Source organism: Pongo pygmaeus, chromosome 12, assembly GCF_028885625.2.
Source record: "Pongo pygmaeus isolate AG05252 chromosome 12, NHGRI_mPonPyg2-v2.0_pri, whole genome shotgun sequence".
NCBI lineage: Eukaryota > Metazoa > Chordata > Mammalia > Primates > Hominidae > Pongo > Pongo pygmaeus.
The window spans coordinates 84,878,503-85,166,702 of record NC_072385.2 but is presented as its reverse complement, the minus strand read 5'-3'; the positions used below and the strand labels follow the sequence as shown (position 1 = coordinate 85,166,702).

The 288,200-nt window shown below is 40.5% G+C and overlaps 3 protein-coding genes and 1 pseudogene across 10 annotated transcripts; 2 read left to right on the top strand and 2 right to left on the bottom strand.

Moving 5' to 3' along the window:
* Positions 1-12,059: 12,059 nt before the first annotated feature.
* On the top strand, positions 12,060-77,524 carry STON1 (stonin 1). 8 transcript variants are annotated; one of them, XM_063649385.1, is made up of 5 exons: positions 12,062-12,539; positions 47,368-47,470; positions 59,626-61,599; positions 70,676-70,878; positions 74,238-77,524. In XM_063649385.1, the coding sequence occupies exons 3-5, from the start codon at positions 59,673-59,675 to the stop codon at positions 74,310-74,312; spliced, it is 2,205 nt and encodes a 734-aa protein (XP_063505455.1). In that variant the 5' UTR covers positions 12,062-12,539; positions 47,368-47,470; positions 59,626-59,672; the 3' UTR covers positions 74,313-77,524. The 8 variants fall into 8 exon arrangements, 7 of the variants coding, with proteins under 7 accessions (XP_063505458.1, XP_063505457.1, XP_054330715.1 ...); XM_063649386.1 differs by lacking the exon at positions 12,062-12,539 and adding an exon at positions 44,422-44,532; XR_010123251.1 differs by lacking the exons at positions 47,368-47,470; positions 74,238-77,524 and adding an exon at positions 65,352-65,631 and having other exon boundaries at positions 12,060-12,539; positions 70,676-70,803.
* Positions 77,525-95,041: 17,517 nt separating this feature from the next.
* Positions 95,042-159,561, top strand: GTF2A1L (general transcription factor IIA subunit 1 like). Its single transcript, XM_054474741.1, has 9 exons — positions 95,042-95,151; positions 98,090-98,191; positions 98,408-98,531; positions 119,836-119,891; positions 122,441-122,525; positions 123,853-124,442; positions 147,131-147,391; positions 149,013-149,102; positions 157,436-159,561. The coding sequence occupies exons 1-9, from the start codon at positions 95,131-95,133 to the stop codon at positions 157,541-157,543; spliced, it is 1,437 nt and encodes a 478-aa protein (XP_054330716.1). The 5' UTR covers positions 95,042-95,130; the 3' UTR covers positions 157,544-159,561.
* LOC129030744 (translationally-controlled tumor protein-like) lies at positions 110,288-113,233 on the bottom strand (annotated as a pseudogene).
* Positions 159,562-164,812: 5,251 nt separating the features above from the next.
* On the bottom strand, positions 164,813-229,376 carry LHCGR (luteinizing hormone/choriogonadotropin receptor). The gene is made up of 11 exons (XM_054474735.1): positions 229,154-229,376; positions 210,902-210,973; positions 208,830-208,904; positions 205,349-205,423; positions 203,295-203,369; positions 203,129-203,206; positions 192,376-192,444; positions 187,330-187,404; positions 176,667-176,852; positions 172,285-172,365; positions 164,813-166,874 (listed from the first exon to the last, which is right to left on the bottom strand). The coding sequence occupies exons 1-11, from the start codon at positions 229,321-229,323 to the stop codon at positions 165,722-165,724; spliced, it is 2,109 nt and encodes a 702-aa protein (XP_054330710.1). The 5' UTR covers positions 229,324-229,376; the 3' UTR covers positions 164,813-165,721.
* Positions 229,377-288,200: the final 58,824 nt, after the last annotated feature.

Sequence of the window (288,200 nt, the reverse complement as noted above, 5' to 3'; positions counted from 1 at the left end):
TGGACTACTTGTCTTCCTGTACTCCAGTCCTTCCACCCCTTCTGCCACGCCATCTTTCTTTTCTTTTTTTTTTTTTGAGATGGAGTTTCACTCTTGTTGCCCAGGCTGGAGCGCAGTGGTGCAATCTCAGCTCACTGCAACCTCTGCCTCCCAGGTTCAAGCGATTCTCCTGCCTCAGCCTCCCAAGTAGCTGGGATTACAGGCTCCTGCCACCATGCCTGGGTAATTTTTGTATTTTTAGTAAAGATGGGGTTTCATCATGTTGGCGAGGTTGGTGTCGAACTCCTGACCTCAGGTGATCCACCCGCCTCAGCCTCCCAAAGTGCTGGGATTACAGGCGTGAGCCACCACACCCAGCTAGGCCATCTTTCTAAAACCTATCTCTGCCATAGCCATTCTCCAGATGGAAAGCCTTCACAATGGCTCCTTGTTGTCTGCTGGGCAAGATCTAGTAGTAGTGTGTATGTGACACTTGCTTAGCTCACTTTCTCCTCATTCTCTTCCATATACACAGTGTACCCTCCCTCTACTTTAACTGCTTACAGTAAAAACTCTCAGACCTGTGGATCAGGAAAGTTTCATGTCTCCTGAGCAATGAGCCTGTTTTTCCCTTAGAGACAATATGAATCTTGGGATTGTTTCCCTCTTTGCTTTGGTGGCTGAGACTTGTATCTCCCACCACCTGTGACAGCTGTCAAAGAGCTCCCAGACCAGCCACCTCCATTGTGTTGCATGGTGTGGCCCTATAGGTTCTGAGGCAGTGCTTGTGGACTGCCTGGCCATTTTGTAGGGGACAGTTTCCCTGGGAGCCTTCCTAGGGCTGAGGGATAGGGCAGGACTGTAGAGGGCACAGTTGGATCCCTGGCAAAATTGTGCTCTTCTGACTTAACTTAGATCTTTGCTCTCTTGGCGGTCATCTCCCAAGGCATATAATAACCACTGTTTATTAATCACTTACCGTAAGTTAGGTATAGGTATGACTTGACTTGTATTACTTCATTTAGACTTCCCAGCAACCATATCTCATACATACTATTACTATCCCCAGTTTACAGATAGAAAGCCAAGGCTTAGAGGGACTAAGTAACTTTTCCACAGTCGCACAGTACCTGTTGGAGCCAGGATTCAAACCCAGTGTAGCCTGGACTCAGCTTGGATTATTCACTACTGTGCTATGAACCTTTTAAATTGGGGGCTTTCAACTCCTTCAGGTACTGTATATTTGCAAGACAAAATATTAAATTTTGGCCGGGTGTAGTGGCTCATATCTGTAATCCCAGCACTTTCGGAGGCTGGGTCAGGAGGATCACTTGAGCCCAGGAGTTTGAGACCAGCCTGGGTAACAGAGTGAGACCTCATCTCTACAAAATTTTTTTAAAAATTAGCTGGGGGTGTTGGTGCACAGCTGTGGTCCCAGCTACATGGGGGAGCTGAGGCAGGAGGATTTTTTGAGCCCAGGAAGTCAAGGCTGCAGTGAGCCATGTTCACACCAGTGCACTCCATCCTGAGTGACAGAGCAAGACCCTGTCTCAAAAAAAAACAAGGAAAAAAATACTAAATTTCTTAGCAACTCCAGCAGTATTTCATTCAACATCCCCTTTCTACATCTTCACTAAGTATCCCTGTGCCTCCTTTCAGTCAGCTTTTAGTGAACTTCTTGAGCTAATTTAAAGTCCCTGGCATATGGTTTGCCTTTGACGTAATTTTTTCTTCCCCTGATCCCTCATTTTTATTTACATATTCCTTGTTACAGCAGCCTTGCTGAACACCAGATTCTGAATTTTATATATTTATGCCATGATGCCATCCCTTCATTCTGGTCCTCTTTCTGTGTAAATGTTCTTGTTGTTGCTGTTTTATTATGGGAATTTTCTAACATGCACAAAAGTAGACCATACAAGCCCTATGTCCCCATCACTCCTTATGAACATTTTGCCAATCTTGTTTTATCTTTTTTCCACACTTCTTTTTTTCTGGCGTATTTTAAGGCCATTCTCCGACACTGGGTCATTTCGTCTATAAATACTTCAGTTCTGTGGGTGTTTGTAAAGATGGGGGCCTGTCTTACCCATGTCATCATTCATTTGGCAAGTGTGTGCCGAGTGCCTGCTGCATGCTTAGTGGTGAGCAGGCTGTGGTGTGCACACCAGATGTGTTGGCTGCCCTTGAGAAGAGCTTACAGCCTGTTTTTAGTGAGACAAGGGAGTGAACACGCAAATTATAATCACGAACTCATTTGTTCATCTTGTCCTGCGATTATCTCAGAGCAATAAGGAAGAGATAATACATGGAGGCTTTTTGGCAGGGCGTGGTGATTCATGCCTGTAATCCCAGAACTTTGGGAGGCAAAGGCAGGCAGAGCACTGGTCAGGAGTTCGAGACCAGCCTGACCAATATGGTGAAACCCCGTCTCTACTAAAAACACAAAAATTTGCTGGGCGTGGTGGCCGCCTGTAGTCCCAACTACTCGGGTGGCCGAGACACGAGAATTGCTTGAACCTAGGAGGCAGAGGTTGCAGTGAGCCGAAATCGTGCCACTGCACTCTAGCCTGGGCGACAGAGTGAGACTCCATCTCAAAAAAAAAACAAAAAAACAAAAAAAAAAAAATGGAGGCTTTTCTTTTTAAAGTAGTATCTGTATAAATATATGTGTGTGTGTGTATTTTTGTTGTTGTTGTTGTTTTAACAGGGACTCACTCTGTCGTCCTGGCTGGAGTTCAGTGGCGCCATCTCTGGTGGCACCTCCGCTTCCTGCGTTCAAGTGATTCTCGTGCCTCAGCTTCCTAAGTAGCTGGGATTACAGGCGCCTACCACCATGCCTGGCTAATTTTTGTATTTTTAGTAGAGATGGAGTTTCACCATGTTGGTCAGACTGGTCTCAAACTCCCGACCTCAGGTGATCACCCACCTCGACCTCCCAACGTGCTGGGATTACAGGCGTGAGCCACTGCGCCCAGCCTGTATCTGTATTTTTAATTAAGTTTTGAACTTAGTTTGAGTTAGGCTGCTCTTAAACAGTTATTACTAAGATAAAATAAGGCAAAACAAAACAGACCCCTGATCCTTCCGCCATTTCATGCTCCCCATGGAAAAACCACTTTCATTCACTATTTTGTTACCTATATTTCCAAATGGCATGCTACCTTTGCTCTTCTTATTAGGCATTATTAATTGAATTTACAGTTGGAAGATGAGTATTTGTCTGTTTCATCTGCCTCCCCTTTGCATCACTCACATACACATACATACACTCACTGTTTAAACTAGTTATATTGACATTTGGGTCTAGCCTTGTGGCTCATGCCTGTACTCCTAGGTACTTAGGAGGCTGAGGCGGGATGATTGCCTGAGCCCAGGAGTTCGAAGGCTGCAGTGAGCTGTGATTGTGCTACTGCACTCCAGCCTGTGCAACAGAGTGAGACCCAGTCTCTAAAAAAATAAAACTAAAGGCCAGGCGCGGTGGCTCACACCTGTAATCCCAGCACTTTGAGAGGCTGAGATGGGCAGATCACTTGAAGTCAGGAGTTCAAGACCAGCCTGGCCAACATAGTGAAACCCTGTCTCTACTAAAAATACAAAAATTAGCCGGGCATGGTGGCGTGTGTCTGTAATCCCAGTTGCTTGGGAGGCTGAGGCAGGAGAACCACCTGAATCTGGGAGGTGGAAGTTGCAGTGGGCCAAGATCGTGTCACTTCACTCCAGCCGGGGCAACAGAGCAAGATTCCATCTCAAAAAGCCAAAAACATTTGGACTGGGTCAGTATTCACCATATACTTCATTATGACTATTCAAATACTGGTGATAGTTGAGTCATATAACGTACTGTGATTATTTTTCCTTTCTTGTACAACTCTGTTTTCCCTGGAGTCTTTTTTTAAAAAATTATTTACTGCTGGGTGCAGTGGCTCACGCCTGTAATCCCAGCACTTTGGGAGGCTGAGGTGGGTGGATCACGAGGTCAGGAGATCGAGACCATCCTGGCTAACATGGTGAAACCCCGTCTCTACTAAAAAAATATAAAAAATTAGCCGGGCGTGCTGGCAGGCGCCTGTAGTCCCAGGTACTCGGGAAGCTGAGGCAGGAGAATGGGGTGAACCCGGGAGGCGGAGCTTGCAGTGAGCTGAGATCGCGCCATTGCACTCCAGCCTGGGGGACAGAGTTAGACTCCGTCTCAAAGAAAAAAAAAAAAATAATTATTTACTATGTTTTCTATGGTACTTATCACTAGTTTATTCCTAACTTCACTCCCAGGTGTGTAATGCTCCTTGCAGTGTGGTCAAATTCAGTTGGGTGTTCAGCCAACTTCCATCTTCTTCAGGAATTCTCTCCCAGAACCATCCAACCTGCTCCAGGCTGTCTCATTTGATCTCTGGGCTGGCAGCACTGCTGTTGTCTTGGGATCTGCCTTCCTCAATATTCTGGGTATCAAGTGTCTCTCATCCTTAAAACAACCCTTTCTCAACTCTATGAGTCCTTCTAGTGACTGCCCTGTCCCTCTACTTGTGTTTACAGCCTACCTCTTGAAATAATTCTCTCTCTTGTCTGGGCCTCTTGTGACATGGGAAGTGAAAGAGGAGATTCAGCCAGGCGCAGTGGTGCATGCCTGTAATCCCAGCACTTTGGGAGGCCGAGGTGGGTGTTATCACCTGAGGTCAGGAGTTCGAGACCAGCCTGGCCAACATGGTGAAATCCTGTCTCTACTAAAAATACAAAAAATTAGCTTGGTGTAGTGGCTGGCACCTGTAATCCCAGCTACTCAGGAGGCTGAGACAGGAGAATTGCTTGAACCTAGGAGGTGGAGGTTACAGTGAGCTGAGATCGCACCATTGCGCTCCAGCCTGGGCAACAAGAGTGAAACTCCGTTCCAAAAAAACCCAAAAAACCAAAAACAAGAGACCAGGTGCGGTGGCTCATACCTGTAATCCCAGCAATTTGGGAGGCTGAGGCAGGCAGGTCACAAGGTCAGGAGTTCGAGACCAGCCTGGCCAACATAGTGAAACCCTATCTCTACTAAAAATACAAAAATTAGCTGGGTGTGGTGGCATACACTTGTAGTCCCAGCTACTCCGGAGGCTGAGACAGGAGAATCGCTTGAACCCGGGAGGTAGAGGTTGCAGTGAGCCAAGACCATGCCCCTGCACTCCAGCGTGGGTGACAGAGTGAGACTCTGTCCCCCCCAACCCCCCAAAAAAGAGGAGGTTCTCAGTACATGCACAGAGTAGGGATTGAAATCTGCATAGGAGTGAAAACCAGAAAAAAAGAAAGAAAGACTTTTCTTTTAATTAATCATTCATTGCAGGCCAGGAGCAGTGGCTCATGCCTGTAATCCCAGCACTTTGGGAGGCCAAAGCAGGCGGATCACCTGAGGTCGGGAGTTCAAGACCAGCCTGGCCAACATGGTGAAACCCTGTCTCTACTAAAAATATAAAAATTAGCCAGGCCTGTTGGTGTACTCCTGTAATCCCAGCTACTCAGGAGGTTGAGGTATGAGAATTGCTTGAACCCAGGAGACAGAGGTTGCAGTGAGCCAAGATCACACCACTGCACTCGAGCCTGGGTGACAGAGTGAGACTGTCTCAAAAAAAAAAAATCATTCATTGCTTTCTGGAGAAGATGGAATTTTCAAAATTGACTGAAACAAAACTTCTTGCTTTTTCCTGATTATATATTACATGCCCATTGTTGAAAATCTGGAATATTGGGCCAGGTGTGATAGCTTACACCTATAATCCCAGCACTTTAGGAGGCCGAAGCAGGAGGATCGCTTGAGCCCAGGAGTTTGAGACCAGCCTGGGCAACATAGGGAGATCGCATCTCTATTAAAAAATATATATTAAAATTTTGAAAAATTTGGAAAATGAGGAAAAGAATCAGGAGCAGAGATTTAGCTATTAACGTTTTTCCTTGTTCCTGCTTTTTATTTCATGCATATATAAATGTGTTTTTAATTAAAGTTGGGCTTATGTTACAAGAAATTCCGAGTGAGAAAAAAAGTTGGAACTGTGTTATAAGAAATTTCAAATGAGGTCTGGCTCAGTGGCTCATGCCTGTAATCTCAGCACTTTGGGAGGCTGAGGCAGGTGGATCACTTGAGGTCAGGAGTTCGAGACCAGCCTGGCCAACATGGTGAAACCCTGTCTCTACTAAAAATGCAAAAATTAGCTGGGTGTGGTGGCACATGCCTGCAATCCCAGCTACTCAGGAGGCTGAGGCAGGAGAATTGCTTGATCCCAGGAGGCGGAGGTTGCAGTGAGCCGAGATCGCCTGGGCAACAGAAGGAGACTGCATCTCAAAAAAAAGAAAAATTTCAAATGAGAAAAAAAGTTATTTAATAGGAAGAGGGGGAGTAAATTACCTGGTTGCACAGCTCTGGAGGGCACCATTCACACTGTTCAATAGCAAACCCAGTGATCCTGGGTTGAAGGGGTAACAGCCACCAGGCACAGTTTAAGAAACTGATAAAAAGCCTTTGTTTTGTCATATCCTTCGTGGCCACCATTCCCCCCACCCCCCATTTAGTTGTTATACGCAATACTACTTAATTTGCAAAGCTAATACAACTGGATTCTCCACTGTTTTTGGTAAGAAACTATCGGTTCAACTAACACAGATACTTTTTTGTTTTTTTGGAGGCAGAGTCTTGTGCTGTCACCCAGGCTGGAGTGCAGTGGTACAATCTCAGCTCACTTCAACCGCCACCTTCTGGGTTCAAGGATTCTCGTGCCTCAGCCTCTCGAGTAGCTGGGACTACAGGCGGGTGCCATCATGCCTGGCTAATTTTTTGTATTTTAGTAGAGACAGAGTTTCACTGTGTTGCCCAGGCTGGTCTCGAACTCCTGAGCTCAGGCAATCTGCCCAATCCACCCGCCTTGGCCTCCCAAAGTGTAGGATTACAGGCATGAGCCACCAGGCCCGGCTTAACTAACACAGATACTTTTTTTTTTTTTTTAATACTTTTAGGGTACATGTGCACGACGTGCAGGTTAGTTACATATGTATACATGTGCCATGTTGGTGTGCTGCACCCATTAACTCGTCATTTAACATTAGGTATATCTCCTAATGCCATCCCTCCCCCCTCCTCCCACCCCACAACAGGCCCCAGTGTGTGATGTTCCCCTTCCTGTGTCCATGTGTTCTCATTGTTCAATTCCCACCTATGAGTGAGAACATGCGTTGTTTGGTTTTTGGTCCTTGCGATAGTTTGCTGAGAATGATGGTTTCCAGCTTCATCCATGTCCCTACAAAGGACATGAACTCATCATTTTTTATGGCTGCATAGTATTCCATGGTGTATATGTGCCACATTTTCTTAATCCAGTCTGTCATTGTTGGACATTGTTGGTTCCAAGTCTTTGCTATTGTGAATAGTGCTGCAATAAACATTCGTGTGCATGCTAACACAGGTACTTTTTAACAACATGACCACTTTCTAAGTTCATTACCCTTTGAAACAAAACAAAACAAAACTCAGCTACACCATTTCTAAACAAAGGTGTAAAAAAAAATTGAAGATCCAGTTAGCTAAGAAAGCCACCAAAAGAGTTGGAACAAAAGGCTCTCTCCAAATGGCTATGAATTTAAGCCTTTATAATTCATAAAGAACATATGAATTCAGAAAGAAAAACGTGCAGTTTATAGTTTTCTGTAGCATTAACCCTGGAAGTTGCTCTCAGATCTTAAAAGGCTTCAAACTCTTCTGTTACTTTTACATATGAAGATAGCAACATATTTGGTTGATGATGGCTAAGAAAACATGTGGCACAGCCATATTAACAAGGGAATAGTTTGTTTTACGACGGAAGAGGAAGCTTCTGTTCTCGGCTAAGAGCCATGTCCTCAGATACCATGGCAATAAATGGAAAGCTTGTCAGTAAGTGGTTGCCTCTTTGTCTTAAATTTTTAAGCAGTTTAGTAGTTAGCTCCAAATTAGGAAATTAACTGGCAATCAAAGCATTGGAGCAGGAAAACCCATTATAGCTCTTCCAAATCTCCAAAAAAAAAAAAAAAAGGTTAGCATTACGATAACTCTTCGTAGGAAGAGGAATACGGCAGGGCGCAGTGGGTCATGCCTGTAATTACAGCACTCTGGGAGGCTGAGGTGAGTGGATCACTTGAGGCTAGGAGTTCCAGACCAGCCTAGGCAACATGGCAAAACCCTCCCTCTACTAAAAATGCAACAACAACAACAAAACTAGCCGGGTGTGGTGGCGTGTGCCTGTGGTCCCAGCTACTCAGGAGGCGGAGGTGGGAGAATCACCTGTGACCAGGGAGGTTGAGGCTGCAGTGAGCCAAGAGTGCGCCACCACACTCCAGCCTCGGTGACAGAGTGAGAACCTGTCTCAAAAAAAAAAAAAAAAAAAAAAATTAGAAGAATTGAAAGAATCAACTGGTAGATGGAAACATGCTGGAATCTGTTGGCTTGCTTGCAGGTATAGGGGCCTCAAAAGGTATCTCCCCATTTAGAACCTTTGTGTTTGTTTTACCAGTGGCTTTAATTATTTCTCAGCTAAACCCCACTGCTTCCCTAAACAATGGATAGTAGTGGAATAGCTTAGTGGTGACATCTTATAGGCCCAATAATAGAAATAGCACCGGATCACTTAACTAAGAACAAAATGTCATTCACATACATCTTGCTGAGATGGTGAAGAATATTCTCCCTTTCTTCGGCTTTCCTATATTTCTTTAGGAGATCTCTTGTATTGTGGTAAATTGTCAACATATCTCACATAGTTATTCTCATGCATGCCATCTTCCTGAACAGCAACAGATGCTGTGAGGCAGGAACTGTGCCTTATACTTACTCCCCCACAGTGCCTAGGAGAATGTCTTGTACACAGTAGGTTTTCAATAAATGAAAACTGGATACATTTTAGGAATCAAGCCAAGGGACTGGCCAGCTGTAGCAACGATCAATGTGGCTCAGCTACAGTCAAGAGTATCCCATCTTCAGGACAAAGGACAGTCAATCTTGAGCCATTCTGAACTGATTATCATACTCCTAAGTATCATTGATTTCACTTGGCATTTTCATTGAAGATGTGGGCTTTTTATTTATCTCTGGAATATTCCATCCAGAGTATTTGGGTTTACTTATAGCAAAAAAAAAAAAAAAAAAAAAAAAAAAAAAAAATTCATTTAAAAACTGTTTATCAAACATCAGAGCAAAATGCATCAGGTACTCAAAATGGTGACTTTTAAATTTTTTCGATTTCATTTTAACTATTGTTGAAGCCATCCACTGGGAGATTTTATGGTTTTCAAAAAAACCATACATATATATAACATATATATAATATATAAATATATAAAATATATATACATAAAAATATAAATATTTTTTGAGGTGGAGTCTCGCTTTGTTGCCCAGGCTGGAGTGCAGTGTTGCTATCTTGGCTCACTGCAACCTCCGCCTCTTGGGTTCAGGTGATTCTCCTGCCTCAGCCTCCTGAGTAGCTGGTATTACAGGCTCCCGCCACCATGCCCTGCTAATTTTCATATTTTTAGTAGAGTTGGGGTTTCACCATGTTGACCAGGCTGGTCTTGAACTCCTGACCTCAGGTGATCTGCCTGCCTCAGCCTCCCAAAGTGCTGGGATTACAGGCATGGGCCACAGTGCGCAGCCAAAAAGCTGTAGTTTGAATGAGTGTTATAATGTAAACAGAGATTTGCTGTTGCCAAGTTTTTAGAGAGGAATGTTCCTACAAAGCATTTAGTTCTCAGTGTGTCCCTCCCCTTGGATGTATATTAAATGATCCTGACAGCTTCAGCTGACATGAGTTTTGAGGAATTCCAAGGTAATCTATTAGGTCATATCTACAGATACTTTGGGGATCTCTTGTTAAACAGTTGGGAAGTTCTAAATATTTCCATGAAAAAGCTGCCAGGAAAGAGAAATCTGCTAATAAAAAGGAGAATGACATAGTTTGAAGGTCTACTTATTGTAAAGCAAGAGAAACAACAGTAACTGGAGTAAAATGAGGTCACAGCTGTGATGAACGGCTGTGGTGGCTTAGCTATTGAGGCCAGGCTAAGCTGTTTACCACCAGATTTTGATACAAAAGGACACTACCAGAAAGGATCCTTTGGAAATACATTGTGGAGTTGCAAGAAATAAATCTTCATTCGTGAAACTGGCAACCTTTGGGGCAATGCTGAATCACACAGAGGGGGAAGGCCTGTCCTTTGCAAAAGACAAAATGGTTTTCAACCAACTGTATTTGGTCTTTAGAAAATTATGGGCCTCCTTGCTTTGCAGAAGTGTCAAAGTTTCCAAAAGAGATTTCTTTCACCAGGTGGCTACCCACTAGTAAAGGCCATACTGCTTCTTTCAAAGGTGACAGAATTTAAAAGGTGCATGCAGAACTCTGTAAATGCAATGATGATTACTGTTTGTCAAATGTGTCGTTGCTTCCTGCATGAGTCCTGTCTCCAGTTAGCTGTGGCAGTTTCTGAGATGAGCTGGCCTCTGTGGAAGACCCACTGGTGAAAGGTGGGCTGGACACAGGACAAAAAGATTCAATTTGGGGGTTCAATTTGGGGACCCCAAAATGCCTGCGGTTAAAGCATGAGGACAACAAAGAGTTGCCACTTCTCTTTTTCTTCCCTTCCTCCTCCTCCTGCTTCCTGTGTCCTTCTTGCTCCACTTCTCTCAGCTCCTTACCAGAAGCCTGACTTAGGGGTCCAGTACCTGTCTGTTTCCATGGAACAATCTCTGACAAGTTAACCAGCCAGTCAGTTGACTTCCTATTCCCTAGGCTCTCCTCTTCTCTAGGCAAGTTGCCCTTCCTCAACTCTTAACCATTACTGGAAGGTAGCTGGAGGAAATGAGAAGCTGAGGAGAAACCAGTGCCTTTTTCTGTGTTTAGGATATATTAAGCATAAACACAATTAGTAGTTTTATCTGAGAATAAAAGTATACTAAATAGATCCTGGCTGTGTGATTTCAGTCGCTCGAGGAGTGCCCTCTTGGAATGTCAGTTTCCTTCCTCAAAGCCCCGAGGGCAGGTTCTTAACACTGGCTGGGGGTCAGATAGGGTACTGACTATATTTCCGTTTCACCAGGGAACTCCAAGGTCAAAAACAAGGCTACACCTGACAGAACATTTAAAAAAGAATTACACTGCTATGCAAATACAAGGAAGTGCCCACTCATTTTCACCAACTCTGGGTGCACTGCCTATGAGTTAGCCCAGCTCCTCAAGGAAATTTATGATTAAAAAATTATTCATTGCCTTTCCACCTTCCAGCATAGTACTTCAAGTTGAGATGCTCACTGGGGCCTCCTAACCCTTCTCTTTGGATGCAACCCCTTTCTTCCCAGAAATACTGTTAAACCAGTATTTCTTATTTGCCATTTCGAATCCTCAAGGATTCACTGGGTGCCTACTGTACACCTTCGCTTGAAAACTTTCAGAGGTTTCCTGTATTCTGCTTCATGCCCAGCTCCACCTTCCCATCTAAACATTGCCCACTTCCCCTAAGACTTCCACTCTTGCCAACCTCCAAAGCACCATGCCACGGGGCCTAAAATGCCCTCTTCTCTCCCCTCTGAGCCTGTTCAAACTCAGCTCAGTCTCTCGTCCTGGGTTTTGGTGTCCCTCCAGGGTAAAGGGGTGGGGAGGATGCCTTCATTCTGACTGGCTCCCAGTGAGGCAGCCCCACTTGAGGAAGAGGCTGAGATTCCTACCCCAAGTGACTTGCCTAGAGTCATTTGCCAGCGGGTGATGGAGTAGGGACTACGAGCCACCCTCCAGCCTTTCCTGGGAGGACAACGCCCCTTCTGCCTCTCCATGCACTCTTGAGGCAGCACAGAGGAGGCATCTGGACGCGTTTACCTCCTCCCCACCCCCATAGCTTGGCCCTCACTGAGCTATCTTGTGTCCTTCCTCCTGCTGTGATTGATTCGCCCAGGAAGGTGGGGCTTCATCTTTACCTTTCAAAAGTAATTCTTTAGTTCTCCTAATTACAGGGTGGGGGGTGGGGGGTGGGGGTGGGGAGTGGGGTGAGGCGGGGGATACAAAACAAAACAAAACTCCCTGAAGCAACTTAGAAAGCACGACCGCAAAGGCCCTCCATCATCCCCACCCAGAGGTGAGGACAAGGTCTGGGGGTGCTGGGTGGCTTCAGACCTTCCAAGGGTCCAAGCTATCTGCTTCAAGAGGGCATCGAAACGTAACTCATATACTTACCCCCCCAGCCCCCCGACTTTTGCAGAAGGGAGCGGTCTCCGCTCCTCTGGGAGGCTGGAGACTCGGGGACAGAAGATGCGCTGGAGGGAAGAGAAATGGAGCGTCGGACACCAGAAAAACTTTGGGGGATTCGGGGTGAGAAAGAAGGCGTGAAGAGAGAAGGGAGGCTCAGCAGGGGAGGAGGGGCTGGGGCGGGAGCGGGAGGAGTCACTGCGCCGCGGCCGCCCCTCCCCGCCCTCCACTCGGCGGCCCCGGGCCCTCCTCCCCCTCCTCTTCCCCCTCCTCCTCCCCCTCCTCCTGGTGTGGATGGCTGCGGCCAGAATCGGAGCCCCAACCACACTGCCGGTGAGTGACCAGCCCCGGGGGACAGAGACGGGAGGCCTGGGACCCCCCTCTCCAGGGTGGGGCCTCCCGCCGTCTCTGGGAAAGTTTGCGGGCGCCCCAGGACGCGGGCATCTCCAGGGCCGCTCGGCGCCTCCCCGTCTCCCCGCGCCCGCCCTGGCCGCCCCCAGCGGCGCCCTGGGGCCCGCAGAGGGGTGGCCCCCCGGCAGGGACTCCTCGGCTCCCCTCTATTCTGAGACTGCTGCTGGGACCGGGGTCCGACTCTAAAGAGAAAACTCAAACAGCAGAAAAAGGAATATCGACTCAGTTCCGTGGGCGGGGGCCGGGGCTCTTTCTCACCCGCGCGCGGCCCCTCGACCTCTCGGACCCGGGCCACCAGCTTTGCGCCTTTCACGCCTCCCTCGGGGCCTCTGTGTCTCTCTCCCGCTCCCGGACTCCCTCCTCCTTCTGACTGCTGTTATTTGGGCTGCTGCCCCTCCCCGCTCCCTGGTACCTCAGCTCGGACCTCAGCCGGTGCCTGCAGCCCGGAGTCCCCTCCTGCCCTGGAAGGCAAGGAGTCGGGCCACGGGGCCACAGCCGCGGGGGCCACCACACTGGCCCAAATATTTCCTGCAGGTATGACCATTCACTGGGTATTGGGGTTGGGTCCCTTGGACCCACAAAGTGAACCTCGTGGGTACAGGCAAAAATTAAAATATATTCCTCGTTAGGATTGTACTGCTTCTGTTGGTTTGGCATCTTTTTATTTTTAACCCTTCTAACTGTGCTTTCTTCGAATAATAATGATACTTCATGTAATTAGCGTTTCTAATATCTAAAGACAGAAGAAGGAAGAAAATAAACAAACGGAAGAGAGAGAATGCTTGCTACAAATACTCATTTTTGACTTCAGTCCACACTCGACTGTTTTCCTGGGAGATAGAAGTTCAGTGTAGCTTGTTTTCAGACTAACCGCAAACACGATTACAGCCTCCTCCAGGCTAGAAGTTTTAATTTGCCTGACGTGCACCACACTGTTTGTTGGTATTCCCAGCCTGGCATTCCCGTCTGCATAGCTCTAGTCTCCCTCCCAACTCCCCCACCCCCACTTTCTTTCTCATAAAAGGGAGCTGTGAAAACAAGGCAATGGGAGAGGCTCAAACGAGCTGGACCACATAATAAAAACAGCCCTACTTATTTTAATCCTGAAGCTATGGACTCCCCTGGACTCTGATTGGATGGAAGAATTGTTTAGTTCATTTGTGTGGTTTTTCTGTCAGTAGTTATTATGGTTGAATCAGTGTTTCCATGACAGGCTTGCTTCTCTGGGCACGATGGGGAGCCTGTTAATTCTCGGATGGGTCTGGACAGATCAAGTCTGGAGTCTGGAGAGATTTTTCAGGGCTTGAACTGGGTTGATATTGCAAACCTCTGCACACTCACTCAGAACCAGAGCAGCCGGGAGCAGCCTGAGCTGGGGTTTTCTTCCACATGATCTGGGAAGAGAAAGCTCTACCAAGGAGCGAACTGTGTGAGGATGGTTGCTGGGGGATGTTGAGTGTTTTACGTTTTTAGGAAGAACACACTTCTCAAAACTTTAGCCATTCCTGTTTTCATACAAACAATAAATGTGGTTGTAACAAATGTAGTAGATCAGATTCTGAACAACCCCTTAAAAAACAGGTCCAAGTATTGAACCATTTGGAAATAAAGATTTTATTTTATTTGAATTCTACTGGAAATAAAAGAGTTTATGTTAGAAAGGATGTAATTCACTTCTCTCCACTGATTCAGTTTGACAGTTCCCCATTGGTATGAATCAGTTAGGTTTTATTGTGGTCTCAAAACATCATTAAGGCAGGGCATGGGGGCTCATGCCTGTAATCCCAGCACTTTGGGAGGCTGGGGTGGGCAGATCACTTGAGGTCAGGAGTTCGAGACCAGCCTGGCCAACCTGATGAAACCCCATCTCTATTAAAAATACAAAAGCTAGCTGGGCCAGGTGGTGGGAACCTGTAATTCCCAGCTACTCGGGAGGTTGAGGCAGAAGAATCATTTGAACCTGGGAGGCGGAGGTTGCAGTGAGCCGAGATCGCACCACTGCACTCCATCCTGGGCGACAGAGCAAGACTCTGTCTAAAAAATAAAAAAATAAAAAAAAATAATTGATAGGCAAGTGTTGTGACTGTGACTTCCATTCAAAAAGTAAGTCCAAAAAAAAAAAAAAACCAAAAAAAAGTAAGTCCATAAATTCTGAGCTTGTTTGGCCCTGTTGCTTAGAAAAACAATGTACTGTGCTCAGATAAAAATCTTCAGTCTCTTCCTCTTCCTGAGAATTTTTAATAGTGCATTTAATATCCTGCAAGTCAACCTTATACTGTTTAGAGAAAAGTTGCCTTTCTGCCTTGTCCAGCTTTTGCATTACCTCATGAAATATTGTTAGACTGGATGGTTTGCCACGGGCACAAGAGTCTGCCTAGCAGTCCGAGGAGAGGCTGGGGATGCAATGAAGGCCACGGGGGCCTGGACATAAGGAGCAGGTGATCTGGATGGTGAGATGAAGGCTACATCCCCAGACAGCCACAGAAAGCAGCCACTGATCATCTGGACAGGTCAGATGAGTTGGAAATATCAATACATGAAGTGTGGGACCAGTGGAGAGCAAGGAAGGCAGAGGTGGTGAAGAAGCAAAATGATACAGGTAAATAAAAAAGGAAAAGGCCAGGCACAGTGGCTCATGCCTGTGAAGTGCTTGGTGTGGTGATTCATGCCTGTAACCCTAGAACTGTGGGAAGTGGAGGCCAGAGGATCACTTGAGGCTAGGAGTTAAGACCAGACTGGGCAACAAAGTGAGACCCCATCTCTTAAAAAAAAAAAAAGATGGGCCGGGCGTGGTGGCTTCCGCCTGTAATCCCAGCACTTGGGGAGGCCGAGGCGGGCAGATCATGAAGTCAGGAGTTCGAGACCAGCCTGGCCAACATAGTGAAACCCCGTCTTTACTAAAAATACAAAAATTAGGTGGGCATGGTGGCAGGCACCTATAATCCCACCTACTCGGGAGGCTGAGGCGGGAGAATCACTTGAACCTGGGAGGCGGAGGTTGCAGTGAGCCGAGACTGCACCACTGCACTTCAGCCTGGGCGACAGAGCGAGACTCAGTCTCAGAAAAGGAAAAAAAAAAAAAGATGTAGGCCAGGCTCAGTGGCTCACGCCTGTAATCCCAACATTTTGGGAGGCCACAGTGGGTGGATCACCTGAGGTCAGAAGTTCGATACCAGCCTGGCCAGCATGATGAAACCCTGTCTCTACTAAAAATATAGAAAATTAGCTGGGTGTGGTGGCAGGCACCTATAATCTCAGCTACTCGGGAGGCTGAGGCGGAGGTTGCAGGGAGCCAAGATCGTGCCACTGCACTCGAGCCTGGGCAACAAGAGCAAAACTCCGTCTCAAAAAAAAGAAGAGAAAAAAGATGTAAAATAACCCAAAGGAATACTCTGTGGCCTTTTAAAATCTTGTTGTATAAGAATGTTGAATTACATAGGACTTTTTTTTTTTTTTTTTGAGACAAAGTTTTGCTCTCGTTGCCGAGGCTGGAGTGCAATGGCGTGATCTCGGCTTATCGCAACCTCCACCTCCTGGGTTCAAGCGATTCTCCTGCTTTAGCCACCTGAGTACCTGGGATTACAGGCATGTGCCACCATGCCCGGCTAATTTTGTATTTTTAGTAGAGATGGGGTTTCTCCATGTTGGTCAGGCTGGTCTTGAACTCCCGACCTCAGGTGATCCACCCGCCTCAGCCTCCCAAAGTGCTGAGATTATAGGTGTGAGCCACTGCACCCGGCCTGGGGTTAATTTTTAAAAGCAAGTTATAAAATAGAAAGCACTATAATTTTACTCTTCGAAAATACATCCAGAAAATACTGGAATTATGTGCATCAAAATGGATGGTGAGAGTATAGCTGTTTTTTTATTTTCTTTGTACTTGTATTTCTCAACTTTATAGTAATAATAGCTAACATTTACTGAGAACTAAGCACTTACATATGGTATTTCACTTGAAAACTCTTTGAGATAAATATTACTATTATTTTCATTATGGAGTTTCAGAAACTAGAACCAGAAGGGTAACTCATCCAAGGTCACACAGCCACTAAGTGCTGGAATCAAGTGTTGAATTCAGGTTGGTGGCTAAAGTCTATGCATCTCTATCACTGCTGTCTACCATCTCCCTACACAGGTATTATTATTATTTTAATTATAAAGAATAAGTAGAAAAGGAAAGGGAAAATGTTTCATGCTTTAGTAAGAACTGATGGGCACAGTGGCTCATGCCTGTAATCTCAGCACTGTGGGAGGCTGAGGTGGAAGGATCATTTGAGCCCAGGAGTTCAAGACTAAGTGGCACAAATTAGTTAGGCATGGTTGCACATGCCTGAGTCCTAAGTACTCAGGAGGCTGAGCTGGGAGGATCACCTGAGCCTAGGAGATGGAGGCTTCAGTGAGCTATGGTCACGCTACTGCACTCCAGCCTCGGCAACAGAGCGAGACCCTGTCTCCTAAGCGGGGGAGAGGAGGGAGACAGACAGAAACAAAAACACACTGATATGTAAAATGTAAAATGCCTCCCATCTCTTCCAGCTCCCCCAGTCACTTCTCTTTAGAAGTCTTTGGTAACTGCTCCAGATTTAGAGGTAGCTCACCCCTTCCTTGCAAACCAGCTCTACTCACAAGAAGAATCCAGAATTCCATGGAGGCTTCCTGGCCAGCCTGGAATTCCAGGAACCTTATGGGATTCTGGAGCAGTCCTCAGTACAAGGAAAGATTTTTAAAGTAGATCAGGCAAATTATGTCTTCAGAGCTCTGCAGATTACAGGGTGTCATTGTTCTTTGCAGCGTCAGGAGAGTGTGATGGGTAGAAAGACCCAGGGAAAGCACCCAGGCTTAAATGTACCTGTGTGTTACATGGAATGTCAGGGTAAGTCAAGGGTTTACCATGGAATAAGAAAGAGAGAGAAAAAAAAAACCTCATTGCTGGATGCTTATTACTATGAAAGCACAACAATAAATTATCTTTCGAAAGCTTGCCTATGTGGATGATCCCATGCATTGGTGAGTTTGACAGATTGGGTGAGATGGAAATATTTAGTGTGAGTGATTCTGGGGAGAGCTCTGGGAAAAAATGCCCACATCCTGTACTACCATGTCCCCTCACAGGCAAGCAGCTCCTGGGGATCACTCATCCATTCTCTTTGTGGAAGGTACCTTGAGATCCCCAGAAGGATCAGCATTCTTAGAGCCCCTGGCCCATCACATAACAAACATGCCTTAAGAAGAAGGCTTTCAGCTGGGAGCGGTGGCTCATGCCTGTAATCTCAGCACTTTGGGAGGCCGATGCGGGGGCATCACCTGAGGTCAGGACAAGAAGTCTGATCACAAATGATTGTCATTTTATTATAATCTGCCTTCTCCCTGGTAGCTTTTAAAATTTTCTCTAAAATGTTCCACAGGTATGTCTAGGTATGGATTTAGAAAATTTTATCCTACTCAGCAGTCAGTGAGCATTTGTGATTACACAAATTTGTGTAGCTGGGCACGGTGGTTCATGCCTGTAATCCCAGCACTTTGGGAGGCTAAGGCGGGCTGATCGCTTGAGCTCAGGAGTTTGAGACCAGCCTGGGCAACAAGGATGAGACCCTGCCTCTACAAAAAAATATAAAAATTAGCTGGGCATGGTGGTGTGCCCTGTGATCCCAGCTACTTGGGAGGCTGAGATGGGAGGATCACTTGAGCTGGGGAGGTAGAGGTTACAATGAGCTGAGATCAGGCCACTGCACTCCAGCCTGGGTGACAGAGCGACACCCTGTCTCAAAAAATAAATAAAAAAACCTAAAAAACAAATTTGTGAGGATTTGTGATTACCCAGTGAGCTGTGTGACCTTGGGCAAGTTGCCAATTTCTCTCAGTCTCCTCATCTATGAAATATAAATAATGATAGTATCTATTACAAAGATATTGTGAAGAGATAGTGCATGAAAATGTCAGAATAGGCCAGGCGTGGTGGCTCACGCCTGTAATCCCAGCACTTTGGGAGGCCAAGGTGGGCAGATCACCTGAGGTTAAAAGTTTGAGACCAGCCTCGCCAACATGGTAAAACCCCATCTTTACTAAAAATACAAAAATTAGCCGAGTGTGGTGGCGGGTGCCTATAATCCCAGCTACTCGGGAGGTTGAGGCAGGAGAATAGCTTGAACCTGGGAGGCGGAGGTTGCAGTGAGCCGAGATCATGCCATTGCACTCCAGCCTGGGTGACAGAGTGAGATGCCATCTTAAAAAAAAAAAAAAAAGAAAAAAGAAAAAAAGAAAAAAGAAAATATTAGAATAGTACCTGCTATATAAGGAAGAACACAAAAATTGTTAGCTATTATTACTTTTTTTTTTTTTTCAGAATTTCTGGGCCATCTTGGATTTGACCAATTTATACAAATGTTAGTTTGTCTAGTTGCACACACACAGAAAATCCTGTTGAGATTCTCTTTGCAATTGCATTCAATTAATACTGACATCTTTACAATGCTGGGTCTTCCTATCTTCTCCTTCTATTCAGGTGAACGATTACTGGTGATTTCCCCTGTAAATGTCTTCTACAACTTTTGCTGTATTTATTTCTTATAGATTTGGTTGATATTTTAAACAATATCTTTTGTCCTAGTATATTCTCTAGTTTACTTGCTGGCCCACAGAAACAAACATTGCTGATTTTTGAATTTTGTTTTTTAGCCCAGCATCCCAGCTGATTCTCTTATTAGTTCTAATAGTCTGCATATAGATAATTCTTGAATTTTCTATATAGACAATCATAAAACAATGATAATTTATCTTTTCCACTTCTGTGACTCCTACATCTTTTTCTTACCTTATTGCATTGGGGTAGATGGTCCAATACAGTGTTCAATAGAACTGTGATGACAGGCACCCTTGTCTTCTTACTGTCTTTAACTCTAACTGCTCTTAAAGTTTCTCCATTAAGCGTGAACTTTGCTTAAGGTTTCAGTAGGTAGTCTTTATTAAATTAAGAACTTTGCTCTATTCTTAATATTTTTTAACAAGGTAAAAATTATATCATGACAGTATAGATTTTACTTAATGCTTTAATGTCTTTTTCTTAACTATATGAGATGATCTTTTTTTCTTGATATTACATTGTGATAAAATGAGTGTATTAATTATGTTGAAACATATGTACATAAATATACATATACAGGTATATTCTGTAGGGTATCAGTTGCTAGTATTTTACTTTGGATTTTTGCAAATGTTCATAAGTGAAGTTGTTCTGGAATTTTCTTTTTAAAATATTGGTCTGGCTGGGTGTGGTGGCTCATGCCTGTAATCCCAGCACTTTGGGAGGCTGAGGCGAGTGGATCAGCTGAGGTCGGGAGTTCAAGACCAGCCTGGTCAACATGGCGAAACCCTATCTCTACTAAAAATGCCAAAAATTAGCCGGGCGTGGTGGAATGCACCTGTAATCCCAGCTACTCAGGAGGCTGAGGCACGAAAATCACTTCAACCCGGGAGGTGGAGATTGCAGTGTGCTGAGATTGCGCCACTGCACTCCAGACTGGGCGACAGAGCAAGACTCCATCTCAAAAAAAAAAAAAAAAAAGAAAAAAAAAGGAAAAAGAAGAAAATTGTTCTTATATGGTTTGGTATCAAGCTTGTATTGGCCCTATAATCATAAGTATTATGTCTTTCTTTTTCTTTTTTTTTTGAGACGGAGTCTTGCTCTGTTTCCCAGGCTAGAGTGCGGTGGCATGATCTTGGCTCACTGCAACCTCCAACTCCCGGGTTCAAGTAATTCTCCTGCCTCAGCCTCCTTAGTAGCTGGGATTACAGGCACGCGCCACCACGTGGGCCCAGCTAATTTTTTGTATTTTCAGTAGAGATGGAATTTCACCGTGTTAGCCAGGATGGTCTTGAACTCCTGCTCTCATGATATCCCCCGCCTTGGCCTCCCAAAGTGCTGGGATTATAGGCATGAGCCACCGTGCCTGGCTGGCATATATGTTTTTCTTAACTAGTTTGTAAGAGATAAAGATTATCTGTTTCTTAAAATTTGGTAAAACTCATTACGAAATCATCAGAACCACTTATAAAGGGCATATGGGTCAAGTTTTTGGTGATTCAGTTTCATAAATGATTAGTGATGAATTTAGGTTTTCTATTCCTTCTTGATTCAGTTTTGATAATTTAGTTTAGATGATCCATTCATGTGTTCTTAGGCTTCTTAGCATAGTTATTCGTAATTTTCTCTTAGGGTTTTATAAATATTGCCTCTATCTTTTTTGTTTTTAAATTTTTTTTTTATTACCTTTCCTATGGTGCTGAGAATCTAGCTTATATTTCTTATTTATTTATTTAAGACAGAGTCTCACTCTGTTGCCCAGGCTGGAGTGAGTCGTGCGATCTCGGCTCACTGCAACCTCTACTTCCAGGGTTCAAACAATTCTGTTGCCTCAGCCTCCCGAGTTGCTGGGATTACAGGTGTGCGCCACCACACCCAGCTATTTTTTTTTTGTATTTCTGTAGAGATGCAGTTTTGCCATGTTGGCCAGGCTGGTCTCGAACTTCTGGCCTCAAGTGATCCACCTGCCTCGGCCTCCCAAAATGCTTGGATTATAGGGATGAGCCACTGCTCTCGGCCTATTTATTTATTTTTTAGAGACAGGATCTTCCTCTGTCACCCACTGCTGGAGTGCAGCGGCACCATCATAGCTCACTGCAGCCTCAAACTCCTGGGCTCAAGCTATCCTCTTGCCTCAGCCTCCCTAGTAGCTGAGACTACAGGTGCACACCACTATGCCCAGCTAAGTTTTGTATTTTTTGTAGAGATGGGGTCTTGCTATGTTGACCAGACTGGTCTGAAACTCCTGTCCTCAAGTGGTCCTCTTGCCTCAGTCTTTGAAAGTGTTGGGATTACAGACATGAGCCACCACTCCTTGCCCTTTTTTTATTCTTAATATTGTTTATTTGTGCCAACTCTCTTTTTCTTTATTAATATAGAGGTCTACTACTTAATCTTTTCAAATAAACAGCTTGTTCTTATCTATATTTTTTGTTTTTCATTATTTTTACTTTTATCTACATTTCTTCTGTTTCTAGCTACTTGAATTCATGCCTAGCTTACTTTTTGTTTTTCAGTAAATTTATTTAAATCTATAGATTTACCTCTAAACACTGTTTTAGCTACATCATACAAGTTTTAACCCATGTGTGGTGTTATGATATATGTTTTCTTTTTTGAGATGGAGATGGAGTCTTGCTCTGTCACCCAGGCTGGAGTGCAGTGGTGTGATCTTGGCTTACTGCAACCTCTACCTCCTGGGTTCCAGCGATCTTCCTGCCTCAGCCTCCTCAGTAGCTGGGACTACAGGGGCATGCCACCACACCAGGCTAATTTTTGTATTTTTAGTAGAGACGGGGTTTCACCAGGTTGGCCAGGCTGGTCTTGAACTCCCAACCTCAAGTGATCCACCTGCCTTGGCCTCCAGAGTGCCGGGATTACAGGCATGAGCTACCTTGCCCGGCCCTTTTTTTTTTTTTTTTTTTTTTCTTTTTTGAGACAGTCTCAGTCTGTTGCCCAGGCTGGACTGGAATGAAGTGGTGTGATCATGGCTTACTGGCTCACTGCAGCCTCGACCTCCCTGGCTCAAAGCCATCCTCCAGCCTCAGCCCCCACAAGCAGATGGAACTACAGGCATGCACCACCACGCCTGGCTAATTTTGGTGTTTTTGTAGAGACGGGGTTTCACCATGTTGCCCAGGCTGGTCTTGAGCTCCTGGGCTCAAACGATCAATGGGCCTCAGCTTTCTAAAGTGCTGGGATTACAGGCGTGAGCCACTGTATACATTTAACCTTATTTCTTGCATGTACTACAAGCCTGATTTCAAATTTTATAGGCCACTCATTTTCTACTCTTTGCCCAAGCAGATGACAAGCTTTCTGGCTGTTTTCTCAGATTAGTAAATGATGTTCCTCTAGACCTATTTCACATATGGAGCAGCTTTTTATGACCTCCAGCTTTTTGTAAGTTCCTCACTAACAGCTCATGGTGTAAGGTGACCATCTCCTGGACCCCCTCACTGCATGTATGGTCATTAAAGCCCCAGCTCCCAGCTATTCAGGCCTCTTGCTGCTGTGGATTTCTCTATGAGCCCCTTGGCCTCAGCTTCCATGCATTGACCTAACTTCCACTTCCCTCTATTTCTGGTACCTGGAGATTTCTACTTTATCTAGGTTTTAGATGATATTTTTGTTATCATATTTTTGTTCAGTGTTTTGAAGTGTTTGGATGGGAGGATGTGGTGTTATGATATATACTAGTTTTTGTCCATGGTTCATGGCTGATAACACCCCACAGCCCTTGTTACAGTTTTTATTGTTATAATATTGGGTGTGTTAGGCCTCAGAGGCAGCCCTCTGACCTTCTGCCCTCCTTTCACTTACCCCAAGGCAGGACTCTAATGTTCCGCCTGTGAGAGTGTTGCACCCAATGCCCTGGAGGAAGGAATGCTGACCTTGTGAAGCTTCCATAAAAGCTTCTGAATAGCTGAACACAGGGAGGTTCCTGGAGGATGGTGCACCCAGGCAGAGCATGGAAGGGCTGTGCCCTTTTCCTCATACTGCCCTACATATCCCCTCATCTGTATCTTTCGCAGTATTCTTTATAGTAAACCAGTAAACCTAAGTAACTTTCTCTGAGTTCTGTGAGCTGCTCCAGCAAATTCGCTGAACCCAAAGACGGCGCTCTTGAGCCTCAACTTGAAGGGGGTCAGTCAGAAGTTCCTGAGGCTCAGACTTGTGACTGGCATGTGGGGAGGGGCAGTCTTGGGAACTGAGCCCTCAGCCTATGGGATCTGACACTATCTCAGAGTAGATAGTTCATTAGAGGACACCCAGCTGGTGTCTGTTCCTTGGTGTATTTGGAAAAAGCCCCCACACATTTGGTCATAAGAAGTCTTCTTCTGTGTTGGTGATTATTATGGTGTGAGAGTGGAGAAAAAACATGGTTAGAGAGTTTTTCCTATACAGAGGGATATTTCTACCCAATCCGTCATACTGACTGAGGTTCTTAACTCCTAATTTAAAAGTTTATTTTGGGCCGGGCACAGTGGCTCATGCCTGTAATCCCTGAACTTTGGGAGGCTGAGGCGGGCAGATCGCTTGAGGTTGGGGAGTTCAAGACCAGCCTGGCCAACATGGTGAAACCCTGTCTCTACTAAAAATACAAAAATTAGCTGGGCATGGTGTTGTATGCCTATAATCCCAGCACTCAGGAGGCTGAGGCAGGAGAGTCGCTTGAACCTAGGCTGGGGCGGAGGTTGAAGTGAGCCTGGGAGACAGAGTGAGACTCCATCTCAAAAAAAAAAAAAAATTATTTTATTATATGTAAAATAGAATACAGCGAAGTCGGCCGGGTGCAGTGGCTCACACCTGTAATCCCAGCACTCTGGGAGGCTGAGGCAGGCGGATCACTTGAGATCAGGAGTTCGAGACCAGCCTGACCAACATGGTGAAACCCCATCTCTACTAAAAAAAAAAAAAATACAAAGTTAGTCGGGCATGGTGGTGCACGCCTGTAGTCCCAGCTACTTGGGAGGCTGAGGCAGGAGAATCACTTGAACCTAGGAGATGGAGGTTATAGTGAGCCGAGATTGTACCATTGCACTCCGTCCTGGGTGGCAAGAGTGAAACTTCATCTCAAAAAAAAAAAAAAAAAAAAAAACCACACAAAAAAACAGTACAGCAAAGTAAATACATATACATTGGCTCCTGCATGTGAAATCTCCTGCTACTAAGAGAATGCGGCAGAGAAGAGGTCTGAATAAATAATACCGTGTGCCACTGCCACCATCTGGAACCCTGCACGCTTACTGTGGTGTCTCACTCTCATCTGGCCAATGTTTTCAGTCTAGAAAAGATCTGAATTTCCCAACCATGCTGCTCCAGTCCCTAAATGCTGTCCTTTAGATTCTCTATAGTAGATCAAAACCTCATACTCAACTAGCATTTTAACTCACATCTATGTTGAAAAGAAAAAACATGTGGAAAAGTTCCTGTTGTCCTTGGATATGAAGATGATGTTCTGTTTCTGCTGGGCATGCATGTGTACGTGTGTCTCTAACAGTGCAGAGGTTTACACTGAGCAATTGATTCTTTACTTGTGGCTGATTCCATCTCCGGGAATGTTGATCAATATCAGTGGAGCCTATTTATAATGCTGAAAGCAGTCTACACGAAGATATTTTCTCCATAGTCCTTGGCCTTCTTCTCTGGCCCTTTTAAGAGCTTTATCAGTGTCCCTCTATCAGTGACAATGGGAAAGAAATGGGCTTTGGAGTCAAGTAGATCTGGGTTTGAATCCAAGCTTTGCCACTAATTAGATATGTGGCCTTTGGCAAGTTACTTAACACCTCTGAGTCTAAATTGTCTTCTTTATAAAACAGTAATAACAAAATCCACCTCAAAAGGTTGTTCTGAAGATCAAATGAGATAACTGGAAATAATATAACCTTATAAGCATTATGTTAATGCTCACAAATGTTAGTTTCCTCCCATTATCTCCACTCTCCTACTCTTATTCTTTCAAAGTAGAATTGTGCTTCAGGAGGTCTAATCAGGCTAGGCGTGGTGGCTCAAGCCTATAATTCCAGCTTGGGAGGCCGAAGTGGGTGGATCACTTGAGGCCAGGAGTTCAAGACCAGCCTGGCCAACATAGCAAAACCCTATCTGTACAAAAATACAAAAATTAGCCAGACGTGGTGGCGCACGCGTGTAATCCCAGCTACTCAGGAGGCTGAGGCACAAGGATTGCTTGAGCCTGGGAGGTGGAGGTTGCAGTGAGCCAATATCGCACCAATGCACTCCAGCCTGGGCAACAGAGTGAGACTCTGTCTCAAAAAAAAGAGAATGTCTAATCAGAGACACTTTTGGGGAGTGGCCATGGTTACTCCTAATATCTTGATTTTTTTTTTTTTTTTTTTTTTTTTGAGACAGAGTCTCACTTTGTTGCCCAGGCTGGAATGCAGTGGCATGACCTCCACTCACTGTAACCTCTGCTTCCTGGGTTTAAGTGATTCTCCTGCCTCAGCCTCCTGAGTAGCTGGGATTACAGGCACCTGCTACCATGCCCAGCTAATTTTTGTATTTCTAGTAGAGATGGGGTTTCACCATGTTGGCCAGGCTGATCTCAAACTCCTGACGTCAGGTGATCTGCCTGCCTCGGCCTTCCAAAGTGCTGGGATTACATGTGTGAACCATTGCACCCGGCCATATCTTGATTTTTTTGGTAATCAATTTAGATTTATTTTGGGTGAATTTCCTGAAACTTTTTGGACAGCCAGTTTATTTTGCTTCTGTACCAGCTGTTATAGCCCTCCCAGCCTATTGCTGGATCTTTCTATAGAGTAGCTATGTTGTTACTTAAGAACCATGTCCGTCTTAACCAGAAATATCTCTTTGCCTTATTTGTTGATGCTCCTGCCTTTTAGGGGATAAAAACTCTTTATTTCATTTTTAAAGATAACCTTTTTTTTTTTTTTTTTTTGAGATGGAGTCTTGCTCTATCACCCAGGCTGGAGTGCAGTGGTGGGATCTCAGCTCACTGCAACCTTTGCCTCCTGGGTTCAAGCAATTTTCCTGCCTCAGCCTCCCAAGTAGCTGGGACTATAGGCATATACCACCACACCTAGCTAATGTTTGTATTTTTAGTAGAGATGGGGTTTCTCCATGTCGACCAGGCTGGTTTTGAACTCCTGGCCTCAGGTGATCCACCTGCCTCGGCCCCCCAAAGTTTTGGGATTACAGGCGTGAGCCACCGCTCCGGACAATGATAACGTTTTAAATGAAAAGACCCCAGAGAGACTATGTAACATGTAAATATAAGCTGGATCCACTTCTGGGACTAGGTTTTCCCAGGAGGGATCATGAAGTCCCCAAGTGATGGAGGTGTAGGTGGGTGTAGGGAATCAACAAAGGGGTGGCTGGAGGAGATAGAAGAACTGAAGGTTTTTTTTGAGAATTTTACAAGACCTAAAATCTGCCTGTTTTACAACAGTCATTTATCTGGGCCCTGTGGAATCTGTATTTGGCTCAGAGCATGTTGCTTTTTGCAAGTGTCTCATCAGAAATAATAATAATGATGATAGCTATGACTATTCTTTTTTTTCTTCTCTGGATTTTGTGTGTGTGTGTATGTGTCTCTCTAGACTTCTGATCATGACTTCTTAAATAGAGGAAAAGACTATCTTGAAAATAAAACATAATTGGAATTATGGATTTGCCTTCATGTAAATATCTGTGGCTCAGAGCACAAAAATAGCTTTTCCATTGCAGAGCTAAGTCAGGAGTTTCATGAGAAATTGAGCATTGATGATCTAATTTAAAACAGCTATGGCCCAGAAATTCAGAGAAAGGGCTGACACATTGGCCTCTGTTTATGCCTTTGAATATTTTCTTCCTAGCTTATGGTAACTCATATTCAGGGACAGTTTGGAGGGATGATAAGGCCATAAGTTTTTTTGGTTTGTTTTCGTTTTTTGTTTTTTGTTTTGAGACGGAGTCTTGCTCTGTTGCTTAGGCTGGAATGAAATGGCATGATCTTGGCTCACTGCAACCTCTGCCTCCCGGGTTCAGGCGATCCTCCTGCTTCAGCCTCCCGAGTAGCTGGGATTACAGGCACCCACCACCATGCCTGGCTAGTTTTTGTATTTTTAGTAGAAACGGGGGTTTCACCATGCTGGCCAGGCTTGTCTTGAACTCCTGACCTCAAGTGATCCACCTGCCTTGGCCTCCCAAAGTGCTGGGATTACAGGCGTGAGCCACTGAGCCTGGCCATAACGTTTGATGCTACAAACCTTGTTTTTGTTGGCCTCAGTTTAATGTTAACACGAACATAGAGAAAAATTTTAATCTCAATCCTTTGCAACCAGGAATCCCTCCTAGTGCAGCTCCAGGCCTGTTGCTCATTTGTGGCTTGAGGCAGAGCCTTATACATTTTGTGAAAATCCCGGTGACTCTTGTTAGTCTTGGCTTCAGCAGAAGGTGCCTAATTGAGGTCATTCTCAATAGAACACTGGTGGTCAGGTGCTCCTGATTTTCAGAAAAAATTACCTTGTTTAAAAAAATGTGATCAGGCTTTCCTGGGAATTGTCTGATAGGCTTGGACTTGCCTAGGTCAACATTTTTATGCGGTAAGGCAGGAAATTGTTGTTTTAGGCATCTGACATCATCTTTATCAATCATCTGACTATAAACTCCAAGTGAGAATGGCTTTATAACACATGTGATGGGGTTTCGCCAGCTTTCAACAGCCCCTGCTTGTCGGTATTGGCCTCCTCCGCACCCACATATTCCCATCTCTGCTGGATGTTCTGACTTAACTGCTCACATGTGTGCAAACACACGGGCGCACAGACCCCGGCCAGACACGTGTCCCTGCTACAAATTCCTGCCCCTAGCGGCTGGCTTGCTGTCTGTCTAACCAGAGGGGCCATCTTTCCATGATTCTTCCGAGGGCTGCCTCCGTCACTCTCTGCCTTTGGAGACGGACACACAGAATCTCTTCCGTAGACAGGCGCTGATTCCTTTAGTGGTTTCCTCATCTCCCTGTGCTCCTCATTCTCTATGGTTATGTATCACCTAGTTTCTTTAACCTTATCCTTCCTGGAACTTTTCTGTTTGTCTTCTGATTTGTTACTTTGCTTCTCAGTCCTTCCCGGCACTGACCTCACTTTGTTTAGGACTTCTCTACCTCCACCCCTTTGTGATGTATGTGGCTCATGCATTCAGCCCCCACTTAATGAGCAGCTGCTCTGTTTCAGGTACCTACATATCACAATTTGTCATGATGCTAAGGCTGACATTACTTTCTGGGGCCAGCAAGTCACTGTGGAGAATGATGAGGGTGATGTTGCAGTTCTGCAAAGCTTTGGGGAAATTTCCCCATGCCATGAGAGATGTATATGCAAAACAATTCCTTCTCTTCTCTTATATTTCATACTTAAAAAATAAATGTGTAGGGGCAGAGTTGTCAGGTTTCAACCCTCATGTCTTACCTGAGTTCCTGCCATAGCCTCCTATCTGACATTCTTGTCATTGGCCTTGCCATCCTCCGGTCTGTCCTTCACTCTTTGTAAAATTCTGATTTGACCCTGTTTATTGTCTCTTTTAAGTCTTTTCACTGCATCCTCATTGTCTTTTGGATAAAATCAAGCTCCATCGTGAGACTGAATGGCTTCTTCGACCTCACTTGCCTGTAGTTCTCTCCCTGTGTCACCTGCATTAACTCCTGGCTCCAGCTTGGCTGTCTCCCTGCAGTCAGGCTCTCTCCTGCCTCCCTGTCATTGCACACACACTCAGCTCTGCGCAGTCTGTTCTGCCTGAGCATATCAGCCTTCAAGATTTAGCTCTGAAGCTCATGTTTCCGTGAGGTCTTTGGAGTTCTCCAGGACCTGCAGCTTTGTCCCCCCATCACAGTTATGGACACTTGCCACCATCGTTCCTGCCAATCTTGATTAGGCATCTGGCTTTGCGTCCCACAGAACACTGGATTTGGCTTTATCACATAAACAAAGTACTTCAGAATTGTCTCCTAGACAGAAAATGCCCTAAGCTAAAGGACTATGTTGTGTTTTTACTTGCAGCAGTGTATAGCATAGTTTTAAGAATTCTCAGTTATTGCTATTGCTGTTGAATGAATGCATGGAAGAATTATTATTTTTAGAGATGGGGGGTCTTGCTATGTTGCCCAGTCTGGTCTCAAACTCCTGGCCTCAAGCAATCCTCCTGCTCTGGCCTCCCAAAGTGCGGGGATTACAGGTATGAGCTGCTGTGCCTGGCCATACAAGAATCAATTCACACACACCTTTCACCACACTGCATGAACACACACCAAGACATAGGTCCCAATGGGCAGCTTACTTCAAATCTTACCAAGAATATTTACAAAGCACATAGTAGGTGCTTAGTGAGTTTCTGTTGAGTCAAATAAAGAATGAATGCACATCCACACAAACTGGAAAATTTACTCCAAAATATACTCAGAAGAGAGGCATAATGTAACCTTACTTCCGTTTAACTACAGTATAAAGAATATGGGGCTGGAAAATAAGATTAGAGCTCATGTTTATCTTCTCAGCTATGTTACTCCAAATGAATCAGTTGATCTCTCTGGACTCTTATTTCCTCATCTCTCAAATGAAATGTTAGAAAAGATAATATTTAATGCCCAATGAACATTCTAACTTCAATCATTATTAGGCTTAAAGTCAAATGACCAGTGCTTTACATTAAGTGGCATGAATTTGGGACTCTGATTTTTAGGCCTCACTATGGAGCGTGTTCATGACAGGCCCTTAGCACTGGGCAGAGCTGCAAAGATGAGACCAAGAGATGGACCAGAGTTTGCCTAAAGTGAGGCAGGAGGCCACGACCTAGTTGTTAAGCAAACACAGAGCTACGGGGCATGGCCAGGATGAGAAGCCCTGAGGCGGGGACAGCAGTCAGTGTCCCATGGTAGTGTGGAGTCAAAGCTGGCCTGAGATCACCAGGAAACAAGTTTGGAAGCAGGCTGGGCAGTGTGCTTTCAGGGATATGCTGAAAATGTGCCCTGCTCTCAGGGAAGACTTCCAGAAATCTCTGTGCAAGCCATCAATGCCAGCTGTTTGTCTCAAGTTATCTGAAGGGTGGGTGAGTGAAAAGTGTTTAGATTTAGTAGATGTCTCCTGGAGCATAGATAGAAGCCAGGAGGAGGTTAATTTGGGGTTAATAGGAAGGAGAAAAGTTTAATCTTGTCTACATGATAATGAGATGAACTCACTTATACAGTAATGAGGTCTCCTTCATTGGAAGAGTTTACGCAGCACAGGGTAATTCCTCATCAGGGACATTGTATTAGGGATTTCTGAATTGTGAGGGTTGGGCTAGATGCGTTTTAAAGTTTTTTTCTGCTTCTCATGTCCTTACCAAATCAAGTCTAGGTAAACACTTTCAGATCCCATAGCCCTTCCTTTTGTGAAATGATCTCAGCATGTCCTGATGTCCTGGTGACCAGCCTTTGGTAACTCTTTAGTCTTTGAATGTCCCCCTTGAAGTGGAGCTCCTTGAATGGGACCTCATGTGCCAGGATGTGGCTTGGCCAGGGCCTTTCTAGGGACATGACACGATTTTTACAGGTAGTGGACTTCATTTATTATTTCCTCATCTATTTTCTCGCTCTGAGCTGAGCTGTAAAAGCACATAGCATTGAGCCTCGGCTGCTTCTGGTACATGCTTATGCCACCTCAGGTGATGGAAGACTTCCTTTCCTTCCATTCCACTTTTGTCTGCTGGGGACCCTGGGGTAAATGTGATCTAGACACTGACTCTGAGGCTCTGTACTGGGAACTTCCATGGCATTCCATTCTTTCTTTCTCAAGAGCCTCATACTTTACCCCAAATGCTTGCTTTCTCTGTCGTTTGTTTCTTTTCTTCTTTCATTTTTCTTTTTTTTTCTTGAGACAGGTCTCCCTCTGTTGCCCAGGCTGGAGTGCAGTGGCATGATCTCGGCTCACTGAAGCCTCCACCTCTCGGGTTCAAGTGATTCTCAAGCCCCAGTCTCCAGAGTAACTGGGATTACAGGCGTGCACCAGCATGCCTGCCTAATTTTTGCATTTTTAGTAGATATGGGGGTTTCACCATATTGCCCAGGCTGGTCTTGAACTACTGACCTCAGGTGATCTGCCTGCCTCACCCTCCCAAAGTGCTGGGATTACAGGCGTGAGCCACCATGCCCAGCCTCATTTTTCTTTTTTATCTCTTCTTTCTAAACCCTCCATGCCCACTGAATACTACAACATTTTTACTGCACAGTGTTTTTCTTTTCAAACTCTTAGCCCTCTTGGTATCCGAGTGAATAGGAATGTGGGCGGCTTCTAAGCTCCTTTGTGCACATGAAGAAAAATGCCCAGAGAAGTTAGTGACTTGCTTAATTTACTGGCAGAGTCAATGAGCCCGGAACCCACATTTCTTGACTTCCCTCACAGCCTCTGTCTTGGAGATCACAGTGCATTTGCTAATAGCACTGGAGTCACAAAGAGCAGCAAGCTGTTTTCCCTCTGTGTGGTCATTGTACCAAAAGAATTTATCCGGGAAACAATCCCAGGCCTCCACAGACTCAGTAAGACCACACTGAAGTAAACTAAAAAGAGTAACAAGAGCAGTAGAATTTATCAAGTGCTTCCTATTTTTCAAAGAAACTTTCAAGTCCATCACCTTATATGATGCTCCCTGAAGCACCTTAAGGTAGAAGAACCCACAGGAGCCTCCTTTTGTAAGTAAAGGTCAAGGATGGAGTCCAGGCCTGGGGTGGGTAGAGGAGGTTGCTGGTCCACAAACCTTCCATGGAGCTATGCATCAGAAAACCAGGGAAAGGGAATGAATGAGTTGTTTCCATCTGGTATCAAAGGTGTGGGGGCCCTGAGGACAGACCTAGGGTTCTGGTTTGTCAGTGGTTCAAGACGCATCCTAGGCCAGGCGCGGTGGCTCACGCCTGTAATCTCAGCACTTTTGGAGGCCAAGAAGGGTGGATCACCCGAGGTCAGGAGTTCGAGACCAGCCTGGCCAACATGGTGAAACCCCTTCTCTACTAAAAATACAAAAATTCCCCGGGCGTGGTGGTGGACTCCTGTAGTCTCAGCTACTTGGGAAGCTGAGGCAGGAGAATGGCTTGAACTCAGGGGGCAGAGGTTGCAGCAAGCCAAGATCGTGTCACTGCACTCCAGCCTGGATGACAGAGTGACTCCATCTCAAAAAAAAAAAAAAAAAAAAAAAAAGAGAAAAGAAAAAGCAGCCTAGTTCCAGGTTTGGAGGTAGGAACTTGGCTGGGGGTGGGTGGGGTGCTGGGGCCGACTCTTATCCTCAAGATCAGGCCAGCTCCAGCTGAGAGAGCTGAAGGTTGGGAGAATATAAGTCCAGACAGGAGGGAAGAGTGCTGGCTTGGGAAACCAGTTGTTAAGACATGGGACAGCAGGGCAGTGGCCCCCTGGGCAGTGAGGTGACTTCTTGGATCTAGTAGATGCTCTAGTTGGGGATTCTGAAGTGTGGAGCAAGACTTGCTCTCACCACATGGGAGTCTTGTCAGAATCTTAGGTTATTCAGTCATTTATTCAGCAGCTATCAACAAGCACTCAGTGAATATAAATATATCTCAAACATATTTATATACTGGGCGCGGTGGCTCATGCTTGTAATCCCAGCACTTTGAGAGGCTGAGGGGGGTGGATCACCTGAGGTCAGGAGTTTGAGACCAGCCTGATCAACATGGTGAAACCCTCTCTCTACTAAATAAAAAAATTAGCTGGGCATGGTGGTGCATGCCTGTAATCCCAGCTACTTGGGAGCCTGAGGCAGGAGAATTGCTTGAACCTAGGAGGTGGAAGTTGTAGTCAGCTGAGACTGCACCATTGCACTCCAGCCTGGGCAACAAGAGTGAAACTCTGTCTCAAAAAAAACAAAAACAAAAACCCCACATATTTATAGTGTTTCTTATGAGAATATATATATGTGTGTATATATATCTATATTATATATAGATATGTATCTTATATATTATTTTTAATGCACATAACCAAACCATGGGAATACATAATATTATTCTCTATTTTATGGATTGGGAAACTGAGGCTCAAGGATGATAACTGGTTAGCTCAAAGTCCAAAGTTCCTGTCTTCTGAATTCTTTCACTGATGTTTATAGCTGCTTTCTACATGTTAAGCAGTTCCTAAATTTCAAGGTGTATGCCTGGAAGAAAATAGAGGAAAACACCTTCAGAGTTATTGCTCAAGGCATTACTTTATCTTTAGGGACTGGAAAACCTAAACACATAACTGAAATTCAACTTGAGTCCTTTTTGTTCAACCTCCAAGTGAGCAATTATATGGTTGGCATTGACTCTTTTTCTTTTCTTTTTACTTAAAAAAATTTTTTTGTAACTATTTTTTCTTTCTTTTACTGGTTTCTGTATTTACTGTTATTATTATTTCGACTTTTAGATCATTTTAGATCTAGGGGGGTACATTTGCAGGTTTGTTACCTGGGTGGCATTCACTCTAAGCCAATCAAGAACAACTTCTTCTTAAACCTGGAATTAACATCTATGCTCTGGTGTGTCCTGACCTGTGTCAGGCACCCTAGTTATGTGGCCAAGTGGAACATTGCAACAGGGAGAATGGGTTGGGCTATAGATGGGTGTTTCCTGGGTAAATTTGTTATGGGTGAGAGGCTTGGGGACATAGTGCAACGAATCTGAGTCCTCCTGCAGTGACGGTAATGCCCCAATGCTCCCAGGGCTGGGGTATGCAATTGAGCTCATAGTTCAAGTACCCTTCCCTACTTTCCATGGCCTGTGCCATGACCAAGGGCCAAGCCCCTCTGACCCTTCCCCTGCCCCTGGCCTTGTCCTGTTGGCTCAGTTTGATGCCCGAGATACCTTCCTAACCTTCAGATGGTAAAGCCTCTGCCCCCTGTGGCTGCCTGCCTGATTCTGGGGGCAGGGGCGCTTTGGTGGAGATCCTGAGCTGTCTGGCAGTGAGTTTTTCTCTGACAGAATGTCCTTTGCTGCTTCCTCTCCCTTTCTTTCCTAGCCAGAAGCAGCTAGTCTCCTGCACTTTCCTTGGCATGGCTCTTGCCTTGCAAGGAGCATGTAAAAAACTCTGGGATGAGTCAGAACCTGGCTGAAGTGTCAGGTACATTTACCAAACATTGACTGGACTCCAGGTTCTCAGCCTATGCCAGGGCAGAGAACCCAGGCATGAATAAGATCCTATCATTCCCTGTGCTGGAGTTGCTTCCAGCCTAGAGACCTGAGGAGACACCCAGCCCACTGTGACAAGTGCTGTTGGGAGCTCCAACCTGGATTTCTGGTCAGTCACCAACTTCACCTACTCTGAGGGTTAGTTCCTGCTGTCCTGTGTTTTGGGTGGACTCTCCAGGTCCTGACATCTGCCGTGGGAACCCAGCTCTGCTTTCCGTGGCTGCATTGCCTGCTGCTCCAGTGATCTGTTGCCGCAGAGCAGCTACTCCAAAATGTTGAGGTTTTCATCAACAGATGAATGGATAAACAAAATGGGGCATGTCCATACAATGGAATATTATTCAGCCTTAAAAAGGAATGAAATATTGATGTAAGCTTCTATATGAATGGGCCTTGAAGACATAATGCTATGCGAAATAAGCCAGACACAAGAGGACACATACTGTATGATTCCATTTATATGAGGTACTTACAGCAGACAAATTCATGTAGACAGAAGGTGGAATGATGGTTGTAGGGGCTGGAGAGAAGATTAATGAGGAGTAAGTGTTTTATGGGTGCAGAGTTTTAGTTTGGAAAGATGAAAAAGTTTTAGAGATGGATAGTGGTGATGGTTACACAACAATGTGAATGTATTTAATGCCACTAAAGTGTACACTTACAGGCCGGGTGTGGTGGCTTATGCCTGTAATCCCAGCACTTTGGGAGGCTGAGGTGGGCAGATCTCCTGAGGTCAGGAGTTCAAGACCAGCCTTGCCAACATGGTGAGACTCTGTCTCTACTAAATATACAAAAAAAATTAGCAGGGTGTGGTGGTGGGCACCTGTAATCCCAGCTACTCGGGAGGCCAAGGCAGGGGAATCGCTTGAACCTGGGAGGTGGAGGTTGCAGTGAGCCAAGATGGCGCCACTGCACTCCAGCCTGGGCAACAGAGCGAGACTCCACCTCAAAAAACAAATAATAATAATAACTAAATAAAAGTGTACACTTACAAATGGTTAAAAGGGTAGATTTTATGTATGTTTTATCATGGAAAACATGTAGAGGTTGAAAATCACAATTTAATATTTTCTCTTCTGGTTCTGTGGGTTGACTGGGCTCAGCTGAGTGGTTCTTGCTTGAGGTTTCTCATGTAGTTGCAGCCTGATGGCAAATGGACATCCAAGGTGGTGCCTTGGAGTGGCTGCTGCATGTGGCTTCTCTATCCAGCAAAGTAGCTGGGCTTCTTACATGGCATCTCAGACTCTGACAAGTCAGAAACGGAAGCTTCTGGGTCATTTCAGGGCTATGACCAGAAATGTTTGCTACATTGTAATGGTCGGAGCATCATGTTTCCCACATGGTAACGGTCAGAGCAGTGACAGGGCCCACCAGATCCAAGAGGAGGGGAAACAGAGTCTTCCTCTTGGTGGAATTTCAGAAGAGCAGGGGATGAAAGATATTGTTGCTCTGCCTTGGAAAACCTCTGGCCTGAAGGCTCAAGAGTTTAGGCAGCTTCAGGGGGCACATACTTCTCTCTAGACCCTTCCCTTCCCTTCCCTTCCCTTCCCCTCCCCTCCCCTCCCCTCCCCCTCCCCCTCCCCCTTTCTCTCTCTTTCTCTCTCTTTCTCGGCTCACTGCAACCTCTGCCTCCCAGTATCAAGCGATTATCCTGCCTCAGCCTCCCAAGTAGCTTGGATTACAGGCACATGCCACCACACCCGGCTAATTTTTGTATTTTTAGTAGACACACGGTTTTGTCATGTTGTCCAGGCTGGTCTTGAACTCTTGATCTCAAGTGATGCACCTGCCTCGGCCTTCCAAAGTGCTGGGATTATAGGCGTGAGCCACCATGACTGGCTGTAGACCCCTTCTTAGAAGAGTTGATCCTCATAGACTGTTTGAGTTTGAAGGGACCTTGGAAACTGCTTGATAGCAGTGACTTGTTCCAACTAACAAAGGCAGAGAGAAGCAGAGTTAGAAGAAAACCTAAATACTGGCCTCATGGTTCCCAGGCCAGGCAAATAGCTGTGGGGACTTCACCCAAATGACTTCTGCGTTCTGTGAGCAGGAATACAAAGTCTGTTGGAGAGATGGGTGTGGGGAGAGAGCAGAGCCCTGGGTGGTGTCCAGTGGAGACCAGCCATCACCTTAGAGGTGATGTGAGCCCCTGGTTCTGCTGGGCTGCATCTGTTGGGAGCTAGTGTGCCTTGCTGGGCTGGGCTATGCAGAGGCACCTGAGATGACTTGGGCTTCCTGAGGAGGCTGGGTGTTACTCCTTTATTTTATTTATTTATTTGTTTATTTATTTATTTATTTATCTATTTATTTATTTTTGAGACAGAGTCTCTCTCTGTTGCCCAAGCTGGAGGGCAATGACACAATCTTGGCTCACTGCAACCTCCACCTCCCCGGTTCAAGCAATTCTCCTGCCTCAGTCTCCCAACTAGCTGGGATTACAGGCACGCACAACCACACCCAGCTAATTTTTTTGTATTTTTAGTAGAGACGGGGTTTCACCACATTGGCCAGGCTGGTTTCGAACTCCTGACCTCAAGTTATCTGCCCGCCTTGGCCTCCCAAAGTGCTGGGATTACAGGCGTGAGCCATTGCCCCCAGCCTTTTACTTCTTTAAATTCGACTCAGAGTTGAGAGGAAGGAGGTTAGCCTGCCAGGGGCTCAATCGCCCAAGGTTGAGACTTAGAGATCTGTAAATTTACATATAGGCTAAGGTTGAGAAGGTCAGTTGGCACATCCAGTCATTGGCTCCCACATATGCATTTCTACTCAAACTTTAATTGCAAAATTTTTCCTAAAGCCTTTGGTAGTCTTTGAAATTCAATAAAGTTCACAAGTATTTTGCAAACACTCCCCATAGACTTAGAGACATAAATATTATTTTTTGTGTGCTGAAGTCTGCATTTGAGACTAAGACATTACTAAAGTAAATGCCAATCTTCTATAGCTGGTTTGTATATAGGACCTTAATAAAGAATTTAAAAAATCTGCCAGGTGCGGTGGCTCATGCCTGTAATCCTAGCACTTTGGGAGGCTGAGGTGGGTGGATCACCTGAGGTCAGGAGTTCGAGACCAGCCTGACCAATATGGAGAAATCCCATCTCTACCAAAAATACAAAAATTAGCTGGGCTTGGTGGCACATGCCTGTAATCCCAGCTACTCGGGAGGCTGAGGCAGGAGAATTGCTTGAATCATGGAGGCAGAGGTGGCAGTGAGCCAAGACTGCACCATTGCACTTCTAGCCTGGGTGACAAGAGCAAAACTCTGTCTGTCTCAAAATAGAGAAAGAAAAAAATCTTTCCCTATTTTGAGTATTGTTCAAGTTGTTACATATTTATACACAAATTTATCAATGGAATTCCATGGAGGAATAGAAGCAAACATACTGTTGTTATGTTATCTGTAATTCAGCAGTACTTGTCTGTGTCCACAGTGATGTGGACATTTCCAGGTGAGCATGATGGTCAGCAACAGCCTAGGACTGGCCATAGACAAACCAATATGCATTTGATTTTGTGGCACACACACAATACTGCTAATCTCTGCTCAGTGGCTTGTGGCCCAGTTTAGGCAGCCAGAGAAGAGATCTGCCATAGCTATGATCTTAGTGAGTGTAATTGGATTTTGTATCTGCTTACTGGGGTGAATAAAGCCAGATGGGAGAAATTCTTTTACACTGGTGTTAACTGGCACATAACTCAAATCAACAGAAACATGAGCAGAGGGTATAGTGGTGAATGGCTGGTTTGCTGCCCTATGTCTTTACTCAAGCAGATGTCCCTTCCCCATGAAGCCTTCTTTGCTCCTGAGCCAGGGCTGCATGTGATACTGTTCATTCCTAACCTCCCAGTGCACTTTAGCAGAGAAGGATGAGCACATTTTATCTTTCATTTGTTGTTTTCTCTGGCCTTTCCTACCAGGTTATAAAAGCCTTAGGAGCAGGCATCTATACAGGTTGAGTGTCCCTAATCCAAAATCTGAAATCTCGAAAGTTAGGACCTTTTTGAATGCTGACCGGAGGCTGAAAGGAAATGCTCATTGGGACATTTCAGATTTTGGATTTTCAGATTAGGGATGCTGAACTGGTAAGTATAATACAAATATTTCAAAATCTGAAAACATCTGAAATCTGAAATACTTCTGGTCCCAAGCATTTTAGATAAGGGATATTCAACCTGTAGTAACAAGAGCTTCTATTTAACATCTCCCCCAGGTACCTGGCATTTTACGGATGTTACTTTATTTAGTATGTGCAAGAATCCTTTAATGTAACTGTCTTACTCCCTTGAGGTTGCTATAACAAAGAATAGCTTAGATTGAGTAGCTTATAAGAAGAGAAATGTCTTGCTCACAGTTCTGGAGGCTGGGAAGTCCAATATCAAGGCCACAGTGGACTTGATTTCCAGTGAGGTCCTTTTCCTCACAGATGGCACCTTCTATGTGTTCTCAGATGGTGGAAGGGACAAACAAGCTCTCTGGGGCCTCTTTGATAAAGACACTAATTCTGTTCATAAGGGCAGAGCCCTTATGACCTAATCACCTTCCAAAGGGCCCACCTCTTGCTACTGTCACATTGGGGATTAAGTTTCAGCATATGAATTTTGAGAGACATAAACATCCAGAGCATAAATGTAACTAATGTTATCCTTGTTTCACACCTGAGAAGACAGAGGCTCAGGGAATTGAAGTAACTTGCTCCATGTCACTGCTAGGCAGTGGCAGGGCTGGGATTCAAACACAAATCTCTCTAACTTCTAAGCCCTTTTCCTACCATACCACCAGGGAATCAGACCTCTGTAGTTTCCATGGTGCTTAACTCAGAACCCAGCACTTAGGGGATGTGGTCTTCGCTGAATGAATAAGCAGGGGATGTGTGATACAAGAATTTGTACCAGAACCTTTGGCCCACATTTCCCCAAGGCCCAGCATCCAACGGTAGAGATCCTGGGTGACTCTCTATTCAGATGGTGGTCCTTCACTTCTCATACAGGCCATTCCAATCTGAATGCAGCTTGTTTAGTGTGTGGGAAGGAATTACATTTTAGGGTATTAAATATCCTTTCTGGGCCATTTAGTTACCTGTCTCCTCTCAAAACACTAAAAGCAATTACATGGTAATTAAGATAAATTACTTGACCAATTTTCATAGCAAAGTGATTGGTTTCACTTATCCCCCCACTGAACTGTTAAGACCTGAGCGAGATCCTTTTTATAGTTCTTTAAACTTCCAGGACTTTCTGCTTATCTTCAGGAAGGACAGTGGGCCTGCAGGGGAGAGGAGAAGGAGGAAATTTGCATATTTAAAATGTGTGATCAGAGCCAAACGCCCTTCAGCTAACTTTATCTCACATCATTTTCCCAGCTTCCTTTGAGAATTCAGAATCAAAATTCAGGCATCACCAACTAGTGACCACAGGGTCCTGCACCCCAGCCCAACCCTGGGGACCCCTTAGGGATAATGCCCTTTTTCATTTGTCTTTGAGTGCCCTGCCCTTTCTACTGAAGAGCCCACGGAACACAGATGCCAGCAGACAGCCCTGAAAGCAAGCCTTGTTTGCAGGTCTTTGCCTGAACGAAGGCTGCTTGTCTGCCTCCTTCTGAAGGCCGGGGTGGGCTACATTTTTTGGAGAGTAGGAAGCCCAGGGGTTCTCTTTGTGCTGCTCCTGAGAACAGAAGGTAGGTAGGGTATGAAGAGGCAACAATTGCTAGGGCTGCCAGAAACCAGTCCACCCAGGAAACAACACAGCTCCACAGCTGCAGTGAGCACAGCTGCAGAAACCCAGGAGCTGGGCCAGAGGGTGGGGGTTAAGATCCAGGCCTCTGCCCCAGGCCCCAGCATCCATGCTGGGCAAGCAGGCCACGTGCTCCCTTGCTTCCAGACTGGCAGCGTAGCCTCCTTGAAATTGGCCCCCACTTTATCCCCACCCACCTAATCAGCAAGCCCCAAAGTCTCCCCTTGTCTCTGCTCTCTGCTATTCTTCAAGGGCCCATGATGAAACTTTTCTGCCTTGGGGGCTCCTCCATCTCCTGGTTTCACCTTAGCATTTTTGAGTATGTCTTATTTTCTCCTTTTCGTTTCCTCCTCTTGTAAAGTGACCCAGCCCTGGGGCTTTTCCCACTGTCTTGCATTCAGCTCTCACTTAGCCCTGAAAGACCTCTACTCTATACCGCTAGCCTTTAGTTTTCTCTCTGGATACTGCCTCTTGTGTCTAGCTTCTTGGATGAGGCTTCCATGTGGACATGCCTCAGACCTGACCAAGGGACATAAAACCAGCTCCCTGTCCCATGTCTCCTGTGGCTCCACTAGTTCAAGGGCCGGATGCCCCACTGTCCTTTGTTTTCTAGATTATATTTGGTGTCCAAATCCCATCAAGGCTTTACAAATATTCTTCTATCTGCCCTTTCCCCCTTCTGCTTTCCATCTCAGAAGTCAGTATACTATAGGGCAAAGTGCAGAATTTGGGGCTATGGACGGGGTTCAACTCTGATGGCATCATTTTCTGATTGTGCGAACCTCAGGAAAATCATCAGATAGAAGCCTCTGATTCATTATCTACAAAGTAGACACATGCAGAAGGGTGGATCCCAGCTCACTGACCTCCGTGCTTTTGACATTTTGGACTGGAAAATTCTTTGTTTTGGGGCTGCCCTGTGCATTGTAGAATGTTTAGCAGCATCTCTGGCCCCTACTTACTAGACGCTAGTAGCATCCCTGACTCTTAGTTGTGACAATGAAAAATGTCTCCGGACACTGCCAAATGTTTCCTGGGGAGTTAACTTGCTCCTGTTTGAGACCCATTGGTACAGAGTAATGCTAAGTCCTGGGTGGTGGGTAATGAATATAAACCCAGGTTTTCTGGTGTTCACCTTTCAGTTGTCAGCCACATGTATGAAGTTCCCAAATTACTTTTTTTTTTTATTTTTTTGAGACAGAGTCTCACTCTGTCACCCAGGCTGGAGTAAAGTGGTGCAATCTCAGCTCACTGCAACCTCTGCCTCCTGGGTTCAAGTGATTCTCGTGCCTCAGCCTCCCAAGTAGCTGGGACTACAGGTGTGCACCACCGCACCCAGCTAATTTTTGTATTTTTAGTAGAAACGGGGTTTCACCCCGTTGGCCAGGCTTGTTTCTAACTCCTGACCTTAAGTAATCCACCCACCTTGGCCTCCCAAAGTGCTGGGATTACAGGTGTGAGCCACCGCACCTGGCCTCATGTTACTTTTGATTAGTCTTTTTCCCAGTTAGTTTTGACATCTCCAGGTGCTGTTCTGACTTGCTTGATTAATTAGTTCCTTTCATTTTACACATTTTTCAAATCAGAACACACTGGGATTGAACCTTGATATTCTGTTGTTTGAGAATGACAGACCAATTCAGAGTTGTTCAGAAACCTCAGAACTCTCAGTGGGGATGCCTGCAGGTTTGGCACCGCCTTGCTGCTCAGGGATCCTAGGCTTGTAGCAATGGTGAATGCTGATTTGAACACCCTGCCCATACTTGCGACAAGCATTTGTTTAAAGTGCCTACTATGCGGAATTTTGCTAACATTAATTTATTTGGTCATTGTGAAGTAGGTGTTACTTATTTTCACTTTACAGAAGAGGAAAGTGAGGCCAAAAGATATGAAGCAACACTGCCTCAGAGATGCTAAGTAGAAGAAATGCCATGAGAGGCCAGGTGACTTTGGCATGAAAGCCGGTGATGCTAAATCTCTGTGCTCTTCTGCCTTTTTGGGTTGAGCCTTTGCTGTGGCTAGAGCACAGAAGCTTATGAAGGAGGAGCTCCTTTTAATTGCGGCTCAGAAGTTGCCCATCTTGCCACCTACAGGTTCTGTGGGTGGAGAGCAGATCTATAGGCCAGACAGATGGCTGGTTGAGACCATGAGCCCCAGCACTGTGTCCAGCACATGGAAAGCCCCCATTAAGGGAGCTTCCTCCTTGATAACTTGGACAACACTTGGTTGAACAACACACTGGGTGCTCACTTTTCCCAGAGAGAACAGCCCAAGAGTTCAGTGCTACTTACTCGAATTGTAGATGAGAGACTGACTGACTTCGCCCCCTGAAGTGGGAAACTGAGGAGGGTTCCCAGAGGCCTGTGAAGGGCAGGTGACCAGGAGTGGTGACATGGTAAGGTTGAGTGGAGACAGACTGTGGCCCCATGGCCCTAGGCAGCGTGCACACTGGGCATCCTGCAGCATTGCAGAGACCCATTCCCATGGGAAATCCCCTGATTTCCCCACCTTAGCCAGGAGAGTCCTGGGGCCTATGGGTGGGAGGCTTGAGTGTTGACAGTCAGAGGGGCTGTGATGAGAGCTGCCAGGTGCCATTCTCAATGCCCAGAGGATGCTCTGGGGAAGAAAGCCCTCACATGTTTGCCAAGGTCAAAAGCAAGAGCTCATTCCAGTCATGGTGTGTGTGGAAGCTCTTTGGTCTGCTGTCTGGGAAAGCAAAGGCAGTGATGTCCTCCTACGAAGACCGCTGGTGTCCCAGGGAAAGAATCTGCGGCTCTTACTTGTCCTGAGTGATGCTAAGACCCTGCTAAGTCAAAGAAGCTGCTATAGGCACAGAGCCAGTACCCATGGTCATACCAGACAGTGGGCAACAGAATACAAAAGGCCGAGAAGTCCAGAGGTAAAGGTGGATTGTGTGTTCCCTAGTCTCAGACTCTTGTGTCTTCAGCATGCTCCTGAGGGTTCTGAGGCACACCCTCCATGTGTTTTTTTTTTGTTTGTCTGTTTTGTTGTTGTTGTTGTTTTTGAGATCTGGTCTCACTCTGTCATCCAGGCTGGAGTGCAGTGGTGTGATTTCAGCTCATTGCAGCCTCAACCTTCCAGGTTCAAGCAGTTCTCTCACCTCGGCCTCCTAAGTAGCTGGGACTACAGCCACATGCCACCATGCCTGGCTGATTTTTTTTTTTTTTAAATTTAATAGAGATGAGGTCTCACTATGTTGCTCAGGCTGGTCTTGAACTCCTGACTCAAGTGATCCACCCATTTCAGCCCTCCAAAGTGCTGGGATTACAGGTGTGAGCCACCACGCCTGCCCTCCACGTGGGTTCTTAAGGAAAACCACCTGTTTCTCCCTCCTGTTAGAGGCCCGTAACTGGCTCTGGGAAGGATTGCCATGAAGAGACCTGTAAGCCCTTTCTGATAAGGATTTCTCAAAGGCATTTGACTATGGGTATTTTCTCCACAAACCTGTTAAGTTTTCTCCATTTTGAGAGATGGTATCTTCAAGAATGTCTTCAAGTTTGAGCTACTATCACGAAATACCATAGACTAGGTGGCTTATAAGCAACAGAGATTTACTTCTTACAGTTCCAGAGGCTGAGGTCTAAGATCAGGGTACTAGCATGGTTGGGTTCTGGTGAGGGTTGCAGATGGCTGATTTCTCATTACATCCTCACATAGCAGAAAGAGAGTGAGCTAGGTCCTCCGGTGGTGGCGGTGGCGGCGGCTTCTTCCTCTCCTTCTCCTTCTCCTTCTCCTTCTTCTTCTTCTTCTTCTTTCTTCTTTCTTCTTTCTTCTTCTTCCTTCTTCTTCTTCCTTATTTCTTCTTTTTTTTTTTTTTTTTTTTTCGAGATGGAGTCTCACTCTGTCACATAGGCTGGAGTGCAGTGGTGTGATCTTGGCTCACTGCAACCTCTGCCTCCCGGGTTCAAGTGATTCTCCTGCCTCAGCCTACCAAGTAGCTGGGATTACAGGCGTGCGCCACCACGCCCAGCTAATTTTTGTATTTTCAGTAGAGACAGGGTTTCACCATGTTGGGCAGGCTGGTCTCGAACTCCTGACATCAGGTGATCCGCCTGCCTCAGCCTCCCAAAGTGCTGGGATTACAGGTGTGAGCCACCTTTTTTTTTTTTTTTTTTTTAAGAAGGAGTCTCGCTCTGTCACCCAGGCTGGAGTGCAGTGGCGCGATCTCGTCTCATTGCAAGCTCCACCTCCCAGGTTCACACCATTCTCCTGCCTCAGCCTCCCGAGTGGCTGGGACTACAGGCGCCTGCCACCACGCCCGGCTAATTTTTTGTATTTTTAGTAGAGACAGGGTTTCACCGTGTTAGCCAGGATGGTCTCGATCTCCTGACATCGTAATCCACCCGCCTCGGCCTCCCAAAGTGCTGGGATTACAGGCCTGAGCCACCGCGCCCAGCTTCTGGCTTCTTCTTATACAGGTACTAATCCTATCCATGAGGGCTCTACACTCATGACCTCATTACCTTCTAATGGCCCCGCCTCTAAATATCATCACATTGGGATTCAGGTTTCAACATAGGAATTTTGTGGGGACACAAACATTAAGCCCATAACAAAGGAGGATCCCCGAGCAGGGAATTGGGCACAGGGATCTAAGACAGGGAATTATATGATCAGATCCCCAGGGCAGAATAGAGGCATGGTCATAAGTTAGGCAGAAGGGAGACACAGTTCTAGAAAAAGATTCATAGCAAGTTGTCTTGATGGTAAACCAAGGTCCAGAGTTGGGCCTCTTTAGCTTCCTCCTGACTGGAGAAAGCAGGTGTTCTAAATGCTAGAGTAGGGACAGAGGAGGAGAAAGGAAAACTAACATATATCGAGTACTTTTATGAGGCAATTTACATATGAGGTAAAACTAATATTACCATTTTACAGATGAGGGAACTGTGGCTCAGTGACCTGCTTAGCAAATTTCTATAGCATCTGTGGCAGTGACATGAACATGGCATGGATACATCATAGAAATGTCATGATAATAAGGACAAAATTCTAAAATCCCAATATCCACCCAACTCCAAATCTTTTCTTTGTTCATGTAATGACCATTTTCTGGGACTAGCCAGTTTGGGTTGGATTCTGTTCATATTACTGTCAAAGATAAACACAGCTGGACATTAAAGTGTTAATGTTAAAGTGGTGAGAATAGATTTTTAATTGGTAATAACTATTGCAACAGGGAAAAGAGTCTAGCTTGAACCAAACTCAATTTCCATTTGTATAGAGTGACTGGGCATTTTATTTTTTATTTTTTTGAGATGGAGTTTCACTCTGTCACCCAGGCTGGAGTGCAGTGACACCATCTTGGCTCATTGCAACCTCCGCCTCTCAGGTTCAAGTGATTCTCCTGCCTCAGCTTCCCAAGTAGCTGGGATTACAGGTGCCCACCACCATGCCCGGCTAATTTTTGTGTTTTTAGTAGAGACGGGGTTTCACCATGTTGGTCAGGCTGGTTTCGATCTCCTGACGTCAGGTGATCCGCCCACCTCAGTCTCCCAAAGTGCTGGGATTACAGGCGTGAGCCACCGCACCCGACCTGTGACTGGGCATTTTAAAGAGAGAATGAGCTCAAGGGAGTCAGGGAAGTGAAAAATTACCAAAAGTGGGAAGGAGGGGTTGGTCCATGTGAAATCCATCTGGGTTTGCAAACTGGCATTTATCAAAGTTAGGCTCCTACTCTCCCACTGAGGCTGGAAGGCAGGGACCCTGTCTTCAGGCGTTGATTGAAACAAACATTGAATTCTTCAGGCAGCCTTGCATTTTCTCAGGCAGGCACTTTAAGAGGGGCTGGTGTTGTATTGGTGTGGCCTTGAGCCATTGGAAGCTATATTAGTGTTTGTTCAAGTTGTTACAGGCTGAAGTTGAAAGGCCTATTCAAGAAGCAGGCTCCAAGCCTGGCTAGAATTTGGTCAAAGAGAGAATCTATGTCACTATTCTCTAAATTTAGGAAATGAACAGATTATTAGAACAAGGTAAAAAAAAAAAAAAATTTGGCACCCAAATTCATGCTGGAAAAATGAAGGTTAAATGCCATAGGGGAGGGGCAGTGTTAAGGAATTGAGCTGGAACCAGCACTGACAATATTTGAAGGCATGGTTAGGTTTTGCTGTGGTTTAATATTTTACAAATGTTATTCCCTGTCACATAGCTGAACTAAATACCACACATGTTTGCGATTAAGCATTGTGAGCTGCAGAACGTATGTGTTAATAATATGGTTCATGCAGCCTGTGGGCACTTCTCCCATGACCTAAGATGAAGGTGAGGCTTTTTAATTTTCCTTAAGGTACTGTGTTTTCCGATGATTCCTTTTTGTCCCAAACTTTTGCTTTCCCCTTTAGAAGGAAGCGTTTTACAGGAATGGTATTTTATTTTTATTTATTTATTTATTTTTGAGACGCAGTCTTGCCCTGTCATCCAGGCTGGAGTGCAATGGCGCGATCTCAGCTCACTGCAATCTCCGCCTCCTGGGTTCAAGCGATTCTCCTGCCTCAGCCTCCTGAGTAGCTGGGATTACAGGCGCCCACCACTGTGCCCGGCTAATTTTTGTATTTTTAGTAGAGACGGGGTTTCGCCATGTTGGTTTCGAACTCCTGACCTCAGGTGATTCTGCCCACCTCGGCCTCCCAAAGTGCTGCGATTACAGGCGTAAGCCACTGCACCTGGCCAGGAATGGTATTTTAAATACTGTCATAGCAAGCCCTTAAGAAAATTCTTCACAGCTGCATGTTAACACACTGGCCTGTCCCTGACTTTGGCTTTGTTTCCAGGATGTACAGTTGTTTCTGGAATGTACAGTAGCTAGATTGCAGCCTTCCAATCATACAAAAACAGACTGAGGGTTTGGAAATGCTGCTAAAGTCTAGTTACAATGTTGCTCTTGAGGAGTCTGGCGCTATAGGGAGTCTGAGAATTCCTTATTTGAAAAACAGCCAATGGAACCACACAGACACACTGAAATTAAGACATTCTTTCTCTAGATTATGCAGCATTGTTACAGAGCAAAGAAAAGCCACAGGCATAAAGGACTCAATTCAGCCCTCTGCTGAAGGAGAGGGTATTCCTGAGGCTTGAGTAGGAATTGGCCCAACAGGGACAGTTTGGTTGGGCTGATACCAGGAGGCTACTGAGAGGTGTTGATGATGCCTTCCTGAGCTCTGCTGAATACCTCCTTGGCATCAGTCCTCCCCCAACATCTAGCAGAAACAGAGGAGCCAGACATTAGGGACCACATTGAGGGGTGCTTTTTCCCACAGATGCATACTGAAGTGGGGACAAACTCTTCAGCTGCAAATGACCTGGATTGCTGTTTCACCTATCACATGCATCTAATCTGACTTCAACAATCTACAGGAGAAGGTAGAACTTCATATTTACATTTTATTTGAGTGGTTTATGAAGAAAAGTAGAGGAAAACTGCAAAGAACGGCAGAAGTAGACTCTTGAGGTTGGAGGGGAGTGGGGGATGATGGTGTGGGAGGAATGGACTTTGCAGGGAGTTACACAAAATTTGGAAAATTACACAGAATACTGGAATCGCCACTAAAAGAGAGGCGGGGCACCTAAATCTATTTATTAGACAACAATTCTGAGAAATTGTTCATCAGTAAGGATAGGACAGCCAGCTGATGCAGTCAAGAAGGGGCAGGAAATAGGGCGAGCAGAGTTATGAAAGCCATTCTCAGAAATGACCCAAATTTGTACTGAGCTGTTGTTCTTGAGCAACCTTGGGGAAAATTATCACAGTCTGCTTTTCCCACAGCCTGATGTCCAAGGGGCAGATATGTGTGGTGGGCTTGCTGGAGAAATAGGCTCTTCTCAGGTGAGAACAGCATCCTTCCAATCTAGAGCTCCTGGCTCCGGGAAGTGGGGCTCTACCCTGGTGCTGTTTCATTAGCGAAGGGTGGGGTGGTGGAGGGTGCAGAAAAGGCAGGACCCCTGACACCAGCAAGGCATTGGATCTCTCTGGACCTCTAGGTGGTGGACTTTGGGATCGGACAGACCTGGTCACAGTCTAGGTTCCACGTCTTACTGGTCGGGCAACTTTAGGCAAGTAGCTTAACTTCTCCGAACTTATTTTCCTTTTCTACCAAATAATGATAATATTATTTCATGAGATTGTGAGTATTAAATGAGATCATGCATATACAGCCTATAGCCCTTAGCACACCGTGAACACATAGTTATTTGATAAATGTTTGTTAGTGTGGTTAATTGAACAGAAAGCCTTCAATGTCTTCCTAACCTAAAATCCAGTGATTCTTTGAACTGGGGAGGGCAGTAGAGAGATTTAATTTGTGGAAAAATGAAAAGATCATTTAAAATTATTCAATCAGAAATGTATTAAGCTTTGTGTATTTGTGTCAGGCATTTGTAGACAGTGTGGAAAATGTGTTATCCAGTGATTCTTTGAACTGGGAGGGAAGTAGAGAGATTTAATTTGTGGAAAAGTGAAAAGACCATTTAAAATTATTCAATCAGAAATGCATTAAGCTTTTTGTATTTGTGTCAGGCATTTGTAGACAGTGTGGAAAATGTCTTAATAAATGAGACATGCCCTTTCCTTGAAAAAGCTTCAGTCTCACTCTCAAAGAATGTATGAATTTTTTCCTATGATGGCTTGAAAGATTTTATCTTTAAATTCCTTTTTGTGAGATTGTTTTTCCATACCAGTGCTTCTTATTTATAGGGCTTGTTGCAAGTAATTTGCAATATTGTTACAGGTTGAGTATCCTTTACACCAAATGCTCAGACCAGAAGTGTTTTAGATTTTTTTGGATTTTGGAATATTTGCATCCCCAAGTCTAAAATGCTCAAGTGAGCTTTTCCTTTGAGTGTCATGTTGGCATTCAAAACATTTTGAATTTTGGAGCATTTCAGATTTTGTGTTTTTGAATTAGAGATAATCAATTTGTAATAATATTTAAGGTATTGCTGTTTGTGAAAGATGTATTTTTAAACGATTTAGAGTCAATTCATGATAATCTCCATAATACTCTTACAAGAATTCCAGGCTGGGCATGGTGGCTCATGCCTGTAATCCCAGCGCTTTGGGAGGCCTAGGCAGGCAGATCACTTGAGGTCAGGAGTTTGAGGCCAGCCTCGCCAACATGGCGAAACCCCATCTCTAGTAAAAATACAAAAATTAGCAGGGCGTGGTGATGCGCATCTGTAATCTCAGCTACTCGGGAGGCTGAGGCAGGAGAATCACTTGAACCCGGGAGGTAGAAGTGCAGTGAGCTGAGATTGCACCACTGCACTCCAGCCTGGGTGACAGAGTGAGACTTAGTCTCAAATTAAAAAAAAAAAGAATTCCAATATGATTTCTTAAGTGGGAGAAAGGGGTGGAGTGTACGAACTGTGTGCGAGTGCAACCTTTGTTCATGTTTTGTATGAACCCTCCTATTGCTGATCACCACTTAAAATGGTAGGGACAATTAGTTAGTTCAGGGCTTCCCTAAATATGGGGAGTGCTAAATTCTGGGCACATCCAAGAGCACGTGCTAGGCTTTTGAATGCCATTTGTCACACATGTTGAGGTCTAAGGTTGCAAACCATTGTATCCTAGATCCTTGTTATTCCTGGTGTGAATAGACATGTGTGCCTACTTTTAATTTCTTCTTGAGTTCAGTGCTTTGAAAACAGACAGCTGAAGAAAATGTCTAATAGTCTAAAGAGGAAGCAAACACTTTCCTAGAAACCTTCGAACCTCAGAAATGGATTTCTAGAAATTCTCGCCGTAATACATTCTCCTTTTCTTTCTGGGCCTCATTCAGAGTTTTGATGTCTCAACTGTCTCTGAGTTTTTTTTTTTTTTCCTCTTTCCCCAGAGTCTTGCACTATCCCATAGGCTGGAGTGCAGTGGAGTGATCTTGGCTCACTGCAACCTCCACCTCCTGGGCTCAAGCGATTCTCCTGCCTCAGCCTCCCGAGTAGCTGTGAGGAGCACCACCACACCCAGCTAATTTTTGTATTTTTGGTAGAGACACGGTTTCACCATGTTGGCCAGGCTGGTCTTGAACTCCTGGCCTCAAGTGATCTGCCCGCCTTGGCCTTCCAAAGTGCTGGGATTACAGGCATGGGCCACTGTGACTGGCATTGTCTCTGAATTTTGTGTGGAATTGTCCTCTAGGAGTTTGCAGGGTATTCCAGATTGAAAATAGACCTTTGAAAAGTATGGGGCACGCAGGCTGGGATGGAATCCACAGCTGAGGGAAAAGCCAGGGAATCAGAATAGAGGAATCTTTGCTTCAGAGGAAGGCAGCTGGCGACTTGATGCCAGGAGTCTTTGGTTCCCAGCTCTGCACTAACTGGATTTGAGACTTTGGGGAAAGTGCCCAGATGCTGTGGTCTGCTCTGGATTGTCATGCAGTTTAAATGAGATGTTGCCTGTGAAGGGCTTTCTGGGAGGAACAGGTACATATCTAGACCAACCCTACTTGTAATGCAGGAACAAAACAAAACTGAAATTACATAGATGCTGCCCCTTGAATACTCTTGGATTCCAGTGTCTCAAAGTGCATAGGGTAAAGTAGCAGATGACTGAGGAAAATGCATCTAAACTTCTCTGAGCCTTCTTATCTCTCAGAGACCCAATAGGCTTCTGACAGACCAAGGCTCTGGACAGGGTGTGGCCCCCTTTCCTATGAGAGGATTAGGAGGGAAGGAAAGGGAAAGAAGGTGCTGCATAAAATTGATCTTAGTTGTTTACTTTGTGCCAACTGACTGGTGGGGGTTTTGAGACCAGAATAGAAAGATGAAGTCATATAGAAGGATCAGGTGAAAGAGGTGAGAGAAATGGAAGCAAGTGTAAAAAGGATTGATAGGCCGGGCACGGTGGCTCACGCCTGTAATCCCAGCACTTTGGGAGGCCAAGGCAGGCGGACCACAAGGTCAGGAGTTCGAGACCAGCCTGGCCAACATGGTGAAACCCTGTCTCTACTAAAAATACAAAAATTAGCCTGGCACGGTGGTAGGCACCTGTAATCCCAGCTACTCGGGAGGCTGAGGCAGGAGAATTGCTTGAACCTGGGAGGCAGAGGTTGCAGTGAGCCAAGATCATGCCACTACACTCCAGCCTGGGTGACAGAGGAAGACTCCATCACGGGAAAAAACAAAAAGGATTAATAAAGGAAGATAGCAACAGATTGAAGAGGGGAGGAAGAGGAGGTCAGTGGGAAACAGGCCTCCCCTCGACAATGGGGAATCAGAGCTGCTGACTCCAGAACAGTATTAAACTTCCAGGACAAAGGTTTGGGTTCCTATTGGGCACCATATGAAGTTCTATTTGGTTGAGTAAACTCACATCACATTTGCTGAGTGCCTCCTATGGAAGAGTCCTGGACGGGGGTGAAAGTTGGACAGTGAGGGTGTAGGAGTGCACTTTGCATAGATCTGGGGTTCAAGGTAGGAGATGTTTGTGTAAGGTTTGCTTTTAAAAAATTCAGGGCTGCTTACAAAGTAATGGGCTTGATTTCTTTTGTCCTGCTTATGGAAATCAGTTTATTTGTCTCATAATAAGCAAAAACTGAAGAAACCAACACCACTGTTGCAAATTTTGAAGCTACAAGGAAAACTGATGAGGTGAAATTTTTGGCATACATCAGAATCGTATTCAGTCTGAAACGGAATTATTTCCTCTTTTTCTTTTCTTTTTAATAAACCCAACTAAAGTAAATATTTTCCTGAGCTCTCACCCCTATAGGAGGCATTATTTTGGCCTTCTGAAGAGGGTGAGATGGAGAAATAGTGCTGCTCATTTCCTACCTCTGAGCCTCCTGGTGGGTCCCATGGAAACTCTGCTCTCCCTGCTCTGAGGGAAGGTGCTTCACAGCAACTTCAGCCTAAGGGCAGTGACAGTGAAATGGCCTCCAGAGAGCCAGCATCCTGGGCTGCCCTCCGCTGTGTGTTTTTGTGCCCTCAGTAATGTGTGGATGCAGCAAATGACAACAGTGAGTGCTCTGTCCCCAGCGGAGCCCCAGGCCCTCTCACTCTTTGTGTTGGCTAGTTTCCAAGGTTAAATGATTGCATTGGTTGAAGCTTCATTATCCACAAGGGGAGGCAAGACAGTGGGCTGGAGGGAGAAAAATAGGCCTTTCCCACGGGCATGATTCCAGCAGGGTTTGCATTTTTATATCAGTAGATCTCAGGGACTTTCATTTTCTGTCAGTTTGGACCGTTTGCCCTATCCCAGCTACTTGGGAGGCTGAGGCAGGAGGATCACTTCAGCCCAGGAATTTGAGACCAGCCTTGGAAACAGCAAGGTCCCACCTCTGAAAGATAAATAAATAAATATCCCAGCACTAAAGCCCATGTATTTAGTGGTAATACAATTTCTGCTTTTGACAACATTTTCCACTGGACGTCAGCCGCCACAGTATCACTTTGGAGTTGGAAAGGACCACAGAGCTCATTCTAGTGTAATCCCTCAATGTCTGGAGGGGCTGTGCACACAGCTAGTGAGTGACAGAGCAGTGCCCAGAATTTGGGTTACCCAAGCCCCACATCAGTGTTGTGGTCCTTACACTTCACTGCCTCTGGTGTCATTAGAATAATTTCAGCAATTTGTTGTATCAGGTTGGGCTGAAGAGACCTGTATTCAAATCCTGGTTTTTCCACACCTAGGTATATACTCAAGAAAAAGGATCACACGAAACTTATACACAAATATTCAGAGCAGCATTATTTAAAATAACTAAAAAGTGGAAACAAACCAAATGTCTATCAACTGATAAATGGATAAACAAAGTGTCATATTTCCGTGCAGTGGACTACTCTTCAGCCTTGAAAAGGAAGGAAGCAGTGATATGTGCTACCACATGGATGACCTTGGAAACATTATGCTAGGTGAAAGAAGCCAGACACAAAAGCCATATGTTGTATGATTCAATTTATATGAAATGTCCTGAATAGGCAAATTCATAGAGACAGAAAGTAGTTTAGTGGTTTCTAGGGCCTGTGGGGAGGGGAGTATGTGGAGTGACTACTAGTAAGTATACAGGGTTTATTATTGGGATGATAAGAATGTTGTGGAATTTGGCCAGGTGCGGTGGCTCGCACCTGTAATCCCAGCACTTTGGGAGGCTGAGGCAGGTGGATCACTTGAGATCAGGAGTTTGAGACCAGCTTGGCCAACATGGTGAAACCCTGTTTCTACTAAAAATACAAAAATTAGCTGGGTGTGGTGGCGTGCATCTGTAATCCCAGCTACTTGGGAGGCTGAGGCAGGAGAATCAATTGAACCCTGGAGGTGGAGGTTGCAGTGAGTTGAGATCGGACCACTGCACTCTAGCCTGAGTGACAGAGTGCAACTCCGCCTCAAAAAAAAAAAAAAAAAAAAAAAAAAAAGAAAGAATGTTGTGGAATTTGATAGTTGTGATGCTTGCACAATTCTGTTAACATACTAAACATACTAAAAGCCACTGAATTCACACTTTTTTAAAAGGGTGAATTCATGGTATAAGAATTATATCTCAATAAAGCTGTTATTTAAAAGATTCTGGCTCTACCTCTTACTGGCTGGGTGACTTTAGGCAATGAACCTAAAGCCAAGTCATCTCAGCTATGAAACAGGAATAATAATACACTTCACAGGGTCTTTTTGATAAATGAGATTGTGAATTTGAAAATGCTTCTAAACTATAAACCTCACATATTTTTGGACTGTCAATGGGTTATAAGTTCATTATAAATTGGATTTTTAATCTTCTCCTCCTGTGTTTTTCACAATACTAACAAGGTCTGGGTACATAGTGATCACTCAAATAAAGATTTATTGAGTTGATTCAAATGTATTCTAGTTTTATTCAATTGTGGTAAATGAAACTACACAACAGGAAATCTACTCTTTTAAAAGTTTTTAAGTGTTAAAAACAGTGTTATGAATGATATGCACATTGTTGTACAGCAAATCTCTAGAACCTTTTCATCTTACATAACTGAAACTATATCCACTGAACAGCAACTTCCCATTTTTACTTTCTCCCAGTTCCTGGCAAATGCCATTTTACTTTCTGTGGTATGAGTTAGACTACTTTACATACTTTGTGTAAAAGGAGTCATGTAGGATTTGTCCTTCTGTGATGGGCTTACTGCACTTAGCATAATGTGCTGAAGGTTCATCTATGTTGCAACCTGCATCAGAATTTTCTTCCTTTTAATACTGAATAATATTCTATTGTATGAATATGCTGCATTTTCCTTATGCATCCATCCATCGATGAACATTTAAGTTGTTTCCATGTTGACTATTGTAAATAATGATGCAATGAATATGAGAGTGCAAATATTTTTTCAAGACCTTGTTTTAAATTCTTGTGGATAGGCTGGGCGCAGTGACTCATGCCTGTAATCCCAGCACTTTGGGAGGCCGAGGCGGGTGGATCACCTGAGGTCGGGAGTTCAAAACCAGCCTGACCAACATGGAGAAACCCCATCTCTACTAAAAATACAAAATTAGCCGGGCATGGTGGCGCATGCCGGTAATCCCAGCTACTTGGAAGGCTGAGGCAGGAGAATCACTTGAACCCGGGAGGCAGAGGTTGTGATGAGCCGAGATTGTGCCACTGCACTCCAGCCTGGGCAACAAGAGCAAAATTCCGTCTCAAAAAACAAACAAATAAATAAATAAATAAGTAAATAAATTCTTTTGGATAAATACCCAGAAGTGGGATTGCTGGATCATACGGTAGTTCTATTTTTAATTTTTTTTTTTCGAGATGCGGTTTTGCTCTTGTTGCCCAGGCTGGAGTGCAATGGTGTGATACCCATTCACTGCAACCTCTGCCTCCTGGGTTCAAGCGATTCTCCTGCCTCAGCCTCCCAAGTAGCTGAGATTACAGGTGCGCGCCACCACACCTGGCTAATTTTGTATTTTTAGTAGAGACAGGGTTTCACCATGTTGGCTAGGCTGGTCTTGAACTCCTGGTCTTAGGTGATCCACCTGTCTCGGCCTCCCAAAGTGCTGGGATTAGAGGTGTGAGCCACCGCACCTGGCCCTATTTTTAGTTTTTTGAGGGCCTTCCATATTGTTCCCCATCGTGGCTGCACCACTTTACATTCTCAGCAACAATGCACAAGGGTTCCGATTTCCTACATCCTTGCCAAAATTTATTGTTTTCCCTTTTTTTTTTTTTTTTTTTGAGACAGAGTCTCACTGTGTTGCCCAGGCTGGAGTGCAGTGGGATCTCGGCTCACTGCAACCTCTGCCTCCCAGGTTCAAGTGATTCTCATGCCTCAGCCTCCTGAGTAGCTGGGATTTCAGGCACCTGCCACACCCAGATAATTTTTGTATTTTTAGTAGAGATGAGTTTTCACCATGTTGGCCAGACTGGTCTTGAACTCCTGACCTCAAGTGATCCTCTCGCCTTGGCTTTCCAAAGTGCTGGGGTTATAGGTGTGAGCCACTGTGCCTGGCCATATTATCCTTTTTTTTTTTTTTTTTTTTTTTTTTAAAAAAAGAAAATAATGGCCATTCTAAAAGGTATGAGGTGATACCTCGTTGTAGTTTTAATTTGCATTTTCCTGATGATTAGTGATGTTGAGCATCTTTTCATATATTTTCTGGCTATTTGTATGTCTTTTTTGGAGACATGTCTATTCAAGTACTTTGCCAATTACTAAATTGCGTTATTTATTTTCTTGTTGTTGAGTTTATTGAGTTCCTTATATGTTTTGGATATTAATTCCTTATAAGAAATACCGTTTGCAGGCCGGGCGCGGTGGCTCATGCCTGTAATCCCAGCATTTTGGGAGGTGGAGACGGGCGAATCACTAGGTCAGGAGATCGAGACCATCCTGGCTAACACGGTGAAACTCCATCTCTACTAAAAATACAAAAAATTAGCCGGGCGCGGTGGCGGGTGCCTGTAGTCCCAGCTACTTGGGAGGCTGAGGCAGGAGAATGGCGTGAACCTGGGAGGCGGAGCTTGCCGTAAGCCGAGATCGTGCCACTGCACTCCAGCCTGGGTGACTGAGCGAGACTCTGTCTCAACAAAAAAAAAAAAAAAAAAAAAGAAATACTGTTTGCAAATATTTTCTCATATTCTTTATGTTAACTTTTTACTCTGTTGATTGTTTCCTTTGCTGTGCAGAAACTTTTAAGTTTAATGGTGTCTCACTTTTCTGTTTTTGCTTTTGTTGCCTGTGCTTTGCTGTCATATCCAAGAAATCATTGCCAAGACCAATGTTATGAAGATTTTCCTCTGCGTTTTTTTCTAAGAGTTTTATAGTTTTCGCCAGGTGTGGTGGCTCATCCCTGTAATCCTAGCACTTTGGGAGGCCAAGGCGGGCAGATCACGAGGTCAAGAGTTTGAGACCAGCCTGACCAAAGTGGGGAAACCCCATCTCTACTAAAAATACAAAAATTAGCCAGGCATGGTGGTGTGTGCCTGTAATCCCAGCTACTCAGGAGGCTGAGGCAGGAGAACTGATTGAACCAGGGAGGCAGAGGTTGCAGTGAGTCGAGATCCGGCCACTGCATTCCAGCCTGAGCAACAGAGCAAGACTCCATTTCAAAAAAAATAAAATAAAATAAAATAAAAGAAACAACAAAAAAAAAACAGAGGTGTTTGTTTTTGGTTTGTTTTTTGTAGGAGCGGAGATTCACTCTTGTTGCCCAGGCTGGCTGGAGTGCAATGGCACAATCTTGACTCACTGCTACCTCCACCCCTGGGTTCAAGCGATTCTCCTGCCTCAGCCTCCTGAGTAGCTGGGATTACAGGCGTGCACCACCACTCTTGGCTATTTTTTGTATTTTTAGTAGAGACGCGGTTTCACCATGTTGCCCAGGCTGATCTCGAACTCCTGACCTCAGGTGATCCGTCTGCCTCGGCCTCCCAAAGTGCTGGGATTACAGGCATGAGCCACTGCGCCCGCCAAAACAAACAAACAAAAAAAAAACAACAAAAAAAACAGTTTTATAGTTTCAAGTCTTATGTTTAAATCTTTTATGTATCTTTTTCTGAGATGGAGTTTCACTCTGTCGCCCGGGCTGAAGTGCAGTGACACAATCTCAGCTTACTGCAACCTCTGCCTCCCGGGCAATTCCCCTGACTTAGCCTCCTGAGTAGCTTAGATTACAGGTGTGTGCCACCAGGCCTGGCTAATTTTTTTGTATTTTTAGTAGAGATGGGGTTTCACCATGTTGGCCAGGCTGGTCTTGGACTCCTGACCTCAGGTGATCCACCCACCTTGGCCTCCCAAAGTTGTTGGGATTGCAGGTGTGAGCCACTGCACCCAGCCTCTTTCATCCATTTTGAGTTGATGGTTGTGTATGATATAAGACAAGCTTGTCCAACCTGCAGCCCACAGGCTACATGTAGTCCAGGACGGCTTTGAATGCTGCCCAATACAAATTTGTAAACTTTCTTAAAACGAGATCTTTTTTTTTTTTCTTTTTTTAACTCATCAGCTGTCTTTAGTGTTAGTGTATTTTGTGTGTGGCCCAACACAATTCTAATTCTCCTTCTTCTCCTTCTCCTCCTTCTCCTCCTCCTCCTCCTCTTTCTCCTCCTTCTCCTCCTTCCTTTTTTATTGAGATAGAGTTTCTCTCTGTCGCCCAGGCTGGAGCGCAATGGTGCGATCTCAGCTCACTGCAACCTCCTCCTGTCAGGTTCAAGCAATTCTCCTGCCCACCACCATGCCTGGCTAATTTTTGGGCAGGTACCCACCACCATGCTTGGTTAACTTTTGTATGTTTAGTAGAGACTGGGTTTTGCCATGTTGGCCAGGCTGGTCTCGAACTCCTGACCTCAAGTGATCTACTCACCTTGGCCTCCCAAAGTGCCGGGGTTATAGGTGTGAGCCACTGTGCCTGGCCTTAACTCTTCTTCCTCCAATGTGGCTGAGGGAAGCCAAAAGATTGGACATCTCTCTTTTGCATGTGGATATCAAGTTTTTTCAACACCACTTTTTTTTTTGTTTGAGACAAAGTTTCGCTCTCGTTGCCCAGGCTGGAAAAGAATGACACAGTCTCTGCTCACTGCAACCTCTGTCTCCTGGGCTCAAGCGATTTTCCTGCCTCAGCCTCCTGCGTAGCTGGGATTACAAGCATGCACCACCATGCACAGCTAATTTTTTGTATTTTTAGTAGAGACGGGGTTTCTCCATGTTGGTCAGGCTGGTCTCGAACTCCTGACCTCAGGTGATCCGCTCTCCTTGGCCTCCCAAAGTGCTGGAATTAGAGATGTGAGCCACTGCACCCAGCCCTCTTTCTTCCTCTTTTTTTTTTTTGAGACGGAGTCTCGCTGTGTTGCCCAGGCTGGAGTGCAGTAGCGCATTTGTGGCTATAAAGTTCCCTGTGAGTACTGCTTTTGCTGCATCCCATAAATTTTGGTGTGCTGTGTTTTCATTTTCATTTGTCTCAAGATATTTTCTAATTCCCTTTTTTATTTCTTCTTTGATCCATTGGTTGTTCAAGAGTATGTTAATTTTCAAATATTTGTGAATTTTTTAGTTTTCCTTCTATTATTAATTTCTAGTTTTATTCCATTGTGGTTAGAAAAAATGTTTTTGTGATTTCAATCTTCTCACATTTGTTAAGATTTGTTCTGTAACCTAACGTGATCTGCTTTGGCGAATGTTCTGTGTGTGCTTGAGAAGAATATGTGTTCTGCTGCTGTTAGGTGGAATGTTCTCTATATGTCTGGCAGTTTAGTTTAGTTTATAGTGTTCAAGTCTATTGTTTCTTTGCTGGTCTTCTGTCTGGATATTCTGTGTATTGTTGAAAGTATGGTGTTGAAATCTCCAATTATTAGTGAGTGGCTATCTATTTCTCCCTTCAGTTCTGTTAATGTTTGCTTCATATATTTGGGTGCTCTGATGTTGGATATATAAATATACATATATATTTTGAGATGGAGTTTCACTCTGTCACCCAGGCTGGAGTGCAGTGGCACTATCTCAGCTCACTGCAACGTCTGCCTCCCAGGTTCAAGAGATTCTCCTGCCTCAGCTTCCCTAGTAGCTGGGATTACAGGTGCCCACCACCATGCTTGGCTAATTTTTGTATTTTTTTGTAGAGACAGGGTTCTGCTATGTTGGCCAGACTGGTCTCGAACTGCTGACCTCAGGTGACCCGCTTGCCTCGGCCTCCCAAAGTGCTGGGATTACGGTTGTGAGCCACCATTCCCAGCTGGGTTAATATATATTTATAATTGTTATGTCTTCCTAGTGAATTGACTCTTTTATCATTGTATTATGTCCTTCTTTGTCTCCTATGATAGTTTTTGACTTAAAGTTTATTTTGCTTAAGTATGGCTACTCCTGCTCTCTCTTGAATAACATTTGCATGGAATATCTTTTTTCATCCTTTCACTTTCAGCATATGTGTGTCTTTAAATCTAAAGTGAGTTCCTTATAGACAGCATATAGTTGGATCATGTTTTTTTTTTTAATCCACTTAGCCACCAACAGAATTATAATTTTTAAGCATTTATCAGAACTAAAGACATTTAGTAATGATTGCCCCCTTCATTTTATATACCTATTTTCTCCTTATTTTATTTTTTTAACAGAGACAACCTATTTGATTTCTTGACACGACCACACTCTGATCCCAAAGATGTGCTCCACAAACCCAGGCAACTGGGTCACCTTTGATGATGATCCTGCTTTTCAGTCTTCTCAAAAGTCAAAGAATTTTCCTCTGGAGAATCAAGGTGTCTGTAGACCAAATGGACTGAAGCTGAACCTTCCTGGCCTCAGGGAATTTCCCAGTGGCTCTTCCTCCACCAGCAGCACTCCTCTCTCCTCCCCCATTGTAGACTTTTATTTCAGTCCAGGACCTCCAAGTAACTCTCCTCTTTCTACACCTACCAAAGACTTCCCAGGTTTTCCTGGCATCCCCAAAGCAGGGACTCATGTGCTTTATCCTATTCCAGAATCATCTTCAGGCAGCCCACTCGCAATATCAGGAGAATCTTCCTTACTGCCTACCAGACCAACATGTTTATCCCATGCCTTGTTACCCAGTGACCACTCATGTACACATCCAACTCCCAAAGTAAGTCTTCCAGATGAAGTTAATCCTCAACAGGCTGAAAGCCTAGGATTCCAAAGTGATGATCTCCCCCAGTTTCAGTATTTTCGAGAGAACTGTGCTTTTTCAAGTCCATTTTGGAAAGATGAAGGCAGTGATTCCCATTTCACCCTTGACCCACCAGGAAGCAAAAAGATGTTCTCATCAAGAGACAAGGAGATGCCTATTGATCAAAAAAGCCTAAACAAGTGTTCACTGAACTATATCTGTGAGAAGCTTGAACATCTCCAGTCAGCTGAGAACCAAGACTCACTTAGAAGTTTGTCTATGCACTGTCTATGTGCTGAAGAAAATGCCTCTTCCTTTGTCCCCCACACACTCTTCAGGAGTCAGCCAAAATCCGGATGGTCTTTCATGCTGAGAATTCCTGAGAAGAAGAATATGATGTCTTCCCGGCAATGGGGACCAATTTTTCTGAAAGTTTTGCCTGGAGGAATTTTGCAGATGTATTATGAACAGGGATTAGAAAAACCATTTAAAGAGATACAGCTTGATCCATATTGTAGGCTTTCTGAACCCAAGGTTGAGAACTTCAGTGTAGCAGGAAAAATCCACACTGTGAAGATTGAACATGTGTCTTACACAGAAAAAAGGAAATACCATTCTAAGACAGAAGTAGTTCATGAACCAGACATAGAGCAGATGCTGAAGTTGGGGTCCACATCGTACCATGACTTCCTTGACTTTCTGACTACCGTGGAGGAGGAGCTGATGAAGTTGCCAGCTGTTTCAAAACCAAAAAAGAACTACGAGGAGCAAGAAATTTCCTTGGAAATTGTGGACAACTTTTGGGGTAAAGTCACAAAAGAAGGAAAATTTGTTGAAAGTGCTGTGATAACTCAAATTTATTGCCTCTGCTTTGTGAATGGGAACCTGGAATGCTTTTTAACCTTGAATGACCTTGAGCTGCTGAAGCGAGATGAATCCTATTATGAGAAGGACTCAGAAAAAAAGGGGATTGATATTCTTGACTACCATTTTCATAAGTGTGTGAAAGTACAAGAATTTGACCAATCAAGAATCATTAAGTTTGTACCTCTGGATGCCTGCCGGTTTGAGCTGATGCGTTTCAAGACTTTGTATAATGGGGATGATCTTCCCTTTTCCTTGAAGTCTGTAGTGGTTGTCCAGGGAGCATACGTGGAACTTCAGGCTTTTGTCAACATGGCCCCATTGGCGCAGAGGTCATCCTATGCTGGTTCCTTAAGGTCCTGTGACAATATAATGATACACTTTCCTGTCCCATCACAGTGGATCAAGGCCCTTTGGACCATGAACCTCCAGAGGCAGAAGTCTCTGAAAGCCAAAATGAACCGCCGGGCATGTCTGGGGAGTTTACATGAACTTGAATCTGAACCTGTCATTCAAGTCACTGTGGGGTCAGCAAAATATGAGAGTGCCTACCAGGCAGTGGTATGGAAGATAGATCGGCTTCCAGACAAAAATTCAAGTAAATATTCAACACCCCAAGTTTATTTTCATGGGAAATAGCTTAAATATTCTCACGTTCCTCCTTGGGTTGAAACCAGGTAGAGACAGATGGCAATTTGTCAGCTGAGGCCATGCTTTGGGGTGGGAGATGGAACATTTAGCTAAACAGCTGGTTTATTTGTTTCCTTTTGCACCTATTTCTACCAGATAAGTTTAACTGTTGAACAGTTTTTAAATATCATACGAAATACCATGCTAGGCTAGGAATTTGTTGTGGATGGGGGCACTAAGAGAAAATTTGTTGATATCCATGGTTGAGATTAATGCATCAACTTCAAATGTTAAAAATATTTCTAATACAGCTGACATTCCCTAATTAATCTTTAAAGATCTGTCATCCATGAATATACCTGAACTTCTTTGCATTCTCAGCCGATACCACTTCTTCCTTAGGTTTGCTCCCTGCTCTTTGAAATAAGACTGCTTTCATTTTTACCCAAATTGATTTTTGTTAACTGAATTCACCCATTTGGCCATCTCAACTTGTATTGTTTTTGTTTTTGACATGGGATCTCACTCTGTCATCCAGGCTGGAGTACAGTGGCACGATCATGGCTCACTGCAGCCTCCACTTCCCAGGCTCAAGTGATCTTCCTGCCTCAGCCTCCTCAGTACCTGGGATTACAGATGCATACCATCGTGCCTGGCTAATTTTTTGTTTTTTAGTAGAGACGGGATCTCCCTATGTTGCCCAGGCTGCTCTTGAATTCCTGGGCTCAAGGGATCCTCCCACGTTGGCCTCCCAAAATGCTAGGATTACAGGTGTGAGCCACCTCATCTGGCCTAAACTGGTTGTTTTAGAATTAGGTGGACACACGTGAGTGTTAAAAATTCAGTTAATTTTTAAAAATTTTGCAAATAAAAAATTATCTAGAAGTCAGAACTTGAAAAGACAGTTATAGTACCACATTTATTTTGGAGTAGTAAGTAAGTAGTAGTGGGCATAATATAATAAAGTCAAAAACCAAATTTTAAAATTAGAGCTCTTCGCTCTTCCCTATTTTAGTTGAGTGTTGTTGGTTTTTTTTTTTTTTTCCCCTAGCAGAGCACTGGTCACTGGTCTCTGGAGTTAAGTTGGGGGCGGGGTTGGGGGACCTGAGTTGATGCATTCATCCATCCATCGATCCATCCATCCATTGATCCAAATCTTTTTTTTTCTTTTTTTTTTTTTGAGACGGAGTCTCACTTTCTCACCCAGGTGGAGTGCAGTGGCACAATCTTGGCTTACTGCAACCTCCGCCTCTCGGGTTCAAGTGATTCTCCTGCCTCAGCCTCCGGAGTAGCTGGAACTACAGGCGCCCACCACCATGCCTGGCTAATTTTTGTATTTCAGTAGAGACAGGGTTTCACCATATTGGCCAGGGTGGTCTCAGACTCCTGACTTTGTGATCCTCCCGCCTCGGCCTCCCAAAATGCTGGGATTACAGGCTTGAGCCACTGCGCCCGGCCCATCCATCCAAATCTTTACTGAGTACTTACTGTATACCAAGTGCCACATCAAGTGCTGGGGATAAAGATAAATAAAAATCTGATCCCTGTTTCCAGATGGCTCACAGCTGCTGTAGTCCTTCAGAGAAATTTAAGCTTATCTAGGCCCCTCCAGGCTGTGGACTTCAGAGGAAGCATTTTTCTTCGGGGTGGCCTTATGGCAGTGTTTCTCAAACCTGGCTATATTATTATTATTTTGAGATGGAGTCTTACTCTGTTGCTCAGGCTGGAGTGCAGGTTGATAGCTCACTGCAACCTCTGCCTCCCAGGTTCAAGTGCTTTTCCAGCCTCAGCCTCCCGAGTAGCTGGGACGACAGGCGTGAGCCACCACGCCTGGCTAGTTTTTGTATTTTTAGTAGAGATGGGGTTTTCCCATGTTGGCCAGACTGGTCTTGAACTCCTGACCTCAAGTGATCCACCCGCCTTGGCCTCCCAAAATGTTGGGATTACAGGTGTAAGCCACCACGCCTGGCCAAACCTGACTATATTAGAATAACTTGAAAGCTTTTAAATAATCTCAATGTTTAGGCTTCACTTCATGCTAATTAAATCAGAATCTCCGGCAGGGGTCAGGTGGAGGGGAGGGAGCCAGATTCCAAGTATTTTAAGATCTCTCCAGATATAAGGTGTAGCCAGAGGGAAGAACGGTGCTCTCCAGGTGTTGTAAAGTTGTAGAACCAGAAGAGCAAGCCCCAGACTACAATTGACTTGAGGGGCAGCACTGCCTGCACTCTGGAGGCCATGGGACCACCTTGTCCATAACTCTCTGTTTGTTGGTTTAACATCTGCTGACTGATGAGAGTTTGAGCTATGGGCAGGATCCTTCAGGTGAGAGACACAGGCTTAGTGAGCTGAGGAGCTCCAGGACCCTGTGAAGAAGGGAAGTTCTTACATTGTCTTTCTTCCTGACACCCCACACCCTTCTTCATTAATGCCAGCTTTCACCCCATAGCGTTCTCAAGACTCAGATTAATTATGTTCAGTTCCCCCACACTAGCAAGGATAGCTCAGGCTTAGGGCAGAGTGAAGTGGTGATGGTGCAGCCTGGTCACAGTGAATGGTCTCAAACAGCACATTCTGATCAACTCTGCTGTGATGGGAGGGAAGGTCAGTATCTTCTATGATATAATCCACTGAGATAATGTTTCCTGCTTTCTTTTTTTTTTTTTTTTTGGGATAGAGTGTTGCTCTGTCGCCCAGGCTGGAGTGCAGTGGTGTAATCTTGGCTCACTGCAACTGCCGCCTCCTGGGTTCAAGCAATTCTATTGGGTCAACCTCCCAAGTAGCTAGGATTACAGGCCCGCACCACCACACCCGGCTAATTTCTTATATTTTTTGTAGAGATGGGGTTTCACCATGTTGGCCAGGCTGGTCTCGAACTCCCGACCTCAGGTGATCCACCCGCCTCGGCCTCCCAAAGTGCTGGGATTAGAGGTGTGAGCCACCGTGCCTGGCCCCTGCTTTCTTTTATAACTTGGCTAGAGAGGCAAATTGAACTATTTGCATCATCATGCCAGAGAAACCAGTTTTAAGGTCTTCATACAAGGTTCCAAATGGTCTATTCTGAAAGTTATTTGTGCTAGTTTTAGGTTAGAGGGTTTAAACAAAATCAAAGTATTAGCTTTTGTTTTGCTAAACAAAAAGGGAAAGAGGCAGGCAGAAAGTCAGGCCGGCTGGAATGCCTATTGGAACCTCCTGGATCTGCAGGTTTCCCCTGAAATCTGGGTGATAAATTAACTCCTGTTGTTTTCCGTTGATCCTAGAGATGGTCTCAAGGACTGGAACAAAAGGTCCAAAGCAGTTTTTGCATAGACTTGAAGTGGTAATTACGCTTTTGAGAGAGAAGCACAATAGGCTCAGGCTGTGGGCTTGTCCACGTGGTGTCAGAGGGACAAGAGCACAGGTCCCCTTTGTAGTCCATTCCTATTGCTTTACTTAGAGCAATTCCTATTGCTCCGGGAGGCCCTAAAGGAAATAAGCACTTGGCTAAAGACTGGCCAGGGTAACCACACTTATTTTTCAAACTGAGAAACCATACCAATCATCTTTTCTAATTTTGGGAGTGCAGACATGTATGAAGCTTTTTGTGAAAATGATCCTGTTTATAACACTGCATTTTTTTTTTCAGAGTTAATGGTGTAGTTAACTGATTCAATCAACAATAATTTATTGAGAAAGAGGCTCACTCATTTACTCCACAAACATCTACTAAATTTCTTCTAGGTATAGGTTCTGTGCTGAGTGGTTAAGATATACAGACACAAACATGATTCCTACTCTACCAGAAACTTAACAGTCTAGAAGGTGAGAGAGACTCTGAAGCAGCTACCCAAATGTACTGTGGAAAAGTGCATAGTTCCAGGCTTGGACAAACATATGCACTTAGGGATCCCAGAGGAAAGGGTGATAAACTGCCTGGGGACTAGGGAGGGCTTCACTGAAGAGCTGATGGCTGGGAGAGTCAACAGAGTTTCCATCGAAGAAAGAAACAGCAGAACCACAGGTGTGCTGGTGGGGCATCTTACCTAAGTTTTGGGGCTGAGGGAGGGGTCGGGGAAGAGACCAGTGTATTAAGACCTTGTGGGTCATGCTGTGGGGTGTGAAGTTTATCTGTCAACAGGGCCTCGGGGTTGTTTTCAGGCATGACTGCTACAGAATCATATCTTGTTTCAGAAAGGCCGGCATGCAGTGCAGAGGAAAGATTTAGGAGTAGATTATAGACACAGGGAAGTTGGGAGGAGGTGAGGGATGCTGAGCAAAGGCAGTGGCAGAGAGAGAGGCAAGAGATGGGAGAGTGAATTCACGGGAGGTGCCCCTAAGTGATGACAGATTCTCTATGGGGATGAGGGAAAGGGAGGCGATGGGACAAGGTCAGGGGCTCTGGCTTTGGTGGATAGGTGGGCAATGGTGCCATTAGCTGAGATAACCTGGGATCTTCTCATCACTCATCCTTTTAAAATCTGTTTCCCAGTCCTGGCCACATGTTAGCATAATTAAAGCTTCAAACACATACCCATACTTGGGCCCCATCCCCTACTAATCGGGCTCTATGAAGATGAGGCCCAGGTATTGATGTTTATAAAGGCTCATGCAGCCAGGGTTGAGAACTACTGACCTGATCCCCTAGGCAGAGATCATTCCTCCCTGCTCTGCATATGCCTTTGTCTTCTAGAGCTCTGTTATTGCTCTCCCATGAGTATCTATTTATGAGACGGAGTCTCGCTCTGCCACCCAGGCTGGAGTGCAATGGCACGATCTTGGCTCACTGCAACCTCCACCTCCTGGGTTCAAGAGATTCTTCTGCCTCAGCCTCCCGAGTAGCTGGGACTACAGGTGTGCACCACCATGCCTGGCTAATTTTTGTATTTTTGGTAGAGACGGGGTTTTGCCATATTGGCCAGGCTGGTTTCAAACTCCTGACCTCGTGACCTGCCCGGTTTGGCCTCCCAAAATGCTGGGATTATAGTCATGAGCCACTGCGCCTGGCCTCCCCTGAGTATTTATTAGCAGCGGAGCTCACCAAGAACAATGACAAGAATGGACATTTCCAGGGAAAAGGCTGGACCTGATCTTGGCCTTCAGGAATTCTTTTGTAAAACCATCATATCACCAGGCCCACACAGGACAACATTTTACAGGCATGTCAGTCAATTACACAGTGATAATTCACTGAACAAATCCTGTGGGATCACAGCTGCTTTGTTGAGATCAGGTCTGTGCACAGAGAGGCGGCCCAGGGAAAACACAGTGGGGCTGTGTCAGGTGGCATCCAGAGGGCATGGTGCAGCTGTGGGCCTGGTTTGGGGCAGGACATTTCTGGGATTACAGGGCCCTGCCCCAAGCTTCTCCATTGAGGGGGTGGGGAGGGCAATGCAGAGAGTGAGAGGGTGCCACGGCAGGCTATAACCTAATTTGCCTCTTGAGAAGTATGGTAATAATAAGGTTGGAGCAGAGAGGAAATCTTTGTCCTAAGGCAGTGCTTCTGAAACTTTTGTATGCTCAGGAATCACCTTGTTAAAATGTGGATTCTGACTGAGCAAGTGGGATCTGGAATACTGTGTTTCTAACAAGTGCTGATGTGATGCCAATGCATCTGGCCCAAGGAACACACTTAGAATAGCAGGATCCCAGAATGCTTCTCTATTTTTCTATATGACTTTTAGATCAGTTGCGTATTTGGAGAACAAAAGTTTTTAAAAAGCTCTTTAAAATTTTATCCTTTTCAAGATAGTTTCTGAAAACTTTGCATTATTTGAAAAGATACTTCAAAATGGAAACTGAATGAATAGCACTGGAGTGCAGTGGCGAGGTCTCAGCTCACTGCAACCTCTGCCTCCCAGGCTCAAGCCATCCTCCCACCTCAGCCTCCCAAGTAGCTGGGACCACAGCACGTGCCACTACACCTGGCTAATTTTTTGTATTTTTGGTAGAGATAGGGTTTTGCCATATTGCTCAGGCTGGTCTCGAACTCCTCAGCTCAGGCAACCCACCCGCCTTGGCCTTCCGAGTGCTGGGATTATAGGTATAAGCTACCGCACCTGGCAAGAACATATAAACTAGTTTATTATGCTCTAATTATAAAACTTAAAAAAAAATTTTTTTTCCTTCCTGGGAATTTGAGGGATCAGGATTGACCTTTTTTATTGGGGAAATCACCTGTGATTTCTGGAAAGGTCGGGAGGGCTGCTGGTCCCTTAATGTCCCTTCTAACCAGCTTGTCAATGCTTAATATTCCTTCAACAGTGGGCAGGTCTTTCATTTTGCAACAAAGGTTTGCCTGAGGCACTAGCTCACAGACTTCATACTAAGGTGTGAATGACAGCAGAGGAGCTTAGGCTTTGTTGGGGTGGTAGAGAGAGAGAAAAGAGAAACGAAGAAAAAAAGACAGCTGAAGACAAATGAGGATGCTGGTTAGCCAGAGGAGGTGTATATGGTGGCACAGAATTATTAAGGGGAATGAGAGTGGTGGAGGATCAATTAAATATATCTACCTCTAACTTCCCAATTTTTCGACTTTTCTCTTTTTTTCTTCTGCCCTGTCATCAGCACATTGGTTGCTCTCTCCTCCTCCACTTCTGTCATCCTCTTGCTATTCTTTCCCTTCGGCCCTCTAACAGTTCAGTTTCAGGTGTAAAATATTTTGGTTCAGGAGGGACTGGATATCAACCAGACCTAAGATTTTGTGATTTACATTCCCCGTCCTAAGAAAAGGAATTATATTGAGTGAACAATGACCAAAGCTGGACAGTTCCCCCTGGTGGTCAGCACTGAGACAACACGATTTTCCTCTATCTTTTATTCATTAATTGGTGAATTTGAAAATAATCTGTTAAGCCCCAAACATGACAGACATTGTGCTAAGGACAGACATGACATCTGTCCCTGTGGGGCAGAAAGTCTGAAGAGGGAGTGTGTTACTAAACATTGTAGAGCATTTAGCATTTTCAAAAGCCTTAAAAAATAAGCCAGAAAACTTGAAAGGAAAAAGGTTTTTACCATTTTTAAAGAAAAGCAGGTAGAAAGGTTTTGTTTCTGACATTTTTTGTACCACTAAGTCTTCAATTTGGGTTTAGTTCTTCAATTTTCATCATAAAATTTCCCCAAATAATTTTTTCTTATAAAGTGTGAGTATCAAATCAGATCATGTCTAGTATAATTTTTAACTCTGAATGTGTAACATTCACAGTCCCTTTATTAGCAAAATTATAGTAATTAAATAATACTGGCCTTATAATTGAGTAGCACTTTGCAAAATAATATGTCTAGCTCATCTATATTGCTATAGAATACTACTGCCCCAGTGCGGTATGCATATGAACTGGTTAATCCTCACAACAGCCCTTATAAGGTTCAGGTTATCCTCTTTATCCACATTTTTAGATGAAGAAACTGAGGCTCAGAGAGATAAGCAATTTGTAACCCTAGCCTTAATCACTTTGCCATAACAAGGCTGAAGAGTGCCTGCAGTAAGTGTAGATGAACTTACTGTATCCTCACTGCAGACAGAGGACTAAAAAGAGTAATGGAGTGTGCAGTCTCTCTGGGTGTATGTGTATGAGAATGAAGTTATCACTCGCCTGCAGTGATCCGGTTGTTAAGAGCACCTCAGAGGCCACTGTTGTCCTACCCTTCCCGTAAGTGGTAGAGATGGCTAATGAGCATCTGTTGGTTAATTGATTGATGACTTCTCAAGGCTTTTTACAGCCTTAGAATTCTATTAGTCACTCCACAAGAAACAGGCTGTATGGAAGGAAAGGTAATTTATCTTTTAAGAATTAAGTGAAATCCTTTAAACTCTTGTTTTTGTGCCTAAAGCTATATTCTGATGGAAATGCTCTTTCTCTAGCTATGTTAGTGGTACAGTAATTTAATCTGGTTCTTGAAATTACTCTTTATCTCATATATTTATTTAAGTAAAGATAGCCACATTGGATATGGAGATGCTATGAACAATGCAACAGAATCACGGAATGTTTGTAAAGCTGCTACAGTGATTACAATGAAAATATTTTTCATTTCCTTGTAACACACACACACACACACACACACACACACACACACACTATATGACCCCCATCTAAAATCTTTGAAATATATCCAATATCTCTGGGTCTGGCACTGAACCTGGCCTGGCATAGCACAGATGCTCAATAGGTGACAAATTGAGTGAAAACCAATATTAGATTAAAATATTAAAGGCCAATATGCCCATCTCTACTCTGTATAGCTGTTCCAGTCAAAGTATTTTGGAAGGATGAGTGAGAATTACAGTAGGGAAAAATAATTTGTTCTACTGAAAAAAGAATTCTTGGCCTGGAACATTTTCTGAAAAGTTAACTTTTAAAAATCAGAATTTTAAAATAATATGACTTAATTTGGGCTGAAGTTTATTTTTGAGTTATCTGTAAATAGATAGTAAGGAAATGAATAAATTAATAATTATAAGACGTTACTCAGTCTAAGAGAAAGAGGCTTGTACAGGTCTTGAGCACATTGTAGCCAAATAATTATGTTTAATATAAATATTACTCATATCTTTTAATTAAGGAAAACAATTAAGTTTAACAATATTAGTATATTGTTTAATATAAATTAAACATTAATATTAAAAATATTGCTTAAAATAAATATTTAGCAGATTATATTAGTATAATATAGTAATTATATTGTTATATACTAATATAATCTGCTAAATATAGTAATATTTCTAATTAATATTAGTAATATTTCTAATTGAAAATGTTTTTAGGAGTTCATCTGTGCCTGCATATAGTAATTTTTTTCTTTGTATATTTTTACCATTCTTATTCAAAATAGTAATGAAGTCATACTTGTTTTTAAAGCTAGTACTTAAAAATGGCAGACAGCTTTCCCCCTAGTTGGTGCAAAATTGTAGATTTTCATGGTATGTTGTTTAAATGGAATTTGCACTGCTGCAGTGCTAATGAAATTCCTTATTAAGGAGAGAGATGAGTGCCTTTTATGTTCAAGAGAAATGTTCAATGGCCATTAAAATACTTTGACTATTTGATTTTTTTTTCCTCAAGGTCTTGATCATCCCCATTGTCTGTCATACAAATTAGAGCTTGGATCAGACCAAGAAATTCCCTCTGATTGGTATCCATTTGCTACTGTTCAGTTTTCCGTGCCTGACACTTGTGCCTCAAGGACAGAGGTCAGGTCTCTGGGGGTGGAGAGTGATGTCCAGCCACAGAAACATGTTCAGCAGCGAGCTTGCTACAACATCCAGGTACATCCCAAAGCTTCTAGAACTGTGACCTGATTTGGCTTTAAATATTTGTTTTGCTGTCTTTTGTGATCGTGTATGTGTTGTGTGTGTGTGTATATGTGTGGTGAGATTTGCCCTAGAGAGGATCTCAGCTATGGAAACTTGATGGCCACCATTGAGCTTAGTTCTTCCTATCCATTCTGGAGAATGTTGGGAACACTTAATAATTTAGCTCTTAATGAAAAACAGGACATTAAAAATGAATCTACATTTTAGAACATATTTACAATAAAAATTATGATGTTAGAACACCATTTCTCAAAATATGTGCTGCAGAACACGTGTCCCATATAATTATCCAAGAAAAAAATAAGTTAGGGAATGCCACATACTAAATTAATGTTAAATAAAGGCCCCCAAGAAGTCCTGCAAAAAGGAAACTTGTTAAACTTAGTTAACTCAGTTTTTCCCAACTCATTGGCTATTGTGTCTTGTCTGTGTGGGTATGTGTATGTAAAACACTTATCCCTATCTTGTAGAATAGTGTTCTGTGGAGCATGCTTTAGGAAATGCTGAGTTACTCTATTATGGTAGTTTTCAGTTTTTTTTTTTTTTTTTAAGATGGCATCTCACTCTGTCACCCAGGCTGGAGTGCAGTGGCACAATCTTGGCTCACTGCAACCTCCGCCTCCTGGGTCCAAGCGATTCTCCTGCCTCAGCCTCTCAAGTAACTGGGATTACAGGCACCCACCACCACACCCAGCTACTATTATTATTATTATTGTATTTTTAGTAGAGATGGGGTTTCGCCATGTTGGCCAGGCTGGTCTCAAACTCCCGACCTTAGGTGATCTGACTGTCTCGGCCTCCCCAAGTGCTGGGATTACAGGCATAAGCCACCGTGCCTAGCTTGTTGGTAGCTTAAAGTTTTATTTTAAATTTTTAAATAGAGATGGGATCTCACTATGTTGGTCAGGCTGGTCTCAAATTCCTGGTCTCAAGTGATCCTCCTGCCTCAGCCTCCCAAAGTGCTGGGATTATAAACGTGAGCCACCATGTCCAGCCTGGTATTATGGTAGTTTTAAATGTTTGCCATCAGCTCTTCTGCATTCTTAGGCAGAAGAACTAAAGGAGGGCATACACTTACATCTGTTTCTAAACTTGTTTTCCCTTCTTATCCTCAAGTTTAGTAGATATATGGATGTCTTCTGCCACGTATTTCCCACAGTATCGTGAAATGGTGATGCATCTTGCTGATTTTGTTCAAAAGATTTTCTTTTTTTTGAGACAGAGTCTTGCTCTGTTGCCCAGGTTGGAGTGCAGTGGCATGGTCTTGGCTCACTGCAACCTCTGCCTCCTGGGTTCAAGTAATTCTCCTGCCTCAGCCTCCCGAGTAGCTGGGATTACAGGCGCCTGCCACCACGCCTGGCTAATTTTTTGTGTTTATAGTAGAGATGGGGTTTCACCATGTTGGCCAGGCTGGTCTCGAACTCTTGACCTCGTAATCTGTCTGCCTCGGCCTCCCAAAGTGCTGTGATTATAGATGTGAGCCACCACACCCGGCCTAAAAGTATTTTTTAACTAGAAAATATTTCAAAAATCACAAAAATTAAACAGTACATTACAGACAGGTGGTTCAGTTTAGAATTTATGTTTCCCTTCTGTCTTTCACATGAGCAACATTTTATAATTTCTAATAGCATTTATTTTATTTTTAAAAATTTAAATTTTGCCTGTTACACAGCCCTCAGGAGGTCCTAAGAGCACGTGCCCCTCAAGTAGCATTTTAAAATCTATGTGTTGCTTGATTTGCAGCAATGATTAATGCCATTCTGATTGTCTACTAATTTATTTCTATTAAAAATAGTGATATTATACATGACATCGCTAATATCAACTGGGTTTCCTATACTATAGTAATGTGAGTCAGGATTTTTCTTTATTTTGGACTATCTGTTTAGAAGTCTATGTTTGGGTCCAGTTATCTTTTTCTACTGATAAAAGTAATGATAGGTAGTGCTGTCCCGTGCAGCCCCTTCAGACCTGAAGGATGTATTTCCCCAGCAGGTGAGAATTGCCGCTGCTGAAGATAGCTGCCTTCCCTGAGGTCATGCCTCCTTCCTGGAATCTATGCAGGGGTGTATAGGCCCCTTTGCATCAACTTGGGCTAACTGTGTAGGTCAGCCCAGCTTCAGCACTCCAGGGCATGGGCAGAAGCCTTCATTCTGACTACATTGCAGCCCAGCTTCTCTCTCTGCCCATTTAGCTTCATTTCCTGCCTCACTCCCCCATGAATGTTGAACTCAACAGCACTCTCCAGTAAACTTTCTGCACACAGATCTCCATCTCAGAGTCTATTTCTTGGGGAAGCTGACCTATCACACCAGGTATATATGTATTATGTGTGACTGAAATGTGGGTCAAGTGCAAATGGAGACTGCGTTTATACTTATTTTCCTATTCACAGGATGTGCCAGGTTCATGCAGTTTTAGTGGACAATTAAAAATTACTTTACAAAGTATCTCTAGCTTTAGTGGCATTTACTAGTTGATCTGCACCTTGGGGCAGTTTCAAAATGTTTTCTTCATTTAGTAATTATCTGTTGCCAGATACTGCTCCACATTCAGGGACACAGCAGTGTGAACAGAGAGACAAAGTCCCTGTCCTCATGGAGCGTAGTTTCTAGTGGGGGTAAATGAGAAATAGTTAGTAGATAAATAAATAAATAAATATGCTTTCAACTAATAACAAATTCTAAGAAGTTAATAAAATAGGGTAGCAGGATAGAGAGTGACTGGAGGGCTTTATCTGGGGTAGTCCTGGAGGACCTCCAGGAGGATGTGACATTTGAGCTGAGACAAAAATGATGAAGAGCAGATGGTTTACTATTAGGTTGCTGCAAAAGTAATCACGGTTTTTGCCATTAGTTTTGCAGCAACCTAATAGTTTGTAAGCTGGTTTGTTTCAGTTAGATAATTTTGGGTGCATTATAAATCTTAGGGGGGCCAATGGCTAGGTACATGATACAGCCGTATATTCAGGTAGAGGGATAATTGATCATATGTCTAGTCAGATCTGTAAAGGTTTTTTTCAATATATGTATTCTGTATACATTTTATAAAAACTACATTTGACTTAGAAGACAGTTTCGGTCCTCTTGAAGACTTCACCCTGGCGGGGAGGATTTGGGGGGCTCTGTTGTTCAAAAGGAGAGCAGAGTGCCTCACTTGGAAACTACTGTAGGAGGGTAGAGGGCTGTGTCTGTGTCCAAAGGGTGAGGTTTGTGCAGTCTGTGCCGCCTGTATAAAATAGGACTGAAGAGGTGTGAGTGCTGTGTTGCATTTGTTAATGCTGTCTGTGTTTTGCTTTTGCATAACAGGTTGAAATAGAAAAGAAGTGGATTAAAATCGATGGAGAAGACCCAGATAAAATTGGTGACTGCATAACTCAGTAGGAGTAGCAAGAGTTTATGATGACAGCCCACTTGTCAAATATGTAATTCACCGAAACCACACCAAGTCCTGCTACTGTAGAGTGGAAATGACTTCTGAATAGCGGTTTTAGGACAGGTCTGATGGCTGTGTTTAGAGAATTTTAGACCTAAAACTGAACAATCTGTATTTTATGCTTTTCATGTGTTTTTGTCCTAGGGGTTCGATCTAAAATGTTTCTATAATTTGTGTGATGTTTTGCTTCCTATTGAAACTCAAAGGCACTGTTACTTGTTGTGTGACCCCGCAGCCAGTTTGATTTTTGATTACTCAGTGGCTGATTGTTTTGCTCCCTGGATTACTGAGGTGCCATCTTTATTTTTTCCCATCTCTTCTTGCTGGTTAGTGCCTGTACTAGAGGGTAAGGGAATCAAAGGAGACCTAATCCAAAATACTTAATTTTCCCTCTTTCTTGCCTCTGAAATATGGCTGGGTGTAGAATGATGTTGAAACCACTGGCTAAAATGTAGATCTGGAAGTATCTGTGCTTTTGAATTACTTATTTACCTGTCCTCTTACCATTGGTAAATAATAATTGGCTATATTTGGTACCTGTCTCTTTCCTACTGTATTGTCATTTTCAAAATGTGTTTGTTTTCTGGTGCGTGCTGCAAAGAAGCTATTTCTGTTGTCCTACATATTTTAGTATAAATCACTAAGACATATTTCCTTTCACTTGGCAGGATTCCTTTCAAAATGGAATCTGAGTATTAGACACTAGTTAAAATATTTATGTATATTAAAGATGAATTTTTAAAATTTATAAACACTATTTTCCAAAAGTACAGACTCTAAGGACATGTTTTGATAAAGTATTATTTGTAATGAACACAAGCCTCTCTTGAGTAGAAGTCTAAATCACATTATGATTATTTTATACTAGTTCTGCTATCATGCTGTTTTATGCTAATTCTGCTTATTTTAGAGTATTTTTCATTAAAAGGTGAGCAAAGTGAAAGATACTTGGTATTTTACCCAGATTTCTAAGAGGCAACATTTTTATTCTTCAGAGTCAAGTAAATGACTATAATAGTTTGGTTTCTAATGAAAAGTCAATAGCATTAGCAGTTATAATTCTGTTTATAATTTCCTTTTAGCATTTACAGTGAAAAGTGAGAATTTTAAAATTTATGAAATCTATATTCCAGGTATCGTTTTTAGTCTGAAAAACAAACTCCCCCATGTGGCATTAATATACCTTCAATTTATGTTGAATCTTAAACATAATTAGGAGATATTTTTCTCTGTTTGCTAGATTTGTTTTGAGTCAAAACTGATTTAATGTTCTTCCAAACAACATTTATGTGTTGGCCTACAGAGTTTATTTCATGTGTTTTATTTAATATTTAATATTATATTACATTCATTGAAATCTGTTCAAAAACAGATTAAGACAAACATTTATGGTGGTCTGTATCAATCAGCAGATTTTATTGCTTTTCATTATTTTACTGTAAAGGCAAAGAATGCAATAGGTGATGGTTTGTTGAAAGGAATTGCTATTGTTGTTTTTATTTTTTACTTTTTTTGAGACAGAGTCTCACTCTGTTGCCCAGGCTGGAGTGCAGTCATGTGATCTTGGCTCACTGCAACCTCCGCCTCCTGGGTTCAAGGAATTCTTCTGCCTCAGCCTCCAACTAGCTGGGATTACAGGTGCAAGCCACCATGCCCGGCTAAAATTCTTTTGTATTTTTAGTACAGACAGAGTTTCCCCATGTTGGCCAGGCTGGTCTGGAACTCCTGACCTCAGGTGATCCGCTAGCCTCAGCCTCCCAAAGTTCTGGGATTACATGCGTGAGCCACCATACCCGGCCACTATTGCTCTTTTTGACTTCATTGGATGCCTTGCTTATAATAACATATGCTTGAGGCTCACTGTTGATGTAGAGCAGGGCAAATCTGTGTGTGTATGTCATTTAAAAAAATTTCACCATCTTTCCTTATCATCTGGTGTGGGCGCACTCTAGAGTGACTTCAGTCTGCCCAGAACGAATATGGAGGCAGGCTGAAACTGATGCTGCCCACAGTCCCGGTGAAGTTAGGTGGGTTAATTACTGCCATTCCTTTCTAAGTGTGTTTTATGGCATCCTGCCCACAAAGAACTCAGTCTGATTAGGATGAACTTAATGACTATTTACACCTCAAAATATATTCAGCAAAGGGTTCACTTAATCGCCCTTCATGCTTCACAGGTCGGCTAGTATCTGTGGGTACCTCCCTGCCCAGGTTATTCACTCACAAGCCACCGGGCCTTCAGGACATCTCAGATTCAGTCTTGACAATATAATAGCAAAAGCTGGACTAAAGCCCAAATGGAGTGTCTGTGGCAATGCAGAGGCGGATAGCATTAACAGCAGTGTGTTACAGCATAATTGTTAATTCGCACATCTAATAGGATCCTTAAATATTCATTACTTAGTGTTAAATTAACATTTTGTGTAGGGAGGGGAGGCTTATTCATTTCTTCTGACCTCAGAACTGGCAGGAGGTCAGATGTGACTACAGAACTCTAGGTGAAAAATCAGGTAGGGTTCAAATTAAGTAGAACTGCCCTTGCCGCAATAGCAGTCTTCAAAAAACCCTTGCTTTTAAGGGAGGGACGCGGGGAAGGAAAGGAATGAGGGAGGAAATATCCTTTCTAGCATTCATTTTGCTTAGATCACTCCATTGTGAGTTTGACCATTTTGGAGTCAAATGAGCAGACTTCCAAGGAGTTGACCAGTTTGTGACTAGTCTGGTCACCTTTCCAGTTACAGGATCATATTAACTGTGTAAATGAATTCATGGGTAGATCATTTGTGCAGATCTGAATTTAAGAACATTTCCTTTTTCTGTGGGAATCACAAGAGTTTATCCATGAAAAACAGATACGTAAAAAAGATACTTTCCAGCACATAAATAAAGGCTGGAATTTTACAACCTGATGTATATATTAGACAGTTCTAGGATGTTAGTTCCCTTCATTCCAGAGCTGTGCTTGTGATACAGCCCCTTTTCTTATAAATTCAGTTAGAAGGCCTTCCTTAATAATGACTATTATAATGTTTTACTTAAAATGCAGTTTTATATTCTGTCAATGCAAATATAAAACAGGTTGAGCCTTAATAATCATGTAACAAAATATTTTGTAGATTACATATTGATTTTTCAAAAATTAAAAATGTATTTCAAACTATTCTTACTGTGCTGTGAATTTATATCTTCCTCTGCAAGACCTGGGGCTATTTTTTTTCTTAAGGTATGAAATCAATTTCAATAACCTTAAACAATTGACTCTCTGTCAGGCATATGTCAGGCTCCACTCTTAAGGAGTCAGTGACCATGACCTCTTGGCATATCCTGGAAAAATGATATCATCAAAGTATAGTTGATAATGTTATAAAGGATGATTTTAAAAATAGGGTATAATCATGACTCATAAAGATATGAGGCTGGGCGCGGTGGCTCACGCCTGTAATCTCAGCTCTTTGGGAGGCCGAGGCAGGTGGATCATGAGGCCAGGAGATCGAGACCATCCTGGCTAACACGGTGAAACCCCATCTCTACTAAAAAAAAAAAAAAAAATTAGTTGGGCATGGTTGGCGGGTGCCTGTAGTCCCAGCTACTCGGGAGGCTGAGGCAGGAGAATGGTGTGAACCCGGGAGGCAGAGCTTGCAGTGAGCCGAGATTGCGCCACTGCACTCCAGCCTGGGCAACGGAGTGAGACTCAGTCTCAAAAAAAAAAAAAAAAAAAGAAGGATATGAAATGAATACATGCATAAGATCATCACCATTCAAAGCCTTTCACAATTTTTCCTTGAAAACAGGAAAAACTTTGTCCACAGAATTCCATGGAATTTTCAAACTTTGGCAACTTGTAAAGAAGTCCTGTAGAATTAATGTGCACCTAAAAGCCACATTTTTAAAGTTTAGAAAGCCAGTTTTACATAATTGTACAGAATGTATTTCAGGTAAGGTATACGTGTGGGTGGTAGGGAGTTGGGGAGAGTGGAGGGGAGTTGTGGGGGAGTGGAGGGAGGCCGTAGGAGATATGAAGGGAAATCAATGCTTATAAAGGACGAACCTAACAACCTCTCCATCCTCCTTTTTATAAGAAATCTGCCTTGTGTTGAAATTAAATTTTTATTGAGCTACTAAAGTTAATATTTCAAAATGGCATCAGTACTTCATAGAAGACAGAGAATGAAGCACCATTTTAGCCACTGCTAGCACTCACAAGGCTTGGCCCTAGTTCTTCAGGAACAACAAAAGGATTGACTGGCAAAAACTGACCATATTTGTAACAACAGTCCTCAAAATCCCATCAATCAATTCTTTCCTCTTTTGTCTCAACCCTGGTTAGACTGTCCCACCGCTTTTGTGTAGACACAGGGTAGATTTTGATGTTGTTTCTCCTAGACCCTCCCCATCCTCTGCAACTACTGTATTCCGAGGAACTTATACCCTTAGCCAGGGCCCTAAAACACAGGGTTATGTGTATTCTGTTGAATCGTATGTAATCGCCAATATTTACCTTTCTTCATGGGAATTTCATGGGTTCAATCTAATTATCCACATATTTCCCTAGGTCATATGATACAAACAGTTTTTGTTATCCTGCTTAGAAATGGCATTGACATATGAATTTGACTAATTTTTAAAGCAAGACAGAGTTGCTAGTCAAGAAGCAAATAGTTGAATTACAGAAAACCATAGATATAAGCTACAGATAATATTGTGCCTTTAAAATCATGTTTCCTCTGTAAGGAAAAGGAAAACTGATTAGATTAATTGCCCCATGTTCTAAAATATTTCAGTTAATTTCCATGAGACTTCCTGGGGAAGAAAGGCACAGCATCATTAGACTCTGGGTTTTGCTGCTTCCCCTTCATGTATCTGCACTCGCACAGCCTTCCAAACTTCAGAGGGAAGAGTGGCTTCTTTAAATAATATGATTGTGCATGTTGACATTTTCCTGAGAAATCCCTTTTGTAGAACCCAGAATTGTGAACTCCATGAAACTTAATTTGCAGTACATTCTCGAAACAGAAGAGGGTGCTCTCGGGCAAGCTGATGCTACCCAGCACTAGAAACGTAAGCATTTAAATTTGGTTGTGCTTGTATTATGATTAGTACAAGATCTTGGGGGCATTTAATAAAGCATTTCAAAGCATTGTGAGTCCAGTGGAGTATAATTAAAATTAATGCAATAGACAAACACACACATTAAAGTATTCTTAATGCCTAGTCTAAAAATGCTGTCGAATACAATTTTACACATCCGAAAGATTTAAATGCTATGCTTATCTCTAAACATTTGTATTATAGAGAAAGAAAAACAGTATCTTCCTCCTCCGCAGTTTTCAAACAAAATTTTTCTAATGAGAGTTAATAAACTCAAAATCTTCTTTCTTTAAAAGATTTATGAGATATTATAATTAATTCATCCTGCTTTGGCATGTGTCAAGGTCAATGTGGTCTCTAAAAATCTCCAGTCCAGGATTGTACTTTCAGCTTCTTAGGTAAGAACAAGCAAAGATATATGCTTTCAGGAGAATATTTCATGCTGCCTTGACTCAGGGACAAGCCTTGGTACTGTTTCAGTCCTCAGAAAGCAGTAATGAACATTGTTCTTTTCAAGATGGGCTCTGTATTTCTCTCAGAAATCTCCCTGGGTGGACGTTGTCATTCTTTTATAAAGCCAGTTAGGACACTCTCTTTCCAAAAGTCTTATATCATGAGTAAGTCTATGAGTGTAGCTGAACGCATGCAGTATTCCCAAAGCCTTCTGTACTTCAGAAGGCTTCTTAAAGACATTGGCTGCCAGTTTGCCACTCTGAGTCACCTCAAAATGCTGTGTCACCTTCATTCCAAATAATCATCTCGCTGATCATTCTAATTTTTTAAGTGCTTACTATATGTCTGCATTTTTCTAGGTACTAGGGCTAAGTAATTACAAAAACAGTTAATTCCTGCTCTTATAGAGAGCATACAATAGTGGGGGAAGTCAGACAATAAATATCAAGTTGTGATTATTGCTATGCAGAAAAATAAAGCAGGGTAAAACAATAAAGAGTGGTAGAAGCGTGCCATTTTAGATAGGTTGGTAAGGGACGTCCTCTTTGATGAGATGACATTCTAGCAGCGAGACCTGAAAGAAATGAGGTAGAGTGCCACCCAGATCCACAGGGAAGAGTGTGTCCAGCAGAGGGCTCTGCTAGTGCACAGGTGCGGGACTCGGGGGTGCTAACCCGTCAGAGGAACATCACAGAGGACAGATGGCTGCTGGATGGCCACACCAGAGTGAGCAAGGGGGTGGGATGGAGGTGGAAAGAGATCAGAGAGATTGTGGGGAGGTGGGGGAGGCAGACCACCTAGGGTTTTGTGGGCCATGGATTTTATTCTGAGTGAGATGGGAGCCCCTGGAAGGCTTTCTGCAGAGGAGGGGTAGAACTTCGTTACATGTTAAGATGATTGTGTGGACATAAAAAGGAGGTAGAGGCAGAAGCAAAGAAAGTAGTTAAGAGTCTATTGCAATATCTCAGGTCTTAGTCCTTTCTTGCTGCTATACCTGAGACTGAGGGATAGCAGAAATTTCTCACAACAGAAATTTCTCACAATCTTGGAGGCTGGGAGGTCCAAGATCAAGGTGCCAATAGATTCAGTGTCTGATGAGTGCCTGTCTGTTTCTCATAGTAGGCACGTTCTTGCTGTGTCCTCACATGGCAGGAGGGGCAAAAGGGCTCCCTGAACCCTCTTTTATGAGGGCACTAATCCTGTTCATAAGGACAGAGCCTTCATACCTAATTACCTCCCAAAGGCCCCACATTTCAGTACCATCATCTTGGGGGTTAGGTTTCAACATATGAATTTTGCATGGGACACAAACATTCAGATGATAACATCAGGTGAGAGGTGACGGTGATTGAGAGTGGCGACAGGAGATGAAAAATGGTTGAATTCAGAATGTATTTGAAATATGAAGCCAATAGTATATGCCGATGGATTAGATGTGGGGTGTGAGGGAAAGAAGGGAACCAAAACCACTGCCAGATTTTTGGCCTGAGCAACGAAAGAATGGAGTTGATTTTATGGAGGAGGGGAAGAGTGTTGTAGGAGCAGGTTTTGTGGAGAAAGATCAGAAATTCATGTTTGGATGTGTTAACTTTGAGATGCCTATTAGATGTCTAATGGAGACAGCAAGTAGCAATTGAATGTACAAGGCAGGAAAGAGGGCTGGGATAGAGATGCACCTCTTAGAGATATCATCACTTTCAGCCATGGGACTAACTGGGATCACCTGGGAGTAAATATAGAATAGAAGTGGGCTGAGAATTGAGCCCTTGGGCTCCCTGGAGTTTAGAGGTCAGGAAAATGAGGGCAATGCCAATAAAGGACACTGAGAAAGAGTAGCTGGAATAGAAGAAAAAAGAGAATGGCATTCATTCCAGGGGTCAAGTGAAAAAGGATGTAATGAGTTTCCTCAAATGCTGCTGCTAGAGTAAGATGAGGACTGAGAGTTGACTACTGGATCTAGCAACATGGAAATCGTGACCTTGGCAGAAACTGTGTCATTGAAGTGAGAGCAATGGAAGCAAATTCAAGCAAGTTTGGACTCACTGAGTAAATGGCTTTGTAGGGGAAGCAAAATTTCCTTCTACCCTCTGCAGTTCTGTGGTTGGTCCAAGAATTAAACTGACATAAGACAGATTAACAGGAGAAAAGCATACCAATTTTATTAATATTTTTACATGGACGTGGAAGTCTTCAAAAGGGAAATGAAGACCCTAGGAAGTCAGCAGGCCATGAAACTTATATACCTTTTCACGCAAAGAACAATAAATTATGGGGATGTGACAAGACAAAGGGGCTTGGGCTCGGGGCATTAAATTGTAGGACAGTGCCTAGGAAATACATGGGGGAAATTAACGAAAGACAGGGTCATTTTAGTAGTTTGATGTGGAGGTCCATTTCGGCATCAACTCCTAGTCTCTGGTGATAAGAATGTCGTCTTCCTAGTACAGGGAAGGCACCTTTTTCATGGAAAATTTTATGATCTGTTTTTAGGTAGAAATGAGGAGGTCAGAGAGCCTGTGTTAGTTTGTTTTGCATCGCTATAGAGGAATACCTGAGACTCAGTAATTTATAAAGAAAAGAGGTTTAATTGGCTCACAGTTTGGCAAGCTGCTCAAGCATGGAACCAGCATTTGCTTGGCTTCTGGTGAGGCCTCAGGAAGTTTTTACTCATGGCAGAAGGTGAAGCGGGAGCAGGCATGTCACATGGTAAGAAGCAGGAGCGAGAGGAGGAGCTTCCAGGCTCAGCTCTGCATGAGTGAACAGAGTGAGAACTCACTCATTATCGCAGGGACAGCATGAAGGCATTCATGAGGGATCTGCCCCCACGACCCAAACACCTCCCACTAGGCTCATCTCTAACACTGGAGGTCACATTGCAACATAACATTTGGAGGGGAAACACATCCAAACCATATCAGAGCCCTTCTGCATGAGCTGTTTCTCAAGTGCCTTCAGCTTAAAATAATCAATATACCAAAACAGCATATTTTGGGATGGCATGAATCCCTTCATTCCCCTTTTTTTTGGAAATAGAGTCTTGCTCTTGTTGCCCAGGCTGGAGTGCAGTGGTGCCATCTCAGTTCACTGCAACCTCCACCTCCCAGGTTCAAGTGATTCTTGTGCCTCAGCTTCTCAAGTAGCTGGGATTACAGGTGTGCGCCACCACTCCCAGCTAATTTTTGTATTTTTAGTAGAGACAGGGGTTCACCATGTTGGCCAGGCTGGTCTCAAACTTCTGACCTCAGGTGATCCACCCGCCTCTGCCTCCCAAAGTGCTGGAATTACAGGCATGAGCCACCAGACGTGTTTCCCTTTAGCTCTTTTGAGGAGTTTTGCTGTCAATATGAACACTGGAACAGTGGCTGGGGAGGATGAGATCTTAATACTTCCCTGACATCCCTTAAGACCCAAGTCTTGACACTTTGTCTGCTCTCTGGCTCTTTCTTTGTCATTACTATTATTTTTATCTTCTTGATGTTGACTCTTGCTAAAATTTTTTCTCTTCCTTATTGTTAATGCTTATAGAATATGATTCCTTGTTATCTTTTAGTCCATGTCATCCAAATCATTTGCTGTTTCTAGCATAGGTGCTTTGACTATGCCAGCTTGTATTTCTTCAGAATTTTCGTTAACTATACGTGTGGTATTGTAGGTATTACATATTTTGAAATAAATTTAGCCATTGCTTCAATCACATCCTGCTTTGTTTTAAAATTTTTCTGGGTTGAATTTCACTGGGTCAAATTAGGATGGTAATCCCACTTCAAATTTTGTTATCAAATTCAGAATAGTTATAAAGCAGTTGCTGGTTTCAAAATCTTAAGAATGCCCACAAAGTTCCTGCAGGATAAAAAAAGCACACCTATTTATTCATAGTTTTTATATCTACCTAATAGTTTGAACTTTGATTCTTTATTATAGTTGATACAGTAATATTCTATGTAAATAATTGTCCAGTAATTAATAAGTGAATTTTAATAAAATTAAAGTATCTGTGAAAGGTACAATTTAGGCAACTGTGAAATCATACTATTAGTGGGATATTTTATTGTTTTGATTCATTATTTATTTTAAAGCTGTTTTGTATGGTTAAAATAAGGAGGTGATCAAAATATGATTTCACGACTCACATGGCTTATTGTCATACACAGGCAATTTTTTTCCATGATGTTTAAAGAGGGAAAGAATCACCAGAACAAATCTCATAGGGAATACACTCGATAGATGAAGTACATTAACCATGTGATGAATGAGTTCCAAAATTACTAAAGTCTAGTTGCTCAATTAGGATGAATGCAGGCTCTATGGAAAGTGAAAGCTAGTTGAAGTGTGAGGTATGAGTGTAAGAGAGGATTTTGGGAGAGATGGCTTGACCAACACAACAGAGATCCATGCAGACACAGGAGGTCCCTCCATGCAAGAGTGTGGGTGTTGCTGCTGAGGCTTCGGAGATGACCCCAAAGGCTAACAGGATGTAGTCCTGCTGTACCTAGAGCTCATGATCTTCGGAGAAGCAACTCAACAGAGTGCAGTCATACCATGGCCTAAGCTCTCAAAGTGTCTGCCAGACTATTAGATTTGTAGGTAAGTCATGCATTACTTACCAATGCGAAAATGTACAAAATGAGAAATGTGTTGTTAGGAGACTTTGTTGTTGTGCAAGCATCATAGAATTTACTGACACAAACCTAGATAGTATAGCCCACTACACACCTAAGCTATACAGTATGGTCTATTGCTCCTAGGCTACAAGCCTGTTTTTGGTAACAGCATGCTACTATACTGAATACTGTAGGCAGTAGTAATACAATGGTTTTGTGTATCTAAACATATCTAAACAAAGAAAAGATACAGTAAAACTATGGTATTATAATCTCATGGGACTACCATTTTATAAGCCGTCCCTCATTGACAGAAACATTGTTATGAAGCACACCACTGTATTTTGGAGTCCAGTAGTTGAAGTCAATAGCTCACATATGGGGTCTGATAAGGTGTCATGTAACATTCTCGGAGGAAGTGGGAGTACATTGCAAGTTCTTATCATAGTAAAACATGTGTCACTCATAGCAAACTATATATGTGTTTGGAATCATTTCAAAGCTGTGTAACAAAAACAGTGCACAATTAAAATAGAAAAATAAACTTCAATTTAAAAATATTATTACTCAAAAATAGTAAATATTTAATGTATAAAGTAATGAAACAAAACTTACTAAACAAAAATATTACATCTTGCAATTCACACTCCATTTTAGTCTTTTAAATTTAAAGATACAAATAAAAACTCCAAATGGTCACATAGAATGACAGAATTGAAGTAACCTAAGTTTGGCTGGGCACAGTGGCTCATGCCTGTAAATCCCAACACTTTGGGAGGCTGAGGCAGATGGATCACCTGAGGTTGGGAGTTCAATACCAGCTTGGCCAACATGGTGAAACCCTGTCTCTACTAAAAATACAAAAATTAACTATGCATGGTGGTGGGCATCTGTAATCCCAGATACTTGGGAGGGTGAGGCATGAGAATCACTTGAACCCAGGAGGCAGAGGTTGCAGTGAGCAGAGATTGTGCCACTGCACTCCAGCCTGGGCAACAGAGTGAGACTCTGTCTCAAACAAACAAACAAACAAACAAAAAAATTGGCCAGGCGCGGTGGCTCATGCCTGTAATCCCAGCACTTTGGGAGGCCAAGGCGGGCGGATCACTTGAGGCCAGGAGTTTGAGACCAGCCTGGCCAACGTGGTGAAACCCCATCTCTACTAAAAAAAACAAAGAACAACAACAACAAAAAACTAGCCAGACGTGGTGGCAGGGTCCTGTAATCCCAGCTACTCAGGACGCCGAGGCAGGAGAACTGCTTGAACCGGGGAGGTGGAGGTTGCAGTGAGCCAAGATCGCACCACTGCATTCCAGCCTGGGCGACACAGCAAGACTCCATCCAAAACAAAACAAAAACAAGAAGTAACCTAAATTCTATTTCTTCATCTTTGCAATTCCAGTTTATTTTAAATCTATTGTTTAAATCCAAGAATACATGGTACCAAAGGAATGGAGACACAAATTGCACCTGGACCATTATGAATCCCCAGATGAATATGGGTATCAGTCCACATGTGTCAGAGGTCCAAGTGTATAACTGGGAGTTCTCCAAATTAACTTCTATGTAGGAAACAATGTTTATTATACGCTAAGAAACTAAAAAAAAAATGCTGATTTGAATCTTTCATTTGCATTATTAAAACTCAACAATTATTGTACCTATTGTTTAGAATGTGTGCCAATATTAAATAAAAAATTGGTGGGGAGGGGAGATAGAGTATTTAATTGTGGACATTCCTTTGCCAGAATTGCCAGAACATGGTGATAATCAAAAGCAGACTGACTTTCTGTTGTTTTATCATTGTGTTTAAATTATCAGTAAACAATGCTTCTCATTATTGCCTGTGCCCAGGACTGCCCACTTCCCCATACATGGTACACGACTGGATGATGAATACTTCCACAAATTGGCAGTGATCCACTGGTGAAAGGAAAATTAATGATGCAGCAGGGTGCAGTGGCTCACACCTGTAGTCCCAGCACTTTGGGAGGCTGAGGCAGGTGGATCATCTGAGGTCAGGAGTTCAAGACCAGCCTGGCCAACATGTCAAACCCGGTCTATACTAAAAGTACAAAAATTAGCTGGGTGTGGCAGTGCATGCCTGTGGTCCCAGATACTCTGGAGGCTGAGGCAGGAGAATTGCTTGAACCCGGGAGGTGGAGGTTGCAGTGAGTCAGGATCGTGTCACTGCGTTCCAGCCTGAGTGACAGCGTGGGTGGGGAGGGGGGAGGAAAAGAAAAAAGAATTAACGATGCAAAGGAGAGAGAGAGAGACAATTGCTAAGGCCATATCTCTGAGCAGATGAGAGAAGAAGGGACCCAAGGCACCAGCAGAGGGGCTGACAGATAAAAGCACAAACAATTCATCCATGGCAATGAGGCAAGACAGAGTCTATGGGTACAGATGAATGCAGGCCTATCATCTAAGGTGTTCTCTCTTAGTTTCTTTCCCAGAAGTGGAACAGGGGATTCAGAGACTTTTCACCCTCCCAGAGACGGAGGATCCTGTTTCTTTAAGGACCCTTTATTACTGATTTTAATTTTCTTTTTTTTCCCTGGGGTTTTTTGTTTGTTTGTTTTTGTTTTTGTTTTTGTGTTTTTTTTGAGAGAGAATCTCACTCTGCCACCCAGGCTGGAGTGCAGTGGTGTGATTTCGGCTCATTGCAGCCTCTGCCTCCTCGGTTCAAGTGATTCTCCTGCCTCAGCCTCCCAGTTAGCTGGGACTACAGGTGTCCGCCACTATTTCTGGCCTATTTTTATATTTTCAGTAGAGACAGGGTTTCACCATATTGGCCAGGATGGTCTCAAACTCTTGACCCCAAGTGATCCGCCCACCTCGGCCTCCCAAAGTGCTGGGATTACAGGCGTGAGCCACTGTACCCAGCCTAATTTTATTTTCTTGAAAAGTTTGATCACTTTTTTAAATATGTGTTCTTTACTGGTATTTTTTTTTCTTTTTTCATGGTAGAGGTTGCTGTGGATGTCACTGGTATTAATGCTTCAATATCAACTATACTGACTCAAAAGAGGACATTATTGTGATTTTGGAACTGAGATGATCAATTCCCTCTAACAGGGAATAAATGGTTAAGGCAGCTCTGATTTGGGAAATACATTTGTGAGCACTCTAGAGTTCAGTTTCTTTCTCTGCTTTTCATCTCTGAGAGAGACGCTACAGAGCTGTGAGTGGCTGGGTGGGGGTGGCAGATGCTGCCTGGGAGCAGTGCTTGTCCTTTTCTGTAGAGTTTTATTTTGATATTTTCACACTGCTCAGAGAGAATTCCACCCAAAGGTCCTCAAGTGCCATGAAAAGGACAAGGAAAGAGCATCTTTGAACAGTGGCATTGTTAAATGCCAAGAGCCTGCCTCTCCAGTGGATAATTTTGAGATATTCCGAAACACTTTTCAAAGGCTTTGCTAAGTACTCATTGTGGAAAAGGACACATTCTATATTAAACTCTCACTGGGATCAGAGATGGCCTTGGGTAAGACTGTGAACTAGAGGATGTTTGTAGCCCTCTTTTTATTGCCTCTTCCTCCGTCAGTGATGCTCCAGTCCCTTCCCCCATATCCCCTCAAGGCTTTTAGGGTCTCCCCGCCTCCCTCTTTTTGCCTTATATGATTGAGTGCCATGGAAGGGTAGATGTCAGTAACTTAGATCTTGGTGTTCTTCTGCTGCAGGCTTTTCCAATGGAGCTATTTATTCCTCCAAACCCCACAGACCTTTAACTGCTTCTCTACCTTCAGTGTGGCTGTCCTCCATCCTCCAGTCTGCCCTTTGTGCTGCAGTCAGGAAGGGACACATTATCTTGCATTTGCTTACTAGTGAGCCTTAGCTTTTGCCATGCTTGCCTTATTCTCTATCCTCTAGCCAACCCAAACAAACTGCTCTCATTTCCTCAAACCCATCATGTTCTCAAACCCCGCATGTTCTCAAGCCCCAAGTTTCGGCTGATACAGTGCCCTCTCCCAGGAATATTCTTCTTTACCCCCTTCCTCTGTCCCATACTCATTCCACAGACCTCAGTTTAGGGGGCCAATTCTAAGAAGACTTCCCTGGCCCTCCCCGTTCAGGTTAGGTGAACCTCACAGGTATTTTTTTTTTTTTTGGTACTAATCCTGTTATATTGTAATTACTTGCATCTTTTTCTTTTTGCCCACCCTCTTTGGGATTTTGACAGGGGTGGCTCTGCCCGGTTATTTCTCTTTTTCTGGGAAGAGAACCAACTGCAGGGGTGGTGGTAGGTGATGGTAGGAGCAATGCCAGTGATATGGGGCTAATCCCCTGGCCAGAGATTATGACCTATGTGTTCAGTAAGAAACACTACATGAATGAATGATCACATAAATTTAGATAAATGCACTACTTTTCTCCCTGTGATAGTTGCATTTTAATCCCTAATTTTCTCCCACCTATAGGCTAGAAATTCCATTTTATAACAGCTTAAGAATAAATTCATATCAATAACTTTTAATGAATGTTTTTCATATTTGAGGTACTATGCTAGGAACTCAAGGGGCATATAAGAATGAATAATACACAGCCAAAGTCCTCAAGAAATTTAAAATCTATTCCACTTATGGTTGCAAATGTCCTTTAAAAAATAAACACACACACATATCCAACGGGTTGAAAAATATTAAAATATTTGTTTTAAAATTTGATTTAATCTTGTTTTTGAAAGCTGGTAAAAGTCGAGAGGAAGCACCCTTAGGTTTTTAGCACCTATTGTTTGTCTGGGACTGTGTTTTCTCATTTAATACCCAGCAACTTATAAAGGAAGTGTTACTTTTCTCTCTCTGTTTTTTTATTTTTTTTTTGAGACTTAAAAAATTTTTTTTTGAGTCTTGCTCTGTCTCCCAGGCTGGAGTGCAGTGGCCTGATCTCGGCTCACTGCAACCTTCCCCTCCCAGGTTCAAGTGATTCTCGTGTCTCAGCCTCCCAAGTAGCTGGGATTACAGGTATGCACCACCATGTCTGGCTAATTTTTTGTATTTTTAGTAGAGAAAGAGTTTCACTATGTTGGTCAGGTTCGAACTCCTGGACTCAAGCTATTCACCCACCTCTGCCTCCCAAAGTGCTGGGATTACAGGCGTGAGCCACCGTGCACGGCCAAGGATTGTTATTTCTCATCGTGAAATGAAAACATCTCTCTTGTTAAAGGTATCTTGGAATCCTTGTGTGACTGTAGATGGCTTTTTTTCTTGTACTTGAAACAATATCCTGTGCTTAATTTCCTTGACCTGTCCGTGTAACAATAAGATGTAACTTCAAATGAAAAACATTCACATAAAGAATCATTCACTAGCTCATCCCATGTAAACACGTATAAGCAAACACTGAGGTTGCCACTTTCAAAGCTGAAAGAAAACGCAATCACAATTAGGGATGATGGTGGTAGGAAAGGGGCCACAGTGGTTTTCTGTGGTGTTTGGATAGAATACAGTGGTTATTGTCTAAAAGTTTTCTGGCTTGATGACCCTTTCTTGGTCCTTTGGCTAGAAAAAGCAAGCTCTTTTATGTTTCCTCTCTGACCATTGGTATTTCTGGGTTGCCAGCTTCTCCAGCACCCAATCTAGGATATGGGAGGCAAAAAGAAAATCAGAGAACTCACTGCTCTGTGGCTCTTGGGATTGCGAGGTCCATAATTGGCCTGCCATATTCTCCCCAACTTTTCAGAGTCTTCTTATGTTTGTTTAGATATATAACATTTTAGCTGTTCGTAGCAGAATGAATAGGAAGAAGTGTGTTTATTTTATGTTGTCCCTGCCTCTCCGAATATTTGAAGCATCTAAGACAATAGAATAGAACAGTCAAGATGCTGCCACTTACCTCTTATAAAATGAGACAAATTAGGAAAAAAGAAAAGCACAGTTATTGAGGGAACAAAGCTGGTTGGTTTTCTGCAGGTCATAGCCTTAAGTTCAAATTATTTGTCTTTATCTCCACCTTGTCTAGGTTGGAGAATTAACTGGAGACAACAAACATTATTGTTGCTAATATTTTATGTACATGTATGATTATATGCATTATGATTAGAGAAATGAAAGTATAACCATTTGTTAGGTAGGAAATTACTGAATCCTTATCAAGACCTTGATGAGAATGTTGAAAAAGTAGTGATGAGGAAAATTGTGTTTGAAGTCATCCCACATACTTTTTATGAGTTAACTATAATTAGTAATATGTGCACAATATATACATGTCTTGAATATTAAAATATTTTGAAGTAGGCAGTCATATACTCATTAACAGTGTTCCATTGCATTGTGTCACACGGTCACTTTAACTGAAATCTTGTTGGAGTGGGAGGAGGAATTCATCATGGTGGAATAGAATCAGATGTTCAAATAAAGCAAGTTGATTTTGGAGCTGTATTAGAAAATTGAAAATGTTACAAAAGTGCAGAGTATAAAATAAATCAGAACTGCCAATACTGTAACCATTTCAAAGTTACAGGGTGAGGCAGAGATTATCTGGATTTTCATTTCCTGTAAGATGTAAAGGATGAAACAGGGTCAGAGAAACACAATACTACTGGGTTTAGTGCATTGGTTGCAAAATGTTCAGAAGTTAATTATGAATATTTGCTGCCTTAAGTCATATGCTCAAATACTAACTTGTATTTTAATCACCAATAAATAATTAGAGTCTATACAATTATTGAAATACTTTGTATTTGACTGGAAAGTTTAATATGTAAAAAATAATGGGCTGTCTCTAAAATATTTTTCTTTACTTTTTTTCTTTTTTGGGACGGAGTCTCACTTTGTTGCCCAGACTGGAGTGCAGTGGCATGATCTTGGCTCATTGCACCTCTGCCTCCCAGGTTCAAGCAATTCTCCTGCCTCAGCCTCCTGAGTAGCTGGGATTACAGGCGTGCACCACCACACCTGGCTAATTTTTGTATTTTTAGTAGAGACGGTTTCACTATGTTGGCTAGGTTGGTCTTGAATTCCTGACCTCACGTGATCTGCCCGCCTCGGCCTCCCAAAGTGCTGGGATTACAGGGGTGAGCCACCGCTCCCGGCCTTTCTTTACATTTTTATCCAACAAAAGGACTTCATAAATATGGCCTTTGCTCACAATAAGCAAAGTGAAATTATTTCTTTACTTTCAGAAGAGTATCACTAACACCTCCAGGCAAAAGTAGTGAGAACATATGGGGAGGAAAATTAATCTGATTATTAAGATTTGCTTAAATGTTGCAAAAACTGGTATTGATTATCAGTAATAAATATATATATTATATACTATGGCCTCTAAACAAAGTAGGAGAAAAACGAAAATCTGATGCTCCAAATTGTGTTGGCCAGTTAAGGGGGAGCTTTATGCTTTGGCAGAGGTGTAATTTCAAAGGAATAGGTACTTAAAGAAGGACTAAGTTTTGGCATTTCTTTTTTATTCATTATTTACTAACAAAAAATAGTCACTGTAAAATTGCCTCACTGAGGCTGTAGGATCTTGAAATTTCAATTTTAGCGTCAAAAGTACCTTGTGGGCTGGATGCAGTGACTCATGCCCATAATGCCAGCCCTTTGGGAGGCTGAGGTATGAGGATTGCTTGAGGCCACGAGTTCGAGGCTGCAGTGAGGTATGATCATACCACTGCACTCCAGCCTGGGTGACAGACCTAGACCGTGTCTCTCTTTCTAAAAAAAGTGGTTTGTGTATGCAACATACTTCCTCTCTGAGTTTAAAAAATTGACAAAAGAAATGTAACCATCGTGACTATAATATTCTGCATGTTTCATGATAATTTGATAAGCTATCAAACATAAGTGTTAAAAGATTCTTTTACATACTTTTCAAATGCTCTTGTGACTGGTGAGGGCACTCGAGACACTTGAGATTACAATGAGGGACAGTCCAATCAGAGAATGGGCACTGGCTTAGTTATTTCACACTGTGTAACAAATTACCCAAAATGTAACTGCAAATAAAATTACAAATATTCATGATCTCATACAGCTTCTGAGGATCAGGAGTCTAGGAATGCTTAGAGGGTAGATTTGGTTCAAGATAACTCAAAGATATGTAGTCAAGCTTATCAGGGCTGCAATCATCTGATAGTTCAACTGGAGAAGGATCTATTTCCAAGCTTACTTATGTGACTGTTTGCACGTTTCTCATACTTGCTGACTGTGGGCTGGAGTCTCAGTTCCTTGCCACACAGACCCCTTCATAAGCTAGCTGAGTATTCTCATGACATGACAGCTGGCTTCCTCCAAAATGAGAGAGTGAGCCCAAGAAAGAATCCACAGCTATGAATAACCTTATCTCAAAGGTGATATGCTACTACTTCTTCTTTATTTTACTGGTAAAATAAACCTACCATGGTACAAGGTAGGAGGGGACAACACCAAGTGGTCAATACCAGGAGGCAGGGATCACTGGGGGCCATCTTGAAAACTGGCTACCATAGGTCCATGTGGCAGATTTGCAACTTGGATTTACCTAGAACTTGTGTTAAAGCATACCTCCTCTAGTAGTCATTGCCTGTTATTGGGAAGAAATGACTAGTGACCATTCAGACAGACTGCAAGGGGCAAATGAAATTTGCTGACATTTCTCTGCTAACATTACATAGCCTCTCCATAACTTGAGTATACTGAGTGTACTAAGAAATAACAATTCAACTTTTAGTTACACTTTTTATGGGTACCAAGATCCAAGAATAATTTAAAAAATATACATGATCTACATATAGTTCTGAGAAGGGTAGAATGTGTAATAAAGTAAAACAGTATGCTGTCACAGAAAGTTAGGTGATTACCAATCCTAAGCATTTAGAAATAAAGCTTTAAAACCTTGCTATGAAAAAGATGGAAAACAAGAGACCCTTTCAGCTTTCTTATTTCCCAGCTTGAATAATTTAATTGGATTTTATAATAGCAGTAGGAATCAATGACTGCTTTTAGCTTTCCTACTTTCAGTGAAAGATAAGTCACTTTGAACATTCCTGGTAGTAAATTGCCAGGTAGAGAGATATAACCATTACAATTACCATATATAGTTCTTGGCTTTTTGTAAAAGAAATTTCTAATAGTTTTCAATGTAGGAAAGTTTTCTAAAGGGTATCATATAAATCAGCTACTTGAAACTCACAAACCATAAGGTACCTGACCCAGGCAAATCACATACAGAGTGGTAGGGGATAAACAGCTCTACTGCACTTACTTGCACAAATAAATAGCCAATTTTAAATATAATAGGGTTTTTAATCATCAAATAACTTATCCATCTGGTTAGGTCAAGACCTATTTGCAGGCTAGAAAGGCTGTTTAGAAGAGGTGTGGCCAAGTGCGGTGAGTCATGCGTATAGTTCCAGCACTTTGGGAGGCTGCGGCTGGTGGATCACTTGAGACCAAGAGTTTGAGACCAGCCTGGGCAACATGGCGAAACCCTGTCTCTACAAAACACACACACACACACACACACACTTACACACACAAAATAGCTGGGCGTGGTGGCACACACACCTGTAGTCTCAGCTCCTTGGGAGGCTGAAGTGAGTGGGTTGCTTGAGCCCAGGAGGTAGAGGCTGCAGCGAGCTGTGATCATGCCACTGCACTGCAGCCTGGGCAACAGTGTGAGACCCTGCCAAAAAAAAAAAGGCAGAGTTGTGGCAACAGATGGTGACTTCTTCCCTTTTCTAATCCTCCAGGTTATCTGTGCTTACATCTTCCCTCAGCCTTAGCTAGGTAAGTTATGCCCCAAGATGCTCTGCCCTTCAGTAGAGAGAATTATTGTAGGTAGACAGCTGGTGATTTCTGCCTAAGAAAGAAAAGGAGACAGGAAGGTATTAGCTGCTGACTTTATTTTAGCAGTGGTTTTCCACCTTGGCTGCATATTAGAATCAGATCCTGCCGAGTGGGATTCAGGCACTAAATTTTTTTTTTTAAGCTCCCCGGGTGATTTTAATGTGCACCCAAAATTGAGACTCTTTGTCTTAGGTCAGTGGGTCTCATTTCAGCGCCCATTGGAATCACCTGGAGAGCATGTTAAATTTACAGCATGCTAGGCTCCATCCTCCAGTCTGATTCAGGAGGGCTGGGGTGGGACCCATCATTTGCATATTTAACAAGTTCCCAGATGCTGCTGATGCTGCTGTACCACGCTGACAAGTCTTAGAAAAATTTGGCTCTTGTTATATTTTTATACAACAAAAAATGGAGTTCAGCTGTGAGTGGGGTGTAGGGGGAGGAATGAAAATTGGTAAATGCAGAGGACAGATATCACTAGTCTCCCCTCTTTTCTTTCCCCATCTTCTTCAAAGCTGAAGTTAGACTGAGATCTACCCCTGCATTGCCCCTCCTCGATTTTCATCTTTCACGAATTGAGGAAACAACCTGTGAACGGCCCAAAGCCGGCTAGACCCAACCTAACCATCCGTTTTAGCGGGTCTCTTTTCCCACACAGGCCGACCGCCTCTCCGCCTTGACCCCCACCTCCACTCAAGCCCGCTCCATCTATTAACGTTCTCTTCTGCCCAGCCACGCCCTCGGCGTTCTCCGCGGTTGCGCACCTGACGTACATCGTTCAAAACGTGCCCAGTGTTTCCCTCCGAGTGTTCTGCGTGCCGCGCAGGCGCAAAGGGCCAGGTGCTGGAGGTGCTGTCATGGCCTGCCTCAATCCGGTGGTAAGGAGGATTTCAGGCTCTGTGTAGAGGGAGCGCCCTGGGACTCCGGGTTCACGGCAGCCGAACCCTGCACACCCTTTTGTTTCCCCCTGACACTTTACAGATTGTCATAAACCCTCTCTCTTCCTTAGGGGCTGGAGCTCTTCCTCACCTCTGTGTTGGAGGAAGCTGATGAGGGCCAGTAGTTCAGCAGGAAGTTGGGCCAGCCCCGCCAAAAGAACAAGTGCCCTTTTTCTCTTTTCACCTAAACTGAAGCTATCTAGTTGGGGTGTTTAGAGGTGGAACTTATCCTCAACCCTGCTGGTTTCCTAGATACTAGAAAACCTCCAAGTTCGGTTGTGTTAATTTTACCGTGGACATTGTTAATTCCAAGCTGTATTATTTACTGCTTGAAATAACAATGTGATATCTCATGTTACCTCCCCACATGTTTTTAGTGTCTTTCCCTACCCGCCCATTTCGTTGTCCTTTAACAACTTAATGCTTAAGTGTACAACTTACGTTACCCTCCTACCCCTAACGGACACTTAGTTTGCACAGAGAATTTCTAGTCTCAGTGGCACTTATGAGAGCATCAATCTTAAATACCTGAATCAAAGAACAAAAATCAAAGATTCATCTTTATTACCAATTCATCTCAACAGACTTCACATTTCGTGAAAGGCAATGTGCTTGTCCAGATCTATGTAATTTTATGGGTTCCGGGTATTATATATGCAGTATAAAAGCTCCATTTTTAGAGACATGCTACTTTAATTATATCTGTTTAATGATAGTACGTTTTAAGATAAATAAAATACCTATACTCTGGCTGAATATAAACTTACTAGATATGCCAGTTTATCTGATTGTGAATTCTATGAAGGAGTGTCTGTATTTTAAATAGAGGAGTTAAGATGGACTAGACATAGTTTTAATAACAGGGAAAGCAATACAAAGTCTGTGGTCATAGAAGAGAAAATATGTTCAATACCTATTTTGATTTTTGAAAAACTGTGTTCTAATGGGTACTTTTTGACTACTGCTGTGTTAAGATTTTTTAGACCTAAGAGTTTTTTCCTTCGGTGTTAAGCGTGATCACACTAGCTGGGACTACCACTGAAGCATCAATTTAGTATGCCTTTATCACGATAAACTGTTTTAGAAGAAGCAACTAATTTAGGGGCATTTAGTCTTAATGCACGTGCTTGTGAATAACATTATTTAAATGTTACTGATTGGCCTATTCATATAGGTTTACCCTGGGTCTTTAGAAGGATTAAAGCATAGCTTTAAATACTAAATACTCTTAGGGGCTGGGCACGGTGGCTTACACCTGTAATCCCAGCGCTTTGGAAGATCGGGGTGGGCAGATCACTTGAGCCTAGGAGTTCGAGACCAGCCTGGCCAACATGGTGAAATCCCATCTCTACTAAAAATACAAAAAATTAGCCAGGTGAGATGGTGCATGCCTGTGGTCCCAGCTACTCTGTATGCTGAGACAGGAGAATCACTTGAACTTAGGAGGCAGATGTTGCAGTGGGCCCAGATTGTGCCACTGCACTCTAGCCTGGGTGACAGAGCAAGACTCCATCTCAAAAAAAAAAAAAAAAAAAAAATTAAAAAAAAAAAAGCACAGCTACGCTTGGCATGAACAGGAGTATTTAAGAGTATTTATTTAGTGGGTAGGATGAAAAGGCAATCCGAGTGCCACAATTTTCATTTTGGCCTGATTAAGCAATTTGAAATAAGAGCAACTCAACTAAATTCCTGCTTTGCTGTTTCTTGCCCGTGGAACTTCCACTAAGTCAGTATTGTCAGCACATAGCATTGCCATTTTGGCCTGGGGGCATAGTTTATATAGATTTGAAGGGCTGAGTTTTTTCATATACCCTCTTTTTTGTTGCTATAACTAGTTTTTAATCTGGGTAGAAATCTGCTTAATTTCATTGTCATGGCATGTTTGACTAGGAGATATTTTAGAATGTTATCTGGTCTCTTCAGTATGCACACTGTGGATTGGTAAGTTTGTTCGTGCCCTTCTTAGGTTCTGGTAGGAAATCCGTTTTGGAGCAGTTGTATTTGACAATGGTCCAGAATATATATTTTTTGGACTTTGTGTATTTTGGAAGTGAGATGAGCGTTAATTGCTCTATTTTAAGTGCTTACCCCAGTTTTCTGGCTTGGAGTTTATTTATATTTGTGGGAATAATATAGTGAACCCTAAAAAATTCTCCTTTGGCCACTTTGATAAAAAGGTAGAACTGAAAACAGAAGGTCTATTTCTGGTTGACTTACATTAATTTCCCTTTTAAAAGGAATTGGGGAGGTTGAATACTGACACAAAAGGCAAGTAACATGACAATAACCCTACATCTTTGAGATTATTAGCTCATATGTTATTGTAGTCCTGTAATTCAGTCTTGTAGATAGGCTGAGACTATGGGTCTGAAGCTAACACAGTTTTTGGAAAGCTAAGACTATATTGGGAATAGGAATGTACATAGTAAAAGTTTTAATGGTAACTTTACAAGACTAGAAGGTATACACTGCATATCTTTTAAAGCCAAATATGTTCAAACTTGAGAAGTCAAAACTTTAACAGGCCGGGTGTGGTGGCTCATGCCTGTAATCCCAGCACTTTGGGAGGCTGAGGTGGGTGGATCACGAGGTCAGGAGTTCGAGACCAGCCTGACCAACATGGTGAAACCCCATCTCTCTAAAAATACAAAAATTAGCGGGGCGTGGTGGCATGCACCTGTAATCGCACCTACTCGGGAGGCTGAGGCAGGAGAATTGCTTGAACCCGGGAGGTGGAAATTGCAGTGAATTGAGATCGTGCCACTGCACTGCAGCCTGGGCGACAGAGCATGACTCCATCTCAAAAATAAATAAATAAATAAATAAATAAATAAATAAATAAAAATAAAATGATACTTTAACAATTGCTTTTATGTAGCCTAAACTCTACAGATCTGTAATTGAAGATGTAATTGAAGGAGTTCGGAATCTATTTGCTGAAGAAGGTATAGAGGAACAAGTTTTAAAAGACTTGAAGCAGGTTTGTAGCCGATACAACTTTTTCTTCCTGTCTTCTGTTGTTTTTTTCAGCGTATAAAACTGATATAGTTCTGATCTCTCAAATTATAGTTTAGTACTTACCCATTCATTGTGCCATCAGGATGACGTTAGTTTTTAAGAAACTGAAAAAAAGAGAAGTATCATTATATATGTATATATATTTTTAAAGTAAACTTTTTTTTTTTTTCCTCTGCAGCTCTGGGAAACCAAGGTTTTGCAGTCTAAAGCAACAGAAGACTTCTTCAGAAATCGCATCCAATCACCTCTGTTTACTCTTCAGTTGCCACACAGCTTGCACCAAACATTGCAATCGTCAACAGGTTGGATATCATTAGAAAATGAGTACTGTTAGTATCTTCAGAACAAATTCTCATTTGGGAATGTTTTTCAGTTAGACAGGGTAATGTTCTTAGGGTGAGAAGGCTTGGACACCTAAATCATTTCTATTAAATGAACACAGTATAAATCATTGTCCCATGTAATTATTGATTAAAAACTCTGGTTATTCGAACTAGTTTTTATTTTAAATATTAAATTTTACAAAGATGATAAAGCCTTTCTTTAGAGGAAAGTCACATAGTTTGTCAGCTGTTGGGAGCACCCATTGGTAATTTCAGATAATTTGATTGGGTCTAGTCAAGGATTAGAAGTGGCAGAGGGAAAGGTGAGTGCTTGCAAGTTTGTGTGTTCTCTTTCTCTTATTTTTTGTGTGTATTATAAATCTGATATATTGGGAGCAAAATGGAGAGTTCAGAATATGGAGATTATTCAGGCTACCTCACTGTTTTGGATATATAAAATGATGGCTAGAAATTGATCATGTGCATTTATCTTTATTCTTGGACTTAGCAAATCTAGACTTCTGCTTTTAAGGGAAATGTTTGTCCACATTATGCGTATCAATTTAAACTGGAAGGGACTAGCTAATAAAAGATAAAACTGAGAGTTTTCTATCCCTGTATGCTTGATTCCTTTCTTTCTCCTCTGAATCTTATAATCTTTATGTTACTCATGTATGTATATATAAATGTATACTCACATACAAACAAGTTTTATTGGGTTTAGCTGAAATTCAGCAGAGTAGTCTGCAAGAAGTGAGGGTAGATTTTAGTTAAAATTATCAGTAATGAGTAGATAGTTCTTTGCATGCTTGGGAAAATTCACATGAAAATTACATGGGCCAAGGTGAAGAGAACATTGTAAGGATGCTTGTACTTCTTCTATTACAAAGTGGGAGAATTTACATGTGGCAGCAATTCTAACATATAAAAATGAATAAATTAACAATGAATGTTGAATTACCAAATACAAGTGTTATTGAGTACTGCATTTATAAAGTATAATTTTGCTCTGTAAGAATTAGTCTTGGCAGTTTTAATTGTTGACACACTGAAACATTTTTCATCAGTTGGGTTTTTGGCTATGCTTTAATTTTAAACTACTATTTCATTGGGACATCCCCTTCTCTGTTTAAATAACATTCCTTTGGACTTTTGTTTTCTTAATCACTGTTTTATTTATTACAGAATGCTAAAGATTTTTTTTTTAACTTATGGTTGGCATGAGGGTGTGGCGGGTATGGAAGAAGAAAATACTTGACTGTCTTTTATCAAAAGAGGCTGAGGTGTGTGGATCACTTGAGGTCAGGGGTTCTAGACCAGCCTGGCCAACATAGCGAAACCCTGTCTCTACTAAAAAAAAAAAAACACACACACACACACACACACACAAAAATTAGCCAGGACTGGTGGCTCATGCCTGTAATCCCAGCTACTTGGGAGGCTGAGGCAGGATAATCACTTGAACCCGGGAGGCAGAGGTTGCAGTGAGCTGAGATCACGCCACTGCATTCCAGCCTGGGCGACACAGTGAGACTCCATCTTAAACAAACAAACAAAAAAAGCATGGTGAACACTTCTAAGATTCTGTCATTCAAAATTGCAATACTAGATTTTGCCGCAAGATGGTAATATTACCAGTGATTTAAATAACAAAATAGTCTTGCAACTAATATATCTAGTTTGTTTTTACTCAGCACCTTATTCTGTATCTTAGCAGTTAGAATAATAGAAATAATTACATTTTAAATAGTTTTTCTCCTTATTCTCTTCTACATCATTTATAATGAAGAGGTTTCAGAGGAAGTACATGTTTCCCTTAAAAGTGCTTTATAGGCTTGTTGCTGTCTCTCTTCATCTTTAGGTACCAAACAATAAGATTCTTGAAATAAATAATCTCATAAAATTGAAGTACTTCTTAATTATATCTTCTCATGGTATGCTTTTAAAAGCCTGATTAAAATAACTTCTAGAATTTTTTATCTCTTTTGATAAGAAGTTCAAATTAAATCTACAATTCAATAAGTCATTTGCCTTTGTCTGTTCCATCTTAAAACTTGTTTGCTCAGTCAAAATCACAGTGAGATACCATCTCACACTAGTCAGAATGGCTATTATTAAAAAACTGAAAAACAGATGTTGGTGAAGCTGCAGAAAAAAGGGACCACTTATGCACTGTTGGTGGGAATGTAAATTTGTTCAGCCACTGGAAAGCAGTCTGCAGATTTCTCAAATAACTTACAGCTACCATTCAACTCATCAGTTCTATTACTAGGCATTTTCCCGAAAGAAAATAAATTGTTCTAACAAAAAGACACCCACACTTGTATGTTTATTGCAGTACTATTCACATTAGCAAAGACATGGAATCAACTCAATCCGTACATGGTGGATTGGATAAAGAAAATGTGGTACATATATACCGTGGAATACTATGCAACCTTAAAAAAGAGAGAAAGAAATGTCCTTTGCAGCAACATGGGTGTTGCTGGGGCCATTATCCTAAGTGAATTAACACAGGGACAGAAAACCACGTATTGCGTGTTCTCACTTATAAATGGGAGCTAAACATTGGGTATGTACAGACAGAAAGGTGGGAACACTGGGTACTCCAAAAGGAGAGAAGGAGAGAAGGGGGCAAGGGTTGAAAAACTACCCGTCAGGTACTATGTTCACTGTTTGGGTGACAGGATCAATAGAAGCTTAAACCTCAGCATCATGTGATATACCCATGTAACAAACCTGTATACATCACCCCTGAATCTAAACCCAGAAACTCGTTTGCTCTATCATATGTTCTTTGTTTTTTATTTGTGTAGTAATTTCCTGTATCTTCAGTTCTCAACTTTGTTTGGTCTCAGGACCCCTTTAAGCTCATAAAAATTAAGGACCCCAAATAGCTTTTAAAATGTGGGTTGTAAGTATCTATTTACCTTATTGGAAATTAAAACAAAAATTTAAAAAATATTGGTTTATTTAAAAATTTAATTACATGTTAACATAATAGCATATATTTATGAGTAATAATTCTTCAAGAACAAAAATATTTAGTAAGAAGAATGCCATCATTTTCCTTTTCTGCAGGTCTTGTTAATGTCGGCTTGATGAGGTCTGCAGAAATGAGCTGGATTCTTATCTATTTCTATTTATTTAAATTTTATTGTACGTATTTAAGATGTTCACCATGGTGCTTTGATATCGATAGATAGATAGATAGATAGATAGCGAAGAGGTTGGTATAGTCTAGCAAATTAACGTATTTGTCATCTCACATAGGTGCTCATTTTAGGTACTTTTAGTATGCCTAAAGTCTTCTCTTTTAGCAAAAATCCCAAGTGCAGCACAACATTATTAAGTATAGCCCTCATGTTATCTATTAGATATTTAGACTTATTGATCCTATGTATCTGTAACTTTGTATCCTTTCACCTGCATCTTCTCATTTTCTCCCTTCCTGCCCCTGGTAACTGCTGTTTTATTCTCTATGTCTGTATTTGACTGTGGGTTTTTTGTTTTTTTAACATATAAATGAGATCATGCAATACTTTTCTTTTTGTGTCCGGCTTATTTCACTTAGTATAATGTCCTTCAGATTCATCTATGTTGTGACAAATGGCAGACTCTCCCTCTTTTAAAAAGCTGAATAATATTCCTCTGTGTGTGTGTGTGTGTGTGTGTGTGTGTGTGTGTATACAGACATACCACATATTCTTTATCCATTTGTCCATTTGCAGACACTTTGGTTGTTTACAAATCTTGGCTATCGTGAGTAATATTGCAATGGACATGGGAGTGTAGATATTTTTATGAGGTGGTAGTTTAATTTCATTTGGGTATATATCCATAAGAAGGATTGCTAAATCATGTGGTAATTCTATTTTTAATTTATTTAGGAATCTCTGCACAGTTTTATACAATGGCTGACCATTCTGCATTCCCACCAACAGAGTACAGGGGTTTCTTTTTCTCTGTACTCTCACCAACACTTGTCATCTCTTTTCTTTTTGGTAATAGCCATCCTAACAGGTGTGAGTTGATATCTTAATGCAGTTTTGATTTATATTCCTCTGATGAACAGTGATGTTGAACACCTTTTCATATACCTGTTAGCTGTTTTTATGTTGTCTTTGGAAAAAGATCTATTCAAGTCCTTCGCCAATTTTTGAAAAGATTATTTGTTTTTCTGTTATTGAGTTGTGTAAATCTTTTAATATATTTTGGATATTAATCCCTTTATCAGATATATGGTTTGCAAATATTTTCTCCCAATCTGTTGGCTGCTGTTTTATTTTGTTATTTGTTTTCTTTGCTGTGCAGGAGCTTTTTAATTTGATGTCTCTATTTATTTTATTTTACTTTATTTTTTTTGAGAGAGGGTCTTGCTCTGTCATCCAGGCTGGAGTACAGTGGAGCAATCACAGGTCACTGTAGCCTTGACCTTCCAGGGTCAATTGATCCTCTCACCTCAACTTCATGAGTAACTGGGACTACAGGCATACCCTATCATGCCTGGCTAATTTTCAAATTTTTTGTAGAGACCAGGTTTTGCTCTGTCGTCCAGGCTGGTCTTGGACTCTTGGAATGAAGCAATCCTCCCATCTTGGCCTCCCAAAGTGCTGGGATTGCAGATGTGAGCCACTGTGCCTGGCTTATTTATTTTTGCTTTTGTAGCCCGAGCTTTTGGTGTGATATTCAAAAAATCATTGCCAAGGCTATTGTCAAACAGGTTTTCCTCTGTGTTTTTGTCTTAGAGTTTTATGGTTTAAGGTCTTATGTTTAGGTCTTTTGTCTATTTTGAATTGGTTTTTATGTATGGTATAAAAATAAGAGTCCATTTCATTCTTTGGTGTGTGGAAATTCACTTCTCCCACCAGCAACCATTTATTGAAGAAACTATCCTTTCCCCATTGTGTCCTCTTAGCACCCTTGTTGAAAATTAGTTGACAGTATATGTTTGGGTTTATTTCTGGGCTCTCTATTCTGTTCTGCTGGTCTTTGTGTCTGTTTTTATGTCAGTGCCATACTGTTTTGATTACCACAGCTTTGTAATATAGTTTTAAACAAGAAAATTTGGTACCTCCAACTCTGTTTTTTTTTTTCCCATCTGAATTGCTTTGGTATTTGATGTGTTCTGTTGTTCCATATGAATTTTAGAATTTTTTTTTTGTATTTCTATAAAGAAAGTCATTGGAATTTTGATAAGAGATTTTGTTGAATCCATATTTTGCTTTGGGTAGTATGGACATTTTAATGATATCAGTTATTCCAGTCCATGAACATGGGTATTTTACCATTTATCTGTGTCCTTCAGTTTCTTATATCAATGTTTTATAGTTTTCAGTGTATGTATCTTTTTTTTTTTGAGACAGAGTCTGGCTCTGTCATCCAGGCTGGAGTGCAGTGGCACAACCTTGGCTCACTGCAGCCTCCACCCCCTGGGCACAAGCCATTCTCCCACCTCAGACTCCCAAGTAGCTGGGACTACAGGCACATGCCACAACATCTGACTAATTTTTTTATTTTTTGTAGAGGCAGAGTTTCTCCATACTGCCCAGGCTGGTCTCCAACTCCTGAGTTCAAGCAATCCACCCACCTTGGCCTCCTGGAGTGTGCATATCTTTCACCTTCTTGGTTAAATATATTCTTAAGAATTTTATTTTTTAAGATGCTATTGTAAATGAGATTGTTTTTATGATTTTTTGGATAGGTAGTTATTTGTGTACACAAATGCCACTGATTTTTTATGTTGATTTTGTATCCTGCAACTTTACTGAGTTCATCCTCTTTAAATATTTGGTAGAATTCAGCCATGAAGCCATCTGGTTCTGGGCTTTTCTATGTTGGGAGGTTTTTAATTACTACCTCGATCTGTTTATTTCTTATATCTATTCCTAAATTCAATCTGTTGTGATATGTTGTTTTGTGAAAGTATAGGAAGAAAATCTAGCCTTCCACAGATACATAGTTGGAAAAAAGGGAAGCATTTTAATAGTATTTTCAGATAACTGATAACTACACTAAAACTCAACAAATGGTAGTTTCTGAGAGGTTAGCTGCATGATGGAATCTGGAACCACAAGGAACTTTTTGGAATATTTCATTAGGGTTTATTGGTATACCTTGCGCTTTGAATGGCTTTTTAACACATGTGTAATGTTACAGCATACATTGGTTATTTGGAAAAATTGGTTTGCTGTCATACAGTTGAAACATTGTTCATTATACAAGATTAAAAAAATCATATTCATTGATAGAGCTAAGCCTCTCATCCATTGTGGTTGATATGAATTTTCCAAAATTAAATTTTTGCTTGAAAACTTGAGTTTTATCATTGGCAAATACATGCTGTTAGTTTTTCTTAAAGTGATGGGCATGCTTAGTTTATGTTTAAAAAAATGTCTGCCAGATACCCAGTTTGAATAACTATAGTTGCTGTCAGTTTCAAGTAAAAATGGTGTTTCTTGAAAAAAGAGGCCATGTTTTTTTTTCTTTTCAACTTTTATTCTAGATTCAGGGGTACACAGGCAGGTTTGTTACATGGGTATATTGCATGATTCTGAGGTTTGGGGTACAAATGCATAGTACCCCCAGGTGCTGAGCATATTATCCAGTAGTTAGTTTTTCAACTCTTGCCTTCCTCTCACCCTCATCCCTCTAGTAGTGCCCATTTTCTCTTGTTGGCATCTTTATGTCCATGGATACTCAATATTTAGCTTCTATTTGAAAGTAAGAGTATGTGGTATTTGTTTTTCTGTTCCTGCATTAATTCACTTAGGATACCGGCCTCCAGCAGCATTCATGTTGCTGCAAAGGACATGATTTCTTTGTTTTTTATGAGTGCATAGTGTTCCATGGTATATATATACTATATTTTCTTTATCCAATCCACTATGGGTGGGCACCTGGATTGGTTGCTTGTCATTGCTATTGTGAATAGTACTGTGATGAACATGGGAGTGCATGTGTCATTTTGGTAGAAAGATTTCTTTCTTTTGGGTATATAGCCAGTAATGGGATTGCTGGGTCAAATGGTAGTTCTATTTTAAGTTCTTAGAGAAATCTCCAAACTGCTGTCCACAGTGGCTGAACTAATTTACATTCTCACCAACAGTGTACAAGTGTTCTTTTTTCTCTGCAGCCTTGCCAGCATTGGTTGTTTTTTGACTTTTTAATAATAGCCATTGTGACTGGTGTGAGGTGGTATATTCTTGTGTTTTGATTTGTATTTCTCTGGTGATTAGTGATGTGGAGCATTTTTTCATATATTGGCCACTTCTATATCTTCTTTTGAGAAGCGTCTGTACTTGTCTTTTGCCCACTTTTTAATGGGGTTATTTGATTTTTTGTGAATTGTTTAAGTTCCTTATAGATTCTGGATATTACAACTTTGTCAGATGAATAGTTCATAAATATTTTCTACCATCCTGTAGATTGTCTGTTCACTCTGTTGGTAGCTTCTTTTGCTGTGCAGAAGCTCTATAGTTTAATTAGGTCTCACTTGTCAATTTTGTTTTTGTTGCAATTCCTTTTGAGAATTTAGTCATAAATTATTTTCCAAGGCCGATTTCTAGAATGGTGTTTCCTAGGTTTTCTTCTAGGATTCTTATAGTTTGAGGTCTTACATTTAAATCTTTAACCCATCTTTGTAACTGAATGCAAGTTCATCACTCACTACTTGCAGAGTCCAGTTAACAAGAGGGAGGTGTGGTAGAAAGAAAGTGACTTTGCAGCCAGGTGCGGTGGCTCATGTCTGTAATCCAAGCACTTTGGGAGGCCGAGGTGGGCGGATCATGAGGTCAGGAGTTTGAGACCAGCCTGACCAACATGGTGAAACCCGTCTTTACTAAAAATACAAAAATTAGCCAGGCTTGGTGGTGCGTGCCTGTAATCCCAGCTGCTCAGGAGGCTGAGGCAGGAGAATTGCTTGAACCTAGGAGGCAGAGGTTTCAGTGAGCCAAGATCATGTCACTGCACTCCAGCCTGGGCAACAGAGCGAGACTCTGTCTCAAAAAAAAAAAAAAAAAAAAAGTGACTTCATTTCCAAAGCTGGCAAGGAGGAAGTGGCTTGATTCCTGTCCAAAGCAATCACTTTGAATTTTGATAAGGGAAGGCAAGGGTTTAAAAAGGTAAAACTTGATATGGAAGGCATGCAAGAATTGTACTGAGTACAACGTCTGTGTGTCTTGTTCTGTTGGCTTTCTTGGGTTCCAGTCCACCTGGAGCATGGGCTGGAGTCATCTCAACAATGGCAAGGTTGTGGACTAGCTGCCTTGCATTTATCACTGCAATTTTGCAGCTGGGTCCCCAGGCTTGGTCTGTTTGTCTCAAGATTAGCTCCTAGAACCTCTAACTAGGCACATAATTAGATACTAGCATACAGTTAGATAAATGTGAAGGGAGTATATGCGGTGAGAAAGAGAAGGACATGAAGTCTATTTTCAGGCTAAGGGAAAAGGCTTCTGAAGTTTGCTTCAAGGTTAGGTCTTGAATCTAAAGGGAAAGGAAAAAAAAAGTTTTAAAATGTGCTTGAAGTTAAGCTTCCCAGTTACATCTTGAGTTAATTTTTGTATGTAGTAAAAGGTAGGAGTCTAGTTCATTCGTCTGCATATGGCTACCAGTTACCCCATCACCATTTATTGAATAGGGAGTCCTTTCCCCATTGCTTATTTTTGTCGACTTTGTCAAAGATCAGATGGCTGTAGGTGTGTGGCTTTATTTCTGAGTTCTCTATTCTGTTTCATTGGTCTATGTGTATGTTTTTGTACTGTTGCTATGCTGTTTGGTTACTATAGCTTTATAGTATGCGTTGAAGTTCTGTAATATGATGCCTCCAGTTGTGTTCTTTTTTGCTTATGATTGTTTTGGCTGTTCAGGCTCCTTGTTGGTTCCATATGAATTTTAGAATAGTTTTTTTCTAGTTCTGTGAAAAAGGATATTGGTAGTTTGATAGGAATAGCATTGAATCTGTAGATTGCTTTAGGATGTATGGCCATTTTAATGATAGTGATTCTTGTATTCCATGAGCTTGGAGTGTTTCTCCATTTGTTTGTGTCATCTATGATTTCTTTCAGCAGTGTTTTGTAGTTCTCCTTGTAGAGATCTTTCCCTTCCTTGAGTAGATGTGTTCCTAGGTATTTTATTTTTGTATGTGGCTATTGTAAATGGGATTGTGTTCTTGATTTGGCTTTCAGCTTGAACGTTGTTGGTGTAAAGAAATGCTGCTAATTTTATACATTGGTTTTGTACCCTGAAACTTAACTGAAGTCATGTATTAGTTCTAGGAGTCTTTTGGTGAAGTCCTTAGGATTTTCTAGGTATAAGACCATATTGTCAGTGAAGAGAGATAGTTTGACTTCTTTTCCTATTTGGATGCCTTTTACTTTTTCTCTTGAGTGATTGTTCTATACTTCCAGTATTATATTGAATAGGAGTGGTGAGATTGGGCATCCTTGTCTTTTCTGGTTCTCAGGGAGAATTCTTCCAATTTTTGCCTGTTTAGCGTGATGTTGGCTGTGAGTTTGTCGTAGATGGCTCTTATTGTTTTGAGGTATGTTCCCTCAATGCCTAGTTTCTTGAGGGCTTTTCTTTTATCATGAAGTCATGTTGGGTTTTACCAAAAGCTTTTTCCATGTATATTGAGATGATCATAGGCTTTTGCTTTTAATTCTGTTTATTGTATTTGTCAGTAAATCATATTTATTGATTTGTGTATGTTGAACCAACTATACATCCCAGGAATGAAGCTTATTTAGTTGTGGTGAGTTAACTTTTGATGTACTGATAGGTTCAGTTTGCTAGTATTTTGTTGAGGATTTTTGCTCTGTGTTCATCAGGGATGTTGACCTATACTTTTCTTTTTTTATCATGTCTTTTTCAGGTTTTGGTATAAGGGCCATGTGTTCCTAGGTATTTTATTTTTGTGTGTGGCTATTGTAAATGGGATTGTGTTCTTGATTTGGCTTTCAGCTTGAACGTTGTTGGTGTAAAGAAATGCTACTAATTTTATACATTGGTTTTGCATAACTTCATAGAATGAATTAGAGAGGAGTCCCTTCTCAACATTTTGGAATAGTTTTCAGCATATTTGGAGTATTATCAGCACTGCTTTGAACATCTGGTAGAATTCAGCTGTGAGTCCGTCTGGTCTGGGGCTTTTTTTGTGTGGTAGGTTTTTTATTAGTAATTCAATTTTGAAACTCGATATTGGTCTGTTCGGAGTTTTAATTTCTTCCTGATTCAATCTTGGGAGATTTTATGTTTCTAGGAATTTATCCATTTCCTCTAGATTTTCTAGTTTGTGTATGTAGAGGTGTTCTAATAGTGTCTGAGGATCTTTTGTATTTCTGTGGGATTGGTTGTAGTGTCATCTTTGTCATTTCTGACTGTGCTTATTGGAATCTTCCCTTTTTTTCTTTGTAAATCCAGTTAGTGTTCTATCAATGTTGTTTATCCTTTCAGGGAACCAGTTTTTGGTTTCACTGATACTTTTTTTCCCCCTTAATGATCACTGTCAGAAAATCATTGATTCTTTGTATGGATTTTTGGGTCTCAATTTTGTTGTGTTTCACTCTGATTGTGGTTATTTCTTTTCATCTGGCTCTAGGGTTAGTTCTTGTTTTTCTAGTTCCTCTAGGTGTGATGTTAGATTGTTAATTTGAGATCTTTCCAACTGTTTGTGGTAGGCATTTAGTACTATACAGTTTCCTCCTAACATTGCTTTTGCTTCATCTCAGAGATTTTTGGTATGTTGTGTCTGTGTTTTCATTTATTTCAAATAATTTTTTGATTTCTGCCTTAACTTTGTTGTTTACCCAAAAGTCATTCAGGAGCAAGTTTTAAAATTTCCATGTAATTGTGTATTTTGGAGAAATCTTGGTATAGATTGGTTTTTGTTTTTGTTGTTGTTTTTTGCTTCCAACTGTATTAGTCTTTTATTCTCTTGGCAATGTCTTCCAGAGTTAACTACTTCTGTTGTAGGTGATAAAAATGTATAAGGCTCTACTTCAGATGTTGATACTGCTGTGAGCGTGGTGTCTTCCTTTACTCAACTGAGAATTAAAACTTGATTCTTTTTTATATTCCAGTTCCAGAAGTTCCCTCTATAGAAGTTATCTAATGATAGTCTTATTCATCCTAGTAGTGGCTTACAACCAGGCTCTAACCTCTCCAGGAACACTATAGGATGGATTTAGCATAAACATATATTAAACTAAAAAGGATTATTTCAAATGAGTTTAAGTGCATTTTATTTTTAGACAATCTACATGACAAGTTTTTTGTTTTTTTTTTTTGACGGAGGCTTACTGTGTCACTAGGCTGGAGTGCAGTGGCGTGATCTCGGTTCACTGCAACCCCCGACTCCCTGGTTCAAGCGATTCTCCTGCCTCAGCCTCCCGAGTAGCTGGGATTACAGGCACGCACCACCACGCCCAGCGAATTTTTGTATTTTTAGTAGAGATGGTGTTTCACCATATTGGCCAGGATAGTCTCCAACTCCCAACCTTGTGATCCACCAGCCTTGGCCTCCCAAAATGCTGGGATTACAGGCGTGAGCCACCACGCCGGCTGACATGTTTTTCTTAAAAACAATGCTTCCATTCCAAAGATATAATGGTCGAAATAAATGAAGAGCTCATGATGACATCAGTCCAATTTATCTTAAGTCATTGTGTTGTGTGGGTGATAGGCAGCAACCAGTTGTGATGACAGGTGATAGAGCCAAAGTAATTGCCAATTGGTTAACATTTTTCCATTTCTAAACCATCTTTAAAGAAAATCATATACAGGGTCACACCATCCTCATGGTAGAGCAACTATGCCATCTGGATTCACGTTTTTACTGGTAAAAAACTGGTAGTTGTTGAAATTAGTAAGATGTGCTTGGTTTGTTCTACAGCTTCTGTCATAAAAGGTTTTACTGTTTAGGTCTCTGTTCTTCAAGTTGGCCTTTGATTGATTTTATGTAATCTTTGATGTACTTCCTGTAGGCTTCTTTTGTGAAGTTTGTTTCCTGCAAGTGATAGTTCATGACAGTATCAACATAAGTGATTAATGTGCTTTTGATACCTTCACCCTCAGGGCCTTCTGCGGAGGCATTTCTGTCCATGTTATCCTCTGTCCTACTGACCATCTTCCTCCCCACCCTCCCGTCCCACTTCCAGGCACAGCGAGTCTGCAATCTCCCAGATATTGTAAATGTTGGAGAACAGCTCATCATGGCTGATAAGGTCCGGGTAGATAATCTTGATGGCGGCTGAAGGGAGATGCAGTGGTGCTGGCTTAGCAGGATTCCAGAGATTAGAGTGAACATGATGCAGCTGGAGCAGTGCTTGGTGGGTGGGAGGAGTGGGTGGAAAAGGGGATTTCTGTTTTTATTCCTCTGTGGTCTATGAGTATGGTTGGTATGATAATTTTTTTGAATTTATTGGGATTTGCTTTATGGCTGAGCATATGGTCAATTGTGGAGTATGTTCCATGTGCAGACGAGAAGAGTATTGTTCTATGGCCAATGGGTGGAGTATTCTGTAGATGTCCATGAGGTCCAATTGGTCAAGTTTAAATTCAGAATTTCTTTGTTAGTTCTCTGCCTCGATGATCTGTCTAATGTTTTCAGTAGGGTGTTGAAGTCCCCCACTATTATCATGTGGCTGTATAAGAGTTTTGTAGGTCTAGAAGTACTTGTTTGTAATTCTGGGTGCTCCAATTTTGGGTGAGTGTATGTTTAGGATAGTTAAGCCTTCTTGTGGAATTGAGTGCTTATCATTACATAATGGCCTTCTTTGTCTTTTTTAATTGTTGGTTTAAAGTCTGTTTTGTCTGATATAATAATAGTGACCTCTGCTCTTTTTTTGTTTTCTATTTGCTTGGTGGATCACTCTTCAGCCCTTTATTTTGAGCCTATGGATGTTTTATGTGCATCTTGTTTTTTATCTAACTTGCCACTTTGTGCCTTTTTAGTGGAGTGTTTAGACCATTTACATTCAAGGTTAATATTGATATGTGAGGTTTTGTTTTTATTGAGAAGGAGTCTTGCTCTGTCACTCAGGCTGGAGTGCAGTGGCACAATCTCAGCTCACTGTAGCCTTCATCTCCGGGTTCAAGAGATTCTCCTGCCTCAGCTTCCTGAGTAGCTGGGATGGCAGGTGAGCATTACCACGCCTGGCTAATTTTTGTATTTTTAGTAGAGATGGGATTTCACCATGTTGCCAGGCTGATCTCGAACTCCTTACCTCAAGTGATCTGCCTGCCTCAGCCTCCCAAAGTGTTGGGATTACAGGCATGAGCCACTGTGTCTCTGGCTGATACGTAAGGTTTTGATCCTATCATGAAATTGTTAGCTGGTTGCTTTGTAGTTTCTGTCGTGTGGTTACTTTATAGGGTCTGTGGGCTTCAGTGTGTTTTCATGGTAGCTGGCATCAGTCTTTTGTTTCCATGGTTAGAACTCCCTTAAGGAGCTCTTGTAATGGTGGTCTAGTGGTAACTAATTCCTTTAATGCTTGCATGTCTGGGAAAGCTTTTATTTCTCCCGTGCTTATGAAACTTAACTTGGCAGGGTATGAAATTCTTGGTTGGAATGTCTTTTCATTAAGAATACTGAAAATAGGTCCCTAGTCTCTCCTGGCTTGTAAGATTTCTGCTGAGACGTCTGCTTTTAGCCTAAAGGGTTTCCTTTTGTACATGATCTTACCTTTTTCTGTAGCTGCCTTTAAGATTTTTTCTTTAGCATTGACCTTTGACAGTCTGGGAGGGCAGGGGCCATGAAGAGTGGGGCCAGACTGGACACATCCATCTACAGGTCCCCCAGTGGCAGGTACAAGCACTGATGCTGTGGGAGAATCCAGTGGGCAGCCACCCGGTGCCCAGAGGTGTATCTAGGCATGGAACTGGGAAACCTCCTTGGCCCCAAGTTCTCTGCACAGTGATAAGGCGCAGCCTAAAATTCTAATCCAGGGTAGTGAGTGCTCCAGACATCTGGAGATCTGCCTGGGCATGGAGTGGAGAGGGCTTTCCTGCATCAAGATCTCTGCATAGGTGGGGTGGGATGACTCAGGCTATTGGACCAGGCAAGCAGGTGCTATGAATACCTGGAGATCTGCCTATGTGTGTAGCAGAGAGGGCCCCCTTGCACCAGGATCTCTGCACAGGAAGGGTGGAGTGGATCAGGCTGTTAATCAAGGTTAGTGGGTGCTCCAAAGGTCTGGACATCTGCCTGGGCATGGAGTGGAGATGACCCTTCTGTAGCATGATCTCTGTTCGTGAAAGATGAGTGGCTCAGGCTGCTGGTTCAGTCAAGTGGGTGCCCTGAATGCCTGGATTTCTGCTTGGGGGTGGAGCAGAGGTGGATCACCTTGATCCCAGGGGAACAGCAGGGGCACCAAGTGATGGCACATGCAGTTCAGTTTCAGATTGCCAAGCTGGCCCTGGCTGCAAGTCTCATTGCCCAGGAGAAACTGCAACTGTAGCAGCTCTCCTCCCACTCCAGGCTTGCAATAGGGAAGAATATAATTCCAGTACCTACTTCTGAGGTGCTTTCCACCTCGGAAGTGGTGGCGGCTGTGGAGGCTACTACCCTGCTCCAGAGCAGGTGCTTCAGTCTCTGGCCCAAGAGTAAAATGCTTGTATGGCCATGCAGCTGGGTTGCCTAGAATGGCTGACTTTGTATGCACCCAGATTAAAAATGGCATCCTGTGCTTGGTCCTATGTCTGGGAAAGTGTCTGCAGCTTCTCCTAGTGTTTTTCCCTCACAGCGTCTCCAACCCTCTCCCCAGGTTAGCTTCAGGGATTGGGAGAAAAAAAAAGTTCTCCCTCAGCCTGAGTTGCTCTATCTCCAGTGGAAAGGTGAGTCACTGAGGGAGGCTGTCTTTCTGTCTCATGTACTGGGGCTTCACTTACTTTTATCAGCCAAATGCCATCACAGTGGCTGTTTGGCAGGATTCTCGTCTCTGGGATTTGGAGTATCCTGCATGATTCCAGTGGATTCTCATTTTCCTTCTTGAATTAAAGCTCACACCATTGATCTTTATTTACTATTTTGTTATTTCCAAATGGTGGAGGCCTGCTAACAGGCATTAATCTGCCACCTTAGGAAAAAAAGGCTATATTAACTCCCAGCTTAAACAATGGCACAAATGCTTTTCCTTGTACTTTTGCATGCTGCAGAAATGCTTTATCCTTCTATTTCACCTCATAAAATATTAAAAGGAAGTATACTTGCTAGTTGAAATTTAGTATAATTAATAATTCTTAGATTATGCAAAGGACTTTCTTATCTTAAGTGAAATATCTTTGTGGTTGTTCCTGCTGTTTTTGTCTGTTGTGTTTTTTTAACTGTGAGTAGCAATTGAGAATAAAGTGACCACCTGCAAGGTTTGGTGCTACTAACTTAATTTGTGCTAAGATGTCTACAGTTTTACTTGTTACTGCTTTTGCATCATCGGTTCAAATGTCAACAAAACCAAATAAAAATACTAAATGAGAAAAAGGCATACTTTGTCCTGGTATTATGAAAATAGTTTTGACCTTATGAACACCCTGAAAATGGTCTTAGGTACCCTCAGTGGTTTGTATATTACACTCCGAGAACTGTTGTTCTGCATGTAGGGTGACTATATGTAATTTATAATCTAGTTTTGAGAGAGAGACAAATGGGATTCTATTAATAATTACTTCAGAATAACAGGTGTAAAATGGGACTGTCCTGGGCAAAGTGGGATGTGTAGTCACCCTATGATTACCTTATTTCTAGGGGGCTTCAAGTTAGCTTCTGTATTTGGTCTTCATGTCACATGATCTTTTTAAAATGATACTATCAGTCATGATGGAAGGAAGGGAAGGGAGGAACAGGGACACTGAGAGGTTTGTGGTGGCTTTCATATTTGAGCATTAAAACTCCTAAAGTATAGGTGTAAACTGTATGTCTGATTGTTCTTGAACTTAGATGTGTTGAAAATTTCAGCAATGTGGTTGGTTCTTTAGGTGATTTGAGAGTTAGAATATTGTTTGGTTGTCAGGAGACATATTTTATGCTAATGAGCATTCACAAAGAAGAAATTCACCTGTTTCTATATTTCCTGAATCATGTAATTTTATTATTAAGATTTGGATTGGTTCAAAGAAGATCCAAGAATCATAAAACTATAACTGCCACAGTGTATCAAAGAATTTTTGTTGGTGAATAAGAAACAATACACTTATGAATGTGGATATTGTTATGCCATGTTAGTGTATTATAACATTCTTAAAATTATGTTTGTGGAATTGAATTCTTGCTACTTTAAAATTTATTGTTAAATTTACTGTTTTTAATGAGAACAAAGATACAATATACCAGAATTTCTGGGACACAGCTAAGGCAGTGTTAAGAGGGAAATTCATAGCACTACATGCCCACATCAAAAAGTTAGAGAGATCTCAAATTAAGAACGTAACATCACAATTGAAAGAATCAGAGAAGCAAGAACACATCAGCCCCAAAGCTAGCAGAAGACAAGAAATGACCAAAATTAGAGCTGAACTGAAGGAAATCAGGGCACAAAAAACCATTCAAAAGATTAATGAATCCAGGAGTTGGTTTTTGAAAAAATTAATAAGATAGATAGGCTGCTGGCTAGACTACTAAAGAGAGAAGATCCAGAAAAACACAATTAGAAATGAAGGGAATGTTACCACTGACCCCACAGAAATAAAAGTGACCATCAGAAACCATCAGTCTAACTGCTGGCTAGACTAATGAAGAGAGAAGATCCAAATAAACACAACTAGAAATGAAGGGAGTGTTACCACTGACCCCACAGAAATAAAAATAACCATCAGAAACTATTGTGAACAACACCTCTATGCACACAAACTAGAAAGCCTAGAAGAGATGAATAAATTCCTGAACACATACACCCTCTGAAGACTTAACCAGGAAGAAATTGATTCCCTGAACAGACCAATAAGGAACTCCAAAATTGAATCAGTAATAAATAGCCTACCAACCAAAAAAAGCCCAGGACCTGATGGATAAACAGCTGAGTTCTACCTGATGTACAAAGAAGAGCTGCTACTATTCTTACTGAAACTATTTCAAAAAATTGAGGAGGAAGGACTCCTCCCCAGCTAATTCTGTGAGGCCAGCATCATCCTGATACCAAAGCCTGGGAGAGACACAACAAAGAAAACTTCAGGCCAATATTCCTGTTGAACATCACTGCAAAAATCCTTAACAAAATACTTGTAAACCGAATTTAGCAGCACATCAAAAAGCTAATCCACCATGATCAAGTGGGCTTTATCACTGCAATGCAAAGTTGGCTCAGCATACTCAAATCAATAAATGTGATTCATCACATAAACAAAACTAGACAGAAACCAAATGCTTATCTCAATAGATGCAGAAAAGGCTTTAGATAAAATTCAACAGCCTTTCATGTTAAAAACTCTCAAGAAACTAGGTATTGAAGGAACATACCTCAAAATAATACAAGCCATCTATGACAAACCTACAGCCAACATTATACTGAATGGGGAAAAGCTGAATGCATTCCCCTTGAAAACAGCACAAGACAAGCATGCCCTCTCTCACCACTCCTATTCAATGTAGTTTTGGAAGTCCTAGCTATAGCAGTCAGGCAAGACAAAGAAATAAAGGACATCCAAATAGAAGAGAAGAAGTCAAACTGTCCCTATTTGCAGATGATGTGATTCTATATGTAGAAAACTCTATAGTCTCAGCCCAAAAGCTCCTTAAGGTGATAAACAACTTCAGCAAAGTTTTAGGATACAAAAATCAATGTACAAAAATCACTAGCATTCCTGTACACCAACAATAGCCAAGCAGAGAGGTAAACCAGGACCACAAAAAGAATAAAACACCTAGCAATACAGCTAACCAGGGAGGTGAAAGATCTGTACAATGAGAATTACAAAACACTGCTCAAAGAAATCAGAAGACACAAACAAATGGGAAAACATCCCACGCTCATGGATAGAAAAAATCAATATTATTAAAATGGCCATACTACCCAAAGCAATGTACAGATTCAATGCTATTCCTATCAAATTACCAATGAAATTCTTCACAGAGCTGGAAAACACTATTTTAAAATTCATATGGGGCTAACAAAGAGCCTGAATAGCCAAGGCCAACCTAAACAAAAAGGACAAAGCTGGAGGCATCACATTACCTGACTTAAAACTATACTACAGGGCCACAGTAACCAAAACAGCGTGGTACTGGTACAAACAGACCCATAGACCAATGGAACAGAATAGAGAGCCAGGAAATAAGGCTGTGCACCTATAGCCATCTGACCTTTGATAAAGTCAACAAAAGTAAGCAATGGGGAAAGCACTCCCAATTCAATAAATGGTGCTGGGATAACTGGCTAGCCATATGCAGAAGACTGAAGCTGGACCGCTTTTTTATACCACATACAAAAATCAACTCAAGATGGAGTAAAGACTTAAATGTAAAACCTCAAACTGTAAAAACCCTAGAAAACAACCTAGGCAATACCATCTTGGACATAGGAACAGACAAAGATTTCATGACAAAGACACCAAAAGCAATCACAAGAAAAGCAAAAATTTACAAGTGAGATCTAATTAAACTTAAGAGTTTCTGCACAGTGAAAGAAACTATCAACAGAGGGAGCAGCTTACAGAATGGGAGAAAATATTTGCAAACTATGCATCTGATAAAGGTCTAATATCCAGCATCTATAAGGAACTTAAACAAATTTACAAGAGAAGAACAAACAGTTCCATTAAAAAGTGGGTAAAGGACATGAACAGACACTTTTCAAAAGAAGACATACATGCAGCCAACAAGCATATGAAAAAAAGCTCAATATTACGGATCATTAGAGAAATGCAAATCAAAAACACAAGGAAATACCATTTCACAGCAGTCCGAATGGCTGTTGTTAAAAAGTAAAAAACTAACAGATACTGGTGAGGTTGCAGAGAAAAGGAAATACTGATATACTGTTGGTGGGAGTGTAAATTAGTTCAGCCATTGTGTAAAACAGTATGGCAATTCCTCAAAGGGCTAAAAGCAGAACTGCTATTTGACCCAGCAATCTCATTACTGGGTATACTCAGAGGAATATAAAGCATTCTGCCATAAAGACGCATGCAAATGTTCATTACAGCACTTTTCACAATAGCAAAGACAGGGAATCAACCTAAATGCTCATCAGTGACAGACTGGATAAAGGAAATGTGGTACATATACACCATGGATACTATGCAGCCATAAAAAAGAATGAGATCATGTCTTTTGTGGGAACATGGATGGAGCTGGAGGCTATTATCTTCAACAAACTGATGCAGGAAAGACAGCCAAATACTGCATATTCTCACTTACAAGTGTGAGCTAGATGATGAGAACTCGTGAAAACAAGGAAACAACAGACATTGGGTCTACTTAAGGATGGAGAGTGGGCGGGGGCAGAGGAGTAGAAAAGATAACTACTAAGTACTGGGCTTAATTCCTGGATAATGATATAATCTGTACAACAAAATAATCTGTAAAATCTGTGACATGAGTTTACCTGTGGAACAAACCTTCACATGTACCCCTGAACTTAAAATAAAAATTAAAAAAATTTAGTATTTCTAGAACATATACATGAAGACCAAAGTTATGACACTTTTAGTTTGAGTAAAAATACATACTCATTTAAAACTTACTTTGTTATTAAAACCATCTTGAATATTAAAATTTGTTTCATGCACATTTAAAGGTATAACTTGTGAACATATAAAAATAATAACTTATTTTTATATGTTCAAGTATATAACTTGTTAGTTTAGTATCAAAATTAAGTAGGAGCTGAATGAAATTTCATTATAAAACTGTTCAATGCTTTTATTCCAATGTCTAAAGAAACTTTAAAAACTCTCTTATAGTACTGTTTGATTTATTTAAATATAGAGAATTATCTTACAGGATTTATTGCAAGGTACCTAAAAGAGGATGATTGTTGCTATTTTTTCTCAAGGAATTCATTTAATTGCTTTAGACAATGTGTTAACAGATTTTTATTTCCTCTCAGGCTATTACTTAAGCTGTAGCAGCTTAAGCTTTGCTCACTTCAGCTAATGAAGACTAATACCATTGTGTTCCTGCCAGTCCAATTCTTTCTAATTTAGCTTTTCTAAAATAATGCCTGTTAATAAGCAAAGTCGTAGATGAACAGAGGATAAAAATAATTCTGTGCTTCATTAACCATCCATCTGTAGCCTTTCTTCTGTTGTCTTAACGTGGAAGGAATGGTTGGTTTAAAAAAATGTTTGCTTTTATGAGTTGTTTGTTTTATGTGATGGAGCCATTCTAATGTCAGGAACAGATCTTTGGGGCAATTTTCCTTAATGCAGTATGTGAAAAATGGGCCATAATAAATATTACATTAACATATAAATATGCTAAAGTTTGTGTTTTTATTAAAGATGAGGGAAAATGACATTCTAACAGCTATATTTAGTCATGTTCAGGTAAAATGAACCTTGAGTATCTAAGGTATATGGTTACATTGATCAACTAATATCCCTCTACTGTAGTTATTATTTTTTCTTTACACTTATTTTTAAATGATAGATTACATTTACAACTAGCTGGTCAATCTTTGAGATGTATTATAAATGAAAGGCTGGTTAGCATAGAAAACTGGTAGATAATAAAGGAAACATATATGGGATTGTAGGTCTAATGTAGGTCGAGTTGTCATTCTGGGGATTTGTTTTCTTACATATTTTTAGCAATTGTACCTGTTTTATTGCAGAGACTTGAGGAGACATGTTCTTATTCATTTGTTCCTAAAACTGTTCAGGTGTGCTTGCTTACTTGCCCAAAGTACTGTAAATAACTTTTCATAAAATAATGAATTGGAATTTATTTTGAACCTATACAATTTAGAATGGGTTTATGTTGGGTTACATATTTATGCTCAATATTATAGTCTCTCAGAAATGTGCCACTTTAATAAATATTTAATAAATATTACTTGACTTACTAAGGACAATCTAGGTGTTTCCTTATGGATTTCCAAAGTACAGTATAGTTGATTACAATGAGATATTTTCTTTCAGCACTTAAAGGAGTTTATTTGTAAAGTCTTTATGTGAAGTTGTTGCAAAAAATATAATTACTTTTTACCTCACTTGGAATCAGGAAGTTTAGAATTCACCATGGTTTAACCTGTTAGTGATAGAAAATATTTTTTAAAAATAAGCTATATTTAGTGATTTTATTAAATTGGTAAATTCTAATGAATGTATATTTATTTTGTTTTCTATGCAGCATCATTAGTTATTCCTGCTGGTAGAACTCTTCCAAGTTTTACCACAGCAGAACTGGTATGTAGCTTATTTAAAATATATTTTAAAAGACATGTCCCACTGTTAGTGAGTGATGGCAAAATGCTGAACATAGATGTAATTTCTTACCCTCCAGTTGAAAGTGAAAAGATGTGGCAGGGCACGGTGGCTCACGCCTGTAATCCCAGCACTTTGGGAGGCTGAGGCAGTGGATTGCCTGAGATCAGGAGTTTGAGACCAGCCTGGCCAACATGGCAAAACCCTGTCTCTACTAAAAGCACAAAAATTAGCTGGGCGTAGTGGTGGGCGCCTAGTAATCCCAGCTACTCAGGAGGCTGAGGCAGGAGAATCGTTTGAACCTGGGAGGTGGAGGTTGCAGTGAGCCGAGATCGTGCCATTGCACTCCAGCCTGGGTGACAAGAACAAAATTCTGTCTCAAAGAAAAAAATAAAGATGTGGTAAAGAGTGAGGTGACAGAATAGCATCTATAGCATAGATGTAATAAAACTAAGAAGTTCCAGAATTGACATTTTCTTGCCAAGTTTTCCTGTCTTTCAGAGCAGTTGTTAGCATCTTCCAAGACTATACCTACAAGGTTAGGAAATGTCTGAAGTTATGTTGTATGGGGTTTTAATACACTATATAATGTTATATGCTTGTTATATCCTAAATAGATAATTTTGAGGTTTTTTTTTCTGATTTTTTTTTTCCCCTCTAGAATGGAACAACATCATAGTTTTGACTTTAATTAAACTGGAATATTTTTGTTATTTTGTACCTTTGTGGAGTACAGCTTGTTTATATTTTTCCCTTTAGTACTTGAAGGCAGAAGATACATTTACAAGTTAACACAGAAAACCAAATAGTTTTTTGGGTAGAGAAGAATAGCAGCTTTTCACTTTTATCTTTCTTCCATGGTACTGAGAGTATATAATCTACTAACTGTTTTTTAATTTTCTTTCAGCCCATAGGTTGCCTTTCTAGGGCAAATGCTTAGTGGGCTAGTTATTTCCATTTCTTCACTAAGAACAGCCAAAACCACACACCTTAATAGGATTTTTGGAAAGAATGGTGCTGCTTTTGATAGGAGACCAATGAAGAAATACCTCTGCCTTTGGAATTCAAACAAATATTTTTTTTCCTGTTTAAATAAATAATAAGCTTGTATTAATAAAAAGTAAAAATGGGCTGAGCACAGTGGCTCACACCTGTAATCTCAGTGCTTTGGGAGACTGAGGTACTGGGTGCCATAGCAAGACCATATCGCTACAATTTTTTTTTTTTTGAGACAGAGTCTCACTCTGTCACCCAAGGCTGGAGTGCGGTGGCATGATCTTGGCTCACTGCAACCTCAAGTGATTCTTCTGCTTCAGCCTCCCGAGTAGCTGAGATTACAGACGCCCGCCACCATGCCCAACTAATTTTTTTGTATTTTAGTTGAGATGGGGTTTCACCTTGTTGGCCAGGGTGGTCTTGAACTCCTGACCTCAAGTGATCCACCCACCATGGCCTCCCAAAGTGCTGGGATTACAGGCGTGAGCCACTATGCCCAGCCTGTACAAAATTTTTTTAAAAAAATTAGCCAAGCATGGTGGTGTGTGCCTATAGTCCTGGCTACTTGAGAGGCTGAGGCAGAAGGATCACTTGAGCCTCGTAATCGGAGATTACAGTGAGTTATGATTGCACCGCTGCTCTTCAGCCTGGGCAACAGAATGAAACCCTGTCTCTTAAAAATAAAAAAGCAAAACATTTATAAATAAAATAAAGAGTTCTGTAGTCTTATACTCCAAGAGTAAATGTTTTAACTGTTTGATGTTTATTCATCCAGACTTCTTTCATGAAAGCTATATTAGTTTTCAGGGTAAAAAGTAGGAATCCTCTTTTTACTGTTTCTGTAATTTCTGTTTTCTAATTTAGTAATATAGATGGACTGCTTTCAATTTCAGTTAGTACAAATTGACCTTCGTGGATGTAACACAGTTTAACTAACAAACGTGTTGGTGAACATTTAAATTATTTCCAGCATTTTTCTAATACAGTATTCTATTGATTATGCTTGTATATATGTCTGTGTGTTTGTGTGATAATCAGGATAAATTTCTAAAAGTAGAGTTCATGGGTCAAAGCTCATTTGTATTTTCATTTTTGGTATATATATTGCAAAAATTATCCTCCAAAAGGATTGTACCAATATACATTCATACAAACAGTAGTTTGAGAGAACCAATTTTTATCACATTCTCAACAACACTGGATGTTATCAATCTTTCAAATTTTTGCAGGTCTGAGAACCAATGACTCTGCAAAGCTATGCCTTGGGCAAGTTTTTTGAGTCAATGTTTATACTGTTCATTAGAACTTACTGGCTTAATTGCTAATAACTGTAGAATAGGATTCCTCTTGATCCTTAATGGGGTGATTGATATTGAAAAGCTATTTTATTCAAAGAACTCAGCCCTAATGTTAAATGTTAAGTATTGTCAAACTATTGTCCAGAATCAGATTTTTTGACTCCCTATGAGATCAGGGAAAAAAAGATACAAGTAAAGTCCTTTTCTAACTTTCTAATATAAATTTCTTATATCTAGGGCACTTCAAACTCCAGTGCACACTTTACTTTTCCTGGTTATCCCATTCATGTACCAGCAGGTGTGACACTACAGACTGTATCAGGTGAGAGTATATTCTAAGAATATTTTTGTTTTTAGCGTTGGTACTATTTTTTGGACATTAAGCTTCATGATTTTTAAATAAACTATATACCAAAAGTTTTAAGAACTTTTAATAAAATTGATTTTAAAAGTAATGATAAATGGTGGTTTTTATTGTTATGGAGACAATCTACCACAAAAGGCACTGTACTAGGCCTGTCCTGTATTTCATTCCCAGTTCTCTTTCCCAACATTGTATAGGGGTTCTTTGTATATATTTTTCTAATTCAAGTCAGTTATCTAAATTTTAACAAATACAAAATAAAATAACTTACGTGCATTCCTGCTAGCTCTAATTACGGATTAAAGATTAGGTTGATCAGCCTTTGCCCCCTTTCTTATTAGAGATTGCATGGTGTGATAGAACATCCAATAGTTTAGAGGTTAACCAGTCTCTGCTTTTCAGAGCACCATCTCTTGATTTTGAAGAGGATCATACCTCTTCTTTGGGTTGTTGTAAAGTTTAAGTAAAGCACCTAACTCAACACTCAAAAGTAAGTCCTTTTTTTTGAGATGGAGTCTCGCTCTGTCGCCCAGGCTGGAGTGCAGTGGCGCAATCTTGGCTCACTGCAAGCTCCGCCTCCTGGGTTCACGCCATTCTCCTGCCTCAGCCTCCCAAGTAGCTGGGACTACAGGCGCCTGCCACCACGCCCGGCTAATTTTTTGTATTTTTAGTAGAGACGGGGTTTCACCATTTTAGCGGGGAGGGTCTTGATCTCCTGACCTCGTGATCCACCTGCCTCGGCCTCCCAAAGTGCTGGGATTACAGGCATGAGCCACCGCGCCTGGCCTTTTTTTTTTTCTTTTATAGTGTTATTTTAAAGGAAGAAAGGAGAAGAAATTTGATTACTTTCGAAATCATTAAACTCTCTTTTGGATAGCATTGTCTTGCTATGTGGCATTTTAAATATATGAAGTATATTTTACATGATTATGTTTGTTAAAATCCGGTTTTTTGGTTGATAACATTAATTTATCGAATAATGGAAGAGGTTCATGGGTTAAATATTGGTGGCCTTTATGTATCTCAAAGTGTGCCATATAAGCAATTGTGGGAAAAGTCTGGAATTAAAGCAAAACATATGTAATTAAAAAAATAAGAATTTATATATTGATTGTAGAAAATCCAAAAATGTCTGAAGAATAAAAGAAAAACCCCTAGAGATAACCACCATTAACATATTGGTGTATTTTTTTCCAGCCTTTGTGGATGAGATTTTTTTTTGTGGTGGTTGTCAAAGGAAATTTTAATTCTATTATACTTAAAATTTTGCTTTCTCTTTTTTAAGGTCACCTTTATAAAGTCAATGTACCAATTATGGTGACAGAGACTTCTGGAAGAGCAGGTATTTTTCAGCATCCAATTCAGCAAGTATTTCAACAGCTTGGCCAGCCTTCAGTAATACAAACTAGTGTTCCACAGTTGAATCCATGCTCTCTTCAAGCAACTACTGAAAAATCACAGAGAACTGAAACTGTGCTACAGCAACCCGCAATTCTACCTTCTGGGCCAGTAGATAGGAAACACTTAGAAAATGCCACCAGCGATATACTTGTATCTCCTGGAAATGAGCATAAAATCGTGCCTGAAGCTTTGTTGTGTCATCAGGAAAGTTCTCAGTATATCAGTCTTCCTGGTGTTGTATTTTCTCCACAGGTCTCTCAAACAAATTCTAATGTGGAGTCAGTGCTCAGTGGTTCAGCTAGCATGGCTCAAAATCTGCATGATGAGTCCTTCTCCACGAGCCCTCATGGGGCTCTTCACCAGCACATGACTGATATTCAGCTTCATATTCTTAAAAATAAGATGTATGGATGTGATTCTGTAAAGCAACCAAGAAATATAGAGGAACCCAGCAACATACCTGTATCAGAGAAGGTATAGTTCTGTGTCCAACTTCTTGGTATCAGGGCCGGTGATTGGATATCCTGAATATTTTCAAGCTGTAATGTTAATCAGAATTATATATATTTTGTTTTTTCCTTTAGAAGATTATTTCTTTTTTTAGTGATTTAAAAAAATTTTTAATTGTGATAAAATACACGTAACATAAAATTTACCAACTTAACCATTTTTAAGTGTACAGATCAGTGGTGTTATATACATTCACATGTGGTACAACCAAGATTATTTCTTTATTGTTGTTTCTAATATAACCATCAGTTCTTAAAATATTCATGCTTAGCATTTCTAAATTTTTCATTTCAATAAATGAATTGTAATACTTCTTCAGAGAAAATGCGTTTGTTTTAAAAGGTAATCTGTTTACCAGTCTCTTACATTGGGAAACTTATTTTTTGTCTGCAGATAAAAATTAAAAGACCCAGAAATCCAGACCAGTAGTTTATGGAATATTTTGAGATAGTTAATTATCAAATGTAATATACAAAAGAAGCCCACAAAGTTTTTTTTTTCCTGCTCTACCTAATTTTTCTGAATTCCTATATGGAAACTTTTCCCTACATGAGGGATTATGTTGCTAGTAATTTTGTTTCTCCCTGCCTACTAAAATACTAGTTTTACTTAATTTCTTTTGGTATTGAAACCACTAAAAATTAGCTTCTAGTTAACTTCTGATATTGAAAATAGGTCTGAATTTTTAATTTTCAAGGAATTAACAGTAATGGCAGAAAGATTCATGGAGAATTTTGGATTATAAAAATTAAAAAAATTGCATTCTTTTTACAAATATAAAATACATCTTGTGGCTAATTTTATTTATACAATTTAGGACATGTGAAAAATACTTAAAGGTTTTTGCTCCAGCTAGTGGTTTAGCCATCATCTAGAGCCACTGTACAAATCTGTAGCAATGGATAGTTAAGCACCACCTTAATATTTTATCTTCATGATATTTAAATTTTGCTAGTTAGGGAAAGACATAGGGCATAGTGAAAGGCCATGAACAAAGAAAATGACAATCAGAAACTATTTGACCTGTTTTAGAATGTTTCAGATATTTATTGAAACCTGTTCAAGATCTCTGAGCAAATCTGTTTTTAGTTTTGCTATAAGTGTTCATATTAAAATGTTTTATTGAGTGTTTTTTATTTTTTTTACATAATATATAACACTTAGTAAATACATGTAGGCTAAACTAATAATTATGAAACATTTGCTTTTGAGGTAAAAGTAACTACAAATGTAAAATGTTTGTTTTCATCACTACTACTTTTGGAGGCACTTTTTACCTGGATTCTGTGTGAATTTTGCAGATGTTTGGTGTGATGAGTCAAGGACTTATTCTACTGTTATGTATTGTATGTCATCATGTACTTTTTCTGATATGGGGAAATAGATTAGTTAAGGGATATTAATCAAGGATTGATTAGGGGGTAGTGGTTGAGAACATAAGCTTTGAAGCCACAGTAGGTTCAAATTCTAGGTTCACTACTTGCAAGCAAACTATGTAACATTACTCCCTGAAATTCAATTTTAGTCTTTAAATTGGCCCCTAATACCAACCTTGTAATTTTGAGAATTATCAGAGATGATATATATGAAGTATTTAAAGCTTCTGGCACCATAGTAAGCTTTAGATTAGTGCTATTATGCTCTATGAGCTTGTAATATATTGGGTAACTTTTCATGTTACTTGTTTGTTAGTTTTAAAAAAGTCTATATCTAACACACAAAAATCCGAACATACAAGAGTATATGTAAAATGCTTATTTATTTATTGTAAGTTACTTTTAAGATAGTAAGCAGTTTGGTAGGTTTATGCTGAACTAATTTTCAAAGACTTTACAAGTAGTTTTTATAAGTAACTTAAAGCAAGTTATGATCAACTATACTTGTTTACTTTTCCTGTGTTGTAAACTACTGGAGAGCTTATTGATCTATAGGTTTAAGAGGTAAGGATCTATGTGGTTTGAACATTCTGTTTCACAAAATATATTCTTGATAGCTTTTGATTCTGCCCCTTGTAACTTCTGTTCTATTTCCTTTGTCTGAATTTGACTCTTCTAGGTACTTTAAAAATGGAATCACACAATATTTACCCTTTTGTGACTGTCTTATTTCACTTAGTATAATGTTTTAAAGGTTAGTCGATATTGTAGCATGTGTCAGAATTTCATTCCTTTTTAAGGCTGAATCCTGTGAGTTTGACAATTTTTAAATTTTGTAAATATTCCTGGAATCTGTTCCTTCTTCTCCTCTCCTAGTGCCATTGCCCTAATTGTTTCTCATGTGGGATAATTTTATCTAACTAATTTATCAGTGTGTAGTCTCTTCTACCTCTTACTCTGCTCCTGCCAATTCATCTGTCCTAGAGGTCAAAGGCCTAAGCTTCAGGGATTAGAATTGTTGTGAATCCCTTCTCTATTCCTTAATAATTGTATGACTTAGAGAAATTGCTTATTTGTAAAATAAAGATAATAGTATCTACCATGTAATTGTGGTAAGATTAGTTAAGACAATGAATGTAAAGTGCTCAGCAGCACACTGGCACCGTGGTAAATGTTCAGTGCATGTTAGCACTCTCTTCCTGGTGGCTTCCAGAGATCTGTCCCAAATGCAGCCTGATTGTGTCTTTTCTCCAGTTAACACATCACTGACTGCCCTTCACCTATAATAAATAAACTTCAGGCACCTTAATATACATATACAAAGCGTATTACGCGTTCTTTCTCTGCCAACGTTTCCTATTTACTCTTCCTTCCTCACATGAATATGCTTTATTGGGAACACCAAACCGTGAGTGATTCTTGGTTTTTAACCTTGTTATTTCCTACTTCTCTTTTTGCTTTTTGTTGTCCCCTCTATTTGATGCCTGGAGTTTCTTCCCACCATCCTTTCCTCTGCTTAATTCCTGCTTATTCATTACTTCCTCCAGAAATCTTCAGTACTTCTCCCCCTAATTTTTCCTTCATTATTAAATTGGATGTAGCTCTTCTGTTTTGTCGCCTGAAGCATGTCTGTCATAATGTAGTTCAAAGATATATTGATATGTTCTCTTTGCATTGACAGGTACATTTATCTTTGTATATGCAATAATCCAAGAATATATACACACTCGTGTGTAATAGAGTATAAGCTTTTAAGGATAGGATCTAGAATTACGTTTATTTGGCTCAGTGGTTCTCAATCCTGGCTGAATGATCAAATCATTGGGCCATTAAAAGAAAGTGCAGGTCTACCCCAAGAAATTTAAGTCTAATTGATCTGGAATGGGGTTTAGTCATCAATATTTAAGAGCTTCTGGAGTGATTGTAATATATACTCAAGGCTAAGAACCACTGATGTAGCTCAAAATCAATGTATGAGTGAAAAATGGAGTGAGAGGATAAGAGAATATATAACTTCTAAGTAAGAGTTTTCATTTTTCTTCTAAGTCCACACATATTCCTCTAAAAGATAAAATGTCCTATCAATAATTGACTTTAGAATTCATTTAAATTGAGTAAATACTTTTTGAGTCTCTATATGCCATTGTGAAATTAATATATCAAAATCAGAGATGTTTAAACCAGATATGTGACTTTTTCTTCATTATAAGAAGAAAGGCAATTTAACAAAATAATTTTTTATATCTGTCAAAATATATTAAGATATATTTCATTCCAAATAAGAGTGGAGTGGCATGGGATGCTACTGTACATGGTCAGGCAATATATAATTATCGTTGTTACTATATTGTAATAAATTAAATTCCTGTTAAGAATTAAAGAAAATATGCCCTGCCATTACGATTGTAGACCACTGAATTTGATATAGTTTACGTTGAAAATGTGAAAAGAATGTGTATTGTAGCTTAGGTTTATCTTGTTTTATATTTATCCCCACATATGGGTATGAAGTTCTGCAAATTTTTACTAGCCATTGGAAAAATACGGTTCTTTCATTGGAGGGAAGCTTAAATTTCAAAGACTGGAAGCTGGATTTGGCAAACAAAGCTTTATCATGAAGCATCCTATTTACTTGCTTATTGTACTGCCCAGTCACAGAAGCCACATACAATCAAAGACACTTTGGTTAAGCTGAGAATATTGGACATTATTGAGCTGGTTTGTTTTAAAGCAGAGAAAAAAAAAAAAAAGGAAGCATTTCCTCTGTCAGTTGACATCATCTGCATTAGAATTGTTGACATTTCTTTCACATTTGGCTGGAATTCATAGAAGTATCAGCAGCGACTTTCCTTTAACATTCAACAGGCTAAAAATACCAGTGTTTCTTAGGGCTGCCAACATCTGATTTTAATCATTATTTGTACATTGATACCATCAAAGAATTTTTATGTTGTGAGTTCTTTTTTTTTTTTTTTTAAATTGGAAACTGACATCTTTGTAATAATGAAAAGTTTGGTTAGTAAAATTGGGTACTCTATACCATTGGAGCTCCAGAGATGCTTGGCAAACATGGTTTTGCTGCTTTAGTAAAGAAAGCGTTGCTGTCTGTTTCAGCACATGGCATGGATTTGTGCTAAGACACAGCCAATAATTCTAAAAGAAGTCTCATCTGCTGACATAAAACTCAAACATATTAGAGCCAAGGTTTTGAATTATTGTGTTTCCCAAGACATTTGTCAAAAAATGTAGGCAGAATATTAAATTCTTCATGCAGAATTTTTCTGGCTTTTCAAAGGACAATGCTTGAAGCCCTTGCTTGATCCTTGGGGAGACATTTACTATTTTTGAGAGGGAGCAAAAGCCCCCTTATAACAATTTGACCTAGAGGAGTTCATTGATGATCTATGTGGTGGACGTTTGGCTATATGAAAGACTTAAATCTTTCTTTTCATGGTCCTGTGATATCAGTTATGGATGTTGCTGCACAACTCCTGGCTATTTTGGTCAAATTACCACTTCAGAAGAGATTGGAGTCAGATAATCATGTGAATTTTTCAATGCCTGGTGGAAGTGCTTCTGAAGAAAAAAGTTGAGAATGATAACTCTTTTGCTGTTTTGAAATTAAGTTTAGATTTGTAATTTTAACTCTCTCCCAGAGTAAAGAGGGCCCCACTGATTGAAGGAAAATGGTATGAGGCTACATAAATTCAACTAGAAGAGTCCTGGAATCTTCAGTATTCCTTTATAAGCTTGTCCTCGTCTGGCAAAGTAACATAGAAGCTCTGATTCATTTTTCAACAAAAGATCTTGTGGTTTAAGGTTTTTAGTACTTGTTGCTATTAAAATGAAAAGCCAGGCCGGGCACGGTGGCTGCTGCCTGTAATCCCAGCACTTTGGAAGGCCAAAGCGGATGGATGATTTGAGGTTAGGAGTTCGAGACCAGCCTGGTCAACGTGGCGAAACCTCGTCTCTATTAAAAACACAAAAATTAGCGGAGTGTGCTGGCAGGCACCTGTAATCCCAGCTACTCGGGAGCTGAGGCAAGAGAATCGCTTGAACCCGGGAGGTGGAGGTTGCAGTGAGCTGAGATCGTCCCACTGCACTCCAGCCTGGGCAACAGAGCGAGACTCCATCTCAAAAACAACAAACAAACAAACAAACAAAAAGCCAATTTCAACGTGTGGTTTAGGCCTAGGACAAATCTTATACTAATTGACTTTATTATTATTATTATTTTTATTTATTTATTTTTGAGATGGAGTCGCGCTCTGTTGCCCAGACTGGAGTGCAGTGGTGTGATCTCGGCGTACTGCAACACTAGCCTCCCAGGTTCAAGAGATTCTTCTGCCTCAGCCTCTCAAGTAGCTGGGGTTACAGGCCTACACCACCACGCCCAGCTAATTTTTGTATTTTTGGTAGACACGGGGGTTTCACCATGTTGGCCAGTCTGGTCTCGAACTAACTGACTTTAAAATAACTCAAATTTAGGCTGGGCACGGTGGCTCACACCTGTAATCCCAGCACTTTGGGAGGCCGAGGTGGGTGGATCACAAGGTCAGGAGATCAAGATCATTCTGGCTAACATGGTGAAACCCCATCTCTACTAAAAATACAAAAAATTAGCGAGGCGTGCGCCTGTAGTCCCAGCTACTCAGGAGGCTGAGGCAGGAGGATGGCGTGAACCCGGGAGGCTGAGCTTGCAGTGAGCCGAGATTGCGCCCCTGCACTCCAGCCTGGGTGACAGAGCCAGACTCTGTCTCAAAAAAAAAAAAAAAAGTAAAATAACTCAAATTTAAAGAGGCATGATATATATATACACAATAAAATTCATCTTTTAAAAGGTAGCTTTTAGATTTACCATATGAATTTTGACAAACATGAAGTTATACAACCCTACCTGAGATAGAGAACGTTTTCATTACCTCACAGTTTCCTCATGTGCCTTTGTAGTCAATACCCTCTTTCAGCCCCCAGTTCCTGGTGGTCACTCACTGATCTGTTTTCCTTTGGGATAGGTTTACCTTTTCCAGAATATTAGACACAATCATGCAGCATGCATTTTTAGCACAATACATTTGAGATTCATCCATGTTGTTGCATGTATCAGTATATTCCATTGTAGGTTATACCACATTTATTTACCAGTTTGACATTTGGGTTGTTTCCAGTTTTTGGTATTTGTGAATAAAGCCCCTGAAAGGGCCGGGCACTGGGTGATCCCAGCAGTTTGGGAGACTGAGGCAGTTGGATCACTTGAGATCAGGAGTTCGAGACCAGCCTGGCCAACATGGCGAAACCCCATCTCTACTAAAAATACAAAAATTAGCTGGGCGTGGTGGCGCACGCCTGTAATCCCAGCTACTTGGGAGGCTGAGGCAGGAGAGAGAATCGCTTAAACCCAGTGAGCTGAGATCATGCCGTTGCACTCTGGCCTGGGAGACAGAGTGAGACTGTGTCTCAAAAAAAAAAAAAAAAAAAAAAAAAAAAAAGAAACAGCCCTGAAAACATTTATGTGTAGATTTTGTATGTGTAAATACCTAGGAGTGGGATTGTTAGATAAGATGATAAATGTATGCTTATGAGAAACAGTCAAACTAATTTCCAATGTGGCTGTATTTCCACCAGCAATGTATGGTGGAATTTTGCATTTCTACCAGCAATGTATAAGATTTGTTGTTGGTACACCACATCCTTGGTAGTTAACACTATCTTTTGGTAAGGAGAAGTTTTTAATTTTGATGAAGTCCAGTTTATTATTTTTATCTTCCAGTTTATTTATTTTGACTTCCAGTCCAGTTTATTATTTTGACTTCTGCTTCATGTGTCTTATCAAAGGCTGCAAAGATTTTCTAATACTTCTAAAAATTGTATAGTTATAGGTTTTACATTTAGGCCTGTGATCTATTCTGGGCTAGTTTTGTATATGGTGCAAGGTTAGGATGGAGGTTCATTTTTTTTTTTTTTTTTGGAGACTGAGTCTCGCTTTGTCGCCCAGGCTGGAGTGCAGTGGCATGATCTCAGCTCACTGGGTTCAAATGATTCTCCTGTCTCAGTCTCCTGCGAAGCTGGGATTACAGGTGCCCACCACCATGCCCGGCTAATTTTTTGTATTTTTAGTAGAGACAGGGTTTCACCATATTGGTCAGGCTGGCCTTGAACTCCTGACCTCAGGTGATCCACCTGCCTCAGCCTCTCAAAGTGCTGGGGAAACAGGCGTGAGCCACCGTGCCTGGATGGCTCATTTTTTTTTTTTTTACATATGGATATTCATTTGTTTTAGCGTTGTTTGTTAAAAAGACTGCCTTGTCTCACTGAGTTAGCTGTCTGTGCACATCAAGTACCTAAAGCACTTCACCTTTAGTGAAAATTACTGCATCTGTGTTGGTTTATTACTGAAGGTTCACTCTGTTTCATTAATTCATGTGACTATCCTTTGCTAGTACCACACTGTCTTGATTATGGTAACTTTGTAGTAAATCAGAGAGTGTGAATCTCTCAAATTTGTTCTTTTTTCCAAATTGTTTGGGCCATTCTAATTCCTTTATATTTCCATATAAATATTAGGATGTGCTTGTCAATTTCTAAAAAGAAAAATTGCTAAGACTGATTTGGGGTGTGCTGAATCTGTAGATCAGTAAGGGGAATTGACATCTTCACAATATTGAGTCTTCCGATTCATAGACATAAGTTTTTTTTTAATTTAGGTTTTTGACTTCTCTTACTAATGTTTTCTAGGTTTTAGCATATACATATTGTACATATTCTGTTATATTTTTATCTAAATATTTCATGGTTTTTGGTGCTATTATAAATGGTACCTAAAACTGCCATCAAGAACATTTTTATCCTTATTTTAAGCTTCATTTGCATTGCATTTTTAAAAATATATTTTTATTTTTAATTAATTAATTCATTAGTTTGTAGAGACAGACAGAGTCTCACTGTGTTATCCAGGTTTGTCTCAAATGCCTGGCCTCAAGCACTTGTCTCACTTTGGCTTCCCAAAGTCCTGGGATTATCGATGTATGAGCCACTGTGCCCAGCCTAAAATACATTTTTTAAAAGGTAGAAAAAACTGAAAATTTCTAAGGCATTTGAAGTACGTTGCCACAATATTTTAAAAAGATGTTGTGCCAGTTTTTCCTGCTACCAGTACTTTGATCAGTTTTGCCACATAGTATAGTATATCACTACTGATTTTTAAAAATTCGATTTTTCTCTTGTGCTAAAATACACATAAAATTAACTGTTTATTTTTAAATTATTTTTACAATTTTTAACTGTGTAGCTTAGTGACAGTAAGTATATTCACATTGTTGTGCAGCTATCACCACCGCCCATCTGTAGAAATTTTTCATCTTCCCAAACTCCATGCCCATTAAGCAATAACTCCCCATTTCTCATTCTCCCAGTCCCGGACAACCATTCTACTTTCCATCTCTGTGAATTTGACTACTTTAGTTACCTCATATAAGTGGAATCAGACAGTACTTGCCCTTCTTCATTTAGCATAATATCTCAGGGTTCATCCATGTTGTAGCATGTGTCAGAACTTATTTCCTTTTTTTAAGGTGAATAATATCCTATTGTATGTATATATTGCATTTTGTTTATTCATTCAAGTGTCTGTGGATACTTGGGTTGCTTCCAGCTTTTGGCTATTGTGAATAATGCTGCTGTAAACATGGCATACAAATATCTCTTCAAATCCCTGTCTTTAATTTTTTTGGATATATATGGAGAAATGGAACTGCAAAATCACATGACAATTCTACTTTTAATCTTATTAGGAACTGCCATACAGTTTCCATAGAGGCTGCACCAGTTTACATTCTCAACAGTAGTGCACAAGCATCTGATTTCTCCATATCCCCATCAACACATATTTTCTGTTTGTTTTTTTTTAATAATTGCTACCCTAAGGGGTTTGAAGTAGTATCTTGTAGTTTTGATATGTATTTCCCTAATAATTAGTGATGTTGAACATTGTTTTATATACTTCTGGCCATTTGTATGCATTCTTTGGAGAGAAGTCTATTCAAGTCCTTTACCCATTTTTTTTTAAATTGGACTGTTTGCTTTGTTGTTGTTGACTTATAGTTCTTTATATATCCTGGATATTCACCTCTTATCAGATGTATGATTTGCAAATATTTTCTCCCATTTCATGGGTCACCTTTACTCTGTTAATAATGTCTTTTGAGCACAAAAGTTTTTGATTTTGGTGAAGTCCATTTTATCTATTTTTTTCTTTTGTTGCCTATGCTTTTGGTGTCATTAAATTATTTTCAAATCCAATGTCATGAAATTTTCACCACCTGTTTTCCTCTAAGAGATTTATAGTTTTAATTCTTATCTTTAGCTCTTTGATCCATTTTGAGTTAATTTTTGTGGATGGTATAAATTTAGGGTTCAACTCCATTATTTTCAATGTGGTGCTAGTTTTCCCAAAATGATTTGTTGAAAAGACTGTCCATTCCACATTGAACGGTCTTGTTACCCTTATGGAAAATTGACGTTTTATGTAAGGGTTTGTTGCTGGGATCTTTATTCCATTGGTGTATACACCTGTCTATACATTAATAACACACTGGTTTTATTTTTTAATTTTTATTATTTATCATTTCAGCTTTTATTTAAGATTCAGGGAGTACATGTGCAAGGTTTGTGACATAGGTATATTGCATCATGCTGAGGTTTGGGGTGTGATTGATCCTGTCATCCAGGAACTGTGCATAGTGCCCAAAATAGCTCTTCAGCCCTTGCCCCCACTTCTCCTTCTCCCTTTTTGGAGTCCCCAATGTCTATTATTTCCACCACTGGGTGTCTGTATGTGCCCAATATTTAACTCCTATTTATAAGTGAGAACATCTCTTTATGGTTTTCTGTTCCTGTGTTAATTCACTTAGGATAATGGCCCTCGGCAGTATGCATGTTGCTGCAAAGAACACGATTTCTTTTTTTTGTGGCTGCATAGTATTCCATGGTTTATATGTAACACATTTTCTTTATTCAGTCCACCATGTATGGGCACCTGGGCTGATTCCGTGTCTTTGCTATTGTGAATAGTACTTCAATAAACATAAGAGTGCAGGTGTGTTTTTGGTAGAAATATTTCTTTTCCTTTGGGTATATACCCAGTAATGGGATTGCTGGATTGAAGGGTAGCTCTTTTTTCTTTGAGAAATCTCCAAACTGCTTTCCACAGTGGCCGAACTAATTTACATTCCCACCAACATTGTACAAACATTCCTTTTCCTCTGCAGCCTTGCTGGAATCTCTTGTTTTTTTTTTTTTTTTTTTTTGACTTTTTAATAATATCCATTCTGACTTGTGTGAGATGATATCTTATTGCATTTTTGATTTGTATTTCTCTGATGATTAGTGATGTGCAACATTTTTTCATATATTTTTTGGCTGCTTCTATATCTTTTGAGAAGTATCTGTTCATATCATTTGCCTACTTTTTAATGTGGTTATTTGATTTTTGCTTGTGAATTGTTTAAGTTTCTTATAAATTCTGGATACTACAACTTTGTCAGATGCACTTTGTCAGATGCACATTTTGTGAATATTTTCTCTAATTCTGTAGATTGTTCACTCTGTTGATAGTTTCTTTTGCTGTGCAGAACCTCTTTAATTAGGTCTCACTTGTCAATTACTGTTTTTGTTGCAATAGCTTTTGAATAATTAGTTATAAATTATTTCCCAAGGCTGATGTCCAGAATGGTGTTTCCCAAGTTTTTTCTAGGATTGTTTATAGTTTGAGGTCTTACATTTAAATCTTCAATCCATCTTGAGTTAAATTTTGTATATGGTGAAAGGTAGGAGTCCAGTTTCATTCTTCTGCATATGGCTAGCCAGCTATCCCATCACCATTTATTGAATAGGGAGTCCTTTCCCCATTGCTTATTTTTGTTGACTTTGTCAAAGATCAGATGGCTGTAGATGCATGGCTTTATTTCTAAGTTCTCTATTCTGTTCCATTGGTCAATGTGTCTGTTTTTGTATCAGTGCTATCCTGCTTTGGTTACTGTAGCCTTATAATGCAGGTTGAAGTTAGGTAATGTGATGCCTCCAGCTTTGTTCTTTTTGTCTGTGATTGTTTTGGCTGTTCAGGCTCCTTGTTGGTTCCACATTAATTTTAGAATGGTCTAGGGATTTTTTTTTTGGTTGGTAGGTTTTTTATTATTGATTCAATTTCATAATTAGGTATTGGTCTGTTTAGGGTTTCAATTTCTTCCTGATTCATTCTTGGGAGATTGCTTTCAGAAATTTATTCATTTCCTCTAGATTTTCTAGTTTGTGTGCATAGATGTGTTTATAATAGTCTCTGAGGATCTTTTGTATTTCTGTGGGATTGGTTGTAATGTCACCTTTGTCTTTTCTTATTGCACTTATTTGGATCTTCTCTCCATTTTTCTTTGTTAATCTAGCTAGTGCTTGCTTGTATGAAAAAGCTCTTATATCTGCTTTACTTATGAAGCTTAATTTGGTGGGATATGAAATTGTTGGTTGGAATTTCTTTCCTTTAAGATGCTAGAAATAGGCCTAGAATCTCTCCTGGCTGGTAAGGTTTCTGCTGAGAAGTCTGCTGTTAATCTGATGGGTTTCCCTTTGTACGTGATTTGACTTTTTTCTCTAGTTGCCTTTATATATATATATATATATATGTATATATTAGCAGTGACCTTCCATAGTCTGGTAACTATACACCTTGATAATGTTGATTTTGTATAGTGTCTGAAGGTGTTCTCTCAATTTCTTGTATTTGGATGTCTACCTTTCTAGTAAGATTAGGGAAATGTTCTTGAATTATTCCATCAAATATGTTTTCTAGGTTGTTTAGTTTTTCTCTTTCAAGAATGCCAGTAATTCATAGATTTGATTGCTTTACATAATCCCAATACCACACTATTTTTATTATTGTAATTTTGTAGTATGTTTTGAAATGAAGACATTTAAGACTTTCAACTTGATTCTTCTTTTTCAAGATTGTTTTGGTTATTTGGCATTCCTTGAGATTTGAATTTTTGGATAGATTTTTTTCTTTTTCTGCAAACACTCTTGTTGGGTTTTTGATAGAGATTGCATTGGCTCTCTAGATGGCTTTGGATAATATTCACATCTTAACCTTATTAATTTTTGAATCCATGAACATGGGGTGTCTTTCCATTGATTTTTGTCTTTATTTTCTTTCAGCAATTTTTGTTGTTTTCAGCATATACAAGTCTTTTGCCTCTGTGGTTCCGTTTGTTCCTAAATAACCTATTCTTTTTGATGCTATCAAAAATGAAATTATTTTCCTAATTTTCTTTTTGAGTTTTTAATTATTTGTTGAAATGCAGCTGATTTTGGTGTGTTGATTTTGTATTGTACAACATTGTGGAATTTATTTATTTGTCCTAACAGTTTATTTTTGTGTGTCCGTGTGTATGGAAACTTTAGAATTTTCTACATATAAAGGCATAACATCTGTAAACAGAGATAATTTTAGTTTTTCCTTTCTAATTTTGATGTCTTTTATTTCTTTTACTTGCCTAATTGTCCTAGCTTGTAATTTTAGTACTGTGTTGATTAGAAGTGGTGAAAGTAGTTGTTGTTTCCTTCTTTCTAATCTTAGAGAAAAGATTTCAGGGATTTACCATTCAGTATGATTGGTTTTTTTATGTTGAACTGTCCTTGCATCCCAGGAATAAATCTCATTTGGCCATGGTGTAGGATTCCTGTAATGTGCTATTATATCTATTTGCCAGTATTTTGTTGAGGATTTCTGCATGAATATTCATCAGAAGTATTGGTCTGTAATTGTTATGCTTTGTCTTTGTCTGACTTTGGTATCAGGGTAATGCTGGCCTCATAAAATAAGTTTGGAGATATTTTGTTCTTCCATTTTTTGGAAGAGTTTGAGGATGATTGTTATTCATCTTTAAATGTTTGGTATAATTTTCTAGTGAAGCCATTTGGTTCTGGATTTTTCTTTGTAGGTAGGGTTTTGATTACTTATTCAGTCTACTTTCCAGTTAATATACTTACTAAGATTTTCTATTGCTTTCTCTTTCAGTCTAGATTGTGTATTTCTAAGACTTTGTTAATTTTTAAAATAGATTATCTGATTTGTTGTGGTGTAAGTGTTCATAGTTTTCTCTTAAAGTTCTTCATATTTCTGTAAAATTGGTAATGATGTCCCCTCTTTTATTTATAATTTTATTTTATTATTATTTTTATTGAAACAGAGTCTCTGTCGCCCAGGCTGAAGTGCAGTGGTGTGATCTTGGCTCACTGCAACCTCTGCCTCCTGAATTCAAATGATTCTTGTGCCTCAGCTTTCTGAGAAGCTGGGATTGCAGGTGTGCTCCACTATGCCCAGCTAATTTTTGTATTTTTAGTAGAGTTGGGGTTTTGCCATGCTGGCCAGGCTGGTCTCTAACTCCTGGCCTCAAGTGATCCACCTGCCTTGGCCTCTCAGAGTGTTGTGATTACAGGTGTGAGCCACTGTGGCCGACCCTCATTGATAATTTTAGTTGAGTCTTCTCTTCTTCTTATCAGTCTAGTTATAAAGGTTTATCAGTTTTATTGATGTTTTTGAAGAAGCAACTCTTGGTTTTGTTGATTTTTCTCTATTGTTTCTCATTCTGTGTTTTCTTTTTCTCTAACATTATTATTTATTTCATTCGGCTAGCTTTAGGTTTGATTTGTTCTTTCCTTTATAGTTTTTTAAGATGTAAAGTTAAACTGTTAATTTGAGATTACTCTTTTAAAATGTAAGCACTTATACATTTCCCTCCCCATTGTTTTCACGGCATCCCCAAACTTTTTTTTTTTTTTTTTTTTGAGACAGAGTTTCACTCTGTTGCCCGGGCTGGAGTACAGTGGCACAGTCTCGGCTCACTGCAACCTCTGCCTTTGGGTTCAGGTGATTCTCCTGCCTCAGCCTTCTGAGTAGCTGGGATTACAGGTGCCCACCACCCCTCCTGGCTAATTTTTGTACTTTTAGTAGAGGCGGGGTTTCACCATATTGGCCAGGTTGATCTCGAACTCCTGACCTCAAGTAATCTGCCTGCCTCAGCTTACCAAAGTGCTGGGATTACAAGCGTGAGCCACTGCACCCGGCCTGTTGCATATATTTGGGAGCTCTGATGTTGGGTGCACATGTATTTATAATTGTTATATTGTCTTGGTAAATTGATTATTTTATCATTATGTGATTAAAAATTATTTTTTCCTTTTTAAATAACAGTTTTCACCTAAAATCCATTTTTTTTCTGGTGGTAACGTAGCCACTGCAGCTCTATTGGTTATCATTTGCATGGAATTTATTTTTCCATCTTTTCCCTTCCAACCTATTCATATCCTGGATCTTTAGTCTCTTATAGAGAGCATATAGTTGGATCTTGTTTTTATCCATTCTCCTAAACTATGTCTTTTGATTGGGGAGTTTAATTCATTTGCATTTAAAGTAATTACTAATTGGAAAGAACTAACTCTTGCCATTTTGCCGTTTTCTATACGTATTTAGGTTTTCTGTGATTTCCTCCTTTATTACCTTCCTTTGTGTTTAATTAATTTTTGGTTTCCCTTCTCATTTCCTTTGTGTACATTCTATAGATATTTTCTTTGTGGTTACCACAGGTATTACATATAATATTTTAGGCTTATAATAACCTGTTTTAATCAGATACTCACTTAAATTCAATCACATACAAAAAGTTTACTCGTTTACAACTTTGCCCTCCCCTGTCTTATTGTTGTTACAGATTACTTCTTCATATATTATTTACCCATTAACATAGTTTTTTAATGCTTTTATCTTTTAAATGATGTAGAAGAATAAAATCAATTATAAACTAAAATTATGTTAACACTGATTTTTGTATTTGTCCATGTATTTAACTTTACCAGATAATTTTACATTTTGTGTAGCTTCAAGTTGCTGTCTAGCATCCATTCATTTTAATTTAAAGGACTCCTTTTAATATTTCTTGTAGGGAAAATCTAATTATTATGAATTCCCTTGGTTTTTATCTAGGAATGTCTTAATTTATCTTTCATTTTTTAAAGGATGGTAAGGCAGAGTTTGTTCAAGGGGATCCATGGCAATAGGAACTACTCTAGCTGGGTTTTGCAGTGGCAGAGAGAGACTGGAAGCAATTCCCTCCCTTATTGTTGAAAGATAATTTTGCCAGATACAGAAATCTTGACCTTTTTTTTTAAAAACACTTTAAATATGTCATCCCACTACCTTGTGGTCTTCAAACTTTGGCTGAGGAATCTGCCAAAACACTTATTGGGGATTCCTTATACATAGATGAGTTGCTTTTCTCTTGATGCTTTAAAGGTACATATTTTTTAAATTTATTTCCAACTACCACATGTTCTCACTTATAAGTGGGAGCTAAACAACAAGAACATGTGGATACTAGGAGGGGAACAATGAACACGGGAATAATTGAGGGTGGAGTGTAGGGGGAGGGAGAGGATCACAAAAAAATACCTATTGAGTACTATGCTTATTACCTGGGTGATGAAATTATCTGTAAACTAAACCCCCGTGACACATAGTTTATCTACATAACAAACCTGTACATATACCCCTGAACTTAAAGTAAAAGTTAAAAAAAGAGAGAAGTTCTATTTAGGAAAGAGGTCTCCCTTGTAGATGGATTAAAATATTACACATTCTGAACTGAAACCTGGCTGGGCACAGTGGCTCATACCTGTAATCCCAGTACTTTGGGAGGCTGAGGAAGGAGGGTTGCTTGAGTCCAGGAGTTCAAGACCAGCCTAGGCAACATTGCAAAACCCCATCAATACAAAAAAATACAAAAAAAATTAGCTGGGCATGGTGGTGCCCTCTTGCAGTTTCAGCTACTCAGGAGGCTGAGGTGGGAGGATCGCTTGAGCCCAGGAGGTCGAGGCTGCAGTAAACTGAGATTGGGCCACTGCATTTAAGCCTGGGCAACAGAGTGAGACCCTATCTCAATCAGTCAATCAAAACTGAAACTTAATCCTTCAAATATGTTTATTTTACTTGTCCTAAAACAATCTGCCTAGAAGTATTAAAGTGTAGAACACTGTTATTTTCCCATTCTGAGATCTCTAATGTAAAAATGTATTTTATGAAAATAATTTAAAACATAAAATGCTATATAATAAACATTTTAAAAATTATTTTTATTTTTATATTTTGAGACAGGGTCTTGCTGTGTTGCTCAGGCTGGAGTGCAGTGGCAGGTCATAGCTCACTGCAACCCTGATCTCCCAGGCTCAAGTGATTCTCCTGCCTCAGCCTCCTGAGTAGCTGGGACTATAGGCACACACCGCCATACCTGGCTAATTTTTAGTAGAGATAAGGTTGGTCTTGAACTCCTGAACTCAAGCGATCCTTTTGTCTTGTCCTCCCAAAGTGCTGAGATTACAGGCATAAGCCACCACACCTGGTCTAAAGGTATTGTTTTTAAATTTCAATTTCTAATTGTTTATTGCTACTTTATAGATAAGCAGTTGAATTTTGTAAATTGACCTAATATCCTGTGACCTTGTTAAAGCCACTTAATAATTTTAGTAGTTGTTTTGTAGACCCTTTGGGGTTGCTTTATGTAGACTATAATCTATTTTGATAAATAAAAAAAAATTTCTTCCCAGAGTGTTTTTTTTCTTGCCTTATTGCACTGATTATGACTTCCAGTACAAAATTAAATAAGAGTGCCAAGAGCAGAAATCTTGTTCCTGATTTTAAGGGGAAAGCATTCTATCTTTCATCAAGTACCATGTTAGCTGTATGGTTTTAATTTTTTTTTGTAGATATCCTTTATCAGATGGAAAAAGTTTTCTTTAATGTAGTTTTTTTTTTTTTAAATCATGAGTTGATATTTAAACAATTTTCCCCTCTATTGAAATAAATGGGTTTCCTTCTTTCATGTTTTGATATGGTGAGATACACTGATTGATTTTTGAATGTTCAGCTTTCAAATGCATTCTCAGGATAAACTTTAGTCATGTTGTGTTATTCATTTTATATATTGCTGGATTCAATTTGCTAAGATTTCGTTGTGGATTTTTGCTTCTGTGTTCATGAGGAGTACTGGTCTGTAGTTTTCTTATTTTGTGCTGGGTATTAGGGTAATATTAGTTTCATAAAATGAATTGCTATGTATCTGTATCTCTTCTGTTTTCTGATAGAGTTTTTAGCTTTCTGAATTTAGAATTTTTCCTTGTGGGAAGGTTTTTAATGGAATTAAATTTCTTTAACTGATACGTCTCTTTAGGTTATCTGTTTCTTCTTGAGTAAATTTTGGTAATTTCTTGCAATGGATTTATCCATTTTACTTAAGTTGTAAAATTTATTGAAAGTTGATAATATATTATTTTAATGCCTCTAGGATCTATGTAACATCCCTTCTTTAATTCTTAATACTGTTTGTGTCTTCTGTCTGTCTCTCTCTCACTCTTTCTCTCTCTGTCTGTCGTGCTAGAGGTTTTTCTATTTATTTATTTATTTATTTATTGAGACAGAGTCTCACCGTGTTGCTCAGGCTGGAGTTCAGGTGGTGTGATCTCGGCTCACTGCAACCTGCACCTCCTGGGTTCAAGTGATTCTCGTGCCTCAGCCTCCCGACTAGCTGGGATTACAGGTGTGTGCCACTGCACCTGACTAATTTTTGTATTTTTAGTAGAGACTGGGTTTCACCATGTTGGCCAGGCTGGTCTCCAACTCTTGGCCTCAAGTGATCTGCCTGCCTTGGCCTCCTAAAGTGCTGGGATTACAGGTGTGAGCCACCTTGCCTGCCCAGGTTTTTCAATTTTATTGATAATTTCAAAGAATGAACTTTTGACCTTACTGATTTATCTCTCTTTTTTTTTTTTTGGTTTTTAATTTCACTTTTTTTCCCTTTTAAAATTTTCATTATTTCCTCCCTTCTGTTTACTTTGGACTTATTTTGGCCTTCTTTTTCTAGTTTCTTAAGGTGGGATATTAGGCCGTTGATTTGAGACATACTTGTTTTCTGATATAATAATTTAATGCATAAATTTCCCTCTAGGCACTGCTTTGGGTACATCTCAAAAGTTTGGACATTATGTTTTCATTTGCATTCAATTAAAATTATTTTCTAATTTGTCTTATGATTTAGTCTTTGACCATTGGGTGTTTAGAATTGTGTTGTTTAACGTTTCAATATTTGGGGGATTTTCCAGATATCTTTCTATTACTGGTTTCTAGTGTAATTCTTTTGTGGTCAGAGAATATACTTTATATATTTTAAATTTGTTAGGGTTTGTTTTATGTTTCAGAATATGGTTTATCTTGGCAAACATGATATGTGCTCTTGAAGTTATTTGGCTATTTTTGGGTGGGGTATTCTCTATATATTAATTAGATCAAGTTGGTTGATTGCATTGTCCAGGGTTTCCATATCTTTACTGAATTTCAGTCCACTTTTTCTATTGACTACTGAGAGAGGAATTTTAAGTCTTCACCTGTAATTGTAGATTTGTCTATTTTTTTACTTTTATTACTTTTTAGTTTATTTTTGAAGCTATTTTGTAGGTATATAAGTATTTAGGATAGTCATCTTCAATCGATCCCTTTATTATTATTTAATGTTTGTTATTTATCTCTGATAATATTTCTGTTTCTGAAGTTAACATTTTCTGATATTAATATAGCAGTTTCAGGTTTATTTTGATTAGTGTTTGCATGGTATGTGTTTTTTCTGTTCATTTACTTTTAACCTACCTGTGTCATTGTATTTAAAGTGAGTTTCTTTCTTTTTTTTTTTTGAGATGGTGTCTCGCTCTGTCGCCCAGGCTGGAGTGCAGTGGCGCGATCTCGGCTCACTGCAACCTCTGCCTTCCAGGTTCAAGCATTTCACCTGCCTCAGCCTCCCAAAGAGCTGGGATTACAGGCATGTTCCACCACGCCCAGCTAATTTTTTAAAAATATTTTTAGTAGAGATGGGGTTTCACCATATTGACCAGGCTGGTCTTGAACTCCTGACCTTGTGATCTGCCCACCTTGGCCTTCCAGACAGACAGCGTATGGTTGGGTCTTGCTAATTTAATCCAGTCTGATAATCTCTATCTTTTAAATGAGATGTTTAGGCATTTATATTCAATATAGTTATTAATCAACTTGTCAGGGTGTGTGTGTGTGTGTGTGTTTGTGTGTGTGTGTGTCTGTGTTCTTCCTTTTTTCTGTTTTCCTGAATGCTTTTGATTCTTTTTTGCTGTGTCACTTCTACTGATGACCCCTTCAGATGAAATTTTTACTCTGATATTGTGGTTTTCATTGTTAGAATTTTGTGCTAAAATTCTTGTTTTTCTTTTTTCTTTCTTTTCCTAACTTCCCAAACTTGTTATCTGTGCTGAAATTCTTTATTTGTTCATGGATTTTTTTTCCACTTTTTTCACTAAATTATTTGGTGTATCAATCATAGTCTGACATTTCTAACTATCTCAGAGTCTGGTTCTCTTGATTGCTTTGCAGTGTGATGGTTGGTTTTTGTTGCTTTTTGTTTGTATTATTATTTTTGAGAAGTCTCACTCTGTCACTTAGGCTGGAGTGCAGTGGTGCAATCACAGCTCACTGCAGCCTCAACCTCCGTGGGCTCAGGTGATCTTCCTGCCTCCACCTCTTCAGCATGCACCACCACTCCCAACTAATTTTTTTTGTTTTGTATTTTTTGTAGAGATGGGATCTTGCTATGTTTCCCAGACTAGTCCTGAACTTCTGGGCTCAAGCGATCTGCCAGCTTTGGCATCCCAAAGTGCTGGGATTACAGGCATGAGTGGCCATGCCCAGCCTCATTATTTTTGATTGAATGTCAGACATCTTATATATAAAGAGAGACTGAGGTAAATAGTATTTATAGTTGGAAATGGGCATTATTCTTCTTATAGAGAGATATGTTTGTATGTCCCATCTGTAAGGGCTGTCCCTCCTTGGATTTCAGGCTGCTTCAAGAAAAGTTGTGATTTTGTAATTTATCCAGCTTTTGTTCATTGTTAGTGTGGTGGTGGCATTCTTTTCAGCTTTTACATTATGGGCAGTGGGCCCTCTAAGATTTCTCAATTTATTCGTAGCAGAATACAAATTTATCTTATTTATGTAATTTGGACTTATTTTCATTTTTGAGCCCATAGCCATTAATTTTTGCATACATGTGATATTCCTTATATTTTCATCTGTGAAGGAAATCTGTTTCCAATGTAGTAAAAATTAATTACAGGTAAACTTACATAATTTTAGTCAATTTGAATTTTTCTACACAGGATTATTTGTTGGGTATATTTTTTTGAGAGTTCATTATTGATAATATTCATATGGGTTTGAATCCTAGAAGGGCAGTTGTCCACTCAAAAAATAAATTGAGTATAGGCATATTATTAAAATTGTATCTTAAGTTATTGAGATATGTATTATTGTATTAAACATCACCCATGACTTGCAAACTCAGAAGAAATATGAATAAAGGGCATCTGTTCAAACCTTAGTAAAACTTCTTGGCTTCTGTTAGGAGCCTTCTTGACTCTGCAAATTCCCAAGACTTTCCAGGCTGATATGATGAAGGCTCTTTGGGTGCTGTATCACTCTTCATTCCCCTCTTAATAGCCCCTGGTAACCTTGATTTTACTGTCTGTTTTTATGAATTTGCCTGTTCTAGGTACCTCATATAAATGGAATCATATAAGATTTGTCCTTCTGTGTTTGCCTTATTTCACTTAGTATAAACTTTATATTTCTGATTGTAAAGGATGGAAAGTCATCCTTTCCATTTGCTTGGGCTACACTTCTATATTCCAGTCTTAAAGCTAATGTAACCTGTTGCTTATGTAATATGTGTGTCAACATATGTATGGATTTCCAAAACAACCAGCATTATAGCATCTGGAGCTTTCACCAAGTTTTCAAGGAGCCTCTGACTTTTCCAAAGAGGTTAAGAACTACTGCTATAGATTCTGTAGCATATATAATCGTATAAAACAGCCCCTGATCTTAAGGAGCTTCACATTTTATTGATCTTTGTCCTGTCTATGACAAACTAATGGGTTGGGGTGGGTAGTATGGTATGACCAATATAGAAGCCTACATTGAAGAGTGAAGCGCGGTGGCTCACGCTTGTAATTTCAGCACTTTGGGAGGCTGAGGCGGGCGGATCATGAGGTCAGCAGATCTATATCATCCTGGCTAACACGGTGGAACCCTGTCTCTACTAAAAATACAAAAACAAAATTAGCCGGGTGTGGTTGCGGGCGCCTGTAGTCCCAGCTACTCGGGAGGCTGAGGCGGGAGAATGGTGTGAACCCGGGAGGTGGAGGTTGCAGTGAGCCGAGAATGTGCCACTGCACTCCAGCCTGGGTGACAGAGCGAGACTCCGTCTCAAAAAAAAAAATAAAAAAAAATAAAAAATAAAAAAATAAAATAAATAAATTAGAAAATGCCTATAAAGTACTTAGCAGAGGGGTTTATTTGTTAACTGTGCTGGATGAAGGTAATGATAAAATAATAGCCATCTACGTGACCAGAGGTGATTACTAAATTTCCTTTACATATTTTTTACTTTTGTTGTGGTGAATTATCTATAACATAAAAATTTGCCATTTTACCCATTTTTAGGTGTACATTTCAGTGGTACTGAGTACATTCACAATGTTATACAACCATCCCCACTCTCTATTTCCAGTACTTTTTCATCTTCTCAGACAGAAACTCTGTACTCATTAAACAATAACTTTTCATTCCTCTCTTCGTATCCCCTAGTAACCTCGATTTTACTTTCTGTTTCTATGAATTTGCTTATTCTAGGTGCCTCATATAAGTGGAATCATATAAGATTTGTCCTTCTGTGTTTGGCTCATTTCACTTAGTGTAATCCTTTACATTTTTATTTACCCATTAAGCACAATGACATTTGTCTTTTCTATTTCATCGAATTATTGTTTAAAGTCAAATGAAATAGTTAAATCCTAATAGGTACTATATAAATTTAAGACGGTATGTATAAAAACTGGTAAATATTACCTGAAAGTAATGAAGTCATTTGCTGTCTCCCTATGATTGTAAGTGGGTTACTTTATTTCTAATTAAAAAAATTATTCCTATGTTACATAGAAATGCTAGGCTTATTCTAAAATTCAAAGTTAGATTTTAATGTCATAAGACAGAAATTTGCTTGAACTGATCATATGTGGAATGTCTGTTAATTTTAAATTTGGATTCAATACTTTATATACCTTATTTGACTTGAACTTTATTGTATTTGTTTCTCTTTTTAGGATTCTAATTCTCAGGTGGATTTAAGCATTCGGGTTACTGATGATGATATTGGTGAAATAATTCAAGTAGATGGAAGCGGTGATACATCTTCCAATGAAGAAATAGGAAGTACAAGAGATGTAGATGAGAATGAATTTCTAGGGATTATTGATGGGGGAGATCTGAAGGTACTTGAAGAAGAAGCTGACAGTATTTCAAATGAGGATTCAGCCACAAGCAGTAGTGATAATGAAGACCCTCAAGTAAACATTGTAGAAGAGGTGAGGGTGACTTTTGAGCTGAGACTTTCTTTATTAATTTATAACATTTCTACTTTATTATGCTTTGGAACCAAAAGGAATAGCAAGATTAATCTTTTCTTTACTCTTTTGAAATAAGACTTATTTGGGGCCGGGCACAGTGGCTCACACCTGTAATCCCAGCACTTCAGGAGGCTGAGGCGGGTGGATCATTTGAGGTTTGGAGTTCGAGGCCAGCTTGGGCCAACGTGGTGAAACCCTGTCTTTACTAATAAAACAAAAATTAGCAGGGCATGGTGGCGCATGCCTGTAAAGCCAGCTACTCAGGAGACTGAGGCAAAAGAATTGCAGGAGACAGGTTGTAGTGAACCAAGAAGCGCCACTGTATTCCAGCCTGGGCGACAGAGCAAGACTCTTTAAAAAAAAAAAAAAAAAAAAAGACTTATTATATGCTTGGATTTAAACTTTTAATCTTCAACTGTAATTTAAAACCAATAATAAATATTTGGGAATGGGCTTCTGTATTGGTCTTAACTAGAGGTAGTAGGTGATCTAGGCAATGGGAGTGGCTGTTAAAGAAGGCAGCCTGGGTAGAAACATATAGTATCTGCTCTAATTCTAGTAAATGTCATAAAATCCAGGTAGAGTATGCTTATTAAAAAGTGTGTAAGTAGTATTAGCTATAATTTATGGTAGCCTTACATATGTGCCAGGCATTATATTAAGTCTTAAATGCCTTATCTTAATAGTCCCAAAGTCCTATGGTTCTTACTGCTATCCTGATTTTAGATATGAGGAAACTGAGATATGGAGAGTTTTAGTAACTTGCCTAAGGTCAGTCTTGTAATTATTAAATGGCCAAACAGGGATTTATTTTTTATTTTTATTTTTTGGAGACAGGGTCTTGCTCTGTTGCCCAGGCTGGAGTGCAGTGGTGTGATCTTGACTCACTGCAACCTCTCCCTCCTGGGTTCAAATGATTCTTATGCCTCAGCCTCCTGAGTAGCTAGGATTACAGGCACACCACCATGCCCAGCTAATATTTATATTTTTAGTAGAAATGGGGTTTCACCATGTTGGCCAGGCTGGTCTTGAACTTCTGGCCTCAAGTGATTCTCCTGCCTTGGCCTTTCAAAGTGCTGGGATGACAAGCGTGAGCCACTGCACCTGGCTCAAACAGGGATTTAAACCCAGGCTGTTTGACTTTTAGTACAATTATATTCTGCTGCTCTAGGTTCCTTTATTTCTTTGTTTTGTTTTGGTTTGGTTTTTGAGATGGAGTCTTGCTCTGTCGCTCAGACTTGAGTGCAGTGGTGCGATCACAGCTCACTGCAGCGTCAACTTACTGGGCTCAGATGATTCTCCTGCCTTACTCTCCCGAGTAGCTGGGATTACAGGTGTGTGCCACCATGCCAAATTAATTTTTTGTATTTTCAGTAGAGATGGGATTTCACCATGTTGCCCAAGTAAGTGTTGAACTCCTGGCCTCAAGCAATCTGCCTGCCTAGGCCTCCCATAGTGCTGGGATTATAGGAATGAGCCACTGCGCCCAGCCAAGTTCCTTTATTTCTATATGTCTCTTTATCTTTAAAAAATTTAAAGCATCATAAAATTCCTTAATGTGATCATCTTTCATCTTTAGGACCCTTTAAATTCTGGAGATGATGTTAGTGAACAGGATGTGCCAGACCTGTTTGACACGGATAATGTAATTGTCTGTCAGTATGATAAGGTATTGTATTTACCTTTTGGACTTTGGGTTTATTAACTGCATTTATAGTAGAAAGGTATGTAAAATGATGGGAAATAAGATGAAGAGTTACACTTCACAATTAATCAAAACAGCAGTTTAATTCTGGAAATTCTGAGTGTGTATTTTGGGTCTAGCACTGTGCTATGTGATCTCAGTGATACCAGAAAAAGTGAGAGTCCTTAAGGAAGTGATGATCTTATTGAAACAAGATGTTGCTTTTGGAAAACTAGAAAGACATACAATGAGATGTTAGGTAAATCAACAGCTAAAATATGTGACAGGTAAATCAAATGCTAAAATATGTGGAACGTAAATCAAATGCTAAGATGAGTGGCACGTAAATCAAATGCTAAGATATGAAGCACAGATAGTAAGCCCTAGAAGTGGCTAGGAAATGTAAGAAATCATTTGTAGTTGGAGTTCCCCACAAATCCTTCATGGGTGATGTGGGGTTTTGAAATGGGTCTTGAATGATTTGTAGGATACAGGTAAATATGGAGAATAAGCATCAGATAGAATAGCCCAATAAAAAGCAGAGAAATGAATGGATGTAGTATGTACAAGGGACACTGAAGAGATAGCTCTGGCTTGAACAAAGTGTTCTCTTATTGGATGTATAGTATAGGAAGTGAAGCTGGTTGGGAGACAGAATAGGAAGCAGATTAGAATATCCTGAATGCTAGTAGGAAAAATCTGAACTTGGTCTGAGGGACATTAGCCTTCTGAGAAGGTTATTGAGAAAATTGTAATTGGGTTTAAAAGCCAGATGTGTTTGATTTGGAAAAAGCAAGTGGTAAAAGTGGGTAGGGCAGACGTGAAGTGCCCAGAGCCCAGATGGAGGATGGCAGTGTAAGAACATGGAAAAGTCAGAGGTTATGATGGAAGAATCGGTGGGACTTGGTCATTAGTTGAAGGTGTCTCTCAGGTTTCCAGCCTAGAGATTATGTTAGTAGCAGTTTAACTCTAGCAACTAAAAATAATACTGCTTTTTAAAAAACATTACAGCTGTGATTATGTAGTCAAATGGGAGTTTTTGTCCTTAATTCATGAATATTTATATTCTTAAAGTGGCTTTGAGATATAATGAACATAGTATACAATTCACCTATTTAAAGTATACAATTCAATGGTTTGTTTAGTATATTCATAGATATGTATAACAATTATCACAGTCAATTTTAGAACCGTTTTATCACCTCAAAAAGAAACCCCATACTTTTTATTTCTTAGTGCAGTATTCTCCCCGTTTTCCCTACTCCAAGCCCCTAGGCCTAAGAAACCACTGATCTACTCTCTATTTCTATGGATTTTCCTATTCTGGAATTTCATATGAAGGAAATTATATAATATGTGGTCTTTTGTTACTGGCTTCTTTCACTTAGCACAGTGTTTTCAAGAGTCATCCATGTTGTAACATATATCAGGTCTTCGTTTTTTAAAAAAATTGCTGAATAATAATCTATTGAATGGATATACCACATTTTCTTTTTCCATTTGTCTGTTGAGGGACATTTGGGTTGTTTCCACTGTAGGGGAGAAAAAAGTAATACCTTTTCCTTACCCATTGCTATTTCCCTGGTTGAGGCACCTATAAAAAAGACAGATTAACAAGAGAAAATCATTCAAATTTATTTTAATGTACATTTTACTGACACAGGAAACTTTTTTTTTTTTTTTTTTTGAGATGGAGTCTGGCTCTGTCACCCAGGCTGGAGTGCAGTGGCGTGATCTTGGCTCACTGCAAGCTCCGCCTCCCGGGTTCAAAGGATCTTCCTGCCTCAGCCTCCCAAATAGCTGGGACTACAGGCGCCTGCCACCACGCCCGGATAATTTTTTGTATTTTTTGTAGAGATGGGGTTTCACCGTGTTAGCCAGGACGGTCTCGATCTGACCTCGTGATCCACCCGCCTCGGAAGTGCTGGGATTACAGGTGTGAGCCACCGCGCCCGGCCGACACAGGAATCTTTAGAAATGGAAGACCCAAAGAAACAGGGAAAACTATTTTTCTGGACAGTCATACCGAAGTATGATAGGAGGAAAAAAGGATATGATCTAATGACAATAAACTGGAGGAAACTTAGTAAGGCCTGTTTGTTCAGATTTTTGTGTCTCTGTGTCTTCAGAGATAAGGATACTTACTTTCCTTTGTGTATAGGGTAGGGACCTTTGTAATAAAGGTTTTATGACTTACTTTAAAGGAAGGTCAGATAATTCTTTTATGGCCTGGTTCAGGGGAGAAGGGTGAGGGCAAGGTCAGAAAGACTTTCCTGCTTCTGCCATTTTTTCAAATGTCAGGATGCCAGAACACATGTGGGGTAATGTGTTCTGAACCCCATAGATACCTTTTTGCTGCTATGAATAATGCCTCTATGAACATTTGGGTACAAGTTTTTGCATGGACATATGTTTTCATCTGTCTTGGCATATACTCAGGAGTTGAATTCCTGGGTCATGTGGTAACAGTTTAAGGAACTACTAGACTATTTTCCAAAGTGGCTGTACTATTTTACATTCTTATTAGCAGTGTTTCAGGGTTTCAATTTCTCCACATCCTGGCCAGCACTGGCCATGATCCGACTTTCTCATTCTAACCATTCTAATGAGTGTGAAATGGTATATCATTGCGATTTTGATTTGTGTTTCCCTGATAACTAATGCATATTTACATATTTAGCCTTTTTTCCAGTCACAGTTTGAATATATTTGGGGGGGAAACAAAGAATAATGTTTTGAATTGCTGTAAAAAGAAATCTTTTTCTCTGAAAATAAGGTCACTTTCTCCACTATAACATTTTATACGAATAGAAAACAGCAATTTAGATGCTGAATAAAAATATAAACATAAGAAGGTATAGGGGATAGAAAAGGAACAGTTCTTAGTTTGAAACTTGTTTTAGTTTCTTATAAACAATATATTGCCTTCTATAAAAAAACATTATAAGGTACTTAATTATATATACATTCCATAAAGTCTCATGAAGAATTTTCTAGACCATTATGGATGTGGTATCCTTTGTTTGCTGCAGTGTGGGAGATAGCTTGTAATTAATTATGTAGTACTTTGTGTTTTTTCAGTGTTTTCTCATATATTATCTTTTGTTTCTTATAATAACCTTATGGAATAGATAGAGGTGATATTAAATATACACTGCTAACAAATCTAGTATCTGAGAACACTTCTACTTAGTGAATATTTTAAGAACAGTGGTAAAAAATTAATGGAAAGCAGGGCATTGGGGAACCACGGAAACATTTTAAAAGGGGAGTGATGTAGTCAGAAGATAGCCAAAAGAATGTATCTATAAGGTCAAAGTGGGGTGAGGAACACTGTTATAGTGAATCTTTATGAAAGAAAAACTTTCCAGTGCTGGTCACTGGTTGATTTGTTTCAAATAGTATTGAATGTAACCCAACTCAAGTTAATTGAAATAACTTTCAGTAGTCCTTTTTAGAGCTTTACTAATTCAGTGTGTTTTATGGGCTCAGCACGCTTTTGCTACGCCACTCTGCTAACTTACTCAGCTTGTTTTAAACGCAGGTAGTATAAGTTCCTCTGGGAAAGTATTACAAATGTAGAATCCTGAGTCCCACTCCAGAGTACGGGATAAGAATGTACATTTTAACAAGACTCTAGAATGATTTGTATGGTCATTAAATTTTGAGAAGCACTGTTTGGTTTCTTTAGTATATTTTATTTGGATTTGATTAACAGATGGAATTTATCTTTAAAATTTAGAGGTTAACAATTGGGGGGAAACTTTGAAAATATAAACATGTACAGTGGAAAAGGGCTAAATGAAGGCCACTGGTTTACATACTGGGTGAGAATTAGTTAAATGGTATAGATATTTTGTTTCAGAGGCCTAGAGAATGCCTAAAATTAATATAAAAATTTAAATAATAAAGACATTATAGGGAAAATTAATCGCGAAATGAAACCTTTTACTACAGATGGAGGTGTTCTGTGCTACAAATAGGACCCTATTTATAGTGGAATGTGAAACCATTTGAATATCCTATATCTTCATTTGACAGTTTAGCAGACTTGCTTATAGCTGACTTTATCCCTTAGATGCTACACAATGATTAATTTCTAGGTGTGTAGCATGGTTTCTTTATATATACAGAGAGAGATATGTGTATATGTGTATATATATAGTCTTTTTATATATATCTATATATCTCTCTATATAATTGTCTATATATATGTACATTTCCTTTGAATAGATAGTGCATACACATGGTTAAAAAATCGAAATACTGTAAAAAGGTATACAACAAAAAGTCTGGTTCACATTCCTTCACCATTTGTGCTTTCTATTAGTAGCTCCTTTTCCTGTTTTGAATGCAAATAAGTAGTTACATTAGTTTTCACAGAATTTCTTTATTCAAATGCAAATACAAAAGATAGAATAAATAACACTATATTCTGTACCTTGCTTTTTTTCTTTAAACAACGTATCTGTCAGATCTTCCCATATAAGGAGGCTTTCTTTGTGATGATATTTTAATGGCTGCATAATATCCTTTCGTAGGATTACTAAAATTCATTTAACCAATCCTCTACTGATGGATATTTGTGATTTTTCAGTCTTTTGATTTGAATTACTATGTACATAAGACATTTTCATAATGTGTGCAGATATATCTATTAAATCCCCAGAAATGGGATTCTGGGTCAAAGGGCAAATGTATGTGGTTAGGTATTCCCAAAATGCTCTCTAAGAGCATTTTGCCATTGTGAAAGATGAAAAGTGACACCTTGTTGGAATTTTTAACTTTCCATATGTTAAAGGGCCTTTTGTATTTACATTTTGTGAACTGTTTGTTCATAATCTTTGTCTTTTTGAAAAATTGGATTATTTGGTCTTATATTTAGTGAACTCTAAGAGCTCAGTATTATTTTGGAGAAGATGAGCTTTTTGTTATACACAGAAGTACTTTTTACTCAGTTATTTTCACTGCTTTTTCTTTTTAATGTGTAGATTTTGAATCTGTCAATCTTTAATTTTATGTCTTCTGAATTTTGAGCCATGAATAAAAAGTTCTTTCTTACCTCAGAGTTTTAAAGGGAAGCTCATGTTTTCTTTGAGTATTTCATATATATCTATATATCTATATCTATATCATCTATATCTATATCTATATCTATATCTATATCTATATATTCAAGTCTTGATTCATTTAGTGTTTGTCTTGGATTATAATGTAACATATGGTTTCAACTTTTTTTTTTTTCCACGTGGCTACTCAATCTTCCTAACATTTTTAAAGAAATCTATTTTGTCCGTAATGTTAAGAAATGATTCATCATCTGCTACTGCATTTCTAAATGTATTTGGGTCTACTTATTGATTTTCTGTTTTGTTCCATTGGTTTGTCTGTCCATAGACCTATGCTACTCTGATTTAATTATTAAGATTTTTAATATCTGGTAAGGCTAGTAATTCTTTACTAATTTTTTTGCAGAGTTTTCCTAGATATTCTTGTTCATTTTTCATATTAATTCGAGAATCAACTTGTCTGGTTCAAAATAAAACCCTGTTGGTATTTTCATTGAGATCACATTAAATTAATAAAATTTGTTATTTTAATGATGCTGGGGAGGAATAGATTGCAATTTTAGATGGAGTGTCTAGGGGGGCCTTATTGAGAATGTAATAGGGTAAAGATCAGAAGGAGATAAGGGAATGAACTGTGAGGATATTAGAGTGTAAGCATTTTAGACAGAAGGAACAAGAAATACAAAAGTCCTGAGGTAGGAGTATGCCCGTGTGTTCAGGGAACAGTGCAGAGGCCAGAGCAGTAAGTGAGGAAAAATGAAGGATCTTGTAGTCCATTGTAAGGACTTTAGTTTTTGGATGGGAAGTCATTGGAGAGTTTTGAGAAGAGAAATGACATCTGATTTATGTTTTTAGCAGACACTCTGGGTACCCTGTTTATAGTAGACTGAAGTGGGTGTTGTCAGGGAACAAGGGTGAAAACAGGAACTAGTTATGAGGCTATTGTTTTGATCTGGGCAAGAGAAGATGATGGCTGAGATAAGAGTAACAGTAGTGGAAGTGGTAGAAGTTTTTGGAATATGAATATGTTTTGTAGGTAGAACTAACACTTACTGATGGATCTGGATATGGGATGTAAGTAGCAAGCATAAAGAATACCTCTAAGATTTTTGACTTGAGCTCTTAGAAGAATGGTCATTTCCCAGTGAGATGGGGAAGATTGTGAGGTTTGGGGAAGAGAGTATAAGTGTCATAGTTTTAAACTTGCTTCAGATATCTACTTGACATTCAGGAGGAGATGCTGAAGCAGTTGAATGAGAATCTGTGATTTAAGGGAGAGGTGTGAGCTAGACATAAATTTTTGGAGTCAACAGCATATAAATGGTGTTTAAAGTCATGAGACTGGGATCACCAAAAGTGAATATAAGCAAAAATAAGAATCCTGGTATACTTTAAAATTGAGAGGTAAGAGATATAAGGAGGATTCAGTAAAGGAAACTAAGGAGTGGCCAGAGAGTGGAAAACCAGGGGGTTTTAGAAGCCAAGTGAGGAGAATATTTCAGAGAGGAGTGAGTGTTGAATGCTACCAGTAGGCCAAGTATTTCTTCAGTTTATTCCTATTTATCTCTTTGGTTGTGGTATTAATTGGCTTATTCCTCTAGAATATCTTCTGTTGATTCTATGCATGAAGGCTATGAATTATTCCTGTATATTAATTTTATATCAATATTCTTAGTAATTTTTCATTGATTATTTTGGATTTTTGAGATATGCAGTCACTGTATTTATAAATCTATTCTCAATTTTTATATTGCTACTTATTTTTTCTTTTCTAATTGCATTGGCTAGTACCTTTAGAGTGTTTAAGAAGTTGGGTAATAGTGGATATCCTTGTCTGTGTCCTGACTTAAGTGAGAATGCTTTCAGAGTTTTTCCCACTAAGTGTGTCACTGGCTTTTGGGCTGAGATGGGTGTGTGTGTGTGTGTGTAATAGTCCTTAAATATTTTTTTCTTGAGTTTTAAAAAATCTAAAATACAATAATTTTATTAAATACTTTTTCAACACAATTAGAGGTGATTATATGATTTGTCAGTAACTCAAGTAATATGATTTTTTTATTAATAAATTCCTAACATTGAACTATTGTTGTATATCTAGAAAAAATATAGTCACTAGATAAAGGTACCACAATGAGTTGTTGCTTCTGTTGTTCTCCTAATTCTGGTTATATTTTATTACCTGTGCTGAGTTTGGGATTTTTGTTGTCACTGTTGTATTCCTGAGAGATTTTTAAGACATGTGCAAGTGCCTGTGCAAGACAATTTGGGAATAAAACTCAGAAAAAATTTATTAGGACTTTAAAACCCCCCCACAAAAATAGGGGTTTATCCTGTGTGTTTTCTTATGCTTCACAAAATGCATCTGAATACCAGTCACAGCCTTTGTTCCTGGATTTGACTATTTGTAGCCAACAACTAGGTTTAAATTTTACTCTTGATCTCAGATCATATATTCCTAGGGCTTTTAAATAGTCACTTGCAGTTCACTTAGAGGTAGCAATGATTTTATGGCTTGTTACCTCTTGAAGTAGTAAAATTTCTTATTTTTTATTTTGTCTGTGTCTAGGCTGATTTACGGAATCTAGAAAACAGCCAGCAGAGTCTAACAGATTATAAGCTGTATATTCTGACCTTGTTCAGTGCTTTATTGAGACTTTCTTCCTCATGATGAAGTATCACTTTTTCACTTCTGATAATATTGGCTACATCTTCCCTGTTTATTCCTTTGCAGACATACTGAACTCTTTGCTGTTCTTGAACAATCCAGGCATACCCCTCTTTAAGACTGTTCACTTCTATTCCTTTTATATGGAATGCTCCTGAGTCAATATCTGCCTGGCTTTATTCCTTACCTTCTTTAAGTTTTTGCTCAAGTGTCACCTCAAATGACAGCTTAATATTATATATAATTTACTTATGTATTAGGTTTCTGTCCTTCCCTATTAAAAGGTAAACTCTTAAAAGGCAGGGATTTTTTTTGGTTTTACATATACAGGATGTGTGTTTTTATATATAATATATACAGTATAGAAATATATGTATCTTAAACTAATATATTTCCAAGGCCTAAAACAGTGTCTAACACATAGGAACTCAAATGTTTATGGAATAAATAAACTATCTTGAGGAGGTTTTAGTTTTAAGGCACTCACATTTAGGGTGAGAATAATCCCATTACTGTAGCAAAGAAATGCAGGTGATCCTTTAACTTGTAAAATTAATTAATGTAAACTACTTTTCTCCCTCCAGATTCATCGAAGCAAGAACAAATGGAAATTCTATTTGAAAGATGGTGTTATGTGTTTTGGAGGGAGAGACTATGTATTTGCAAAAGCCATTGGTGATGCAGAGTGGTAAACCTTGTGAGCTTAGTACATCTATTTTGTGAACATCAGTTGGACTATATTGCATATTGTGAATTCATTTTTATTTTAAATATAGTCCAGCAAAGAGCTGTTCAAATTTTTAGTTTACTGTATGGAATTTAATAAAATTATAATTCAGATGCAGATACAAATACACAATTTTATATGTATTTTGTTTTATGTCTTAACAGGGTTTTTTAAAACTCTCATTCTATACCACTACAAAGCATAGATGCATCATGGAACATGAAGAAGTATCACATTTCTTTTTTCTTGAAGTAAAATTTAAATCACACTTCAGTTCCCCTTCATGGTAAAGTCAGTATCAGTTATTAGATTGGGATCAGCATTCCTCCCACCTCTCACCAAACCATGTTATAGAACGTCCTTGGGAGTCTTTCAAGTAGTGGGATATTCAAGAAGGCGTCTTTGGGTTTTAATTCTGTATTGATCACTGGAAATATGTTGATTGTTTAAGCCCAGATAGTCCCTTGGAGGCAGATGCCTATACTATTATTTGAACATGAAAATCTTTGCTGAGGCTAAGATCCCTGTAGCTAAGGATCAGCCGCTCTGGACTTATCATTTGGCTAGGCCATTCTTCTTTATGTTTTTGGGGAACTGTGAGGAAGTAGGTTAGGTTCCTGTTCTACTTCTTGAAATTTCCTACTTCTGTATTTTTCCTAATCATGGTGGGGTTTTTTTTTCTGTCTTCCTACTTTTTCTGTTTTTCGTGCAGTGGAAGAACTCTTTGCAAATGCTTTCCCCTTCCAAGGCAGTACCTCACTCTCTTTCTTAACAGGAGTCTCCTTCATTGATTTTAGGCTTTCTAAAACAAAAGGCAAGAAGAGATGTTCTCTTCAGGAACTTCTGCTTTGGCAGTCTCATTTGAGATACGGGGGACTGGATAACTGTCTTGAAATCACAGAGAGAAAACAAAACATCAGATAAATAGCCCTTATTTTCCTGTGGCAATAAAAACCAAAGCAAATTAATATTCCGATAAGTTATTCTATAATACTCTTTTCCTTAGTAGATTCACATCTCTCAAAGAAACATTTTCCCCATCACTCTGCTGCTCTTAACAGGTGGGGCACATGTGGTCTGTAAGTCTAGGAGCTCTGTTTTTATCCCTGAATGGTGTTTTTAAGGACAGTAACTGTCACACAAAAAGCAGTGCAGGGATGAGTAGGTTATGGCCTATTAAAGCTCCTTAAGGATTTGATGCCTGGATCTGACTGGTTACAGGGCAAATTCCCCATATCTTTTTGGAAAGCAACCCTATTGGGGAGTTTAATTTTTTTCCAACACTTTTCTGTCCTACCCAGGAGGCTCAGCTATTGGTATATCTCTCGAAATCTAGATGGATCTCCTCTGGGCCCTGGGCAACGTGGATGGGGTATTGTCTCCGGCCTAAAGTAGGCAGCTGCATGAGGATTCAGTTAGCACTAGTGAGTGGGCTGGTCGCCTAACTGTATTCTCCCACTAAGCCCTGTTCCTCCTTAGAGTGATTGACCTTTTCCTTATTACCAGTGCTATTCTAGATCCTTCTCTGGATCTTGAGAACTCCCAGGAGCTGTGGGTTCTTTTCAAGGGTGTTGCCTTCCATGAAATGTCTGTATTCTCTACATGGAAAGCAAAAAGAGAGCCCTTTGCATCTGTCTCTGAAATGTACCCACTCCAGGGCTGAGGAGTGTACTTTCTTGTTTTCTTTCAGGCCCACCCAGTCATTCTGTATTTTCCCCAGGCAAATTTTATTGCAAATTAAGGGCTGAATTTATTGATAAGGTGTACACACCTGGGAACTGGGAATTAATGTGTTGGTTCAAGTGCCTGGGGGAGGCAATAATATTGTTTCTAAAGTTCTTTTCCTCTTTTTCACTGTGAACTTTAAAATCTCATTTTACTTTAGTGATTTTTTAAATGGCATATTACAAATACTGTTATTATATTGGGCCTCTTTATTTGTGTAGTATACTTTATCATTAAAGAATAAGTCATGGTTGTTCCATTTGTGTCTCTGCTTGCCCTCATGCCTCTCATCTTTTAAAAATGCAGAAAATCAATTTAAATGTACGCTTATCACAAAACAATAATAATAATTTTCCTTGCATGCTAACATAAACCAATTACGTACTTTCATTGGTGACTACAGAGAGAATTAAGAGATCACCAAATTATTTTGGATCTGTTACCTTTTTATTGGTCTCAGATAATGCTAGGAAAAATCCTAGTTCTTGAGAAGTCATCTGAACAGTGACTTTAACATTTTTTGGCCAGAATCTACACTAAGAAATACAATTTAACAACTCAGTATATATTTGCATGTCTACTGACACACATAACACAAATGAAACAAAAGTTTCACAAAATCATGCTGCCTTTAGCCTTCCCAACATCATCTATTTGATTCTGTTTTGTTTCATTAAAAAAATTGATGGTGTTAACCCACTAAAGTGATTTCACTACCTACATTTTTAACCTGTGTAGTAAAGATAGGGTGAGACACTAGTTCATTTTAAAAAAGAAAATTATTCTTTAAGCCCTGTAAGTCAGGAGAGTTTACCTGAGACTTGGCTTTGATATCATACTACTTTTACTTTCAGGAACCTCTTTATTATGTCCAAGGTAAACATTTCCTATTGCATTTTTATAACAAAATACTCTAAGTTTCTTAAGTTCTTATAAAGACAGTCTCTTGGCAAATGTCATTTCTAAGCTCTTTTGTAGGTAGAGAAATTTCTAAGTCAGTATACTTTGAGAATTTCTCAGGTATTTTTGTTAGCATGCTGTAGTTCTTTCTTCCCTCCCTCTCTCCCTCCTTCTTTTCCTCCTCTCCTCTCCTCTCCTCTCTCCTCCCTTCCCTTTTTCCTCCCCTCCCTTTCTCCTCCCCTTCTCTTTTTTTTTGAGACAAGGTCTGGCTCTATCACCCAGGCTGGAGTGCAGTGGTACTATCTTGGCTTACTGCAACCTCCACTTCCCAGGTTCAAGAGATCCTCATGCCTCAGCCTCCCAAGTAGTTGGGATTACAGGCATGTACTACCATGCCCGGCTAATTTTTGTATTTTTTGTAGAGACAGGGTTTTGCCATGTTGCCCAGGCCTGTCTTGAACTTGGGAGCTCAAGTGATTTGCCTGCCTTGGCCTCCCAAAGTACCAGGATTACAGGTGTGAGCTACCACGCCTGGCCTATGCTGTAGCTCTTTCTTACATACTTTCTTTTCTCTCTGTAGACTAAGAAGATCTTGCTGAGTTCGTACAGTTAGTCTCTTAGGGACTGACCAACTGACCTTGTCTGGTACATTTACCTATTTTATTCGATGTGCAGAACACCTCAGTCATGGCTATGATATATGTAAATAATCACCTCTGTAGCTCAGTCTCCATAGAGCAGCAAGAAATCTAATTGACACGGTCAGTTTCAGTCACTTAGGTTGTGTAGGAAAAAGAATAAGTTTTAGAGTGAATAGCATCAGTTAATTGTGGTGGGTAAAAAGGGAGGGGATTTAGTGGGAGATTTTATTTTGACTCATATTAGTAGGTTAATATTATCCTGGTTTTCATGTAAATACACACTAAGCCAGGTGAGAATGCTGTGATTTATAACTAGAAAGCTAAATTATAAGTAGAAAGCCCTAGGTAATAACTCTTAGGGGGAAAAAGATAAAAATATTGCTCTTTTTGAGGAAAACATTATTTCTAATTATAAAGACATTTATTGAAATATTCATGACAGAGATTCTTAATTTACATGTGGACTTACTACAATTTGAGGAAACCAAAATCATGCCTTTTACAGCAAATGTTATAAATGGAGGAAAAAATACCATTGCCTTTAAAAATCATTTTGTAAATTTAGATGAGTTATTCCAGATGAATTAACCTCTCTTAGCCATTTTGCAACCTACCAGTGATAATATCAAATGTTGGTTAAAAAATACAACAGAGAAATATAAATTTATCAAGTATTGCATTTTTATGATTTAGGTATGAGAGATTATACAGAATAAGGATACACATGTTTTCTATGAGACCATCTCATATAGGAAATGCTTCTTAACTAGGACAATTTTATTTTCAGTTATAAAAGTGAATCAGCTAAAAAATTATTAATCATCTATGATGTGTAAGACTCTAGATATAGTCGGAAACAGAGATGAGTGTATCACTAAAAAAAACTCCTATCATAAGTGAATAAGAGGTGTGCTTGTAAAGATAATTAATAATACCCAGCAGTGTAGGGTAAGAGACAAATGAGTGATGCAGAGGACAAACGCTAAATAAGTCCAAAGAGAGAGACCATTGTGGGTTATACATTATTTATGCCCTACTTTATTTTGGATAAAGGAAGAGTCTTGACTATAGTAGATTAAGGAGAAAGTAAAGAGAGTTTAATTTTAAAAAAATAAAAAAGGCCGGGCACGGTGGCTCATGCCTGTAATCTCAGCACTTTGGGAAGCCAAGGTAGGAGGATTTCTTGAAGACTGGAGTTCAAGACCAGCCTGGGCAACATGGCTAAACCCCATCTCTACAAGAAAAAAAAAAAAAAAAAGCCAGGCATGGTGGTGCACGCCTGTAGTTCCAGCTACTTAGGAGGCTAAGGAGGGAGGATCACTTGAGCCCAGGAGGTAGAGGCTGCAGTGAGCCTTAATCGCACCACTGTACTCCAGCCTGGCTTACAGAGTGACACTCTGGTTGTTTTGTTTTGTTTTTTGTTTTTTTTTAAGAAAAAAGATAAAAAAGATGAACCTATGGTTGTTTTAGGGCCTTAAAGGATGCAGGGAAAGACAGGTAAGGGGTAAGGTATTCAGACAGTGAGAATGGCATGGGCTCCAGCATGGATATTCATAGGGCATGGCTAGGGAAAAGTGATTAGAACAGTTTGTTTCATGTAGAAAATCAGCAGGAATTAAAGTTAGTAGATTTAAAGTAGATCAGTAGAAATAAAGTTAGAGCTCTCTGAATGTTAGGCTAAGCTCTAAAATTTAAATTTATAGGTCTGATGAATTGCTCAGGAATTTTTTTTGCAGGTATATAATAAGGTGAAATAGGATTTTATGACGATTAATCAGTGGTAGTGGGTATGAGAGTATGGACATGGGTAAGATTGGATAGGAATAAAAATTAGGGAGATACTCCAGGAGTAAGGGGAAAATGATCTGAGATGTAGGTGTGGCAATAGGAATACAATTTTTTTTCAGTTTACATTTACATGGGAAGTTTTTTTTTTCTTTTTTGAGACAGGGTCTCACTTTGTTGCCCAGGCTAGAGTACAATGATATGATCATAGCTCACTGCAACCTCGAATTCCTGGGCTTATGTGATTCTCCTGCCTCAGCCTCCCGAGTAGCTGGTGCTGCAGGCAGGTTGCCACCACACCTGGCTAATTTTTTAATTTTAATTTTTGTAGAGATGGGGTCTCGCTATGTTGTCCAGGCTGATCTTGAACTTTTGGCCCCAAGTAATCCTCCTGCCTTGTCCTCTCAAAGTGCTGGGATTACAGGCATGAGCCACCATGCCTGGCCCTGGAATGTAAACTGGTGTAGAAGACAATTCAAAAGAATAACTGGTAGATCTTAGCAACTGAAGAATATGGGAATGAGAATGAGGGAGACAATAAACTGTAACTCCATGTGTTAAAACTTATAATGTAGAAAATAAACATCAGTTTTTGTGCAAAGGTCATGAAAGTTATTGTCAGAGTATGTGTACAAGTAGCTTGGTCTCAAACTACATTTGAGTGTGTAATTTAAAGTTTCTCCACAAGAATAGATTTTATTTCCCTTTTTTTCTTTGTGCTTTTTTTGCTTACTTAGCTGTTTTGGTTCTGGGATTTATATATGAAACAGAAAGTTTGTGTTAGGTATACAGCAACGTGACTAATTAGTATTCTGTTATATTGCTGAGACAAATTTTAGAACACTAGCTTATGAGAGAGGCCTGCATCTGAATAAAGACAAGTAACTTGTTATGCAGCAGAAAAGTCAGAAATGTGAAAAACACAGTACAGAGAAGAGATTTTATGAAATTTATAATGTTATGATCTCTTGAATCACTTTGCACAGTGGCATAAGGATTGAAAACAGATTGGATGTGTAGAGTGTCTAGTTATGTCTATACATTTATATAATAAAATCTCAAAGCTAAAAATGGGAAATAATACAGATATTCATTAATAGAAGAATAGAAACAATGTTCTATTCATACAATGTAATACTAATCAGCAATATTCAAGCAATAACATGGATAAGTAGCAAACACATTGGGTTGAGTCAAAGAAGTCTTATACAAAAGAGTATATACTGTATGATTCTGTTTATATGAAGTTCTAGAACAGACAAACTAATTGATGGGAGAAAAATGAAAAACCATCCTTCCCTCTGGGGCTGGGGGTCAGGAATTAACTGGGAAGGGGCATGAGGGAACTTTCTGAGGGTAATGATATTATATTACTATGCCTTGATAGAAGTTTGGGTCAGAAGTTTGGGTCACATGGTGTATGCATTTCTCAAAACTCATTAAATGGTATGCTTAAGATTTGTCCATTTCATTATATGTAAATTTTATCTAGAAGTGTAAATATCTTGGTTAGTAAAAAGAGTGCTAAAATGTTTAGGGCTAAGTACTGATGTCTACAAATTACTCTGAAATGCATCAAAAATAAGATGAATTGATAAATAATGGATAATTATATACATATGTAATGAAGCTAATATGGTAAAATATTGTTGAACCTAAGTGGTGCTGTATGGGTGTTCACTGTACAATTCTTTCAATTTTTCTGCACATTTGAAAACATAATAAAATGTTGGGGAAAATTTAAGGAACTTTGAATGCATATTAAACCCTTAGATGACTGTTTTACCAATATGGGAATCAGTAAAATACAGTGATTAAGAGGCTGGGGTCCTGAATCAGAGCTTTGAGTTTAAATTCTATTAGTTGGATCTTTTATTTGTTTTGAGAACTTTGACAAATTGTAGGTTTTGCTCTCCTATAAAATGTGAATAATATCTACATCATAGAGTTTTATGAAGATTAAGTGGGTTAAATTATATAATGTTTTTCAAGATGTTTGGTATAGAATTAGCTTTCAATAAGAGTTACTTTAAAAAAGTCAAAGGAGCATATAAAAAACACTGTAGTTAAAACCATAGTTTTGTTGTCCTGTACGAGACAATTCTAATAAGTAAAAATACCTTCCAGCAAATATTGAATGTATTTTCCTATACTCTCCAAAGGATAGAAACGATGAAACTTAATTATTTTTAAATATTTAAACATTTTATTTCGTTCAAATAAAAATATAAGCTCTAGAAAAAATTGTTTTCATTATATGTTTCATAACTTCAGAGTAATTCTAATTCAGTACATTTGTAGTGTACCATTGCCAAGATCTTGAGGTAGGAAGCAGGAAAACAAAATGCACTGAGACAGGATTCCTACTCATGAGGAGTTTACAGTCTACAGCTAATGTTTCACTAAGCAAATAGGCTGAAATGTGCTTTTAGATGTTTACCTTAAATTATAAATAAGTAGCATCCAGATAGGGGATAGATAAAAGTCTCTCTAATAGAACAGATAGAACTTTCTGTGGTGATGAAAATATTCTGTGTCTGTACCATCTAGTATGGTAAGCACTAGTCACATGTAGCTATCGAGAACTTGAACGTGGCTAGTGCAACTGAGAAACTACATTTTTCATTTTATTTAATTTTAATTTAGCCACATGTGGCTAGTGGCTACTGGATTGGACAGTGCATCTCTAGAGTGTGTTTTTCAAACTACCTGAGGAAAAAGTCCAGTTCTGATCTGTTATGAACTAACATTTTTATAGAATGCAATACAAATTACAAAAATGAAAAAAAGATATGCAAAATACCTCCTAAGTTTTTTAAAAGATTCATCAAACAAAATTACTGTGTCAAAATTTCTATAAAAATTTCTAAACACTCTCAACTTCGGTATTTATGCCATGTAACAATGACAAATAGTTTTTATTATGGCAGTGGTCATAGACTACACTTTCTACTAGGTAGAGGTCTCTTGCCCAATGTACCTAAAAATAAATAATTTCCTAAATCCAACCCTTTATGTTAAAATTACTGGTACAGGTAATTTTTTTTTACAGGTTTAAGAACAATTCAATAATGCAGTTACTGATGTAACAGTTAACACTCTGTGTAGCAAGTCTTGTCTAGGAGAGCTGCACCTTGACAGTGCAGTGTGGACAACTTCAAGGTGGACTGAGAAGGCTTATTTGATCCAGTGAAGCCATTTTTGCAGTTGGAGGTATAAGCTGAAAAATCTCTCCTTCTATAAAGTTCAGCCCGACGTTTACAGCAGCCAAATTTGCTCAGCAACAGAAAGAAATCTCTTTGGAATGTCTTAGTGAATATTGCATACAGAAATGGATTGGCACAAGAATTGATGGGATAAAAAAGAACCAGTAAAACTTTAGAGTTGGTTACTGTGATAAGAGGCACTTTGAAGGCAGCTGAGATGGCAAAAAAAGAGATAGGTGCCATGCAGGTGAAATCGGTGAAGATGAGGATTGCCATTTTCTTAGCAATCTTTGTATCTTTGTTGGTAGCCATTAATTCTGGGTTTCGAACTGCAAAATAAATTTTAATGTAGCAAGCACAAATTATGAAGAAGGCCACCACATTGAGAATCAGGATGGTTAATATATAGACTTGTGAGAGAGTGGTTTCCACATCCATGGGGAAGCAAATACTGACCTTCATGTAATTGCTGACACCGACAAGGGGCAACATCGCAATTAGAGAAGAAAAGAGCCATCCTCCAAGCATAATCAGAATGGCATGTCTTAATCGCAGCTTTTGGTCTAGGTGAATAGCATAGGTGATGGTGTGCCATCTTTCTAGAGTGATGATGGTGAGGGTGTAGACAGAAAGTTCACTTGCGAATACAGTGAAAAAGCCAGCAGTGCTGCACCCACTCCCTGTCTGCCAGTCTATGGCATGGTTATAGTACTGGCCCTTGGTTTGGGAATCAACTGAGGCTATGAGCAGCAGATAGAGCCCCATGCAAAAGTCTGCAAAGGAGAGATTGCACATGAGAAAACGAGGCACTGTAAGTTTGTAACGACTTGTCAGGAGAACAAAAAGAACAGTCATGTTTCCCATGATGGCTAAAATATTAATCAGCCAAATCAGGACCCTAAGGAAGTCATAGCCCATAATATCTTCACAGGGATTAAAAGCATCTGGTTCAGGAGCACATCGGGGTGTCTTGGGTAAGCAGAAACCATATTCATAGTCCCAGCCACTCAGTTCACTCTCAGCAAGCATGGCAGAATAACTGTAAGAAGAATTATTGACTTGAGGTAAGAGATTTTCTCTGAGTATTAAAAAATTCAAGAATTATGTTTCTTTAAAGCCAAAGAAACAAAAGGAAACAAAGCCATAATAGCCTCAGCCTTACATTTATTTGTTAAGTTATTTGAGAACTCTGATTTGATGTAGGAGTGCCTTAAGAAGGGAATGAAAAGCCATTTAGACTATATATACACATATATATACACACATATATATACACATATATATACATATATACACATATATACATATATACACATATACACATATATACACATATATACATACATACACATATATACATATATACACATATATACATATATACACATATATGTATACTATATATACATACATATATATATAACATTGATACAAAAACTTAATGAAGCTGTTTACGAAGGATGACTTTCTTTGGAAAACAAGTTTAGAAAGACAATCTAGGCTTGGTAAATCTAAAATAATCCTCTCTTGGCATTTTCTTAACTATTTATCTCTCATTTAGTTGCCAACCAAACTGCTACCAAGCTGTTCGTATGTAGTAGAACACAAATGGAATTGGAAGGCTCATGTTGTTGAAAGTCATTAGCTACTGGTGGACTTGTTTGCACTTAAGTCCCTAGCTAATCAAATAGTCCAATCGAGAAATAGAAACCAAGGATAGATTATTAGAAATTTAGGAGCAGAGGAAGAATATAGTTGTGGACAATAGGAAGAGATGGTGAAAACATTGCTCTTTAGGGGTATGGGTCAAAGACAGAGGGATGCTTAAGAGGTACTTTGTCCCTAGTGAAAGAACAGTCCTTCCTTTGCCACTCCTTTCTAATCCCACTGATACTTCCTGAGTTTAGGGTCTTTTCCTCTCTCTCTCTTTTTTTTTTTTTTGAGATGGAGTCTCACTCTGTCACCAGGCTGGAGTGCAGTGGCACAATCTTGGCTCACTGCAACGTCTGCCTCCCAGGTTCAAACGATTCCCCTGCCTCAGCCTCCCGAGTAGCTGGGACTACAGGCGCGTGCCACCACACCCAACTAATTTTTTGCATTTTTAGTAGAAACGGGGTTTCACCATGTTGGCCAGGATTGTCTCCATCTCCTGACCTCATGATCTGCTCGCCTCGGCCTCCAAAGTGCTGGCATTACAGGCATGAGCCACCGCGCCCCGCCCAGGTTTTTGAACTCTCTTATGGAGCAATTAGTTTTCTTCCTGATATCCTTTCTCCAATTTTAGCCCTCTCCCTAGTCCATTCTGTATGTTCGTTCTAGAATGGCCTTTCCCAAATACAGAGTTACTAATTTCACTTACTGAACTCAAACCTGCCCCAGGCTCTCATTGGCTATGAGATAAAATCCAAACTCATTGTGATGACTTCCAAGGCCCTCCTTGGTCTGGGTTCTGCCTATCTCTCCAACCTCATCTCTAAGAAGCAGTACTGCTGCAGAATTCAGAGAATGGGCTCTGGAGCAAGACTGCCAGGATCCATTCCTAGCACGGCTCTTACAGGCTGTGTAATCCCAGGAGAGTTAATTAACATCTGTGTGCCTCAAGTTCTTTATTTGCCAAGTAGGGATAAGAATCCTACCTTCTATGTTAGAGTTGTGCTAAGAATTGAATGCATTCATACATGTAGAATGTTTAGAATAATTATTGAAGCAATCAATATTAGGGATTCTTAAAATTAGCTCTTGCAGATCCCTTGGGCAACCTTCCCTTTGGTCACATAAAATGACTTGTAGCTCTCTGAATAAGTTCTACTGTTACACTCCTCTGTCTTTGTACGTACTTCTGCCTAGAATTTTCTTCCTTTCCTCATCTCTCTGGTGAATTCCTCCTCATCTGTAAAGATAAGCTCTTCTATGAAAGCTTTCTTAATTATACTACCCAAGTATTATTTATCCTCCTGCCAGAGCTGCACTTAGTACAATTGCAATTATCAAAACATATTGCAATTAAGTGATGATGCATGCCTATCTTCTTTAATTGTCTATTCACTTCTTGAAAACAGAGGACTAGGTTTTACTTATCTCTGAAATCCCAGTGCCTAGCACAGTTTTGGCTCAGAGTGTTCATTCAATACATGTTTGTAGAGTGAATAATTCTAAACCAGGATGATTCTAGCTCTGAAAGGAACTGAGAGGATTCAGGGACAATGAGCACACAGCATGATGCATGTAGGCTCAACAAACATTTTTGTTTTTACCCATCTTCTGCTAATACAATCTTAGGAACTGGAGAAATGGGCATAATTTTTCTGTCAAGGCCATTACATATATGTATTTCTAATACATTTTTGTATAATACATGAGGAACCTTATGGTTCCTACATATTAAAAGGATATTTTTCTCTACTTTCAAAAGCTAACTTCCCATGTTTTGTATTTTAAGTGCATACCTGGTTCAGTGAGTGGAGGAGATAATAAATTGGAAGAATACAATACTGAAGGGAAAGAACACAGATTTTTAAAAAGAAAAAAAATCTGTGACCTGGGACTCCGAAAATATGTTAGAGTATTGTGGAGCCCAATTTGGAACTAGAGAAGGGCTGCTGCTATGTACAGAAGACCGCATAGGAACCTCTCATGTTTTATTATTAAATATTGTTATAACCAGCACATTTGTTTGTCCTCTTCTCACAGACATCAATATAATTATCATTTTTAAATCTTTAAAGGGAGGAGATGGTTATAAAGAACTATTAAAGAAAATAGATCATAAATTTCTTAGCATTAGAAAGGTTTTAAGCCTGGGCGCGGTGGCTCATGCCTGTAATCCCAGCACTTTGGGAGGCTGAGGCTGGCAGATCACCCGAGGTCAGGAGTTTGAGACCAGCCTGGCCAACATGGCAAAACCCTGTCTCTACTAAAAATACAAAAATTAGCCAGGCATGGTGGTATGTGCCTGTAATCCCAGCACTTGGGAGGTTGAGGCAGGAGAATCGCTTGAACCCGGCAGGTGGAGGTTGCAGTGAGCTGAGATCGTGCCACTACACTCCAACCTAGGTGACAGACCGAGATTCTGTCTCAAAAAAAAAAAAAAAGGTTTTTAAAGACCATCTCATTGAATCCTTTCATTTTATTGGTAACGAAACCAAGATTAAAGGAGGTAAGTGACTTGTCCAAGGTCTCTTGGGGATAGTGACAGTGGCAGCATGAGGTCTTCATAATCACAGTTCAGAGACCTTTCCCCTAACTTCACTCTCTCTCGTTGTTTTTCAAAGCATGGTCCTTGGATCAGCTCCATCAGAATCACCAGGGTGTTTGTTAAAATGCAGACTCCTGGCTTTACCCCAAACCCTGAATAAAAAATCTCTAGAGACACCGCCCAGGAATTTGCATTTTAAGTAAGTTCTCTGGATGATTCATACAAAATAATAGCCTTTGTTAAATTAGATGAAAACTGTCAAGCTATTCCTGATTTCCTTTACTCCTTTCCCCTTATCGAAACTATTTCAGCTGTTAGAAGCACTATTGTAAAACTTCTAAAAATTCTGCCATGATTTCTGATTAAATTTATATCAACAAGAGGTCAAACATGTTTTCTCACTTCCTCTCGCTGTCTGGTCCTTTGTCCTTTCTTTTTTTGCCCTACTGGGCATATGTCTAGCAATTTTTCTCCCTGGTGATTTGTCTTCAGACTAAATGCCTACCTGCTGTTACTTATATTTGTGTCCTGGGATGGCTCCTGAGGGCAGCATCATGCTTATTGACAAAGCCCAGCACAGAGCTGTCTTTAGTATTAGAGGCTATGCAGGGAGTATGAATGGACTCACATGGGCTTAGTAGTATTGAATCAGAGGAAGGAGAGCTGTAGCACCGCTGCTCCAGTCACAAGAAAGAAAGGAGAAAAGATGGGAATTTTAGGAGGACAATAGGTCCAGCCATAGAGGTAAGGACACATTATCTTGGGGAGAATAGGTAAGCCTTAGTGGCTGGCTCTAGAATTTCTAAACTCTAGAGACTGAGGAATGGCTATCTGGTGGGAAGTAGGAGGTAGGAGATTTATCATAAAATGTTTTCACAAGGAGAATGCTCTTTTTACTTAGATTTTATGTTAATTTCAGTTAGTTTTGGAGATGCTAGAGATTAGGGACTTGTCTTAAAGCAGTGATGGCATAGCAAACTTAAGGTTGTATATGCTCATTTGAGAAGGTTTATGGTGAGGACTGGTGAGGATTATATTGAGGATGGTTTAAAGTCTTCCTTCCCCTCAAACCACTCCTTGGTGCTATTATTAACTATATCCATAAATGTTTTCTTGATGATAAGAATAAAGTTATGTGGTTGCAAAAGAGTTACATAGAAGGTTGCTGATAGAATACTGAGCAAGAAGAGTGGGAAGGGTGAGGAAAAGACCACTGGATGATATGGGTGCCAGACCTACTGCGAGAAAAGGAAAAGAAAGCGACAGTAATACTTATTTACCCTTGGTGTTGTCGCATTGCTTAGCAACTTCCTTCATTCTCATGGTTCTGAAAGCCAATTAGTATTTCTGCTGTTCCTTACAGATGATGAGAAAAGTCTCAAAAGGGACAAATTTTGCCAGTGATACTGTGTTACAAGAAGGTTACTTCCAAAGATTCATATACTTGGAATGGAACCCCAAAGTCCAGGGTCATTCCACCGTACCACCCGGAAGCATCTGTCTAACTTGGAGATTGATAGGAAAAGAAAAGAAGAGAAAATTTCAGAAAGAGATTGGCAAAGTATCTTAGAGGGACGTCTAGTTTTGTAGTCTGGAGGACTCATGGGGCATAATAAAACTTCTAAATCTTAGTAAATGTGCCATAGGGACACTGGGATTATCTTTTGAGGCATGCTCTTTTACAGTTGAAGATAAGTGGAATGCCAAGGCAGCCAGCATTTATAGCAGAAAAGTGTTAAAAGTTAGTCAGTAAAACAGAAATGTAGCTTCCATCCAGCATATGTGGTAGCGATAGCATTAAGACTAATTTTAAGCTCAGGAGCATAGTTGTTGAGGTAGCCTAAGTCTCCTTTAAGGGAAGTGGCTACTTTTAAGCTACGTTTGCAATTAGTTAATCTTTGTGGAATGTTGACCATGTGACTAGGGAAAATTCTTACAAATGAAGCTATCAGTTATATCAGCCTTTGGTGACATCAATATACCTGCAAAGTTTTAATTTTTGAGGAGACTTTAATATAATCATAGAATAAATATTAAGGAACATTTTAAAATATTTTTTTAAACAGTTGAAAGACATACCTGATCAACTTGATGTCAATTGCAAAGAAAAAATTCCCATTTTAAAACTATTAAAAGATGCTTTGCAACAGCTCCCCAACCAAGACTTGTATCAAAAGAAAATAATTGATGCTGATAATAAGGTGCACACAGAACAAGATATGACTTCTGAGTTTCCTTGCATGCAAATACTTACAGTGTTTTATTATTCAGTTTCCTTACTGTGCTTTCACATTGTTTGGAAAAGTTTTCAGAAATGGAATGTGAAAAATTCTGTCTGAAAGAGAAGAGGTTAAAAAAAGCATTTGAGCTTTTGATCTTCAAGCTAAACCTGATTGTGCGTCTATTTATGCTTTGTTCATGCAAATTCTTTACCTATTACACCAGCATCTTGTTCTGCACCATTGTCCTAACTGAAATGCTTCCTGAGGAGAGAGTAAAGGCTTCTGAATTGTCATTAGAGTGCTTCCAGCTTAGATAAAATGCTTCGGAATACTAAGCATTATGTGTGGGCACTAGAGATGAAAAAACTTAAATTTGTCATATTGAATCAAGGATTTTTCAATGATTACTAAAAGCTACTTTTATGATATATTAAGGTTTGCTCCTTACCACTCTGCTTTCCACATTGGCCTTAACAAATAGTTATTCTGTGTTCATGGTTTTGAATTGTAACTGGGCATCTTTTTTGTAAGGATTTGAAGATGCTGGACCTGACATTATGATGTGAATTTCAGGTTATTTTTTCTTATGTGCAGAAACATACGTGGGTGCTCCCTACTCCTCCATCTTTCCCTCTAAGAAGTTTAGCCTATGGAAAGGGGAGAAATACCAATAAAATAAAATGAGGCCTGTTTTCACCTGGGGGAGCACTTACCTAGACATGAAATTTAAGGGAGATGCAAATGAATAAAGAAATAGGGTATAAACATTCCCTTTTCTTCCACAGCCTTGCCAGCATCTGTTGTTTTTCTCATTGTGGTTTTGATTTGCATTTCTCTGATGATTAGTGATGATGAGCATTTTTTCTTTAGAAGACATACAAGCAGCCAACAAATGTATGAAAAAATGCTGTTCTATTCATGCCCTTTGCCCATATTTAATGGGGTTATTTATTTTTTTGCTTGTTGGTGTGTTTAATTTCATTATAGATTCTGGATATTAGACTTTTGTCAAATGCATAGTTTGTGAATATTGTTTCCCATTCTGTAGGCTGTCTGTTTACTCTGTTGATAGTTTCTTTTGCTGTGCGGAAGCTCTGTAGTTTAATTAGGTCCCACTTGTCAATTTTTGTTTTTGTTGCAATTGCTTTTGAGGACTTAGCTAAAAATTCTTTGCCAAGGCTGATGTCACGAAGGGTATTTCCTAGGTTTTCTTTTAGGACTTTTACAGTTTGAGAAAAGGGAATGCTCATACACTGTTGGTGGGAGGGTAAATTAGTTCATCCACTGTGGAAATCAGTTTGGAGATTTCTAAAAGAACTTAAAGCAGAGCTACTATTCAACTCAGCAATCTGATTACTCGGTATATACCCAATGAAATAGATCATTATACCAAAAAGACACTTGTGCTTGTATGGTCATTGCTATGCTATTCACAATAACAAAGACATAGAATCAACCTGGGTGCCTGGATTGGATAAAGAAAATGTGGTACATATATACAATATAATTCTATGCAGCCATAAAAAATCATGTCTTTTGGAGCAACATGGATGGAGCTGGAAGCCATAATCTTAAGTGAATTAATTCAAGATTAAAAAACCAAATACTGCATCTTCTCACTTATAAGAGGGAGCTAAACACTGGGAACATATGAACATAAACATGGGAACAACAGGAACTGCAGAATACTAGAGGGGCAGGGAAGGAGGGAGGTATGGGTTGAAAACTACCTATCGAGTATTATGCTCACTTCCTGGATGCAATATACTCATGTAACAAACTGGTACATGTACCCCCTGTATCTAAAATAAAAGTTGAATTAAAAAAATAGTGGTTGTCCACAGAGGAGGTCTACAGAAAAAAAAAACAGTGGTTTCTTCCTAATTACAAATGCCCCTGACTGTCTCTTATTTCTTCTCTCCTCATATTTACTGCCCTGATGGCATTCTCATGACAATCCATCTTTGTTTTCATAGAGAATGAAATTTGCATCTTCTCTGATGGGACAATGCATTGTTTCTACACAATTCATGCATATTCTATGAAAGAAGTATCATGCTGTTGACACATTATTACAAGGTTTATCAACTGCATTCATTAAGAATTTGGACATTATGGAAAAGGACAGGCTCAGAAGGGACTAATTCCAAAAGGCTACTTGGTGAAGTCAGATCAAGTTTCCCTGAGGGCAGTGGGGTGCAAGGCTGCAACCAGAAAAGATATATGACATTTGCCTATTTTCCTTTTCATAAGTTTCAAATAGACTTATATTGTAATAGCAATTTGTAAAACATCAGAAAATTGAATTGTAACACACACAAAGCAGGTAAAACATGAATGTATAGCTCAATGATTTCTCACAGAATGATCACCTACCTACCCATTAGTCAGGTCAATAAATGAAAATAAGCCACACCTCCTCCCCGCCCCTGCCAAGAAAAAAGAAAAATGGGAAAGAGAGCAGGCTGTGAGGGCCTCAACCTTTACTGATGAGGAAGGATAAATGAGGCAATTCAAATTGGACATTTCTATGTATTATTCTTCTACAATACTTATGAGACAATTCCTTGCAGGAATACTTTGTCTGTTTCACCTACTGGAATAAAAATCCCTGAACTAAAATTTTCACATGCCAGTAATTTCAGAAGGGATGTGATTTCTTTGCCAAAAAAATGTGAGTATCCAGGATCAACTTTATCATAAACCAGTATCTCTGTCATTTTCCTAATTGGTCTCTCACCAGCTTTGCTCACCTCCAAACCATCCTCTACCTTGCTGCAAAGTGGTATTTTATAAAAGCAAATTTGAGTCATCTTGCTTAAAAGTCTTCCTGGCTCCCAATCCTCTAAATGACTGGGCCTGGCACTCAGACCATCATGGCCCACATCTCCTTGGCTTCCTCTTCTGACTCATCTTCTTCCATGTGTCCATGTTTCAATTTTTCTGAGGGGGTTTCATCTACTCTCTCTTGCCTTTGGGTCTTCACATGAGCTATTCTATCTTCTTTGCCTGCTTTTTCTCACTCTGTCTAGACAACTCCTGCCTGTTCTTCAAGACTCAGCATAAATCACTTCCCTCAGGAAGCCTTCCATAATCCCTGCTGCCATTAACAAACTCTTCTTCAGTGCTCCCAGAACACTGTTCTGTTCTCAGATCTGTCATAACATTTGCTGTGTTGGACTTAAATATTGGCTCTCTTGTGTGTTGCTCCCATACAGCTGTCTGTGACTTATCTTTGTAACCTGAGGCTTTCACACAGTATTTGAAACATAGTAAGTGCTCAGTTAATGTTTTGGAAGATCAGTTAATGGTGCATGACTCTGTGAATACAGCAAGTGTTTTGTCTTCTCAGCTACCCCAAAAGCCTCAGGTGGAGCTGAACCTCCTATATGCAAGGTACAAATAATGCATACTGGTTGATTAATTATAAATAATTCATTTTGGTTGATTCCAAACAACGACAGCAGCATCTGGTGTCACTCTCTCAGTGCCTTATCTAATTAATTGAATGGAGCCTATCTCCTTAGGCTGCAGTAATAACCCTTTAGGGCAGTGTTGTTCCAACTGTGAGTTGTGTGACCCATTGGTGGGTCATGAAAGCAATAGAGTGCATCAAGACTGGCATTAAAAATAAAAAAAGCATAAAATAGAGTAAAATAAGAAAATATCAGCATATTACATATTAAAAAGTTAAGTATCACTCTGCTTTATTTCTGTTATGTATGTGACATGTACTGGGTTGCAATACAAAAGTATTTGTTACTATGCATCTCAGTCAAAAAAGTCTGGAAAACAGTGCTCTGAGGAAAGAACGACATTCTGCCACCATGTCCCCCACCCTGGACTGAACGGAATCAGATACCCACTACTGGATGCAAATCATGCAGGAGCTCATTCCCTTTCTGTTCCCATACTAAGCTTATCTTTAGCTGTAATTCTGTTCTGAAATGGAAGATGCTCGTCTACTAGGAGAGAAATAGTTTTGAAAACTTTCTGTAATATTTTGTGTCCATTTTTAAATTAAAGATTAAAACATTAGGTAAATTTTGCCCTCCTGAGGCTTCTTCCTCCACTTAAAAAAATGATGCTCTCTGATAAGGATTAGAACAAATCCTTTGAGATGCCAGTTTTGTACTCCATTCTGCAAATGCTAAAATGGCCTCTAATTCAGTTTACCAAGAATTGGCTACGAAGGTCTTCTAGCTGCAGGGTGAATCAACTATTTGGTAGCAGTTTCCACAAGGAAACAGAACACTTTGTTTTCTTCTTATCTATTTGAAAGTGACCCCATGTCTATGGAGCTGGCCAAGAAGGCAGGGAGTGAAGGGGAGTGGAGCTGTCTACTCATTGACTATTTTGAAATTTGAATTTCTGCCACAGGTTGGGTAGGCTTTACCTTCTGGTTTTTACTTACTCTTTTGTTGGCAAGTTTCTAAAAGCACAGCAGTGGCTGGGGTAAGTCAACGTGGCCTCCAGGAGATTGGCAAATGTTTCTCTTGATGGCAATTTTTTTAGAGAATAGGATGACGTGGCAATTAGCCTCTGAATGGACTCTAGGCCATAGCTCGGCAGGGCCTGCAATTTGGTGGAAGAAATATCCCTGAACAATAAAGGGGAGAAATGCTTTTTATTTATTTATTTTATACATTTTTTTTTTTGAGACGGAGTGTCGCTCCGTCGCCCAGGCTGGAGTGCAGTGGCACGATCTTGGCTCACTGCAAGCTCCGCCTCCCGGGTTCACGCCATTCTCCTGCCTCAGCCTCCCGAGTAGCTGGGACTACAGGCACCCGCCACCACGCCCGGCTAAGAGACGGGGGTTTCACCGTGTTAGCCAGGATGGTCTCGATCTGACCTCGTGATCCGCCCGCCTTGGCCCCTCGAAGTGCTGGGATTACATGCATGAGCCACCGCACCCGGCCATATTTTATACATTTCATTCAGAGAATTAAACCTCCCCTCAACAATATTATCATTATAGGCTCTGAGGAATCTTTTCTCCATCTTGCTTTCCCCTTAATTCTCCATTTCAATTACTCTCACTAAGATCTGAATTCAGAAAAGCGAGTCTGTATTTTTTCTCATGTGTGCCTCATTATTCTTTTCAAGGTTAAGTATAACTCCTTGCACCTACCATACATTTATTAGCATTTCTCTCTCTCTCCCCTCTTCCAACTCCTTTTCCCCACCCTCTCTCTTCCTCCCCGCCCTCTCTCTTCCTCCACTTCTCTCCACTTAGCGGAAGTGAAGTAACCACTTGCTTTATGCGACAGCCAGCACATGCAGTTACATCAGCTTTTGTGCTCTACCCCAGGGGAAATTATTCGGGGCTTCAGATGCCTCAGTCTTTGATTGATTAAGCCCTGCAGGAGAGGTTTCCATGAAGCATAGCCTGGTTACTTATTAAGAGCTGCTGTGTGGCATTAGCCATCATCTACCTAGGAAGCAGAATGCATGTTCTCTAATGCAAACTTGATTCATCTGTTCAAAGCAAGCAAGCACTCAGCCTTGCAAGCCAAACTGTGTGAAAAGCTCAGGATTTGTCAACAAGGTCCTGAACTCTTTGGTTTTACTAGACTTGAGGCAAGGTCCAAGAAAATTCCAAACATGTTAAGTGTTAGGAGAAAAGAGTCAGTGGGAATTAAACAATTCTGCTCATCTTCTAAGTGGCTGCTGCTGATGCCTCACAAAACTTTTCCAGCAGCGCAACTCCCCTCAGCAATCGTTCCCAAGACTTGGTGTTCAGCACATGGGAGGGGACCAACAGGTGATTGATGGAAGATGAACTTGACGACATGGAATGATGATGGTGTAGGCCCTCAGTGGAAAAATTAAGGCAGCAAAATTTGTCTCAGGGGCTTCAGACTTTCCTGCTTTTGTGTCCCTGTTGATTTAGGTAACCAGGGTTCTCATTCTGCTTTATAGGTTTTTATCTCGGACATGTTAGGGATTGAGCTCTTTGAAGATCTGGTGGCTTTTTTGTTTGTCTTTTGAGTGGGTACATTTAAAATTAGGTTCTTAGAAACAGTAAGGCCTCATTACAAGGGAGTGAACCTCTGATAGTGGGTTTTCAGTCTCAGTAACAGACTAGTGGGAGAAATACTTTTTGAGTAAGGGTGGAGTGGATGCTTTTAGATATGATTCAGATCCTAGGGGTATAACGAGAACAACCCCTTGGGAAGGAAGAGACCTAGGTCTGGTGCTAGTGTTTTGGACATGAGAGTGTAGGGGTCTGTAGTGCCCACAGTCACTTCTAAGGAGCTAACCAAGCAGCTCTTCAAGCAAATACTGTCATGCAGGGGTCTTAGGAACACAGTGGGTTGGTTGTGTTTTGCACCTGAGCCAGAGGCAGCTCTCTTTGTTTGCCTAGTGACCAAGTAGATGGCCAGCTTGCTGTAACAGCTCTGCCTACAGGATGTGCTAAACAGGAGAGTATTCAGCCAACCTACAAGATTTGGAGTCTGGTATGCTTTGCATATGAGACATGCAGAAAAAGACCCCTAGGATAAGGCTGCCAGAAGTTGAGAGCAGAGAAAGCAGTGGGAAGGAGCTACAAGGTGGTGGAAGTCATAAGTAAACAGAGTTATGGGGTTGAGTGGATATTAGAGGGAGTTAGGATTGACAATGACAGAAGTTAGGAAGCAGAAAGATGTAGGAATTTTAGTGGAGGGAGTTAGGAAATAGAGTCAGAGGTCGATAGTGGCAGGACTTACGAAGTAGACAGAGTGAGAACTGGACAGTGGCAGGAGCTAGGAAATAGGTGAAGTCAGGAGTTGACAGTGGGAGCTAGGAACTAGCACAGTCAGGGCTCAACAGTGGCAGGAATGGGAAGTCGAGAGTCAAAAGTGGATAGCAGGAAGGAGTTAGGAAATAGAGAGTGAGGGGCTGATAGGGGCAGGAGCTAGGAAGTAGACAGACTTTGGGTTTTATAATGGTGGAGACAGAAATTAGACAGAGCCATGAGTTGATCCTGGCGGGATCTACAGTATGAAGAATAACAAGGATAGCTCATTTCCTTCCCTTGCTCAAAACCCCAAAGCCTCCCCATCTCACTTAAAAAAAGACAAAGTCCATATAAGTGACCACAGGCCCCCCCATGATCCAGCTCTCTGCCACGTCTCTGTCCTCATATTCTGTGATTCCCTTCTTTGCTCACTCTGCCATGTTGGCCTCCTTGCTGTTCTTCAAATACACAAGGCAAGATTCTGTCTCAGGCCTTTGCTTTTGCTGTTCCCCCTCCTGGAACACTTTTCCTGCAGATAATCACGTAACTTGCTCTCTTAGTTCCTTTAGGTGTTCGTTCAAACGACACTTTTTCAGGATAGTCTTCCCTCACCATCCCCTTTAAAATAGTAATTCCCCCTCTCCAGAACTCCTTTCCCCTCAACCAAATGAGTTTTCTCCTCTACAACCAATAGCATTTGGACGACTACATATTTTATTTACTTATTCGATCCTTGTCTGTCTTCCCCATCCTATGAAGGCAGAAGTGTTTGTCTCTTCTTATTCTCTGCCATTTCCCTGATGCCTAATCCAGTGACTTACCACATAGTATGGGTTCATAAGAGTTAGTGAATAAACGGATGAATAAACAAACAAATGAACTGGGTTACCCTGCTCACCATTTTTCTAGAACTTTTCTCATTGTAAAATGACATGCCTGTTTATTGCTTTGCGTTTGTTGTTGTCTTCCTTATGTGACGGTCATCTCGTTTAGGGCAAGGACCAGGGCTATTTTACTTACTACTGTCTGTTCACCATGGTGCCTGGTACACAGGATAGGTTCAATCAATGTTTGTTGGATAAATAACATCTGCTAGAGTAGGGCGTCGTGGACTGCCGCCTCTATGATGGGACAACTGGTTGCCCTGTGTGAGAGCAGCACAGTATCTGGAACTCTGTTGCATTTCTCCCTGAAGCCTGACTGCAGCTTCAGCTCTCTGCAGGATGTTGGATGTTTCATGTTGGATGTTTCAGCCTTTGTCAGATTCAATGTTCTATTCCTCCTAACTTTCTCATGTATCTTTTTTTTTTTTTTAAATATTTTAAGTTCTAGGGTACATGTGCAAAACGTGCAGGTTTGTTACATAGGTATACATATGCCATGTTGGTTTGCTGCACCCATCAACTTGTCATTTACATTAGGTATTTCTTCTAATGCTGTCCCTACCCCAGCTGCCCACCCCCCAACAGGCCCTGGTGTGTGATGTTTCCCTCCCTGTGTCGATGTGTTCTCATTGATCAACTCCCACTTATGAGTGAGAACATGTGGTGTTTAGTTTTCTGTCCTTGTGATAGTTTGCTGAGAATGATGCTTTCCAGCTTCATCCATGTCCCTGCAAAGGACGTGAACTTATCTTTTTTATGGCTGCATAGTATTTCATGGTATATATGTGCCACATTTTCTTTATCCAGTCTATTATTGATGGACATTTGGGTTGGTTCCAAGTCTTTGCTATTGTGAATGGTGCCACAATAAACATATGTGTGCATGTGTCTTTATAGCATGATCCTTTAGTAGTACAATCCTTTGGGTATATACCCAGTAATGGGATTGCTTGGTCAAATGGTATTTCTAGTTCTAGATCCTTGAGGAATCACCACACTGTCTTTCACAATGATTGAACTAATTTACACTCCCACCAACAGTGTAAAAGTGTTCCTATTTCTCCACATCCTCTCCAGCATCTGTTGTGTCCTGACTTTTTAATGATGGCCATTCTAACTGGCATGAGATGGTATCTCATTGTGGTTTTGATTTGCATTTCTCTCATGACCAGTGATGATGAGCATTTTTTCACAGGTCTGTTGGCTGAACAAATGTCTTCTTTTGAGAAGTGTCTGTTCATATCCTTCGCCCATTTTTTGATGGGTTTGTTTGTTTTTTTCTTGTAAATTTGTTTAACTTCTTTGTAGATTCTGGATATTAGCCCTTTGTCAGATGGATAGATTGCAAAAATTTTCTCCAATTCTCTAGGTTGCCTGTTTACTCTGCTGATAGTTTCTTTTGCTGTGCAGAAGCTCTTTAGTTTAATTAGATCTCATTTGTCAATTTTGGCTTTTGTTGCCATTGCTTTTGGTGTTTTACTCATGAAGTCTTTGCCCATGCCTGTGGTCTTAATGGTATTGCCTAGGTTTTCTTCTAGATTTTTATGTTTTTAGGTCTTACATTTAAGTCTTTAATCCATCTTGAGTTAATTTTTGTATAAGGTTTAAGGAAGGGATCCAGTTTCAGCTTTCTGCATATAGCTAGCGAGTTTTCCCAACATCATTTATTAAATGGGGAATGCCATTTGTTTGTGTCCTCTTTTATTTTGTTGAGCAGTGGTTTGTAGTTCTCCTTGAAGAGGTCCTTCACCTCCCTTGTAAGTTGGATTCCCAGGTATTTTATTCTCTTTGTAGTAATTGTGAATGTGAGTTCACTCATGATTTGGCTGTCTGTTCATTTCTTATTGGTGAATAGGAACGCTTGTGATTTTTGCACATTGATCTTGTATCCTAAGACTTCGCTGAAGTTGCTTATCAGCTTAAGGAGATTTTGGGCGGAGACGATGGGGTTTTCTAAATATACAATGATGTCATCTGCAAACAGAGACAATTTGACTTCCTCTTTTCCTAATTGAATACCCTTTATTTCTTTCTCTTGCCTGATTGCCCTGGCCAGAACTTCCAATACTATGTTGAATAGGAGTGGTGAGAGAGGGCATCCCTGTCTTGTGCCAGTTTTCAAAGGGAATGCTTCTGGTTTTTGCCCATTCAGTATGATATTGGCTGTGGGTTTGTCATAGATAGCTCTTATTATTTTGAGATACATTCCATAAATACCTAGTTTATTGAGTGTTTTTAGCATGAAGGGCTGTTGAATTTTGTCGAAGGCCTTTTCTGCATCTATTGAGATAATCATGTGTTTTTTGTCATTGGTTCTGTTTATGTGATGGATTACATTTATTGGTTTGCATATGTTGAACCAGCCTTGCATCCCAGGGATGAAGCCGACTTGATCGTGGTGGATAAGCTTTTTCATGTGCTGCTGGATTTGGTTTGCCGGTATTTTATTGAGGATTTTCGCATTGATGTTCATCAGGGATATTGGCTTAAAATTCCCTTTTTTTGTGGTGTACTCTGCCAGGTTTTGGTATCAGGATGATGTTGGCCTCATAAAATGAGTTAGGGAGGATTCCCTCTCTTTCTATTGATTGGAATAGTTTCAGAACGAATGGTACCAGCTCCTCTTTGTACCTCTGGTAGAATTCGGCTGTGAATCTGCCTGGTCCTGGACTCTTTTTGGTTGGTAGGCTGTTAACTATTGCCTCAATTTCAGGACCTGTTATTGGTCTATTCAGAGATTCAACCTCTTCCTGGTTTAGTCTTGGGAGGGTATATGTGTCCAGGAATTTATCCATTTCTTCTAGATTTTCTAGTTTATTTGCATAGAGGTGTTTATAGTATTCTCTGATGGTAGTTTGTATTTCTGTGGGATCGGTGGTGATATCCCCTTTATCATTTTTTATTGCGTCTATTTGATTCTTCTCTCTTTCCTTCTTTATTAGTCTTGCTAGCAGTCTATCAATTTTGTTGATCTTTTCAAAAAACCAGCTCCTGGATTCATTGATTTTTTGAAGGGTTTTTTGTGTCTGTGTCTCCTTCAGTTCTGCTCTGATCTTAGTTATTTCTTGCCCTCTGCTAGCTTTTGAATGTGTTTGCTCTTGCTTCTCTAGTTCTTTTAATTGTGATGTTAGGGTGTCAATTTTAGATCTTTCCTGCGTTTCCTTGTGGGCATTTAGTGCTATAAATTTCCCTCTACACACTGCTTTAAATGTGTCCCAGAGATTCTGGTATATTGTGTCTTTGTTCTTATTGGTTTCAAAGAACATCTTTATTTCTGCCTTCATTTCGTTATGTACCCAGTAGTCATTCAGGAGCAGGTTGTTCAGTTTCTATGTAGTTGTGCGGTTTTGAGTGAGTTTCTTAATCCTGAGTTTTAATTTGATGGCACTGTGGTCTGAGAGACAGTTTGTTGTGATTTCTGTTCTTTTACATTTGGTGAGGAGTGTTTTACTTCCAATTATGTGGTCAGTTTTAGATAAATGCTATATGGTGCTGAGAAGAATGTATATTCTGCTGATTTGGGGTGGAGAGTTCTGTAGATGTCTATTAGGTCTGCTTGGTCCATAGCTGAGTTCAAGTCCTGGATATCCTTGTTAATTTTGTGTCTCTTTGATCTGCCTAGTATCGACAGTTGGATGTTAAAGTCTCCCATTATTATTGTGTGGGAGTCTAAGTCTCTTCGTAGGTCTCTAAGAACTTGCTTTATGAATCTGGATGCTCCTGTGTTGGGTGCATATATATTTAGGAGAGTTAGCTCTTCTTATTGAATTCATCTCTATACCATTATGTAATGGCCTTCTTTGTCTCTTTTGATCTTTGTTGGTTTAAAGTCTATTTTATCAGAGACTAGGACTGCAACCCCTGCTTTTTTTTTTACTTTCCCTTTGCTTGGTAGATCTTCCTCCAGCCCTTTAGTTTGAGCCTATGTGTGTCTTTGCATGTGAGATGGGTCTCCTGAATACAGCACACTGATGGGTCTTGACTCATTATCCAATTTGCCAGTTTGTGTCTTTTATTTGGGGCATTTAGCCCATTTACATTTAAGATTAATATTGTTATGTGTGACCATGGAATACTATGCAGCCATAAAAAATGATGAGTTCATGTCCTTTGTAGGGACATGGATGAAATTGGAAATCATCATTCTCAGTAAACTATCGCAAGGACAAAAAACCAAACACCGCATGTTCTCACTCACAGATGGGAATTGAACAATGAGAACACATGGACACAGGAGGGGGAACATCACACTCTGGGGACTGTTGTGGGGTGGGGAGAGGGGGGAGGGATAGCATTAGGAGATATACCTAATGCTAAATGACGAGTTAATGGGTGCAGCACACCAGCATGGCACATGTATACATATGTAACTAACCTGCACATTGTGCACATGTACCCTAAAACTTAAAGTATAATAATAATTAAAAAAAATTGTTATGTGTGAATTTAATTCTGTCATTATGATGCTAGCTGGTTATTTTGCCTGTTAGTTGATGCAGTTTCTTCATAGCATTGATGGCCTTTACAATTTGGTATGTTTTTGCAGTGGCTGGTACTGGTTCTTCCTTTCCATGTTTAGTGCTTCCTTTAGGAGGTCTTGTATGGCAGGCCTGGTGGTGACAAAATCTCTCAGCATTTGCTTGTCTGTAAAGGATTTTATTTCTCCTTCACTTAAGAAGCTTAATTTGGCTGGATATGAAATTCTGGGTTGCAAATTCTTTTCTTTAAGAATGTTGAATATTGGCTCCCACTCTTTTCTGGCTTGTAGGGTTTCTGCTGAGAGATCAGCTATTAGTCTGATGGGCTTCCCTTTGTGGGTAACCCAACCTTTCTCTCTGGCTGCCCTTAACATTTTTTCCTTCATTTCAACCTTGGTGAATCTGACAATTATGTGTCTTGAGATGGCTCTTCTGGAGGAGTATCTTTGTGGTGTTCTCTGTATTTCCTGAATTTGAATGTTGGCCTGCTTTGCTAGCTTGGAGAAGTTCTGGATAATATCCAGGAGTGTTTTCTAACTTGGTTCCATTCTCCCCATCACTTTCAGGTACACCAATCAAACGTAGATATGGTCTTTTAACATAGTCCCATATTTCTTGGGACTTTGTTCGTTTGTTTTCACTTTTTTTCTCTAATCTTGTCTTCTTGCTTTATTTCATTAATTTGATCTTCAATGACTGATATAGTTTCTTCCACTTGATCTAGTTGGTTATTGAAGCTTAGGTATGCTTCACAAAGTTCTTATGCTGTGTTTTTCAGCTCCGTCAGGTCATTTATGTTCTTTTCTACACTGATTATTCTAGTTAGCCATTCGCCTAACCTTTTTTCATGGTTTTTAGCTTCCTTGTGATGGGTTAGAACATGCTCCTTTGGCTTGGAGAAGTTTGTTATTACCCACCTTCTGAAGCCTACTTCTGTCAACTTGTCAAACTCATTCTCCGACCAGTTTTGTTCCCTTGCTGGTGAGGAGTGGTGATCCTTTGGAGGAGAAGCGATGTTCTGGTTTTTGGAATTTTCAGCCTTTCTGCTCTGGTTTCTCCCCATCTTTGTGGTTTTATCTACCTTCGGTCATTGATGTTGGTGAGCTACAGATGGGGTTTTGGTATGGATGCCCTTTTTGTTGATGTTGATGCTATTCCTTTCTGTTTGTGAGTTTTCCTTCTAACAGTCAGGCCCGTCAGCTGCAGGTCTGTTGGAGTTTGCTGGAGATCCACTCCAGACCCTGTTTGCTTGGATGTCACCAGCAGAGGCTGCAGAACAGCAAGTATTGCTGACTGATCCTTCCTCTGGAAGCTTTGTCCCAGAGGGGCACCTGTCAGATGCCGGCCAGAGCTCTCCTGTGTGAGGTGTTTGTCAGCCCCTACTGGGATGTGTCTCCCAGTCAAGCTACATGGGGGTCAGGGACCCCTTGAGGAGGCAGTCTGTCTGTTATCAGAGCTTGAACGCTGTGCTGGGAGAACCACTGTTCTCTTCAGAGCTGTCAGGCAGGGACGTTTAAGTCTGCAGAAGCTGTGCCCACAGCTGCCCCTTCCCCTAGGTGCTCTGTCCCAGAGAGATGAGGGTTTTCTCTGTAATTCCCTGACTGTGGCTGCTGCCTTTGTTCAGATATGTCCTGCCCACAGAGGTGGAATCTAGAGAGGCAGTCAGCCTTGCTGAGCTGCACTGGGCTCCGCCCAGTTTGAGCTTCCTGGCAGCTTTGTTTACACTGTGTGCATAAAACCACCTACTCAAGCCTCAGCAATGGCGGATGTCCCTCCGCCCACCAAGCTCCAGCGTCTCAGGTCTATCTTAGACTGCTGTGCTAGCAGCAAGAACTTCAAGCCAATGGATCTTAGCTTGCTGGGCTCTGTGAGCATGGGACCCAGTGAGCTAGGCACAGGAGGGAATCTCCTGGTCTGCTGGTTGTGAAGACCATGGGAAAAGCACAGTATTTGGTCAGGAGTGTACCGTTCCTCCAGGTACAGTCTCTCACAGCTTCCCTTGCCTAGGAAAGGGAAATCCCTGGATCCCTTGTGCTCCCTGGGTGAGGCGGCGCCCTGCCCTGCTTCAGCTGGCCCTCTGTGGGCTGCACCCACTGTCCAGCCAGTCCCAATGAGATGAACCAGGTACTTCAGTTGGAAATGCAGAAATCACCCGTTTTCGGCATGGATCTTGCTGGGAGCTGCAGACTGGAGCTGTTCCTATTCAGCCGTCTTGGAAACAATTTCCTATGTATCCTTTAAACCCCCTTTAACTGAGAGAGGCTGGCCCTAATCCTTGCACCCTCAGAGAGTCTGGCAGCAGCTCAGCCCTGTCCAGCCAAGTGCCAGGGGCATGCCAGATCTTTGGCCTTAGATTCCCATGAGTGGATTCCAGGTGGGTAGCCAGCCTCTTTGCCAGCACATGAGGCCACCCCCCAATATTTGGAGTTATGGGTTGAATTGTATCCTCCAGCTAAAATTCATATCTTGATGTTCCCAGTACCTCAGACCTTATTTGGAGATAAGGTCTTTACAGAGGTAATGAAGTTAAAATGAGGTTATTCAGGTGGGCTCTAATCCAATATGACTGCTATTCTTATTAAAACGGGCAATTTGGAGATACACACACACACACACACACGCACACACATACACAGTGTACCATGTGAAGATTGGAGTTATGCTGCCACAACCAGAAAGAACTAGCACAAGCTAGGAGAGTCCTGGAATAGATGCTTTCTTCACAGCCCTCAGAGGGAGCCGACCCCTGCTGACACCTTGATTTTGGACATCTAGCTTCCAGAACCATAAGACAAAATTTCTGTTGTCTAAGCCTCTCGGTTTGGGGTACTTTATTATGGCAGCTGTGATACACTTTGTCTTTCCAACAGCAGCCTTTTCAGGTGTAGAGGCTGATGTCTCACATATCAGCTTGGGTATGATGTGGAGGGACACCCTAAGCAGTCCTGTTGGGGTACACTGGGCAGGGAGGGGAGGCGGCACCATTCTACTCACAAGATTTTCGGCCCTGTGGCCCCACGGAAGGCTCCATTGTGCATCTTCTCCAGATGTACATTTTCCTTTAGCTCCCTGTGGGGAAGGATATTTTCCTTAGTGGAGTTTGTACCTCATGTGTAAGCATTCATAGCTGCATATACACATGTTTAGACCAACCTATGTACATGATGTATAGGGTTAGAAAGGGGTAAAAGGGTGAGTGGAGGGAGAGTGGGAAAAAGACATGCTAGTTCTTAGTGAAATTATGAAATTACTGGCATGTGTGTTGGCCACACCTTTTTTCTTCCATTCCCCCCCTCACTTGGTAGAACTCTGTCCTACAGCTTAAAGTACTCACCCCCCCTGTCTTGGAGTTATGAAAGTTTACCACCAGACAGCTGGATAAGGATGAAAATGCTGCTCCAAGATGCCAAGACTGAAGGGCTGAAGTGCAGCCTACTCTTTGTTAGCCTCTCAGTCATTGTGACCTTGGAGGTCTCAGAGTGTGCTAATAGTAATATAATGAAGTTTGCAAATATTTGAAAAAGTAGGGTCCATTCAAAGTTATCCCTTTTATAGTGTAATTTGCATTCTTTTTCTTTCAGATATGCATTTCTCAGTGGGTGAGAAAGAGGAGGACTTACAGCCTCTGTAGAAAATTGCCCCATGGGGCTGTGCAGTGTAAATGATCATCGCCAGGTGTATGTGTGTGTCATGGAAAAAGTGTTGAGGGCCACTACTCTCAAGGCTGTGGAAGAAGCCAAATCTGTTATAAAGTAGCTCCCTGAGGGCTCTGCTGCCTTGAGCTCAAAGTCATTTAGGCTAAACTCCTTAGGAGCAGCACAATCTGGTCCTCCTAGGCAGCTTCCTTTCTGGGCCCTGACACTGGTATCTCTAAGCACAGGCCCTTCTTTGAGTAGTCAAGGGAGCTAGAAGAGGAATCCCTGGGCTTAAGTCTGCCAGCCTTCTTTTGAGCACTTCCTCTCTATAAGAGAATGATTGTGATTCACAGAGCTCTGGAAAACCCTGGATGGTGGGAACAGTGTGCATCTGTCACTGATGTGATGATTTCAAGCATGCGAACATGATTCTCTTACCACATTACCGTGTACACAGCAAAACAAACATACTAACACCCATTTCCCACCTTCATTGCCGTTTAAGAACTGCAAAAACCCCTGCATCTCACTCTCTGGGTGGCTGTTTTCCACATTTCTACTAAGCATTTTCTTTGGAAACCCTCAGCTCTTTCATCAGAATCCACCTGTCAATCTCACGTCGTCCCATCCCCTGGGTGTATTTCTACTTTCAAAGAGATGAGATTGTCATCTCTTGTCATCAATTGCTGTTTAAAATCTAAATCAAAATAAATTTTTCTTCCTAAACCTCCATGGCTCTTCTTCCTGATTTGGTTTGTTTTAATTATGTTCAGTTATAGTTATAAATCATTGAAACTGGGCTCTGTGAGCAAATTATTCTTGTGTCAGCCCAGTCAGATTAATTGTTCAAATTTCATGACAGAACATTTCACATGTTTTATTAAAACTCAGATCTTTCTGTATACTGATAACTCTGTATTATGCAGCTTAGTCAAAAAATAAATCAATTTCCCACATTTTCCTGGGGGTCACTTTTGAGAATTCTCCCAATGACGTGACCTTGCAGGTGTGAGAAGCACAGGCAGGATGACCTTTTGAAGCACAGTGGAAGATCCCACAAGCTCCGCCAAAGTATTCCCAGCTAGGGTGCTCTGGGAACAGTAGGGACTGACTCCTAGACCCCTCAGATGCCTCAGGGCCACCTTCTGCGGCTGCCCCTGTCTTTCCTGTGCTGCCTTAGTAAGTCAGGTGTTTGCGAACTTTGCAGGACTTCGGTATCATTGTGTTCTGAACAACTTTGGACAGGTCTGTTTATGAAGAAGGGCTGAATGTATCGTTTGAAAATTTTGCTTGACAGTTTTGAAAACTGCTCCTCCCCTGCTACTTAAACTCTTTAATGGGTGACCTTGCCCTTAGAAGAGAATTCAGACTTCTTTCCCATGGCTGCTCAATCTTGCTCCGTCTCCTTCATCTACAGTCTCCCCCTTGCTAAAGACCCTCCAGCCACACTGGCCTCCTCTCAATTCCTGGGACTCACCAACTTAGTTCCTTTTCCAACTCAGGACCTTTGCACATCTGCTCCCTCTTTCTGTAACGTGCTTCCCTCACTGTTGACACAGTGGAATCCTTGTCATCCTTCAGGCTCAGCCTAAATATCACGTCCTCAGTGAGGCCATCCTGGGTACCTTGCCTAAATTGGTCACCCCTCATACTCTCTCAGATCTCAGTAACAGGTTATTTCCTTCACAGTATAGATTACCCTTGTAATAATTTTATCTATTATTTGATTTTTTTGGTCTGTCTCTTCTGATAGAACAGAAACTTCATGAGGGCAGGGACTGTGACCTTTCTACCATTGCAGACTCAGTACCTAACATGGTGCTTAGTATATCAGTGGTGCTTAATAAATGTTTGTTGAATGAAATTAAGTTTGTTCTTGGCAAACTGACTCATGTTCTTGATTTCCTCTTTCTTGCAACAGTGAGATACAGGATATACAGAATGTTGACTAATTGAACTTTTCATAGTTCATGTCCATTTTGGCATCTCTGTAACAGCTGAAATGCTACTGACCACCTGAAATCTTACCTCCTAAATTTCTGTTTTTCCTGACCTCACACAGACATACTGTGTTGGTTTTCCTCCCATCTGTTTTATTTTGCTCTTGCTTCTCTTGCTCATCTTGTTTCCCTTTAATTTAATATTCAGTTCTTTTATTTTTCCCCCTGTTCAGGTGATCTTAGCCACACAGGACTTCAGCTATCCCCTCTATTCAGATGACCCTGGCATTTGTGTCTGTAGCCCTGCCCTACCCCTTCCAGCCTTCTGTCCTTCCTGCTAACAGATGAACCTTCTTTAAGCACTCATCTCATACTTCCATCTCAGAACTTTCAATGGCTTCTCATTTTCTAGAGAAGAGAGCCTAAACTCTTTACTATGGCGTCTAAGGCCCTTCCTGTTTTGTCCCTGACTCATATCTAGAAGGTACTGTTTGCTGGTCTATGAACACATCCTATACTTCCTCCTCTGGACCATTCTTCTGGCTGTCCTCTGCTTGGAAGGCATTTTTCCTCTCTTTTTGCCTAAGTTATGCCCAGCTCAAAGCCCATCTTTCTCAGAGGCTTTCTATACTTTCCTTTCCTCCTGCCTTTGAAATCCCAGAGGACTTTACCTCTTTCTGGGGAGGCTTCATGCTTTGCCTTCTGTTTTAGTTAGTACTCAATGTGCAGTTTATACACCATTTGGAGATGCTTCTTCCTATGCTGTAAGCTCCTGTAGGGCGACACTAGGACTTAATCATCTTCATTTCCCCTCAAAATATAGCATGTTTCTTCAAACACAGCTGATGCTTGGTAAACATTTGTAGAGTGAATAATGGAATGAGGCATCTGAGAGAACTGTGCCAGGAGATGATATAAATGCCTCTGATTTAAGTTTGTCAGAAATCGATTTAATTGGCCAGAGTGAACACTTCATTAACTTAAGAGTTTTTGTTAATGAACCTTTCATTAAGCCATCAAGTCAAAAAGAACATGAGAGCAAATTCACCCCATGATAGGAGAACAACTTTAAAAATTCTACAATTTCTTGAACACTTAGTATGTGCTACTGTGCTGTGCTAAGCACACAAAAGTATAATCTTGTTTAATTGTTTACTTATAATTAATTATATTATATAGTATATAATAAATAAGCACCTACTATATGCCAGGCACAACGTTAAGTACTGAGGATATGAAATTTTCAAAACAAACCTATTAGTGGATCCATTTTATGAATGAAGACACTGTGGCTTAGATCGGTTAAGTAACTTGCTTAAGGTCATACCAGCTGTTAAATAGTGGGACTGGAGTTTGAGTCCCACTCACTCTGAAGTCTATTCTTTTAGCCACCAAACTATATAGCACATATCAATATAATAGAGGCTTTGGTTACATATCTATAATTAAAAATAAATAGCATATTGTACAGAATATTGCTACCCAACTTTAGACTGTGCTACCCAACTTCAGACTGACAGCATCAGCATCTCCTGAAGCTTGTTAAAATTGCAAATTCTCAGGCCCTACCTAGATCCACTGAATCCAAGTTTCTGGGGGTAGGGCCCAGGAATCTGTGTTTTAACAATCTGCAGGTTCTTCATAGGTGTGTAAAAATTTGAGAAGCATTAGTATAGATCATGGTTTATACAACTTATTTATTTTAAAAGCCTTTTTTGTTTATTTTCCTTAATTTTGGCTTTAATTGAACTTTTCATGTGCTCTTAGTTTTTATTATGCACAAATTGTAGGGTGACTACGACCTCACCCTGTACTTGCTATGGTTCAAATGTTCCCAGCCCCACAAACTTTGTGAATATGCCACTCTTTTAGAAGAGGATCCATAGAAGGAAAGAAAGGTTGAGAACAGTGAGGGAAACAGTAGCGATGCTCTTCTTGAGTTAAAGGTTGTTAACATCAAGAACTGGGTAGGGTGTGGTGAAAACACAAAGCTCCCTACCTTGTGGAAAATGAGCTTCCTCCCACACTAGCAGTACAGAGATGGGACTCTCTGAGTGGGTCTATTGTGGCTGATTAGACTGGTAAATGGTGGTGTTATCTGATTTCTCTGCAGTGGGGCCAGGGGAAGAATTTCTTTCTGAAATTCTGCTTCCTCTAACACACCATCAACCTGAGTGAGGGGGCTAGAGAGGGAGGCACTGAGTTGCAGGAGGCATAAAGTAGGGTGTTGAATATTGCAGTAAACTGTCAACTTCAATGTATCCAGGCTGCATCTGTCTTTGAAATCAGGGTGCTCTGGGGTTTCTAGCCAGCCAGTTGCCTAGTAACATGCATGAAACACTGAGGGCTAGCCACTTGAAAGTTTATTTTTGCCCTGAGTTAGTTGTTGAAGATTGAATGTGATCTTGTAGCCAGAGTAATATTTCATTTTTATTCGTGAGCTGGGGAAATAAGCAAATACTTACAGTGAAGTCAGTGTCGTCCCATTGAACGCATGACTTTGTACTTCTTCAAATCCATTTCCATATAGTTTGCTGAAGGAGGGAGGAGAGGGTTTAGGAATGGGAAGAAACTGAAAGAAACAGTTTGGAAACACATTTTTCCTCCTGTAACATATATTACTAAGATTATTACAGGCATTCATAATATCTAGTTCTCCATCATCACCACCACCATCAATTTATTAAGTGTCTATTAAGTGCTAGATACTTCGTCAGCCACTCTATGTTTATTTTATGATTTAATCCTCATCATCATTTCCATTATACCGACAAGAAGCCTAACCCTCAGTGTGGTTATTTAGCTTGCTTAATGTCAAAGGAAAACAGTGGCATAGCTGGGATCCAAGGCCAGAGCTGTTTAACACTTAAGCCTTTCCTTTGGTTTTGCAGGCCTGTGTGGGCATATGGGTTTTCTGGGTGTTGAAAGCTGAGGGCAGAGGAAGCCTCCAGCACTGAGCCCACTTTTTTTTTTTTCTTGGAAGAGTATGTGGTTTTGCTGATGTCAGATTTGGCTCCACAACCAAGAAGATTTCAATGTCTGTAAACAGTTCTTTAAGACCATTAGTGGATAGTGAATCAATTTACTTGGGCATAACCAGCATTTTAAAAAACTACATAGAAAAAATAAAAAGTATTAGAGCATTTTGCAAGTAATTAGGGTATTAATGTTTATGAAATTTTATCCCATCATTTTTTATGGTATATACCTATAAATACACACACGCACACACACACACACACACACACACATACATATATACTTCTACCCAGAATAAGACATAAGAGGATCCTTAGAACACAGATACAGGGAAATGTTTGAGCCACAAAGGAGTCTAGAGGGAATCAAGCAGCACATTGTCATTTGTAAAGAAGGAAATAGGCTCAGTGAGGGAAAGTGACTTGTCTAAAGCCTACAACTGGCATAAATGGGACTAGGATATGCTTTGTCTGGGGCTACATCCAGCACATCAATTTTGCTGATTCTTTTTACTTTTCCTCCGCTGATATCCTCATGGCCTACCCATCCTCTTCCTGCAGGATTGTATTTCGTGTCATGTTCTCAGTGGGGCCTTTACTGGCTGCCCTATATAAAACACCAATTTCCTGTTTCCCCCTACTTTCCCTATACTCCTTCCCTGATTTGCTTTGCTTCCATTGCTTTATCATCATCTGACCCATGATTATATTTTACGTTTTTATTGTTTACCTCCTCCATGAGAACATATCCTCCTGTATCTAGAACAGTGCGTGGCACCTGGGAGTATTACAGTAAATATATATTAAATAAATTAGATGACCAAATGGGAATTTCTTACCATAAATCATAGCCAAACAAGCTTGAAAGCTACTGACTTAGATGGAAATATTTGTATAAATTCTTTGTGAATGATGATGTAAAACCAACGTGAGAAAGGGCTGTGGTGTGATGTAAAGTTAAGCTCCTTATATCTGCCAAGACCCTAACTTCCCTTTGCAGGGTTGCTGGAAGCTGGCCAGGGACAGGCTGTGGGGTGTGACTTGAGAAATGGTTCAGAAACATGCTTCACTTGTTCCTGTTCCAGGTAGCTGTTGTCTGCAAGGCCTCTCTAGTCTTTGTTAAACAAAATGAGCATGGAGCTTCACTTTGTGGGGTGTGTTTATGTGTGTAACATCAACAGCATGTATGTACTCTGTGTGTATGTATGTATGGTCTCCTTCTACCAACCCACAACACAGCTGAGACAAACCAACATATAAATAAAGGTGTGACTCATGTTGAAGTATAATATTTAAGCTCTGAAATTCAGAAAATATAACTAGAGATTACAAAATAGTTCTTAAGTCTCCTCGTTAGATTCAGTTCAAAGAGGGCAGGGGAGTGTATTTAATTCATTTCTTAAACTCCTGGGGCCTCACAGAATGCCTGATGCCTAGCTCAGTCAATAGCCTGGGTAAAGCAGTGGCTTTGCCCTTCCCCGGGAAGGGGAGGCTTCCGTGGTTTCCCAGGATGTCATATGCTTTCTTCTGAGATTCTTCAGAGTTAACAGCTTCACATACTAGCTCTCCCATATTGGATTACTGGATGCCACTTTCAATAGTTTTCATCCCCTTCTATATTGTAGAATCTGAAGCATGTTTCCAAACCATTTCTCAAGTTACACCCCACAGCCTGTCCCTGGCCAGCTTCCAGCAACCCTGCAAAGAGAAGTTAGGGTCTTGGCAGATACAAGGAGCTTAACTTTACATCACACCACAGGCCTTTCTCAAATAACTTATATTTCCATCTAAGTCAGTAGCCTTCAAACTTGTTTGGTTATGATTTATGGTAAGAAATTCATCTTACATATTCTCATTTGGTCATCCCATTCATTTAATGTATATTTACTGTAATACTCCCAGGTGCCAGGCACTGTTCTAGATACAGGAGGATATGTTTCTCTGGAGGAGGCAAACAATAAAAACATAAAATATAATCATGGGTCAGATGATGATAAAGCAAGGGAGGCAAAGCCAATCAGCTTCACATACTAGCTCTCCTGTATTGGATTACTGGATGCCGCTCTCAGTAGTTTTCTTCCCCTTCTATGTTGTGGAATCTGAGAACATAGGTACAGGGTTGATGCCTGTTGTCTTGCATAATTATACACAACCTTGTTGCCTCCTTAGAAGCTCAATTTCACCAGAATTTTTTTAAATTTTACACCAAGGATATTAGTCTTTGGCAGTCTCCTGCCATTTTAGGGGTTGAATTCCTTTATAGCAGTCTCTTTTAGATAAAGGAATCACACCCTTTTTTCTGAACTTCCTTAAGTTTGATTTCTTAGACTCTTGACCAGTATTTGTCAAAACTTTCTTCTCCATCCACTGAATTAGAATCACCTGGAGTTGCTTGTCAAAAATGCAGACTCAGACCTACTAAATCAGAAACTAATAGTGGTATCCAAAAATATGCACTTTTATAACAAACTCTCCCAGTGAGCCTTCAGTATGCCAGTTTGAGAACCCTTGCCCTAGGGTATATCATAGGATGATACTGTTCTCATCATTCCCATGGGGCAAATCAGATGGTCGTTGGCTTAGAATTGTGTCCAGAGTCTAGTCCCTGAATTGCTTTCTCTACCTTCTAAGTGATGATCGCACTACACATGTAGTAGATGAAGAAAAGATAGCCCTTGCTTTGTTTTCACCAAAGCTGCTAACAGTTGTCTAGATGCCCATTACTCATCACAGCTGCATGCTTCCCTGATCCTTGTTTGATACATGTTAGGATTTTATGCTTTTCTGTTAGACTCACAGTGTTGCAAGTGTACCCTTGTGGTTAAATCTGCAGGCACTGAACCCAACTGCTTGAATCCCAGCTCTGCTGCTTACAATCTGAATTACTTTGGGCAAGTTACTTACCCTCTCTGTACATTAGTTTCCTAATCTGAAAATATGATAATAGTATCAACCTCATAAAGCTATTGTAAGGACTAAAAATATAAATACATGTTAAACATTTATAAGTAGGTTCTGGAATACAATAAATGCTTAATGTATTGGTCTTATTATTATTATTATATTTTTCAGTAGCCTCCAGCCTTCTGACCAGAACAGAGGTAAAGGATCTCCCTTTCCATGCTCTGGACAGGATTTCTGTGAAATACAGGCATCTTGTTTAATTGAACTATCATCCTTCTCCAATGAAGTAGGGGGTCTTTCTCTTCCTGGGCAGAGCAAGTCAGGTCAGTGGGCTAGACTGCCCCAAATGTACTCACATGCTGAAGGCTCTCAAACATCTTTGGTCTGTACTAGCGTCATGGACTTTTTTGTCTTTAGACATTTTCCATGTCTTTTTTTTTTTTTTTTCTGAATAGCCTCAGTCCTGCTTGTCTCAACTTTCTAAACAATGTGGCCCACTGTTTCAGTTGCTCTTGTCTCTTTTCTTACCGGTCACACACAATAGAATGTGCTACCTTGTTGTGATTAAAAGAGAAGCTTCTTTACTTTGGAGAAATTACAAATGTGAGTGGGAGACCTCATGCTGTCAGTCTTGCACAATGCTTTTAATGCCCTTAAAAAAACATCTGGAGAGTCACTTCAGATAACTTTTTTCCAAAACGTCATGGTGTCAGAATTAAATGAGGAAGGCTTCCTTTGCTTTACTTTGAGGATTTTGTCACAGGCACAAAAATGAAGATTTTTCACCTCCCCCAACTTCTCCTCTATTACAATAGCTGTACCTAACTTTAAAGCATTGTCTAGGTTCTCTACTCAAATGTCAGTAATTGTGAATCAGACAGAATGGCACCTTTTTGTTCAAAATAAGATTTGGGCTTTAGATATTAATCACAGATGATACTCTAATTCTGAATGCTGCTTTATAATGAACCCCAAATATCCTGGGGCTTTAAAAGCATTTCTGGGATTCTAATATTAACAGTATTAGACATTCTTCTGTATTTTCCTTTTGGATCACCTGGTTTCTGGATGATTTCGAAGAAGAAAGCTTAATTTATGTTTACAGATATTCAGGGTCTCAAAAAAGTGGACCCATTGCTAAAAGGCAAAGCATACTGTTTTAGAAGATATCTTTTAGAAAATATGGTGGTACATTTGTAAGCAAATTTTTTTTTCTCAAATGACTATACAAACAGCATTCTAAAGAAAAGAAGTCCTAAATTCACCACTTTCTTCCCTATGTGGAACTTTGCTGAAGTCCTTTGATAGCTGAATAATTCCTTATGTATGAAGACACTTCTCTAGTGGATGTGCTGGCAGTGGTTAGATGGGTGACTCTGACCTGGTTACTACTATGTGCTGCTGTAACCCTAGTTATGAATCAGGGTCCCCCCATTTCTGGGGGTTCATAGTCTCTATAAAAATGGATCCCTCTCCCTGTATTGCTGTGCCTCCTGCCTCTCAGCAGCTCTGAGTTTTCATGTTTCCTTCTACCTCAGCCATGTTCATGTCAACTTATATGTCTTTACTATATGTAATAATAAAAAGGGTGACAGGCATCAGAAAGAATGATAACAATAAAGGATTCTAGGCTGGGCACGGTGGCTCATGCCTGTAATCCCAGCACTTTGGGAGGCCGAGGTGGGCGGATCACGAGGTCAGGAGATCAAGACCATCCTGGCTAACACAGTGAAACTCCGTCTCTATTAAAAATACAAAAAATTAGCCAGGCGTGGTTGTGGGTGCCTGTGGTCCCAGCTACTCCGGAAGCTGAGGCGGGAGAATGGCGTGAACCCAGGAGGCGGAGCGTACAGTGAGCTGAGATAGCGCCACTGCAGTCCAGCCTGGGTGAAAGAGTGAGACTCTGTCTCAAAAAAAAAAAAAAAAAAAAAAAAAAAAAGGATTCTAAGATGTTGTATAAGTTTTTTGAAAAATTCACATTCTATTGTGATACTCAAAAAGAGACAGACCAAGAGAGAATAGGGAAAGGGGGAAAAAGTAAGCATCTTCTTTACAGAAAGTTGTTGGCTAATACATGTAGAAGAATGATAGCATGTAAAAACTACCATTTTGTAACTCCCTTTGTAACAACTGAATAATCAGTGGAGCCTGAAACCATTGGATGAAAAGTTGTTGGCCAACTGAATAGTCACACAAACTCAAAGTGTACCACCATAGTTTACTTATTAATGACAGAGGAAAATGTGCTCTTACAATAGAGATCTGGCAGTCACTGCCTTAAGCAAGCAGCCAAGTAGTGGGACAGTGTGACATAATGTACTTCCTGGTTTGATGTAGTGTGAGAGACACAGCACCCCCTTTGCAGTGTTCTTGTAGGAATATTTGACCTGAATCTAGTCATGGCAATATAGTCAGCTGAATCCAGACAACTGTCTTGGGCTCCTCAAAGGATCCTATGTCACACAGAACAGAGGAAGGAAGCTGGACAGTTTGGGAGATGGGGGGAGATGTGGGTAGTGAGGATGGGAGGACAAAGGGAAATAACAGCAAAAATGAAATGCATAAACTTTGATTGGATTCTTAGTTCTAAAAAATCTATAAAAGATATTTTCATTGGAATATGGACTGTAGGTTAGATATATCATTCATGTTGATTTTCTTAGGTGTGATGGCATTGTAGTTATGTAGAATGTCCATGTTTTAGGGAGATACATGCTCAAGTATTTAGGGATGAAATATCATGTCTATAAACTTCTTTTGGATGGCTTGGCAAAAGGGCAGTGTGTGGTATATACTCACATACATAGAGATGGAGTGGGTGTGGCAAGCTGCTAATAGTTGATGAATCTACATAAGGTGTATAGGGGCATTCATCATACTGTTCTTTCCATCTGTCAATTAAAAGACAAATGGAAAGTGCCTCAATTTGTCAGTTAAAAATTTCAAAAAAAAAAAATTTAAAAGGAGATGATGAGATGTGATGTTTTCAAGATGGTCTAAAACAACTGGCCTGCTCCAGGTTGCTAAGTATGAGCTTTTAACTGTGATTAATTGTAATTGTGGTGATTGTGTAGTTGACACAAAGTGATTTGATTCACACAAGGAGGTAGTAATCCCTTTGAATAGACAGAGACAGAGGTATGTCAAAGTGGGATGACCTGACTAAGGCTGCTTGGCTGGTTAGACACAGAGCCAGGACTGAAGCCCAGACTCCTTATTTCAACACAGTAGACAGACCCAGCAGTCTCTCTACTGTGGCTTGTCACGGGTGCAGCCTGGAATCGTCATGCCTTTCCAGACATCACTTCTCTGTAGGGTCTTAGAAAATTAATTGCTATGACCTTTCCATTTCTTTGTGGAGTTAAGATGTGAATCAAGATTGTCTCTTTTTTTGAGACTGGTATGACCAATCACCTAGAATATTTTGAAGGTAGCGCAGCTAAATTCTGCTTATTTGGGAAGGAGGGGCATTTCAAGGTGGCCTCTTGAGGAGATTTAATGAACAACAAAAGTGGCTATAAAGGGACATAAAAGCATAATGCATAGTTTTAGCATTAGCCCCACTGAGTTTCTCCAGCATCAAGTGAAGTGTTTTGTTTTCATTAAATGAGCTCACAGTTGGTAAAGATTTGGGTAGGGGGAGGGCAAGACAGGTTCTACAAAAAGCAAAATCTCAAATACCACTAATAATGAAAAGAGAAGGCTTGCTTTCATTATTTTCTAATTAGAGAGTTGAACTTTATAGCTGAGAAAATACGGCTTTCCTCTTGAAGCATAATACCCTTTTTCCAGCAGGGTGCTCCACACGATCCTTTGCTTACAGAGGGGCCCATTCAGCAGAGAACAAGTGCCAGGCAAATGACTAATCACTCCCCTTCCAGATGAAGGGCCAAGAATGAGAAGGGGGATGGAACTACAATGTCCCACAGGCTCTCTGGGAGAGACAGAGCCTCAATCTTTATTAACTTTAGAGTGGGGAAATAACATCCTACTGGCATGCACTCTTTTTCTTAAAATCATGAGCAACATAAGTTAATGTCCCTGTCATAAGAAAACCATGAAGCTCTCTGTGCACATACTGAAGTATGATGTGTGAGAAGGAATCTTTGGTTACTCTTTTAGTGTGGTGGGGTGGCCCAGTCTTGTGAGCTCAAAGTTACCTATGGATTATCCCAACATTGATTTTCTTCTTCACCCTCCTCCATGTCTTCTGCCTTTTCATTCCTACTTCACTCCACTCCCATCATTGTACATTTACCTGGGAGGAGTACCTATTGGTGTCTGATTATTTTTAGATTTAGATCAAAGTTGAAGGGAGTCGTGGATATTTGTGATCTTTGAATAAAGCCTACTCTATTGAATAGATTATTTTATTACTTTGTCCAGAGTTACCTCAAAGCCTGTCTCCTTATCCTGGCATTTAAGGGTCTCTGTAGTTCAGTGTCCTCTCCATCTCAGCCAGTTATCTAAACTCACTTTCCATTCCTTAAACAGCATGTTTACTCTCAAGTAGTAGCCTCACCCTGTTGTCCTTCTGCCATGCTTTTACTCCTGCCATCTCTTCACTTGGATTCCTTACTCTGCCTGTCTCTGTATGTTGTGTTACCACATAATGGTTAAGAACATGACTCTGGAGCCAGACTGTCTGGGACCAAATCTTGACCTGAGATAGAGATACTTAACCTCTTGATGCCTTGGTCTCCTCATCTAAAAGTAGGGTTGATAGTTCCTATCTCATAAGGTTGCTATGAGACTTAAAAAGTACTTAAAAACAGTGCAGGTATTTAATAAGGGCTACATACGTATTAGCTGCTATTTTCACATTTACCCATACAAATGTTACTGATTCCATGAGGTCTAATTCAAATCTATTGGCTCTACCATAAAGCCTCTCTGATTCCCCAGCCCAAAAGGACTTCTCTAAGATCTTATTTCTAGGTACCACACACTCTCATAGTGAATATCTACTAGCTTGTATTATTATTTTATTATTTTATGTTTTCCCCCTCATTGAGACTATGAACTTCTCGAGGACATGAATCTAATCCTATGTCTTTTGTGTTCTTGATATAGACAAGTGGGGAGACCCCAAATCCTAAGGCATGTGATATCACCTCATTCGGAGTTTGTTTGTTGAATACCTTGTTTTTGGTGGGGGACATGATGAATGAGTAGTTCCAGATCCATTATGCAGTGGTGAGTTGAAAACACTTTATAAGCAGCCGGTAGAGCTGTGGTGTGTGAGGGAAGTGGCAGGAGTGGAGAGACTGTTGAGAAATATTTCTAGGATCAACAGAATCTCTTTCCCAGTGTTCAAGAGTTGCAAGTAAAGAGTATGGGTTATTTTTGAAATTATTTTTGGTTGCTGCTCTGTATTCTTTTGATTGCAGTAATCTGAGATGAAGCTACATGGTCACAGCTTTGTAACATGACAATTATACATGTAAAATTACACCTACACAAAGTAAAAGTACTATACAAAGGCAGTGCACCAAGGATACCAATTTTTAGAATCCAGTGATATAAAAGAGAGTCCTCTGAGATGATCTCTTCTTTTGCTTCACATCTATCTCTTCATTTCAGAGTCATTCCAATCCATGTTTTCTCTTTTTTCTTTAAGGGTGAGCTCCTTTATTGCCTCATCACAATTTTGCCATGGGCTGTAACCAAAGCAGAAAGAGTGAGAGGGATATGGATTTTAGGAGCAGAATTAAATCAGGGTCACTGGGCTTTAGGTATAAAGAAATGAGGCCGGGGGGTGGTGGCTCATGCCTGTATTCCCAGCACTTTGGGAGGCCAAGGAGGGCAGGTCATGAGGTCAAGAGATCGAGACAATCCTGTCCAACATGGTGAAACCCTGTCTCTACTAAAAATACAAAAATTAGCTGGGTGTGGTGGCACACACCTGTAGTCCCAGCTACTCGGGAGGCTGAGGCAGGAGAATCACTTGAACCCAGGAGCCAGAGGTTGCAGTGAGCCAAAATTGCACCACTGCACTCCAGCCTGGTGACAGAGCAAGACTCAGTTTCAATAAAATAAAACATGCTGCCCAGGATGCTGCTTCTGAATGGTACGGCAGTGGAGGGCTCCCATGTGAAGATGTATGGCAGGGATTCCAGAGGGAAGGAAGTCTGGCAAGTGTCCTGTGAAGAACATGGGTTGAGTTATCTTAGTGGAGTGCTCCTCAAACTTTAATGTACATGTGAATCACTTGGGATCTTGTAAAAAGCATATTCTGAGTTAGTAGGTCTGCGGTGAGCTATTTCTAACTAGAAGATATGGTTTAGATCTGTGTTTCCACAAAATTGCATTACAAATTATAATCCCCAATGTTGGAGGTGGGGCCTGGTGGGAGGTGACTGGATCATGGGGGTGGTTTCTCATGAATGGTTTAGCACCATCCCCCTAGTGCTGTTCTTGTGATAGAGTTCTCATGAGATCTGATTGTTTAAAAGTGCATGACACCTCCCTGCTCTCTCTCTTCCTACTGCTCCTGGCCATGTGAGGTGCTGGCTCACCCTTCACCTTCCATCAGTATTGTAAGTTTCCTAAGACCTCCCCAGAAGCTGAGCAGATGCCAGAATCATGCTTCCTGCAAAGCCTGCAGAATTGTGAGCCAATTAAAACCTCTTTTCTTTATAAATTATCCAGTCTCAGGTAGTTCTTTATAGCAATGTGAGAATGGACTTATACACCAGCTCTCAGAAGATGCTGAAGATGATGGCTCATACTTTGAATAGTGAGGCCTTAGGAAACACCATGAAAGGGATAGCCTGGTAACCTGATGAGTAACTGTCAAATAAAAACACATTATTTTTAGGCATTAAGGAATAGAAAGAATGAGCATAGATAGTGTTGCTTCAGAAGCAAAATGAGAGGGACCCAAGAGGAAGGCGAAAATGAGAGAGACAGAGCAAGGTCCATTGATCAACTACTTTTCCTACTTGGAGGATATCCTTCCAAACTCTTCTCTGTTGAAATCTTGAAATTTCTGTGCTCTTTTTTAGCCAGGAAAGCCATTCCTCTCTAGACTGTGTCTTCCCAGCCTTAGAGCATTCTTCATTAATGCAGTGAACAATTTCATAAGTTTGAGACTCAGTCATTAAAAATCCTCAGGGCCTGTTTGGTTAAACTGAATTGGTTGGTTGGTTGTCATGTGAACATATGACCCAGCTGTGATCTTACACAACTCCCTTCACCCTTAGCATTTTAGGTTAAGAAGAATGTCACCAGTGAGTGAAGAATGTGGTAAAACATGAGAAAAAGCTCACCCCAACCTAGTAGTGAGACTAGCAGGAGGCTGTATGGCAGAACACAAATCTGGGAGTTTACTCACAGTGTTACAGATTCATTATTCATCCCTTGAAAAGCATTTCCTGGTATGGTGGTTATGTGTAAGTTATCACAAATTTCCCTTGAGGAAAGAAATGAGAAATATTTACTTTCTAAATTTTAGCTGCAAATAGGAAACTGTTATGCATAGCAATCAGCCTGGTACTTACAGAATGAAATTTGATTCAGAGGAGAAGATCTTCGTAACATCTGGAAACTTTCTGATGCCTGTGTTACAGATGCTCCTGTGATTAGGGACAGGGTAGTGGTGTGGGCAGAGAGTGGGTAAAAGTGATTGTCATTAAGATATAAAGATAAAAAGAGAGTACAAAGGTATTTTGCAAATACAACTTTCACATTAAATTTAAAAATATTGAGTTTGGTGTTATCAGGACTACTTTTAGCTGGGAAAGATTGTTGCAATTCAGAAGTCCCTCATGCAATGGGAGAAGATGCTCTAATGACTCTTATTTAGAGATCTGGGGACTGGGTCCAAATTTAAATGTCTTTTTCATTTATATTTCTAACCTGTCTTTTCTTATTAAATCAATCACATTTTCCTGTATTGCATTCCACTTTCTTTTGGTAATTAGTTTATTACATGCTCTTGATAGTTCTAGATAGCATCCTTAAATTTTGGAGCAGGTTTTTATTCAAATACTTCAAGAAAATTAATCTTTTATGATAAATCCATATTGCTCATTATTAAAAATCTTCTCTTATTTAGTTACCTTACAATTCAGGAAGTTCTTCTTTGCTTCTCATTGAAATCACTAAACATTGTTTTGGTGTTTGGAGCTATTCAAGGCTCTTCTTTTCCTCCCACCTTTTATTTAGCCTCTGAAGAGGAGAGAGGCTTAAGTGATAGGTGAAATTGAAAAATATTTTATTACAAGAATGGGGCTCCCTCAGAGTCTGGGCATCTGGATTTCCACACTGGAGTTTTAGATTCACCAGTCATGGGCTCTGGACAACTAATGTGAACTGTCTGTCACCCTCGTGACAATGAAACAAAGCCAGGGCTCTCTTCTGGCTCTCTCTGGTTCTCCTTCTTATCCAAAAGCCCAGGTCACACTCGATCTCTGCTCTATCTACAGCTGGGGATAGCAGTGTGGGATTAGACTGCAATATGTACTTGGGTTGGGTGAATATCACAGTTTTGGATGAAAATACTATTTAATAAAGACAATGATCCTTAGATAATGAGAGGCTGCAGTGGTCAAATTTGATTCTGGGATTTTCTTATGTTTTTTCAAAGTAGTTGATGCTACCGTATGCTTATGTGCCCTGTAGACACCCTGGAGGTTTGGAAAAACAGAACACCTGAGTTTGGAATTGTTCAGTGTTAGAGTTAACAAAGGAGCTATGACAGTTCCAGTAGCAGCTCTTGTAGAAGGCCCCAGAGCAAGACTGATGATGTGAAGTACCAGAGAGATGTCCCTTCTCTCTGTTTTCCTTTTTTTGGGCAGTGATGGGAGGTGGACTTTACCTTCTCTGAGGAGTTTAGGAAATTTAAAGAAAAAAGAGGGATGTCTGTTTTAGGGAGACTTAAATTTTTCTTTGTGAATAGGGATGACTTGATATGTGAGAAGATCCATAGTGATAAATTCATAGCTTTCAGGAATTTTTGTATTGCTGACAAGGCAGTGATTATGGCAGGCTACAGTGGTACTCAATTTCTAATGCTAACTGATAGACTTAGTTAGAATTAATGGGAAGTGGAAAATAATGATTTAGTTTATATGGCACAGTGTCTACCTTAGGGCAATACTTAAAAAGTTTTCATTTAATAAACACATGAAAAAAATGAGATAAAGGAGATCAGAAATTCTTAACCAGTGATGAGAGTCAAATCAGAATTGCCGCTCTCACTTTCACCTACTCTCTATTCACGTTAGAGATGCTGATTTACCCTTTTTAAAGTGTTATGACCTCCATCTCCCATACCCACTGTCAACCTTGAAAATCACTACAAAGGGGTGATGTTCTTCCCAGGTGTTTAGGACTGATAAAATATTGGGAACCACTTACATGTATGCAAAAGCACCCAGCTCGGTGGCTGACAAGAAATGACAATTAAATTTAAATCAGAAGGCTGAAGAGGAACATGCCAATAGTGCCACGTATATGGTTAAACAAAATCTTTCCAACTTTTTCCTTGTTTTGATTTTCATCAGATGCCCATCTTCCCCTCCCCAGTTGCTTAAAAAGGAAAATTTCTCACAAGTATTTTAATCGGGGAAGATTTACAAATGCTCCGGGCTCAATGTATCTCAGATTTTTGGTGTTCTGGATCAGTCTGTAAAGAGAGAGGGAAAAAAAGCTGCTGTTTAATAGATGTGTATTGTTTGAAATATGTGAGATCATGGTCACCAGAAGTTGCTGGCTGAAAATGGCATCAGCAAAAGCAGGTGACCTTCATATGCTTGGGAGGACCCCTAGCGACTCTGGGGATGGAAATGGCTTGGTGAGAGCCAGTTCCCTATTTCCAGGAAGCACTGCTCTTCTAAAGAGGCGTGTATAAGGATCAGAGCAGGGAGTCTGTGTCTGCACCCTCCCACCCCTCTCCCCCACCACAGACAGCACCGACATCCAGGGCTCCTGGCCAAGTAGATTCTGCCCCACTGTGGACCCTGTACACTGAGGGTGATGAGAGATTCCTCTCAGGAGAGATGAGCAAATTACCTACTCTCCCTTGTAAGCAAACTCGTCCTCTTCATATTGGCCGGCAATCACATGAGCAGTTATACCGAGGGGCACCAGTCTGTGGAATGGCACAGGGCAAAAGCCAGAGGCTTGAATTTGGGGGATTTTATACTCATGCTGAAGATAATTTGCTGTGTCATGATGTCCAGCCTTCTAACTTCCCTGAGCTAGTGTCTCTTCTGTAAAATTGGTATAATAATATTACATAGTCTTCCTGCCTCACAGGTTAGTAAGTTTGAAGTAATAGAATAGGTAGAGATAATATGAGGCAGGGCTTTGCAAAGTACAAAAGTACAGCCACACACCACTGTGACGTTATTGCCCTCCCCGCCCAACTCCCTCATTCCCCTAATTACTGTGACTCTACAAAAAGTAGTCACCATTGCTAAGTCCTGTCTACTTTATATTCAATAAAAGGCCAGTAAATGCCTTTGGCTTTCTTAATCCAGGTGACAGCCACCTGAGGAAATAATAATTACCTTGTTCTATAGAGAGAATGTAGTGTATTTGTTAGGAGCATGGGCTCTGGAGTCAACTTGGTTTTTCATTCTGATTTTCCTAATCATATGACCTTAGATATATCACTTTAAGCTCTCTCTGTCTTGGTTTCCTTATAGTGTTGTTTTTGAGGAATAAATACATGTGTCTGGTTCACAGTAATGCCTCAACCAGTGTTAACGATAGTTATAATAGTGGCTGAAATTAAGAAGTTGAATGATTTGTCTTCAGTCACATAGCTGAGAAGTAGCAGAACTTGGATGTGACCCAGTTTTTCTGACTCTCAGTTTAGTGCTTGTTCCACCACACTACAGTTACCCACCACACTACAGTTACCCACCACTTGCGCCTGTTTCCATCTTCTCAGCCCTTTTGATTCTTCAGATGTGAATGATATTTTGTCGTAATTATTTCTACAACAACTGAGTCAAGCAATCATAGGCCATATAGAGCCTTATGTGGGTGGGATGGAAGGGACTTTTATCTTTAAAGGTCTTTTGGGCTGGGTGTGGTGGCGTGCATCTGTAGTCCCATCTACTTGGCAAGGAGGTGGGAGGATCACTTGAGCCCAGGAATTTGAGGTCAGTCTGGGCAACACAGTGAGACCCTGCATAAAAAAAAAGATTAAAAGAAATTTAATAAAAGAATTTTGGGGCCTGACCTTAGCCCAGTCATTCATTCATTTAACAGACATTTATTGGGCATCTACATGTGGCAAGCATTGTTCTATGTGCTGGGAAAACAGTTGTGAGCAAAGCAAAAAGAGCCTTCGTGGAGCTAGCATGCTAGTCTTAGGACCTTCTTTGGGAATCCATAAACTTTCCCTGAGAGGACTTTATGTTTCTTTCTGTTGATGAATGTTGCTTTGCATCACGGGAAGCTTTATTTATCATTAGCTGCCCTGGTGGTTCTCAATATAAGCTATGTTTTAGCATTACCTGGGAAGTCTGTTAAAACTGCAGCTTTCCAGGTCTGGGATAGGACTGTCATCTGTAATTGTAATGAGTCCAACGTGTGATTCTGCTTCTCAGCTAAGTCCAGACTATGTCTTTTGCACTTACTCATTATTTTGGATTTCTCTGTAATTGGTGAGTAGTCTCACTTCCCTGGCTACACTGTCATCTCATGGTGGACATTTATATTTTATCTCTTCTGTATTCCAACAGCATTTGGCCCTGTATTGGACACATGGTAGTTGTTCACATACTTACCAATTAATTATTCTCCTCAGGTAATTTTTCACTGGATCATTTATAGGGGACCTTGTGGTATAGTGGAAAATCAGGAGCTTTGAAGAAAGACAGTCTGGGATTGAATCCCAGTCCTCCCATGGTCTAAAGCAAGCTTGTCCAACCCACAGTCTGCATGCCACATGTGGCCCAGGATGGCTTTGAATGCGACCCAACAGAAGTTTGTAAACTTTCTTAAAACGTTATGAGTTTTTTTTTTTTTTTTTTAACTCATCAGCTATCGTTAGTGTAAGTGTATTTTATGTGTGACCCAAGACAATTCTTTTTCCACTGTGGCCCAGGGAAGCCAAAAGATTGGATACCACCGGTCTAAAGTGTCACATTGGTCAAGTTTCTGTGCCTTTCCAAGCCTCCATTCCTTCCCATGGACAAAAGGGATAATTACCCCCACTCTGCATGGTAGCTGTGAGGATTAAATGACACAACATAGAAGAAACGCCAAGCACAAGAGCTCAAAAAATGTTTGATGCTAATACTTTTCCCCTTCCCTAACTTTTGAAACTCCAAAGTAGGTAAAGTTTGAGTGCTCTTCTGGAAACTCAGTTTGGACCACACAAAGCAGCAGTAGGGGGCCTGGTGTAGAAGTCACATGCATTGATTTCTAATTTCAGCTCTGACACTAACTTTCTGTGTGATGTCAGGCAAGTAAGTTAACCTCTTCAGGCCACAGATTCATCACTTGAAAACTGAATTAAACCAGTCTTTTCCTATCCCTTTTGTGATTTTTTGGGGAAATGATACTTTGGCAAGGGTTGTTTCTAAGAGTTAATTCCAAAACATCACAATAACAACAAAACCCAACAAATCCAACACACACATGCCTATTACACAGCTTTTACACTGTAGGTATTCAAGAAACATTCACTGAATGAGTGAATGTGCCAAAACAGCCCCCAATGAACCAATTTATGATCTCTAAGCTCTTTTCCAAATTTTCCCACTATCCGAAGTACTCCATACCCTCCATAGGCAAGAGCTACTTGGCAGGAGTTCACAATGTCAATTTTAATTTCTATCTTTGTGTTGTGATGTTTCAGAGTTTATACAGCTCCCAGGGAGAAGCAGTTGTCACCATAGCAACCTACAGGCCACTGCAGTGAGAAAAATTAGTGCCTGCCCAGACCTAGTAATTGCTGTAGTCTTTTCCTCTTGGATTCCTAGCAGTGGATGCTTGAATACAAATACCAAGTGGGCTCCAGCCAGTGAGGGTGATAGTGTACAGCAGTAAACTGTCTGTTAGCTGATGCTTACATTTCAGACAAATTGAGGAGGTTGTCAAAGGCATTAGCTTCTATCCTTTCCAGGGAATCAATCTGAGAGATTTCACTAGGGAAGAGACGGGGGGGAAAAAGAGAAAGAAACATGAAAGAAATGACCGTGTCTGCATGATAATGAGCTACGTGTGTGACCCAACAACTGGGGACACCACTGTGTCCCCCTGAAAAGAACAAGGATGTGCAAGTTGTCCCCAAATCATACAGTGCTAACATCTCCCTTTAGAAGCACTGATGGGCACCTACAACCCAGGTGCAGTTGAAATGCAAGTTTTAGTAGCCCCTGTTTATGTGACAAGTTTTTCTCTTATGTATCTCTGACTCAGAGCCACAGATTGTTAGAATGGCATAGGCCCTTTGAGAAAATCTAGTCCGATTCCCTTGTTTTACAGCTCTGGAAATTAAGGCCCTGAGAGGAGAGGCAAATAGTATTTATATTAAGGTTCAAGACTAGGATATGGATCTCTGGGTCCCAATTCTGTCACTCTAGTGAGGCTTTAATATGGGTTGAATTGTTTCATAACTCTTAACCGTTAGTTTCCCAAAATCTCGTGCTGAGGCTGTTGCAAGGTGGTCAACTCCTGCACATGGTATCCGTCCTGAATTACAATTACCAATTTCCTTGACTGTTTTTCTCACTTGTGAGCAAACTGAGGACAAGGAGTATATTCTATTCACTTCTGAACCCCTGATGCCTTCATGTTGCTTGGCACAGAGTTAAGAGTACAAATGAATGAATAAGTGAATGGAGTAATGAATAATTGAATTTTTTGAAAACAATACAAAAATAAAGGAACAAGTTTTGTCATATATGATTCGCAAGCATGTAGGTAATGCTAGTGTTAACCTAAAATCCCAACATAAGCTACCATTTCCTGCCAGTTGGAAAAAAGTCTCAAATTCACAAACTGTACATTTGCTTATTTCTAAGGTTAAGGCTCACTGAAGGCTTCAGACTGATGAGAGCATTAGCCCACAGAAAGGCAGAGCCTAAGGTAGCTAACGTCTTTTCTGAACAACACGGCAATGGATTGTTCTTGGCTGATTCATCTTATTCCTACCTATTGGTTTGCTTATTTAACTGTAGCTCCTTTTCTCAGTAGGAGGTCTTAATGCATTAAAGGTTATCAAAACTCAACATTCCAACTTGAGAGCAGAAGAGTGTGAGTTAAGCTCAAGTAAACTGACAAGTCTGTAACCTTCAGGGAATTTCCTATAATACGCAGTAATTCTTGAGGAACTATTTTAAATATTCTGATTGCTTACTAATACCCTAAAGGGCAATAGAGGTTCCCAAAGGAGCTAAGATTGATGCTGTAGCATCTTCTTTAGAGATGCAAATCTGCTTCCAAAGTCCAGTGGATTGTTAAGATTACAGACGCACTGTGAGAACTCAATGGCCATGAGGTCCTTTGACTCAGGCTAATATTAAGAAAGATGCTGGAATACTGGGCCCTTGAGAACATTCTCTCTCCAAGTATGGGAACTTTGGTCCTAGAAGCGGAAACCCAGAGACAAATGATCGAAGTTACGTCTGACAAACATGAGATCATACTGCATTATCCAGGTGCTTTACACTTTTGATAAATGCCTTTCATCAATATAGTTATAAATACTGTGTTTTTGTCATATACTTATATTTTAGATATAAAGATGATCTTCTGATGCACAATAAACTTCCAACACATTTTTTTTCCTATGTGGGTGTTATCTAAAAATGTGACACAAGGGAATAGCTGCTCTAGCAGAAGGAGAATTTTTATGATTGGAATCTATCTTTTTTTCTCCTTAAAAGGTATATCATCACTTATAAAATGCATTCAGTTCTTTGAAGCAAGGTTAATTATCTGGATTTTAATGACTCTTAAAAATCATACCTTTTCTTCAAAGGTCTCTAGTTATTCTTTGTATTACAAAGATAAAAATATGCGAGTATCCTAAACACAATTTCTTTCCTAGAAGAATTATCCCCTTTCAAATGTGTTTTCTCTTAGAAAAAATTCATTATTCCAATTACAAATGTTTTTTGATATGCAGTAACTTACTTACATTTTTATGACCTCATTAAGTCCTCTGAAAGCTTGAGATGGGATCACTTTGACAGGGAGGTAGGCAAGAGATCTAGAAAAGAAAAAAGGAAATCCAAGAGTTTAAGATTTATGATAGGGTGCCTTTTAAGTTCATGAATAAAATGTGTATGCGTATGTGTGTGAGAGACAGAGACTTCAGAGTTCCCAAGAACTGGATTCAGGCTGAGGATTCTAACTTAAATCAATGAAGAGATGTGCCATGACTTATTCTTGGTCTTTATCAAAGAGTGTATAATTTTGTGGTGAAGATTGTGAACGTTGAGATCAGACATACCTGAACTCAAATCTTTGCTGTCCCACTACTTGGCTATGTGATTCTAAGCATGTTATTTAAGCCCTCCAGCTCAGTTTCTTTGTCGTAAAATTGCAATAATAATTCCTACTTCACAGGGTCATTGTGATGATTAATCAGGATAATCCATGTAAGGAACAGAGCTTGGCACCAAGTATATAGTTAAATAGTTGTAGAGTGATCCTATAGACTTGGTTGGGAAGATGGACAAAAACTATGTTGAGTGGAGTGGAGAAATTAATGATGAAAATACAATTGGAAATTATGCAGGCAGGAAAACAGAAGATTTATTAAGAACATGCCCCCATCTTGATCTCTACTGTCTTTCCCAGGTAGCCTATTTCAATATTATTCCAAAGAGACAACTTTGATCCTATGGTTAACTCACATGGGCATTTCACGTCATTTGGGGGGAATGTCTATGAGATCATTTCCTTCAGGCATTCACTTATGCCCACAGGAACAATCTAAATATTCTTGAAATTGAAATAAAAGCTATGCTGTACTTAAGATTTGAGAAAAGAGTGACACTCAGAAATGCAAAACCAGTATAGGATGATATGTGAATGCTAAAGGAACTGGAGGTTAAGATAACTCAAGAGGAAGCAACTGCAAGGCAGGGATGAACATGCAGCCAACGTTTATTGAGTATCTACAATGGTTTAATGTTTTGGCCCAAGGACTGGCAGAGAGGAAGGGAGTGGGCAAGGATATTTCAGGTGGGAAGTGAGTATGTGAGTATCAGGAATATGAGAACAAAGGTGAGAGATGCTGTCTTGTTTTTAACATGTCTATGCAGCAGAGACTGCTTTAAGCTGCTAGGAAAGAACACCTCCATGATGGGCAGATGAAAGTAAGATTTCTTACAGTCCCAGAAGGGACTTGCTACAGCTGTAAGCTACTGTGTGAGTTATACACACCCATTTGTGACCTTCTTTTACTCACTCAACAATGGTGTGAGGTGGGAATTTCTCTTACATAGCAGAAGAAATTGGGTCACAAAGAAACTAAGTAACCTGAACAAGGTTACAACCAGGCAGAATGACTCCAGACATCCTTCCCTGTGCAATACTGGCCAAAGCATGTCATTCTTAATCCAATGTCTTGGTGAGCAAGGTGGAGGGACAGACATTGCAACCTTGCTTCTCCTGAGAGGAAGCATGTCACATTCGCTCTATTTCTTCTGCAAAGCAGTTTACCAGTCGTTTCTCCCTAGGTGCTAATGGGGAGGAAATTTCATTTCAGAAAAATGTTTTCACTCAATAATCTCTTAGAAATGATATAACCTAGAGAAAGTAATCCAACTTTGGTCTCTGATTCTATTCCTGAAGACATTCCCACCAAGGACATTTTTTAACACCTAAACTCATTTAACAAAGGATCCGAGAAGAACAGGGACAGTGTGGGGAGAAATCTTGTGATGGCATGTTTGCTTCCTATATTTCTTCTGGAATCATGTTCGCTTGGCTTCCTGATTAAAAACATGGTTTTATTGCTCTCTGCACTGCCAAACCAATAAATTTCCAGAAGAGAAAGCTGTATTCCACTGTACCCCTTGCAGCATCAATAAAACTGACAGCCAAATTCTGATTCCAGAATCTTTATTGCTGGGAATAATGCAGTGCAGAACATATTTTGGAGAGTGTTTACATAAAAGCTTCAGCAGAACCCTTCAGAGCTGTTTATTCATGCAAATGGAGCCCAGAAGCTGAAGTCTCTCAGCAGGCAGCCTCCTTCTCCAAATGGGAGCATGGTGTGACTCCCAGAGGAGCAGTTCGGTTCAGATTTGACCAGGGAGGTTGCCTGAGCTTTTGATTGATGTAGGGAGGAGGGATGAGGAGCAAAGGTCGGACAGAAGTGCAAGAAGCTGTAGATCATGCAATGGCAGTCTCCAGTGGCTACAGAAGCAGCCCTGGTGCAAGCTGAAATTTTGCAGAGTTGATGTTGATGCTGCAGAGCAGGAAAGGCAGCAGTGGGGAGAGTGAAACTAGAGCCTCCTCTATAAAAGAGACACCAAGTGAACAGCAGGTGACTTTGTGGATATGGCTGGGTCAAGAAAGAGTCCTGGGGGCCAGGGAATGGGGACAGAGGTGGGGTTAGACAGGTGCACTGTGCTTTTCACAACAGATGTGTTCCCATGAGGCAATACAGAGAATGTGGTCCTGTGAATCCAAAACCATTTTCCCTACTGACTTATATGTTTTTTTTCCAGAAATGTCACATCTTCATTTCTGATTCATCTTTGATTGGTAGCAGTTCCTAAGCATTCAAGTATCTGTTTCCAGAATTTATTAATAAAGTTTATGATTTGTTGATAACTGTTTGAATGTACTCCCTTTGAAGGTGCCCCACTCTCTATTGGATGCATCTATGATTCTTTCCATGATGCCAGAAACTTTTAGCAATGTGAACAATGATCTTAATAACCCTGCGATTCCACTTCTGTATACATTGAGAAAAATTCTCAAACTGATACTTAAAGGAATCTTGTACAAACATTTTCTTCACAGCATTGTGGCATCAGGGGCCTCGAGGCAACCTGGGTGTCCATTACTAGGTGAGGGAGTATGTAAAATTTGGACCATGCACACCTAACTGAATAGGAGAGCCTGTAGAAGTGAGAGTCTAAAGGCACACAGGGTAGTATGGGTGGATCTTCAAATCATGGGACTGAGAGAAACAAGAAATTACTGAGATATAATATACTGTTTGCAGAATTAAAATATATGTAAATGAAACACTAGACATTAACCTCCTCCTGCACATGAACATACACTAGGATTGTTATCTAAGGTGAGTTGAGAGGAACAGAAGTGGGAGAAGGAGATAAAATAAATAACTAAAAACAGAGAGGGACTTTGAATGGACTAGTGATAATGTTACATGAATGAAGACATATGACCAACTTAACCCTCTGTACTAGAGAAACAAATGGAAAATAAAAAAGGTTTATTTTGATGTATTGGCTGCCTGCTTGCTTACATTTCTTCCTCCTCCTTCCTCTCTCCCTTCTTCTCTCCTTCCTTTCCTTTCCTTCATTTTTTGTTTTGGAGTTAGGCATACTTGTATTCCAATAGTTTTGTGAACTATTGTGGAAAGGTCTAGTTGGTATCATTTGATATAGAGCAGAAGCCAAGGAGAACTGAGGGCAAAAATGCCTAAGGCAAGGACAGTTCAGCAGCTCTGCTGTCCAGGGTCAAAAAAGGAATGAAAGCTATGCATAAAGCAAAGAAAATAAAGGAAGGACAGAGCCCTTTCTGTCTCAGCAAAAGAGGGTGATACACCACAACTATGCACCTCAGATGGGTGGTAAAGAATTAGGGTTACTGGGCAAATATGAGGTTAAACTTGCAGGGTGGAGAGTTCTCTGCTGAAAGGTGAGACAGCTGTGGAAAAATATGGCTGTAGAACTATGCAGCTACTTAAATTTATTATATTTTCACAGTCTTTTTTGCAGTTTTGAACTTTTGTTTTTAAATAAATTGATGAGGCAACGCAGGTGGCACCTTGCCCAAGTGCCTTTGCCACAGATATTGAAACAAATGCTTCAATTGGATTACAAAGGATGCATTAGTTTCATCAGCTTGGAACCTCCATCTACTCATTAATCTCATCTGCAGGTCCCCAACCCTTCTAGTTGTGTGTTAAAGTTGAAATCGAAACAGTCTGTACTCCTTAGGGCTGGAATTAAGTCATTCTCCCTAGTGCTGGGATCTCGTGATTGGTCATGACTCTGGTGAGGCTTGTGCATCATCTAAACTGGACCCAATAATATTAATATTTGGAGGGCAGGAGTGCACCTGCCAGTGCCTTCCCACATGCTATGCTGGTGTTTGTTTTTGTCTCGATTTCTTATTCTGTAGCTTGCTTAGTCTCCCCAGAATCCATCTAGGAGTAGGGCTTCTCTTAGTTCCTGCCTTCTCTTTTTCTCAATCACCAGATCCTGATCCCTGTATCTCTACCCCTTAGGGAACACTGCTGCCCTAGAACAGTTCCTCGTTGCTGTCTGGTTAGGATCAAGCTAGTATCTCTTACTGCTTAGTTCTGACTTTCAAACTGGGCCCCTTGGCACAGATGGTGACCCTGTGTTGGGACTACCCAGTGGAGTTGGGTTACTTTCTGTAGTGGATACTGTGGTGGGCTACCCAAATCACTCTTTAGTACTGACGCACCAATTTCACCAACTGCTAGGAAAGAGTGGGTGGCTGAAGCTCTCAGCTGAGTTGCTCTCCTAGAATTATGCTTACAGACTGATGTGGTTTGGGTCTGTGTCCACCCAAATGTTATGTCAAATTGTAATTCCCAATGTTGGAGGTGGGGCCTGATTGGAGGTGATTGGATCAAGGGGGCAGATTTCCCCTTTGCTGCTGCTCTTATGACAGTGAGTGAGTTATCATGAGATCTGGTTGTTTAAATGTGTGTAGCACCTCTCCTCTCTCTCTTCCTCCTGCTCTGGCTACGTGAAAATGTGCTTGCTTCCCTTTTGCCTTCTGCCATGATTGTAAGTTTCCTGAGGCCTCCCTAGCCATGCTTCCTGTACAGCCTGCAGAACTGTGAGCCAACTAAACCTCTTTTCTTTGTAAATTACCCAGTCTTGGGTGTTTCTTTATAGCAGTGTGAGAATGGACCAATACACAGACCAAGATTGCTACCTTATCCAGGATTATGTCTTCTCTTTTGGGCAGCCCTCATCCAATGACTGGACAATGTATAGAATAAAGGCCCAGCCCCCTTGCCTCCAGGTGGGACTACTCAGAAGGACCGTCCTATCTTTAGAGCTTCTTCCTATCAATTCTTACCTGGGCCCTGACTTGATCCCTTTCCCAGCCAAATCCAATTGCCAAGCACTCAGTGCAGCTGTGTCAGAGTCCAGTGACAGGAAAATTTACAGCATCCAGATAAATCTAATTACCGTAAAGAAGATAATGCCACCTTATCATCTCCTCCCTAGTGGTTTCTAATGTCTCCTGGGTACCCAGGATTGGGGCTTGGGCCCCTCTTCTTTTTTCTTTTGAATTTAATAACACAGATGGCCTTGGAAGGAGCCAATTTGTCCAGTTTAATTTTTGTTAACTAATCCTCAAAGTAATGTTACCTGGAGAGCTTCAGTCAGGTGGGCTCTAGTGTCCCCCTTTAAGAAAACAGAAGATTTGTTCTGTGTGTTATATGTATTAAAAATTTTAAAAAAGTCTGGAAATCCTTGCTTATAAAAACCTATCAATTGGGAGACATACGCACTATCAAATATTTCTTTGTTCTATAGACGGATTTACTGCAGGGTTGCTTTAAATAGCAAACTCCCTAGGTGAATGGAAAATAGAGTTCAATTGACACACTCTCTCTTTTTAAAGACAGGTATTGCATAAAGCAAATTATAACTGTAGGTTTCTCACCTCCCCTTGGTTTTTCAGAGCTTGAGTACAAGATGTTTCCCAGGGCAGGGAATCCTTCTGATGCCCTCAGGCTGAGGAAGTGCAGAGGGAGAGAAGAGCCAGGGAAGAAATACAGCACCAATCTGGAGTCTCCAAAGACTGTATAGGGTCTTTGGTCGCTTGCCAGAGCTTTTACTTTTCCTTCTGCCCAACACCTGGCAGAAGTGAAGTGTTTTTATTCACTACCTTCTAATTTTTGTTAAAATTGCCATCTATATTATTGATTTAAGAAAGCTACAAACATCCATTCATTTTCCACAGATAATGAGTTTATTGCTAGAGCTACATCGTGAATTCCAAAGCACTACAACATCAGATGAAGGGAAAAAAGAGAGAAATCAGAGACAGTTAAAGCTTTTTTGCCTAATGAACTTGTTGAAATGGGAGGAGGTTTATTTAATTATTTAAATTCAAAAGAATTTGGTGTTTTTGTATTTATTAAGATCTTGTTCTACACTCAACAGTGTCTTAAGAAGTTCTGTGTTCTTTTCAAAGCTGCTCACAATTATAATAAACTTGCTTTCATCTTAGAATAAAATAAAAATAGCTTTCCTCTTTCCAAACGATTTAAAATCTTCGAGCTTTCAGAGGCATCCGTCTATTTGGTGGCTTCATTACAGGGAATGTCTTCACTTATCGGCCTATTGTCTTCAGCATTTACCTAGAGGGAGCTGAGGCTTCAATGTTAACTGAAATATGAAGTCAGTATAGATGAACATCCAATATATTAAGCTTTACACCAGAAAACTTTGGAACAGTCTTTAAAAATACATCCAGGTGGTTTTGATTATTGTTGACTGCTCCCTGCAGTTATTGTATTAGGCTCAAGGAGTCAGAGTGAAAGGGTTGCTTACAAGTCATTTGGTCCAACCCCTCACCTTACAGAGAAAGAATCTTAACTTAGGAAAAGGGAAATGACTCTTTTGAAACCACATGGCAATTCAGAGGCCGATCTAGACTAAAGCATTGGTTTCTTCCTTCCTGGTTTGGTGCTGTTGTCCTCCAACAATCAAGTCACATCAGTACTGTTCATCTGGATGTTTGTTGATACACTCTACTACATGATCCTCTGTTTTTTTGTGTGAAAACTTAGCCTCCTGAAAAGAGCCATCAGCTTCTTGAGGACATAGCTCAGTTTCAAGATGCAGCTCAAATCCCTGCTTCTCCATGAAGCTTTGGAGCCTACCAGAATGTTTTTCTCTTCCTCTATCCTCCTCTACACTTAATTACTACACTATTTTTTTCCCTTCGGTATTATTTGAGAATTTACCAGATGCCATGAGTGAACATTTCCTCTGTTCTCCCATTGAACACCCAGTCTCTGGTAGATTCTGCTTTCCACATTGTCTCTTGCTTCCAGCCCCTTTATTCCTTACCCACTGCTACTCTTGGCCATTCTTTTCTCCACCTGGACTATTCTAGAGTCCCCTAATTGGTTTCCTCTCACTCCATCGTTGCTTTCCCCTGACCAATCTAGATTACTCTTCCTGACAACTCCGGCTATGTCATTCTCATGTCAAACAGCTTCTGTGCCACCCCCTCGGCCAACCTATCTACAAATGTCTCAGCCTTGCATTCAAAGCTCAATCTTTATTCACCAGTTGTGTCACCCACTCTTGCCCTCGTGTAACCAATACACTAGACTTGCACCGTCTCATATGGCAGCCATTAGCCATATGTGGCCACTGGGCAGTTGAAATGTAGGCCAGTCTGAATTGAGATGAGCTGTAAGTATAAAATGCATACCAGGTTTTGAAGACTTGGTAAGAATAAAGAATGTAAAATATCTCAGTAGTTTTTGTATTGATAACATATTGAAATGAGAATATTTTATACATACTAGACTAAATGAAATGTTTTATTCAAGTTAATTTCACATTTTGAAAACTTTTTAAATGTGGGCACTAGAAAATTGAAAATTACTTGTGTGACTCACATTATGTTTCTACTGAACAACACCTCCCTAGGCAAATCAAACTATTTGTACTTCCTGAACTTGACTCACACTTTCCTGATGTCATTCATGGTTCCTACTGTTTCACACATCTCCCTTCTCTGCTGGTCACATTCTACCCTGGATTAAAGGTGCATCTCAGAATGCAAATCAAAACCACAATGAGATGCCATCTCACACCAGTTAGAATGGCAGTCATTAAAAAGTCAGGAAACAACAGATGCTGGAGAGGATGTGGAGAAATAGGAACATTTTTACACTATTGGTGGGACTATAAACTAGTTCAACCATTGTGGAAGTCAGTGTGGCAATTCCTCAGGGATCTAGAACTAGAAATACCATTTGACCCAGCTGTCCCATTACTGGGTATATACCCAAAGGATTATAAAACATGCTGCTATAAAGACACATGCACTCATATGTTTATTGCGGCACTATTCACAATAGCAAAGACTTGGAACCAACCCAAATGTCCAACAATGATAGACTGGATTAAGAAAATGTGGCACATATACACCATGGAATACTATGCAGCCATAAAAAATGATGAGTTCATGTCCTTTACAGGGACCTGGATGAAGCTGGAAACCATCATTGTTAGCAAACTATCGCAAGGACAAAAAACCAAACACCGCATGTTCTCACTCACAGATGGGAATTGAACAATGAGAACACATGGACACAGGAAGGGGAACATCACATACTGGGGCCTGTTTGGGGTTGGGGGAGGGGGGAGGGATAGCATTAGGAGATATACTTAATGTTAAGTGATGAGTTAATGGGTGCAGCACACCAACATGGCACATGTATACCTATGTAACAAACCTGCACGTTGTGCACATGAACCCTAAAACTTAAAGTATAATTAAAAAATGAAACAAAAGAAAAGGTCGATCTCAGGTACTACACACTCTATGGAATGGGTTTTCATCACCAGTGGCATTTGCTTTCTCTCTTGAAGCCACATAGTGTGGTAGTTAAGAGTGCACACTCTGGAGCCAGCCTGGGTTCAAATCAAAATTTCTATAAAATGTGTATAATCTAAAAAATCTCTGTTTACATAATACTAATATAGCATGCAGTACAAGATAAAGACTCAATAAGTATTTTTATTAATAATTCACAGCTGCTTACTGTGAAAGATTTAGGCCACCTAGGCTACATTTAATGACATCTCTATTTCCTTGGCAGGGGGTAGGGGTGGATAGGTTCCATACTTTGGAATTGATTCTTCTGTTTGTCATGGGTCAGTCACCTTTAAGTCTATAGCATGCCTATGGCTTGTTCCAAAATCTTGACTTTCCTCTGATTAGGACAACTGAGAGGGAGAATAAATACTCTCAATTGGTATCTTTCTTTTGGGCTCAGATATCTCTGTTAGGCCTTGTCGGAGAGCCTTTTTAAGAAGTGATAAAGAACAACCTTCAATTAAATATTTCAACTCTAGAGAGCCACTCTGCAGATTTTGCATTTGAGCATTGATTGTTTTAATGATCAGTCAGTTGAAACTTTCCCGTTGGAAAGTGCAATTTGAGTGACTCTCCTCTAAGACAGCCATTCCAGAGCACCCAATAAGGTGTGAGGAGTTTATGTCTTATCATGTGAACCAAGATGTTAAGAAGATTCCTGGATGATGGATTTTTCAAGTCATTTGTGCAACAAGTGAATTAAAAATATACAGCCTCAGAGGAAAATGGTAAGTATATCTAAGCCCTTACTCAAAACCCATTTAATGTTTTCTAAAGAAACAAAGCAAAATAACCCAATCTGTATCTCCTTAAACTAGAATTTGTCTAGCAATAATATAACATGACAAGAATAACTCTGGTAAATAAAACTACATGTTGGGTTCTCCCTGGGGAATGTCTGCATCACCTGTAATGATTTCTTGAAAATATTTTTCAGAAGCTGAGACTATTATGTTGCCAAGGCAGTGACATTGCAGATATGCTTCAGGAAGCTCTGTCATTAAAAGCGGCTCTTTCCCAACACTTAAAAACTTTTTTTTAAAGTAAATGTGTAAAAGCTGGTTGCAACTGATATACTACATACTTTTATTTATTATTATTTTTTCTTTTACCTTTTTTTTTCTTTTTATGAGGCAGAGTCTCACTCTGTTGCTGAGGCTGGAGGGCAGTGGTACGATCTCGGCTCACTGCAACCTCTGTCTCCTGGTTCAAGGGATTCTCCTGCCTCAGCCTCCCAAGTAGCTGGGACTACAGGCAAGCACCACCATGCCTGGCTAATTTTTTGGTATTTTTTAGTAGAGACAAGGTTTCACCATTTTGGCCAGGCTGGTCTGAAACTCCTGACCTCAAGTGACCCACCTGCCTCAGCCTCCCGAAGTGTTGGGATTACAGGCGTGAGCCACTGTGCCTGAGAATGGGTTTGAAGTGCCTGAAATTACTGGCATGTGTGCCTTCACTTTTTACTAACTTATCCCCTCTGGTAGTGACCATTATGAGGTTGCCTGTATCAAAAATGCCCCCTTCTCTGGAAGTACCTCAGAGCTCGCCACATTATGGTGGAAGAATCTTGCTGACTGAGCAGATTGATTCTATGCTGGGTGTGCCTGGGTCAGTCAGATTCTCCTTTTGGGAATTTGAAATTTATAAAAGAGGGACAGAGAGGAGTCGTTTTGGAACTGACTCCTTGTAAATCTAGCTCCCTGAGCTCCTTGTAAAAGAAGCTCCCTGAGCTCCTTTTGCTAAGATGCCAGATATTCTCCTTACATCTTCACAGCATACTTCTACCTCCTTATCCTTCTATTAAGTTAATCTCTTATGATTAAAATGGTCAGAATTGATTTCTGGTGCTTGCAAATGAAAAAAGACTTACCCAGAGCCCCACCCAATGTTTCCAGGTTGAAGTAATCCACTATTCTATGGATAGTCCATAACACAGGGCATATGCTGGTGCTCAGTGAGAGGACCGAAGGCTTTGAATAGTGATTCCTCAGTGGTCTCTCTAAGCTGGCAGGAACTGAGCTTAGGGAATAACCATGTTAGCCCAGCTGCCTTTATACAGAATGAGCCTTAAAACACTACACAGTTCAAATGACACTTCCTCTGAGGCCTCTTTGTTACTCTGGCTAGAAGAGATGATTCCCTTCTCTGAACTCCTATCTTGTTTATAACTTTTATCTAGCATTTATCACATTCTCCATTTCCCTGTAGTCATTTGAGAAGTAGATATCTCTTCTACATCTGGAAGACTATAAGCTCCTGGAGGGCAGAGACGGTGTCTTTGGATCCTGCATCCTATCTTGTACATTTCAGTACATAGTTCCTGAGTGGCCAACAAGCCTCACCTGAAGGCTTTCTGTGTGTCCAGTCTGAGGCTTAGGGATGGCAAAAGGGGGGAGGAAAAGATCCAGAATGCGCTTGGATGCTGTAGCTGGGCAGACAGGACCAAAAACAGCCAATAATCAGGTATTAGGAGGTATGTGTCAGAGGCAGCTCAGTCTGGGCTGAAAAGGCCAGAAATTAGACTCAAGGCAATAATAAGCTCTGCTATTTTGGTATTCTAACTTATTCACTTTCCAGGTTGAGAAGACCTAGTGGGTAATTTTCTCTAACACCTCCCAGGAACAAAACTGTTCCATCAGTCTTGCCCCTTGGATGATAGATATTTACTGTTCAACCTCACATATGGGCTGTGGGTTTTTTAGTCTTCTCTGCATCATCAGATTATTACAATAATACCTTGTAGCTATGTGAAAACTTTATTTCCATACTTTTGGTTTTTTTTTTGTCTCATTTATCTTCACTATATCCGGTCCCACTCAGGGACAGAAATCATCATGTCCCTTTTACAGACAGCAAAGAGATTTTATCATTGAGCCAATACCTACAGTGCAAATTAGGGAAAGGGGACCTGGTGCTAGAACCCAGTTCTGCCCAGTCTGTCCTGTTGATCAGTTTGAATAATTTGGGGACTGCATTCGACCCTACCCTGTCACACCAGAGCATCCCCACCTCTGTGGGCTCAGAAATGCTGTCTGCTGTTACTCATGAGGTGCAATTAGGAACCCAGGAGTAGCGTAACCTCATTACGTCAGAATCAAGGACAAATGTAACAGCAGCAAGGGATTAAATCTTCATTCTGAAAGTTGAGTTTTATTTATAAATTGTACTTTTCTGAATTTGGCTAAGGTGGCATTAAGGAGCTGAGGTTCAGGGCCACATAGAGAGCAGCTGTGAGTGGTTTGCCAGGAGGTGGTGTCATCTCCCAGTGAGGCAGAAGCTGGGAGTAAATGAGGACCCTGTGGAGAAGCAGCTAGAAGCTGCCCACCAAGTCAGAAAGCCCACCTGCCTGGTGGGAAGGATTATTTTAATTCCTTTCATAAGAAAAAAACCTGGGTGGGAATTTGCTAAAATCTGCATTAAATATGATTTTTCTGCAGCCAAGGGGAGCTGCCGGAACAAAGCACATATGCTCCCATGGAGCCAGCCCTCTCAGCTGTGGAAGTGAGCAGCAGGGCTTCTCTTCACTACTGTGACTCAACTGGCTTTAAAACCTCAAGTATAAGATCAGAGTTACACATGGCCAAGACACCATTTGGTGTAGCCACTCTGGGAGATTATATTTTGGAAAGAGACCTTTGTTGCCTCATTTCAAGACATGAAAAGAAGCCAACTGAGGGGCTTAGGAAGAAGATAGAGATGGGCAAAAGAGCAGAACTGGAGCCCTGAATTAATCTGATTTACTGCTTTTGAAATAAAAAAAAAAAAAAAGAAAAACCCAAGGAATTACTACTCTCCAAGGAGGGAGCTGGGTCCAATGCCAAAGAGATCTGTGTGTGAACCTTTTGGCTCTACACTTGCGATGAGATTTTGGGAACTCTGTTGCTTGTTTTTTAGTGTCTTGCTAGAGGCTATCATTCACTTTCCCCAGCAGGGTGATTTTTAAACAAATAAAATCTAGTCCTTCCTGAGCTTCTCCCCAGGAGTCTGTGTATCAGCAAGGTCAGGTTTAAGAGTTGCCTTGAAGGCATGGCTGGGAGAGCTGAGTCAGAACTAAGGTTCAAGATTAACCTCAACCTTGGTCCTTTGTTTCTTTAGGGGTGGTTGTGGTGGTGGTGGGGGTAGGCTAGGGAGGTAGGAGATAAACTTTCTTAATTCTGAGATTTTTTGGCTGGCCCAGATTTAGGAAAGCTGAGGGTAGGGCCAAGCTGTCTTTCTTCCAAGAGTGTGGTAGTCTTCTTTCTGTCTGTGGATTCTTTCCTGGGGGCTGTTACCTTGTGTTCTACACCGGGAGCCCATCTGTCTCAATTCAGGCTGCCTTGGTGGTTTTTGTTTGTTTTCAGTTTGTTTTTATTAAGGAATCTTGGGCTGGGGATTGATTCTTCCCTACTGAGTCTAAAAAAATAAAATGAAAACAATCTAGATGGAATATACTAATATAGGTAAGCTTCAGGTCTTGCTTCCCTGAAGTTGATATGTCTGCTATTTCCCATTCAAACGATGGACTGGAAGCCTACAAATTCTGTTATAGGACCTGGATGCTGACATAACACAAATAACTCCCTTCAGAACCTATAGCATTTTCTCACTTCCCCATTTTCTAAAACGGAGATTTAAAAAATGACATTTAGTTGTAATACATGCTAGCTAATGTAGACATGCTTCTTTTTTGCATGAGTTAATTGTTCCTATTCAGCTATCTCAGTTTAATCATGAAACTCAGTAACACTTTAATTATACTACATGTGAAATTCTGGGTACCCTGAGTTGAATGACACTTCTTCAGGTGGTTCTTACTCTAGCCCAGTGATTCAAAACCAAGGAGTGGGGAGGAATTTCCCCCTGTCCCCTCCAGGGGTCATTTGCCAAATGTCTAGAGATACTTTGGGTTGTCACCATTTGGGAAGGCAGTGCTCCTGGCCAGGGATGCTGGAAAACATTCTACAAGGTACAAAACAGCTCCCATAACAAAGAATTATCTGGCCCCAATTGTCAATTGTCAATATTGCTAAGATTTAGAAACCTGCTCTGGCAGAAGAGGCACATGTTGAACAAATGGTTGCATTGTGGTAAGATATGTACAAAAATATATGTAAGCCCATGATATTGAAGTGAGTATGTGGATGGGGAAGCTGGAGGTGGAGTGGGGGTGGGGCAGTGGGCATCAGGGAAGGCTTCATGGGGAAGCGACTCCTAATCATGGTTTTTACTTAATGCCTTTGCAACCAATCATCTAATGGCTTTAATTGAAAGCTTATTAGTCAAGAACTACATATTGGGATTTTTTTTTCTTTTTGCACAACCTCTGAGTAATCAAAGCTCTCTAATAACTTTATGTCTTCTCTTAAGAAATATTTCCCCCCCCAAAGCCTGGGAAGAATTTATTCAACCTTCTTCCTTGCTTCTCAGCAAGGAATCTAGTCGATTTTCACCTGTGGTTCTTCCACCACGACCCCTCTTTCCTTCTTCACAGTTCAGCTTCTTAACACTTGGCCCATGAAGCTTTCCCTTGGAGACTTCAGTTCATAGTGATTAATTCATTCTGTGAATTCCTTAGAGCCTTGTTGTCTTTCTCTCTACACCTATACCAGTCTCTTGGGGGTGTGTTTCCACTTAGATTGTGGGCTTCTCAAGGACAGGAACCACACACTTCACATGTACATCCCTCTACGGCATTGAACACTGTTTTGGACCCTGATTTACACTGCAAGTGAGAGGAAGAGGAAGACACTCAAGAAAGGTGTCAGGAAAGAGTAATGCTGGATTGATATGAACATTGCATTAGGTTGGTGCAAAAGTAATCATGGTTTTTGCCATTGAAAGTAATGGCAATTACTTTTGTACCAAGCCAATATCTTGCCAAGGCCTCTGGGTTATGTCTTATTACAAAGTCTAAAAGTTTAATTTCTGCTTAGTAGGTACAACATGCAAAAAATAAATTGCCATAATTATTATTAGCATTTTCTTACTAACAGATTTTTCAAAAGCTGTTTCCATATCAAGCAGATCAACCTTTCTGTTGTCATAGAGACAAAGATCTTTATATAGCCATGGGCAAGGTGAGATTTTTTTCTTCTCCTCTTTCCAGTTGCCTAGAACTAATAAGAAAGGAAAGGACATTTTTAAATCAGTTTTTTCTTTCATTTTTTTCCCCAATTAAAATGAGTGAAATGTGGGATGTTATTTTTTGTATCACATTTTAGATTTTAAATACTTATGTTTTTCATAAAATGTGAAAGGGGAGGAAAAATTTGAACGATGCCATTTTCAAAATTTGTAAGCAGCAGGCTTGTCAGTGATAAGCAGCTATAATCCATGTACCTTGTTTTTTTTTCTTCTTCTTAAACCAAGTAGTGAACTTCAGATGGAGGTCTTAGAAGGTAAGGTTACTAGGACCCCAAATGACTAAAGCATAAACTAACATCTATTGAGGGACTAATGCTGAATCCTAAGGTTCTCTGCGGTACTTGCCTCCTCCAACCCTGAGAACTTGGAGTGCTCCCCTTCTCTCTGCAGAGGCAAAGTCTATGATAATGTAGTGCAAGACCACATCCTCTCCTCCTGGAAGCCTTACCTCATAATGTAAGCTTTCTTTTTTTTTTTTTTATGAACTGATAACTTGCCATCATAGCAGTTTTCTGTCTCATAATTACTGTTTATCATTTCATGCATTCATCATCAAGAAAAGAGGATTTCAGTATGAACCTGTCCACTTTTCCTGTCCTTTGTCTTAATATTGAGTTATTCCTTTACCCATAGGTCTTCTTCCCTCAGGACTCAAAACTATTCTTATTCTTTCTAAGATTAATCTTTCCCCTATGTTGTTAGCCTGATGCTCTCCTCCTACCCTCACTGAGATCTGACAATTAACATTCCTCCCTCATTCCCTGTATCTTCAGTCTGTCCTCCATGGATTCCTTCCTGCAGTCCTCTTTGAGGGGGAAAAAAAAAACTTTCCTCAATTCTGCTTATTTTCCATCTGCCTCCGGGTTTAGGATTTTGATTTTATGCCTTTTTGCAATAAATAGGTGTTATGCGTGTTTTGGGGGGTGGTGGAGAAGGGAAGCGTATGGCACAAGGACTTTTAAAACACACTTTTTCCTCTCTAAGATGATACCTCCCTGGAGAACTGTGCCTTGGTTCTGAAACTTTAGTATGCATCAGAATCATCTGAGGAGCTTGTTAACATGTAGCCTGCTGGACCCCACCCCTGGAGTTTCTGATTCAGTAGGTTGGGGCTGAGGCCTGAGAATATGCAGTCTAATATTTCCTAGGTGATGTTCATATTGCTGGGCTAAGATCATACTTTGAGAAATATTGCCTTGAAGTAACAACCCTCCCTTTGCTTAACATGCACCTCTCTTGTCATATGGATGTTGGTGTCACTATGTTGTGCCAAAAGTTACCCTGTTTTGGCCTGCATAGGCTCAACCTCCACAGAGTGACAAGGGCATCTCTTGAAAGATGAGGGCATCTCTCAACCATCTGGTGCTCAGGAAATGAAACCTTGTGAGGGTCACCACGCTTGGCTAAGGAGGCTAAATGACTGGCAGAGGATGTTCCTGGTGGTGGATGCTCAGGGTCTCTACCCCCAAACCTAGTCAGCCCTATCAAATATTTTTGAGGGATTCTAGGATTCTTGAAACCCTGCTGAGAGGCAGCAGGAGAAAGTGGAATTTTTTATAAAATTAACTTCAGCCTTTTCCAGGGAAGGGGGTCCCCTCCTGAGAACAGCACGTGGCAGCAGGAGCCCTTGAGAGATCTTACTGAAAAGCCGAATTGAGAAGAAACTGGGACTTGGCCCACCCATTCATGCCCCCAATGGGAGTTCTTTGCTCAGTACTGATTTTGGAGAAACTGTGTGTGTGTGTGTGTGTGTGTGTGTGTGTGTGTTTTATTAAGAAAGCGGTAGTTTTTCTTACAAAGATGAGCAAATTTAAAAGATAATTAATAGATAAAATCCTGAATTGCTACTCAATAGCTGTGGGACCTTGGGCAAGTTATTCCTTCTCCTTGGATCTCAGTTTCTTCTAATCTGTATGATAAGTAGCAGGCAAGTGAGAAAGTCTGTTAGTAGTACAGTCATTCTTAAGAGCAACACGGCATGCTTGTCGGGGACGGACCAGGGCTGGAACTTGGAAGGCCTGTTGCATGGATTTGTGGATTGATTGAAACAAATTCTATCAGCACGGTCCATTCCTTCAGGGAATGGAGCTGACAAGATAATTAATGGAAACTAATTAATATAAACCCCTCAACCCTTTAACTGTATCTCTCAACCACAATTATTCCCAGAAGGCCTTTAACTTTTCAACACGAAGAAGCCTGGCCTGGCAGGGAGGGTGAGTCTCCTCTATGAAACGGGCCCATGACAGACTGTTGACGGCTCAAAGGAAATGGCAGAGGGGGTGGTCTCCTTCCTTCCCCAGCACAGAATTCCATCATCTCTAATTGTTAGGACATGATCAAGACTTCTACCAGCCTTTTAGATACTCTTGTCTTTTGTGTTTTTTTCCTTTCTTTTCTTTCCTTTTCTCTTTTCACAGCTGTATTGAGATGTAAATCCTACGCTATAGAATTTAAAGTGGACAATGCAATGGTTTTTAATATGTTCACATGCAACTGCCACTACAATCTAATTTTACAAACATTTCATCAGCCCCGCAAGCCCATACCCACTGATTAGTAGTCACATACTCTCCCTCCCATCCGCCTCCCCAGCCCTGGTAACTACTAATCTATTTTCAGTTTATCTGGACATTTCATGTAAATAGGATTATAAAATATGTGGTACTTTTTTTTCTAAATGGGAGAAAGGAGACCTGATGACACCCTGATAGACTAGTACTAAAGGCTCCCCTTCTCCTCTTTACCCCATTACTCCAGAAACAACGCCCTCCCCCTGCTTGCTGATGTATACAATCCCTCAATCAGGCCTGTGAATGTGGAGGTGGTGCGCGGGTGCCAGCGGCAGGGCACAGGGCCTTTGGTCCATTAGACCATGAGACTGACGTTCAAGCACATCTGGGCACGGCGGAGCAGCAGCTTGTATGCTCACTAAGATGCCCGTGTGACTGCCAGCAGTCAGTTGACAGATTAGGTCACCCTTGGCCATAGGGCCTGAGTACTCCATTCCTAGAGGACCACAGGGTGCCAGAGCCCACATTCACCTTCCCTGACGTGGCTGGCCCAAGGCTCAAAGGCCTGTAAGACTTCTCTGGCAGAGACCCCTGCCAGAGGAGTTGAGGAGCGTCACACCCATATTCCGTTCAAGCAGCGGCAGAGAGCAGGCCTTCCCCTGAGGCTCCTGAATAGTTCTACACCCCCGGCCACAGCCCCAACCACGGGGAAAGAATGGGGCTGGGGCTCTCAGAGGCATGGGGTGGTAAAAACAACCACCAAGCTTTGGGTTCTCATCACCCTAAAACGTAGGGGAAATTTGATAGGGCAAAGCGTCTTTCTCCAAGCTTCCAGGGAAAGGGGGCCAAAGGTATACGGAGGGAAGGTGGCATAGAGCGATGGAGGGTCCTGCATCAAGGGGGCCGCGACGGGAGCGCTGTGTACTCACAGTCGAGTGAGACCGGCCGTGGGGCCGGGGCAGCGCAGGGCGCCGTCGGGCACGCAGTTGCAGGGCTCAGGGCAGAGCGCCTGGCGCAGCGCTCGTGGCAGCGGCGGCTGCAGCAGCAGCAGCAGCAGCAGCAGCTTCAGCAGCTGCAGCGCCGAGAACCGCTGCTTCATGGCCGGCGAACTGGGCTTCTGCGGCTTGCCAGTGTCTTGGACGGCCTCTGAGTGCGGCCCGCACCCCTCTCCCCGCCCCTTGGCTGCCCTTCCACACACCCTTCCCTGCCGGCCCGCCCCTGCCCTCCCCCTCTTACCGCGCACCCCGCTGAGTCTGCTCTGCCTTGACCTGCGACAGTGCCCAGTGACCCCATCACCTCCTTCCTGCTACTTTCCCCTGTCTTGTCCCCTACCATCTGCAAATGGCCCTAGCTATAGGAGGTAAAGAGATTTAATGGCAAATGTTTTGGATTAGAGGTGGGGAGTTCTGAGTTGAGTGAGTTGTGACACTTCCCGGAACCCCTTTTATTTCACTTGTGAAAGGGTCCGATGGATACTCGCTATACCCACATCAGAAGGCATAAGAGTGCCTAGCTCTGACATTTCTCCTCTCTTTTATCCTCAACCCCTAATCCTTTCCCCTTCTCTTTTACCAAATCCCCCCACTCTACAAGTAATCTCTGCCCATCCTCGCAACTACCCCAGTAATTTCTCTTGGTGGTAAATGCTTTCTTCTTTATGGTATAGCTATTTGGCTTGGTCCTATATGTCTTCTATAGATTGGGAGGTTCTTGAGAGCAAAATCCAATTCAGATTTATTTTTTGTATTCCTTCTGGCTTCTACATGGTAAGTCCTCAGTAAAGATTTGTTGAATGAATGAATGAAACTGCCTAATACTGGTAGCAGCTGCCCCATAGAAGGCCCAGGATAGGCTAGACCTTGTAACAGGTGCTCTGCCTCACATCATGTTTAAGCTCCACATTGAACTAGCAGGGTGTTTGCGATGAGAAAAATGTCCCAAGAGGTATGTGGCTTCCCTGAAGTCACACGGTTTTAAAGTAGTGAAACCTGGAACTCATGTGTATCACCTACCATCTCTCACCAATGCAAAAAGCTACTATGATCTACATACCAAGGAACTTAGAAAGGAGACAAAATTTTATGGTAATCATGGGGATGCGTAATATCCCCTCTTTGATTTGATCATTTCTTCCTTCCAAGGATTCTGTTTGGATTCTGGAAATCCTAGCAGTTTTGCTGGAAGAGGTGGACTTTGAAAGCTGGGAAGGCAACTAAGGCTTTAAAGAGAGGAAATATAAGAATAGATTTCTTTCATTCTGAAGCCAGTTCTCAAGGATGGGCTCCCTCATTCACCATTCTACAGTCTGTTGCTCAAGGAGGGTAGATTATTATTATTTAAAAAACTTGTTTGGCTTTGCCCACCTTGTGCTAGATGGCACAAAAACAATGCTCATGTCTATAATATTGTCTTCTCTGGATCCTCTCTTCAACTGCTTATAGATGACTCCTCACCCTTTAATACCTCTGCATGGGCTGTCCCTACTATTTTCTCTTCTTTTTCCATTATTCCATTAGATAAACTCCCAGTTGTCCTTCAAGACTCAGCCCAATGTCATTTCCACTTTGATTCTTCTCTGAGTCATCCTAGTTGAGTAGTTGTGGTCATAACACCTGGTTCTACAGCCTGTAATCTAACACACTGTAATTGTGGGTTTAATTTTGCTTTCCCCTTTCTATTCATCTTAATATCAACAGAGCATGTCATAGCTTCTAGCTCCTAGTAGGTGTTCCATATGTGTCTGTTGAATAATAGAGTGAATAAGTGAGGCCCAGATTTGTAGTATATGCTCAGTAAACTATCTGAGAAGAGCTTAATACCCTCACTTGCTTTATTCTCAACTACGCTAGATCTATCTGGATATGTATAAAGTAATTATACATGATGACTTTGGGTGTCATGTTCTCTGTTCTCTTTTAGTTTTGTCACATTTTGGTAGGGAAGTTGGGGTAGGCACTGGGAATTTTAAACGTTTTCACCATGTATCTTGAATGGAAGGAGAGAAAGAATGAATAACTCAAGGTGACTGAATGGCATTTCTTTTAAGTCTCACGTTTTATGTGACTTTTTTCTTTTTTTAACCCTGTGGCATACCTGTTATATATAAAAAAAGTTTGCTCCCACCCAACCCTGAATCTCTGAAAACAATGGATATTCCAGAAGAATCATTTAATTCTGTACTCCAGTAGGAGGACTAGGCAATCAGAACACTAGGATTTTCCTTCTGTTTCTGCTGCCAATCATGAGATTTGCCCTTCAGTCTCTTCATCTGTAAGAAGAAGGGTTGAAGTTCACTATCCCTAAGGCTCTTCTGGCTCTAAAGACGCAAGGACTTTCTAAGCAGCTCCTATAGAATTGCTAGTGGGAGGAATTGGATTGTATATATTGACTTCTTATAACTTGTCTTGGATTGGAAATAAAATCCTGTTTATGAGGAGTTGAGGTTGTTCGTTTGGAGGAAAGCTAACAACTGTAATGAGTTTTCATAAAATTTTACTGTCTAGATTACTTTCGGTTGGATCTTAATTATCACATCAGTTCTTGCAATGTAACTATTATAATAAAATCATATTGATTCATTTGTTATAATCACAAAAGTTTGTTACAATGGAATTTACCTATCTTATTCATTAATACTCATTATGAGTGAGTATTTTTAAATCCAAAGGACTTTGTTTCATTAACTATGCTTATAGCTACTTTGTCAGAGAACTTCAAACCAGCATGACCCACAAAGATTGCTAATTACATTTTAATGAAAAAATAAAGTTCACAGAATTCACAAATATTTTATCCTACTTTAGAGATAGAAAAACATACTATCTGACACCGTAACTCAGAAATTGCAACTAAAACTCTCCAAAGTTTTAGAATGGAGCTTCTCATATTTTAGGGTGCAGAAATATCATTTGCAAAGCTTTAAATACGAAGATTCCTAGAACTTTCCCCATGAGATTCTGAGTCAATAGATATAGAGTGGGGCCCAATAATCTGCATTTTAACAAGCGTTCTCACATAATTTTGATGCATGTAGTCCTAGAGCACAATTTGAGGAATACAAAAATGGAAATTCTAGAATTAAATTTGCCTGAAGAAGACAAAGCTCAAGAATCTTTATTAAGGACTTTGAGTGAAGCCTAATAATTTTGATGCATCTTAAAAGAAACCTTGATGTGTATAAGCATAGAAATAGTATATTCTGTGTACATGCGTTTAAATGTCTAAAATTATTTAATTGGTTATATTGCTGAAATTTATTTATTTATTTATGGAATGAGCCATGTTGCAAAATCATGGAATCTATTTTCTTTATGCCACCCTAGGTCAAAACTCAATAGCACCTGAAGTTACATTAACACATTGGAGTTGAAAGTCATTAGCAAAGTAATTTTTAAAAAAATTTTTACTTTAATTCTGGGATACATGTGCAGAACGTGCAGGTTTGTTACATGGACATACATGGGCCATGGTGGTTTGCTGCACCTATCAACCCACCATCTAGGTTTTAAACCCCGCATGCATTAGGTATTTGTCCTAATGCTCTCCCTCCCCTTTCCCCCTATCCCTCAACAGGCCCCGGTGTGTGATGTTCCCCTCCCTGAGTCCATGTGTTTTCATTTTTCAACTCCCACTTATGAGTGAGAACATGTGGTGTGGTGTTTGGTTTTCTGTTCCTGTGTTAGTTTGCTGAGAATGATGGCTTCCAGCTTCATCCATGTCCCTGCAAAGGACATGAACTCATTCTTTTTTATGGCTGCATAGTATTCCATGGTGTATATGAGCCACATTTTCTTTATCCAGTCTATCATTGATGGGCATTTGGGTTGGTTCCAAGTCTTTGCTCTTGTAAATAGTGCTGCAATAAACATACATGTGCGTGTGTCTTTATAGTAGAGTGATTCATAATCCTTTGGGTATATTCCCAGTAATGGGATTAGCAAAGTAATTTTTAAAACCTTAAGTAGAATAGGCAAGGTTTTTTGATTATTGAACACATACCTTGTTAGTATAGTAACTGGTATTTCTTCTCACTTAAAAGCAGTGGTTTTACCTTTCCCTTGGAAGAAAAGCTGAATGTAGGCAGAGGAAGAAAAAATTGCTTAAGAAGAGAAAAATACAGTTACGTCTCTGAGCTGTTCACCTTTTTTCCTGGGGTAAAAAAACTAAACAAAACAAAATAAGGAGAACAAAAAAGACAGTCCATGAAAGTTACACTCCAAAATTTCATGCAAGTTCTTTATTGCTTGTTTAGAAATTTCATCTCCATTTCACTGTCTACATAATGTAAAATCAGAGCTGTGATCATCTGTGCCACCTCCCACACAGCCCTGGGGTTCTTGTGGGCCTCAGGAGGAGTTTGAAGCTGCAGGATGATAGGCAGCTGGGCCGGTAATTGGAATGTGATGATTGGTCTGGGGCAAGAGAATCCTACTCTAAGGCTGATGGAGAGAGAGAGTTGGAGAAGGGGCCTTGCCTTTTTGGTCATGTTGCTGAAAGGATGTGAATGAATTAGGGGCTGCTGTCCTTCTGGTCTCATGGAAAAAGCCTATTTGTGCTGGCAACAACTAGAGGAAAGTAGAGATGAGAAATAGATGGGGGCAAGCAGTCTTGTTAATGTTCTTTGATTTCATGGAACTGGTCATGCCTGAGGCCAGCTCTACCCTTGGACTTCCTAAGTAATGAGGTGACACACTCCCCTCCTGCTTAGTCTAGTTGGAGTTGAGTCTCTCTCACTTGCAAACAAAATTCTTCATCTCTACTATCAGCCTTGCTGTGAACTTTATTTAACCTGCCAACTTCCCTCATCCCTTCCCAGTTAGGAGAGAAATAGGGCTTTTCTATTCTTATCTCTGTCATAGGACTCATTATAGGCATAGTGAATTTTTCCCCTTTGCATTGACAGCCTTTATCACCGTACTTCTGGGAGTAAACAAGTCAAATGAGTGAATGAACGAATGAATGAGTGCACAAAGAAGTAGTGTGGTAGAATCACGTTATTCCTCTTTGTAGAGAAACTGCCTTTTGTTACATAATTTACCTAACATCATTTTTCTTTTAGGGAAGGCCTCTTACTGAAACCTTGGTTTAGCAATTAAACTTCAAGCTAACATATTAGACAGAGGCAACACAAGGAAAGCGAGAAAGTTTTCTGAAATGATGATATAAATCAACAAAGAAACAAGATTTGATTGTTTAAAATCAGTGTCGAATTAATTAAAGTGTGTGCTACAGCAGCCGTCCCCAACCTTTTTGGCACCAGGGACTGGTTTTGTGGAAGACAGTTTTTCCACGGATGGGGTGGGTGGCTGGTTTCATGTTGAAACTGTTTCATCTCGGATCATCAGGCATTATATTCTCATAAGGAGCATGCAACTTAGATCCCTCGCATGTGCAGTTCATGATGGGTTCATGCTCCTATGAGAATCTAATGCCGCCGCTGATCTGACAGGAGGTAGAGCTCAGGCAGTAATGCTTGTTTGGTCATTGCTCACCTCCTGCTGTGCGGCCTGGTCCTAACAGACCAGGCCCTGGGGGTTAGGGAATCCCTGTACCACAGGATACTGTTTTTCTGCCAGGCTAATTAGCAGTATTTAGGGGAAAGGGACCAAAACTCAAGAAATTTGAGGAAAATTGGGTTAAAAAAGTTAAACAAGGTTCTTTACTAAAGAGTTTTCCAGAACATTTTTTATTTTCATTTTTACTTTAGAGATGGGGTCTCACTCTGTCACCCAGGCTAGAGTGCAGTGGCATGATCATAGCTCATTGAAGCCTCAGCCTTCTAAGTAGCTGGGACCACACCTGGCTAACTTTCTTAGTTTTTAAATTTTTTTGTAGAGATGAGGGTTTTGCTTGTTGCCCTGGTGGGTCTTGAACTCCTGATCTCAAGCGACCCTCTTGCCTGGACCTCTGAAAGTGTTGGTATTACAGGTGTGAGCCACTGTGCCTGGCCTCTAAGAACTTTTAACATGCATTCTGGATCTCCAAGAGGGCCACAGTATATGCAGGAGACTGGTGTTTCTTTTCTTTTTCTTTTTTTTTTTTTTTATACTTTAAGTTCTGGGGTACATGTGCAGAACGTGCAGGTTTGTTACATAGGTATACATGTGCCATGGTGGTTTGTTGCACCCATCAACCCATCATCTACATTAGGTATTTCTCCTAATGCTATCCCTCCCCATGCCCTCCACCCCCCCAAAAGGCCTGGGTGTGTGATGTTCCCCTCCCTGTGTCCATGTGTTCTCATTTTTCAACTCCCACTAATGAGTGAGAACATGCAGTGTTTGGTTTTCTGTTCTTGTGATAGTTTGCTAACAATGATGGTTTCCAGCTTCATTGATGTCCCTGCAAAGGACATGAACTCATCCTTTTTTATGGCTGCATAGTATTCCATGGTGTATATGTGCCACATTTTCTTTATCCAGTCTATCATTGATGGGCATTTGGGTTGGTTCTGAGTCTTTGCTATTGTGAACAGTGCCACAATAAACATATGTGTGCATGTGTCTTTATAGTAGCATGATTTATAATCCTTTGGGTATATACCCAGTAATGGGATTGCTGGGTCAAATGATATTTCTAGTTCTAGAACTTTGAGGAATCTCCACACTGTCTTCCACAATGGGTGAACTAATTTACACTCCCACCAACAAAGTAAAAGTGTTCCTATTTCTCCACATCTTCTCTAGCATCTGTTGTTTCTTGACTTTTTAATGATTGCCATTCTAACTGGCATAAGATAGTATCTCATTGTGGTTTTGATTTGTATTTCTCTGATGACCAGCATTTTTTCATATGTTTGTTGGCTGCGTACATGTCTTCTTTTGAGAAGTGTCTGTTCACATCCTTTGCCCACTTTTTGATGGCATTGTTTTTTTCTTGTAAATTTGTTTCAGTTCTTTGTAGATTCTGGACATTAGCCCTTTTTCAGATGGATAGATTGCAAAAATTTTCTCCCATTCTGTAGGTTGCCTGTTCACTGTGATGATAGTTTCTTTTGCTGTGCAGAAGCTCTTTAGTTTAATTAGATCCCATTTGTCAATTTTGGCTTTTGTTGCCATTGCTTTTAGTGTTTTAGTCATGAAGTCTTTGCCCATGCCTATGTCCTGGATGGTATTGCCTAGGTTTTCTTCTAGGTTTTTATGTTTTTAGGTCTTACATTTAAGTCTTTAATCCATCTTGAGTTAATTTTTGTATAAGGAAGGGATCCAGTTTTGTAAGGAAGGGATCCAGTTTCAGCTTTCCAGATACGGCTAGCCAGTTTTCCCAACACCATTTATTAAATAGGAGATCCTTTCCCCATTGCTTGTTTTTGTCAGGTTTGTCAAAGATCAGATGGTTGGAGATGTGTGGTGTTATTTCTGAGGCCTCTGTTCTGTTCCATTGGTCTATATCTCTGTTTTGGTACCAGTACCATGCTGTTTTGGTTACTGTAGCCTTGTAATATAGTTTGAAGTCAGGTAGCATGATGCCTACAGCTTTGTTCTTTTTACTTAGGATTGTCTTGGCTATGCGGGCTCTTTTTTGGTTCCATATAAAATGTAAAGTAGTTTTTTCCAATTCTGTGAAGAAAGTCAATGGTAGTTTGATAGGAATAACATTGAATGTATAAATTACTTTGGGCAGTATGGCCATTTTCATGATATTGATTCTTCCTATCCATAAGCATGGAATGTTTTTCCATTTGTTTGTGACCTCTTTTATTTCCTTGAGCAGTGGTTTGTAGTTCTCCTTGAAGAGGTCCTTCACATCCCTTGTAAGTTGGATTCCTAGGTATTTTATTCTCTTTGAAGCAATTGTGAGTGGGAGTTCACTCATGATTTGGCTCTTTGGTTGTTATTGGTGTATAGGAATGCTTGTGATTTTTGCACATTGATTTTGTATCCTGAGACTTTGCTGAAGTTGCTTATCAGCTTAAAGGGATTTTGGGCTGAGATGATGGGGTTTTCTAAATATACAATGATGTCATCTGCAAACAGAGACAATTTGACTTCCTCTTTTCCTAACTGAATACCCTTTATTTCTTTCTCTTGCCTGATTGCCCTGGCCAGAATTTCCAATACTATGTTGAATAGGAGTGGTGTGAGAGGGCATCCTTTTCTTGTGCCAGTTTTCAAAGGGAATGCTTCTGGTTTTTGCCCATTCAGTATGATATTGGCTGTGAGTTTGTCATAAATAGCTCTTATTATTTTGAGATACATTCCATAAATACCTAGTTATTGAGAGTTTTTATCATGAAAGGCAATTTTGTTGAAGGCCTTTTCTGCATCTATTGAGATAATCATGTGGTTTTTGTCATTGGTTCTGTTTATGTGATGGATTACATTTATTGATTTGTATATGTTGAACCAGCCTTGCATCCCAGGGATGAAGCTGACTTGATCATGATGCACAAGCTTTTTGATGTGCTGCTGGATTTGGCTTACCAGTATTTTATTGAGGATTTTTGCATTGATGTTCTTCAGGCATATTGGCCTAAAATTTTATTATTTTGTTGTGTCTCTGCCAGATTTTGGTATCAGGATGATGCTAGCCCCATAAAATGAGTTAGGGAGGATTCCCTCTTTTTCTTTTGTTTGGAATAGTTTCAGAAGGAATTGTACCAGCTCCTCTTAAAATTTGGCTATGAATCCATCTGGTCCTGAGGTTTTTTTGGTTGATAGGCTGTTAATTACTGCCTCAATTTCAGAACTTGTTATTGGTCTCTTCAGAGATTTGGCTTCTTCCTGGTCTAGTCTTGGCATGGTGTATGTGTCCAGGAATTTATCCATTTCTTCTAGATTTTCTAGTTTATTTGCATAGAGGTGTTTATAGTATTCTCTGATGGTAGTTTGTATTTCTGTGGGATAGGTGGTGATATCTCTTTTATCATTTTTTATTGCATCTATTTGATTCTTCTCTCTTTTCTTCTTTATTAGTCTTGCTAGCAGTGTATCTATTTTGTTGATCTTTTCAAAAAACAAGCTCCTGGATTCATTGATTTTTTGAAGGGTATTTGTGTCTCTATCTCCTTCAGTTCCACTGTGATCTTAATTTTTTTTCTTGTCTTCTGCTAGCTTTTGAATGTGTTTGCTCTTGCTTCTCTAGTTCTTTCAATTGTGATGGTAGGGTGTTGATTTTAGATCCTTCCTGCTTTCTCTTGTGGGCATTTAGTGCTATGAATTTCCCTCTACACACTGCTTTAAATGTGTCCCAGAGATTCTGGTACATTGTATCTTTGTTCTCATTGGTTTCAAAGAACATCTTTATTTCTGCCTTCATTTTGTTATTTGCCCAGTAGTCATTCAGGAGCAGGTTGTTCAGTTTCCATGCAGTTGTGCGGTTTTGAGTGAGTTTCTTAATCCTGAGTTCTAATTTGATTACACTGTGGTCTGAGAGACAGTTTGTTGTGATTTCTGTTCTTTTACATTTGCCGAGGAGTGTTTTACTTCCAATTATGTGATCAATTTTAGAATAGGTGCGATGTGGTGCTGAGAAGAATGTGTATTCTGTTGATTTGGGGTGGAGAGTTCTGTAGATGTCTATTAGGTCTGCTTGGTCCATAGCTGAATTCAAGTCCTGGCTATCCTTGGTCATTTTCTGTCTCGTTGATGTGTCTAATATTGATAGTGAGGTGTTAAAGTCTCTCACTGTTACTGTGTGGGAGTCTAAGTCTCTTTGTAGGTCTCTAAGAACTTGCTTTATGAATCTGGGTGCTCCTGTATTGGGTGCATATGTGTTTAGGATAGTTAGCTGTTCTTGTTGCATTGATCCCTTTACCATTATGTGATGCCCTTCTTTGTCTCTTTTGATCTTTGTTAGTTTAAAGTCTGTTTTATCAGAGACTAGGATTGCAACCCCTGCTTTTTTTTTTGCTTTCCACTTGCTTGGTAAATCTTCCTCCATCCCTTTATTTTGAGCCTATGTGTCTCTTTGCACGTGAGATGAGTCTCCTGAATACAGCACACCAATGGGTCTTGATTCTTTATCCAGTTTGCCAGTCTGTGTCTTTTAATTGGGGCATTTAGCCTATTTACATTTAAGGTTAATATTGTTATGTGTGAATTTGATTCTGGCATTATGATGCTAGCTGGTTATTATGCCCAGCTAGCTCGTTGATGCAGTTTCTTCATAGCATCGATGGTCTGTAAAATTTGGTATGTTTTTGCAGTGGCTGGTACTGGTTGTTCCTTTCCATGTTTAGTGCTTCCTTCAGGAGCTCTTGTAAGGCAGGCCTGGTGGTGACAAAATCTCTCAGCATTTGCTTGTCTGTAAAGGATTTTATTTCTCCACTTATGAAGCATAGTTTGGCTGGATATGAAATGCTGGGTTGAAAAATCATTTCTGGCTGGGCATAGTGGCTCATGCCTGTAATCCCAGCACTTTGGGAGGCCAAGGCAGGCAGATCACAAGGTCAGGAGATTGAGACCATCCCGGGCAACATGGTGAAACCATGTCTCTACTAAAAATACACACACACACGCACACAAAATTAGCCGGGCATTGTGGCACACACCTATAGTCCCAGGTACTAGGGAGGCTGAGGCAAGAGAATTGCTTGGACCTGGGAGGCAGAGGTTGCAGTGAGTGAAGATCACACCACTGCACTTCAGCCTGGGCTACAGAGCGAGACTCTGTCTCAAACAAAACAAAACAAAAACTTCTTTTCTTTAAGAATGTTGAATATTGGCCCCCACTGTCTTCTGGCTTGTATGGTTTCTGCTGAGAGATCCACTGTCAGTCTGATGGGCTTCTCTTTGTGGGTAACCTGAACTTTCTCTCTGGCTGCCCTTAACATTTTTTCCTTCGTTTCAACCTTGGTGAGTCTGATGATTATGTGTCTTGGGGTTGCTCTTCTCGAGAAACATCTTTGTGGTGTTCTCTGTATTTCGTGAATTTGAATGCTGGCCTGCCTTGCTAGGTTGGGGAAGTTCTTCTGGATAATATCTTGAAGAGCGATTTCCAACTTGGTTCCATTCTCCCCATCAGTTTCAGGTACACCAATCAAAACTAGATTTGGTCTTTTCACATAGTCCCATATTTCTTAGAGACTTTGTTCATTTCTTTTCAGTCTTTTTCTCTAATATTGTCTTCTTGCTTTATTTCATTGAGTTGATCTTCAATCTCTGATATCCTTTCTTCCGCTTGATCAGTTCAGCTATTGAAACTTGTGTGTGCTTCACAAAGTTCTTGTGCTGTTTTTCAGCTCCATCAGTTCATTTATTTTCTTCTCTAAGCTGGTTATTCTAGTTAGCAATTTGTCTAACCTTTTTTCCAGGTTCTTAGCTTCCTTGCATTGGGTTAGAACATTCTCCTTTAGCTTGGAGGAGTTTGTTATTACCCACCTTCTGAAGCCTACTTCTGTCAATTCATCAAACTCATTCTCCATCCAGTTTTGTTCCCTTGCTGGCGAGGATTTGTGGTTCTTTGGAGTAGAAGAGGCATTCTGGTTTTTGGAACTTTCAGCTTTTTTGTGCTGGTTTCTCCCCATCTTCATGGATTTATCTGTCTTTGGTCTTTGTTGGTGATATTGATCCTATTCCTTTCTGTTTGTTAGCTTTCCTTCTAACAGTCAGGCCCCTCTGCTGCAGGTCTGCTGGAGTTTGCTGGAGGTCCACTCCAGACCCTGTTTGCCTGAGTATCACCAGTGGAGGCTGCTGAACAACAAAGATTGCTGCCTGTTCCTACCTCTGGAAGCTTCGTCCCAGAGGGGCACCTGCCAGTTGCCAGCCAGAGCTCTCCTGTAGGAGGTATCTGTCAACCCCTACTGGGAGGTGTCTCCCAGTCTGGATACACTGGGAGTCAGGGGATCAGTGACCCACTTGAGGAGGCAGTCTGTCCCTTATCAGAACTCGAATGCTGTGCTGGGAGAACCCTGCTCTCTTCAGATCTGTCAGGCAGGGACATTTAAGACTGCTGAGGCAGCGCACACAGCCACCCCTCCCCCAGGTGCTCTGTCCCAGTGAGCTGCAGTGGGCTCCGCCCAGTTTGAACTTCCCTGTGGCTTCGTTTACACTGTAATGGTAAAACTACCTACTCAAGCCTCAGCAATAGTGGTTGCCCCTCCCCCCACCAAGTTTGAGCGTCCCAGGTCAACCTCAGACTGCTATGCTAGCAGCGAGAATTTCAAGCCAGTGGATCTTAGCTTGCTGGGCTCCGTGGGGGTGGGACCCACCGAGCCAGGCACTGGAGAGAATCTCCTGGTCTGCCAGTTGCGAAGACCATGGGAAAAGCACAGTATCTGGGCCAGAATGCACCATTCCTCCCCATACAGACTTTCACGACTTCGCTTGGCTAGGAAAGGGAAATCTCCTCACCCCTTGAGCTTCCCAGGTGAGGCAATGCCCCACCCTGCTTCTGCCTGCCCTCTGTGGGCTGTACCCGCTGTCCAACCAGTCCCAGTGAGATGAACCATGTACCTCAGTTGGAAATGCGGGAATCACCCGCCTTCTGCGTTGATCTTGTTGCGAATGGCAGACCAGAGTTTTTCCTATTCAGCCATCTTGCCAGCTACCAACCTGGTGTTTCTTTAAGAAACTTCAAGAGTACTGACTTGGGAATACACTTTGAGAAAATGAACTTATTCACAAATTTTCAGGCACTTGGATTTTATGGCAAAGAACCCCTTCACTGACCTGGAAGCCAGAGCTGACCTTACTATCTATTTAGCAGACTAATGTGTGGGCCTGGTGAGGACAGGAAAGATCATCTGGACCCCTATTCTTCTCCCCTCCATACCTCAATCCAGATATTCAAGGTCTAGAAATTCCAGTGTTATCAATATATTCCTTGAGGGTATTGCCCTTTCCAGGCTCCTTTCTGAAATGAAAATACAACACAGGGTGGGAGCACTTTGAGTCAATTGTATCTTCATCTGGATTATTTATTTTTAGAATAAGTTTGGAAGACCCCAGGGTGGTGTGAGGACACTGGATATGTAGAGAATAGGAGGTGGGCCCTCTAAAGGGAGGGGAGGAATCCCCATAGGAAGCTTCCCCCCATCAAAGCTATGCCAGGAAGTAGACCCTACATACGGCTTGCTCTCAGATGCATTCAGAACCCAGAGATTAGGGGGAGTGAAGGAAACCCATGTTTAACTCTTGGCTTGCTTTGTGTGGATGCAATGGCCCTCTTTTCTCATCCTCCTTCTCAGCCTGTATAGGGTTTTCTTTCAGGCATGCTGAGACGCTGCTTGCTTGGATGCCAGCTCTGTTAGAGATGCACTACCTGAAGGCCTGCTGCTGATAATATCTGTCACATTGAATTATGCCTTCTGGGCATCATGTGGCATGCAGACAGAGAGGGCAGTCATTACCCTAGGGCTAGTAAGGCCCTTATCAAAAGGGGAATCTCCTTCAAAGAATGGTTTAGAAATAGCAGGCGGTACTGAATTGTGCATGTGGGGCTGACAGTCTGTAAGAATACTGCTCCTGTTTTCAGGAAACAAGAATTCTTTCAGCAAAAGGAGAAGCTGATTTGCAGAAGTGCTGAGCATGCCTGAGAGAGATGGGAGTGATCAAGACCAGGAGTGCCATTTGGATGTGCAGAGTTGAGGTGACATCTGCTTGGAGAGGTTCAGGAGGCAGCTGAACTACGCTCACGTAAAGCAAGAGAAACACTAAAATGGGAGAGACAAATTTGGGAATCCTACATTTGTGGTTGTCAAAGTTTAAGAATCACTTTTGAGAAGTTCCTTAAGAGATGGATTGGGAGGGTGCCCTGGGAGATTCTGCTTCCATATACTTGATGTCAGGACAGGAAATGTGAATTTAAAAAGTGTCCGAGGTGACTTTTATGCAGGGAGAAGGGGCCCCAAAGGCCTTCTGGAAAACACTTCTTCAGATTGATAAAGAAACCCATGGAGAAGAAAAATGGGCTAAGGATGGCACCATGGGAATGCCTGTGCCCACACTGGGGAAAAGGAGGAATCGGAGGAGCCAGGGAAGAAGCTGGAGTAGGGGCCATCAGAGAGATGTGAGGAGAGTGGAATATGCAGTGAAATCGACCATCCACCTAAGAAACCATACAAAGGACAGGCGAAAACAAAGTAGAAGTTTATTCCTCCTTGGAATTAAAGACATGAAAATTAAAGAAAACCTTGTGTATGACTTTACTCCTAAATTAGCCAAGAGAAAAGTCACTTAAAGGAAGCACCAAATGGCAGAGAAATAATTATAAAACATACACTCATGCATTTAAAATGATTTAAGCCTTTTGGAAAGCAATATGGTAATTCCCATCTAGAGCCAGGCATATGTGTATATCCCACAATCCAGTGATTCTAGCACTGAGAACTTTCCAAAGAAAATAACTGAACACAGTAAATAAGCCATAAGAATGAAAATGTTCATTATAGCAGTATCTATATGACAAATTTGAGATACCCTGAATACTCAGCAACATTACAGTGATATAAAGACATTATGATTCACTTAATGAAGTATGCAATAATGTAAAATGACAATTTGGCTAATTTAGAGATATAGAAAAAGTTGTATATTGAAAAACTTATAATACAAAGTAAAACTTATATTGTAAATACGATAATGTAAGTATGTTTTTTGAGAAAAAAAGGAAAGTAATTTTCTGTCCCAATTTTGTACCTTTAAGTCAGTTAAGTATATGTACCATTTACCTGGTAGCCTATAAAGCAAGCCATGGATACCAACTGGTATTCTTGGCGGTTATAAGGTGCTCAGATGGCCAAATAGCTGTGTAAATATCCTAAATCCCATCCTCTCCTTATTGATTTGGTTTCCAACTCTTCTTTCCAACTCTTCTCTCTTTGTCTGGTTTAGGATGCTGCCTATGACTCTGTACTTTATACTAGCATCTGTTCTTTCACACTCCTTTTACCTCCTTCTCAGATTGCTTGGACCAGCTCTCCCCGTTTCAGACAATCTCAGCTGTTGAAGCCCACTCTAACAACCCTGTAATAAAAGTACTTGTGTTTAAGTTTTTACTTATGAAAAATTACATCAAAGCAATGTTCATGCTAAAACTAGCCAAATGGCTTTTAAAAGCTAATATTGTCAGGTGTGGTGGCTCACACCTGTAATCCCAGCACTTTGAGAGGCTGAGGCAGGAGGATTGCTTGAGCCCAGGAGTTTGAGACCAGCCTGGGCAACACAGGGACACCACATCTCTATAAAACATTAAAAAATTAGCTGGGCCTGGTGGCATAAGCTTGTGGTCCCAACTACCTGGGAGACTGAGGTGGGAGGGTCATCTGAGCTGGGGAGATCAAAGCTGTAGTGAACCAAGATCATGCCACTGCATTCCAGCCTGGGTGACAGAGTGAGACCCTGTCTTTAAAAAAAAAAGCTAATTGTGAAAAATATAATACTTGCCTGCACAGTTTCTGTAGATCAGAAGTTTGGTGAAGCTTAGCTGGTGGAGGTTGGGCAAGGATCTGGTGGTTTAACCTCTCTGTATACAGACTTTCAATTAATAGATCTGTTTTTAGATCCACACTATACCCCTACCTTATTGCAATAACTTGAGTCTCCAAGACCTGAGACTTTCTGCTAATCCAGTTCAATGCTTATCAGATCCTACAAATTCTTTCTGTAGGGCTTTCAGGGCATCCTGCTACGTTGACTACTGCTCCTTCATCTGCGTGCCTTCGAAATATTTGTTAAGATCTTTCACCTACAGCTGTGCATTAATTCATGTCCTTCAAGAGGCAGATACCAAGATGATATTAAATGTACAAGGATTTTGTTAGGGAACTGCCTGTGTGAGAGAAAATGTTGGTGTGGGGGGAGCCAGAAAAGACTTGGAAAGCATCGGATTGAAATGAGAATGAAGGAGAGAAGAAAGGAATGCTGAGTGGAAATGTCCTAGACCACAGTGCAGTCTAAGGAAAGTTCAACAAGGCTGACAAGAGTATTTGAGTCAAAGCTGGCTGTTGGACCCTGGGAATGGACCTGCCTCAATTTCCCTAGCATACTCATTGAGTAATGATTAGCTGGGAGCTGCCCTGGGGAAGCATGGCTTGGGTCACGATCAGCTGTGGATGTAGCAGGATTTCAGAGCCCAGCAGTGGGGATCCTTGGTCAATTCCACTCCCATAGATAGGCGCATATCCCTATCAATATCCCATAGATAGTATCCATATCCATATCCCATAGATAGTAGTCTCATGGCAACCAAAGATTGTTTTTTTCTCCCTTTATCTTTTGGGTGTGTTCCTTTTTTGTGGGGGAGGGTATATCTTTAAAGAAAAATATTTTAGTGGTGTTTAGGAAAGGAAAGGAAATAAATGGTTACATTTCAACGTTCATTAGTTTTCAAAATAAATTAAAATATTTAATAAATATTTAAATTAATTAATTCATTTACTAGATAAATTAAATGTTTAATAACTACTTAAATAAATTATTTTATTTAAAATAATTTTCCTCCAACATTTCTGTAATATGTTTATACTTTTTAAAAAAGTTTAAAAGAGGAGAAGGTGATCAGAAGTGTCAGGCAGAAAGTGGGGGGAAGATGGAGGCTGAGAAAGCTTATGTGACTTGCTAATTAGGAGGTTGGTTATTGGTGAACTTGTTGCTGATTCCACTGTTATGGGGTGAAAGCCAGCTTGAAAGAGACTGAGTAGATATAAAAGAGTAAGTAGGTATAGACCAGTCTGCCAAGAAGTCTGGTAGTAAAGGGAAAACAAGGAAGACAGCATTAACTTAGGGGTGTGCTTGGTACTTTGAAACATATTTCAAAGGAAAGGGTCTTTTTTTTTTTTTTAGGCTAAGAAGTTCCTAACAGTTTTGTTAGTGGACATAAAAAAGAGCCAGAATGGAGGGAAAGATTGAATACGCAAACAAGAAAGGACACGATTGTAAGAACATGGCCTAAGAGGAGGCAGAAGAGGAAATGGGGTCACGAATGCATGCGGAGAGCTAGTTCAAAAAGCAGGAGGGCCATCTCTCCTTCAAACATAGGAGAAATGAGATGCAGACCTAAAGATGCCTCCGTGGTGTATCAGGATATCTCTTAGCTGCATGAAGCAGGAAATTGACTATTGTGGCTTAAATAAGTAGAGGTCTAGGAGGTTGGCAGTCTAGCAGTGATATAATGGCAATAAGATACTGCCAAGGATTCAAGATGCTTCCATCTTTTCATTCTATCATGTTCCGTGAAGGAATGAATGAATGAGCAAAATAATGGAAGAGAACTATCATACTTCCATTGAGACTTTTTTTCTTTCAGTGAAAATCAATGTGAATGATCAAACTGTAGCAAGTTGGTTAAATAATCTGGGTGTTAACAATTTGAAGATCACATTGCTTTTTAAAAATATGTGAATGAAGTAGGGACATGAAAAAATATAGATTATGTGATATTGAGTGAAATAGAACCTTAAAATAATAGGGGCATTTTATTGCAATTATGAAAAATTTATATCTTACAATATTAAGGCAAGGAGGACCATTGTATCTTGATTCTCATTTAGGTTTTTGTTAAGGAGGGCTGGATTTTTTTCTTTTTCATTTATTCTGTTTATAGTTCACTATAAAGTTGTTAAAATATATAATTACAAAATTTAAAAGCCCATATGGAACTTTCTTTGAGCTCATCTAGAAGAAAGACACTCCTAAATGCAAGCATGGCCATCAAAATATCATTGCATTGCACACACACACACACACATACACGCACACACAGATAGTCACTACATTCTGACAACTAACTAGCTTCCAACTGGAATATTGGTGTGGTTCATGAAGGCCTCTTTGCCAAATCTTTCTCTACCTCCTTCACAGGCCTGAGATTCTTTTTCCGGGGAGCAATGCTTTTCTTTGTTTGAGGAGAGGCATCGTGATCTTCTCACTACATGTAAATGATTATGTCTTTCTAAATGGAGAGTTTTAATGTCTGTGAAGGACAAAGGGTGCAGGAAGGAGAGGCTGGGTACACTTGAAATGTAGCCCCTTCTTACTCATGCCAAAGTTGAATCTAGATTCCCAATTCAAATGATCTTCCATCCCTCACTTCTGAATTATCTCCCTTCCTTTTATTGGTGCAAGGAATTACCGGGCTGGGCATGGTCTTCTGTTGACCCTCCTGCCCTCCATCAGTGACTTTAAATCATTCCAATGAAGTAAGTGTCTCCTATGTTTAAGCACTAGAAGAGGATGTTCTTCAATATCCCTCAATCATACATTCTTTTTTCTGACAAAACTCACCCCAGAAATACTTCTTTAAGCCAAACTTCCTAAATTCCTCACTTGCAATGTTAAAGCTTGTTTCTTGTTGGATTGCCATCAGAGATTAAGAATTCTTAATCACATCCCTTCAGAACTTTTATCTGGAAGATCTAACATGGTGAGGGATTATCTGACCTTCCTTTACTGGGGAGACTCAGAAGTCTAACAGTGTGCTCAGACACCTAGTAACTCAGAGGCTGATGGATACGCCTTGTAGGTTTTAGTTTCCACATCTGAAAAATGAGGAGAGCAATATCTACCCCCTCCTCCTCACATGGACTGTGTAAAAACCCTGTAAGATAATATGACTAACAGTACTCTGGGAAATATAAAGAAATTCAAGTTATTATTTAAACACTTCTCTTTTCCTTTGAGTTTTGCTTTGCCGCAGTTTCATCCTCCTTTTCTACAGCACTGGCTTTGCTGGAGAAGAGGAATGGCATGGCATTCTGTCAGAAGCCACACAGTCCTCCAGCACCCTCCCTCTGCATCTAGCTTGCGGCTCTGTTCCATCCTCAGCATTAATTTTTAGGTTTGAATGGATATCCTGGCTTACATGTACTCAGGTTACTCTCTTCCTTAACCTCCTAGTAACCTGCTAAATCCCTGCAGACACATTGTTCTCAATTGGGGGCATTTCTCTCTCCTTTTCTACTGACAAGGGGATATTTGGCAGTGTCTGGAGTCATCTTTGGTCATCACTGCTGGTGCATAGTGCTACTGGCATGTAGTGGGTAGAGTCAGGGATGCTGCCAAACATCCTAAGATGCATAGGACAGCTCACTTCCCACAACAAAGAATTATCTGGTCTAAAATGTCAGTAGTGCTGTGGTTGAGAAGTTCTGCTATAGATAAAATTCAATGAAGTACATATTCTTCTCCCTTCCTTCCTTCCTTCCTTCCTTCCTTCCTTCCTTCCTTCCTTCCTTCCTTCTTTCCTTCTTTCCTTCTTTCCCTCTTCCCTCTTCCTTCTTCCTTTCCTTTCCTTTCCTTTCCCTTCTTTCCTTTCCTTTCCTTTTTTCTTTCTTTCAACAGCTGTATCAGATATAAAGGTGTAATTGATATACAATGACCTGTACATACTTAAAGTGTACAGTTTGATGATTTTTGACATCTCTACATGTAAAACCATCACTATAATCAAGAAAAATGAATCTTTCCATCACTCCCAAAAGATTCCTCCTGCCCTTTTGTAATTCTGCCTTCCTTGGGCCGCCCATCTCAGCTTCCCAGCCCCAATCAACCACTGATTTGCTTTCTCTCACTTGAGATTAGTTTGCACAGTCTAGAATTTCATATAATTTGAATCATACATTATGCACTTTTTTTTCTGGCTTCTTTCACTCAGCATAATTATTTTAAGATTTATCTATGTCATTGCTGAACTACTTATTCTTGAGGAAAGATAAGCTGATGGTTAAGAACAAAGGGTTATGACTCCTAGGTTTTTGGGTCATTGCTAGACACTCTTTTGATGATTTTACTTCTTGGATGGATGCCTCACTTAGCTGTTCCTTCCCCTGCCCCCACAATCAATTTTCCTTATCACAGTCCTTAATAACTGGCCAGTGAACTACCTCAGTGGTCTTCTAATAGGAGACTTCTGTCTCTAATTTCTACCCCCCTTAACTTATAAAACTTCATTCCCCTTTTCTTTTCCCTCAAACAGAATATTAAAGAGCTAATTTGTGGGATACCAGTTTGGGAAATGGTGCCCTGACATAGCTATTTTGTTTTTAAAACTCTGCATTTCAGACTTAATCCATGTGCAGTATACACACACACATAGAGAAATAAATCTTGAGACATCATCTCTAATCAGCACAGCTTACCTGGTTTTTGCCTACTTTTGTGCTAAGAATCTTTCCTGGAATTATATCTAGTTAAGGTATCCATATTTAATAATAGGAAGAATTCTTTAACCAGGGACTTTGAAGACCATAAAAAATAGTCAACGATAATTAAACCCACACATTATTATGAGAAGTATGTAGATTTTACTACATTGTTAGCCTAGACATACTTCTATACAGCAATGACATATGGTTTTGAAGTGGAATTCTTGAATAAATCTCAAGTTTCTCCTTTCAAGATAACTGAGAAAATCTTGATTCCTAAGAAAACAGTCCTCTTTCTCATCTGTTCCACAGTTTTCTTTCCCATTTATCTTCGTTATATAGGATATGGCTCATTCTTTTCTCTTCCCACACAGTCTTCTGTGGGGTTGGTCATTTCTTTATATTAATGCTTATATCACTTTTCTTCAGTCAGTTATTGGCATTTGTGTCTGCAAATGCTCCAAGTTCATTTTAAGCATCAAGTATAATTAATATTGCTGAGGATGTTTTGCTCTCCTCCTGGCAACTTGTTACCTGGAATGCTCTCTTCTGGTTGTGATAGGCATTGGTTGTTTTGCCTACCCAGTATCCTCTTTATTTGGTAATAGTACTGTGTTCTTTTTTGGTGTGGGAGGATGCTATGTCCCCTCTTTAATGTGTTTAGTTAACCTAGCAAGATTTCAGAGAGGAGGCGAATTGTGAACCTAGGGAGGCCTGACCTTAGGTCCCTGTGTTCCCAATGGTATATATATATTTTTTTAATCAGCAGAGAGATACCAGGCTTCATCATGGGCAGCAATGACTATGATGGACAAGAAGATAGAGGCCCTAACCCTAATTTTCTGAGCACCATGGAAGCCCCCTGGATTCTAGGGAGACCTTGAGGAGAAAGAAGTCTCCTGTAAATGCCTGACATTGAAATTCCTGCAAGTCTAGGAGCATGTGAACTCAAAATGGAAATTAATTTGATTTAATAAAAATAAAGAAGGAGAATTGTTTTGGCATATCCCAGTTTGTAGACTGAGATTCATAATGGTTGTAGGCACTTAAAAATTATCATCTGTAGATTAATGAGTTTACTAAGTGCCAGCTCTACTCCGAACATTAAGCAAGACTTTCTGTGGGTAAAGCAAAGACTTAAATGGCCCTGCCTCAGTCTTCTGAGAACACGTAGCCTACTTGGAGACAGAATATTCAAATAGGTAGGAGGAGGTTAATTTCTTACAAGGGTTAATCCATCAGGGTCTGATAACAACTTAAGAGCTGCCACCTGCGGGCGCCTATAGTCCCAGCTACTCGGGAGGCTGAGGCAGGAGAATGGCGTGAACTCGGGAGGCGGAGGTTGCAGTGAGCTGAGATCGTGCCACTGCACTTCAGCCTGAGGGACAAAGCGAGACTCCGTCTCAAAAAAAAACAAAAAACAAAAAACAAAAAACAAACAAACAAAAAAAAACGAAAGAAAAAAAGAAAAACAAACAAACAAAAAAAGCGAGCTACTACCTGTACCTAATTGGTAAATGAATGGCCTGGTCAATGAGCCGTGAGTTCAGCTGCTATCATATTAAAGGGAATCGAGAGAAAAAAAGAAAAACAATAAGAATTTAATGTCTTTTGTTTTACTAAGAGTGAGTTTGCAGGGCTGAATTTTTTTAATTTTTTAATTTTTTTATTTTTTATTTTTGAGATGGAGTCTCGCTCTGTCGCCCAGGCTGTAGTGCAGTGGCACGATTTCGACTCACTGCAAGCTCCGCCTCCCGGGTTCACGCCATTCTCCTGCCTCAGCCTCCCGAGTAGTTGGGACTACAGGCGCCCGCCACCACGCCCGGATAATTTTTTTGTATTTTAATAGAGACGAGGTTTCACCGTGTTAGCCAGAATGGTCTCAATCTCCTGACCGCGTGATCCGCCCGCCTCGGCCTCCCAAAGTGCTGGGATTACAGGCTGAGCCACCGGCTGATTGTTTCAAGGAAAGGAGCAGTTTGTTTCTGCAGCTCACCACTTCCCAGGGAGCCCATGCTTTGTGAGCCTGTGGTCTCAAGAGTCCCCCATCCAGAGTAGGGAGTCAGGCCATTGGAACAGCTTGCAGAAATCAAGCAGGTGGGTAATGTGCTCAAATATGTTTTGTGCTCGCATTTTCCCCTGTTTTCCCAAATATACAGCACTTGTCCAGGTCAATGTCAGAGGAGCTTATGTTCCTGTTAAGCAATAAGACCCAGCAGGCAGAGAATTGCTGTGGAATTAGGGGAACTCAGAGTGACTTTGTGTGTCAGGGACATGAGCCTCTGCTTCCATGCCAGTTTCCAGCACAAGGTTGTTTGAAAGCCTTGCTTAAAAAAAATCTCGAGGTATGCCCAACTTGGAGCTCTCGGATCTGATGTAGGCAAAGTGAAGAGATCAGATCAAGTCCCTTAGTTCCTTAGAGATCTAGGCTGTGAAACTGGGTGACTAGGGAAGGGATTTGAGTCATGATAGTGTGGAGTTAGTCTTAGGTCGTTATTGGACAAGACATGACGTCTTTTTGGAGTTTGGTTTTACTGTCTTAGTTTTAAGTAAAATGACTACAAGAATATGGGCAGAGCTTTAATCAAAACCAAACACAAACATCTAAATATCCTACATTAATACATTAAGGAGTGGTCATTTGCTTTACAATGATGGGATTGCCCCCTTTATAAAAATTCACAGTAATATCCATTTATAGGGCAGTTGAACTTTCATTTGAAAATGGAATTTGGTTTGCAGAATGTGATTGTGTTTTCAGCTTTTAAGGAAAATATCAGTTGTAAAAAGGGAGTTCTCCATGTCTTCTTGCTCTGTTCCCCTTTTACCCCTCCATGCACCCTTCCTTTTCATGAAAATTGTGAAGATAATGTCTATGTGGTACTTAACAGATGTTTAAGATCTGAGCTAAAAATCCAAATTGGTGATAAGGTCATCATCAAAGATGTACTGGGGCTCATTCTCCAGTGGCTTCTGGGTTGGGAGGGGAGAGACCTGGGATCTGGTCCAAACTTTGCCTCAAAATAGCTGGGTCCCTTTGGGTAAATCTTAGAATTGTAGAACCTTTGATTGGAGTAAAATTAGGGATCATTTTATCCAACCTTCTTTTGATGAAAGTATTTCATCTACAGCATCCCCAACTGAAGAGTATCTATTCTCTTCATGTTCTGGGCCTAAGTGTGTTCATCCAGTGAGAGGAACTGGTCTCCATTTGAATCAGGTCTGAAAATGAGGCTGGGAGAGTCAAGAAACTGGAGGCTAGGACTCTGAAGACTAAATGTAATGATATCACAGTTTGTCAAGGGGCCAAGCCCTAGGTATAGGGTCTGAGGAAGACTCTCTGGGGGACAAAACACTATACATACCTTCCCTCTTCACAGATCCATCCTCCTCTGGTCAATAGATGGGGAAGTGTTCTGAGACTTTTAGACACTTAACAGTTTGACCTGAAGCTGCTTACAGCTCTACCTCAGCATTTGTAAAGAAAGACAAAGTAAGGATGTCAAGTGAGCTCTCTTCATATTTGAGCTAAACATTATTCCAAGGTTGTGCAGCCTCAGCTGGCCTCTTCCCCTTTGCTTCACATCCTACCTCCTCCTTCCACCCTCCCACCCCCACTTCCAGCTTTTTTACAGCATGCAAACTGCAAACCTCAAGGGCATGCAGTTGAGTCTGGCTGAAATCTGCTGAGTATTTGCAGGGTTTATCTGAGGAAGAACCTTTGGGTCATTGTCATGGCAATTTTGATAATCCTGACAACATGCAGATGTGACTGTTCAGGGCAATCTGAGAATGCCTCCCACTTTCTAGCCTCAGCATTGCTTGGGGCAAATGGGGCTTGCTTACTTGCTTACTCTATTTTTTTTTTTTTTTGTATTCTTGTGCAAATAAAATAAAAAAGGGTTCACAAAATTTCAGTTATAAAAAGCCTGTGCCAAAAAAGTTTTATCAAAAACTTCATCTGGAGTTAGAAAAAGATTCTAAGAGGGTTGGATGAGTCACCAACAGGACCAGACCAATAGTCCATTTCTGCATATTCCTTATTTGTTCTCCGTTAACATGTCTACTCACCCTTTCCAATACCACCCACCCTCCCTACTCCACTCAGATCCAGAAATGAATTCAAGGCTAGGGATCTTTTCTAGTCATCTCTTGATGCCTCCAGTGCCCAGCACCATGCCTAGGAATTCAGTAGTGTTTGCTGGATAAATGATGAGGTGGGCATAAGACAGCAAAGAGATTTGCAAGGTGACTTCTGATAAACAGAGATTGAATGAAGATAGGGATTAGTGGTGTGAAGAGACAGGGGCTTCTAGGCTTTGAGTGTTAGCCAAAGCTCTTGAGCATGGAATTGATGCCATAAAGATCAATTCCAATAAAAATATACCTGATGTCAAAATGTGTGGAGAACTAGACTTGGAGAGAGCTTAGAGGCAGGGAGACCAGCAAAGAGCATGAACCTGTTTCCTTGAAAAAGTTCAGAATGGAGAAGAAAAGTGCTAGGGGAGCCTAAAACAGACGTGTTATTGCAGGTCCATTTATCTGCCCAGGAGCACAGCCAGGAAAGATTCAAATGCCTAAAGAGTTGGGCACCAACTTGTACATGAATGTTCACAGGAGCATTATTTGTAATAGCCAAAAGCAGAAACAACCCAAATGTCTATCAGCTGACAAATGGATGAACAGTATGTAGTATATTCATGTAATGGAACATCATTTTTCAATAAAAAGGAATGAAGTACTGATACATGCTCCAGCATAGATGAACCTTTAAAACATTATGCTAAACGAGAGAAGCTAGTTGCAAAAGGACATATGTTGAATTTTTATATTTTTGTGAAATGTTCAGAATAGGCAAATCCATAGAGGCAAAAAGTAGGTTAGTAGTTGTCAGGGGCTGGGGGAGGGAGAAATGGGTAGTGACTGCCTATGTGTGTGGGGTTTCTTTTTAGGGTGATGAAAATGTTCTAAAATTACATATTGGTAATGGTCGTAGAACTCTGTGAATACACTAAAACACACCAAATTATACATTTTAAAAGGGTGAATTGTATGATGTGTGAATTAGGTCTCAATAAAGCTGTTATTAAAAAAGAGTAGGGCTGGGCTGGGGCCATGACTACCATCTTCACTGACATCAAGGAGTCCAGCACCATGTTACTGAAGGCATCCTGAAATGGCTGCCTGATTAGCAACGGCTGTACAAGGGTGACCAGCTCCTGGTGATGGCAAGACGATGAATGAGTTTGGCTTCCCCAGCCACAGGCCACAGCTGCAGTGGGGCTGGCTTTCTGGGTCGGGTCAGAGACACCTTTGAGGCCCGGCACATCAAGCCCTTCTTCAACCCGCCAATGCTGCCTGATGTGATGAATCCCCAGGACTCAGGAAGCAGCACCAATAAATAAGCCTTCCAGTGAGGACCTTTGACCTACCCCAGAGAGGCCTCAATAAAAGAGAACTGGGTATCTAAAAAAATAAGTAAATAAATAAAAGAGCCATCCATCTGACCTAAGAGTTTAAGTCTCTTGGGCTTTGGAGAAGAGTCAGCAGGGATCACAAAGAATAAGAATGAGCCATCAGACCCTTGAAGCAGGTTGTTCATGTTAGTAAATAATGTGTGTGTGTGTGTGTGTGTGTGTGCAAACTAATTCACAAGTCCACAAGTGACTGTCTCGTTTTCCTTTCCATTTATTCCAAATGTGAGCTAGTCCAAATCCAGCTTGGGCAGGGTCCACTTGATTCTGCAGAGTGCTCCACAACTTGCCCTAGCTTCTGCTAGCTGCCTGCCGGTAAAGAAACCTCAGGGATACCCTGGGCTCTTGTTCCCTATGGTGCAGGAATCCTTAAGAAGCATCTGCTCCTCATTATAGCCCCTTGTTATCTAGGACTCACTCTCTGCTGGAGGACAATTTTGAGTGACAGACACTGTTTTGTCTTCAAAATGGTCTTTCTCTTAGGTCCTAACCCGTGGTCTTTAAGTCAAGCTGTGAGCCATGATGCTATTAAAATGAGAGGCTTCCTTGGAAGCTGCCAGTGCTGTGCTGGTAAACCAGCTCTCTGGAAAAGAGGTTAAGTAACTAGGAAATGGCAGAGCCAGACAGGACTAGAGCCTCTGTCTTTTGGACTCCAAAGCAGATGCTTTTAATCACTGGACTGCTCATAAGACACATTAGTTCATAAGTTCCCTTACTGAAAGGTCTTCAGAAATGAAATTGCTCAAGCCGTGAGACACCTTGGACTAAATTAAGCAGAGAAAGTGGATGTCATTCTAAAACTATGGCTGATCTCAAGCTACTCATGTGATGTCATTGAACATAGAGTGTGGATGAAAGGAGCATGGTTGGCTCTTGAGAAGTGGAATGAGCCTTCTCCAGCACATTACTGCTCTCGGCACAGCCTGGCGGCTCTTTTACCAGCTCTTCAGATACATTCAAATGGATTTATCCATGGGTATTCTGAACATGTGAAAGGTTTCCATTTTTTTTTTTGTTGCTTATTTGACACTTGTGCAGGCACACAGAACAGGGATACGTTATTAATGAGGAAATAATGTACAGGTTTTGATGTAAACCAGTCCTACAGCAAGCTACTGATAGAGATGGGGATTACATTCCAGATTTCTGATGGACACCATTTGTTTGTTATCCTGTAAATTTTTGAAAGCATATGACTGTGTAGAGTAGATCCATATAAGTTTATACGGAACATAAATGAAAAGAGTGGACTTATTTTTACATCTTCTACCAGGTTCCTGCTCTTCAATGAGGTGGAGAGACCTGAACTTGGGCATGCCATCAACTACTTTTCTTTGTGTTTTTTTTGTTCTAAATTAAAAACTCAAGGAAAAACTATCATCACAATCTAATTTTAGAACAATTTTAAGAAGCTCTAGAAGAAACTGTGTACGTTAGCACTTACTCTTTCTTCTTGCTCCTTTCTTTCACTCTCCTGATCCATCCCCAGGCACTATACTACTTTCTGTTTTTATGGATTTGCTTATTCTGGACATTCATATAAATGGAATCATACAGTATGTGTATTTTTGTGTGTGTCTGGCTTTTCTTCAATAGCATACTATTTTCAAGTTTCCTCCATGTCATAGCAAGTGGCAGTACTTAATCTTTTGTATTGCCAGATTATATTATGTTTAATGGATATACCTTATTTTGTTTATCCATTCATCATTCAGTTGACATTTGGGTTGTTTCCACTTTTTGACTATTAGAAGTAACGCTGCTATGAACATTTGTATACAAATTTTTAAGTGAATGTAAGTTTTTATTTCTCTTGAGTGTATATCTAGGAGTGGAATTGCTACGGTAACTCTAGTCTTAACTGTTTGAGGAACTGTCCAACTGTTTTCCAATATGGTTGTACCATTTTACAGTCCACCAGTCATTTATGAAGGTTCCAATTTCTCCACATCTTCAGCAACACTTCTTGTTGGCTCTCCTTTTGATTATAACCATCCTATTGGGTGTGAAGTGGCATCTCATTGTGGTTTTGATTTGCCTTTCACTAATGATTAATAATGTTGAACATCTTTTTATGTGCTTATTGGCCATTTATATGTCTTCTTTGGAGAAATGTCTATTGAAATCCTTTGCCCATTTTTTTCTTTTCTTTGAGACAGGGTCTCACTCTGCCACCCAGGCTGGAGTGCAATGGTGTAATCATGGCTCACTGCAGCCTCAACCTTTCAGGCTCAAGTGGTCCTCCCCACCTCAGCCTACCAAGTAGCCGGGAACACAGGCTTACGCCACCATGCCCAGTTGATGTTTTAAATTATTTTTGTAGACATGGGGTTTCACTATGTTGCCCAGGCTGGCCTCCTCAAACTCCTAAGTTCAAGCCATCCACCTCAGCCTCCCAAAGTCTGGGATTATAGGTGAGAACCCCGGTGCCTGGCCCCCTTTGCCCTTTTTTTTTTTTTTTTTTTGAGACGGAGTCTCACTCTGTCGCCCAGGCTGCGGTGCAGTGGTGCAGTCTCAGCTCACTGCAAGCTGTGCCTCCCGGGTTCATGCCATTCTCCTGCCTCAGCCTCCCCGAGTAGCTGGGACTACAGGCGCCTGCCACCATGCCCAGCTAATTTTTTTTTTTTTTTTTGTATTTTTAGTGGAGACGGGGTTTCTCCGTGTTAGCCAGGATAGTCTCGATCTCCTGACTTCGTGATCCACCCGCCTCAGCCTCCCAAAGTGCTGGGATTACAGGCGTGAGCCACTGCGCCCGGCCCCCCTTTGTCCATTTTTAATTGAATTGTTTTTCTGTTTATTGGGGAGTTGTAAGTGTTCTTTATGTATTCTAGGTACAAGTATCTTGTCAGATACATAATCTGCAAATATTTTTTTCCCATGCTATAAGTTGTCTTTCCACTTTCTTGATTATACCATTTGGTACACAAAAGTTTTTAATTTTGCTGAAGTCCAATTTATCTATATTTTCTTTTGTTGCTTGTACTTTTGGTGTCATATTTGAGAAACCATTGCCTAACCCAAAGTTACAAAAATTTCTTATTTTTTTTCTAGAGACAGGGTCTTGCTCTGTCACCCAGGCTGGAGTGCAGTGGCATGGTCATAACTGACTGCAGCCTCCAGCTCCTAGACTCGAGTGATCCTCTGGTCACAGCCTCCTGGGTAGCTAGGACCACAAGTGCATGCTACCGTGCCCAGCTCTGAAAGTTACAGAGATTTACTCCTGCGTTTTCTTCTGGTAGCTTTACAGTTGTAGTTCCTATATTTTGGTTTATTTTGAGTTAGCTTTTGTGGATGGTATGAGGTAGGAGTCCAGTTTTTTATCCAGTTGTCTTAGCACCATTTCTTGAAAGACCATCTTTCCCTCCAGTGAATTGTCTTGGCATGCATGTCTAAAATCATTTGCTCATAAATGTGTTTGTTTATTTCTAGACTCTCAGTTTTATTCCATTGACCCATATGCCTGTCCTTATGTAAGTACTACACTGTCTTGATTACTTGATTTTAAAATTATTTTACCATTAATGGTGTTGGATATTGTCAAATACTTTTTCTGCATCTATTGAGATGATCATTTGGTTTTATACTTTATCATATTAATATGGTGTATTACATCGATTGACTTTGGTATGTTAAACCAACTTTGGGACTCCTTTCTTGCTTTCAAGCCTTTGGGATTTGCTAAGCCCATGAAAAGTTGAAAAAGCCTGGTTGCTGTCTTCTGTTGCTTTTTGAGGTTTTGATTTTGAATTAGGCTTAGCCTAAAGGTAAGAATGTATAAATATCTTGCCAAACTTAATCCTGGGATTTACTCCAAGGAGAAACTGGGATCTGACAACTATGTATTCTTTAGGGGCAACAAAATGAATGGTCATCTTGTCTAAGGGATCAGGAGTAGAGGTAGCAGAGCTAGATCTGGTATATAGTGAAAGGTGTTGGAGCTGGGAAATTATAAATGGTCTGAATATGACTAGGAGTCACAGGTGTGTAAAGCTATGCCTTGGGCAGGGGCCAGAGTGGAGGGAAGAATGGGCAGAATGGAGCAGGAGACACTTGATAAAGTCTGAAAAAGAAAATCTGGAACCATATTGTTTTAGAGCTTTTATACCACTCACCTGGGATTGATTGTCTCTGTTAGGCTTTTAATATATTGTCACCCCAGTCTCTTCTCTAGGGTAACACTGGACTTGTCTCAATATCTGCTCGCAGCAACTGTGGCTTTATCAGTCCATGCATATTCCCTACATCTGTCTTTGGCTACTGGGTTGGTTTGTGGCTCAGTCAATGACTGGGAAGTTAGAGGCTCCTTCCTCCGAGGCCCCAGACTATTGATTATCAGACCCCTCTAGGTCCCAGGAATTGGTCCTTTTACCTCACGCTCAGCATGACTATGGGTGGATTTAAAATGGCATCCACTTTCTTAGCTTAATTTCATCTCAGACTCGTCTTGGCCTGGGTCATTTACTTTCTGAAGGATGTACAGCTAGGGGTCTTGCAAAGTAATGTGAGTATTTTATGGGTGAGTTGGCAGTCCAGTGACTGAGACTACCAACTTTGGAAACCAAGAGACAGGAACCCTGCCATTTTCTATTTAACCTCCTCTACATCTCAGTTTCCTTATCTGCAAAATGGACATCCTATGAGTATCTACCTCGCAGGTTTTATTCAAGATGTACATGGGGTTCAAAAACAGTGCCTGGCCTATGAGTGTTCAATAGCAGCTGTTGCTGTAACTAATGATGATGGTGGTACAAGTGATCTGGCCCCTCACTCTCCCCTGATGATTATCTGACATAAATGAAAGTGAATGGCTTTCTGGCATGCACATAAAAGTGGGAAAACAAGAAAAGAATGGAAAAATTTGTTGACAAGTTTGTGTGCTGTGCATAGAAAATAAGCTTGCATTTGCATTTGATTTAGTTTCTCCAGTCAAGAAAATGCTAATGAGTATGAATAAATGGTGGTGCTTAATCCTGTAACTTAAGAGGGAAAAGACGTCATTAAGAAGTTTATTATTATTATTAGTACTTACAGTAATCAGGCTCATTTGTAGAGGCTGATTAAAAGTAAATGTCCACACAAAAAAATACTGGATTTAAATTAATGAAAGCCGGAGCCCCAAATATTTAAGATAATCATTTGTGGTACCAAAATAAGATTAAAGTGATTAAGTTATTGGCAATATTTAAACAGGAACATGTGTATGTTTTGTCTTTGTCTCTCTAAATAAGAATGGGGAGTAGGGATTTCCAAGTCTGATTCCTCAATAAACACTTTTCAGTTTTCTTACTCAGATATTAGTAGTTTCATTCAACAACTCTTGTCCCTTCTCTGATGGTCCCATGGATTTTTACACATTCTAGCAAGACCTTATAGAAATGTTTCAAATGAAGACTCCTTTGAAGCAGCTTATCATGAGTCATTCTTTGTTAGCTTATAGTTATACTGAAATTAAGCACTTAATATCAACTTATACATGACATGGCAGATCCTGGCAGGTCATGAGGGCTCTTGGAAGAAGTATATTGTCTAATTTTTTGCCATATTGCCATTCAGTCACCTGCTAAGACATCAAACCTCTTAGTGATGGCATACGCTGTTCTAAGAAATATATATTTTCCAAAAAAGGAAATGTTTTCAAGTTAAATCTTACTTTAAATGGTGTAGGGTAGTTCTTCCCTTAACTTCATTGTCTGGTGAATCTTTTGGAAAGAGCTGCGAGGGGTTCCTATTTCTTATGCCGTCAGTGTTCCTTTTCCTGCCTCTTCCCTTTCTGCCTGGGAAGGTGCTCAGGTGATTCCAGCATCCTAACATCCCTCCCTTGACAAAGGGTTTCTCTTTTTTTCCTTCCCTCATACTGCCAGACCTCTCAAAAGAGTAGCTTGTTCCTGCTGCTTTCATTCCATCTTACTTCATAGCAAAGACTTGGAACCAACTCAAATGTCCATCAATGATAGACTGGATTAAGAAAATGTGGCACATATACACTTCATTTACTCTTCATTCTTTAACTCCTCACCAGATGTGCTCTTGAAGAGATCAATGAAGTCCTCTGCTCAAGCCACTTCTCCTTGATCATTTTGTCCTGCTCACTACCCGCTTCCTTCTTGAAATACTTTGTTCTTTTGGACTGAATACTGCCCTCTCCTGTGATCCTCATGTGAGAGGTGCCCTCCCTATACATGGAGGAAAGAAGCACACTTATCCCTGAAGACAACACACGGATGCTAAGAGAAATCTGATAAAACAAACCTCTCTGTTTCCTCCAGTTTATTACACTTAGCTCATACTCCCTTTGTCCTATTTCATTTCTTCACAGCTTTCCACTCTTCATCAAACCTACTATAAAAACACTCAGTTTTAACCACTTCTTCAGGTCTTCATTTTCTAATAAAAGCTCCTGTGTCACATAGATGTATGTTAAATAAATTAGTATGTTTTTCTTTTGTTAATCTGTCTTTTGTTACAAGGGCTCTAGGCAATGAACCTACAATGGGCAGAAGAAGAAAATCATTTTCCTCCTCTACAAAGGAAAAAAGCAGAATATGAGGTTGAAAATGTAGATTGGGCCCAGATCCTCCAGATATGCCCAGGTATACCTGTACCACAGTGGAAAGAGCAGATTAAGCTACTTCCCGGGTTCCTACATAAAATGGTGCTGATAAAATCCCACCTCTCCTGCTGATACAAACATTAGATGAGGTAATACACACAAAGCAGCTAGCATGGTGTCTGGCACATGAAAAGTGTTAAATGAACGTTTGTGGTACACTCTGAATAGAGTGTGTTAACGAGGACACTCGTGATCAGGACTATGCCTCTAAAGTACTTAATTGATGGCAGTGGAGGCAGGAGGCAGTAAGACTAGATGCTACAGGAGACTGTGGTGAGGGGCCTGGGTAAAGAAAGTAATGCAAGAGACACAATGAGTAAGACTTGGCACTGGGTTGGAAATAAGGACAAAGGAGAAGCGGTCAAAGGTGACAATAAGGTTTCAAGGTTGGTGACTGGCAAGAAGATAGCATCATTAGCAAACATAGAGAACACGTGACTTCTGTGTTGGTTGTACCAAATCTGAGATTGTCCTGGAAACTTTAAGAAGAGATATCTTGTATGCAGTTAGAAAATCAATCTAGTGCTTGTGAAAGAATTCTGGACTATAAATAAAGATGTGAAATGAAACCACTCTCTCTTCACACATGTTCTATGTTCTCCTGCTTTGTGCTTTTGTTGGTTCTGTTTCCCCACTTAGAATGCCCTTCCTTCCTTTCTCTACATATATAAAATCTGGCCATCCTTCTGGGCAATCTATTTTAGGAAGCGTTCCTTAACCCTCACTATTTAAAAGCTGTCTCTTTTTCTTCCAAATGGTCATAGGGCTTTATCTCTGCTCTTCTTAGCAGACATAATTATCTACTTGCATTAAAAATACCATGATTCTATGCATATATATTCTCCCCTGCTAGGCTGTAAGCCCATAGAGAACAGAGTCCCATATTTTCCATCTTGATATCATCCTGCAATAGTGGGCACGCTGCCTTGCATGTAGTAGGAATTCAGTAAATATTTGTAGTATGAATCAATGAATGAGGAAATGGCATGAACTAAGTAGGAGATTGAGTTCTAGGGCAGTCTTCCAAATTTATTAAGTCAACAAAATTTATCTTTGCATATCTAGGTGCTCCTTGCTGGGCCCATTATCCTTTTTCACAATGTTTCCTTGCCATTCTTTACTTTAAGCACCTAGGACCCTCCTACTCTCCCCATTTCTACCAACTTTCTGACCCAAGGCAAGTCACATAAACTCTCTCAGCCTCATCTCCCCAGATGTAAAATAAGCATGATGTCAGTATCTCCTGGGTTGGTGTGAGGATTAAACATATGAATCCTACATAAGTAGTTATGTAACGTGTCTAGAAAGCACTAAGCATGTATTCCACACTCAGTGATTGTTGTTTATTTCCTCTCAATTTTTTCCCCTAAAAAAGTAGCATTCACAAAAAGGTTTAAAGACTAATAAAGATGCTTAATGAGTTACCATTCTTTGGGGTATTTGCATTTTAGTTTAGTTAATTAGCTCAATCATTAATTTCTTTATTCCATATTAATGGATTTTTTTGTGGGCCTCTGTGTATTTCAGAGACTGTGTTAGCTTTAACAATTAAAAATTAAATAACAAAATATTTGGGGTCAGATGTTACTTAAATTTTACCTAGTAGTTTGAATCCAAGCACACAGACCTAGAAGGATATTTGAGTTGTTTTAGTAGTACATTATACCTCACAGTATTAGGGTATCTTTCCTGTTTGAAAATTTCACTATTGACAGAATTCCTAACTTGAGAACTTTATTATCTCTGAAGGCAAGGACAGAAGGAGAAGAAAGTAATGCAAGAGAGACAATGAGTAAGACTTGGCACTGGGTTGGAAATAAGTGGCAGCACACTAAACATCATAGTCTTTCCAAATGTTGCTGTTTTGTCTTAACAGGCCTCTGTTTTTGTAGTGAAACTATTTGACGGAGGTACATTTGGCATACTTCTCTAAGGATCCTGGACCTCATGATAAAATGATTCTGAGTATCCTGTGCTGAGAGGCACTGTGAGCAGCCAGTGATTTCCTTGGTACTGCTTTAGCCATAACAGAGATAGGCCTATATGCAGAGCTAGGGGAATTCAGGAGACAAGACATCGAAGGACTGGGGTTGCAGGACGGTGTTGGTGATTAGAGCAGGGACACAGCCCTTTTGGATTCCTTAGCACTTTTTATATGTCCAAAGGGCTAAAACATTCTCCCAATGTCTTTATAAAAAAATTATGGCATAATTTCTACTCACTTTACAGGTGGGGAACTGAGAAGCATAGAGAGATTCAAGGCATCTTTTATCTGGCTCCACCATACCTGTTCCTTTTTATCTTCAGTCCCTTAGTATCACCGACTGTAGCCATCACACCACCTTTTTTGTTATTCCTTAATTGTACCATGTTTCTCTCCCAGCTTTGCTGTAGAAGAGGGAGGTATACTGATCCCAATTTACAGATGAGAAGACTGCAGCTTAGAGAGCTTAAGCAACTTGGACTAGCTCACCTGGTTTGTCATGGCAAGTCTGGGACAGAATTTCGGCCTACTGACTGCTAATCCATTTCACTTAACCTCCCTCCTTTCAGACCTTAGGAAAGCAGAGGTCCTAGGAGGATCCCTCAGTGCATACTGAATCTCTGCACCCACGACAGCAGACACAGCAGACGGAAGAAGGAAGGAAGCACTACCTATAAGGCTCTACTTATTCCTTGCCCAAGGATTCTCCTCTTGGCAACGTAACCACTTTCTAGAGTCAGCATTTAGTGATGGTTGTAAAAACACAAGCAATTTAGCACACAACACTCTGAACTGTAAACTTGGTAAATAGGATGGGGGAAGATTTAAGTGGAAAGGACAAGTGCTATAAAGACTTAACAGGAATTCATTAGGCTTCACAGATAAAGCAGATAAAAGATCCATAACCACAGGCAGGAAGTGAAAGGAAAATCCTAAATCGTTAAGATGCAGTGAGGTCCTGCCACAATTCATTAATCAGATCATCCTCAGGGGCACCGACTCAAGAATTCAAAGGAACCCAGAGCAGGAAGACTTCGATGGCCGCCATTTTAGATGAGCAAGGTCTTCCTGGCAGGCATGGATGTGTCATCCTCTCAATACTACCGTTTCTCCTTTGACCAATTCTTTCTGTTTCTATACGGCAGTATTACTTGTTGTCTTGCGTCATTTATACTTTGGTCCTTTTCTTTCTCCTCTCTGCTTCTCCACTTTCTCTCTTAAAAAAAAATCCTGTTCTTTTTCTTCTCCACCTTCCTCTGCCTTCACCATCTCTCTCTCACCTTCTCTCCACATATTTCAATTTCCCACCCTCGTCAGACTCTCCTTGGACCTGCTTTCCTCTCTTCTTCACCCTCATTTTCTACTGCCTCGCATATTTTCCCTGTAGGATGCAGCACTTTCTCCAGCCTGCTGTGTGCAAGCTGTGTGTGGGGGCGAATTCACTCAACACTCTTCTTTGTCTTTCTCACATTTCTTGTAGCATTTTTGTATGACTGAGAGAAGCAGAGGGGTAGAGCATAAAATAACCAGTTAATTTGGTCCTAAATTGTTTTCTTTTATCATTAAATTAGATGTCCTCAGATTTCTTTGTGAAATCCAAACATAAGTAGGCTGAAAACTGTATCACTGTTCCTTTGGAAATTTAAAGGGATGCAGTTGAAGAGAATATTAACTGTTATGAAATGTATTTTTCTGCTCACAGATTTTCTGGAAAAAAAATACTGGTATGACTTTTCACTCTCCTGTTCTCTGTCCTTCTCCTAGAAGGGATGTAAAATATTTTCAAGAATTGAGTAATATTTTATTGCAATTTTTGTACAGTTTTCAAAGTAATTGCTTGTAAGTGGAAAGGAAGAACTAAAGAACTTAGGAGCAATGCAGTGCCACTTTTAATAAATCAAAAGGGAGGGAGAGTGGGTATTGTTAGGTGACAGAAGGGAAACTGCTCAGAGAACAAACTCTCTCTGTCTCTCTCTCTCTCTCTGTGTGTGTGTGTGTGTGTGGTTATTGTTGTTGTTTCTGAAGCATCTTGAAGATCCATTCTAGTCTCATGAGTTTTCTACAATTGCTGGCAAGATTGTAGTAGGACGACTATCTGTGCTCCCTTTCATGGTAAAGTTCTGGATGAACCCAGCGCACGTTTGGCTGCAGTAAAAAGCAATTTTTCATACACCAGGGGGCTGCAATTTGAGTATTGTAATGATTAGTGATTTCCTTCAGTTGCAGTTGAGCCCCTGCTCATTTTTATATAGTAAATGTAAAAAGGAAAGGGAAAAACTCGACAGTACTGGTTGATTGAAATTCCAAGAGGAACTTTCATGCAGATAAAACATTGAGAAAAGCCAGGGTGCTTGGAACTTCAGGATGAAAAAAGTGAGAAATAGAGAAAGAAAAAAAATATTGTTGAAAGTTCCCTGAAGTCTTTCTGACTGCGAATAAAGTGTATGTACGTTTTGGGCTGTTTGATGTGCTATCTCCATATTTAATGGCTTTTCATCTTCTCTCTAGTATCATGTTCTCTCTTTTCTTACTTCTTTTCCCTTTTATTTTCCCCACCTGCCTATCTTTCTCCTTCTCCTTTCTTTTCTTTTCCTCTTTCCTTTTTCTCCAGAAAAAAGGCTGTAAAATGTCTCTTGAAGAGGCAGACTCTATAATGGTGCCTGGTTGTCATGGAAACACACAGATTGCAAGACCTTGAGTCCTGCCACTATGATCTAGGATCAGACCCTCATTGAGTCAGAGGCCAAGGCTGTCCCTAGAATTTCTGGATAAGGGAAACCAGGAAATATAAGGTCATTTGAAGTATAAGTTGGTGCCCACAGATAAAAGCTAGGAAAAGTGGCATCTAAATAGTTGTTTCTTTGTTTCGCACTCTTCATAATTACATTTGCTGTTAAGAATATAGATGAATGTGGCTGTCAGTGTGACTGAAAAATAAGCATAATTGCAGTATTTTCTTATTATTCTTTATTTGTAAAGTGATATGGTTTATGTCTCTGAGGAAGGGTCGCAGTTTGAAGATATTTTGCCAACCCTCTCATATCAAACCTGGTGCAAAGAATTGCTTTTTCAATAGAATAAAAATGTTTGATGATTTTATGTATGCCATCATCAACTTTCTTCTCCTAAATCAGTAACATCACACTTTGCAAAGTATATCAAATTTTATCGAGATTGTTTCATATAAGCCCAGTATTTCAAGCTAGGTAATATGGTGTCACTTCTGTCTCAGACCAGGTCTCTAGAACACTCAGTTTTCCTTTCTCTTCACAGCTCCAAATGGTACCAAAGGTCATATCACTCTTAGAGATTAGGTACTGTTATGGATAGAGGTGAAGGCAATGGGCTAGTTAGGTGAGGACTGAGCAAGATTCACTAAGACCTGTGACCTCTTTTTAGTTTGGAAAAAATCTCATCTTTCTTTTGGTTTATCTCAGAGACACTCCTCTTTTCTTGTTTCACCTCCTCAGCCCCCATACTGATTCTCCTGTTATTATTTGCAATGGACTCTGATGACCCCAGAAGCCAAAAGCTCAAAACCGTTCAAAATCCATCCTTTTCCCATGATGGCCAGAGAGTTTGCTCCTTAAATCACCCTAGAAAATAAGGGAAGTAGTTACAATCCACTCTTTAGAAAAACAGTAACAATGAATGTAGTTAAGTTTCCTATTAAAACAGATGACCAATATTTTGACCATACAATCTATAAAAAATACTCTTTCTTCCAACTAGTTCAGCAAGCAGACTGAGTGATAAATGCATACATGGTAAGAGATTGGTGAATGCTCCTGTCAGGTGACATATTTTACTCCATAGGATTTTGTGAGGCATGTATGATTTTGCAAAGCTCTCAGGAGTGGAAGGGAGTCATTGCTCCAGTCTGTGACAGCTCACCAAGGGCTTACTCAAACAATCTTTAGCACACGCCAGTGTAGGCAAGCCTCAATTGCCCAGATACTCCTTTAGCAGATGCTTCTCTTTACCAGTTATCCCCCCATCAGCTGTGTCAAACCTCAGCTTTATATTGGTTCTTTTCACTTAGCGCATAAAACACTCAAGACTTCTGTATTCTTAAAAAAAGAAGAAAAGAAAAAAAGAAAGAGGGAAAAGCAAACAAAATCCAGTCCTTAACATCATGCCTCTCTTATTAACCACTTACTACCTTTCTTTCCCTTGGTAGCCAAAGTTTTTTTTTTGTTTGTTTGTTTTTTCCTGCAGCACTTGTTTATTTTTTATTGAGGTAAAATATACATAAAATAAATTTACCATTTAATCATTTTTAAGTGGATAGTTCAGTGTTGTTGTGTATATTTACATTGTTGTGCAATCATCACCACTATTTTCAGAACTCTTTCATGAAACTCTGGCTGGGTGCCATGGCTCACACCTGTAATCCCAGCACTTTGGGAGGCTGAGATGGGTGGATCACGAGGTCGGGAGTTCGAGACCAGCCTGGCCAATATGGTAAAACCCCATCTCTACTAAAAAAAAAAAAAAAAAAAAAAAAAAAAAAAAAAAAAAAATTAGCAGGGCGTGGTGCGCGTCTGTAATCCCAGCTACTCAGGAGGCTGAGGCAGAAGAATTGCTTGAACCCAGGAGGCAGAGGTTGCAGTGAGCCTAGATCGTGCCACTGCACTACAGCCTGGGCCACAGAATGAGATTCTGTTTCAAAAAATAAAAAATAAAATAAAAAAATAATAACTCACCGTTCTCCCTTCCCCACCAGTCCCTGGCAACCACCATTCTACTTTCTATCTCTATGCCTCTGACTAACTCTCGCTACTCTAGGTTCCTGATGCAAGTGGTATAATATAATAGTTATTTTTTTGTGTGTCTGGCTTATTTCACTTAGCATAACATCTTCAGGGTTCACCCATGTTAGAGCATGTGTCAGAATTTCCTTCTTTTTTAAGGTTTAGTAATATTCCATTATATGTACATATCACATTTTGTTCATCTGTTCATCTGTTGATGGACATTTAGGTTGTTTCCTCCTTTGGCTGGTATGCATAATGCTGCTATGAACATTGCTATATCTGTTTGAGTCTCTGCTTTTAGTTCTTTGGGGTATATATTCAGAAATGGAATTGCTAGTACAGCCAAACATTTTACTTTTGTTTTGCGTTTCAAAGTAATCAAATTTCATAGTTTTGAAAGTCAAAAAGTTACAGAGGGCTTATAACAAAGAACAGCAGTCACCTGTCTTGCCTCTCTTCACCCAGACCGCTTCTTCAAAGTCACCCACTTTAAACTCTTCAGCTGTTTGTTCTGTTTACCATATTTACAAATTTCATATGGATTTGTTGATTTTCCTACATTGGCCATTATACTCATTTCCCATTATAGAAGATAAAGACTTACTTCTTACGTATCATTATGGTGGAGTCTTTGAAAAAGTGGCTACAACAAATTCTCCCATCCCTATATGCATACCCCTTTCCAAAGTGCCTTTGTAGCTCCTCCTATCAAGAGGTAGGATCTGTTTTTCTACCCATACAATCTTAGACTGGCCATATGATTTCCTTTGACCAAAAGAATGTTCTGGCAATGACCCTGTGGGACCTCTAAACCTATACTTCAAGAGCCCTTTCACCTCTGCTCTTGGAACAGTGCTCTGAGGCTGTCATGTAAACAAACCCGATCTGACTGAAGGGTGATAAGATACTTGAAACACAGACAAGGTGTCCTAGCTGAGGCTCTTAGGCCTACCAGTAGACAGCCAGCACCAGTCCCAAAACATGAGTGTGAGGTCATCTGGAGTCCCCCAGATAACAGCCATGGGAGTGAGGAACTGTCCGAGCCCAGTCCAAATTGCTAAGCTACAGATTCATAAGCAGACTTCAGTTGTTTTAACTAAGTTTTGGGATGATTTATTACCCAGAAATAGATTTCTGATATTATTCATTGCTCATGCATATTTCATCACCTTGTATATTCCTAATATAATTTTATAATGCATTTGATCACATCTATATTCATTATTTTCATAATTAATAATTGTCAACATAACCACTGTGTTAACATTGCTCAATGCTGAGCCCAGAGCTATGTTATGAATGACTCAACTTTTGGTTCTTTTTGTTTTGTTATTAAATTTACTTACCTTTCTTCCAGGCTCTTGCTAAGTCTTCCTATATCCTTCAATAACTATAAAATTATTCTCAATCCAATCTTCCACACTATAAGCCTATCATAAAATCTATCACTTTTATCTTCTTCTGGAAACCTGTCTCTCAGAGCCTTTTTCTTTTCTGCTTTAATCTGGACTGGCTGCTCTATAAAATGGCTGCCCAGCTGTAGTCATGGGATTTGCTTTCTTATTATAGTGGGAATTCTATTGACCTCCTTTATCCTGTGCCCACTGTTGTGTGGCTCCCATATCTTCCTCTTTCTTTTTGGCAGTAAATATTTTGTTTTATAGGAACTTATCCTCTAGAAGTTTCCTGAGAAAGAATGCATAAGAAGTATATTTTTTGAGACCTTGCATATAAGGAAATAACTCTATTTTCACTCTTGATTCACAGTTTGGCTGGGTATAGAATTGTAAGTTAGGCATTTTTTTCTCAGATTACTTTGAAGACATACCTCACTGTCTTCTAATTTTCAGTGTTGCTGTTGAGAAGTCTGATGCCATTCTTATTTCTAGTTCTTTGTATGTCATTTGTTTTTTCTTCTTAGAATCTTTACTTTATACTCAGGATTCTTAAAATTCATAGTCATGTCGTGCTGTGAATTTCTTTTTCATCATTATGTTGGGCCTTTGGACTTCTTAATCTGGAAATTTGTTTCCTTCAGAAATACTCTTATATATTTTTCTTTGACAATTCCCTCAACCATCCTTTATTTTCTCTACTTATTAAGAATTCCTCGTTTTGAATGTTTGACTGCTTAGATCTCCTAGTTTTTATCGATATGTCTTTTTGATTTACCTCCTATGAGATATCCTCAACTTTGTCTTTTAATTCTTTCTTTTGCTTTTATTTGAATGCTAGACCCACATATTCAACTGTTTGCACATCTGCACGAGGTCGTTTTTCCAGACTTTTCTAATTCAACCTGTCCAGGACTAAATTCATATTTGGCGAAAGTCCTTGTTGTCTATTATCCGGCTGAATGGAACTACCATCTTTCAAGGAAACCCAGCTATCATTGACACCATTCATACTCATAGCCTAATTGAAGTCCTGTTTATTCTGCTTCTTTAATGGTTCTTTAATATTAATTGCTCTTTAACAACCCTAGCTCTGCCCTAGCTCAGGCCATTGCTGTATCATTCCTGCATTATGACAATGCCCTCTCCACTTATATCTCTGATTCCTGGGTGACTCCAATATAATACATTTTTATATTGCAACCAAACCTTGAGATTAAATTCAAGGATCATTTTCCCCACCCTTCACTATGCAGGCTCCTGTTCTACATTTTTTCTTCCTCTATTACACTTTTCTTTTTTTTTTTTTTAATCTTGAGCATTGTAGTTGTCTATTCCCTTGCTTAGCTTCTACCCTAGACCCTGAATGACTTTAGGGCAGGATAATCGTTGTTAGCAAGTTCACAATAAATATTTATTGCAAAAATCTCTACCCCCTGAGGTAGAGCATTTGATTTTTGGATTACTCTTTCTGTTAGAATATTTTCCCTTATACTGAGCTGGAATTTATTATCTTAGAATTTCTTCTAATTCATTATAATTGTATTCTGTGACTGTAAGCCCCAGATTTTCTAGAACATAATATCTGATTTCAAATACTTACTATTTAATAAGCTATCACAGGGTCGTCCTGGAACTTCCCGCTCTCCATAATCAAACCATATATCCTAGATTAACTCTTACACTTAGAAGTGGCACAAAAACTATTTGTGTCTGGATTTTTGGTTTGGAAAGTTTGGGAACTGCACAGTAGAGAACCAATCTAATCTCGCCTGCTTAGCACAGATATTGAAGTCAACAATTTTGTTCCTTTTTCCCTAGGTTGATTTTTTTTTTTTTCCAGGTGAAAGCTCATAGATTGCTCTTTACTTACCTCTGGATCTCTGTGCCCCTATTTAAAGTGTGTGGTGAGCCCAGATGATGCTACCTGTGCAGAACAGATCAGACAATGTCCTCCGTGCCTCTGGACGCTTACCTGCTTTTAACACAGCCCAAGTTTGCTTTTTGCTCTCTAGGTACAACCGTATTATATTTATGACTTTTAGGTTTTTCTTTTTTAATCTATGATATCAGGACATATTTTCTACATTGGACACTTGAGCATTGAGTTTATTCCTGTTGAAATGCATCTGGTTGGGCTTGAACCATCATGTAATGTCACGTTTTACACTGGATCCCAATTCTACTACCCAGTGCATTATCCTGCCTTCTCAGACTTGTGACAATAAAATAATGTTAGTTTGAGTTATTGGCCTGTGCCCAGTGTGGCTGGAACTTCGAAGGACATTTGTTAAAATAGAATTCTCCTTCTAAGTTGTTTTCCTCTGATGCTGTTTGGCTTGTGAATACCTGTTTATGTGCTTGAATTTCACCCAGTATTATATTTCACAGTAGGAACTTGGGGTTAGAAAAGTATCTTTTGAGCTAACACATAATTAAGGAATATAGTTCTCTAAGAAATAATTTTCCTCTGTAATAGAATGGAGGCTGTAGTCCTATTCAAATGCCCATTCCAATATTTGTTCATAGTTCTTCTGTCATGTAAGCATTTGCAGGTCCATTTTAGTAATAAGACAACTAGTTATAAATCCTCTATCTCTAATCTGAATATTTCTAAAAAACTATAGACTTCAAAGTTCTCAGGGGCAGGGGCATGGATGCTTTTTACTTCTCTATGAGGTTATCCCTTACCTGCCCCACCCCCGCCCCCCCAAAAAAAAAACTTCCCTAGATAAGTAAATATTTTTCTCTCTCCTATGTCTGTACCTTCTCATATGCTAGCTTTTCTTTCTGGAATGTCTCTCTCTTCCCCATTTGCTGTGGGCTAAAATTCCTATTCTTTCTCAAAGCCTAACTTAACTTTCACATCCTTTGAGAAGCCTTTCTTCATATTTAGTCAAGCCTCAATTTTTCTTCACCTTGAATTCTTAAGATATTCATTATGTTAATTATTTTTTCTTGAAACTGACTTGAATGGCTGGGCACTGTGCCTCCACCTCTAATCCCAGCATTTTGGGAGGCTGAGGCAGGAGGATTGCCTGATCCCAAGAGTTTGAGATACTGACTTAAATGTCACATTGTTTTCTTATTTAAAGGATCTAAATATGCTAGTATTATTTCCTGAGATGGATTATAAACTGAGGGTGGAGATCACTTCTCCTTTTTCTATGACTCCCTACTATTCTTTGCAGAGTTTTAGGCACATTATATTAATCTAATTGGATTGAAATTTTGGAAAACTTGAGGAGAGGAAATGCATCTAGGAAAGCAAGCCTGAAGGCTCATTACTTTTCTTTAAAAACAAGCACATGGAAAGAATATGCTCTTTGAAATCTTTAGAGGAACATGTCTCCGAGTGCTGCAATTTTTCACAAAAGCATTCTAAGTCTAATTTGAACATCTGCTATCACAAGAATTTTACATCCCTTCTGTGGGCTCATGGGAAAGGGCCATGAAGGAGAGGCTGTGATGGATGGTCCAGGGAGCCTCACCCTAGCCTTGGCACAGGGCAAGGCTATGAAACTGCACTTTTCAAGAACCAGCAGGGAACATTTGGAATTTCTCCTGTTAACACAAGGGACACATAATTTGATTTTTTATGTTTTGTACTTTTTTTTTTGCCAGAAAAAAGGAGAGTCCTTGGATATTTTTGGAGAGTTTTATCACCTCCAACCATTTGGTTTCAAGGTAACAATACATGCTTGTTTCTTCTACCACCCTCATTCATTCTAACTAATCTGGGAGGTCAATGCGGAAGGATTAGGTTTGACTCTGTTTAAAAAGCCCAGTTTATAGTTAGCCTAAGCAGGTCATTTTTACCTCATAGAGTCCTACTTAAGCAATGGAATCAATCACTTACTTCATTAGATGTTTGACATTTATTAAAATCGTATATTGTGCTGTGTATTATAATAGAGCCTACTATCCACTATGAGTGATTTATACCTTTTAAATATGTTTTATATATATATTTTAGGGCTTTTTTTATATAGTGAAGAATTAAATTTACACAATGAGAGGTCTGACCTTTGTCCCTGCCCCTGGAAGATAATCTCTAACGCTTGGACTTTCCAGAGTGATAGGAGTGTCTTTGCTATTCATAGCGGATTCCTCAGACTGCACCTGACCTGATAGTGTATGCCAGTGAGATGACTCGGGGGGAGGCTGTCCATGCTAGAAATGCCAGGCATGTGATTAGAGGGTTTGGGCTTTCAGCCACGTGGTATCAGCCTTTCCTTTTGGGAGGAGAGGGAGGCTGGAGATTGAGTTCATTCGGGAGGGCGCTGATTTAATCAATTGTGCTTGTATCATGAAACAAACAAGCAAAAAACCCAAATACTCAGGACACTGAAGCTTGGATGCACTTCCCTGGTTGGGAATACTCTGGGTGAATTGTCACACATCAGTGCTAGGAGGGTAACAAGTCCCTGAGGATAGTGGAAGCTTTGTGTTTGGAAGTCTCCCAGATCTCACTCTGTGCTTCACTGTTTCTTTGGCTAGCTCTAACTTGTATCCTTTTGCTATAATAAAACTGTAATCCAAAGTGTGATATTTTCCTGAATTCTGTGAGCCATTCTAGGAAATTGTTGAACCTAAGGGTGATTGTGGGAATCCCCAATTTTGTAGCCATCTAGTCTGAAGTGTGGGTGGCCCTGGGGACCTCTGAACTTGCAACCGATGTCTGAAGTGACAGCAGTCTTGTGGGGACTGTATCCAAAGACTGCCTTTTCTCTAACTCGTTGTAGTAGTCTATCAAGAAACAGGAAATAGAAATAATAAGAAGACAAAAAATATTTTTGTCAAATCATAAAACCCAGATAACTCAAGGTAATTTTTTAACCCTATTTCTCCTACAACAAAGCTGGGAAAAGACTGGAGGGTTTTTTTGTTTGTTTGTTTTTGTTTTTGTTTTTTTTTGTCTGTGTTTCCTCTGTTGAACTTAAGGCATAAAACTTTTGAGAAAGCGCCCTTATTTTTCTAGGCAGGGGACATAGCCCACAACCTCTAGGTATTTAGGATAAAAAATGTTGGAATCCTGAATGGCTGAACGTGGTGGTGATGGTGAAATAATTCCAAATCTCTTCTCAAGGTGGAGCTAATTGGGCATCTCTTTTTTTTGCAAATGGAGATGCAATGGGAATCACAGGATCCACCTCGTTAATAAGGTAACTGTAAATAGCCAAGAAAACAGGGAAAGCTACTATTTAAAAGCTAAGTGCAGTGGTGAGGGATGGGGTGGGCCAAAATGCTTCCCTAGGGTTCTCTGCTTTGTCTTCTAACCTCTCAGCCCTTGGAGGACCTCTTTCCTTATTTTTCTTCTTCTCATCTTTGCCTTCCCCCACATTGGCCTTTTGCTATTTGCTCTCTCTTCCCTTCCTATCACCTATGCATTCTGATCATTTGTTGATGCTCTATAATGATCCACCCGTTGACAGGGATATTTGCATTTTCTTTTCCTTTTCTTTTCTTTTCTTTTTTTTTTTTTTTTGAGACGGAGTCCCACTCTGTCGCCCTGGCTGGAGTGCAGTGGTATGATCTCGGCTCACTGCAACCTCCGACTGCTGGTTTCAAACGATTCTCTTGCCTCAGCCTCTTGAGTAGCTGGGGTTACAGGGACCCACCACCACGGCCGGCTTTTTTTTTTTTTTTTTTGTATTTTTAGTAGAGACAAGTTTTTGCCGTGTTGGCCAGGCCGGTCTTGAACTCCTGATCTAGGGTGATCTTCCCGCCTCGGCCTCCCAAAGTGCTGGGATTACAGGCATGAGCCACTGCACCCAGCTGATATTTGCATTTTCACGAGGACAAAAGTCTTAAACCTAAAGATCAAGCATGGAAGGTGAAATTTCCAATCTCATTTGCTGTGAAACTATAGATTCAGAGGCCTGAGAACTGCTCTGTGGAAGTCTCCTGCCCAGGCTGACTTCCACACCTCACTCATCCTAATACCGTGTTTCAGTGGGGACCTCAGGCTACAGAAGGGGCTATTATTCTTCCTTGAGCTGGCCTGGAAAAGAAAAATTAATTTTGGTAATACTTTAGAGAGAATAACATAGGAAATTTGTAAGTGATTCGTGAATCATGTTGGCTCTCAGCAGCAGAATTTTGAGGTGATTCTGGGGAGCGTGACCTTGAGTAAGCCTTTCAGAGAAGGTGGCTCGAGGCCACAGCTAAATAAATTGAAATTGAGTGAAATCAAGCTAAAAACAGTGGAAGCCAGCCTTAGAGGCAGCAGTCCTCCTGTGTAAATACACAGAAAGGCCTGTGTCTTTTCCACAAACAACTGTGGAATCTTGGACAAATCACTGTTCCTTTCTAGACTTGGTTTTCTTTGGCAAGTCAGATGTTCTTTAAAGACCCTTTAAGCTCTAACAGTGTCATGATTTTTAGTCCGGGGATGAGCTTAGGAACAAGAGAGATAGCCATCATAGAATAAAAAATTTACACGAGGCAGGCTACTTTGGAAGCCCAAATATAGTGTTTATGCCCTGGACATTTTATGTACATACTCTCTACTTTGGGACAAAAGGAGAAGAGCTATCCATGGATCTGAAATCCAGTGCTTTTTGATGGTGGGACCAGTGGAGAAAGTAGAAAGTGGGAGTGAATGCAATTGGTGAGGAGAAATGGACAATATGAGCCATTCTTCAGCTTTCCTCCTCATTCTATTTCTGCTGCATAGAAAACCTCACCTGTAAAGAAAAGAATATCTGGAATATTTGTCCTTTATTATTTTATGAATGTTTATTATGACAGCATGTTCTAACCAATAAGTTTATGTGCAGGGATGGTCCTCTGAACTGTGAACAAGGTAGTCTTTATCCATCTTCAGAATTCTCTTACCTCTTCTTGTGATCTCTTTCATCATGCATTCTCAGTGCCACCCTGGAAGGAAATGATAGCTTCCTAGTTAATAGCAGCAAACTCTATCTTTTCTGAAGTTGGCCCTATATGGAGGAGAATCTCTTGTGGGGTAGGGCTTCGGGGATTGGACTGCTCATAGATTCATCTTGTTTTTGCGGTTTGTTTCTTGGATGAGACCAACACAAGTGACCTCACGAGTACACTGATCCAAGCGAGATACAAGTTTCCTTTCCCTTGATTCTCAGCAGTCCAGCTGAACAAAGACTAGATTTTCTCATGAGTAAGACAGGTAGACCTAACCCCACAAGCAGGATAGTAGTGCGATGCTCTTCCATCTGATACGTCTTTGCGAGTGATGTATTTGGGGAGCAGAGACAAATACTCATGATAGTAGCACTTAGCCTTTCCTTGATGATCCCTGAGTAATTTAACCACTAACCCACATCTTCATACCCAATTCAGAAAATCGAAAGTCCAGTGATTAACCAGTTTTACCATTTTTGGAAGACCTTACCCTCAGGGTCTCTCTCAATCTTTCCCTCCCAAATTATTTTCAATCAGTATGCTTTTTCTTTTAGAGGAGCTTCAGTAAATACAATTTACTCCTTGCTGAATTTCTGGAAGTGTTGTAGCCCCTTCAGGAGGGACATTTCAGGCAGTTGCTCAACTGATTTGGTCTCTCACAAGCTGAGCGTCAAGTAACTAACATACGAAGAACACTATGAAATTTTCTTTATAAATAGATCTTTTTTGACAGTTCCTACCATATTCTTCAGGTATCTTTGGGAAGAGACCCAGCTTGGCCCCTTCCATTTCAAGTTCCTGGTCTCTCTTTATGGGGAGGACATTATCTTTGTACATACCACCTGTGGATATCCACCCAGACATCTAGACTCTGATGTCTAGATCTTTCATTTCTGGTTTCTTCTCATAGATTAGCCTATACCTTTATTACTGAACATTAACAATGATCCTTCATGAGGCCATATCTAGTTCCAGGGGTGGCCTTCATAGAAAAATCAGTCTTCATGGAGTAACCATAACAGAATATAATGTATTATAACCCCAATAGTTATGTCACATTTACAGTAATGAGGAGCGTTTTTCTACTCATCCCACTCCCAATAACTGCCTTGAGCAGTCAAGATGCCTTCACTGCTCTGTTCAAAACCTCTTTATTCCTCTTCCTCCACTTATAGCAGAACCCACTCTTTTTCCAATAAGCTGACTCTTAGAAAAGAACTGGTAAGCTAAATTCCAAGAAGGTGCTCCTGGCTAAAAGCAGCATAATAGATAATTTAACTTTGGAGTAACAATTCTTTAAACCCAAATGAGCCAGGCTCTAAAAATGAAGTTTAGTGATTGTTACAGCCCACTAGGAAGATATTTTGGGTCTGAGAGACTTCCCTGGTTCAACTTAAATCACACACAATAAGTAGAAGCTTATTCCAGTTATGCCTGCGTGATGCCTGCCTTGTGGCTGGTTGCTTGGGCTATTCTTTAATAGAGTGAGGGGAGATTTGGAAGAAGTAGGTTCCTACTAGGAAGTCTCTCATTCCACCATTATTGAGCTTCTTACAGTGCTGTGTGTGTGGTGGTGTGTGTTGGGAGGTGGTAGGTGGTGGTTCACTGCAGAGTGCTAGAAGGTATTCCAAACCTTAGGGTAAACATGGCAACACTTCTTGGAGCATAAATCTCTTCTTGAATATGTGGGGAAAATAAGTGCAGTGCGATTATTTATTGAAACCTTAATTTGTATTTTGTGTTGAGGGCATGGAAGCATCAGAAAGAATGAGAACGATTTTTTTTTTTTAATTTTCCTGAATTCTGAGAAGGCCATTGTGTTCTTGTTACAGTAGCAGCTTGAAGATAATCTATCCTTCAGTCTTTTCTCAAAACTCTAAACTCTTTGAAATTGTGCTAAGGGCATGTGTATGTATATGCAGGGGTGGGGAGATGTGAAGAAAAGAGTTGGAACTGACAGAAAGGAGATTCTGAGAAGCCTGGGAAGGGATGCAGGGCTATGAGGGGCCGGTGCCCCTATCCCTGATTGGCAACTGAGAACTGCAGAGTGTAGGCTGGCTTTGGGTGCTGGGCTCTAGCCTCAGCAAAAGTCCCAGTGGTAGAGCAGAGGCTTGGCAGGGAATGTATGGAGCTTCCTCACCCGCTAACTCCAAGGGCCATGCACAGCTGGGCAATGAGCCTAGTAGTGGTAACCAGTACAAACCAAGGACTGAAGGCCCTTCCTCAAATACCCTGTCCCAAATACCCTGAGACTTTGATAGTATTCTGGGAGATATAGATGTGCATATAGAGTTACAGGATTGAATAAGATAATTTCTTGCCAATCTGGCATAGAGAGGAGGAGGCCTACATTAGATTTAATTTGGCAGAAAAAAAATCTAATGTTGGTGGAAAACTTGGTGTATAGGTTATTTATTGCTATGTACCCCAAAATCTGGTGTCTGAAATACCAAACCCTGTAATTGTAGGACTTTGGGAGGCTGAGGTGGGTGGATCGTTCGAGCTCAGGAGTTCGAGACCAGCCTGGGCTACATGGTGAAACCTCATATCCACCAAAAAAAAAAAAAAAAAAAATCAGCCAGGGGTGGTGACATGTGCCTGTAGTCCCAGCTACTAGGGAGGCTGAGGTGGGAGGATCACTTGAGCCTGGAAGGCAGAGATTGCAGTGAGCTGATATTGCCCCACTGCATTCCAACCTGGGTGACAGAGTAAAATCCTGTCACAAAAAACCCCCAAAAATCCTGTCACAAAACAAAACAAAACTGAATGTTTAGTTAGATGCCACTGGCTCACGGTTTCTCATAAGATTGCAATCAATGTGTCAGCTGGGACTGAAGTCATCTCAAAGTTTGACTGGGGGAGGATCTGTTTCCAAGCTCACTTGTGTGTCAGGCCTCAAGTCTTCTCTGGATATTGACTGGAGACCTCATTTCCTTGCTCTGTGGACCTCTCCACAGAGCTATTACTCACAACATAGCAACTTGATTCCCTTAGAGAAAAGGCTGAGAGAGGGACAGAGACAGAGAGAGACAGAGAGACAGACAGACAGACAGACAGAGACAGAGACAGAGAGAGAAGAGAGGGGGATAGATTGGGGAAAAGAAAAGGCAAGGTGTGGGGAGACAGAAAGAGAGACTAATACAGAGGCATAGTCTTTTTGTAACCTAATCTCGAAAGTGACATTCCATGGCTCTGCCACACTCTATTAATTAGAAGTAAGTTGGTAGGTACAGGTCATATACAAAGTGAGGAAATTGTACAAGGGCATGAATACCAGTCTGTAAGGTGAACACCACCATACAGACTGCCCACTACACCTGAGTTTGAGAGCATATTTTGTTCTTTCTATTCATAAGCAAACATAATTATGTTATGGCGTAGAGTATGTGATTCTGGGGTTGTTAATTCATGGACTCCTAGTACAAAGCATTTTGGAAGCTTTGTATTCATATGGTTCCTATACTTAAGGAACCCAAGTAGGGCTTCCACTCGAGGGACACTGGTTGCTATTTGGGGGCTGTGAAAAGACTGTAGGTAAGTGAGAAGGAAAAGAAAACATGTTTTGCAAAATACTTTGTTTTGCTGAATACAATGGAAGAGAAAAAGGAGGAATAAGGCATGGCTTTGCTCTCAGATGTGACATGGGTAAGTTGGAATCTAGAAGACAGAATAGAAAATAGTGCTAGATTGAATTTAAGCCAATGATCACAATAAACGTTCATACCAAATAGTGATAAATGGGTGAGTCAGGGAGAATGTCAGAGGGCCGCACCTAGTACTGAGGAAAGATTTTGAAGAAAAGGTGAAATGCAACCTGCATTGGAAATTGTGGGGGTGGAGGTGGGGGCAAACAATGTGGGCAGAGGCTTAGAAAGAGGAAGAATGATGTATTTGGAAACTGACTTAGTTGGAGGGCAGGTTTATGTGGAGTCTGGGTCCTGGATTTTTCATCATTGTTTGTTCCTCATCTTCAGTGTGTGTTTTTGGGGCATCTCCTGCCTGCGTAGCTCTGTCCTTGGCGGTGGAGAGGCCGAGAGCCCAGGGTAACTCTGGACAACATGGCCCTTCTTTAGGGAGCTTCCTGGGGGGCTCAAGATTCCTTAATGCCATATCAGATGTCACTTTGCTCGCCACTGTGATTCCAGGATGGAAAACTGAATAAGAAGCATTTTTCTTTCTCTGGAAGGGATAGCCTTTGGGGGCAGAGGGGAAATTAGCTAGAAAAAAACCAAATAGGCTCCTCTGAAAAAACAATGTTTAATCAAGGATCTTGAGGAAATAACCAGCTGTTTTATGAGCTAATTGGCTATTCTTTTGGAAAGAGTTAATGTACCACAAGGAACGCAATTATTTTTGAATCCTAAGGAAGCAGGGATTTGCTTGAAGCTCCAGATTAAAGGTGGATCCAAGGTTCTATGAGGTGATGGGCAAAGACACCAAATAAAAAGTTTTCTGAACTTTGAATTTGTGTGACTTGTAAGGAAGAGGGGCTGTTTTATTTTATTCCATTTTATTTCCTAGATCGCTTGTCAGAGCTTAGATGTCGCACTTTGGGGATTTAATGAGTTGACATTTTCACAGGCTAACCTGGTAATTAATTTCTGCTCAGATTGGGGCCACTGTCAACTCATTCTTCCTTTCTGATCTGGAGCCAGGAGTGTGAGGTCAGAGTTCTGTTTGTCTGACTTTCTCAGGAGCTGGCACTGGGCAGAAATGGGTGCCCATAGGCTGGACCGCTTTTGGGGTCAAGGCAGTGGTTGGTTGAGAGATGAGTCTTGCAGAACAAGATGGGCCCCCGAAAATTTAGGGAGTTGAAATCTTATGTGTCTGTTCACACAAACAGAGTTACTTTGTCTTTTCCTCTCCTTATAGTAAAGAGTTGGTTAAGTCATGGAATTATTTTAAAGAGAATCCAACAAATATACATTAATATTTATCTACATACTATTTGCTTACTCACTCACTTACTTACTTAAAATATTTAGTTTAATTTTAATTGGATTTTTTAGGGGAACTCCTGTCTGTTTATGTAGAGCCAAGACTCCTTTTTAAGGATGTATTGCTAATTATAATTTTGTGTTGTCTTTCTTGTATAAACGTCTCCCCTAAATGCATCATCTGTGATTTCTAATTTTAGGTTTTTAAAAAATGGAGTGAAAGTTATAGACACTTGCAAGGTAAAATCTTAATATTTTATGATTATAGTTGTCTCATTCACATCTGACTCACTGATAGTTTTTATTAGCGTGGTGTGATGGATATTTTTCAATGTATTCTGCTTAATTTTTAAAATAGAAACATTCTTCCTTTTCACACTCATTTTATTAATATACACAATATTTTATTGAATTAGATATTTACATCAATACATGAAACTGACAAAACACATTTGGGAACAATTTACTCTTGGAAAGAATATAACTAAATTGGTGGGATGCAAGGATATATTATTATTTATTACTTGTTAGCTTTGAGCTCAGAGTGCTGTATGTTTTAAAGGGGATGAAGGATGTCAGCTCATCTAGAATAGGGGTTAGCAAACTTTTTCCATAAAGGACCACATAGTACATGTTTTAGGCTTTGCAAGACTCTACAGTTTCTATGGCCAACTACTCCACTCTTCCATCACAGCACAAAAGCAGCCATAGACAATGTGTAAGTGAATGAGTGTAGTTATATCCCAATAAAACTTTGTTTCCAAAAACAGGCAGCAGATGGGATTTGGCCTCAGGGCCATAGTTTGCCAACTCCTGATCTACAGTAGTAGTTAAGCTGAAGTAGATTAAGAGAGTTGCTATTCCTCTTGATTCAGTCTACCAAATGTTCATTAAATGTAAATTGCATGCCTACCTGTTCATATCTATGATAGACAGAGTAAGAATGTAGCTCATTCTTCCTAGCTATAATGTGATGCATGCCTTTGTGTTCATTCTTCTGTGGCTTGATGTCCTTTCCATGCCCTTTTCATCTCCTGGCACATTTCTGCCTATCTTTCAAAACAGCTCAAAAATTACCTCCTCAGGGAAGCCTTCCCTGTCTGCTGGGCCAACTTCAATGGCCCTTCTCTGGGTTGTTGCAATTGTCATCCCCTGCAATCCTCCAACCTAGTGCTTATCATGCCGTTTTGTAAAAAATGGGCTTCGTGTCTCTCTCCTTCAAACCTGTGACCTTTTTGAAGGCACGAACTGAGGATCAGTCATGTCCATATACCTTTGTACATAGCAAGCATTCAATAAATGTTTGTTGAATAAATGACAGAATCAATGTGGCAAAGCATGACATAAACAGACTATATGAATAGCCATTGCTATTATTTGTGTGTATGTATTTTGACTTTATAACTTTTTTGTTTTATTTATTCACTAAGAAGATGGAGGGAGTGTGGCAGCAGATCTTGACAAGTTTTCCCATAAAAACAAATTTACTTATTTGTTATTTATATACATTTTAAAATTTATAGACATTAAAACATAAAAGTAATATGTGTATATAGCTTTAAGGTCAAATTGTGCTACAAGATTTGTGAGGCAGGCACTTGTTTGGCTATTTGCAGCCGTTCTCAACCCCTTTCTCTGTTGCTTGCTTTCTACTGTAGAGGATGGAAATCCAGATTCTCCCTTCACCAGCCTCTCTCACAAGCAGGGGTGGCCATGTGACCCAGTTCTGGCTAATGAGATGTAAGGGGGACTCTACTCAGGGTCTTCCAGGAAAGATATTTTCCTTTCTAATTGTGGTGAAGACTGCCGGGTATCTGTTATTTTGTTTTTCCCTTTTTTTTTTTTTTTTTTAGAACTTTTAAGTTTTAGCTGTGCATATGGCTACTAGGAATAAATACTGCATTCTCCAGTGTCTTTTCTAGCTAGTTGTGGCTTTGTCACTAAATCCTGGCCAGTAGGATATAAGCAAAAGTGTTTCGTGGCAGCTTTCAGGAAATTTCATCAAAAGAAAGCTCTCATGTGTCGTTTTTATTCCTCCTTCCTCCATCCTGCTGGCTGTAATGTTGACGTGATGGCTGGAGCTGCTGTAACCTTCTGGAACCATGAAGTCACCTTGAGAAGGGAAGCTGTGACTAGTAGAATGACAAGAGAGAAGGAGCATTGTTTTTGGAAGGGATCACAAAGTAAGTAAACCTCATATCAACCCTGGACTACCTACCTCCTCTAGAGTGGTGAGAACAAGATTTTGCCTTGCTCTAGATATTCTAATTTTGGGTCCCTATCACTCATTGCCAAAATTAATCCTAACTGATACACTAATGAGAGGGAAGAGTTACATGAAGACAACTTTCTTGCTCAGTCATGGGCAATCTTTCTCCCATGATCTGCCTGTGAACACAATGTTGGCAGCTGTGGCAGCCACCTTGCAGCCCTGAGTGAACAAGGTCGAAAAGCAACACACTGAGGATGGTGGAGCACAAAGCTGGAAAGCAATGAGTCCTCAGTGATGTCACTGAGCTTCCAAGTCCATCTATTTCTGTACATTTTTTTAAAAAGTACACAATAAGTATCCTCACGTAGTAAGCCACCGTTAGTCCGGTTTCCTGCTACTGGTATCTTAATTAACTTAGTTTACACAAATCAGTAGTCCCTTGTCTCATGCCTGCTCATCCTGATTCTGTCTCTGGCAGGGAACCACTTTCAACTCTTAGCTGCTTTTCTTTGCTGTTTAGCTAACTATGTAAAATAAAAGGATGATGATTTTGTTCTCTGAAATAACTCCTTTTATACACTTCCTTAATGTCTTAATGTCTCTCCTTCTGTCTCTCAATATAGCTAAGCCACTATTTTTGTTCATCTTGACTTTGTCAATATTATTTGCAGCTGAGACATAGTGTTCTACAACTTCATTTTTTTTCTTTTGCAATTTTTCCTTGGAATTGTTAATTGACTTCCTGTATCATTTGCTTAGTTTTCTATGTATCTATCAATAATTCATTCCCATATATTTCACTAAAGCTGTAAAACTCGTTTTACTCCATTTAAACACATGAAGTAATCAAATAGTTACTTTATTCCTGTAGGAGACATCTCCCTGGGAGCCTCCAGTCAACTACTCCAAATGTGGACAAGCTGCTATCTCAGTTTGTTGCCCAGTTATCATCTTAGGATTCTTTTGACCTCTTTCCTGTGTTGGAGTCCCTATTCTTGATCCTCATGTCTCCTTCTTTCCTGGTTTTCTCAGTTGTTTGGTCAGAACACATTTGGCTGAAGCTTTCTAAAAAAGAATACATGGGCAATTTTCTATTTTTTTAAAAAAGATTGAGCATGTCTAGAAATATCTTTATCTGACCTTCTTACTTGATTCATGATTTGGCTGGCATAGAATTCTTGGCTGGAGAGTATTTTCCCTCAGAATTTTGTAGGCATCTTCTTTTAGCTTCTGCTGCTTTTAAGAAATAGGATGCTATTCTTACCTGCTTTTTTTGTTTGTCTGGAAGCTTTAAGCATCTTCTCTAATCTCCATTGTCCTGGAATTTCATGGGGATTGTTTGTGTCTTTTTTTTTTGTTTATTTTACAGGATATTTACTAGGCCATTTCAATCTGGAGACTCATGTATTTTAGTTCCAGAAAGTTCTTTGTATTATTTCTTTGATTGTTTTCTTTCCTCTGACCTTCTGTACTGATTTCTAGAACTTATGTAAATCTGATATTGGATTTGATCTTCTGGATTGACTCTATTTTCTCTTTTATCTTCTACCTATGCCTTTTTGTTCTAATTTCAGAAATATTTCTTCAACCTTATCTTCTGATCTAGTAAATTGTATTAGTCCATTTTCATGCTGTTGATAAAGACATACCCAAGACTGGGTAATTTATAAAGAAAAAGAGGTTTAATGGACCCACAGTACCACATGGCTGGGGAGGCCTCACGATCATGGCAGAAGGTGAAAGCCATGTCTTACATGGCAGCAGACAAGAAAGAATGAGAACCAAGTGAAAGCAGAATCCCCTTATTGAACCATCAGATCTTGTGAGACTTATTTGTTACCATGAGAACAGTATGTGGGAAATCACCCCCATGATTCAATTATCTTCCACATGGTCCCTTCCACAACATGTGAGAGTTATGGGAGCTACAATTCAAGATGAGATTTGGGTGGGGACACAGCCAAACCATATCATTCTGCCCCTGGCCTCTCCCAAATCTCTTATTCTCACATTTCAAAACCAATCACACTTTTCCAACAGTACCCCAAAGTCTTAACTCATTTAGGCATTAACTCAAAAGTCCACAGTCCAAAGTATCATCTGAGACAAGGCAAGTCCCTTTTGCCTATCAGCCTGTAAAATCAAAAGCAAGTTAGTTACTTCCTAGATACAATGGGGGTACAGCCATTGGGTAAATACAGCAGTTCTGAATGGGAGAAATTGACCAAAACAAAGGGGCTACATGCCCCATGCAAGTCCAAAATCCAGCAGGGCAATCAAATCTTAAAGCTCCCAAATGATCTCCTTTGACTCCATGTCTCACATCAAGTTCACACTGATGCAAGAGGTAGGTTCCCATGGTCTTGGGGAGCTCCTGGCCCTGTGGATTTGTAGGGTACGGCCCTCCTCCTGGCTGCTTACATGGGCTGGCGTTGAGTGTCTGAGGCTTTTCCGGGCACATGGTGCAAGCTGTTGGTGGATCTACCATTCTGAGGTCTGGAAGATGGTGGCTCTCTTCTCACAGCTCCACTAGGCAGTGCCCCAGTAGGGACTCTGTATGGGGGCTTCAACCCCACATTTCCCTTCCACACTGCCCTAGCAGAGGTTCTTCATGAGAGCCTGCCCCTGTAGCAAACTTCTGCCTGGACATCCAGGCATTTCCATACATCCTCTGAAATCAGGCAGAGGTTTCCAAATCTCAGTTCTTGACTTCTGTGCACCTGCAGGCTCAATACCATGTGAAAAGTACCAAGGCTTGGGGCTTGCAATCTCTGAAGCTAGATCCCAAGCTATACCTTGGCCCTTTTTAGCCATGGCAAGAGCAGCTGGGGTGCAGGGCACCAAGTCCCTAGGCTGCACACAGCAGGGAACCCTGGGCCGGGCCCATGAAAAAATTTTTTTCTCCTAGGCCTCAGGGCCTATGATGGGAGGCGCTGCTGCAAAGGTCTCTGACATGCCCCAGAGACATTTTCCCCATTGCTTTGGTGATTAACATTTGGCTCCTTGTTAACTTATGCGAATTTCTGCAGCCAGTTTGAATTTCTCCTCAGAAAATGGGTTTTTCTTTTTTATCACATTGTTGGGCTGCAAACTTTTCAAACTTTTATGCTCTGTTTCCCTTTTAAAACAGAATGCTTTTAACAGCAGCCAAGTCACCTCTTGATTGCTTTGCTGCTTAGAAATTTATTCTGCCAGATACCCTAAATCATCTCCCTCAAGTTCAAAGTTCCACAAATCTCTAGGGCAGGGCAAGATGCCACCAGTGACTTTGCTAAAACATAGCAAGTCACCTTTACTCCAGTTCCTAACAAGTTCCTCATCTCCATCCGAGACTACCTCAGCCTGGACTTCATTGTCCATATCATTATCAGCATTTTGGGCAAAGCCATTCCACAAGTCTTTGGGAAGTTCCAAACTTTCCCACATTTTCCTATCTTCTTCTGAGCCCTCCAAACGGTTCTAGTCTCTGCCTGTTACTGAGTTCCAAAGTCGTTTCCACACTTTTGGGTATCTTTACAGCAGCACCCCACTCTACTGGTACCAATTTACTGTATTAGTCCGTTATCGTGCTGCTGATAAAGACATACCAAAGATTGAGTAATTTGTAAAGAAAAAGAGGTTTAATGGACTCACAGTTCCATGTTGCTGGGGAGATCTTACAATGATGGTGGAAGGTGAAAGGTTTGTTTCACATGGCGGCAGCAACAGACAATGAAAGCCAAGCAAATGTTATAAAACATCAGATCTTATGAGACTTATTCACTACCACGAGAAGAGTAGGGAGGAAAATGCCCCTGTGATTCAATTATCTTCCACTGGGCCCCTCCCGCAACACGTGGGAATTATGGGAGCTACAATCAAGATGAGATTTGGGTGGGGACACAGCCAAACCATATCATAAATTTAAAAAGTATGCCTTTATATTTTTAATTTCAACACATCTTTCTTGTTCTCCAATTATATTCCTTAATATGGCATTTTACTATTCATCCATAGATTCCTTATTTGTATCTTTGAGATAACATTTTTTGAGTGTATTTGAAATTCTCTTCTGCTTCTTGTGTTGTCTCTTTTCTTTTGAGTTTCTTTTCTTTTTGTTTGTTTGTATCTTTCTCTTTTATGTTGGAGGTTTCCCTCAAATACCTTTCCATTTTAAGAGGAAAGTGCTAAAAATATGATTGGAAGATGTGCATGAGGGAAAGGGGGTTGTGCCAAAATATGGATGATGGTATGCAGACTTAGCTGTTTCATTGGAGGACCCCTAAATATCACCATTGCTATTTTTTTTTCTTGAGCTGGTCAGTTTCTGCAGAGGATCCTCACATCTTCTGCCTGGAAGTATAAGCTTAGTTCCTAGAGTTCCAGAAACTGGGGATGGGGTGATGTCTCACCACTTAGGATGCTAACTTCCAATTAATTCCTTTGTAGTTTTTTTTTTTTTTTTTATGTGTGTGGGGTTTTTTGTTGCTTTTTAACGGATTTATTGAGGTATAATGGATATATTTCCTTGCATAGTTTTCCCCCCATCCTCTGTTGCATAACCCTCTCCTTTGTTTTTCCCTAGAGGGGGATTCTTCAGAAGTCCATGTTGATTTCAGTTCTTAAGTTTTTCTGGGGACTGCAGCACAAGCCACATTGACTCCTAGTTTAGGTTTCAGTTTTCTCTGGTCTGACAAGTCATTTACCACAGCCCATCTACTC

Bases quoted from the DNA above. Each gene is read 5' to 3' on its own strand.
- STON1 (XM_063649385.1), top strand. From the start codon at position 59,673: ATGTGCTCCACAAACCCAGGCAACTGGGTCACCTTTGATGATGATCCT. The intron at 61,600-70,675 runs GTAAATATTCAA...TTTTTCCTCAAG, and splicing joins GCTTCCAGACAAAAATTCAA to GTCTTGATCATCCCCATTGT. The intron at 70,879-74,237 runs GTACATCCCAAA...TTTGCATAACAG, and splicing joins GAGCTTGCTACAACATCCAG to GTTGAAATAGAAAAGAAGTG.
- GTF2A1L (XM_054474741.1), top strand. From the start codon at position 95,131: ATGGCCTGCCTCAATCCGGTG. The intron at 95,152-98,089 runs GTAAGGAGGATT...GCTTTTATGTAG, and splicing joins TGGCCTGCCTCAATCCGGTG to CCTAAACTCTACAGATCTGT. The intron at 147,392-149,012 runs GTGAGGGTGACT...TTTCATCTTTAG, and splicing joins AAGTAAACATTGTAGAAGAG to GACCCTTTAAATTCTGGAGA.
- LHCGR (XM_054474735.1), bottom strand. From the start codon at position 229,323: ATGAAGCAGCGGTTCTCGGCGCTGCAGCTGCTGAAGCTGCTGCTGCTG. The intron at 205,424-208,829 runs GTAAGCATCAGC...CTCTCTTTACAG, and splicing joins CTCCTCAATTTGTCTGAAAT to ACTGATCCAGAACACCAAAA. The intron at 172,366-176,666 runs GTAAGTAAAAAC...CTTCTCTTTCAG, and splicing joins AGAAACTTGCCAACAAAAGA to ACAGAATTTTTCACATTCCA.